We start from the raw sequence: 288,358 nt of genomic DNA, 5'->3' as shown, positions 1-288,358 counted from the left end.
AATAGTCTCAAAGTCTGCTTTGGAATACTTCTGATTTTTCTCAGAACAGGGCCCACGTATTTTCCGTGTTTCTAGGACCCAAGTTGAGCTCCATATACAGAGACAAACCAAGAATCTATCTACAAAGCAAGTGCTAAGTGCCAGTCTAGAGGGGTTCTCAGATATTGCTGGAAATGCAATAGAATGGGGAGAAATGTATTTTGCTGACTTCCACTTAGGAAGATCACTGCATTCTGAATTTTTTAAATTGATTAATTAATTAATTTTTATTTTTTTCAATTACAGTTGACATTCAATATTGTATTACTTTCAGGGGTATAGTGGTTTCTGTTAGAAGGGATTCTTTGGTGTGTCCTTGTGACAGGGTAGGTAGACAGATAGAAATAAGCAAGAGAAGGAGAGACTTGGCCCCATTAGAAAGCCCCTTGCTGCAGCTCCTACTTGGGCCAAGACCCCTGGCAGCTGCCCAGCAGGACTCCAGGCTCACACATATCTCTAAATCAAAGAGATATGTTGTTAGAAGTCAGAGAAGGGAGGGACCCATCCTGCTTGTGAGGACCAGCAATCCCTTACTAGTCCAACAGGATTCCAGGTTTACACATGCTCCTAAATCAAAGAAGTGCATTGTGGGATGCCAGAGAAAGGAAGAGTGGGCACCTCAGGGAGAGGCAGGAGAGATAAGGGGGTGGGGGGGCAGTTCTACCCACAGAAATAAAAGCCCTCATGGGACGTGAGGTGGGGCTGCTTCCCCCCTTGGGTCAGCCCGCTCCACCTCTCAGGAAGCACTCTCTTTTACTAATACATTTCTGGCTGTTTTCGTCTGAACAAAATTCTGTGTCTTGGCTGAATTCTTCTTCAAGAAGACAAAGAGCTGAGGTACAAGGTCATTTCCTGGTAACACTTAGGGTGGGAAGCTAGACCTCAATGAGTATGCTCAAGTGATAATAATAGATTACTAGCAAATTGCTTTCCAAGGAAGATGATGTGTTTTGGGGTTTTCGGTTTTTTTGTTACTTGTAGGGTTTTAATGTTCCCAATGGAAGATATAAGTTTGCCAAAGAGTGACAGAAAAGCAAAGAGAAAAACAGAAAAGGAGTTTGAGCTCTTCCATTAACAGTATTCATTTGAGCCTTCTGATATGAGACCCTCTGTCTGCTTTCTAAATAAATATTTAAAATATTTACACTATGCCTGTTAAAACAGGCAGCAAATTGTTAGTCACCTTGGGGCACTCACAGGTGCTGTATACACTCCAATGCTACGTGTTTCCCTTCTTGTTACAGGATATTTCTGTTAACAGCAAGTAGGAAAAGCCATTTTTTTCTCTACCCTCACATTAGAAAACTAGGGAATACATATTTCAGTTGAAGACTATCAATTTTGTCATCTCTTCCTGAAACTACTTCATGCCATAAACTGGGCTGTCTCAGCTGCCTCAACTTTCCTCATTCCTGTGCTTCCATTATTTTTAACATTTTAAAACTGCAGTTACTTTTGCACCAACCTAATAGTAGAGCCACCGTGAAGAGCGGCTGTCAAATATGCACACGTTCTCACATCTCACATTCTCAGTGCCTTTCCAAGATGCAGCAGAGTCCTGATGAGCTGAGCGTGTTAGGTCAGTTCTTTTCCTGTCGACACACTTGCAGCAAGCTGACCCAACCACAGCCCTATTTTCTCTGACATTAAAGATGTAAGTCCCTTTGATCATCCATTTTCTCAACCCACTACTGTCCTCACTGACCCACTTCCCAGATTTCAAAATATGCTTGCTGCGCAATACTTCTGTTCTTTGATTATTCATCCTCATTCGCCTCACTGATTCTTCTTGACGATGCCTGCCCTTAGGTGAAAACTGGCTCTTCCTTGAGGAAATTATCTTCCTTGCAGCTTTCATCAGTAGAAGGAAGACTGTCAGTTCCCAAACTCTATTTATATTTTTGTCTGTGATTTGGGGCCATGGCCCAAAGTTGTTTCCTGTCCCTGGTTATTCATTCTCCTTATTCTCCTTTCTTTGGTGGTAATAGAATGCCTGATTTTTAGCTGAGTCATAGTTATCTTGAGTAAGGATATTTCCCAGAATCCCCTACAACTGGCTGGCATGCAACTAAGTTCTGGTTAATGGGATAGCCGCATGAGTAGCATATATAGCTTCCTCAAATGTCTTTAAGGGAGGGAAACAAGCTCTTCTCATTTCTCCTTCCTATTAGCTGGAAGCTGGATGTGATGGTAGGACTGGAATAGCTGTGAATTGAAGAATGGGGGCCATAAATTAGTATATCAAACTGACACCTGTTGCCATGCACATAGCCTAGACAATAAGTCTTTATAGATCAATTGAAATATAAAATTATTTTTTATTTTAAAAATTATGTAATTTTTATTTTGAAGAAATATAGATCATCTAATTCAATTTTTATTCCATTCTAAAACAATTTCTGTAGCATCCTGACAGACATTTGTTAACCTTTCTTTAAAAACTGCTTAGCAAGGAACTACCATACAACATAATTCATTAATGTTTATTTTATTACATGGATATAGTTATTTCACTTCGGTTATGGCTCTTTGGAAGCACAGAGGTAAACATGTGAGATCAAAGCCCTATAAATTTTGAATCTCTTTTAATGTTAACACTTTCTTGTAACAACTTGCAATTTGGCTCCTCATAACTTCTCTCTTTTGGTTATTAGCTGAGTTTGGAGATGAAGAAAACCAGACTAGTAAAGAGAGCTTTTTTGGCAAATTGAAGAGCACATAGCCTCTCTAAAGGAGGTAATATTTACTGAGCTCCAACCAACTGTGTAATCCAGGAAATTGCTCTTTATCCTGTCCACAGGTTCATTTACCCTCAGTTGTAGAAATGGGTTTCAATTAAAGACAAAACAAATTCACACTAACAGGCCAACTACAACATACCTGCATGCTATCTCTGGCCTAAGGATCCCCAGAATGTGACTCCTGACATGGTTTAAGAATCATCCCTCCCCTCTGGACCTTTTTTGGATCAGCAGCTCAGTTATGCCTTACTGTTTAAAAACTGCTCAGAAACAAAGTTTTGAGAACAGGAAAGCCAAGAACTGGGGAGCACCCTCCCCTTAGGTGCATCTTGGTCTATGAGTTTCATGACACCATGGACAGAGACAGAAAATGGTATGTATGACATGGAAAATTTCATCACAACAGGGCCGGGCCTGATAGGAAAAGTGATTGACATCTCATATGCATGGTTTCCATCTTTGTATGGCTCTAATCCTAGATAAAGCTTTTTTAAAGGCAGATAATCAGAAGCAGCCTCAGTAGTGTGCAAGCATATGAGAGAGAACTCCCTTCTGGTTAGATCAGTAATTGAACCCTGTCTGTTTATTATCTTTCAGGCATCCCTATTGAAGGAGTCTCCCCCTTATCTGCAGTCTCACTTTACAGTGTTTCAGTTATCCACGGTCAACCAAGGTTGAAAAATGTAAAATTAAAATTCCAGAAGTAAACAATTTATAAATTGTAAATTGTGCGCCGTTCGGAGTAGAGTGATGAAATATCGTGCCATCCCGCTCTGCCCCACGGGGACATGAATCACCCCTTTGTCGAGCATCTCTGCGCTGTGTATACTACCGGCCTGTTAGTCACGCAGTAGCCGTCTGGGTAATCAGATCGTCTGTTACAGTACCACAGTGCTTATGTCAAGTAACCATTATTTTACTTAATAATGCCACATTCACATAACTTGATTACAGTATATTGCTATAATTGTTCTATTTTGTTATTCTTCTTCTTAATCTCTTACTGTGCCTAATTTATAAATGAACATTATCATAGGTATGTACGAATAGAAAAAATAGTGTATGTAGGGTTCATTACTATCGGCGGTTTCAGGCATCCCCTTGGGGTCTTGGAACATATGCCCGTGGATAAAAGGGCGGCTACTGTATTTCTGTTGTCTGCCTAGGTTTTTCTTGAGTCTATAAAGATATCTTGAGACTTTTTTTTGTTGCTAAAATTCAGTGATATATGATACTTCTCCTGCTTGCTTCATGTGTTTGGCTTCATTTAGAGAACACAATTTCCTGAAGTGCCCACAGCCTGGTATTCAATGCTTCACTCTAGAATTATGCTGTGAATCAACCTATCATCTCTTGTCAGTAGTTTCTGGAATCTTACCTTATTTTTTCTCATGTTAAAAGTTGGAATATTTCTTTATTCTGTATTTCAAAATTTGTCATATTTGTCACAATTCCTAAGTAATCACTAACAATTTGTTCCATGATTATATTTGTAGATTTTGTTTCCTGGTGTATAACGAGTCAGAACCCAGGATCTTGAAGTCATTTAAAACAGCTCAATGCTCTTGTATTATTTTGTTTGTTTTTTTTTTTGTTTCTTTGTTCATCACATATTTATTTAAGCCTGAAGTGTTTAGGTTCAGAGTTGGAAATGAAGTTATAACAACTAGATACAGATGTTGCTTTCTAAGACTTCAAGGAAGATTGGAGGTAAACAAGTGGGTGCAAATCATAATTGTTAAAGTAATTGAGCATTGCACATGTTACAGGACATGTGTAGTAGATGTTTGCCTCCTAGATGCTCATTTTTTCCTCACAGTGTTATGGGGATGATGTCATTGTACAGAAGTGGAAGCTGCTGAACAGAGAGCTCCAATGAATTATTTAAAAAATCTCACAACTCCTAAGTAGAAGTATCAGTATTTAAATCTAAAGTTCGTATTCATATCAGGTTATAACTATGGCCCATTATCCTAATTTGACTTGAAATTCTGCCCCTCATTAATGCAGTTGAGTGTGCCAGTTTGGGTTTTAATGTCATTCTTCTTAATAGAGGAACCAGAAATAAAATAAGGTTCAGAAGTAATGCTTATTTTCTATCACCCACAGACATATACTAATTCCATCATCAGTGGACATATGTGACTGTGCAATAGAAGCATTACATTGCATTCTCGCAGTACTCGGGAATGTTCTTGTCATCCTCCTCATTCCAGCTTTAAACCTATTTGTAAGTAACCTTTATATTATTGTTTGCCCTAAGACTCATCACAAGTGTCCTTTCTATACATTTCAACATCTCTGTTATGAACTTATGGGTTTCTTCCCCCTTTTTTGTGTCCCTTATTCCACTTACTCATATGTTCTTTACCTGCAATCATCAAAGACATCTGGTGAGCAGTGTTTTAAACAACATTATGGTAAGTGAAATAAACCAGACACAGGGGAAAAAAGAAAAAAAGAAACTACATGATCTCATTAACAGGTGGAATCTAAAAAAGGTAAATACATAGAGACACAGAATGCAATGGTGGTTACTAGGGTCGGGGCGATGGGGGAAATGGAGAGATGCTGTTCAAAGCGTGCAAAGTTCATGCAAGTTGAAAGTGTAGAGGCTAATGTACAGCATGATGACTATAGTTAATAATGCTGTGTTAAATACTGGGAATTTGCTAAGAGAGTATATTTCAAGTGCTTTCATCACTCACATAACATGTTAACTATGTGAGAAGATAATACGTCAATTAGCTAGGCTGTAGTAATCATTTCACTATATATATGTATATCAAATCATCATCTGCACACCTTAAATAGATATAATTTTTCTTAAAAAATAATTTAAAAAACAAATGCTTTCCCCTATGGTATATTCGTATTAGGATCATACACAGCCATAACATTTTCTCTTTAATTGAAATATATGGTGTCATGCGGGGTGTCAGGCGGGGTCTCATGAGGGGTCTCTGGTCCCGCTCCCCACACAAGAACGCAGGATATGGCTAGGCCAAAAGGAACACCCACGGAGCCATAGGTAGGGGAGTCATACCACTATGGTCTCACTGGAGCCTGGGTTCACATGACGTGCGACCTGCTGTCCACTTTGCTGCCAACCGACCGACTCTCTTCCACCCTCCTCCTCTCTCCTCCTCTCTCCTCCACTCTCCTCGACTTCCTTCCGTAGCCGCGGCAGTTATATTAGTGGCCAATGGCTCAATGGTTACAGCTGACGGCCAACCAGCCACAGCTGATGGCTATTTACTACCTGAGTCAGCACCTTTCTATGTGAGGCCGAGAGCCTGGAAACTGCTTTCTGGGGCTCTGTCCCCACACTCCACCCCTACAGGTTCTCGCCTCATAATCTACGCGACAAGCGTCTTCTGCAAGGGGCCCTGTGCCATATTAGCCTATTGACACCTACGGACGAAAAGAAACGGTAGTCTTAGGAACCAACAGTGGCAAATCCCTTCCATCTGGGAGGATACACGCTAGCTTTTTGTCCTGGGAAAGGAGGGTTGCTGCCACTGGCACCTTTCCCAGTTTGTGGTACCAAACCTTTATGGCAGTGCTTGGGGTCCCTTGCATAGTTTCAACATGTAACAGAACAGGGGACCCCATAATAGGCCATAGTGAGAGCACATAGTCTCCCCGCAAAATCATCCCGGTATCGGGACCTTCGTATACTACAGTCACTTGCGGTGGCCACTCAGCCACCACCCCTGGCGTCACTTGCAAATCATGAGTCAAACCGGCCCCCCATGGGGCTATCAGGCCCAACCATCGACAATGGGGGCTTTTGATCTGCCAGGGCCAAGTCCATTGCTGCCGTTCCCCTGGCTTTCAAGCATGTGGGGCTGGCAGCAAAATGTTTCCATTTCTGCCATAGTCTGGCTTTAACAGAGTCTCACTGGTGGTAACTTTTAACTGAATGGGAGCGGCTGTTCGATGTAGCAGAGCTTCTACTGGTGCGGGCCCTCCCTTCCGTGGTCTCTCATTCAGGACTCTCAGGACATCCCATAAACGCGAGGCCCAGTCACGCATCGTGGGAGGGTGTTTTGACACCCAGAGACCTTGCTTCAAAAGGCCAATATAGCATTCAATCATGCCAGCTGCTTGTGGGTTATACGGAGCATGAAACAACCATCGCACGTCCATCCTGGCAGCCCAGCGCTGCACTTCTTGCCCCGTAAAATGAGTACCCCTGTCACTTTCAATGACTTGGGGGGCGCCCATAGAGGGCGCACAGCTGTGTAAGAGCAACCATTGTATGCCGCTGATCCGCAGCTGGACACGGCCAAGCAAACATCAACCCCGTAGCAGTGTCCACTGCTGTAAACGCGTATATCACATTGCGGGCCTTAGGCAGGGGTCCAATGTAATCCACTTGCCAGCGAGTGAGGGGCACCCTCCCTTGCGTAATCTGCTGTGTCTCCCAGGGGAGCCTCCGCCTTTGGGGGTTGTCCTGGGCAAAGACGGCACAGTCATAACAGGCATCTGCTATCTCCTGCCATTTCAAAGGCAGACCCCAGCGTCTGCTCACCTGCCACATGGTTCGGCTTCCAGCGTGCTGCAATTTCCTATGCAGCCAATGGGCTACATCAGTGGCAGGAGCCCGTTCTAACCATCGGACCCGTGCTAGGGCATCTGCTTCATCATTACCTGGGGACACTAAGGGGGAGTGACCTGTGACATGCATTAGGGTCATCTCTTTTCTCTGCCCTAGGTCCCAAAGGTCCTGCCACATGGCTTGACCCCACAGTGGACGGTGTCCTACCAACCAGTTTTGGTGTTTCCACGTGGGGAGCCACAGCGTTAGGCCCCGGAACACCGCCCAGCTGTCAGTACAAATAACTAGGAGCCCGGGCTCGTGGCTGATTACCATCCATACAGCCCGTAGCTCAGCCCACTGGCTACTCTGGCCCACCCCAGTATCAAACCAAATGGTGTCTGTTTTGGGCTGCACACCAATAGCCGTGCAAAAGCTACAGCCCCTCGGCTAGAACCATCGGTAAACCAGGCATCCTCAGGTACTGGGGACTGTCCTTCTTTATAGGGCGAGGGCTCCAAGTCCTCCCCTCTAGGTAGAGCGCTTGGCTCAGCCTGGGGTACAAGCTCCACAGGCCCCAGGACCTGTTGTAGCTCTGTCCTCAAAGGGCTTGAACTAAGGGTGCTACGTTGCTCCAAGTAGGCACCCCACTTGGCGAGGGTGGTGGTCTGTGCCACCCCTGTTTTGGGTCCCTGGGTCCACGTACGGACCCACCCCTGGACGGGATAGGTTGTTCGAACCAACACCCGTGCTGTTCCTGTGATGGTTTCTGTGGCCACTAGGGCTGCGTACACAGCAGCCAGCTGTTTCTCTATTAGTGAGTAGCGGACCTCTGCTCCTTTCCATAATTGGGACCAAAATCCCACTGGCAACCGGAGACGCTCCTGCTGTTGCCAGAGGCCCCATCCGTACCCCTCTTGGGTTACGTGAACATCAAGTTCAAATGGGCGGCCGGGGTCCACTACTTGCAGAGCCTGTGCCTGCTGCACTGCCCGTTTTGTGGCAATGAAGGCTTGCTCTACAGCCTCTGTCCAATCCCATGAGGCCCCCTTTTTTATCATATTGTACAAGGGCCTTGCCATTTGTGCTAAATGGGGTACAAACGCCCACCAATATCCTAGCAGACCCAAATATGTCTGCAGTTGGGAGACCTTGGTCGGCCGGGGAAAGGCTTGTATCTTATCAATGATTGCCTCAGGTATAACCTTTGTCTTACCCGACCACACAACACCCAAAAACTTGACGGATAAGCCAGGGCCTTGGACTTTTTCCTCATTCACCGCCCAGCCGCGTGACTTCAGGTGGCAGAGAAGAGAGGGAGCTGCTTGCTCTAAATCAGAAAGAGAATCTGATGTTAACAGAATATCATCGACATAATGAAACAAGGCCACAGAGGATGGGCGATCCCACTGTGCCAAATCCTGGGCCACGAGCCCGTGGCAGATAGTGGGGCTGTGCAAGTATCCTTGCGGAAGGACTTGAAAAGTCCACTGCTGCCCATCCCAAGTAAAAGCAAACTGCTCTTGACACTCGGGTGCAATGTCAATGGAGAAAAAAGCATTGGTCAAGTCCACTACATAGTGATATGTCCCCAGGCGGACAGTCAGACGATCCATTAAATCAAGTATTGAAGGCACTGCAGCGTGCAAGGGTGGTGTCACCTTATTTAACTCCCTATAGTCCACAGTTATTCGCCAGGTCCCATCTGGCTTCTTGACAGGCCATACTGGGGAGTTAAAGGGACTGTGCGTTGGCCTCACAATATGTGCCTTCTCCAGTTCCAATATTGTACGACCAATCTCCTCCTGCCCTCCTGGAAGGCGGTACTGTCGCACTGTAACCACGCGCCGGGACTGTGGCAACACTTGAGGAGGGTGGTGAGCATGCCCGCGTGTCACCGCTTTCACCACCCGGATCCGGAGACGGAACTCTCCTACTGACGTCTGTAAGCTGAGGCCATGTAGCACGTCCACCCCTAGAATACATTCCGGAACGGGGGAGACATAAACCTTGTAGGTACGAGGGGGAAGCCTTCCTATACCCAGTGGTAAGGAAACAGCTTTCACAGTCACAGTCTTTCCCCCGTAGCCATCAATGCAGATTGCTGGTTCGGGGAACAGTTCTGGGTTCCCATAAACGAGACTGCAGTCTCTGCCAAGGTCAACTAGGGCCAAAACCCTCTGCACATTAGAAGGGGACCAATGTATGGACAGTTCCACGTGAGGCCTCCGGTCCCTGCTCGTCCCCTCTGACCGGGTACCTTGGCCCCACCTCTAATCAAGCTGAAAGGAGTTGTCCTCAAGCGGCTGCATGAAGTCCTGGAGGGACACGGGTCGCGCTTGCCCAGACGTCTCCTTTATGCTTCTCCAGAATTGTTGTTCCGGACGCAACTGTTTCCAAAGTTCCAGCAGGAGTGCATTGGGTTTTCCGTCTATTTTCTCCCGATCGACCCCTGCTGCCACAAGATCACGCCACATCTGTGCGCGTGTTACTCTCTGAGGTCCACGACCTCGCCCCTTTACCTTTAGTTTGGGCTTCCAGGTCTCAACTGTGCGAACCTCCTGTCTTAATTTCCTTCGCCTCCGGCTTTCAACATCCCCTAGGGTGGCCATGGCAGTTGTAACTTCATGGATCCGTCGCCCTACATAAGGTGTAAGAATAGCAACCAAGGATCCAAAAGCACTCGCAGGTGCAGTATCCAAAACCAGATCTCTCATGCTGGCTGTAAAAAGCTCGTCATCCGGCCCCTGCATGTTAAGGTTAAAAATAGCATGTCTCATACCCATTTCATGGATGATTTGCGTAAGTTTCGTATATGACTGCCATTGACTCACAGTGTCTGGCAGCTCGCCAGCCTGTCCCCATACTGTGCATACCGCAGCAGTGAGCCACTCCATTAGAGAGTGGTTGCCCTGGTCGTGGGCCAACCTATGGCAGTTCTGTAACCTTTGTCGCAGGGACGGATGCACTGTCACAAAGGCTAGCTTTTCCATCTCGCCCGGGGAGCAGAGAATGTTGTCTGCTCCCTCATCCCATAAACGTAATAGCCAAGCCGAGACTGGCTCTCCAGGGCGCTGTCGGTACCGCCTCCCCAGCTCCTGCAACTCAGTGGGAGTGTAAGGGGTGCAGGTTGTGAACTCAGTCACAGCTGGGTTGCCTGCAGCAACACCACCGGGGCCCAAAGGTTGCTCACGTTTTACTCTTTGCTTCAAGATTGGCCGGGCTTGGGGGTTGGGAGCTACATTGTCTCCACTGGCTTCCTCCGCCTCTGCCTCAGAGTCTCCACTGTGGGGCCTCCCTTCTAACAGGCGGACCCCAGCTTCCAGTGCTTCCAACCGGTACACCTGGTCCGGCACCTGGGCCATTTCATTAAGCGCATTTTCCGTATTGAGACTCAAGGCCGTGAGGAACATCCAGCCCACGCGGCCAGCTGTAGCATTTGCCTCCTCCGACAACTGCTCAGCCAGAGCCTTCAGGGCCCTCTCCACGCTGGCCGGAGAGCCGTCCATGTCCTCCCACCTCTCCTTGGGGGTCCAACTCCTGAGAACAGTGGCCACCGGACACCACACACTGTGTGGGGGCCACACGTCCTCCTGCCCAGAGTCAGACTCCATTCCTACCTGGTCGAAATCTTGCTCACCGTGACAGGTGTCTGAGTGGGTGGAGGCCTCCTTATAAGATGTCCACAACTATCGGATCCTAAGGCCGCAGCAGATCATCAAAATTAAGGCAACGCCTTCCATGGCCAAGAAGGTAGTGTGCCAGCTGGAGGCTTGAGTCTCCCAGGCGGACCGCGCCTCCCGTTCCCGGTGTCGCTCCTCACGGGCCTCCTGAAGCTGGGCTCTCACATGCACAAACCGCTCCACCGCCCTTCGGAGAGCTTTGGCTGGCACCGTATCCTGCTCGCTGTGCCATTTGTCATGCGGGGAGTCATGAGGGGCGGCCTGCGGGGTGTCAGGCGGGGTATCCTGCCGACTACGCCAAGTGTCATGCGGGGTGTCAGGCGGGGTCTCTGGTCCCACTCCCCACACAAGAACGCAGGATATGGCTAGGCCAAAAAGGAACACCCACGGAGCCATAGGTAGGGAAGTCATACCACTATGGTCTCACTGGAGGCTGGGTTTACACGACGTGCGACCTGCTGTCCGCTTTGCTGCCAACCGACCGACTCTCCTCCACTCTCCTCCTCTCTCCTTCAGTCTCCTTCAGTCTCCTCCTCTCTCCTCCTCGCTCCTCGACTTCCCTCCGTAGCCGCGGCAGTTATATCAGTGGCCAATGGCTCAATGGTTACAGCTGACGGCCAACCAGCCACAGCTGATGGCCATCTACTACCTGAGCCAGCACCTTTCCACGTGAGGCCGAGAGCCTGGAAACTGCTTTCTGGGGCTCTGTCCCTGCATATGGCTTTTGAATATATTTGATAATAGCAATAATACTTCCCATCCCCTAAACTTCCAGAAATCAATTTTTCTTGTCTTTTGTGCTAGCATACCAAAAAGTAAAGTGCATCCTTTTTTATAACCTTCAATTCAGGCTCCTCAAGTACAGTGGTGAAGGCTGTGCTCTGCACAAAAGTACCTTGCGAAGGTAACAAGAGTAGGGCTGAAATCGGCCTGAGTTTAGCTTTCTGAGTCGTGGGTTGGTGGCATGACGCTTCTACTTACCCACATCCCACCCTGCAAGACAGGATGTGCCGGCGACCTGCCTAGGCTTTGCTTCCTTGGATGTTATGACAAGGTATTTTTCTTCTAAGCTTCCTGCCACTTTCATTTCATCAATAAATTCTTTTTGGTAATAATTAAATCTAGAGCAGAAGCAATCTTTGTCCAGTCCATGGCCTCACTGGATCTGAAAATTCAGCAAGATAACTGCACCAATTGCTTTTCTTTGACAAGTATAAGATTTCTAGCTAAATCTAAAATAGGGGAAATTGCCCAACTGTTGGGAGGCATCTTCTAATAAAAAAAAAAAGCAATCTGTATTAGAAAACATATTTTATTTGCTCAGTCTGCTCAACGGTCAGTAACAGCCAAAAATATCCTTGATAAAATATTGTTCTTAATTTAGAGTCAGAAGACCAGTGTTCAAGTCTCCATATCAGTTTCCTCTTACTGGCACCTGCACCTTTTAGAAATAACTAGTCTTCTCTGTGTCTTTTTACCTTCTATGAAATAGGATCAAATGTAACAATATGAAAGAGGTATTTAAAAAATATTATAGAAATTAGTATAATAACAATAAAAACAGAATCTCTTGAATTTCCCACCATTTTTGGTATCCTCACCTAAATGAATAAATATCTACCAAGCCAAAATCAGATGGGCCATAGGTGGACATTTGTGTTTTTTGTTTGTTTGTTTGTTTGTTTGTTTTGGCTTTGTGTTAAAAACTAACTTTAATAAATGTTCTAGAACTTTATTATTTCATCAAAAATCAGCATCTAAATATGTTGGTGTGCACTGGTATATTATAATTTAGTATTACACAGTATTTTATTGATTGAAAGTTTACTTAAATGCTTTACTTGTATTATTAGAGTAATTGTCATGACAAATCTGTTCCCTTAGGACTCAATCATAGATAGGACTCTGTTGTTTCATAAAATTCTTTCAAATATTTATGTAAAAGAACACAACTTATAATCTTATATACTTTGGCATCAGAATAACCTATGTTTGATTATGGCCCTGAAAAATACCGGCTGTGTGAACTCAGGCAAGAAGTTATTTTAATTCTCAGAGGCTCAGTTAATTCACCTAAAAAATAGTGATAAAAATCTTTACTTGTTAATGGTGAAGAATAAATGAGATATTGTAAGATATTGTGCATAAAAAGTACATTACCCCTTTTTAATTGCTATCCTTATTCTTAAAAAAAAAGAAAGGAAGAAAGAAAGAAAGGAAAGAAGGAAGGAAGGAAGGAAGGAAGGAAGGAAGGAAGGAAGGAAGGAAGGAAGGAAGGAAAGAAAGAAAGAAAGAAAGAAAGAAAGAAAGAAAGAAAGAAAGAAAGAAAGAAAGAAAGAAAGAAAGAAAGAAAGAAAGAGCCACTGTATAACCTTTATAAAATTAGGGGTCCACCGAATGTTGTATAACAAGCTTGCACCAGTCCAGGGGTGCCATTTCCATAGCGTCTCATGTAAATGGTGCAAAGCCTTAGTTTTGAACTCAAGCACCTTCACCATGGTCTCCAGATTCCACTAATTCAACAAACATATATGTATATCCAGTGTTTACTAGGAGACTGGCACTGTACTAGATGACAGGAAAACAAAGACAAATAGGACACCATCCTTTTTCTAATAGAGCATAACATTTAATAAAAATTTCAGATAGAGAATCATGCTAGAGGAAAAAAAAAAAAGAAGCAGCAAGGCCCTTTGCATTCGTCTACTGCTCCTTAGTGCAATGTTAGGAAAAAGTGCCTTCTCTGTGTGGAGAAGTTAGAAAGACCTGTTCCTGGTCGGGTGGGAGGTGGGAAAGTGCAAGCTTCTTGCCTTCGCCCCATGACTTGGAGAGCTAAACCCAGGCTGATTTCAGCTCCCAATCATATTTCTTAACAAGGCACCTTTGTGCAAACTGTACTTGGAGAGCCTGAACTGAAGGTTATAAAAGAGGATGCACCTTACTTTTGGATATGCTATCACAGAAGATCTAGTGACACTACTTAGTGAAACCTCAAAAATTTTGCATTATTTGTATGAATCCAAGTTGCCATGTCTTGGCTCATTGTTGCATCCAATGACATTTGAATCTGGCATTTACAATAATTGAAAAGCAGTTTAATATTTTACTGTAGTGTTTAGATAAAATACCAAAAGAGATTGCATTCATACAATGGAACTTAATTTTTTTTCCCTTTAAGTCTTTCTCTTTCAATATCTCATACCCCTGGGTGGGGGTGGTGGTGGAAGAAATATGTCTCTTCCTGTTCCATTGGTTTAAGTCATCAGATTTTTATAGGAATTGGCTTTATTTACAGGTAAGATAAAGATGAGAAATGTTATAATACAGTGTGATATTTAAGGAAAAAAAATGTAATTTGCAGACATCACTGAAGTCCATAGAGAGTTGGTAAATTAAGCCAGCATATTTTTCTATCCAGTACTAGTAGCTAAATTTAGTAGTGTTGTATTACAAATTACTTGTCTCCCAAAAGAAGTCTTGTAAAATATACCATAAACTAAAGTTTAAATAAAACAAACTGCAGTACTTCCTTTTGACTCCTAACCCTAAAGGCTCATGAAAAACATACACACTTTGGGATAAGGAACAGATAATTAATGGTTGCCTATAATTCTGAAGCTGAGCATGTTCAATCTGGGTAATTACACCAACTCAGGCAGAAACACTATTATCAGCTGTTAAATGCTATTGCACCACCAGGCTTTTTACCTTTGTTTTTCCACTTGAGATGAGACATGACACCTTAATTGAATAGACCCTCAAGTTGATGACAAATTTTAAAATATACAAAAGTGCTTTCCCCCTACTGAGTACTCAAGAACAGCTCTAAAAGTAGCTCAGACCAATCTCACAAATCCACGGATAACAATGTATTTTACCCGATCATTCTCAAGTCTCTTCCGAGGTGTACTAAATACCTCTGTATTTGGAATTTCTATTTTAAGCTTTAAAAATATGCTTTTCAAAGCAATTTTTACTTCTTATATTCGCATTCTTTCACAGCTGTATTTCAGTGAGGCCAGCCTGAGAACAAGACTGAAAAACACATCCTCCTAGAATTCGTTAAGTATTTGAGGAGTTGTTTTGCCCAACACCCCAGTTTACAGGTGATGACAATGAAACTCATCGAATTTCATACTTCAAAAAAGTCATCAAGCTTGTTTGTGGCCTATAAAGAACTGGTACCTGATTCCCATCAAGTAGCGAGCTTTCAACTCTGAAATGCTCCCAGGAATTCTGGGATTCAGAGCTCAAACTGAAGTCAGCACTTGGACAAAAATTGAGACAGTGAACACTTTTGAAAAGTTTATGTCTGTTACTCCTAAGATCAATGTTGTTCAATAGTTGGGATAATCTAGTGGGGGGCAGGGAGGAAGAAGGAGGGAGGGAGGGAGAGAGAGAGAGAGAGAGAGAGAGAGAGAGAGAAGAAATTCAGTATCTTCCAAAACTCCTTTTTGACTAATAGGACTTACGTTATCCTTTGTATTTAACTGTCAATGTAGATAGAGAAGAGAAAGTACAAATTGCTCTTATAATTATTCTCTTCCCTTATTTAATATTTTTATAATCTTATCTTTTAAGAATTTTTGGTTGAAATTAGATCAGTTTTTTCTTCAATGTTCTTCATTCAAAAGATTTGGAAGCAATTGTTTAGATCAAGAATAGAATAAAAACATAATGTGTTTGTTTCATCCATCAAAGTTTATTCTAAAAAAAAATAAATGAAGGGACTAGGCTACGGAGGAAAGAGGAAGTTAAAAGATGAATTGCAGAACAATATAGGATATTCCAGATACAATACTGGTTTGGGGAAAATGTATTGGTTCAGATTTATACCCATTTAACTTACAGAGATGCTGAGGCATCTAATTGCAATGGCCTAATAGGGCAAGAAGAGACCTGGCCCCTAACTGCATACATTCTAATTAGTCACTTAGGTTGCGAAAGTTTCCCAAGGGACAGTTAAGCAAAAGAAGGATAAAGGGTCAAGAACCAGACCTTAGAAGATTCTCATGTTTAAAAATGAGATTGAAAAGCTGAGAAATCAGAAAAGAGTGATCAAAACAAGAAGCAAAGGAGTTGAAAGGGAAGATGAAAATCAGAAATTTAGTGTTCCAAAGTCAGTGCAGAAAAGCAGTGTTGGATGGAGAGGCTCCCCTTAAACAGGCCTGAAATACTGGTGATTATGGGTTGCCAGTTCACCCAGGGTGTCTGAGAGACAGCCCTCCACAATGCCTCTCCCCCACCTCCCTGTGAGACAAGATTATTGATCATTGTAACCTGCTGTCTGGTCTGAGCCCCACCTTCAAAGTCCTGGACTCTTTCATGGTTGAAATAAAGGATTACAAATATGTTCTTAAAAGTGGTTTGCCTGGAATGGCTGTAGACAGGATACATACTGAGCATTAAAATAATTGTAGAATACATAGCTATTTTATTTTTGATGCTTACTCCTCCTCTTGACTCATTATTTTCTTAATTGATATGTTAACTTTTCCAGTCTGATTTCTTCTTTCGTGGTCTACTGCTGTAGTGCTGTGAAGACTGTGTGCAGATTTTTATCCTAGATTTTTATAACTCAGGGGCAGTGTGGGCATCATTCCAGTTAGTTTCATTTCATGGGAAATAAGCAGCCTTGTGCTTTGCCAAAACACACTGTTAACTCGAACTCTCTTCAGAGACTGGCCTACTGTTTCTAGATTGACACTATGAGTTCACTGTCATTTCTCTTATTCTAAGGGCATATTTATACCGTATGAAGAACAGAGATGTTTAAGTGAAGAAAAACTGTATCAAGAACAGAGATGCTATAAAGGCTCAATCTCAGCATTACTATGAGTGTGGGACCTTATGATACAGCATCCTGGTGTGTTCCTGGGATCGTGATCTCACAGTCGCCGAAGAATGGGAACGCGGATCCAACAGCCAAGGTCTAAGCAGTACAGTCTTATTGTAAAGCACAAGAGAACAGCTCTCTGAAGAGAAGGGGGATCCGCAAGTGGAATGCCCCCTGAAAGTGGAATGCCCCCTGAGGTGGCCTACGCTGGGAACTATGAATGTCTCTGAGTCAGAGCTGATTGGTCTCCTGTATCTGGGCAGTTAACCTGGGCGGGCTCTGCAGTTTGGAAGTGTTTGTTACAAGCTGATTGGCCCTCTGCACCCAGGCTGATAATTCTAGCGGGCTCTGCAGTTTGAATTTGTTTGTTAGCTATGTATTTTAAAGTTATTTTCTTTGTCTTTGGTTATGGTCTCGGCCTTAATCCCCTCACCGTGGCCATGTCCCTGACTGCCTATGGTTTTTCTATCTCACTTAGATAAGCTACTTCACCTTTCAGGACCTCATTTTTCTTATATATAAAATAAGCACAGTAATGGGACTGTTTACATAGATTTCTGAAGACTAAAAGGGAAATACATGCAAACCCTTAGAACAGTATCTGAAAAGCAGTAAGCAGTCAATATATGTTAGCTACGTTATTATTGTTATTATTACTACTATTATTTCTTGGTTTGTACAAACTTTAGGCCTCTTCCCAAGGAATTCGCTGTGTTGTGTATAATTAATTTAATACAATTAAACTTAAATTATGTTCCTGAGAAATTTATGGACTTAAAGGACTTCAGTTTGATTCTAATTCTGCTGTTTGTTATCTGGGAAAGTTGTTCAAACTATCTGAACCTCATTTTCTTCTTTTGTAAAAGAGAGCAGGAAATGATTTCTGTCCCATGGAGTTACTGTGAAGATCAAACAAATAATAAGGATGAGGAATTATGTGAATTATAAAGTGATATAAGCAAGTATAAGCAAGTATATAAGCAAGATGCAATTTTTTTGCTTAACCCTTCATAGGACACTAAATCCAATGGAACCCTACCCCACAAAATTATTTCTTAAATATAATATAGAAGCAGGTTACATAACACCATTCATTTTCTCTTGTTTGCACGTATCTGACTTCTTTTCTTCTCTCTTCCTTTTCTTTCCCACTCTTCCCCATCCTTTCCTTTCCCTCCCCTTCTTCCTTCCCTCTTTCCTTCTACCAATTATTTTTTAATGCTACCATGTGTCAGGGACTGTACTATATGTTGCAAATAACAAAATAAACTTTCCCTCAAGTGGTTTCCTTGTCTATTATGGAAAACAAACACACAAAATAAATAAATTATATGCTATGATAAGTACAACAGTAACTATATGAATTAAATCAGGAGATTTAGTTATGCAATTGAATTGGAGCTTTGGGATTGTTCTTCATCTCTCTGTATTGTCTATTAACAAAATCTCTAAACACAGAAAATAAAAGTTGAGTCTTAAAAACAGAGTCACAAGTACTGTGGCAGAACATTTATCATAAATGCAGGGTGCACAAGAATTATTTGTGAACTAATTAATTTGCAAATACATAAATATACATTTTTAAATATTTAACCGAGAGATTTTTGAGTCTAAAAATAATTTTATAAAATGACTGAAATTCTCTGAAACCTCAAGTTGCTGTTCTATATACAATTATTATTATTATTATTATTATTATTATTATTATTATTGTAAGTATGACTGCTGTGGGCTGAAAATATTGTTAATACTTCCCCATCACCACCATCTGAATTCTTCTAGTTGGGTTCATAATCAAATCAACAGAGACAGATTAACAGGAGGAAAAAACAAAATTTTAATACATGAACACAATGATAGGGTAGGTAGACAGATAGAAATGAGCAAGAGAAGGAGAGACTTGGCCCCATTAGAAAGCCCCTTGCTGCAGCTCCTACTTGGGCCAAGACCCCTGGCAGCTGCCCAGCAGGACTCCAGGCTCACACATATCTCTAAATCAAAGAGATATGTTGTTAGAAGTCAGAGAAGGGAGGGACCCATCCTGCTTGTGAGGACCAGCAATCCCTTACTAGTCCAACAGGATTCCAGATTTACACATGCTCCTAAATCAAAGAAGTGCATTGTGGAATGCCAGAGAAGGGAAGACTGGGCACCTCAGGGAGAGGCAGGAGAGATAAGGGGGTGGGGGGGCAGTTCTACCCACAGAAATAAAAGCCCTCATGGGACGTGAGGTGGGGCTGCTTCCCCCCTTGGGTCAGCCCGCTCCACCTCTCAGGAAGTACTGTCTTTTACTAATACATTTCTGGCTGTTTTCGTCTGAACAAAATTCTGTGTCTTGGCTGAATTCTTCTTCTAGAAGACAAAGAGCTGAGGTACATGGTCATTTCCTGGTAATAATAGGAAATTCACACAAGCATGAAAATTCCAAAGACAGTGAGGCAACATTGGGTATACAGGGCACTTTTGGACAAAGGAGAAAGGGACTGAGGGGTATTCGATTTCAGAAGTGAGAATGGGCGATTTACATGTAGATGAGGAAGAGGAAACACGTGGCAGGAACTTTCTTGCTGGGAAACTTAGAAACTATGTGATACCTTAGGGATCTAGCCAGCAGGCCCCTGCCTGACACCCTCCTATTTACCACACTTAATTCAAATTAGGCTAAGGCAGCATTCTAAGGTTTCCTTTCTGAAGCAGGTTTCCGTCTGAATATCTTAGGCAGGAAAGCAGGGAAGGTCAAAGTTTCTTTCTGAATTTTATTTCTTAATAAACAGTTTAAAATCAATACCCCAAAAGGCAGCTTCAAGGTTGCAAAATTTGGGTTCCCTTCACTGTTGCAAACAATGAAAGACAGACAGTCTCTAAAACATGCAGATTATTGGAATCAATATCCATCTTCCAAATAACTTTATCACTGAATGCAACTTAACCCACGATAATGAAAAAACAAATCTGATTAATATTTGAAGTATTGTCTCTTAATGACATGTAACAACATTTTAAAATTCATGTCAGTGTGGAGAAATACTGAAGTAGAAGATGTAGTTTTATCCCTTTATAAACTTCAATCCAAGGGAAAGGAAACAAAAATGATATTCATATATTATTTTTACTGAGATACGCAGACACAAGAAAAGAATTGTCAGATCAATTGAGATCATTATAGTTGGGTGACTTAGTCTGAGGAGGACTGCAAAAAGAATTCCAGTCAGATCGCAATGAGCCTTTCATCTCTCCTTTTGCAGTTTATCCTCACAGTTATTATTTCTTCGGTTATTTGTGGTAATTGGGACATATCATAACCTTTCCCCCTTCTTAGCTGCGTCATCAGTGAACATCTCTCTGTGTGCCTGGTCTTTTCATCCACCCATCTGTCTAACTGCTCCATGGGCCTCCTGCAGGCTCTCATTCCAGTTGGCTCCTAACTCAGCTTTCTCCCACCCACCTCTTCCTTTTATGCTCCAATGCACAGTGAGCTCAAAATGGCATCACACTGATCTCCCTTTACTAGAAAGATCACAACACCATTGCTACAAAATACAGGAAGTTTCTAAGTTGACTCAGCTTCCTTGTCTTTCTGTCTGCTAGCTAAATGCCATTTTAAAAATAATTCAAATTGCTTTTTCAGGTTGCACCAAATCAAGTGACTTGAAAATTTGTGTTGATTTCTTCTCAGACTGAATGTTATATTATTATTTTAATTATATTCACACAAACTTAGTATCGATGAGGTTTGTTTAAAGCTTGTTTCATGTATAATCTCATGATAAATTTGCAAAATAAATATTACCATAAAGAGTGAAAACATCTGTAGCTAACAGGTAGTCAGAATTACACTTACAAACTTTAAAAGCATATCTTTTTCTATAAAAGTCCTTAATCCAACAAAATATTTATTAATGTATTAGTTATATCTGACGATATCTATAAAATTCTAGAGAGAGTAAGGAAAGTAATAACACAGAATTAGATAATGAAAAGTTACTCTAGCTATGGAGTTATGTTATATGTAATAATAGCTAACAGAATGGAGCCTGATGTGCCCTGCACTATTTTAAGTGCTTTATACATACCTATACTCTTAGGTTTGTACCATCATTATTCAAGTATTACAAGAGAAAACTGAGGCCACAGATTATAAGTAACATATAATTAACCTACCAGTATGAGGCCGACCAAGGGTTTGAGCTCAGGCAATCAAGTTTCCAGAGCCCACTCACTTAACCTACCTACTCAGTAATAATATTAAGCCTTCCGTTTACCTTAAATATATTTTACATAGAATCTAGTAGATGAGCTCAGCCAGAGGCAATCAATATATCTCATGTCTGAAATATATATTTTTATACTAATACAAACAGCAGACTAAAGTCCAACAGACTTGGCTGTTGATCTAGGATGACCGAACCTTTCTGAGGAGTCTTGGTAACCTCTTTGAACCTCTATTTTCTCAGGTGTATAATGAGGAAAATAATAGGCTTAGCTCACTGGGTTTGAAGGGAACCAAAGTTTTGCCACCCTGAAGCTGCCTTTTGGGATATTGATTTTAAGCTGTTTCTTAATAATTAAGACTCAGAAAGAACTTTTGATCCATCCCCCTTTTCTGCCCAAAAGAGTCAGAGAAATCTGCTTCAGAAAGTCAACCTTAGAATGCTGCCTTAGCCTAATTTGAATTAAGTGTGGTAAATAGGAGGGTGTCAGGCAGGGAACTGTCAGTAGACACCTCCTGTGTCCCGTAGTTCCTGAGTTTCCCAGCAAGAAAGTTCCTGCCATGTATGTTTCCTCTTCCTCAGCCACCTGTGAATCGCCCATTCTCACTTCTGAAATCCAATACCCCTCAGTCCCTTTCTCCTTTGTCCAAAAATGTCCTGTATACCCAGTGTTGCCTCACTGGCCTTTGGAATTTTCATGCTTATGTGAATTCCCCATATGCATGTATTAACATTTTTATTTTCTTCTGTTAATCTGTCTCTGTTGATTTGGTTATCGGCCCAGCTACAAGAATTTAGATGCTGGGAGGGAAAGTATTAAAAAAAATTTAAGCCCCCACAGGTTATTGTGCAGATTACATGAACTACTGACACAGTGGGCACACACAAATTGCCCAGTAAATAGTAAATAGCTGTTATTTTTAGTGTTGTTATCTCATGGTAAATGCATCCATTTTAAATGTCAGTCCTTTCAAATCATCTCTTCCTTTTTGAAATCCCAATGTCATGTAGCTGCTCGCAATGGAGATATCAAGATACGGAGTAGAAGAAGTCCATGGGCTTTCAAGAGCAGTCCTTCCTAAAAACATCTGTTTTTAAATTTGCAAATTTATAAGTGTTCCTAGAGGTTCCCAGCTTTTTAAACTGCCTTTGTCAAGAGTCATGTGTTTCCTGTGCCTTTACTCATACAACAATTTAATTACTTTTCTTTTCTTTTTATTTTTTAGCTGACACTTTTATCTTTCTTCACAGACACGTTTCTCAAAGGACAAAATATTTTTCTCAATGAGTGTTACTGTTACAAGATGAATAGAAAAAGCACAAAGTACATTGAAATGTAGATACTGGGGATGTGTTTCCTGACTTACATTTGTGCCGTAGCAAAACTATTATAGCATGACACTGACCTTTCAAATTAGTGGAAAACAGTAGAAGCTAAGAATATTTAATCTTCAAATGCCACAAGCCTAGAGAATTCACTATGAATTTAGTGCTATAAGAATACTGTGTAACCCTAGTATATGATTGTAATTTAACACTTCACAATTATTCAAGGCAAATCACATTCTATTTTCAAGTATAGACCATAAATCTGTTCTATTTCTAAAACTTTTTTCAGAGTGTTATGTACAGCAAAACTTGAAAGGCATTTTGCCAATATTTTCCCTTTCAAGTAAAAGAAAATCTGTCATTTTAGAGGAAATAAAATCCATATATATATATATATATATAAAATTAATTAATGTACAGCTTCGGAAAAAGTTATTTATGGCACAACTACCTGATGTCCAAGAAGCTATTTAAAAGTTTTTCTCTTAACAGGAAGTCATACTTTTCTAAGGATAAATAAGCACAATTCCCCCAAAATTTAAAGTTGGTTCAAAAGGGTCAGATGGGTTCTAATCTTGGAAAAATTACATTTTCTAGTTACAATGTAACAATTTTTTGTTTAATTTGTGAATAGAAATCCCTCAGCCCATCAATATCATTAGCCCATCAATAAGTGATTTTTAGTATATAACTTAAATGTCTAGTTTTCATTTATCACCTTAACCCCCTTATAAAAACTCCAAGCATCGTGCCACCTCAGTGATCTGTTTGGAAAGCTTAAGTTAAAAAAAGGAAAACTCCAGGTTTGCCTAGAATTCTCAAAATTGCCAGTATAAGCTTTCCTAAATAATCTGGTTATATGTTAGATCTTCATTTCTATTTTGCCTTAAAATAGAAATGACTGCTGTTTTACTCCTTCACTTGAAGACATGAAATGAATTGGAATATATATATATATATATATATATATATATATATATATATATATATATATGGATGAGAGCTATACTATATATATATATATATATATATATATATATATATACTATATATATATAGTATGAGAGCTTTAGATTAGGAAATGCAGTTTTATATTATTCCTCAAACTTGACTTATGTATTATATTATATAGTCTTAAAATGTATACTTTCATTTGTTTGATCCACCTATATTTTATATTATTTTTATGAATGTACCGCAAACAATGGTCTACAACACACTAATTATACTTTTTGCCATGCTTTCATCAGGAAAATAATTATTTTGTCCAGTGAACCAATGAGATTGTGTCTTTCAGCTGGGGACAAATAGAAAATTATTATCAGTATTGCACCAACGTTGTATTGAATAATTTGCCAAGCACTCTACTCTCTGTTTCCTTCCTTAGCTCCTGTTTAGTCCTCAGCCTCTTGAAATGCATCCACTTCTCTTTTCCACCCAAGCTGCTCTTACTATGGTCACCTGTGGTGTCCTATTTGCTTTCATCTTTCCTTATTTCCTGCAGGTAATTGCCATTACTGATTCTTTTTTCTGTTCTGAAACTCTTTTCCAATTTGGATTCTGTTAACCACAACCTCCTATGTTTTATCCTCCCCATCTTGTTGTTGCTTCCCAATTTGATCCATTGGATTGTCTTCCTCTGCAGTCCACTGAATGCTCATTTTACATAGAATTCCTCTTCAGCCCTATTTTTTTTGGGGGGTGAGGGGGGGACGGGGCTCAACTTTTTCACCTTAGGCAAGCTCACCTTTTTTCTAGGTTGTCAAAGACCACATACATTCCTATGACTCCCAGTTTTTATCTCTATCTTACATTACTATGTTTAACTGTAAATCTATATACTCAATTGTTAATTGGAATTCATTAACTGAAACATGCTTCAAATTCAACAAATGTGAAATAAACTTAGCATTGTCCTTCTGGAACCTGACATTCCTCCCTTACTCTCAGTCTCAGTTAATAACCCCACCCACTTGCTTAAATGAGAACCTGGGACTGATACTAGACTCATTCTCCCACACTTGCTTTCTTTAGACACTCACCGGGTCGTGTTGATCCTCCCCATACTTTCTTGCAGATAATTACTTTTGTCCGGGCCTCTGTCATCCTCTTTATTTAGAAACGTATCAGTAATTGTCTACACCATTGCAAAGCTTGTTGCTGGTCTTTCTCACTCTAGTCTTTCCTCCTTTCCATTCACTTCCTGTAAAGATCTTCTTCACCTGGTCCTCACTTCTGTTTACATAAACTCCTTCCTATTTCTCCTTTGAACTCTCAAAGTGTTAAATTTCATGTACCTTTCCAAAGGAGCCATGCTCTCTCACCCTCCTTTGTAATGGCACAAACCCTTTTTTCTACCTTCCTGTTCTATTTCCAGGGCCTCCTGTCTATCATCTAGCTAGCTAGCTCGTGAAATGGAGCCTCTTCACTTCTTTGTCACTGAAGTTGTTCTTACCTTAATCTATCTGTTGATCTATCAGTCTATCTAATATATATGTTTATTCTGTATTGCGTCTAAGTTTGTGTTGTAGATTCATTAGAATTTTATTTAATGAATGTTTATTTGGTGCCCACTGCGCGCCCAACACTGTGCTAGATATTGTTAATAGAAGTAAATGAATAAGTAGGAATCCTGACCTCAAAAGCTCAGTCTTGCAGGTAAATTTTAACTCATGCATTACTCGCCTCTTCTCTGAAGGTTTTTCTGACCTCCGCCTCCCCAACATGGCAGACTTAAACAACTGTCATCATGCTCTCAGTGTATCATGCATTCAGCATCTTTGTAAAAATTATATTATTCTACTATAAATGCGTAATATCTCTGCATTAGATTGTAGGTCATTTAGGTTCAGGGACTGTGTCCTTCATCTCTCCATTTCTGGTTTATAGGAGCAACTCAATAAGTAATTTTTCTTAATTCAACAATTAATGCCAAACTCTGGAAATGTCTACAGAACTTTCTGAGCTCTTTAAATTATATTGTATCGAGTTTAGTGTTTTATTACGTATACCTTTGTTTTTCCTATGAATTTTTTTAAAGGTCTTAATTTAAAATGTCCCTAAATACAACTAGAATTTATTTTCTTTGATATTTTTCAGTTATTTATTTATAGAAAATGAGCACTGTAGTACAGGAAATAAGAAGTAGAAAGCATGGGGATTGTTTTTAAGAAGAACATGTTCTAATAAGGTAAATAAGAAAGTTCTTCATATTTATATTATGGGCCCATTAAAATTTAATAATAACTTTTGAGGAGTTCCTACTATATGTCAGACACTGCTTGAAATTACAGATTTTTAAAGATTAATATGGGGTTTCCAAACTTAAGAACACTGTTTTATAAATACAAACCTAATACTGCATATATCCACAACGACAACAAAAAACGACATATTTATTAATCGTGCTTTGTGAACAATTCTATTGTAATACATTTATTTTAATTAAGGCCTTCTACCTAGGTCAAAAGTGTTAACATGACTTCCTGGTGTGAAATGTAAGACAGTGAACTACTAACCACTTGTCTTTACCCAAGTCCCATAATTAGAAGAGGACTTCTCACTTAACCTAATAATTAACTTTGATAATGAAAGTGTAAAAACCAATGCTGTGGACACTAATAATGACACTCTTTAGTTACATGTATAGTCAAAACAAAACAAAACAAAATTAAAACAAATCAATGGCTATAATTATAAAGGAATATATACATATTTATTTGTGCATGTTTATACTAAGTAAAATGGCAGAAGGCAGAGCAATAGCTGAGTACACAGGAAGATAACTGGAATAATTAGTGACAAGAGTTAAAGAATTCTAGACTGATGAGAAGTCAGCTAACTGGAATGATCAGAAAACATTAATTTAAAAAAGAGAAGAGTGTTTATCAAGTAGGAAAGCAATATATGCATTCCAAGATATGGAAACACAGCAATTAAAATTTTTATTGATTTTGGAGAAATAAATTCCATTGGTATATATTCTTGAGTCTTGCTATTATATGAGGTATGTAGCTATGAAAGAAACAGTTCTATTAAATATGTTGATGCTCATTTGCTTTAGGTTGGGAAACAAAGTAAAAGCCTTAAGTTAAGAGACAGTTTATGTTATAATATAGCACATATGGGTATCAGATGCATTGAAATTTTGTCCCAGAATACTTTATGTTCATAATTGTATATATAATCAGAAAAGTGCAAAGTGTGCCTTACAAAGTTTAATATCTATCATTGCAAAAATGGACACCCGTCCATGTAATGAATAATAGTGTGTGTATGTGTGTGTGATGAATAGAATGTGGAAGCTAAAGAAAAAAGTAAAAGGTTAATGTTTATAACATCACTATGATATTCTTGTACATTTGATGTTTCTTGAAAAACAATTTTTTAAGAGATGAAGTTTTGTTTAAATAGATGAAAATTCCTATTTAAAAATGAACTTAGATTAAGACCCACGTAGCTCATCTTATGAGGAAATATTACAAAAGCTAAACTCTCCACTTTTTATTTCTATATTAAAAATACAACATGAAGTATGGCGAGGGTTATGGCTTTGTTTCTACTGTTGTAAATCCAGTGTAATTTGGAGTATCTCTAGGTAAATGATGAAGTTAAAGTGATATTCAATATTTCCTGTGGATTCATGTTAATTTGTAGTTTTAATTTGTTACCATTCACAGTAGAACAATTTCCTCACCAGGTTTCCTCATTGAAAACAATCCTCAATTTGTCAGAGCTCCTACCACACAGTCTTTGGAAGTAGAGAGGCAGAATTGATTTTCAATAAAAGATGCAGATTACATCCTTGTATGATGTCTATTATCTCCAAAAATTCTTTAGCTTATGATAATATGGATTCTAATTACCTCATTATTCTTAGTTGCAATTATTTATCATGGAATACCTAGATATTTTTCAACTTTTTCAAGAGGAGAGAGTTCATCTGATATTTGTTTTTCTGACCTGAGCTTAGTTCTTCTGACTGTGTTAGATCACAAAATGGTGAACAAAACAGATATGAAAAATTACATAAAACATTTCAAAAAGATTGAGCCAAAGACATTGCCTTAGGATTCCCTTTCCTCACTCCTAGAATCTGTCCAAATGATTAAGAAAGAAGGAATGGGGGGAATATAATATCATTAGCAAAGAAATAGGGAATAGTTACTACTATTCCCTATTAAACTTGAAAACATTTTCCCCCAGATATTCATAACAAATTTAAAGATGACTTTGACAAGTGATATTCAACTTCTTTTTTGAAGATGTCAGTGCATTGTTGTGAGAAATAAGTGCAAAAAATTACACCAAATCTCAATAAATGCCCTAAGTAGGAGACCTCATATGAAAGATGAAAGTTTCTTTTTCCACTGCCGATCAATAGCAATCAATATCTGGTGGTAGGACTGGAAGAGAGAGGATCTGACCATGTCTCATTATTTCCTTGAAGTTATTATTTTTTGATCCACTGCCCTTGAGGAAAGCAGACAAATAAACAAATAAATAACAGTTTTTGCCAAACCATACCTTTGTATGGTTTGCTATACATCAATTTCCTTAAATTTATTGTTGGTCTTAAACGTAGAGACAAAAAGAAAAAGAGGGGCTCACTAAAACTCTTTTGGAGACTGTTGTAACAACCTGCATATTCCAATGAATAGTTTGAGGATGTAAACTCTGTATGTTGTAAAATGTATGTTCAGCAAGATATTATTTGGATATCAACAGTTATCAGTCTGTTGAGCCACATTTACTAAAATTGTTAATATTCTGACTCCATTCTTCAAGACGTGGTTTAGGTAAAAATTCCATATTTTGTCTACGGAAATTTTAGTAAATATGAAACTTTTTTTATGAAAGTTTATTGGGGTGACAATTATTAGTAAAGTTACATAGGTTTCAAGTGTACAATTCTGTAATACATCATCTATATATCATGTTGTGTGTTCACCACTAGACTCAGTTCTCCTTCTATCACCATATATTTGGTAAAAGGGATCAAATATATTGTGTATTTTTCTTGTGTAAATCTTGTGAAAGAAGATGGTTGACTGATACATGTATTATGTGCATGTTGGGTATAGTTTTTCAGGAAGGAGATAGTCCAAGATCCTACCAAATTAGTTGTGACTGAGGAAGAACGTAGAAGAGATGAAAACAATCAGTTTGAAGACTTTTAATTTATAACAGTTGACCAGTAACAGAAAGTGTGGAATCATCATCAGAAAGTTTCAGACTGCCAATATTGTATTCTATCATATCTATTGCCAAAATGGCAATGCAGGGGAACAATGTAAAGTTGGAATGTATTTTCCAATGGTCATGAAATCCTCCTTTATCCTCATTTAGGCTGAAGGGCTCCTGCTCTAACAGTTTCACCAAATAAAGAGAAAAGGCAAACAGAGACAAATTCCTCAACTCCCACAAGCACGAATGATGTCCTACAAATTCCTTAACTAATGTTATGAATAATATGAATCTATCATGCTAAAATTAGTAGTCCCCTCCCCCAAAGCATCATATTTAATGCTAAAGAAAAGAAAAACAAGCAAGCAAACAAACAAAAACATTGGACGTGACAGATTAAGTAGAACAAGATATGAACTATTTTTTCAATACTATAATTTAAAAATATTACAGAGCTATCCAATCACACAAGAAAACAAGATATAAGTTGAAAGAATATTAAATTATAATTACTTATATATGATATGATTACATTCGAAGAAAACCAAACTATTAGAATTAAGATGTGAGTGCAATAAATAAACTGATATAAAATAAATATACTAAAACCCGCCAACAAGTCCCTTGAAAGCTAATAATAATCAGTTTTAAAATACAATTAATAAAGATCTAATTCAAAACATATATACTTATCAAGAAATGTGCAACACATATGAAAAGAAAACTCTACTGAGGAATATAGGAAAAGGACAAGTAAATAGAAAAGAATTACATGGTTTGGAGTACTTATGAATTTTCTTCAAATTAAGCTGTGCGTTATATGCAATAGTAATTAAAGTTAGAAAGGTTTTTTATTTTAAAAATTTGTAAACTATATCTAGAAAAATAAGTGGATAAAAGTATTAAGTAAAATTCTTAAAAAGACATATAATGAAGGCACTAACCTTATCAAATATAAAAGTGTAATTTAAGCTATGTTGATTATAAATGTGGTGAGACTCCAAGAATAGACTAATCAATTAAATAGAGCAAAGTCTCCATAAATTGACAGCAGAATTAATATCTGACAAAAGTAGCTTGTTGAATCACTGAGCAAGATTTCAGTTATAAAAAAAAGTGAGAAGTAATTGGATATCTACTTTAGAACCAAAATAACATAACAAATAGAGCTGTAAGTCATGCCTCATGTCAACATGAATTCCAATTGTATTAAAGATATAAGTACAAGAAGAGATATTGATCAATATTTTAATAACTTTGGTCCTACAGAGCTCCCTAAGTATTCATCAGTGACAGACTAGATACAGTAATTATTGGTATATTTGATTAAGTAAAAATTAAAACACCATACATGACAAATACACTATGAAAAGTTAGAAAAACATTGCTGGAGATATATATTTGCAAAATATCTATACTAGTAATGTTCTTATTACAAACAACAGAAAATGGCTGATTAACATAAGTGGACAAGTAATTTGGGGAGTTTCTCATAGAACCAACAGCAAAGGTTGAGAAGGTTTGAATCAGAAGCAAAGCAGAATAGGTACAGCCAATGTCCTGTGCAAGAATAGCAACTTCTCATCAAGTGGTCATTATGAAGCTTCTAGAACTTTTACTCTACCACAGACACCTCAGATTATCACTAGCTAACAGACTCTCTGTCTCAACATCACTTCCCCTAGGTTCAACATCTCCAGCAAAGGCATCTGATTGGCCATCCTTAAATTATGTGACTCTAATTTACTTGCCAGAGAATGAAGAAAGAAAATGTAATTTCCTGTTTGGTTTCCAGAGTGGAAAACAGGGTGGAATTCTCTCAAATTAGAAAAGATTTGTTTGCAGGGCAACCCAATCATTTTCTACTAAAATGATAAATGCTGTATATTTAGATACTCCAACAGGGGAAAAAGAAATAAGCACATGACATGAAAATGCAACAGAGAAATACATATACAATGCCCAATGTCTAACTTCTCAGTAATCAAATAATACAAATTATTGAAAATTAAAATATGTTCTTGAAACCTATATAATTTTATTAACCAATGTCACCCCAATAAATTTAACAAAATTTAAAAAATAAAATAAAATATGCAAAAAGATTATCAGCCCAAATTATGAAAGTTTGGGAATGTCCAGTGCTGGTGAAGATGTGACATAACGGACACCTTGATAGGATGTTAATGGGAATATTGATGTCACTATCTATAGCACATTGTCAACCATATTTCTACCAGAATGTAAGCTCCATGAGGGCTGTGATTTTTTTCTGTTTTGCTTATTTCTATATTCACAAGGCCTACAATAGTGCTTGGCAATTGTAAGTTCTATAAATTAGTTTTATAAATGTTCAATAAATTAATATTAATATTTAACTGGTATGCAGTCTCTGCTATACAGTTGCACTCCTAAAATTTACCCTAAGTATGTAAACAAGTATGCAAATTTTTTTAAAAATGCAAGTATATACACTTCATTCTTTATAATAGTGAAGTACTAGGGACAAGGTCTAAATGTTCAACAAGCGGTTAATGGTTAAATATACTACGATCGTTACATACAATGGAATATTATATAGTTTAAAAATACAAATGTATTAACTTGACATACCATTCACAATCCATTACTGATGCAAGAGAGGCAGTTTGTAAAATGTTACCTCATTTGATCTGATTTTTATTTTTTTTTTCAAAAGGAAAGGACATCTCTGTAACTGCATACCTGCATGAACAAAAGCCTGCTAACTACACACCTCAAAATGGTAACAGTGGCTCATTTTTTATCCCTTTCCTTCTCCCCTTCTGAATAATTCATTCCAAAAGCCCTTAGTTGGAATCTTTACAAGGGGAAGGGAGCTGTAGTGGATATTGTCAGTTTCAGTTGTTGCAATACCTCCAACATCCCAATTTCCAAAAAATCAGTCTTGACTAGTTCTTCTTACTTTTCCAGTCTCAATCACCCAAGTTCCCTGATGTCCCAAATTCTTTGTGATGTACAATACAGTTGTTGTTTTACTTTTTACTGCCTGACAATTTTACCTCCCCCAGATATCCTCACTTCCTTCCTTCCTTATTAGCTTAATTTCCATGGTCAATTTTTAATCACTCCCTTGTATACACCTAAGCTTGTTCTGCTCCTCCTCTCTTGGAAACCATCCTCTTCTGGGGGGAGACTAGGAAGAAAAGCAAAGCAATAAGTAAATTATGCTATAGTAAGTAAATTTAACAGCTATGAAGAAAAATAAAGCATGGAAAAGGAACTACACTCTAATTTTCTATAGGCCTCTTATGGGCAGGTGATATTTTAGAAAAAGCCTGAAAAAATTCAGGGAGCAAGCTATACAAATATTTGGGTGAAGAACATTCCAGGTAGAAGAAATGGCAAGTGGAAATACTTGGAGGGGGGTTGTGCCTCGTGTGTGCAAGGGACATGAAGGGGAGTAGCTGTAGCAGAGTAATGGAGTGGGGAGTAGGCCATAGCTAAAGATGGCCTCAGAGGGGTCCAGGAGGCCAGATATGTGGGGCCTAAATTTACCACCTGGAATCCTAACCACTCTTCACATTTTGGCATGTTTTATTCTAGCTTTGTTTCTTTTGTAATTTTTTTTTTTACATAGTTGAAGTTATACCACTTAGCTTAACTTTTTGCATTAAGGTTTTTATAGTATTACTCCTTTAGAATCAACATTTTCCAACTCTATGACAACTCCCAATATCTTTTAAATGACTGCATAATGTATTATCAGATATACATATACAATGTCATTTACTACATACTCTTCAGAACATTCTGATCATTCACTTAGAAGACAGATAAGGAACCACAGCCTAATGATTCTGCAATGCAGAATCAACCTCTTTACTCCTGACTTTCCTGAGTCTGTGGAACAGTTCTTGCCTTTTTTCTATTACCCATGACTAAATCTCATCCGTTTTTTTTTTTTTTTAATCAAGCCTGGGCCAGAATCCATATCTTGATAAGGTTCCTATTTTCCTGTTTCCTTGGCCTGAAACTTCTGGAATTCTCAGCTAGGGGATCTTTAATAATAATAATAATAATAATAATAATAATAATAATAATAATAAAATAAATCACTCCACTTCTCCAGACTTATTTTTTATAGGTAAGATAAAGGAGTTATATATTAATACCCCACAAGTCTGTGATAAAAAGCACATCAGCACATAGTCCACTTTTAATTTTCCAATTACAGAAAATTAATATAAAACATTTGGAGTAGAACAGAAAAATACATGGTTTCCATTAACACGTTTGACACATAATTTACAAATAATTTAACTCACTTAAACAGTGGGAGACATGCCATTGCCACACTGAAGACCTTATTAGTTCATGTGACTCAAGAACCTTAGAAGAAATGCATGAAGTCCTTTGCCCACACAGCTTGTACATGGCTGCAAGGTCTCTGAATAGAGGGGAACACAGAAAAGGAAATAGGAATAGGGTTGATAGGAAGTACACTAAGTTTTATCTCCTCCTTAGATGGAGAATTCTAAAGATTACCCCTATTTCACCTGTGGGAAGTGGAGGGAGAGCAGGTAACTGGGATGATTCTGGATTAGCTAGGAAATTTCATGTCTGTAACACAAAGCTCTGTCAAGAACATCAAATACCAGTTTCTATCACAAAGACTGGTCTGGGCCAGTATTTCTTAAACACTGATTTATTGAATCAGGATTTAGTAACATGACGTGAATCTTCATCCCAAAAATGACCAACAGATCCGCATAATCAGATCAGCTTTCATTAACTACTAGCTGCATATTTGATATGATGCTGAAAAACTTCTAATTCCTAAGAATCTTAGTGCGTTAGTAAATTAACATAGTTTCTATTACTTGATTTTTAAATGGCCATGGATATTAATGCTCTTATGTGCCATTATTTAAATAGCATAACAGCTGAATTATCCCAAACTATCACCTGCCTCCTGCTCTCTTTATTGTTGTGGTTGTATATATGGTGTATGTGTGTGTGTTGCTTAAAAAGCACAATACTATGAGTGTAGTCTTTCTTCACTACAAATTTCTGTTCAGAAAATGAAATCTCAAGGAGAAAAAACACTTTCTTATTGAAACCCAGATAAATTACCATTTTGTCTTTCAAGCTCATGGAAGTTTCCTGCCTAAATCTTCCCCAACACATCCAGATTATGGCTTCCGGTGGAGCTGCCTAATCACACAGTGGGAAAGATGCATTAATGGAAGTCAGAAGTAGGGTATTGAATAGACTAATGGAAGCTTTTTAGAATTCCAAGTACTCTTTATATTAAAACCTTTGTCATAAAGGTGACAATATTAACAATAATAATCCTCTCTAACAAAAGACTAATATTAGGTCTGACTCAATAAGAGCCAGTGGTTCTATTCACCTCAATCCAAGGATGCCTTGATTTCCACTTCTAGTCCTGAGTACATATTGTTCAATTCAATAACATAAATTTTCACTGGTAAAACAGAACGTCAAAATGAATTCAGTAATTAGCTTCCCCATTAGGGGGTTCATTTAATTTCAAAGCTAATGCTATCCACATTTCCGCTTCTAATTAATCCAAATATAGAAATGCAATAGTAACCAGACAGTATGTTCTTTGAGCAGCTGAACCTATGACATTGGTATGGCGTCAGCAAACATTCATTAGAGACGTGATTACAGAACATAATTCCACATAAGTGGAACTTTTTCTCATCTTTTTTCTTGAATGTATTTGTTTTGCAATTTTAAAACATTTCAGAAATATGCAATTTCTCTCAGTCTAATTTCTTGAGAAAATGTTTAATCATTTGCAAACAAGATAAATGCTTTTATAAGATTTAGATTAGAGTATGGGTGGATATTATTTTGAGATCAAATCCCAGAAATCTAAAGCAGTTATGGAAAATTTCCCTAAGAAATATTAAACATAAGTATGTACCTATCTGGTGGGCTAGGGTAGCGGATTCCATTTCATTAGCAGGTTGGGTATATGTAAAATTATGTAATGTGATAATCATTCCTTTAGTTCTTTTGGAGTAGATGTGTGTGTGTGTGTGTGTGTGTGTGTGTGTGTGTGTGTGTGTGTGTTCTAAACTAATAGTCTAGTCAATAACTATGGAGCAGGAAAAGGAAAAAGGAAACACTGAAATTTGAAGCTATTTTTAACTATTCTGTAGTTTAAAAATATACACATGTAGATATATGTGTATGTCTATGTATTTCTATCAATGTACGTGTATAGATAGATAGATATACATAGTTAAATGGAATATGGTATTGACCTGCTTCCTTTCCAGCAGCTAGGATTATTTAAATATGGTTAACTCTGCGTAAGTCACATTTTCAAATTTTGCTGTCAGGGATTCCCTAGAGGAAAGGTAGAGGTAGAGATTTGTCATTGGGCAAATATATAAATATGCAATCATATGGCCATTATATATGTTCATACTTACGTAAGAAGCAGAATGAAATAAAGGCATAATTAATTTATTGATTGCTTGAAGGAGAGTCAAAGTCATTCGAATCATTTGGAGGTCAACCTGGAAGACATTATCTGGAAAAGATCTGATCAATTCCCAGAAACGATAGGCTTGAGACAACCCAAAGATTACTGTAAAAATTATATGATCAAAAGGAATCACAAACAGAGAAAGTGAAAAGAAGTAATCAGAAAGATCCAATGCCTCGTGCCATCAAAATGAGTACTGTTGAGCACAATGAAGTAAATTGATCCTCCCGGTGTGGTTGGAATTATGATTACAATATCTTTCTAAGAATGATTTTTAAATGGTTGCAATGAAGTTTTCAAGTAAGAATTATTCATTAACAGTTTTTAAAACCTTACATAATATTGGTCAAGCAGTAAGAATGTTTGACCTCTAAAACCAAACCAAAGACAGTCTGTTTTATAAGAACAGAGCACCACCTTGTGTTGGTAAGTTATTACACTTCCCTGGGACAGCTAAGGGAGGCCCTTGACGTTATATTAAATTAGAGCCTATCAGTAATGCTATGGAGTAAAATAGGCAAGCATAATAGCTCTTCAGTCCTTTTAAACTCTTAGCCTTATGTATTGGCTGTATTTATGATCTAAAAAATATAGAGAAAGAAAACAATATGAAGAGATGATTAATCAGACCAAACAAAAATATTTTTGTAACTTTTAATATAAATGCTTTTATATCATGAAAGAATTCTGTAAACTAAATCCACAGCTCTGAACCTAAGTTGATTTTGCATTTAACACACTATATTCATTGTTTTTAAAATATCAAATCTCAACAAAGCAATTTTGAGTTTGAAATAATTTAAAAATGCATTGTTTTCTGAGTGTTGAACAAATTAAGAATTATTTAGAAAAGATCAAATACCAACTATCTCTAAGTTGATAATAAATTCACCTTAAATATTTCTACTAAAACCATAAGGACATTAATGAAATAAGAAGGAACATTAGTCAAATGGCATTACAAACCTTCTCTACTTTCATAGAATCACTGCTCTAAGGATTTTTTTTTATATATATATAAGGTGGGAAATTTAAAGACCTACAACTGATGCAAATGTAATTTTGCTGGTACGTACTTCAACATTAAATTCTGTGGTCACCCCAACCTCAGTAGTCTTAGACCGCTTGGTTTTGTAAAATTAAAACTGTTTTTATTAAAGCAATTTTTGCTTATGTCTCTTCTCCTCCAGCATATCTTCAGTTCTTCGTCTGCATAACACGGTTTCAATTCCCTTTTTTTATATCCCCCAACTGTCTTGACAAGTGCTTGTCCTATAAAACTGTCTGCAGAGGTGTGGCAGGTGGCTGGGCCATGCCTCTGCCTGGGAGGCCCAGAGAAAGGGGCTTAAGCCAGTTTGTTCTAGGCAGAGCACAGGGAAGAATTCAAGCAGGAGCCAAAATGAAAGTAAAGCAAGGATGAGTTTATTCAAGCAAAGGAGAGGCAAGAAGCAGGCTACTCCAGAGACAGAACAGCGCCATTCCTGCAGGGGTTTGAGACTTTTAACTGGTGTCCCTTTAAGTACGGGCTGTACATTCAAATTTGTAGGAGGGATATTGAGGTTTTTATGGGAAATGGTGGAGATTTCTGGGAAAAGCACTGTCGACCATTTTGTGTCCCTTTAAAGTCATTTTGTTTCCAATGATGGTGGCGCACGGTGTCTCTTTTAGCATGTTAATCTATTATAAAGAGCACATAATGAGTTTCTTGGTCACTGTCAGGTGAAGTCTGTCACCTTGTTGGATTTAGCTGGTTTCAACCGGCTCACAAGCCACCAGCCCTCCATCCCCCCTTGGGGTCTGGTGATAAGTTTCAGTCTCCATTTCTTGTTCCACAGCCAGCACTGCCTTTCATCTACCTCAGTGGTAGGAGTGTTTTCTGCACTGTCCATTATGCAATGGTCAGGTCGGACAGTGCAGAAAACACAAACCACCTGTGGCTGTTGAGTAATTGAAATGTGGCTAGTGTGATTAAGAAACTAAATTTTAAATTACATTTAATTTTAATTAATGTAAACTTTAAATAGTCACATGTGGATAGTGCCTACTGTGTAGACATGGTGGTTCTACAAAAATGCCTTAACAACAACAAAACATCTGTTGAACACATAAAGGGAAAATTATTTGTACATGATGTGTTACATTATTTCTACTTTTTTTAGTGTAGGAAAAAATTAAAATTTTAAGCTTCACATTCTATGTCTTATCTTAGATAAAACTTGAGAACTTCATAACCCATCCATGTGAGAACTTTTTATAATCTATATTATTGAGATACTTTTGCTTCCTTCCTACACTCACCATCTGTCCTTCATTCTCATATAGTTTAAAAATAGTTGTTTTTAAATATTGGATGAATTCTGTAAAGCAATAAATTTAATTATTTCTTTCATTAAATAATATAGGAGAGAATTTACACATCTATGTAAGTAGATTTGGAATTTTTATGAATAGACTTGAAATTCAGCACAATCTTGTCCAAAGTAAAGTTACTGTAAAACCCTTTACTCAATTATTTCTCTCCCTCCATCCACACCAAGTACTTAGGATAATATAGTATCCTGAAAAGTTTTTTTCTGGATAGAATTCATGTACATACCTTCATATTTTTCATTTAACTTCCAATATTATTTACATTTATTCAACAAGTGTTTATTAAATCTATTATATGACAGGCATTCTGCCAGGTACACGGACAAATATAAAAAATAAACTCTAGTCATATCTTTTAGCTTTGCAATTTTAAGGCCATGAAGCAGTTAATTTTAATAATTAGTAATACATATTAAGCATTTAGTTTTTCCAATAGCCCTGTGACATTTTATTATTAACCTCATTTTGCAATGATAAAAATTAGTGTTGAGATATTGAGTAACTTCTTGAAAGTACTATAACTGGAACATGTAAAAGTCAGGATTTGAACTCCGGTCTTATTACTTGCGAGCCAGAAACTGCTAACAGCTTCACCATAGTCAATTTTCTATAAATAATTATTTGAAATAAAGCATTGTAAGTGCCTTAAGAGTTTGGCGAGAAATGTTATGAGTACTCGGATGAGGAAGTCACTAAACATAAGGCAATTCTTATGAATTCAAGTATATTGAGTATATACTTCTTTGATATACAGAGAAGTGGATATGAGCATTTCAGTAAGGTAGAATTTTGTCTCATAATTAGATAAACAATTATTTGTCAAGCAATATCTAATTTGAGCTAGACAGAAAACAGACCCCCTGATTCCATAGGACTAGTATTTGATGCTGTGCAGGAATGCCTGATCATGCCTTCTTAATTCATCTACAGGCTTCTTTGAATCACTATGTGAATAAAATATCCCTCAAATATCATCAGACAGTGTTGTGTTTAATCACTAAATATAAAACGAAAAATACATTTGGATTATTCCAGTAGAATGGAGGCAGGGAGCAGGTCATCTCACACAGATTTCATTTGGGAAGGTGGATGTATTTATATTTTAGTTAACATGAAACATGTATTCCTTACCATTTAGAAACTGAAAAGTTCTACATTTTTTTAAATGCAAATTTTATTTTTGTTTGATTTTTTTTCTAAAGGTGTAAATACAAAGCCTTGATATCTAATTTTTGAATTGTGATTGTAGAAATGATGACCAATCTTTGTAGGAAAGCCATATTGTTTTTAAGCAACTGTAATCCAAATACCTGTGGTTAAATATGAGAATTCAAGATTGGATTAGTATAGCTTCGTGTCATAATAGCTAATGTTTATGAAACTAATGTTTGTTGAACTTATTTCTTCAAATGCTTCTTCTATGAACACTTTCTTTCTTACTAAATGCCTGTGTATTAAATTTTAGGGAATATTAAAATTTCTACTAAGATATTCTATTTCATTGATATTATTTTGTTTTCTTATTTTTTTTTATGTTTTGTCATAGTTGGATTTCATTGCTATTAGCCAGTCATGCTTATGATAAAGCAGTTTTGTACTATATCCAAACATTAATTATAGGTTGGTGCAAAAGTAATTGCGGTTATTGTAATTATTTTTAACCTTTTAAACTTCAATTACTTTTGCACCAGGCTAATAGTTCTTCAGTTATTCCTTTCTGTTTATTTGCAATCATCTATGTGATTAATCAATTTGCAAATATATATTTCAGCACTTAAAGTGTGTCCAGCACTGCAGCAAGGAACACAAAAGAGGGAGGATACATGACTTACGAAGGTCTGACAATTAAGTTTGTGAACTTGTTACAGTGATGTTGCTAATCTTTTTGGCTATCAGAGGGATTATTCATTATGAATTTGTACCAACTGGACAAACAGTTAACCAAGTTTACTGTTATTATTTGGAAATGCTGAAAAGGCTGAGTGAAAAAGTTAAACGACCTGAACTTTTCACCAATAATTCATGGCTCTTGCATCATGACAACGCACCAGCTCACGTGGCACTGTCTGTGAGGGAGTTTTTAGCCAGTAAACAAATAACTATATTGGAACACCCTCCCTATTCACCTGATCTGGCCCCAATGACTTCTTTCTTTACCCAAAGATAAAAGAAATATTGAAAGGAAGACACTTTGATGACATTCAGGACATCAAGGGTAATATGACAGCAGTTTTGATGGCCATTCCAGAAAAAGAGTTCCAAAATTGCATTAAAGCATGGACCAGGCACTGGCTTCAGTGCATAGCTTCCCAAGGGGAGTACCTCGAAGGTGGCCGTAGTGATATTCAGCAGTGAGGTATGTAGCACTTTTTCTAGGATGAGTTCACAAACTCCATTTTCAGCCCTTGTATGTCCTCAAAGTTTGCAAGTTTGCTTGTTTGTCAGAATTAACAAATTATCATCATTATAATCAAACAAAAATAGCATTAAGTCAGTAAATGCCAGAGAAATTAAGAAAGAAGAAAGAACAGTGTAGGCTCACTGTTCCTACTTCACTGGGATATTATATTTTATATATTATATTATATTTTATAATATCCCAGTGAGGTAGGAATTATTTCACTGTTTATAGATGAGGAAAGTGAATATCAGGGAGGCTAAGTGGTTTTTGGAAATTTGACTCCAGAGCTTATGTTCTTTCTGCTGCATCACCACATCACCACATTCGGGAAAGCTGGAGGTGGTACACAAGCTGAGTTTCTAAAAATGTGTTGGGTTGAAATTAGCAGAGGTTGGGAATAAACATGGCAGATCAGAAGGCTTGCCTGATGAGCTAGAGGTATGTGTTGTATATTAAGATGAGTAGGACTTTGGGCCAGAAACAGAATGTCTGGGAAGCTATGCTCACTAAGGAGCTGCTTATTTGGGGGATAGATTTCTGAGTAGGATAATTGCATATTTAACTGACGTTTTAGGAAGATTTCTATAGTAGGTAAGGATGGGTGATAGTGGGGAAGAAATAGTTGCAATCAGAAGGGCCACTTTTCTGGAAGAGAGAAAAGATTACATTGAATACAGATTAGAAGAAGAAACCTGTTTCGATTCTTCTAAACTCTGAGCCTTGGAATGAGTGGTATATATTCATTGTCTGTGTTTATGCATCTCTTGTTTTCTTCTCAGCCAACTCAGTATGGCTCCTTAACTCTCATTTCCAATTAGATTGCTCAACTATGGAAGAATTTGCAAGGGACCACTTATTTACTTGTTTATTTTAGGTCTTCTCCACCAGAATATAAGTGCAACGAAGAGAAAAAGTTCATCATGTGTATCTCAGTATCTCTAGAACTTTGAATATTTCCTGGCACGTAGTAGATGATGCAGAAGTGTGCTTTTGAATGTTTACATTATTGGCTTCTATTTAAATCCTAACAATATTTTTCAGTCTTATTGTGTGGACATATTTGCATGGCAAGATTGGACATAGATATTATGCAATGCTGAGCAAAGGTGCTCAGTGGAGACTTGCATACAGGAATGTAACTAAGTTGAAAATGATGATGGCTTAAGTCCAATTACTCGGAAGCTGATTAGTTTGTGAATCGTCCACAGGCCCCCTGCCTTTCTTCTGTCTAACTGCTGCCAACTTTTGGCTAATTTTGTGCTCATTAGCACTTCCTCTAGAGCTTGGACAAGGCAAGGGTGTGACCTTTGAGTCTGTCCACTTTGCTGCTTATTAACAATTTGAGGAGGATTTGGTGAAATAGAGATTGGAACTATTGGCAAAGATGAATATTTTATATTATTATGTAAAGATTTTACTTATTCATGTTATTATTCCTCCTTTATATATGACCTATTTGAATATAATATAAATATGAATATAATATACATAACTTGCTCTCTGATCATGAACATTTGCTGACATGTCCATATGTGTGGATTATAATGGGAATAGTTCTTTGAATCCAAAGGTTAAATTCAACACAATTGTCATGCCAAAGGTATTCAGTGGCATAGTGTGTATCTTTTACATCTCTTAATGTTGAAGGAGTTAGACAACCTGTGTAACTCATACAAAATTTTTGTTTTAATTAAGGAGAGCCACATATTTTAAGAAAAGCCACATATCATATTTTAATGACTTCATTTGACCACAAACCCATATATAAGTAATGAAAACATCAGGTTCTATAATGTATTATAATGAATTGAAGAATAATGTGGAACTAGAAATATCAATAAAAAGCTTAGATATTATAAATTAGACATGAAGAATCAACATAAAAACAAATTGTAATTATAAACTCAAATTAATTAAGGTAAAATAGAGACATCAATGAAAGATAAAAATGTTAATGATGTAGATAATTTGCTGCAGGACTCGTGGGATTTAAGGTATACCTAATAGTTGCATTTTCTAAAGAAATGTAATAAAAATCTTCAACTATATAGACCTACCCAACTGTTTGTTGAAATCTCTTCCTCAGAGGTGAAAAAAACTATTCTGTAATTCTGGAGTTACCTGGAATTTGCTACATAAAAAAATTCCATTATTTTAATTAGCACAGTGTTTGTGTAATTAATAAAGAGTTCAAGGATTATACAGATACAGAGATCAAACTGGAATCTTTCCATTATATCTTTGGGAAAAACACAAAGAGGGTAAAAACATAGTCAATTATATTATTTACTGGTTTTGGAAAAATTGAACTCAAAATGGGTTTCGTTTCAAAATTGTGCTAGGTATTTGATAGGTATACAGCAAAATAACATAGATGAAAATATAGGGTATGGCTTAACTGAATGAAGAAAATTATAGAATATTTGTGAAGATATTTTATTGACTTTTCTGAACATCATTTGAGTTAGCTTTAATGGGCATCAGTAAGTACAATTATATCATTTATAAATGTAGTACTTATGGAGTATATTTCTCAGTATAACTCAAATATACTTGTCTCAAGTTATGCCGTATTTTACTCAATATGTTTTCAAGAATTATTAAGTGCAGTCAGTGAAGTTCTTATTAATCAGATTTCCAGTCTCTACAAAATTTACATAAAACAAGGTGAGATATAAATAAATATACAAATAAACAAATACGTTTAGTAATACCTAATTCCTAATTTTAGAAAATTCCTAATTTTAATTGCATCGATATTGCTGTATCAATTGCTGTATGTTTAGTAATACTTAATTCCTAAAATTAGCAAATTCCTAATTTTAATTGCATTGATATCGCTGTATACCTCCCAGGTGCTACCGAGTATTACCGAGTAGAACCTGCCAGAGAATCATGTACATATCAGTTACCAATTGATGCACATTAAAATTTTTTAAAATCTTCATTCACTTTTTTAATTGTTAAATTTTCATTCACAGATAATTGTAAATGGGACTGATAATCAAATGCTACCCACCAGTACTAGTTGTTTAGGGATGGCATCTGTTCTGAATGGTCCATGCCAAAACCCGACTAGCTATTAAATATTTTGAATACCATCCTAGTTGTAAATATAATTTTATTGGCTTTTGCACATCAAAACAAACATTTTGCCAGTTGATTACTAGCCTTAGAAAACAAACCATTTTGAAAGATTAATGACAATTTGTTCAGCTTACTTATAAAATAAACCACATTGTTTGTATTTTCTTAAAAGCTCACCTCATACATGCATTAGTGTCATAATAAGGAGTACTGTGATTCGCAGAGGCCACCAATGGACGCATGCCAAAGACATACAATTTTTTAATTATGCAAGACAAAGATACCTTTGCAGAGATTAGGTAGAGCAGGCGTGAACACAGCGTGCTCCCAGAAACAGAGGAACAGGAGCTCAGAGATCCCACAATGACAGTCGGCTCCTCAGAAAACCACCTGTGTGGGGTGAGGAAGCCATCGGATGCTGGGAGTTCTCCCTCTTTTGCTTTTTCCCAGACTTTCTATCCTCCTGAGTGAGAACTCCTCCCAACTGCACTCTGGCAATATGCCTGCCTGCCTGTCACCAGGCACAAGAACAGGACATCCTTAGCACATCTGTCACTCATTTCTACGCGTATGTCCGTGTGTGAAACCATGTCAGTTCTCCAGGAGCAGCCTCCGCTGGCCCAGGCTGCCAGCCTCCCCGACGAGTACAATAATTTTTACTAGTCAGCTTGGGTTGTTTATTTTGATGAGGGAAATCATGGAATAAGTAATTCACCTATTAATCAGTTATCCACTTTTCTCAGTTTGGGACAATTAGAAGCTACCAAGTTCTCCTTGGTTCCAAAGTGTGCACCGAAGTGAATGACAGCCATCTACTCTCTCTCTGCCTATGGTTCCTCTCTCTACCTACGCGTGTATTGACTTTCAAGGGTGTTCACGATAGGAGTACAAAGCTCTGACTTTCCTTCAAATAACTGCATAATAGTCCATAGTGTGAACATTCTGAAAGCTATTCAACCATTCTCCTGTGAGTGGACATAATGACTTTTGTTATAGCTATTTTCCAATATTGATGACAATCAAGCAAAACTGAAGTCAGCATCTGCTTCCACATATCCTTGTGCACTGGCATCACTTTTATTTCAATAACGTAGATTCCCACAGGTGAACCACTATGTCTTATTTCTATGTATAGTGAGGTTTTATGAATTCACACTCCTTCCAGTAATACTCACTCATACTGAATATCATAGTTCTTTCCCTGTTATTCACTCAAACGTTGAAAAGTAGTACTTTGTGTTGTTTACATCAGTGTTTTCCTAATTACTAGGGGGGTTGGCAATCTTATTTTATGTTTATTGCCCAAGTGCATTGCCTCTTCTGTGAATCCTTTCCGTATAAATTTGTAAGCACTTTTGTAACTTTATAGACACTAATTTTTGTCAGATGTGTTTCAGATAGTTTTTTTATGGTGTTGTGATATGCAGTTTATAAGTCTTATGTGGTCATATATATTTATCTTTCTTATTAATTTATTTTAAGTTTTTCTTTAAAATGAAAAAAATACTTCCTAATGTTTTTGTGACTTTTTATTTGAAGTTTAGAACTTTGTGTTATTAGGTTTGAAGTAAAAGTTTAACTTTTTCATTCTATATGGATAGACAATTTTAACAGTTCTAAAATAAAATGTGATCTGCGTTATTTACTGTTTTCCTAAATAGTCCTTTTTGTTTGGGAATTCTTTATTTGGTTTTAGTGGCTTATTTTGCTAATTAGGTGCTTATAATTATTATTTTATTGTAATAGCTTTATAGTATGTTTTGGGGTCTGGTGAAGTGCTTTTAACCCTTGCCCTCCCAGATTTTTCTCTTTCAAAGCTGTCTTTCATTTTTCTATATTTTTATTTTCCTATGTGAGTTTTTGTATAATGCTGTCAACTTCAATATAGTTTTATTTGGAATTGTAACATACTGTATATAAATAAACAAATAAATGAATATATCCTTTGAAAATATGTAAATAAAATCTCATTAGGAAACATGGTTACATTCTTTACTAAAATTTTACAGCTTTTTTTCTTAACAATACCCTCTTTTTTAAAAATTTGCTCTGAAGTTTTTGATATTTTTTTTGCTTGTATAAATAGGTTTTTCTTCCCATTTCTGAAGTTTGATGTTTACTTTTAAGTTGGAGGCACTTATCTCGTTACAATATCATTGTAGAATTATCAATATCTTGTATAAGAGTATATCATTTTCTTCTATCTTGGAAAGTATTGAGTGATTCAAACTTAAATCTAAGGAAAACTAAAGAAACACTATAGACCAGCTATACCTATAGCCTTGCCTAAAGAGTGGCACTCTTTATCCGGTGGAATGGCCTGTCAGCTAATTGCCAAGTGTTGACGATAATTCACAAAACATGTGGAAGAAAATAAGGAGCAATTCCTAGCCAATCAGTTGATTGGAATAAATCCTTGAAGCTAATGTGAAGATGAATGTCACCCTCAGAAAACTGTCATGAATTGAGTATACTGAGTAACCTTCCATAAAAATATTAGTTGATCAAAATAACTCAGATATCTATTTCAAATTTCCTATGTAAGAATTAATAGAAATTCAATTATCATTTCCTGTGCTTGTCCAAAGTGAAGTTTGATCAGGATATCAATTAGTAGAATCATATTAGATTTATTTCTTGAGTGATGAAATTCAAACTGGGGTAAGGCATTTTTAAATGCAAAGGCAACAGAATTCAATATTTTATATTCTTTAATTGAAGTGGACATTTACTGTAACTTAGATATAGGTATAGTGTACAGCAGTGGAATAACATATGTTATTAATATCATTCTCTCTCAAACTACAATGTTTTCTTTCCCAACTGTAAAAAGATTCAATGACATCAAATTTTAAAAATGTATTTAAAGGCTTAAATTGCTAGCTGTAGCTACATCAAAATATACATTTTTAACTTTATTATTTTGGGAATTTTTATTATGGAACCATTTATTTGACAAAATACAACATGAAACATAACAATCACTGAAACTTTTTGGCTCCTTTTATAAATAAATGGTCACAAAATGAATATCATCCATTTGAGACTTATCTATGAGTTAACCTAAAAATAAAGGCCTTTCAAAGTGAGAGGCAACAAGCATTTATTTGAGATCAAAAAGAAAAGCTATTTGGGAAGTACTGATTCAGGCAAAAACTGAAATAGTGTTCTGATTAGGAGACAGAGGCAGGAGAAAAGGAATTTATGAGAAAGGGAAGGGAAACAATTACATCAAAGAAAGAAGGCACTTCTATTGGTGCCGATAAGCTAAGATAGTGATGCTAATTCTAAACAATGTTTTTAATTTTCTGTCGCATAGTCAGCAGTCTCATTGTTCTAATATCTACTTTCCTGTTAGCCTTGTAAATAGTCTTTGGGGCACAATGTTGCTTTAGGTCCAGTCCAAAGGTTATTTTATCCTGTTTTAACCTTCCAAAGGTTTGAAGTATAAGACATGAAAAGTAGTTTCCCTGGGGTGGCAGTTCCAGCCTGTTTTTGAAGTGATTTAATTTCTATTATTTTTCACTGTTCTGTTAGATGCATGAATTCCAACCGTCATTATTGAACTTTGTTGCTCTTTCTCTCGAAGAGGTTTTACATAAATTAACAGTTTTCACTAGTTATGGCTGTCTATTAATCCCAAAGTTAGATTTCCAATCTTATCCCAGCAATTTTCAGTAACTTTTCTCAAGGATTTATAGTGTGTCTGTCCATGCCTCCATCAGCTGCCCTGTCTTGCTTCTCACTAGATTTAAAAAGTAGCACTACTTAGGTAAACTATAATTACAAACTTCCTGGTTTTACACTACGTGTCTAGGGAAATGCAATGCAAATTGAACTGTAAGCCAAACGTGGAAAACATTTTTACTACAGGCAGACATTGTACTATTAAAATATAATCCTCAAATTCTTTGGTACTCCCCCCACTGAGACGGGTCTATGTCCTGTCCTGTTGAAATCAGGCCCAGAGACTGCTTGGCAATGGAGCAACAGTGGAAGTCATGCTGGACCAGTTTCCAAGACCTGGCCTTAAGAAACTGATGCTTCTTCTCCTTTGTGTCTCCTCTGGCATTCACCTTTGGAGCCCTGAGGAACCAAGTAAGAAATCTGAGGCTGCCTGCTATAAAAAGTGATCAAAAAAGAAAGAAAGAAAAAGAAAAGAAGGAAGGAAGGGTGAGAAGAAGAGGGAGAGGGAGAGGGAGAGGGAGAGGGAGAGGGAGAGGGAGAGGGAGAGGGAGAGGGAGAGGGAGAGAGAGAGAGAGAGAGAGAGAGAGAGAGAGAGAGAAAGAGAGAAAGAGAGAAAGAGAGAAAGAAAGAAAGAGAGAAAGAGAGAAAGTGTTGATGTTCTGGCTGAGCCCAGCTGAGGTCCCTGCTGATAGCAAACATCAATGGTCAGACATGTGAGCAGAGGAGTGTTGGAAATGATCCCAGCTGAAGGTCCAGACGGAATGGAGCAGATCCTCAGCCATGATGTGCTCTTTCGAGATCCCTGACGCATACATTTAGTAAGTCTAATAAATGGTTGTTTTAAGAGTCTATGCTGTGGGGCAATCTGTTACACACAGGGATAGTAACTGGAACAGCAAGTGTGCCTAAAACACATCCTCCTAAGTGCCGACATTGCAGCACAGCAGTGACAGTTGTTAAGTTTCAGAGGAGACGTGATGCAGTTTGAAAATAACCTCAGACAATTTAGATATGTCCCTGGCCCAGAGGAGTATTTACGCCTATGCCCCAATGCTGCCAATTGATCTGTTAATAATACGGCTCTCCTTGTAAATCTATACGCTTAGCTTTTTGTGAAATCGGTGTGGATGTTGTTCTGCGAAGACTGCTTCCACCGCCTGATATTGGCCTGAGCTATTTTATAAGGGATAGCCCTTCAGGGCACTGATCCTTGGCCAGTGCATGAAACAGGCCCGCTTAGTAGAATTGGTTTGTAACCATGGTTCTCAGACACGTTTCAGGGAAGTTTTACCAGCTTCTCAGTATAGTCGATTGATAACAATAATATTGGTGGTTTACACCTAGTCTTTGGGGTGCTGACTCTGGGCTGTGCTGTTGGGCTGGTCAGATAACAATGATGGGCCTACCTGAACAGTGGAATGTAAGAAGACTTAACTGAGGCTCCATTCTGGGCTCCTGTTTCCAAAGTGGTCCGTGTTGGAGGTTTCTGATCCAAGAGAGAAAGTATATCTAAGACGGCCCTGCAGAGGGAGGACAACTGGAGCCCATGTGGGACCTCTCTGATCTATAAACATTTGATTGAGTCTTGTGAGTCTTTTTTTTTTAAGGAAAAGGCATTCTTTTTTTGTTTATTTTTTTAAGTTTCAGGTGTACAAAACAATGTAATAGTTATACATTTACACCCCTCACAAAGTGTTAACCCCCCCAATCTACTACCCCTCTTACATTGCATATATCTGCTACAATTCCATTGACTATATTTCCTATGCTGTACTCCACATCCTGTGACTATATATGTGTGTGTATGTAAATACATATATATGTATATATATACATATTTCTATTATATATATATTTCTATTATATTCTATAATATACATAGTATATTCTATAATATATATTTCTATAATATATATTTCTATTATATTATATATATATATATAAATACATATATATATATATATATATATTTATTTATAGTTGAAATTCTGTATTTTTCAATTTCAGCTTCAGGTATATAATGCAGTGGTCTGGTATCTACAGTCTATTAAGTGGTCTCCCTAATAAGCCCAGTGCCCATCTGGCACCCTACATAATCTTTACAACATTGTTGGTTATATTCCCCATACTGTATTTCATATCCCCATGGCTATATTGAGATTACTAGTTTGAACTTTCTAATCCCTTTACCTTCTCCCCCCTCCCCAACCCCTCCCATCTAGCAACCATCAGTTTGTTTTCCCCTATATCTCTCAGTCTATTTCCATTTCTGTGAGTCTTCTTAGTGTCTTCTGTAGTTTTCTTCAATATCTGTTGTCACTGTTAGTGTGGATGCCTTAAGAGTATTTTTGTGCTGCTTTGAGAATACCCTCACACATACATGGGCACATCATTAGTCTTTTTACTAGATAAGTTACTCTTTTTCTTATTCCATTCTATGGTGTCTTCTTTTGCTCCTTCCTATTCTTGAAATACGCTATGCTTTTGACTAGGACCAAAGGTTAAACAGGATGTTGCCAAGATAAAATATTGAAGTACATTAAAAAGATAAATTTGCATTTAATATACTGTTACCACTAGCCCACTGTAGGAAATGGATTTTCTAATGACAGGTCAAAGAACATATTTCTGGAGACTCAGAGAGATATACTGGTGTTCTGCCAATATTTCTTCACCACTAGGCAGTTCTGCAATGAAGTTCTCCATAGACAAAGTCTTCTTACTATGGTTATTAAAACAGTGCCCAAGTACTAAAATTTGTGAGGTTGTCCTCTAATATTTCACTTATACTCTCTCTGAGTACCATTCTTCATTATTTTCAACTTACAGGTAGTCATGTGACATATTTTCTTCAATGAAAGATCATCTTAAATGATGTGAGTAACTTCTGGATAGGGCATAATTTTCCTAGTTCCCTCTAACGGTAATGGGAGTACATGGCAAGATGGAATCTCCTTAGCCCTGAGTTCCTGAGTAACTATGGTGAGCAGTAGTCCCTAAAAGACTGTGCTGGACACGCAATATGAGCAAGAAATAAACTTTTGTATGTTAAGCCACTGACAGGAGTTTGTTATTGCAGCATAACCTAGTGTATTCTAGCTAATATAAGGCGTTCCTGTTATTAAAAAGGGACCACAGGCCCAACATGGAGTCACCTGTACTAAGCCCACACCACCAAACTGATACTTAATACCTAACCTGGTTATAGTTTCAACCTCTCTCTGAAGTGGAAACTTAAACCGGTCCATTTGGAATTCCCTGGTTAGTGCTAATGAGGTCGCCTGCCTAATAGACCCCTACCTTCCCCTAAAGGAAGGTGACCTTACTACAGACACGCTACTCTTTGCTAGTACTGTCCTTGTCCCACCAACTTCTACCTATAAAAGTCTTTCCTGGTGTATAGCTCTTCAGAGCTCCCTTCTATCTGCGAGGTGGGATACTGCCTGATTCACCAATCATTGAATAAAGCCAATAAGGTCTTTAAAATTTACTCAGGTGAACTTAGTTTTTCAACACTATTTCACATCTGTCTTCTGGCATACACTGAACTTCTGGGATATTCTGCCTTGTATAAATTCTAGAGGACATGATTTGTTGAATGATTCCTCCATAAAAACTCCTCTTCCCATTTTTTTTAACATTTTCTTTTTTATTCATGGATTTGGTACGACACCTTAGCAAATTAGGTTTCAACTGTTTTTGTTTGTTTGTTTTACTAAAGTTTATTGGGGTGACAATTGTTAGTAAAGTTATATAGGTTTCAAGTGTGCTATTCTATAACTCAATTGTTTTTTATTCTATGTTACTAGTAAGAATTCTTCCCTAAAAATTGTGTGTTGATGTATAAGGTTAAAATGGAACATATATTCCTCCAAGGAGCCATTTATCTCTTGCTTTTTCTGCAATGACGTTGTAACTATGCTTTCAATCAATGCCCTACTTCAGTGGTTACTGGTTACACCCATTTTTGCACGATTACAAGAGGAATACAAGCAACAATAATTTTGAAATTCATTACAATGCCAGGGTTTATATGCTCTCATTAAGCATTAATTGGTAGTTGATGGCTATTGCTATTTTTAACACCATTAGTTCATAGCAATATAATTAGTAACGCTAAGTACAGGAACCACATTAATAGCATTACTAATTGTAAATCTGGAGATAGAAACACAACATGACTGGTTAATTTCCAGGCAATATCTCATGATAATTAGCTGTAGGACATTTGTGCTGAACTAGAAAGGTAAATAATTTAAATTTTTCCTACATTTTTTGGCGGTTTGCAATACTAAAACCACCCTTTAATGTATGGCTCTCATTCCAGCTTCCAATGTTAACATTTTTTCCTTTCGAGTTCCTTGTTGGTGTATGCTGAATAATGATTCATTTGTCTTGCATAAGAAAAATGTATAGTCGTTTGTTGAACAAATGTTATTGTTCTGAAATATATTAAATGACTTAATAATTTAATATATTGTAATTGGTTTCCAATGTTTAGTGCAAAACCTCTTAATAGTTTTTTTTGATATGTCCCCTCTCTTTCCTCATTTCTCTAGCAACAAACTTGCCAAATTCATAAGTTAACTATTAAATTTCAAGACAGTAGAATTAAGGGGGAAATGTTCTCAAACTATAATAAGTAAATTAAAAAAAAACCTAGATATTATATATTTACATTCATGCTGTTTAACATGTACTAAGTCCCTCTGTAGTCACATTGTATGGAATTTAACAGTTCATAGTCCTTACAACACTGGAGGATTTATTATTTAGTTGTTCTTTTATGTGCTTGCTAAAGGGAAGAATGTAGAGAGATTCTCTATATTTTTCCTTTTCTTTTCAGAAGAATTTTAGTGGAATATGTGTGAGGAGATTGAGCACAATAAGACACTCTGCTCTAGTCAAAAATATTTGAGTCGTTATATAAGAAATCATAAAATAGACAATTTAATTTTGCATTAATCCTTCCAAATTATTTTTCAGTTGAACTAAGAAGCTCTTCAGAGCTAATATTGGCAATGTGCCATTTCAAGCATGTCTTTGTGTGTTCTTTTCGGCTTTTCCAAGAAGTAGATTACATTGAAAGCACAGGTTTTCCTCTCTTGACTTGGTTTTCCTTATTCTTTTCACATCTGAGAGTCACCATGTGTCTCTTGCTGCTTCATTGATAATGGGGGAAACAGCCAAAACGATGATTTCAGCATGTTGAAACTGTGAATGTCAGTAGATTCTGTGATTTATGATTGGATCAAACGGGTAAAAATGAATTGATTGCTTAGTGAATTAGTGTATAATGTTAATACAAATTCAAATGCTTTTTATACAATGAGACAAGAGAGCAAAGGAAAGACATGATTGGTGAAAACCCTTGAAGAGTTTATTTCCCATATTGGCATTTGAATATTTTGTGAGAGTAGTGGCTTTATTATTCTCTTTCTTGAGCTTTCAGCTCTTAACAAAGTGTGTGTTAACCTGTAAAAATGTGCAGTGCTATTATTTAGCAGTAATTAGTTAATGATAATGTCATTTCTTTTGGCAGGGAACACCTCAACTGATGAAACAATCTTCCACTAGCCTTGAAAATATGCATATATAAATAATAGAGAAAAAAGCACTGGGAAGTTACGTGATGATTCTTTATTTTCCATCACATTAGCACATTAAAGAAGTGGCATGACTAGGCTGCTACACTGTACTGTTGGTAATGTTGACTTTTATGGGCAATTTAATTTTAAGTCTACAATATATGATTTAACACAGTTCTGCTTTTCCAAAGATGGAGTATGAAGGTGATCCTTGTTCAATGAAACACTAAAGAAAATAAATTATTTCATTCTGGGTATGGTTAATATTAGTAGAAATAGTACTACTGGTTGCTATACTTTCACCAGGTTATCATTTTTAAAGTGAAAGATAATAATTAATTAGCTGCAGCCAATTATTATTGGAAAAGCTGTGTAGCTGAGTGGAAGAGGAGCCTTTCAACTTAATGATAAAATCATTAAGATGCTTTTCCCCCATCGCGAAAAAAATTAGAAGCCTGAAGTTTAAGACATTTATGACATTATCAAATTTATTTTACTTTTGCTTCTGCAATTTGGGAACTGAAAGAGAGTCACTTCCCCCTGCCTCACATATTTCAGGTGTCACCCAAGGCAGGTAACGGAACAGGTGATGGCTTATTGTGGAGACGGTGTGCTCCAAGTGCTGCAATTTTCATGCCATCTGCTCCAGAGCACATAAGCATCCAGAAAGCCTGAGCTCTGCAGGATAATATAGGGTCAGTCTGGAAAAAAAAAATTGAATACGTGTGAATCTGTTGTGGGAACAAGGCACATGTGCAATGAAGACAAGTTTTATGTGACCCGAGAAGGACTGGACCGTGAAATGATAGAATATTTAGCATTTTCACAGCCATGCCCTATCAGAAGCAGATGCATACGAGGGAGGCTGCAGCCTCAGAGTGAGATGCCCTGGCAAACACCGAGGAGACAGTATTTTATTGTTCCAGACCTTTATTTATCTACCAGCAGATGTCCCTGTAAGGCAATATTATCTTATAGCTAGAACAGATGATTATGAAAATCAGAAACTGAACCACTCATCATATTTTCAAAGATTAATGGGATTAAATCCACCCTGTACTCCAGAATGTTTCCAGAGATAGGTAAAATGCAGTGCAGTGCAAAAATAAATTCAGTTTACTTCTGAAAACCACATGGAACAAAATTCCTTTTTTTAAAAAAAAAAAAGTTCTAGGAGTCCCTGACCTTTATCAGCACTAAAACTGCTTCTAAAATAAAATTCTTAGTTGTGTCTGTGTTACCAGTTACATTTTAAGTACCCATTGAATGAGGAAAACACTCAAGGCCCAAAACTGCTCTGAATTCAGTAAAATGTTGAACTTGTGTTTATAACTGGATATAGTCTCTTCATACATTTGAAAAGTAACATAAAACATACTATTATATGTTTTCATGAGACGCATTACTCAGCTTGCAGATAATTTTAGATGCACATGTCGCTTTAAGGCGTCTGGCAATAACTCAGGCTGCCGGGAGGATTTTTAGCTATAAATTGTGAAGCAACAGTTTCTTCCATTCTACTTTTTCATTCTTTAGTGATATGCTCCTTCTTGGTAGATGGAAAACAGTGTAGAGAAATGCTGTTGTAAAGAAGTGAAACTAGCTTAAAAAGTGATTTCTTCATTGATAAAACAGGCTAAAAAAATCAATATCAACACCGATTAGCATTCTATTTTTAGAAGTAACGGGCCCATTTGTTTTTCTTCCCTAAGAGAGGCAGACACTATCAAGACCAAAGAACTGAACTAGATGTAATAAAAATTATGGATTTTGAAACTAAACAAACTCAAATTTCTATCTGGGCCACTGACTAGCTGTGTGAATCAGGGCCAGTTACCCAACATCCAGCTCATGCTTCTTCATTTAAGAATAACAGTAGAAATCTCATGGAATTAGTCCAAGGTCATTTATGAAACCGCTGGTATATTACAGGAATTCAATACACTCTGGTTCCCTTACTTCATATTCCTCAGCCAGTTCTTTCACACTTTTTGATCTCAGTGAATATTAATTCGCTTACTTTTCGGGAGGAGGTACAACTACTTCCTGTTGCGGGGAATTAGAGAACCGATGATGGCAATACCGTGTTTCCCCAAAAATAAGACCTAGCTGGACCATCAGCTCTAATGTGTCTTTTGGAACAAAAATTAATATAAGACCCGGTCTTATTTTAATATAATATAAGACCGGGTCTTATATAATATAATATAATATGATATAATACCAGCTAATATAATAATATGATACCGGGTATAATATAATATGATATAATATAATAAATACCCAGTCTTATATTAATTTTTGCTCCAAAAACCTCATTAGAGCTGATGATCCTGCTAGGTCTTATTTTTGGGGAAACACAGTAGAAGAGGCAGCATTGGTGTGGACTTAGGAAGATTTTTGTCATGCAAAAAGAGTTAAAGAAATTTTTCAAAAATTATTTTCAAATAGTACAGATATTTAGAGACTTAAAAGCAACAGTGAGAACAGGCAGCGATTCTTTTATTACTGAGCTCCTTGATCACATGAAATTCCTACACCCGTGGGCCGCTCTCTAGTGTTGTGTAGGGTAAGCATTGCAAGCCCTGACCACCTGATGCGTGCTCACCGACAGTCCATTCCTGTCAATGCAAGTAATGTAAAGCACTATCTTTATATAAAATGTAATAGGAAACCAACTTCACGTGTATTTTTAAAAGAAATTACAAGTCTGAAAATAAAAGTCCTCCTGGCATTCACTCGCTCTCTCTGCCATTACGGGCACTTTGGTGCAGACATTTTTAGACACGCACCTTGCTAGGTCACAGGAGAAGGACGGGAAGACTTTGGATGATCATTTTCACTAGAATATTAGGAAAGTGGAATCTTGTTTTTCAGTAAAGCTTAGAAATAAAATTTTCTCCTTGTAGAAGTTACTACAATATTTATAGTAGAGCTATTACTACAGATTTGCAAAAGTTTCTCCATGTGTGGAGGAACTTTCTAGGAAGATAAACATTTACAAATTTATGCTCCATAAACCACATATGTGTAAAATTACACAGACTCGAGAATGGTATCCACATATATATATTTACAGGCCACCACATTCACTTACATGTTAGGACATGTTTCTATATATGAGATAACATGGTAAGAAAAAAAAAGGGAGGAAAAAATACTGCATTAATTTCATGCCTCCTTTAAAACAGATTTCAGGCAGTTTACAAAATTACATACAACATACACAAAAATACAAAATATGCAACTGAAAAGATAATGGGAAAAGGGTGGAATAAATGAGATGAAGTCAGAAGTAAGTCAAATATAGAAAATGAATACCAGAAACTTTTGACACATTATTTTAATCAACTGCAATTTTTATCCTGGGCTTTCTGGTAGGCCATGAAAATATACATTCATTTCTCTGTTCTTTTACTCATTCAACAAATATGTGAGCATCTATTATGGGCCAGCACTATTCCAGGGACTGGTCATAGATCAATGAACAAACCAGAACTCTCTCCCATTCAATGAAAGGAGACAGACAATATACAAAATAAGTAAACTGTGAGTGGTATTCTAGATTTGGAAAATGCTACAAGGGAAAGTAAGGCCAGGAAGAAGAACTGGGGTTGTGCTCGGTGTGGGAGTCCTTGCAATGTAAAATGGGGTGGCCTCACTGAGAAAGAACTGTTGAGGAAAGGACCACAACGAGGTGAGGGTGTCAACCTGGCAGCTCTCTCAAGGAACATGAGTGCAGGCCGCAGAATCAGCTATTGGGGGTGTGCCTGGCACAGGTTTCCTGGTAGAAAAACAAGGAGGGATTTCTGAAGGTAAAAGAGGTGTGTATCAGTGGATACACTTCTCAGCAATGTCTTTTTTTTTTTTTTTTTACTGCAATCCTAAGTTACTTCGGTGTTGTTTTTAAGATGTTTCCATTCATTGTTCCTCATGGGTCTAAGCCGCTGAGTAAGGTCAGTTCTAGAATCTAACAGATGATGCTGTTTAGGAACAGTGATTTCTAACTGACTCTCTTAATCCAAGATATACTTAGCTCACCTGGAAAAGAAGTGTCTAACCTTGTTTCAGGGAAGCCATGCGCCGTGATTTGCATATGTGTGCAATTATGTGCATTTTTCTGAAGAGATGTTCCTAGTTTTCAACTGATTCTCAAAGGGCCCCCTGACTATAAAAGGATTAATAATCACGTCTAAACTGAAAGAACTATATATCCTTCAGGCAATCTCCTTTTCAATTGTCTTATTTATTTTGTTAATCACTATTGAATTCATTCAGTTGCAGTGGATCGCATGTTCCATTCTGCTGCCCAATAAGGATAGAGTCATGCTTTAATAATCACCCCAGAATGGGTCCAGGAGAGGTAGCTTAAGATAATAACAAGTGAAAATGAAAATGAGAGACATGAGAAAAAGACAAAATGTGAAGGTCCGTGTACTGGAGAGTGAGCATGGAGGAGGTTGCTGGGAGAAGCTAGGTATCTAGTGGCGGCTGGACTGGTAGGAGGTGTTGAGCCAAGAAAAGTGAGAACAATGGTGAATGGGAAACAGTGGTAGGTTGGTTAGAGTAAGAGTATGTGGGCAGCCAGGGGCTGCAGGATGCTTATAGGATATAAAATGATAAAGGCAATTTTGTCAAGAAGGTGGTCTCATTTGCATTTAATCTAGGCAGCTTACATGAACAGTTTTACAATAACAAATGACATCCTAATATTAGATATTTTTAGGAAACAGCTAACCAGATACCTACTTTAATTTCCAAATGCACAAAAAGACATAGTGCTAACGGCTTGGAAATTGATATTATCTTGTTATTAACAGAAATAGAAAGTAACACTGAAAATGAGAAATAAGATGATAAATGAGGAAAAGGGAGGAAGAAGCAACAATGGTTTGCAGAAAACAAAAAGTATGGTAAGAAAGAAACAAGAAAACATTTCTCAAAGTCTATGTCCTTGATATTTCCATCTGTATTTTACACCAGATATTTTAGAAATTAAACTGGTCTTTACAAGTCACTTATCATTAATAGCACAAAAGCAATGGATTATAACCTTTGAGTGATTTAGGTGATCGGAGAGAAATGAATTCCGATCAGCCAGTAGATTTTGGAACAACCTGCCGGGAAGGGTAGGCTAGTAAGTGCACCTGTCTCCTGGTAAGATGGCTGCGTAGAAACAGACAGAGCCCACCACTCCAGGACCACTGTTATATCCTTCTGCCTCTTCCTTGCCCTGGTCTCCTATCCTCACCAAGGCGAAGGGATGCAAAAGAATAAATCACCTTTGCAACCTCCTTCCACCCTGAGATATTAAGATAACTCACGTTCTTCCCATCCATTCTCAAAAGGCATAGATATTTAGTCAAGATTTTTTTTTTCAGGGACTCCTCTGCCTTTCAGACATTACCAAACATATAATCAAGGAATTCTTTAAAGCTTGAGCAGGCTCAGTTTTTAACACACACCCCTTCCATTTGAAATGCAGAATGGAAATACTAATGAGGATTCCCTTGTCTATCACTGTTCCCAAACTGAGAAATGCTAGATGGCAAATATTTTAGGATTAACTCTTCACACAGGCAATGAAAAGAACTAGACGTTCTATCCATAAGTGTAATCATTAATTACAGGCCCCAGATTTTCACAATGAAGGAAGAGTCATTATTTTTACAGTAAGGTGACGATTGCTGAGCCACGCCTCATTTGGAGGGTAGGTGGGAGAAGCCAAATCTGTTTTTTGAGAATTTTTCCTCTGACCTCCACTGCTACCCCCAACTGAAGCCTTGCCTCTAGGAGTGAATAGTTTTCTTGGAAGTATGATTGGAAAGCAGGAAAGGCAGCCTTGTGTCATGGAATGGGTCTCAGAAAGTCACAGATTTCCTGAGGTGGAAAGTTATTTTGCGGTTCCATGTCTAATGGCTTGTTTACCATGTCCACCTCCAGGCCTGCAGGAACCTCAAGTCTGTGTGTCCCAGCCAAAAGTGTTCATCGTCTCTGTTTCCTGTCATGTGACCCTTCTCCCAATTAAGATCAAAACCTCAATATATCTCTGGGTTTCTTTGCTTTTCCCTCATTTCCAGTCAGTAGGTTTCTTTCACTTCCACAGTCTTTTTTATACAAAAGCTTCACCAGTGTCTCTGCTTTTGTTCCAGTCCTCATCTCTCAGGCTTTGAGATTTGTAACTGATCGTTTACCAACAGTCTCTTCCTTTCTAGTGTATCTTACCGATTCAGTTTTCTAGAAGTAATGTTTTGATCAGAAACCTTCACTGATACTCCTCTCTCCAGGAAGTAGAGCTTCATCCACTGCCCGCCTGCTGAACCCCCCATTCCTAAACACCCAGCCCTTGACTGGATTTAATGGTTCATTTCTATAGAACGAAGTATGGACATGGAAAAATAACTTTGTGGTAGTACAATCGGCAGACACTGCCTTAACCAAGTGATCAAGGTTAACATCACCAGGGACCCGTCACGTTGCTGTCATGTACCTCAGATATGATGTGATGAGAAGGGCACTTGATTTCCATGGGTGTTCTCCTCCAGAACCCATAATCCCACCCTGAACATGAGGAAGACCTCACAGAAGTCTGTATTGAGTACATTCTACAAAACATTTGACCAGCACTTGTCACAATTCTCAAAAGTCATAAAAAACAAAACAAGACAAAAATTGAGAAACTGCCATAGACCAGAGGAAACTAAGGAGACATGATAACTAAAAGCATTAGGGTATTGTGTATGGGATTCTAGAATTATTTTTTAAAGATATTAGTGACAATAAGTGATGAAATCTGAACAAAGTCTGGAGATTAGGTAATAGTAATTTACTAATATTAGTTTATTTGTTTTGACAAATGTACAATGGTTATTACATCAAATGTTAACATTAGTAGAAACAAGAAAGGGTATCTGGAAATTCTGCTATTTTTGCAACTTTTTGTAAATTCAAAGTTACTCCAAAATTTAAAAGTTTGTTAAAAAAACAAAAACAAACAAACAAAAACCTTCATTGGTTCTTGATTTCCCAGTACAGGTGTATATAAGAACAGCCATGAGGACTTTTGTCAAAATATAATTTTCAGGGCCATATCCTTGGAGTTACTGATTCTGCAAGTCTGGGTAGGGTTCAGGAGGCTGTATTTTTAAGAAGCTCTAGCATAGACTCTGATGTGCTGCAGGTTTGAGAATGATTAGCCTGCATACAATTCCTGAAACCTGTGGGCAACTCGAGCCTTTAAATGTTCACATTCTTCCCTCACACCTAGAAAATAATTTCATCTTTGCTCAGCTCACAGGACATTCGAGAAGTCTTGGATTTACTTCAGGTTGGCTGATTAGCTATCATTCATTCTTTTTTTTTTCTCTCTCTCTTTCCCTGGAAACACAAATTAAAATGTAAAGATCGCTGAGTAGTGTAGCACCAACCTATTCTGAACTTATCTCTTCCCTAGTGAGAATCTATAGCTAATGACAAATAGCCTAGGTTATATAGACCAATTCTTTGAAAACAAAGGTTTTATTACTTCCCAGTTTTATGGACTAATTGCTACAATAGAACTGATAAGTATTGTCCATCTGACTGGCTTTAATGAATAGATAGGAACCAGAGAGTAAGCTGCTTTTTAATTGATTTTAGGCAAATAGAGGTCCTTGTGATTTAGGACAATTAGTAATCCTTCTATAAGTTAAATTGTGCTCTAGTTTTTGTTTGTTTTTTGTTTTTTAATTAAAATAGCTAAAGCTCTCCACATATCTTTTTCAATTTAAACCACAGAATAACCTTGTGAAGTAAATATCATCAACTCCTTTTCACAGATGAGATCATTGAAGCATAGATAGTGTAAGAAATTTGCCAGCAGTCAGCCAGCTAGTAAATGGTGGGGCCAGGTTTACAACCTGGGACATCTGACACTCAGTACAACATGCTGCTGCCCTGTGGAAATGTGCCCGACAAAACCTTGAAGTTGTGAAATAGGATTTGTTAATTCAGCGGGGTCTAGAGTATAAACAATGCTCAAATGGTGACATGAACGTGCATGGACGCACACCATCTGCACAGTTAGCTTAGACGCATAATGTATTCTCCCATAGCTTATAACTTTTCATAGAGGACGGCCAACGTTGTGTGTGTGTATATGCACGTGTGTGTGATTTTTCTGTCAAGCCTCTCTAGCATGCTACATTTTGATTCTTACCTGGCTACTTTCCTGGATCTGAGAAATTCCCCAAGGACAGAAAAATCTGGTATTCAAAGCAGTATGCTTCGAACGTCAGGATCCGTGTGTGGTGGTAGGAGAGTAACACGAGAGAAAGGCAGAAACTTCCTTTTAAAGTATTAAGAAGGTTAGGTGGAAAATATCCTAGTCTGACATTAACTAATCCCAGATCTCTACAAAATGACTGAATATTTTTGCTTGTATTGTGTTTTTAGGAAATTTCACCACACAAATAAATGAAACAAGCCTGTGCTGTCATTCCTGAAAATCTCTAGTCTGTTACAATGAGGAGAGCACCTGTTAAAAATAGTGTGGATGATAAATCACAGAAGGTTGCATGGATCAAGGCAGCCTAAAGCTGATGAGTACAATTATGGGCTTGTCACCCAAGGGAAATATCTTGATCAAGGCTCTTCAGACCCAGTATAAACACGCAAGTTCTTACCCAAAGACTGCTGTACCTAATTTGGGAACTTAGCACATCCTATCTTAGGGGTATTGCATGCCTTCTGGCAGGGTCTTATCCAATATCCACAGTAATGAAACCTTGTTCTGATGAGATTTATTAATGGTGTGAGGATGGAACACCTCTATTGCCAATAGGCAGCAGACTCCATGCACTACAAGAGAAAAGAAACATAAACAAAAACCAAACGCGAGTCCTGTCCTCTCCTACTTCAATATATCATAGAATTTTGCATAAATGGATGTGTGGAAACTAGTTGCATCTCACTATTCAGAGAGATGCCCATACTTGCTTAGGTTTATTTTTTTAAATGTTTTAAATAGAATTTTTAAGGCAATATCATAATTCAAATAAATATGAACAAGTACTGGGGGTGACAAAGAAATGTATACAAGTGGACACTTTGTCAACGTTGCTCAAGCAGTAGTTCACCATAATCAGAAGTGTCTGGATGCTGGTGGTAACCATTCTGAGCACCTCTTGTAATTGCAGAAGTCAAACGTGACTTGTATTCATCTTTTGTTATTGATATATATTGAGTATTACAATTTTAATACAATTTTCCTTTCTTAAAAATGTGTATTCATTTTTTTTGGCACCCTCTCTATATTTAGGACCAAAATGTAAACAATGAAGCCATCATTGTTGAGTATTATTTTTAAAGTATGCATTCTTCATTGATAATTGATGTCAGTTATTAGCTATGATGTTATCATCATAAAAATATTTTCTTATTTTTCCAATATCAACAATTTGAGAAGAATCTCTCTGGGTGCTAAAGAATCCAAAGCTCCTAAATTGTAGTATTAATCACCTAATTTCATTTCAAGAACTATGTCAGTCCCCCTCGCTCCAAAATATACTCTGTATGTGACACTCTGCACTGTGTTTACTCCTGTTATGAAACCATGTGTCACCAACTGCTGCTCCCACATTTTTATCTTGCCATCATACATCACACTTGGCGCTGTTGACTAACACTTTACGTGCACATATCATAAAGTGCACGTAGTAGTAGTTGGTAAGTCCGTATGGGACAGGAGTTACTACACTTTTTTGCATTTTCATAGTTCTTATTCTATGTTACACTTAATTTATGTTTGATAAGTGGGAAAGTCTACAAGAAAATTGATGCCACTTGCGCTTTTGGGATAATATGGGATCCCAAATTACAAGATTCCAGAAAGAGATGTCAATGTGTTTATGAATTTAGTGTACAACAAGAGTTAAAATTTTAATATAGCAGGAGAGAAAGATTTATTTAATAAACAATGCCAACAACTTGCTATCCATCTAGAAAAAAGTAAAATTTGTTCCCTATTCATACTATTTTTTTCAATTTCAGATTAAATTAAAAATCTAAATGTAAAATATAACATCCCATGACAACATAGGAGCAGGGAAAACTTTTTAACCAAGGCAAAACACAGAAATTTTAAAAAGGAAGGATAGACTTATTTAACTAAATTAAATTTATAATTTCTGCCAGTCTCCTCAAAAATAGTTAATAGATAAATGATAGGATTTCATAAAATACAAAACAAACAAAAAATATCCTTATTGACCAAAGGGTTACTATCTAGAATATACAAACAGAAAACAAAAAACAAATAAAAAAAACCTTATAGAACAAGAAAATAAACAATTCTGTAGAAAATAAACAAAGACTTTGGTAGCCAAAAAACTTATGAAAAGTTATTAAAATACACCGGTAGCAATGAGAATTAAGGTAATTATGATATATCACTTTATTTCCATCAAACTGGCAAAATTTAAAAAGAACTATTACTGCCAGAATGCAGAGGAAAGGGTACTTTTATATATTGTAGCTGGTAATGTGAACAGTTACAGCTTTCTTGGAAAACAATCTGATAGTCCCCATTCAAATTAACAGTACACAAACTCTAACTTAAGAATTCAGTTCCTGGATCTTTTTCACAGAAATAAAAATACCAGCAAATAAAAATACCCATATATAGGTGTTGGTAAATACCTATATGAAATCAACAAAAATAATGAACCGGAGAGTATGTTAGTTGACTTGGCGGGGTTTTCCCTATGTATTGTTGAGTGAGAAAAGTAGAGTGGATAAAAGTAGGTGTGCTTTGATCCAATATTTGTAAAAGAGTATTTGTATGTCTTCCTATATTTGTAAGGTATTATATATAATGGTAGGTATGAATATCCATGTATGTATATATTTCATATAATTATATGAACATGGGCAAAATATAACAGGATATTTACTGGATTGTTAACATGGGACATTGTTCCCTGAAGAAAAGATGAGGAGAAAAAAGGTAGAGAGGAGTGTCAAAGGAAATCAAGCCTCAAAAAGACAACACATTTCCAGATGTTGAAGAGTGAACGTGGAAGTTTGCTGGTGAGGACAGGTTTCTGGTGGTGTCTGGATGGAAGATTCCATTTATATAATTATATAAAATTATATACACGTGCCCATTCACAGAATTTTTTTAAAGTGATGAAATACAGTGAATTTGGTCATTCTGTAAAATACATCAGCAGTGTCTTCTCTGAATCACAGTGGTTCCACTAACTGTTCATTACCAGGCTCGTTCATCCACCCATCTTCTGAATAAGAATAAAGGAAAGCTAAGGGTTCAGCCTAATCATTTTGATTTTTTATAAAAATGTGTAAAAAATGAGGCACCGTGAGCAGAAACTCCTGGAGACAGCGTAATACAAGGGAAATACATTAGACTTGAAGTCAGGTTCCCTGAGTCTCCAAATCCAGCCTAGTCATTAATTAGTTGTATGACCTTGGAAAAGTTGCTTCATATTCCTTGCTCTCAGTTTATTCAACTATAAAATGGGGATAAGGAACCTATGCGGGAGGTCTGTGCTAGAGTCTGAATTATATAATGTGTGTGAGTGTGCCTTGCAAATTGTTTGGCACATTGCGGGATTCAATAAGTTACACAAAAAATAAATCGGAATAAATGGGAGGCTTGGATAGACTGGGTGCTAGAAAAATCATGTAGTGTTGAATTTAATGGATATTTTTGATGTGGAAGCCGTTTGAAAAATGATTATGTGCAATTAGTCGCCTTTATTCCCTGTAACACCAACATGCAATAAATAATCTTGGAATTGTCTGCACGGGATTCAGGCTTGCACAGTGGGATTTCTCCTCACCCTGGCTGGCTTGCCCAGCCTGTTTTGAGTTGTTTTTATATATTGTACAGATGGATCATGCTTTCAGATACACCAAGTTGTCCTCTACAAAGGAAGAATTTATGAAGTCCTGTGGTTTTCATTTCATGGAAAGTGGATGCAATTTTTTTAGATCATTCAGCTAAGATTATAGGTGCTTTTCCCTAATAGAATTTTCTTAGGTATTGGCCTCATTTTTAAGAAAATAGGTTTACTTGTACACTAAATCCATCCAAACTGGAGGTCTGGCTAGGTAGGAGCCAGATAAATAAGACAGCACTGAATTTAGGAGATGTGTTTGATTGAGAAAGCTCTAGGGAACATGATTAGGCACAATTTATTTTTAAAAGAAAACTTTCACATTGAATTAAGCTGAGAACTATGAAAACTAACATTTCAGAAATTATGAAGTTCAACTTTTCTGAACGTTGGAATAAATTTACTGTAATCTTTATGTAGGTGGCTCACTTGATTGCAACATATTTAATAATTTGGCAATAATTCGTAATCCAGACATCCTTCTGATGTCCAGATTTCCCACTTATAAAATGAAATACATTTGTAAATCATTTAAAGGAATTTTAACAGTGATCCTCTGGAGACTTTTAAATTAGCATATTATAAACCAACGGTTAATCCAGTACCTTTCCTTATTCCACTGGCAACTATAGTTTTCCTCCCCTGTTAGAATTCCCCATATCAAAAAACTCCTTTTTCATATTTATCTAATAACATACTCTCTTTTAATAACCTTTAAGTATCTCCCATAGCGCATCATTTACTGAACCAAAGTATTTTATGATGCAAAATCGAAAACAAAGTCCTTCTATCCAAACTAGACCTAGCAATTCATGAAATTATTCTTTAGTCATTTTACTCTGGTCACTGTACTGTTTGTGGTAAAACTTTGGTGTGCTCTGAATGGCCCTTAATGGATAGAACATGCTGATTATCTCAGGTTGCTGCTTAGGTCAAGATCGTACTGCTTACTGTTGGAAAAAAAAAAGGCATATTGATTGCTGCACCATATGTGCTTGTTTTTGCACATCAAGCTCTTGAGAGCTGTTTTGGTTCTTCTAGGTTCTTCTTCTGGCTCTCAGGATTGCTTTTTAAAAATAGTTCTAAAATTCTGACGTTAAGAATAAGATTCATGGGATGTTATAACTATTTTTTCAGTTGTATAAGTTTTTAAATATGATTTTCAACTTACCAAATGAATGCTTCCTTATTGTGATTGGTGAAACAATATACAACACAGATGTGATAAAATGCCAATTATTACACGTTCTTTTCTCTCCCATTCTCAGAAGGTTATTAATTTTGCTTTTCTACTGGCTCTCACAAATGAATACAAGCACATAAGAAAGTGTAGTTTTGGTTGGTTGGTTATTTTATTAGAATAGTAGCATAAAATACACATTTCCTTTCAACTTGCTTTTGCTTTTGTTCATTTAAGACCTCGTGGATAACCCTATATATAAATAGATATTAATCTATTTTGTTTCTATTTTGATACACACATAAACAAAGTTGTACAGTAATGGGAATAAACAGTACAGCTATTTGATACTTTTTAGAATTACATTTTTTTTCTATTTGTGTTTAGATGTATGTCCCTTACCTTGGCGATTAACCTAGCACAACCTTCCTCCTCTCTTGATCTTTAAACACATCCCGCCTTTATTTTTGGTCCCCACCTTTAGGGAATGATGGGCTCACATAATATTTGGGCAGTTGTGAAAATTCCTCATCAGTTGTAAAAATGCTTCATTGTTTGAATTCCCAATTGCTAGTAAATGCCAGATAGTAATTAAATCACCCAAGAAATGGAAGCATCTCTCTCAGATTTTAATGTGAGTGGCCTGGTTATTCTTCAGATCCTGAAGGTACTTAATGAAAATCTCAACGGTCAAACCTGAGTGAACTATTAAGATAACGAGAAGATTTGACAGCTTGACTCCCCATATACTTCCCAAACTGCTTGATGTGGAGGCCATGGTCTATAAGTTTTGGCCCCGAGGAATGTCATGCTTGTGAATTATATGTAGGTTAAGCTTAGATCAGTGAAAGTGGAACCACTGGGAATACCAATCCTAGGAAAATGGTTCACCTCACAAAATGTTTATATTTTCTTTAAGTATTCTAAACATTTTTTGTTTCTCAAGTCTTGTCTCCCACCTTCACATACGTTAAATCTAAGCATCTGTCATTGCGATGATGCTGTGATGTACCACTCAGGTGCCCCATCAGAAAGAAGGATTTGTCACCTCTGCTGCTGAGAGTATACTGCCTGCAGTCAGCCCTCCTCAGGGGTTGTCTCAGCCAACAGAGCTACCTTACCCATGGTCATACCACATAGATTCAAAGGCCTGGCAGCCCTTTCACCCCGACTCAGGACAGTGCTGAAGTGGCATCTGTTATGCAGACTTTTGGTGGCTCAGCTGAAGATCCCACTGAGACTATCTTGCACCTCGAATTTTCCAGCTGCCCCATCCTTCTTACTCCCTGTCCTTCCACCTAAAAGCACTCATATATAAAGCTGAACTCTTCTTGTTCCCCAGATTGCCTACTCCTTTATATTACTTTTAAGAGAAACATCATTTATAGAAGCTTGAAATCTCTTAATCTAATCATCTTCAAGATTTTCCTTTCCTTCACACCTTATGTCTGTCAGTTAGGTTTTTCTCATTTGTTCCTTCACAAGGCTTCTCATAGTCATGCTTTCTCATTTTCCCCATCTCAGATTTTTAGTGCTACATTTCGATGATTATAATAACCAGCTTCCCTATCTCCAGCTCTGTCCTTGCCATCTATTTTACACTCCACAATCAAGTATTCTTCCTAAGCAGATTTCTAATCACATGATATAATGTAGTGAGCAAAGCCATCCGACTGGCCATTAATGCTATTCACCACCAGCATGCCCAGTTCTCCTGCCCCCTGCACCTGGTAAGAGTGCCCTTCCCTACTTTGGCGACATTAGACACGGCCACATGACTTGCTTAAGCTAGTGAAATGTGGGTAGAATCAATGTCACATCTAGGTGGAAGCCACAGAGCTTGTGTGTGTATGCATGGCTTTTTCCTGTCCCTATCCACGGGGGCGTTTTAGATGGGGGAGTCACTTTTGAGAGTTGAGACTACATCGTGGATGAGGACAACATGAGGAAAACCCTTCACCAAGTTAAAGTGAACAGGTAGCAGCAAACACAGATAAAGTTGTCTCTTTTGTTTCGAGCCACTAAGATTTCTGTTTTAAACCTCAGCTTCACTGGGTACATCCTGTATCATTCAGTTTCCTAAATGACAACCAGGATGAAATTAAATTTCTTGAGCCTTTCTTTCAAAGTCTATCTGGTCATAACTCAACTTTCTACGCCTGTCTCCCACTCTTTTCTTAGATAAACCCCCAGCTCTGGTTCCTATGATCTCCTTCTTTTTTCTCTCTACAAGTCATTCCAGAGTTCCTTTTGATCATTTTGTTGTACTGCTTGAAATTCTCAACTCATTTTTCTTTTCCATTTAAATTATTGCTGCCTTCAAGCCAACTTTAATTCTGCCTTCTCCATAACCTTTCTCTGACCACCCCAAAGTCATACGGCCTTTAGAACTCATGTGTTATAAAGTGAACTACCTATGTTACTGAACACCTGTCTCTAACTAGAGGATAGAACATCATGATTCTCCCTACCCCTTGCCCTCAAAAAGGAGTATCACTATATTCTGAAATATGGTTTCAGAATTATCAGAATCCTTGTATCACCATTTACTAGGAAATGATGTACACGTTCTTCTATCTCAAAGTATCTCACTACAGAGAGTAAATGTCCACCACATAAATGCATCGCATCCATAAGGTCAGCTAAATGATGTGTAATTGCTGTGAGATATGTGGTAAACTTTTAGTATTTACACAGAAAGCACATGTACTGTATATTTCATATTATTGTAGCTCTTCATTTTGAAGGCAAAGCATCTACATCTTTATTAATAATTTACTTTATGTAGAAAATTATGTTTTTTTAGAATAACAAATTTGTTTCTTACTTATCTTACATTTCCATTAAATGTTTTTTTCTAATCTTAGCCATCTAATAATTTAATATCCCATATGTGTAGGCAGTGATACTGATTTTTATTTCCTATGTGTAGGCAAAATCCTAGGTAAACTTACAGTATTTGAAGTTAAAATTTACATTTCAATCAACTTTAATTGAAACAGGGGGAGTGTCATGGATGTGTTGTACTGATGAAACACAATATTTGTAAAACTAATTTTTAAATCAGTATATAAGTAATGCCCTTATATATAAAATAGTTCCCTTTGAATTCTTTTAGGTTTCATGTGTGTGTATGGGTCTGTATATGTATATATATAGAGAGAGAGGGAAAAAGAGAGAGAGAGAGAGAGAGAGAGAGAGAGAGAGAGAGAGAGAGAGAAGAGAGAACAATGACTTCTGCTCCAAATATTTTCTTTGATTGATACACTTGGAATAGAAACTTATGGTCATTCATTTTAATCGAAAATAATGAATCTAGAGTTTTTATTCTCAGATATTGACACCATTTTGGTTTTAACTTTCTTTAAATTGTTAAAAGAGAGTTGTTTTAGACCATTTTAATATTCACTCAACAAATATTTATTGAGCACCAATTACGTGCCAGCCACTGTGCAAGTCACTAGGAATGTAATGATGAATAAAATACGGTCTTTGGCTTTAAACTACTCACAAGCTAATGAGATCGTTAGTGACTGTACAAATTGTACCCTTTGCTCCACTCATCATGTGATTTTAGGAGTACTTTCCAAGCTTAGAAAGTTTCCTGTAAACTGTCTATGAAGAAGCAGAAATCTACCTTTGCCCACTGTGGACAATTAGTGGCATCATACAAATAGTACAGAACTTAGAATAAAAAGACGGAAATTTGCATTCTGGCTTAGCTACTCTTGAACCTATCACCTTTTGCAAAGCAATTAAACTTTCTGAGTATTTTTCACTCCCATATCCCTGTGATATTTATCTCACAGTCCGTATAAAAAATTAGAAGTTGAGAGCTAGAAAAATAATACGTATGTATTATTTTAAAATTTCTGATAATATCCATGCTAAGTGGTTTCTTTCTCTCTTGAGTTCTGTGAGGGAATAATCACACTAGACCAATTTCACTGCTTAAATTTTGTAGCTGAAATTTATAACCTTTATCATCCTCATCATCATCCTAGTTACAATATTGACATGACTTCGATATGCCATGCAATGGGCTAGACCATATGTTTAGATCAGTGTTTCTCAACCTTAGCTGCACCTTAGAATCACATGAATAGCTTTAAAAACACCAAATGCCCAGGTTCTATTTCAGACCAATTATATCCGAATCTCTGGGGGAGGGACCCAGGCACCAGCACTTTCTAAAGCTCCCCAGGTGATTCCAATTAGGTTGAGAATAACTACTTTGATTAATTATCTCATTAAATCTTTATGAAAACCCCAAAAGTAGAGATGTTCATTTTCATCTTGTACAGAAGAAACCTAAGCTCAGCAAAATCAAGGACTTTATTCAATGTCACAGACCCAGTCAGTGACAGAATTTGGATTCAAACCCAGGTCTGTCTGGTTTCAGAGTCCGTGTTCTTTTTCTTAAGCTCTACTAATATCAACTCTCTTTTGTCTGAACTTCAAACGGAAGGTTAAAGATAAGATTTTGAGCTCAGCTTAGTTCTGCTTTTTTAGGAGTTCCCTTTCTTAATATGGTAGTTTTTCTGTAGGTGGGGATTAACAATTTAAATTAGTGGAGGTGTTAGGGAAGTTTAGGAATGAATTTCCCGCTAACAAAACAAGGATCCTCGTTATTTGAAACAACTTATGGGTATGATAATTCGATGCAGTATACAAAAATGGGGGCAGAGGTGAGAAGGGATGGGATACAAGTTTAGTAATTGCTTTTAGAAAGGAAGTAAAAATGCTGAGCTTTTAATTATCATTTTCCTGTAATATATATTTTTTTCATTTTTTTAATCTCCAAACTTTCTATGTTGTTTTGTGTTTGGTTGGACTTTCAGAAGTACAAACAGCATAAAGGAAAAAATTTAAAAATCCTATCTGTGAGTCAGATATTTTTTCTTGAGTTGTAGACTTTTAGTAGCTAGGGTTAACCCAGTCACATTTATTGGGCTGACTAATATATTTGGACATATTTCTGCCATATTATTTTGTGTTCTCTGATTATTGTCTCCTACCTTTGTTTCTTTTTTTTCCTTTCTTTTCCATCTTCTTTTAGATTTTTAAGGTTTAATTTCTTTCCATTGTTTTTCTTGTACAGTTTTGGAAATTGCACTAGGTAGTGTCCTTATTTGTAAAGAGCAGAAACAAACTCTAGCTGTTCTGAGTAGAAAAGGCATTGATGGAAAAAATATTGAGTAGCTACTAAAATTAGCTGACAAGATTGTGTACAGCAGGGTGAGTTGTTGAGATAGTTTGTCTGATTGGCTGCAAACATAAAGTGACTGACAACGGCCAAAATATATATTTTAATAAAACACATTATAATGAATTATCAAATGAATTAAAAGAGTTACCAGGTGTTCCCAATTATGACTGCCATTCCAGATTAATTAGTAATAGTGCCTCAATTTATTATATTTATTTTATAACATAAAAAATAATGAAAACTATTTAGGATGATTGTTACCTCACTTGAGGCAATAGGTTGGTGGTAAAGGGTACTTTCAAATTAGATGTAGATCATCTAAATCATAGATTTGTTTTGGCATGGTGGGTTTTCAGATGGTTGTTATGTTACTAAAAAATAAATAAATGAGTGAAAGAAAGAAAACAGGATACGCAGAGACCAATTATAAATAGACATGAATCAAGGGTCACGAGTAATCCAATTTTGCAGACTTGCAGCTTAAGAAAAAAACTAACAAGAAACTAGTATCTCAAAACTATACAAGGAACAGAGATTATGTATAATTTGTTAACTAATTCAGTTAAATTTACTTTCTTTTGACAATGACTAGGTAATTCAGATATTTTCAGAAAATCAGACCTCAACAATTCACACCATTGTACAAAGTCAACCTTGTCAGCTAATTTATCCTTTTTTTTTAATCAGAAAATATGCCTGTTGTAACTACATTTAAAAAACTAAGCACTGAGCTTCAATATTTGTGCCCCTATAGAATGTTCTAAAGGTGAGCACTCCCTGTGTCTTGACATGGCCATTGCCCCCCTCTGCCCGAGGCATCCCTGAGCTGCATGTAATTCCTGTGCTTTCCTGGCTAGATTTCACTCCAAAGTCTGTGACTGACACACTATGATCCCTCCGTCTACACTTGCCTGACTAAACCCTTTGTATCTTGTCATTTTCAACTTGGATGTCACCTGGGAAATTTTCTATGACCTCCCTAACACCCACCTCTGTCTGGGCTAAATTTATTTCTCAGTGCTCTAGTGTCTCTCTATATTGTAGAATCTAGAAGACTAACTGCTTGCAAAAATTTTTTCCCATTAGACTTTGAGCTCTCAAAGAGCAACAAACTATGCTTCATTCATTTTTGCATCTCTTTAATTTGACTCCATATTAGATTTCTGTTTTCTTCATTTATAAATGCATTCCTTTGTGTGCAACTTATGAGTCAAGTAGGAAAAAACACTTTGCTTCTTATACTTTTGCATGACTATATTTTAAAACTTTCAAAATGTTCAGTTACGTTTATTGGATGAATGGCAAGTGTTGTAAATCATTTATGTTTTAGCTGCTGACTGCCAAACCCACCTTAGAGATACACATGTGATAGCTCTGGCTACTATTTTATCTGACAGCAAAGCTGCCCATCTTCCTGGAAAGGAGCTCATTTTCCAATCAGACATAATGTACACTTAAGGAAGTGCTGTACTTGGAGGAAAACAATGCTTCCTGGAGTTTATGTCAACCCACTGACCATATGTAAATATTTACGTAGACACTTTCTGCCTCAGTTGTTAATGAATGGGCTTTTGCTTAATATTTCTGGAACTATGCTGTAGCATTGCTTCAAGATATTTGTTAGTAAAAAAACAAACAAACATCCTATTGATAATTTATCTTGTAATCAATCAGTTAAAAACATCTGAACTTCCAGAGAGAGCAGCTATACCATGAGGAACGACTGGTGTTGGGATTCATCTCTCTTCTACATATATTGGTGTAGAATATGACTGGTGGTAGTGTAAGAAACCTAACAAATCAAGAACACTCTTTAAAAAAAAAATCCTTGAGCCTATTTCCCCTATTCTCTCAAGACACACTTTATTCTCTCTTAATAAATATATCTTGGAGAGATAGTGTGGTTAGTGGAAAGGGAATAGGATTTAAATTGAGACTGTTTCAATTCTGGGTTCAGCCTCTCACTTGAGCAAGTGGTTAACTTTTTTCAGCCTCAGTTTTCCTACCTGTAAAATGAAAATAATGGTATGCTGATGATTATTGGAGGGCTAAAGAATAACACTCCTGATGAACTGGGTATAGAGTTCATGCTCAGCAATTAGTTACCATTATTATTAGATACAGTAGGAAGAGAAGACCAATTACGGAAATCTTTGTTTTTTTTTGTTTTTTTTTCCTTTCTGCATTGGGTGGGCTTTGGTTTTAGTGCTGCATGTACATCGTGGTAGACCATCACTCTCAAATACCCAAAACTAGACTTTGTGTGACATGAGTGCTTTCTCATTTCCTCTGAGTAACAGCTGGGGTTTATAACCTTTCTAATTGTAAGCAGTCTGCTCATTTTGTATAGAAGGTTACACAACCAGTAAAAAAAAAAAAAAAGAAAGAAAGAAAGAAAGAAAAGTGATTTGGGAGTAAAGACGTTCCTTAATACCTTGAATGTACATGTTGTTAAGTGAAAGAAAACCTGTTCATTTTATCTAGAATTGGGCCCATTACACACTGTACACAATAAACACTTCCAGATTTAATCTACCATTTTTGTACTTTCTTAGATGTACATCTTTATTTCTGAGGCTAATGGTGAAACTTTCGGTCTGTGTTCACTGTACATATGACAGAGGCGATGCTGGGAAACTGATTTGATGCTGGCATGTGCCTGCCCTGGCCCAGGACAGGATTTGTTTCTTTATACCGATCTGTAACTCTTTCCCCAAGGCCAGAATTTCCAACCAAGAATAATCCTTTAGGTTTTGTTTAGCTCCAACCTAATCACTACAAATTGGTAGGTGTTTTTGTCTTTAAAAACTTTCTTCCTGATTCTGAGTGAAGATTTAGTTAAGTGCCTGTTTAAGAATTGATGAGTAATTTAAAGGATTTAGGAGAACATTCTGTGCTATTATATGCAAATACATGCCATGCATGGCTCCCTGTGTCATTAACCTGGCAGTCATTTCATGCATGACTCCCCATCTTATTAAGCTAGCAGTATGGAATATTTGATTTACTAAACTTGTATGAACTACTTAGTGTGCTAATATAGGAATATAACTTTTAAATTTCTTTGGAATAACTATCTTCAAAACAGATTCTTGAAGACGATAACATTATTTTGACAGCTGTGCTCTGTTTCTAAAAGTCTATTTTAGGAAGCGTCTTATAACTGTTGGAACTGTACCTGTGTGATTTGAATGAACCATACAATAATTGAAAATGAAAACCATCATAGCAATAAGAGACCTTAGAATTCTGTAGCAAATGATTCGACAACACAGGTAAATAAATTTGACAGAAGCATTTGCTTCTACACAGGATGTTTCAGTGTGTAGTTGCCTGTAGCCTACCACTCACTAGGCTCTCAGTTACCATGATGCTGTAAAAACTGTTTTTACAGCCAAGACCCCCCTGGCTTTCCCGGTTTCTGTTGCCATAGCACCATTCATTGGCCATAGGATTTACAGGGGAAAAAAACGGCGGGGTGGGGGGTGGGAGGGGAGTTGCATATTTGTAAAGTTGGTGCAGTGCCAAATGTAGCAGGAATTATAAATGCAGGATGCTGGATTCTTCCTTTAGTGTCCATTTCAGCTGGCGCCTAATGTCACCCACATAATCACAAACCACTCTGTCATCATTCAGACCAGCTGCATGAAAAGAGACAAAGGGAAATTTAGCAGCAACGGAGGGAATGGTAATTTAAAAGGCTTTTAAATGATGTTTTCTATGTTCCTCAGTCAACAATATTTTAAAGCCTTTAATTTTTTTCCTTACAATAGGATTTCCTTGTTGTTTTTGGCTTGACTGATGACATATTAGCACAAGTTGGCCAAAAAAGTGTCAGAGACTAGAAAAGAGGTCAAATAGATGAATCCAAAACGGAGTAAAAAGGAAATATTTATAGTAATCTTCATTTCTGCTAGATCTTTTTGCATTTAAATTATACAGGTAAATTTGCCTTCACTCTTTGCCTAAGGTATAATTTTGAACCACAAATGTTTAATATTTATCCGATATGCCCTTCAATAAATATTTTCAGACTTGTGATGATATGTTCATCGTTTCTTCAGTCGTGACACGTATTTCAGAGTTCACAGGCAACAGGAAAAACATGTTCATGGGGAAAGAAAACCAAGTGAATAACCCAGGGAAGTTGGTGAACTGTGACATGTGTAGGGCTCATATGAGGCATGAATATGCTATTATGTCAAAGGGAACTGAGTAGGCCAGGAGCGGGGGAGGGGAGACAATGTTAGGGAGGGAATTTGTGTGTGTGAGAGAGAGAGACAGAGAGAGAGATAGAGAGAGAATATACAATGTGTTTGCTCCCAGCAATTCCAGGATTTTGGCAAGTACACTAGGATATACAAACGGATGAGTAGTCTCTTAAAACTGGAATAATTTATTGGTAGATGGTTGGAAAGAAATAAATCTACTCTGAGAGAACCATTAATGTTTGGCTGAGTCTTCCTGGTTGAAACATTCTTTTTTTTTATGAATTCTTCATCCCAAATCATAAAAAGTGCCTGCATATAATGATAGACAATTACATGAATGAAACAGAATAGAGATTCCAGACATCAACTCACTATTACCTGGGAAATTAGTAAACCACAAAGGTGGCACTATGAATCAGGGAGGGGCGGTGGGAGGGGTGAGCAGGGGTGCGGGGGTAGAGGCTAAGGAAAGACTGTCCAATGATTAGTTTGGGGACAATTTACCTATGTGGAAAAAAATTAAAAGAAGATTCATATGTCACATCAAAGGAAAAATCAGAATTTATTAAAGAGTGAAATTTAAATAAAAAGATCTAAAACCTTTAAGAAAAATATAGGAGACTATTTTATGAGTGTAAGGGAGGTAAGGGGTTTTTAAACAAGCTATGAAAGTACAAAATTTAGAGGAGAAATAACATAGTTTGATAAAAAAGCAACATAAACACAGTGAGAAGACAAATGATAGTCTAGGAGAAGACATTTTCACACGATTGTTGGGCAGAATAAATAAAATGCTCCTATAAATTAATAAAATACTTTTTTAAATAGACAAAAAATGGCTCAACAATATGAGCAGGTCACTCACAGAAGAAGAACGCTGAATGGCCAGCAAACATTAAAATGCTCAATCTCATTAGTAGGGACATGCAAAGGAAAACAAAAATGAGAAAACAGTTTATAAATATCAGATTGGCAAAAATTGTGAATCTAACAACGCCAGCCAAGTACGGTGTAGATTTGAGAACAATGCTGGTGGGAGTTCGAATTTGTACCAGGGCTCTGGAATGCACTTTGGCAAGAGCTGGTGAAATTTAGAATGTGCTCCTGTAGAACTGAGCAATTTTATACCTGGTGTACACATGTACACATAAAGCATTACAGCATTAATTCAACTGGAAACAAATATATCATGGCATATTAATATTATGGGATGTTATACACCTATGAAAATGAATTAAATAAATAAAAGTTTTAATAGATGAGAAAAAAAGTTGAGTGGGAAAAGTAAATTTTAGGATCAGACATAAATATGATACCACTTATGATCACATAAATATGCTATTATGTCAATATAAAATAAGCTACCTAATGATACAGGACTATATAGAAAAAACATTAAAATGTGGGTAGAAAGGAATATACCTGAATCTGATAAAATTTTGACATTCAACAACAAACAAATAAGGAAATACAGAGGACAGAAGACACTCTTACCATAAGAGTATAATCAGTGAAATTCAGACCATGGAAAACTCTACAGGCAACTAACTCAGTTTCTTAAACAAAAAAAAAAATTGTTAGACAAAATTATAAGCCAAAAGAAATGGAAAAAAAAAAAACACATACAAGGGAAAGTTGGAAAGAGACTTAAAAGTCCTATCCACCAACATCAATGTAAAGACCTCATTTAGATCCTGATTCAAATAAGCTATAAAGTTACATTTATGAGACAATTGGAAATGCAAATACTGCCTGCATATTTCATGTTATTTTTGGTATAATATTGGTATTGAAATCTACTTAGGACTATATAATATATAATTAAAGAAAACAGTAGAAAGGCAAGCAGGGCCATCTCAGTTCTTATTTTACTGCAATTTAAGAGTAGGAAACAATCAGCTCTGAATATGCACGTATCTCTACAGTAGTCAGAAAAGGCTCATTCATTCATTCATTCATTCATTTAACAAATATATAGAGGAGCTATCATATATCAGATGTGATACTCTTTTTACGTGTTGGAGATGTCAGTGACGAAAAACGAAGATATTCCTGCCATATTGGAATTTACACTCTATGAGAGAAACTAACAGACAATAAACAAATAAGCATGCAAATAAATGATATGCCATTGCTACTAAGTAGTAGATAGAAAAATAAAGCAGGCAAAGGGCCAACAAAGAGAAAGGTTATTATTGTTGTTGTTGTTGTTGTTTGTTTGTTTGTTTGTTTTAAGGAAGGTGCAGCTTACAGTGGCCCAGGCGGGGATCAAACTGGCAACCTTGGTGTTATTAGCACCACGTTCTAACCAACTGAGCTAATTGGCCACCTCAAGAGTTATTATTTTATATTGTGTCAGGGGAGGCCTCATTAATAAGATGCTATTTAAACAGAAAGATCTGAAGGAAGCACAAACATGCCAATACCTGAGGGTAGGAGTGGGGGCCTTCCAAGAAGAGGGGACAGTACGTGTGAATGACCTGAGGTGAGAGATTAGCTGGGGTAATTTGTAAAGAGTGAGGAGGTCACGTGCAGCTGGAGTGCAGCAAGTTATGTGGAGAAGAGTCAGAGATCTTGGGGAGACAGGTCACAGGGAGCCCTGCAGACCAAGAAAATCTTTGCATCTACTCTGACTGAGGTGGGGACCCAGGAGAGATTTTCGGCGGAGGTGTAAACACACACTTAAAAGTATAAGGATTACTCTTTTGCTATGTTGGGATTAGACCTTAAAGCAAGGGCAGAAGTGGGAAAATCAGTTACATCTGTCAATTACAATAATCTAGTTGCTTATTTTACTTCAGTACCGCAATCTTAATCAAACTTCTGATTTTCTCCCCAGATTTCCAACTCCTACAGTCTTACAATTTATTTTATTGGACCAAACCCCAAATCTCTTTTTTTTCACAGCCACATAAAATCCTTCAGATTTGGGGCTCTAGCTTTAAAAATGTATTCAAAATGCAACATGTACTTTTCTTATCATTGTAAATATACACAACATAATATTTGCCATTTTAACCATTTTCAAGTCCATTTTCTGTGGAATTAACTACATTCATATTGTCGTGAAATGATCACCATCATTCATCTCCAGAATGTTTCCATCCTCCTCCACAGAAACTTTGTACCCATGAAACACTAACTCCTCGTTCCCTCCCCTCCCTGATCCTTGGTACCCACTCTTCTACTTTCTGTCTCTATGAATTTGACTGCTCTAGGTACTTAATGTAAGTGGAATCAGGCCATAATTGTCCCTTGTGACTGGCTAATTTCACTTAGCCTAATGTCCTCCAGGTTCATCCAGGTCATAGCAAGTGTCAGAATTCCCTTCCTTTTTCAGACTGTGTGTAGATCCCACATTTTGTTTATCTATTTATCCATAAATGGACACTTGGTTTGCTGCACCAAAAGGCTATTGTGAATAATGTTGCTATGAACATGGGTGTACAAATATTTGAGTTCTGCTTTCAGTTCTTCTGGGAATATATCAAGAAACGGAATTGCTCAATCATATGGTAATTTTATATTTTAGTAATTCTATGTCATGAAAATGCAAAGGAGTAGGTGTTTAGAAGAGAACCGCAAGTGCGAAGACCCTGAATGTGTACCAGGGGGTCAGTGTGGCTGGAGACGAGTGGGTACCAGGGAGGCCTGGGGAAGGTTACAGCTAGCTGAGATGGGGAGCAGGACAGGAAGGCAAGAGCAAGGAGCTGACTAAGGACGTCCTGTATATTCTCCCAATGTATGCTATCACTGTATAACACATGTTACTGTATATTATCCTAATGAAAATGAGCCTGAGAAAAATTACGTCATTTGGATTTACACAGAAATATTATGGAGTAGAGGGAAAGGTTATTGGAGTCTTATCAGGATAGTGACTGAAACAGAAAAAGGAAATAAAGTCCACTCCAATTTTCCTCTCTCAGATCTCTGAGTCCCAAGTACAGGACTTTCTTTGAAGATCCTGAAGGGTCATGAGGCTTCCTGCTTTAGACAATCCCTCATTCCAAGCTATTCCCTTTTTCTTCATTTTTCCTGCTTGCTTCCCAAACCAAGTTGGGCATTGCCAATTATAGTAATATATGGTATGAGGCACCATTTTCCTTCTCAGTTGCATTCATCACAATTATAATTTATTATCTTTTTTTTTTCCCCTCTACTAGACGGTGAGATCTTTAGGGAGAGGGGCCAGGTAATTCTTGTCAGTCTTCAGTCTCCAAACTTATCACAAGCATGAAACACTAAAATAAATAAATAAACAAACAAACAAATAAATTAGAGTAAGATTTATTCTTTATGTTTCTGGATACTTGTACATATATAATTGTAGGTAAAGAAGGAAAGGGGATGATAGTTTCATTTGGGGTTCTAAGCAGTTATTAAAATTTTAAAAGGTTTTAAAACCCAAATGCTTTATACTGTGCTCATTTAGTATGTTGATGATAGTTCTAAGTGAAACCTCAGCAATCTTAGGTTGACTAATACGATAATGTGGATTATCTCATATTACTATAAAAAAATAAAAAGTCCCTATACAATGTCCCCATATTATAGTGTTTACAAATCCTGTGCAGGTAGAAAGCCTAGCAATTTAAAAGTGTGTGTTTCAAGGCAAACAAGATTAATGAATTGAAGTATTGCTTTATTTTTAAGATTCTAAAGTGTGAAAAAAATTATATTCTTGCAATTAGTAACATTATATAATTAATTTAGCTGCATTTTCTGTTTAATAAAGAGTAGTGTATTGCTAAATTATACTGCATCATATCTAAATTTTTTAAATCTCAGTATTGAAAATGTTAAAAAAAATTCTAATCACTTTTGTCAAAACATTCACCACATCTTTACTACTCCATATGCAAGAGCTAATTGGAAACAGTCATTAATCTAGCTCTTGACAACTATAATTTACACATAGAATGATTAGCATTTCTAAGTTTTATACATTCAAACCACAAAAACAACTCCTTTTCAGAGGTCACCGGAAGCAAATAAATTAGACCTAATATTTTGCTAAGTTAACCACTGTGCTGTCTATGTAACTTGTTTAAAATATTCACTCTGAAACTATATTATTAACATTTTGCTTATAATACAAACCAACTTATTTGGACTAATAGTATCAATATGACCCATCTTGGGGAGTTCTCTTATTTCTTTTAATTTTTTATTGTGTGACTCACTTTTTTATAAATTGATTATAAGATAATACTGACACTATTGTGAGAACTGAACTGGAGTTCATTGGTGAATCATAATTTAGATAATTATATTACTTCATTACTTATTTTATTCCTTCTTTCCCAGAAAGTGGTTTGAGGACACATAAAATCAAATACATTCTCATTAATAAAAGACATATTTAATATATTTAAACAGTGTTCAGTAGAGCAAAGCAATAGGATGACTAGAATACAAGAATATCCCCATTTTGTTCAGATGATGCATTCATGGAAGTGTTAGCAATTATTGATTAACTCTTTTAGGGGCCTTGTCGCGAAGTCCTTATGGAGATTATTTTCCACTAATATTGTGAAACCATAGCTTTATTCAAGGTGTACTGGCAGCAATGATATTTATGGTATTCTTCATAACATCAAAGAAATTCCACCAATCTCAGTTAAAATGCAAACTGAATCATTAAAAGTGTATATGATATAAATGTGTGTTTAAAAATAATAAACACATGGTAAATTAATGCTCATGCATATACCACCGAGTTGAAGCAAGAGTTGAAGCCTCCTAGGAGCCCTTTTTCGTCATGTTACCCTTCCTCCCACTTACATAGAACTAGTTGTAATTTTGGGTGAATCATTTGTTTGTTTGACTTAAAAATAGTGTAACCATATATATAAATGTATTCTAAATGCAGATATTGTTTAACTTTTCCTTTTTTGAACATTTATATTGGATCACACTGTATTTTTTTCTGTGACTTGCTTTGCTCACGCAATATTTCCTAATATATCTAGCTGTTGAATACTGTGTTCTGTTATAAATCCACTACCATTCATTTATCCACTCTAATTTATTTTATTTTATTTTTTTGCTATTATGAGCAGCATGGCTAAGAATATCTTCTATGTTCACATGCAATTTCTTTCAGATATACTTGAGAGTTTCGAGAGTTATAGATTACTGAGTTATAGGTTATGGAATTACTGAGTTGCAGATTTTGTGCCAGTTGAACTTTATTTACCAAGTGGTAAATAATTATTTTCTAAAGTTGCATCAGTTGCCATTTTCATCATTTACTCATTTCTGCAAATTCTTGCCAACATTTAGTATTATCACACTTTTACTTTTTTTAATCTCGTGAGTGTGAAATTGTTTTAATTTGCATTACCTTACAAATGAGGTTAAACATCTTTAATACATTTATTGACTCTGCTTTTTCTTCTCTAAATTTCCATTCCTGACTCAGTTAGACAGCCTCTAAGATGGCCTCTGGTGATCATTCCCTTGTGCAATCTCCTCCCCTTGAGTGACAACTAGACCTAGTGATTTGCTTGTAACAAATAGAAAGTGACAAAAATGATGGTACATTAATTCTGACATCAGGTCCCCAGGAGACTGTGGCTTCAGTTTTGCTCTCACTCTGAGCAAAGCCAGGGGCCCTGTTGCGAGCCTCCCCATGGAAAGGCCCACATGTCAGGGGGTTGAGGGAGGACCCTAGCCAACAGCTGTAAGGAATTGAGGCACTCGGTCCAACAGATTGCCAAAACGAGAATCCTACCAACAACCAAAAACCATATGAGCAAGCATGGAAATGGATCCTCCCCAGCAAAGACTTCAGATGAGACTACAGCACCCCCCTAACATTTTGGTTCCTGCTTTATGGGAGACTCTGGGTCAGGGGCACCCAGCTATGCTTCACCCAGATTTATGGCCACAGAAACTGAGGTAATAAATATTTGTTATTTTTATAGCTGCTCAGTTTTAGGGTAATATTGTTAGGTAGAAAATAGGTAACTAACACAATGACTTTTGAGACTGTTGTTTTCTTATAATTTCAAAGGAATTCTTTATACGTTCTGAATATAATTGTTGTGAGTTCTATGCATTGCATTTCCTCCAAAATTGTAGTTGTAACAGTCTTTTGGTTGTGTCTTTTGATAAGACTTCTATGAAAGTCTTTCTATTTTATATAATATACAGTATAGATTCCTTATATGTAATAATAATATATACATATATAATAGAATATGTACATTATATATGATATACATGTTATGTATGATATATAACATATTAGTTATATATTATATCAGATATAAATATATTATCTATAAAGATAATCCTTTTTATCTTTTGTACTTTTGAGATAAGAAATCCTTTTCTAATCTGAAGTCATGATGATACCTATTCTATAGTCTCCTTTTTAAAGCTTTACAATTTTTCCTTTAATATTTAACTTCTTTAATCCACTTGAAATTACTTTTCATGTATTATGTGAGGTAAGAGACATTTTAATTATTTTCCCATTTGGGAAATTGCTATCCCAGCACTGTTTGTTGAATTGGTCATTTTTCCCCACTAATCTGCAATTCCAGATCTATCCTTAGTTATACCTGCAGAGGCTTGTTTTGGGGTCCTCTATTCTGTTCCATTGCTTTATTTTCCTATTTCTGTGTCAACACCACAGAGTTTTAATAACTTTATAATGATTTTATAGTAAGTCTTGATATCTATTGGTCAACTCCCCCTTTCTAATTCTTCAGTATTTTAGCTCAACCATATTCTTTAATTAATTATATAAAATTTAAGAACAACTTGTGAGATTATATAAACAAAACACTTTTTGTGATTTTTACTGAAATTCCACTGTCTCCATAGATCAGTTTGGGAAGAATTTAAAATCTTTATGATATTAATCTTCCTATGCATGACTATAGTATATCTCTGCTTCTAATTTTTTTATTATGAGACACATTTTTGTATATCATGTATAATTATAAATTGTACTTTATAACTATTAACTACATGAAATATAACATCTACATAAGGTAGCATATATATATAATATTTAAAAGGGTATTCAAACATCAAAACAAGAAAGTCATAGTGCTTACATAAGTATACATGAATGTATTTATTAATGTGAAAATATGATTATATGATAAATTATGCCAAGTTATTAAATTATATATAATAATTTATGTATATTCAGCAACTCCTTAACTAAATCTAATAGTTTATCTGTAGAGTCTTAATTTTCTATGTAGTCAATCATTACAGCTTTGAATAATGACAGTTTTGTTTCTTTCTAATACTTGTAATATGATTTCCTTTATTGTTTTATTATACTTACACTAAGTGCGGTGATGAATAGAAATGGAGGCAACAGGCATCCCTGACTTGTTTCTGATATTAAAGAATGATTTTGTTTTAAATGTTTACCGCTAGTATGATGTTTGCTGTAGATTTTGTAGGTACTTTGTTGGATTAAGTTGATAGGTACTTTTATTTATAGTTTATTAAGAATTTTTATCATAAATGGTTGTTGAATTTTGTAAATTTTTTTTAAGGAAGGCGCAGCTCACAGTGGCCTATGCAGGGATTGAACCGGCAACCTTGGTATTATCAGCACCACGCTCTAACCAACTAAGCTAACTGGCCACTCCTGGTTCTTGAATTTTATCAATGCTTTTTAAAACTCTGTTGAGATAAGCATATACTTTTCCATCTTTAATCTATTATTCATTTGAATTAATAGCTTGTGGAATATATTAATTTAGTCTTACCTTTACCTGTCAAAATTCATTTCCATTGCCATGAACAAGAACCGTTTGATTTAAGGACAGGATATTAAGATATTAAGGACAGGAAACACCTAATACTCATCAATTTACGTAGAGAAATTAAATCTCTACAGAGTAATAAACCATCTATAGATAATTAAACAAGCACACACCGTCATGGAATCAGACAATACGTAGAGGTGTAGCTACTCAATGCCGAACATCCCATTGAAAGGCTACATAGTAGTCTCTTTTGTTTATCTTAGAAGTCATTCACAATTCTCTATGGCAGTCAGCATCCCCCCTTGTCATCAATAATTTGTCTTAAGATTATTATTATTCCCAAAAGCATTGTCCCTTTGGGCTTGTGGTGATTATTTACATAAATGCAGCAAGAATAGTAATTAACCATGTAGGCATCCTTGAGTGTTTTGCAAATGTAGGGGTGAGTGACTACTAAAGCCACATTATCAGCATCTGGAAGTTTTCATAAGACATCTCAGATCATACTTTCATACTTTTAAAAGCCTCTATGTTTTGCATCTCAAGGCTGTAAACCAACCTCTCCACCCCGCAAGAAAACACAAAAAACAACTCTCTCCACTAGATTTTATCTACAGTATCTAGAAATTTGGGGGTGATTTCTGTCTTATTGAGTTTCCTAAAATTTGCTAAGGCTCTTAGCTGGACATGAGCTGACCGTCTTTACTGCCTAGAAGACTGAGAACTCATTAGTCAGGTCCCTTGCCAGTATTCCTAGGAGGTCAGTGGATTGTTGTAACTGACTAAATGAGAATCTGTATCAAATATGCCACTGAAGGTGAGGTCTTGGCTGTATAATCAATTTGTTCAATTATAACCTAACAAAAAAGATTCTACCGAAACCTATGCAAATGACTCTATTGCCATAAAAAGGAAAGATAGTTTCTGAATTCTCGGATTGAAAGCAAAGCAGATATCATTTTAGTTTACAAAAGTAGTCCATTTAATTAAGTTAATGATAGTTTAAAGAGAAAGGATTTCTTCAGAAAGTCATAAAAAATAAATAACTAAAATAGCATTAACAATATTCTAAACAAATAACATTTTTCTAATCAGTTTAATGAGTGCTATTTGGAATTCTTGTCTGCTGGATTTGGGTCAGCAGTCTGACTTCATGAAGCTTTCTACCTCTGGACGAAAGAGCCCTGGAAATCCTGACTCAGTCTGAAAATTATCTAAACAATGTCAACTCAGGAGCTTGCACCCAAGAATCTATTCTTTCAAGTGTCAATTGTTTAGAGCATCTTATACAGTCCTTCCCACCAGGCTCTCAGACTGCTCATCCTGAAGACATAAACTCAGGTCTGTAATTTATAGCAGAACCTTCAGGCATTCATTGAAGAATATCAAAAGTTGTCTGTAGATGATAAACATTTAATGACAGTGGTTCATTTATAACAGCAACTAGTAATAGAATGGAGGAGGATAATATTCTCTAATTGGGTATAATAAATGTCTATTTCACAAAGACTTTTGATCAGTCTCTCTCTTGAGGGGAAAAACATAAGGTTTAGACAGAACGTTGAGAAAGCTCTTGGGCTTTCTTATAAAGCATGCAAAGTTAACCTAAGGAAGGCTGAATGTCTCTTCTGGTTTAACAACTCTTCCCATGTAGCACTTACATTGTGGATCTAATTAAGAAATATAGCCTAAATGTAGGTCTGATCTTGGGAAAGCAAGTGTAAGTTACCATAGGGCGTATGAGCATTTGATTAAGATAGGTAGAATTATGAGTGCCTGAAAAACACTTAGTTGTCTATTTAATCAAAGTGAGAATACAGCATCTAAAAATAAATATAGAAGGAGAAATACTATTGTAAGTAATCTTAGCTCTTTGTCCAAGAAGGAAACTGTTTCTTTCTTGTTAATAGACAAGGATGTGGTAATGATAATATAAAACACAGAAAATGCTTCTTGTAAGACACAGAATCTCTGCCCTCTATGTGGATTACATAGATGGGAAAAAATAACCTTTCATATTTTAGGAAAGGATTGTCAAACTTTTTCTATAAATGGCATGATAATAAATATTTTAGGGTTTGCAAGCCATACAGTCTCTGTTGCAACTACCTAACTCTGTTGTTATAGCATAAAAGCAGCCATAGACAATACATAGATGAATGGGTTTGGCTGGGTTCCAATAAAACTTTATTTACAAAAACAGGTGACTGGCCAGAAATGGTCCATGAGACGTCATTTACTGACCCTTGTTTTAGGTGAAGGCATTAATCAGAAAACCAACGAGGCAAGCTCATAAAAAAAAAAAAAAAGACTGTGCTTATAACACATTTCATAGGTTTTCCGACTAAGCTATCACAAATCAAGGCAAATTTATACTTCAAAGATATAAAGTGTCTCCAGCATATTAAAATAAGAAGCAAAAGTATATACAAATAAATTAGCTTTTGATTAATGTTTCAGTATTCCATCTCATTTAGAAGATATTTACATACCCAAGAATTACCTATTAATTTGCTCAATTTAACATTAATCTAAGGTTTTAAAGATTATATATAAATTGACACACTATAAATCACTATTGATATAAAAGTTCATTAGCATAACTTATATTTTTGCATAATTTTAATATTATGTAGGCATCTTGTCAGCCTATTTGATAGGTAAACCTATATGTATGAGTTTAGGATTTTCACATTAACATTGTCTATGTGATAAAAACTCAAGTAAAACAAAACATGTGCTTGTGTAATACTTAACAATGATAAATCAGGGAAAATACATTTTATTTTTAAATTAAACTTTCAAACTAGTCTCATTTTCCACAATGTTTCTGTGCTAGAAATTTCTGTAAGAAGGTTTTTTTTTAAGTCTAGCTCATTTAAAATATTAGCAGCTTAATTCTCTTGTTTTCTGAGAATTTTATAAGTACTCAATTTATAAAAGTGTTTATCTGTGTAAACCAATTCCAATAGAGTTATGTTAATTTAAGAGACAAGTGATATAATTCATTTAAAGCTTCCAGAAGTAGAAGAACAACATTGTGAAAGCATTGTTAAAAAGACATATAAACAAACAGACAAGTAGAAAGCATATATCATCAGTTGTACCACTTCAGCCACAGGTCAAAAGTAAACACAAATATAAAAACACACTGTCCCACACATCAAGAAGCTGTTCTTTCTAATGAGTACAGAATTTAAAAGTAAATTTAAATTCAAAATAGAAAATGAATCAACAACACTAATAAGCTAGATTTTTCTTTTCTCTCATCTAACAGAGAATAGATATCTTTCATCATTTGACACTAGTCGCCAAATGATTAGACGAGAGGTTGCCAAACCACAGTCTATGGAACAAATCAGCACACTGCCTATTTTTGAATGACTCACAAAAAATAGATTTTATATATTAAATGGTTGGATCAAAATAATAATACTATTTGGTGACACATGAATATTCTAAAAAATTAAAATTTTAGTATAAATTTTTATTGGACACAGTGATGCTTATTCATTTACATAATGCCTTTGGTTGTTTTTTACACTACAATATCAGAGTTGAATAATTGCATCAGAGACTACGTGACACTCAAAACCTAAAATACTTACATCTGGTCTTTTACAAAAGTAGGTTGTAGACCCTTGTACAAGACCATAAAATAAATTCCCAATGATTGCTACCACCAGTGGGGAATAATTTGTTGATTATGTGCAAATCAAAAACAAAATCAAAACAAATTCAAAACTCAGTTAACAGTTAAAACTTATGTTGCCATTTGGGATTCATCCTGAGAGTGAAGAAACATCTTCTATGCTCTAAGCAACTCATGAAGTTCTCCTCTTTGGTAGTAGTTTATCTGTCTCTGTTAGGTGAATCTATTGGGCATCTCTGTGGATGACATCCAAACTGTTAGAGGATAATTTTTAAAGAAATTGTTAAGGTATTTCAAAAAAATTTATTTAACTCAACCAGTACAGCATAAAAAACCAGTACTCTAAAGGATCATTTTACATTAATATTCCATAAGATTAACCTATAGCTATTTTTGTTTGCATGTGTGTGAAATCTTAATCACATTTAGATCTCAACGTTTTGTTGTTGTTGTTGTTCATAAAGAGTCAGAAGTTTTTCCTTGTTCTCTGAAACAATTCAAGATTAGTATTCATATTAATATTAACAGTATTAGTATTATCTATTCTCTGAAGGTTTTGTAGAAGTCCCCTGTGAAACCACCTTGGCCTGGTGCTTTTATATAAACAGTGCTTTAATAAATTTTCTGGTACTTCTATGAAAATTGGACTATTTAACCTTTCTATTTCAACTGTGTTCAACTTTGTTAAGTTGCATTTCATAGAAAATTATCCACTTCATTTTGAGTTTTAAATTTATTTGATCAAATTGTAGAAATTAGTCATACTCACACAAACACACATGTGTTTATATATATATATAAACATTATATATATACATATATATAAGTACTCATATACATATAAGTACTCATATACTCATATACATATATATGTAAGTATACTTTTTCTGTTTCAATGCTTATTTCACACTTGTTACTCCTTATTTTGTATATTTGTGCTTGTTCTCATCTTTTAAAAACCAGGTTAGCAAAAATGATTTGTTTATTTTGTTGGATATTTTCAAAAAACATTATTATTATTTTTACTATTTTTTTTAATTTTGTTAAATTTATTGAGGTGACATTGGTTAATAAAATTACATAGATTTCAGGTGTATAATTCTATAATATACATATATATATCATCTATATATCACATTACGTGTTCACCACCCAGAGTCAGTTCTCCTTCCATCACCATATATTTGATCCCCTTTATCCTCTTCTACCACCCCCTTAACCTCTGGTAACCACTAAACTATTGTCTGTGTCTATGAGTTTTTATTTTATTTTTAATTGAGATTTTTATTAAAATATAACTAATATACAACATTGCATTAGTTTCAGGTATACACAATAGGTATTCAACATTCATATACCTAAAGAAGTGATCACCATGATAAGTCTTGCAACCATCTGACACTGTGCCATGATATCACAATATTATTTCCTATATTCCCCATGCTGTACATTACATCCCCATGACTTAATTGTTTTATACCTGAAAATTTGGACCTCATATTCCCCTTCACCTTCTTCTCCCCTTTTTAAATTTTTCAATTACAGTTGACATTCAATATTATTTTATATTAATTTTATGGGTACGGCATTGTGGTTAGACATTTATATAATTTAAGAAGTGATTCCCTGACTAGTCTAGTACTCACCTGACTCTACACATAGTTATTACCATATTATTGAGTATATTCCCTATGCTTTACTTTACATCCCCATCACTATTTTGCAACTACTAATTTATACTTCTTAATGCCATCATCTTTTCACCTTGTCCCCAAAACCCCCTCCCATCTATCACCCTAATAAATCTAGTAGCTATCTGACACTATACATAATTATTACAAAATTATTGCCTATATGCCTTATGCTATACCTTATATCCCCATGACTACTTTGTAACAACCAATTTGTAATTCTTAATCCCTTTCCTTATTCCACCCACACCCAACCACCCTCCCATCTGGCAACCATCAAAATGTTCTCTGTATCGATGTGTTTTTTCTGTTTTGTTTGTATATTTTGTTCTTTAGATTCCACATATAAGTGAAATCACATTGCATGTGTTTTTCTCTGTCTGACATACCCCACTCAGCACAATTCCCTCCAGGTCCATCCATGTTGCCCCAGCTGGCAAGAACCCACTCCCTTCCCTGGCCAAGCAATATTCCATTGTATATGTGTACCACCTCCTCTTTATCCATTCATCCATTGACGGACGAATACTCTAATCAGTTGTCTACACATCTTGGCCATTGTAAACAATGCTGCAATGAACATATGGATGCACACATACCCTCAAAGTAGTGTTTTGGGTTTCTTTGGACAAATATCCTGCTGTGAGATTACTGGGTACTTCATTGTCTCTTGTTATAGTCTTTGTTTTAAAGTCTGTATTGACTCGTATAAGTATTGCTACTCAACTTTGTTTGTTTGTTTGTTTCCATTTTTATGAAATATATTTTTCCCGTCCCTTTACTTTCAATCTGTTTTTCCATCAGAAGTGAGTTTCTTTTTTTTTTTTTTTTAATGTCTTTCTTTTTGTTTTTTAATTGGGGAACACTGTGTTTCTCCAGCTTCAAGTCACTGTCCTTCAATCGAGTTGTGGAGGGTGCAGCTCAGCTCCAAGTCCAATTGTCCTTTTCAATCTTTAGTTGCAGGAGGTGCAGCCCACCATCCCATGTGGGAATTGAATTGGCAACCTTGTTGTTGAGAGCTCACACTCTAACCAGCTGAGCCATCCAGCCACCCAGAAGTGAGTTTCTTGTATGCAGCATATTTAAGGGTCTTATTTTCTTATCCATTCTGCCACCCTGTGTTTCAGAGCACTTAATCCATTTACATTGAAAGTAACTGTTGATAGATTGGTAGTTATTGCCATTTTATTATTTATATTTTTTCTCTCTCTTTTTTTTTTCATCTTAAAGAAGTCCCTCTAAGATTCCTTGTATGAATTCTGCTTTGGTGTTAATGAACTCCTTTAACTTTTTCTTGTCTGGGAAGCTGTTTATTTGTCCTTTGATTCTAAACGATAGCTTTGCCAGGTAGAGTAATCTTGGTTGTAGGTCCTTTCCTTTCATTACTTTGAATATTTCCTGCCAATCCATTCTGGCCTGCAAAGTTTCTCTTGAGAAATCAGCTGACAGACTTACTGGAGCTCCCTTGTAGGTAACTGCTTTTCTCTTGTTGCTTTTAAAATTCTTTCTCTGTCTTTAAGCTTTGGTATTTTAATTATGATGTGTCTTGGTGTGGGCCTCTTTTGGTTTATCTTGTTTGGGACTCTCTGAGCTTCCTGAGTTTGTATGTCTATTTCATTTGCCAGGTTAAGGAAGTTTTCCGTTATTATTTCTTCAAATAGATTTTCGATGCCTTGCTTTATCTCTTCTCCTTCTGTAATGCCTATAATACAAATGTTGGTATGCTTGAGTTGTCCCAGAGGCACCTTACACTCTCCTCATTTTTTGGATTCTTTTTTCTTTTTGCTGTTCTGTTTGGGTATTGTCTGTTACCTTATTTGTTATTTTATTTTTTTTATTTATTTATTTTTTTATTTTATTTTTTTTTGTTACCTTATTTTATAAATCACTGATTCTGTCCTATGCTTCATCTCATCTATTGTTGATTCCCTCTAATGTAGTCTTCATTTCAGTTATTGTAGTTTTTATTTCTGACTATTATTTTTTAATGTTTTCTATCTCCATTTTTATGTTTCTTATCTTTTTGTTGAAGTTCTCCCTGAGATCATTGAGTATCCTTATAACCAGTGTCTGGTAGATTGCTTGTCTCCAGTTTATTTTGTTCATTCTCTAGAGCTTTGTTCTGTTCTTTCATTTGGATCAGGTACTTTGCCTCCCCATTTGGGCTGCCTCACTGTTTGTTTTTATTTATTAGGTAGAGCTGCTGTATCTCCAGGTCTTAGTAGAGTTGCCTAATGTAGTTGGTGTGCTGTGGGCTTCAGTGGCACAGCCCTTTTTACATCTGAGCGAGTATTCCTTGTGTGTCCATTGTGTGAGTTGTGTGTGCCCTCTTATTGTAGTTGAAACTTGATTTCCATTTGCACATCAATAGGAGGGATTGATCCTCTGGCTAATTGGTTGTGAGGACTGGCTGTGACTACAGAGGAGGAGCTATTGTACAGGGGCTGACTCTACAAAGCAAGATTCATTTTGGCAGGGCTCTGGTGCCTGTCTAGGGTGCCTTTTGGGAGTATTGTTCCTGGAGGTGGCTAGGTGATGCTCCAGCTCCGTCCAAAGTTGGCTACTGGGTGTGTCAGCCCCAGGGCCTCCTGGGCAAGGCCCTATAACAAGCCAAATTCAGCTGCAGGCTGTGCCTTGCCCAGGGCCTCCTGGCATGAGCCAGAAAGCAATCTGTAGATGGCTGCCACCCATGTTGTACTTAAAAATGCCTCAAGAAGCAGAACTGCAAACAGAGGCCAGCTGTCACTAGTTGCCAGGCTTGGGGTTGCTTAGCCAAAGGTACAGGGCATGCTAAGGCCAGATGCTGCTTGTTTGGGTTTTGGGAATCTTTGAGAGATTTTAGGAAAGTTCAAAGCATAAGCCAAGGCATGTCATTTGTAAGGAAAAGCCACTGGAAGCAGCTTGGGTGGTCCCAAAAATTAGGTGGGGTGTAGTCTCAAGGAATCACTACGGAGGGGCAGACGAAAGGTGATGGCCAGTTTGATGGAGACTCAGATATAGTAGCCACTTTCATTTGCATGTAGGGAAGGGAAGGGCTCAACAAAGAAACAATGGCTTCCACAAGCTCCTCCATTTGGGAGAAAGCTGCCTCTCTAGCCCTTGCCCTAAAGTTGATAACTCAGTTCCTCCCCATATGTAGCAACTTTCGAGCTGCTGCCACAGACCTGGAGCTCAGAGTAAGTGAGTCCAGTCAGCTAGTAAGTCTGCGAGCGGGCCCTTTAAGAGTGATGCCTACAACTGCAGCTGCCCTAGTCTCACTCAGCCACAATCTCGACTGTTTTTCACACCCAGAATTTATGGGGACTTTTCTCTGGCACTGAAACACTGGGCTGGGGAACCCTGTGTTGGACAGGGACCCCTCATTGCTCTGGTGGGTAACTCCTCATTTGAGATATCCCTTCCGATTTTTAATGGTCACACGTGGGTGTGAATAATGTCTCCACCCCTCTTACCAGTCTTGAGGTGTCCTCTTCTGTGTGTACTTAGTTGTAGGGCTTCAGTTCAACTAGACTTCAGGCGATTCTCAATGATGGTTATTCTGTAGTTTAGTTGTAATTTTGATATGGTCATGAGCGGAGGTAAACACAGATGTTGTCCACCATGTTGACCACATCTGTCCCTGTATTTTTTTTTTTTATGGATTCCAGATTGTTACCAGACTGTGTACTCATTTTCCTTTTCTGCAACATTGAACCAGTCCAATCCAGAGCAAGCAGGACCCCACTGGGATGCTCTGGGATATGAGGGACAAATTGACATGCATTCAGTTACCCAGGACGGCCTCTATTTCTACTATTTTTCTGATTTGAACCTCATGAATTTCTGTTTTTGTCTATATGATTTTTCTTTCTGTGCTTTCTTTTGTGTAATTTTGTTCTTTTATCTGATATGAGTTTGAAAATATTGTATCATATTTATTGATACACTTAAGAAAGGTTGTGGATTTTCTAAAAACAACTACTTTTATTATATCATAAATTTTGATATGTCATTATAAGTATGTGCTAGAAATTCTGTGATTTCAGTTTTTGTTTTGTTTTGTTTTGTTTTGTTTTGTTTTGTTTTCACTTTTCATCCAAGAAAACTCACGGAGAGTGTTTTTGGTGGTTTTTTTTTTTTTTTTTTAATTCTAGGTTGAACAATATTTTTGGTTTCCGTTTTTGGATTTTGGTATTTTATTTTATTTTTTTTTTAATTTATATTTTATTGTCTTGTAGTCAGGGAATGCTATTTGTATTATTTATGTTTTATGCAGTCCTCAGAAATCATGGAACAGAGAATGCAAACCATGCCCATTATGCCATATCTGAATTCCTGATCTACAGAACCCATGAGCATAATAATATTGTTGTTTTATACCAATAAGTTTTGGAGTAGTTTGTTACTCTATAAAGATAACTGGGACATGGCAGAATGACAAGAAATTTTACTTTATGATTTTAAAGACTAGATAATGAAAAGAACTCATCATTGGATGTGACACTATAGGTCATAAAACCCAATCAGCCTTCTGATATTTATATGCCCTCTAAATAAAATTGCAAGTCATTATTATCCTGATCCTATTTAGACATATCCAGTAACTGTGAGTTTACTGATTATAACAGCTTTCATAGTCAGCCTAGAATTATTTTTTTTCTACTGGGTTTAGCTAGTAGGACATGATATAAAAGAAAAAAAAGTAGAGAGATTGAGAAATCCCTTATTGATGCAGACGAGGACAAGACCCAATTTTTCCAAAAGAAACAGTGTATGTAATTGTTTATCTGGTTCAATTTTTCTAATACTTAATTGAGACAGAGTAGGTGTAATAGCTTTTACAATTTCTACTTTTAGCTTCTATTCTCTAGGACAAAGAAAATATTAAATTGGTACTTTGTTTAGTGTTCAGTTTATCAGATATCTGTCAGCCAAACATGACTGGTCAGACGTGATTAATTTTCTTCATTGTAATAAATACATTTCTTTGACTGACAAAAGAAAATATTAGGACTTAGATGATTATTCTTTTGCCTTTAATAAGGTGCAAAAGTGATGTCTGCCTCTATTTTGTGTGCCCATTTATAGCTACTCACCTCAAAGTCCAGAATATGAAATCTGTGAGACATAACTGTGCCTCTCTGGAGTTTTCCATTTATTCAGTGTGTAGCTGTCTTTCTGTTTGTCATCTGACATCAGGATAAGAAACTGTTTTCAAATGTCCATCATGGAAAAATCTTAGTTGGTGTTCTGTTGTGGGCTGTTATAGCTCCCTATATCCTAAAAGCTTTGGACTCAGTCCCTGAATTCATTTGAGATCTTTGTCTCTACAGCATTTATAGCAAATATTAGGTTGCACCCCCAAAACCTTTCTGAACTTAAGACTTTTGGGATTAGTCTAAAAGTCTCCTGGCATTGACCCAAATATAATGATTAAATTAGATTTGATCTTATGGACAGAGTTAACTCATTGTTATGCCAGAATTCTTGATGGCATACTGGACCAGAGACTTCTATGGATCTGTTTCCCTTGAAGACTGAAAAAAAACTGAAATGACATCTTGGGTTTGGAAGCATTCAACTTATATCATCTGATGTTGAAAAAGAAATTTTAGAGAATATATATTTTAAAAATATAATGGTTAACACCATTATTATTTAACAATGTATTGGAAATTTTGCCAGCATAGAAGGGAAGCAGAAAAAAGGCTATAGTTGTTGGCAAGGTGAAAAATTTATTTACAAATCATATCTAGAAAATCCAAGATAAATTATTGAAAACTAAAATAAATGAGTTGAATTTTAAACTTTTATTTTTAAAACTTCAAAAAAATATGATACCCATAGCCAATAGGTAGATGCAGGTAAAACTTTTTCCATTTATAGCAATACTTTTGAAAATATTCAGCAATAGACCTTGGAATTACCTTGTTTGTGCAGAACCCATGTGACAACAACTACAATATTTTATTGAAAAAGAATTACTGGATGTTTTTAAATGATATGAGAAAACACGTATTACATACTGTTCATTATTTTCATTATGTCCATGCATAGGAATATGACAAATGGAAACATGTAAGAATTTAACATTGATTTTCTCTGAGTTTTAAAATTGTTGTTATTTTTCCCTCCAAGTTTCCTACATTTTCAAACATTTGTGTCATGAACACATATTTTATAATTTGAATAAAATTTGTAATCTTTTAAAAAGTAACCTCTTAAGTTTGATATATATATATATATATATATATATATATATATATATATTTAACAATTTGGAAAAATTTATTACTCTAAAAGTTAATAAAGTTGTGACCATCTTTTCAATAGTTTGAGTGATGATTCATAGACTGATAAGATTATTAAGAATTAGAAATGACTGTTCGTCTTACCCCAATACTGTATTATTTTGAAGCAAATTCCAGACATCCCATTATTTTAACCTCAACTATTTCAGGATATATTTCTAAAGTATAAAGAATTTCTTTTGAAACAAAAGCACAATATCATTATCATAGATGAAAATTTAATATAATTTCTTAATATCAAATATTCAGTCAGTACTAAAATTCAATAATTGTTTCATAATTTTTCTTACATTAGTTGAGTTACAATTCAAATAAGGTACATACATTTCAATATTTGATATATCTGTTTTAATCTATTGGCTTCTCAGTTAGTTTTTGGACTTGAATTTTATTGGGTGAACTGGGTCTTTTAACTTTTAGATTTTCTCATGATGTGGATTGATTGGGTTTTGCTCATTAAATCGTTGGGTGTCATTTAATATATTTCCTGTGTTTTCTATAAATTTCTAGTTCAATCTATAGGCTCACATTGTTTGTTTTTTTTCCCTTTATTTTTTGATTTTGATGATAATTTGTGATTATTTTAAAACATATTAAATGTTTTTCACACTCCCACCATTAAAAAGTAGGGTATACATGCTTTCTTCCTGAAATTCAGCTTACTCTAGTGATTTTTCTTACAGCCAATAGAATGCAGTGGAAATAATGCTGAGACTTTTGAAGTTAGGTCAGGAAAAATCATGCTGCTTCTGCTTGGCTTGCTTTGGATGCTCACTCTAAGGCACTCATTCCCTACCAGAGATGATCTAAGCCCCCTCCCACTTGGTAATGCCTAGAGATATTTTTGGCTGTCACAACTGAAGGGGTGGTACTATTGTCATCTAGTGGGTAGAAAATGGAGATGCTGCTAAGCATCCTACAATGTGTAGGACTGCCCCCTGCAATAAAGAGTCATCCAGCCCCAAATGTCAATGGTGCCAAGGTTGAAATACCCTGCTCTAAGGGAACCAAGCTGTCATGTAACAAGTCTGATTATTTTGAGACTACTACATTGGAGAATCCACTTGTTGATACTTCATTCAAGTCCCGTAATAGCTCTCAGTTGAGAGCCATAGGAGTGAACTATCTTGGATATTCAGTCCAGTTGAGTTTTCGGATTACTGTAGTTTCTGCAAACTTTTGCTTGCAACTTCATGAGAGATCCCAAGTGAGAAATGCTCAGCCAAGTCTTTCCTGAATCCCTGACTTACAAAGTTAAGAGTAAAATAAAAGATTAGTTTAATCCACTAGAGATTGGGGTAATCTATGGGGTAATATTAAACAGCAATAGTAACAGAAACTAATCATTGCTTAAATCCATCCATAGATTAGGAGTTACAAAATCTATATCAAGTAATTCTTTCTTTCTTCATTTATTAATTGGAATGTTTCTATAAAGAGAAATTTCCCCTTATCGACTATTTGATAACTGTAAAGTATAGTTTATATAAGAAAGTCAGTATGAATTCTTGACTATCCAACCTAATAAAACAGCAAATACATACATGCTACATACATACATACATACATATATACGTACATACATAAAATAAAAGAGGGGTGAAGTCTTAGGAGAAAATCTTGAAAGCAAAGAAAAGGGGTTGATAGATTATTTCAAAGGGGAATAGTTCGATTGATATCTGACTGCTCAGTGGTCACAGTAGGAGACAAATATTAATGGGTGGTGATTTCAATTTGCTGAAAGGAAATAACTACATACTAGAATTCTATACCCAGTAAAAATATTTTTCAAGAATAAATGTGAAATAATCATTTCAAATGAAGAATCACAATAAAAATTTTAAAGTGTTTATAGCAGCTATAAAGCTATGAGATAATTAAATTATTTTGGCTTACTTTGTAGTCAGATAAGGAGATAATTGTTCTCAGCTTCTCTGACATCCAGGTGGAACCAGGTGACTAACTTATGGCCAATAGGAAGAGGACACAAATTATATGCTCATCTAGGCCTCACTGTAAAATGTTTTGTGGGATCTTCCATATCCCCCCACCCGTTTCTCCTATGTGACTGAGAGTAAAGGACTAAATCCTTAGGCCTAAGTTTGACTTACTTAGAAAGTCCAACATCTAAGAAACTTTTCAGGACTTTGCCAAACTCAAATCAGCCTATAGCATGAATAAAAAGTACATTTTTAAGTGTTAACCCTTCTGAAATGTTGCAAATTGTTTGTTAAAGAAGTAAATATTAACTTCCCAGATTAATACAAGCATTGACCGCTGGTAAGAAGGCCACCATCAATGGCTGAAAAAAATGGAAATTCATTTTTGTTTGGTGACAAGCCATTTGGTAAACTGCTACCTGGAGTAACTTGAGAGGCAATGTTCGTATCTAATGAAAAAGCCACTCTTGGGAATATTATTAGGAAAAGAACAAAAACAAATTTTAGTGCGTAATGTTTGTTATTGGTTGCTTTGGTAAGGTATTATGAAAAAAAAAAAAAACTTGAGAAAGTATTGGCAGGTTTTGCTAGCATAAATAAGAAGTATCCTACAAAGTCCAGAATTCAGGATCAACAGAGTTAGTTAAAAAACGCTATTTCTAAATATCGACAATAAGAGTTGGGATTTTAAAAGGCCATGAGAAAAAAAAATCCGAATCAAACTTCTTAGTTTGATAAAGTAATCCAGGGCACAGACGAGTTTAAGATATGGTCTTTCCACCTTTATGTTCCAGATGGCCTTATTGTCACCATAAGTAAACTGAGAATGATTTTGGTGTTTACGAAACAAAACAAATCAGGGTCAAAACAACTTTGGGTGGTTACTGGGATATGAAACATACTGGGAGCAAACAGAACTAAGTTTCTGAACAAATTGTATTACTGTAGAAATCATGAGCCCAGACCCAAAGGCTTTTGACATTTTGAGATGCAAAATTACCTTTGTATCCTTGCATAAGTAGGAAATGACAGCTCCAAAGAGGACATATTTTCTAACACCTGTTTCAAATATTTCAGACAGGATAGCTGAAAAAATGATGAACCTTGCAGAGGGAACGGTAAGAGCCATAAAGGATGGTGGATAAGAGTTTCCCACACTGGGAACAGATTCTGGTTTAATGTAGAAATTCCCAACCCCAGAGTGGTGGACCTTCATAATTCCTGATACTGTAGGGTTCCTGCATTGCTATGGACAGCTGATTGGTGTTTCTTCCATTGTTTCATTTTCTAAATGAAAATTCCTTTTGCGACTATCCTGTTCTTGTTATACATAGAATATTGCATATATGGAAAGAGGGGTAGATAACTGTATTCTTTCAGGCCACAGATTCCAGGAAGAAGACTATTTACATCAAAGCCTGATAGAGAACACTGTGCATAACCCAGATCCCCAAAACTTCTGGATCAATGTCGACCTTGAGTGTGGCAACTGAGAGTGGCACTTTCTGTGCAGTTCTGACTTAGACATATTTCCTCATTTTGCAGATGAAGAACTGATTACATATGTACCCTTTGTTAGTTAAAAAATATATATTTCCACCACATATAATCACAGAGTATTGTTGTTGAACTGTAGATGAATAATAAAAAAATTTGAGGATAGATATGTTAATATAGTTTGATATTGATATATATTAAATTAGTTTAAAAAAATAACTTGTGAGAAGTTGAGTTTAATTACCAGTAAGAAAGTTGAAAATTTCTGTTTTCACTTTTCAGCCTTGTGTGCTACCACTAGACTATATTGTCAATGAGTCGTCAGAAGCAAATCAAAGTAGACTGCAGGTGTTGATAATGATCACTTATAAATTGTCACACTGTTCCAAAGATGCACTTTGTCACTTCTTCCAGATTTAGCTATTTTTATTTTAATTGGTACTTTTTGAGATTTGGGATCTAACCAGCTGGCATGGTCCAGCAGGTGAGGCAGTTGAAGTAGCACTTTTGTTGTGGTAAAAATGAAAGCAAATTGATGAACGTGTATCAAAGATACTTGAAATAGGCCTCTGCTTCTCTGTTGACACATACATTCCTAAGATAATAGCTGAGGGCATTGTCCTCTAAGAGGACTGTACTTTTACCATACAAAGAAATATTGAAAACAGCCACAAAATAGCCTTAGGAAAAAATTGAAATCCCTAATATAGCATAATACTTGTTAATTTTGATATTTTATCCATCATTAATGAAATTAACACTTTAGCAAATCAGTAAAACAATAATTGAGGCATAGACGACAACATAAAAATAATGTATTAATTTGCTGATCATTGAGGAAATTTGCACATTTACTTTGTATCTCCCCCCTACCTTCCCTTGCAAGTTCTTGGCACAGTCTACATACCTAAAATGAGTATGTTTTACATAAGAACTTGACACATGGATCTTGCAGATAATAGGTTTTCCATACATATTTATCGATGATGTAGAATCTTTAATTTATAAATAGCTAATTTGTCATATTTTGCATATTTCTAGTACACACACGTATGCTATATTCTATAATGCATTTTTAGGTAATTTTAGCAGTGAATTTCAAGAGTCCTGCTTCTCAGTTGTTTCATTTTTCTGTTGGGTGTACTCAAGTAGCTCTATTCCCTGATTTGTTCATTTAATGCAAAATTTTGACATGTTAGTACAGCTGAGTTTTTATGCCTTATTCCTTATTCAATTAGTATATCAAACACCTGATTTTTTTTAAACTAGCAATTTCCACAAATTACAAGGAGATATTCTTACTGGTCAAAAATAACTCCATACACTTTTTGTTTATTATTATTTAGAAATTGTGTTGTGAAATTATTCTTGTTAAGGCACTTTAGGAAGTGTTGCTATTAGGAAAAGAAGCTTGCATTCTTTCTGTTGACTGCCTGTTATGGACTAAATATCTTTGTCCCCTCAAAATTCATATGTTAAAATATAATCCCTGATGCAGAAAGTTCATATTCAACAATTTCATATGTTGAAAGTTGAACCTTTGAAAGATAATTAGGTCATGAAGGTGGATCCCTCACAAATGGGGGAGGGATGGTTAAAAAGAACCCAGAAAGCTCTCTAACCCTCTTTCTGCCATGTGAGGACACAATGAGAAGTTGGCAATTTTCAACTTGAAAGAGAGCTCTCATCAGAACTTGACCATGCTGGCACTATATTCTTGGATTTCAAGCCCCCAGAACTATGAGAAATACATTTCTGTTGTTTATAAGACACCCAGCCTGTGGTACTTTTTTATAGCAACCTGAGCTAAGACACTGCATTTTATTAGGTTATATAGTCAGGATTAGAGCTCAAATTCAAAGGAAGAAATTGCTATGTAGAATTTTTAGAAAAGCAAGCCAGGGTTGAATAAATGGATATTAGAATTTAAGATGGTGCAAAGGAAAATAATTAGAGAAATATGTGTAAACATGTGTGTGTCTATCTATCTATCTATCTGCTTGGATACACAAAGAGACATATAAGTCTCTCTCTCTTTCTCTCTCTCTCTCTCTCTCTCTCTCTCTATATATATATATATATATATATATACACACACACACATATATATATATATATACATATATATATGCAATTATATAATACTGAATATTCAATTCAATATATAATTCATGGCTGGAGATGCTTAGTGCAGCCATGAATTGTGTCTCCCAAAAAGATATGGGGAAGTCCTAACCCACAGTACTTGTGAATGTTACCTTATTTAGAAATAGGGTAATTTGCAGATGTAATCAAATGAGAATGAAGTCATTTGAGTGGGTCCATAACCCACTATGACTGATGTCCTTATAAAAGGAGAAGAGAAATACAGAGAAGACAACATACTTGTGACAATGGAGGCAGAGATTGAAATGCTATAGCTGCAAGCCAAAGAATGCCAGGGCTTGCTGGCAAACCACCAGAAACTAGGAGGGTGGACAATTCTTTATCCGTATGGAAAAAGTTAAATTAAGTATCTTAAAACTTTTTTTTTTATTTTTTTTTAAAGTTTTTATTGGGGAATATTGGGTAACAGTGTGTTTCTCCAGGGCCCATCAGCTCTAAGTCGTCCTTCAATCTAGTTGTGGAGGACGCAGCTCAGCTCCAAGTCCAGTCGTTGTTTTCAATCTTTAGTTGCAGGAGGGCACTGCCCCGCATCCCATGTGGGAATTGAACCGGGAACCTCGTTGTTGAGAGCTCGCGCTCTAACCAGCTGAGCCATCTGGTCGCCCCTCTTAAAACTTTTTAAGGAAAATATAGAATAATATTTTTATTACCTTCAGGGTTGATTAGCTCAAGACAAAAAACACAAATCATAAAAGAAAATTTTGGTATATTTACTACATTATAACTAAAACTTTTGCACAAAATGAAATTGTAAGCCAAGTAGAAAAACTAGTCACAGACTGAGAAAAGACAGTTGCAACGCATGAATGACAAACAGAAATACAACTTCCCAATGAAAATATGCAAAACATTTTAATAGGTAACTCACCAGAGAAAATATTTAAATGACCAATAAATGAATGAAAAGATATTCAACTTCACCAGTAATCAGGGAAATGCAAATTAAAATCTTAAGAGAATCTCACCAAAGAAAATATACAGATGACAAATAAGCATACGAAAGATACTCAACATCATGTGTCATCAGGAAAGTGTAAATTAAAAAAATGACATACAACTACACACCCATTAGAATGGCCAATACTCAGAATACTGACAACACCAAATTCTGGTGAGAATGTGGAGCAACAGGAACTCTCATTCATTGCTGGTGGGAATGCAAAGTGGTGCAGGCACTTTGGAGCACAGCTTGGCGGTCTCTTACAAAGCCAAACATACTCTTACCATATGATCCAGCCTTTGTGCACTGTGATATTTCCCCAAAAGAGTTCAAAATGTATGTCCACACAAAAACCCGAACATAGATGTTTATAACAGCTTTATTCATAATTGCAAAAACTTGGAAGCAATCTGTGATATTCTGATTTAGAATAAGAAACATATATTTGGTCTTCCTGGCATTCCTTCCCCATTCCTGGCACAGAACTTCTAAAACCTTTGTAAATTCCTAAGGGATAAGAACACTAGGAGAATTTTTTGTTCTAATGAGGTGACTCTGGGTGGTTTTCTGGATGACTTCTGGATGGGGACTGGTCACCAGAAAGACTAAGACACGGTTAGAAGCTTGGAATTTTCAGCTGTACCCCCCATTCTCCAGAGAGGTAAGAAGGCCTGGAAATGGAATTTATGGTTGATTCTGCCTATGGGAGGAAGCCTCCATTAAACGCCCCAAAGCATGGGGTTCAGAGAGCTACTAGGCGGGTGAACACATCCACATACCAAGACAGTGACTCTTTTGCTCAGGACCCTCCCAGACCTTGCCTTATGTATCTCTTCAGCAAGCTCTTCATCTGTATCCTTTAATATACCTGTAAATATAAGTATTTCCCTGAGTTTGTGAGCTATTCCAGCAAATAATCAAATCCAAGGAGGAGGAGGTCATGGGAACCCCTAAATGGTAGCCACGTTAGACAGAAGTTGTGGGTAACCTGGGGACGCAGTTCTTGTGATTCGCATCTGAAGGGTGGAGGTGAAGGGGTGTTCTGGGACTAAGCCACTAAGCTGTGGGGTCAGTTGCCATGTTTATGTAGATAGTGTCAGAATTGAGTTAAATTGCAGGTGTGAGAATTTAATTTTTGATTACACATATTTGGTAATCAAAAGTGTCGTAAGTGTTGTGAGTGTGGTGATAGTCTGAAAGTAAAGGAGAGGCACAGAGGAAGAAGACTGGAGTTTTTCTACACACATCCAAAACATCTTTTGGTAAGTAAATGTTTAAATAAAGTGTAGTACATCCAGACAATAGAATATCATACAGAACTAAAAAAAATAAATGAGCTAACAAGACATGAAAAGTCATGGAAGAACATTAAATGCATATTACTAAGTGAAAGAAGCCAATATAAAAAGGCTACATACTATGTGATTCCAAGTATATGACATTCTGAAAGCTATAGAGATAGTGAAAAGACCAGTGGTTGCCAGAGGTTGATATTGAGGGGGGAGGGATGGATAGGTGGAGCACAGAGGATTTTAAGGGCAGTGAAATCACTCACCATGATGATTGACACATGTCATCAAACATTGGTTCAAACCCATAGAATGCACTGAAACACCAAGAGTGAACCTTAATGTAAACTACAGAATTGGGTAATTATAATGTGTTAATGTACATTCATTGATTGTAACAAGTGTCCCACTCTGGTGAGGGATGTTGACAGTGGGGGAGGCTGTGCATGCGTGTGTATGCGGGGGAAGAGGGCATATAGGAAATCTCTGTGCCTTACCCTCCACTTGCTGTGAAACTAAAACTGCTCTAAAAAAGCAAAGTCTTAATTTAAAATAATAACCTGTATATATGGTTATACATATATAACTTTAAGGGAACTTTTTACATTTCTCACTGGCAAAAATGAAAAAAAAAAGTCTGACAGTAACAAGTGTTAGAGACAAAGACTCAGATAGTCCTAGTAGGATTGTTAAATAGTCCAAATCTTTTGATAAGCGGTTTGGTGATACATAGTAAAGTTGGTGTATCGAATGACACAGAAATTTCACTTCTGGATATACACCATGGAGAAGCTCTCGTATGAATTAATAAGGAGACATGTACAGGAATAATCATTGCAACGTAATTCATAATGGCAAAAAAACAGAAGTAAGCAAAATGTACATCAATTAGAAAATAAATAAATACCGTGCGTTCATCTAACAGAACAACGTATGGATTTTAAAATAAATAAGCAGTGTGTGTGTGTGTGTGTGTGTGTGTGTGCGCGCGCACGCGTGTCAACATAAATACGTTTGTTTTTTTTTAAATCAAGTTAAAAATGAATTTTAGAACATGAAGAATTATATACCAGTTATACAAATTTTACACTCCTTCAATGTGGTATGTAATAAAAACAAATAATGTATTGAAATTAAAAATAAACTATAGAGAACAAATACAAGATTTTTAAAAGTCACATTAATTCATCTTTACATAAACATGTTTTCATAAAATTCAAAATATATATGGGTTGGCCCTTTCAAGCTACCACTTATCAGCCAGGGAGACAAAAGATTATTAATTAAATGATAAATAAAATAATAACACAAATATAATGAAAGATGGAAACCTACACATAACTTAAGCTAATTCTCCCAAATTCTCTCTAACAAGTTTGTTAGAATTGTTTACAAGACACAGCATAGCACATTCTGTGTTTCTTTTTACTTCCTCTACCCATCTTACAGCAGAGAGGTTAATTAACGGTGAAATGACCAAAACTTAAGAGCCAGAGGGAATAAGAGAGACGGAAAACATCCCTAGATACTTTACAAACTAGATAATCAACTTTGAACTAATCAGAATTTGACTTTAATAAACACCAGTTCACATAGTAAAATTAAATCAAATACGGAAAACTGCTCTAGGGTTGTTCTTTTGTATCAATTTGGCCTCTTTGAGTGGCAGATATCCCCACCACTGTTGCTGCTGTTATTTGAATAACTTTCAGCTTTTCAATACAACAAATATATATTGAATCCATTTCTATAATTTTTTTTTATTTTATTTATTCTCTACAGTTTTAATTTGGGCTCTTGTTGTAGGATGCTATAACTATTGTTTGCCAAACCCTACAGGAGCTGTATGTGTGTTTGGCATCTTCTGTTTAGAATCCTAGCAGTCCATTCGTCACAAAAAAATAAGGCTTTCTCTCTTGAACTAAAAAACTGTGGCAAAATAAATTATGTCACCTCTTTTTTCTTTATTATCTTCTCCAATTATTTTGTTAAGAAACTTTGGAATGAACCATTTCAACCATTAAACAATATTTGAAGGTTTTCTATATAAAGTAATAAAGAATCCCGCTGAAAACAATTGCCTATTATTACTGCCAAACTTCAAAGCTGTCTTTCTGCATGCAATGTGCATTTTTCAGGAGATAATTAGTGTGTATTGAGGTGGTTTGGGGGCATTTACAGGGGAGCAGCTCACGTGTGCTTATAGATTTATGCCTGATAATTTCAGAGCACTTTACAGTTTTAAAAATGCTTTCACATGTATTATGTCATTGGAGTCATAAAATAATTCTGTAAGGTCACAAAGCAGTGTTTCGCATTTCACAGATGAGAAAATTGAGGTCTCAAAAGGCTATGTGATTTGACAAGATCATCTGGCTAGTAGGTGGCAGTGCCCATTCACATTTAGGTCTGATTCTAAGTGCAGGGCGCTTTCAGAGGCTTGGGTGCCCTGTTTTAATGTAGGAGGCCTACAGATACCTTGGCATTACATATCCATTTGAAAAAAATAAATGTAGTGATCTCACCACTACATTCAGGGAAGAAGAATTGAAGTATTGTCATACTCCAGAGGTCAAGAGGAAGTTAATGAGATAATGCATGTGGAAAGATCAAGAACCTAGTGGAAATACAATAAATACATGGCAGGGGAGCACATTTCATTGAGTTATCAGGTTAATGGGATCTTTCAAGCTAGTTCCGTCAGATTCATCCTGGCAGGGTTAGGCTTTTTCTGTATGTCCCCACTACCCCATAGAGCATCTAAGTCGCCACCTGCTGTCTGAAGGATTATACAAGGGTCCTAGGCTGCTGGGTGCATATTTGTGGATAATGGCGTGGGATGGGAGGGTAGTCCAGGGACCCGGATGGAGTCTCAAGGAACAGATAAGCATCCTGCCAGATTGGGTGACTGTCAGAAAATGGCTGACCTCTGGGTTCAGACTGCCCCAGCTTCAGCCTTTCCCTTAGATGGAGTGCTCTGGCACTTTCTTATTCCCACACTCTCTACATGGGCCCTAACTCTACTCTTCTCCTGACCATGGCATCTTTTGATCTAGTCTTTAGGAGTGAGGAAAATAAACTGTACAAAAAAACACCAATCTGCTTAGATACTGGGGCTGCTAATGAATTTTGAGCACAGTAACAACTATTACCATGTTTCCCTGAAAATAAGACCGAGGCGGACAATCAACTCTAATGCGTCTTTTGAAGCAAAAATTAATATAAGACCCGGTCTTATTTTACTATAATATAAGATCTGGTATAATATAATATAATATAATGTAATGTAATGTAATGTAATGTAATGTAATGTAATATAATATATACAATAAATATAATATAATGTAATATAATATAATATGTAATATAATACCAGGTCTTATATTAATTTTTGCTCCAAAAGACGCATTAGAGCTGATTGTTCTGCTAGGTCTTATTTTCAGCGAAACACAGTAACAGGTAACATTTAATGCTCACTTTGTGGCATGTACTAGTCTAACCAACTCATGCATATAATCTCATTTATTTAAGATCCTTATTTTTTAGATGAGGAAACTGAGGCACATAGAGGTTAAATAACTCTCCTGAAATTATTTGATTATCACCTTACAAAGCTGACGTTTGAATCAAAAAGTTGGGCTCCAGAATCTACACTTATAACCACTTGGTGATGCTCCTTTTGATAACATAGCTTAATATGAAATATGAAACCACGGTGAAGCCTTCAACTCCAGCTCTTATAGGCAGTAGTGGAAGGAAGTAAAAAGATGCTTAAGAAATGCTTTCAGGGTAAAAACGAAAGAATCTGTGAGTGCAAAATGGAAAAAAACACACCACTTAATATTTCAACATCATATCTTCCCACAAATGAATATCAACATTAACCATGATAGGCCACGCAGAGAGTGATCTCTCATGTTAGATGTAATGTCTCTAGTTTATCAAGCAGGTAAGTATACATTTTTTTAATATTATTATTTTTAAGAGACTTGTATTCAAACCATATGTGTGTGAATTTTTTTATTTTGCAGAATTTGAATAAGTTCTCAAATTCAATGTCAAAACCAACTGACCAGTTTTAGAAAAATAGTCATATCTTGATTTATCTAATTAAAATAATATATTAGCTCTTGTGAATGCTCAGATTCAAAATAGAGCTTTTTCCCCCTCTCTTTTATGTGATATCTCAACGGCCATGTAAGAATAGTAATTTTTATTTTTTGGAGGAAAAATATTCAATTAACTCTAGTTCATTCTGTTAAATATTTTCCTATTTTTCAAATGTTAACTTGCAATCATGTATGTAGCTGAGATGGTCTTTCTGAGCTAAATTTTGAATTCTCAGTTGAATTTTATATTATACTCATGTGATAGGCTATGAATTTGAAAGTATCCTAGAGATAGCACATAAATCAATTTGGTACTAGTCTATTGCTTTGGGGATAATTGCATTACTGTTTTGGTGTCAAGAGTTGTCCTGATGAACAACAGCCATCTTGTTAGTCATCTATGTATTTCAAGCATTAGTAAATGAATGACACAGTGTAGAGTGTCAATTAGAAATGGATGAATTGGTTGCATCAAATTAGTATTCCACTTTTACTACTCTGGCATATGAAATAGTATTTCATAATTCAGAGTCACTCTTCAGAACACTTCTCCTTGACACTTTCTCTAACCACTTTGTTCCTTTAAATGATGATCAAATATTGATTTTTCAAAGAGAAGACTATAACATGCTCCTTAAAGTCATTTTTATGTCTTATTTTCCTTTTCAAGACTTCCTCCTTCTTGATATTTTAGGATTTTTTCCCCCATGTTAAGTTTACTCATTCATCTTTAGACAAGGGATTCTCAGTAATTATACTTTAGACAGTGAGAGTAAACAAGTTTTCAGCACACCGCTGAATAAATGCAATTAGAAATTTTAAAGCAGTTGTCTTGAGCATGTGTGGCTATCTCTAACTACATAATTACTTTTTGTATTATTTCCTAATTATTCCATGCTTCTTTTTACTGATTTCTACCAAGGCATTCTATAGCTTACTAGATCATAACTTAGGTTTCAAAAACTTCCTGTGAATTTTGAATTAGTGTTCGAATATTATTTGTTTCTTCCAATTATTTTTTTTCTAATTCGAATTTTGAATTAGTGTTCGAATATTATTTTTTTCTTCCAATCTTATAATTATAGAACACAAAGGAAGCATCCAAGCTTTATGTCCTTATGAGTATAATGAGCCATATGTATCAGTCAAGGCTCTTAGTAGTTGCAAGCACCAGAATCCAATCTGGCAGGTTTAAACAGAAAAATAATTTATTGAAAGATATTCGATAGCTCAGAGAATCCTCAGAAGGGCTGGAGAGACAAGGACTCAACACTAATTTCCAGGAGCGATGCTCATAGCCGAGTTCCTAAGTGGCCTGATGAAGACGCCCCCACTGGCGCCACAGCCACCACAGAGAAGCAAAGAACAGAAATGTGGCTTTTCTGAATCTACTACTGTCACAACGTGGCTGTCACTTCTTTTTCAGGATGTCTACTTTGCTAGATACTTTTGTCCCTACTGTACCAACAAAATGGAAGCTCTGTGCAGTGCCTGGCCTTGTGCTGATTATTTCAAAAAAAGTCTGGTGTGGGTTTGTCTGATTGGTATGGCTGAGGCCACATGTCTGAGCAATAACTGTGAGTGGATTTGAGTTCTGCCATGTGTAATGGGGAGGAGACACTCAATGTGGTAATGCTCCCACCTACAGAAAGACTATTAAAAAATGATTGGCAGTCATGAAAATAATTAATTTACACCAAGAGATGCTGTAGAATAGAATCTGTAGTTATAACTATTAATTATTATCCTATTTAATCAAACTAAACATGTGATAATTATAAGTTATCCAATATATATTTGAAAGCAAGTTTTCCCTTCAGTATGCTCTCAATGGCCTGTAAATTATGTCTTGCTTAATAAAAGAAAATAATGCTCCTATTTTGGGTCGACTTCTATAGAGTAAAGAAATATACATGTTTGTCATAAAAGATAAATCCGACACTAACACTTTTTGATAATTTGAGTTTACTGGAAAAGCTGTATAGTCAGCTTTTGGACTAGAAATATCATGATGATATGATGAATTACTCCCAAGATGCTGATTAAACACAATAGTGATATAATATTAATACACATCTAAACTTTAGGCCATTTATTTCAACATACACTCCAAGTCCTTGGAGGCTTATTAATATTTAATGCCTTTTAAACTTAGTTCAACATTCACTTTGAGCTCACAATTCATAAAAAAAGTAGAAAAGTGATGAGATGAACTCTGATGTTTACATATTATTTTACAAACTAACATAAATGAGAACCAGTACTAAAGATTTCTGTGTATTAAATGACACAAATTCCCCTCCATTTTGGGAGAGTTATGTCCTATTGGGACGTTTAATGTACTGCATTTGACGCAGGACTGGAGGCAGTTCCATGAAAGAAACAATTGTGGCTAAAATCCCAAAGGATGGACTGATGCCTTAATGGGTCTTTTTCTATCTCTAATTGCAGTACTTCTGTGGGTGAAAAGAACAACACACAGAGTGATGAGAAGGAAAACTGGAAGTACTTATGTTCCTACAAACATCATTTAATAAATTATAAGAAGACTAAAAGGAAGCCTAGCGACTGAGAGGAGCAGTGTGGGCTTACTCCCCAGATATCTCTGAAAAGGTGGGAGAAGAGGAAGCTGAGTGTGGACTGTGGAGAAAATATTTACAAAACAAAGCCCACAGGCAATAATAGTTGAATATTTTATATTTTGACTTATTCAACTTTTATGAATTATTTTTTTTCTTCATTGAGTTTAATTAAGCTTTCCCCAGAGTCACAAGACTTGAAAACTTTGAAAAACTAAAGCTATTCTGTTTACCAGGCAGGTTTTCACAGCCCTCTTTTAACTGAAGAATGTGTTTTGTTAAAATCTTTTTCCAAGGTCTGCTGCTCAGCATTTTTAAGGTGTCTGCTGCACCATTAAAAAAGAAATCCTTAATAGTTTGGCAAAGACAGTCCCTTCTGGGCTAAAATGTTTCTCTAAAGTTTTCTGCACAATGCTGATATGTTTTATCCAATATGAATAGCATCTTCAATACCTATAATAATATTCTTGTAAACACTTTCCACTGCAAGGTAATTAAATGTATGTGCTCAGTATCAGAAATGTATTATGAAACTACAATTTTATATGTAAATTTGTATATTTATACAATCCAAATAGATATTCAAATAATTCATCTATTCTTTCCCTCATGTATTTATTCCAGTTATTGATTAATTCATCATCCATATATTCATTCATTCATTCAAATACAACCTGCCATGTGCCACTTATGCTAGGAGACACTAGAAAAAAATAGCAATAATAATAATAATAAAATAATAATAAAAAGAGAGAAAGAAAAAAGAAATTAAATGTTTTCTACATCTTTCTCCTTAAAGTGAACTCCTTCCTGCTCTTACATGACATAACAGAATGGCCTGTATGTACAGGAGACTGATTTATTCTTGGATCTAGATAGGATCTGGGAGAGACTGGGTGAAGTAGAAGGAAAGGACAGCACTTCTCAGCTCTTCCATTACCCCCAGAATCCAAATATCTAGGCCCAGAAATTCATTGACTGGATAAGTCTCCCTTGGCTACCATTGCAAAGTAATGTAGCTGCAGTGGGATATAGAAAGTAGGTAAAAAGAGAAACTTGCTATTTTTAAATAAAATAGGTCATATTTATAGCATTTTTATATAATACTATTCTACTTTATTTGGAACAAAATACATGGATCAAAAGGAGGTTATTAGAGGATCAGTAGTTATGGGTTTACTTTATTTTTTTGTTAAGAAACATGACTTCCATCAGGAACAATATCTTCCCAGTCACCTTGGTGCTGCCCAAAATTGTTTGTAAAAACGTAAGGTGATACCCACATTTATCTTAATGATATTGATGAATTTTATTATTAGTAACCAGGGAGATAAAAACTGGCTTATGAAAAATAAGTCATAGAGGGTTTGATATAAATAAGAGTGAGCTATGATGAGCAATCTGAACATGGTTCTGCCAGTTACCTGTACTTTGGATGTTTCTATATGCACCAAAACATCAAAGAATGAAAAATTCAGTTGATTTGCTATTTTGACTTTTGTAAACTGCATTGATGATTTTTTTTCACCTTTTATAACTTTTGTGAGAAACTAGAGACCTTTTTACATCCAGTCAAAACTGTTAAACACAGAGGAATAGAATTCAGTTTCCTGAGTAACTGCAATTGTCTATTGGATACTATCATTTACAGAAATATCTCCAATGTTCATTCATTCATTTATTTATTTGTTTGTTTGTTTATTTTGAATATTCACTCAACCAATTGTTACTGACAAAGAGCTCTACTGTGTTCCCCCCAAAATAAGACCTAATGAGAAAATAAGCCTTAGCACGAATTTTCAGGATTTTTCAGGATCCCCTGAACATAAGCCCTAATGTGCTTTTTGGAGCAAAAATTAATATAAGACCCAGTCTTATTTTCAGGGAAGCATGGTATGTAAGGTATTATGCCACCTACTAAGGGGACCACAGCAGTCACGAGGATGAAAGTGCTTAGCCTTGCCTTCACAATTATCCGTATTTTACTAAATAATTCTGGTTTGGTCTATTTGGTTATGTTGAGACACAGCCAAAAGTATATTTGTTTTTTGTGAAAGCTGGTGTTTTTTCCTGATGTAATGAGATAAAAATAGCAGACGTAGCACTGCAGGAGTAGGTGGTAAGTTTTGTCAGTTTAACAATCAACTATCTATCATATATGTGTGTATATATATATATATATATATAAAGTATACACAGACATATATATATATATGCACACATATACATATATATGTATATATACATATATATGTATATATAAAGAATTCAGTTTCCTATATATATGCGAATTCATATATATACATATATATTTATATATGTATATATATGAAACATTCATAAAATTTTTCATCACTATCTTTTTTTCCACCATGGCAGGAAATGTTAGGTGTTCGTAGCAAATAACTTATTTTATTCCCCTTTATTTGGGTGAAGTGTTTTCAGACAGATCCTTACCCTCCTTCCCCCTTCCATGAATGTCTTTTTAATAAAAAAGAAAAAAAGAAATGAACTGTTTAAAAGTAAACAAGTTAAACTCTGGACAAAGGTAGTTCCCTGGTAAAGGTGAGTTTTAACACACTGACAGTGTCATAAAAATTATCACAAGAAGTTAATCTCATGCACACAATCACACACACATATATCAGAAATACTTGTATGTGCAATATATGTGTGTGTGTGTGTGTGTGTGTGTGTGTGTGTGTGTATGCATCCCCTAATGTTCTCCTGACACTCCTAATATATCCAGTAATTTCCTCATTGGACTCTGAAAATAAAGTATATTATAAACCAAACAATATATTGACTTTTTTTTTTCCTTGTGAGACAGCCAGTTTCTCTCTATGGAAGCTGCTCTAAGGTCTTGTACAAAGCTCTGTTGAAAAATCGCGCTGGCTCGCCAAATATCTTAATGACTTTTCTCTCAGCAGTTGGTAATGGTGAAATGTTATTCTAGTAACCATAATGTGTCTCATAAAACAATTGCATACAATATGTACTGTACTTCTATTTTAGTGAGCTCTTCTGTCAGAATAGCAGTGCCAGTAACCATTTAACATTTCATAGCAAACTGCTTACCAGTCCTTCAAGTGTAATATTGCAGAAAGAGTGAAGAAATGCGTGATTAAGAATGTTCACTGAGAGTGGACCATTTAACGCAACCCGACGCTGCAAAATAAACCAGCCTTCACATATGTAGGTGCTCATCATATAAATGACAGTTCTATGTGGTCATTTAATTTTACGGTCTCAATTCTCGCATATATTGCTCACATAAATATAGTGTTCTCCTGCAGGGAGGTCTGCTGGGTATTATAAAATCAGTGAGACCTCAATGGGTTCAAATGGACATCTTTTATAATTATTGCTATAAAATTTCTTGACAATGCGTTTTGTTGTCCAATGGCTAAAGAAAACGATTTTCTAAAAGAACGAGTTTCAACAAAGACAGTAACAGAGCCTGGGAATTTGTTCCTGTATTCACCCATATTTAAATTACCTTAGTTACTCTCATTTTTGGAGGCATTCCTCCTCTTTGGAATAAGGTTTTACAATGTGGCTTCCAGTTAGAAGCGGGCCAGGTTTGAATTGTTTTCTGGTTTCGTGAGACAATATGGAATTTCTAGAGGGAAGGATTAATTATCTGCTAAGTGCAATTAAAATATATTTACAGGGAATTCTTTCATGTACTTGGCAAGATAAGGAAAGGGTAGAGAAAAGAATTCCATAAACTCAAGATTAGAAATAATTTGGAGAAAAGACACATCGGCTTCAAAACTATGGTTCCGACAATATTACATACTGACTGAAGGATTCGATTACTTTCTTTGACTTCTTCAGGGTCATATATTTGACACTACAAAAAAATGAATGTAGTAGATTTTCTCTACAACATATTGGGATTTTGTTTACCTCTTGGCTTTTGGATTTCCTCTAGGATAATAAGTTGTAATCTTTATTGTTGCCTTATGTGACTAAAGTTTAATGTCACACTGATTGGATTTCAGCATTTGTTTTCTATGACTGTCGTGCAAATACTATAGCCGATTTATTGCTTAAATGTCTGTTTGGAAAGGCAATGAAATGCTTTTTATTTATTGTGGAAAAGGAAATGAATGGTTTAATATGTTCTTAATGTTAAAATATTAATGAGTAGTCACCTTTGTTGAACTAATTTGAAGGAAAGAAAGTGAGCTATGAACCACGGTTTCACCCTTGTGGAGAAAGCACAAGTGTAAAGAGTAGCTCAGGTGAAGAAAGCATATCCTAAGGACATTCAAGTTCTGAGTTTATTGGTCACAGGTCAACTCTATGACCACCTGTAGGGGTCATTTTTCCTTTGCTTCTACTGCTTTTGGTACTGGGCTGGCAGCAGTACTAAGGTTGTGCTGGAGATCTCTCTCTCTCTCTCTCTCTCTTTCTCTCTCTCTCTCTCCCCTGCAGTTTGGGCATGGCTCTACCTCCACATACTGGGGTGCATATGTAACCTAAACTTAAGCAAACAAGGAATTAAATTCCTCTCATCACAGAAACTAGTGCAGGGAGAACACATGGCCTTGATCAGCTGTGGAAATCCAAGTGCAGTGGATTTCAAAACTTTTGTAGGAACCACTGGGGAAAAGAAAAAGATAAAAACAAGGAAGCCGACCATGGACCTTGGAGCTGTAAGGGTAGGGAGCTCTGTTGTATCCATCTTACCACCCAGTGGGACTGAGACTGAAGTTTTCACATGGACGAGAACAGCGGAAAACTAGAGACAATGAGAGACCAGATCTTGGATCACTGTTTGAACCCTTCAGATAAGCTTCACCAACATTAAACCTACCCCAGAAGGTTTTACTAAAGTAAGTTGAGTTTCCTGAAACTTACTATTGAGCGAGCCCTAACTAATCCACATGTTCCTTACCTTAATTTTCTTATGAAAGCATAACCTTCTTTTTGCCTAAGTTAGTTCAAGTTCAGTCTTTGTCACTTGTAACCAAAATAATACTAATGAACCATTCTTTCCTGGATGCAAATACTACTATTTTGATCTTCACTTTTGTTGTGTCTAAACAGTCAACTCATTTTTTCATTCAATTAATACAATTGCAACGAGAGAATTGATATTTATTAAGTCTTCTATGTGGTAGACATTTGGTGCATCAGTGAAAAGCACACAATCTCTGTCTTCTTAAGTTAGAAAGTCTAATGCTAGAGATCATTACTGAAGCAATTACAAGATAACATAAGAGGGAGAGTATAGGAAGTTTTTTAAAACACTTAAAAGGTGACCAAGCCCTCATGTGGGAGGTCCAAGAAGGTCTCCCAGATGATGGAGCATCAAAACTGAGACCTGACAGATAAGCACGATAAAACCAGAAAGGTCGAGGGCAAGAGGAGGAAGGGGGAGAGCTGGGAAGTCTAAATTCCAGAGAAAGCATGATCTCTCAAGGAACTGGGAAAACTTGTAAGATGGCTTGAACTTAGAGAAAGGAGCTCAGCAAGGGAGGTGGTTTAGGAAAGGAAAGAGGATTAAAGAGATATAGCTGTGGGATAAATTAGCCCACTAAGGGACTTGTAAACAAGGGGAATTTGAGCTTTATCTTAAAAACAGTGAAAAACCTTAAGATTTTAAGAAGGGGAATGGAATAATCGGAATTTGGTTTGTCCAAAACTAAATCTGGACTTAGATAAGGGGTCTTATCTAATGACTTATCATTCAAAGGGATATTTATACTAAAGGAGATAGACTATTGAAGAGAGGAATTCTTGCAATAGGAAGAATGCTCCAACCATGACATCTACGAATCTCTCAAAGGTCTGGCAAAAAAGAAAGGGCTTTTCTTCTCTAGGGAAGATAGAACAAGATGAAAATATCAGGTGATGGAAAGTAAGATGCATGAATGGACGTCACATAAGTGGATAGATAGTAGAGAAAGTTTTAACCTGAGTCCAGCCTATTCCTGGAAAGGGTAGTTAGAAGGGTTGTATGCTGGCATATGTTGAGTATGGGTCAAAATTCATGGAACTGGGGGAGGAAGTTTGGTCAAGTAAAATTAGCCGGCATTTTATCCAGATTGATCAGTGGGTATAAAAAATTCAGCTAACTCTTTGTAATGCAAAGAATGGGAATTTGAAGGATCTGTGTCTGTTTGAGTCATAGGTAAACAAATGTTATCTAGGTCATACAAGGAAGGGTGGTTCTTTGCAGTGAGCCATATCCAAGAGCACAAAAGGGTGGGGAATTTCTTAATCATTCTCCAGGATAGGGCTCAAGTGAAGTTTAACACGGTGAAGTTTAAAAGGATCACTTTATACCACGGAGAAGAACTTGAGGGTGCATGAAACCAAAAAGAAAAAGTATACAGTAACTTAAGTGCAATTGCCCTGGACCAGGATAGAAATACTAGGCACATAGAGAAGCAAATGGATTGCAAAGATATTCAAAATATAGAAAAAATAGGTCATAGTATTTTATTAGATCTTTTAACCTGATTTTTTTTCAGTCTGCAAGAAGTCCTCTGAATCACTCTTTTCTAAAGAGGTTTTCTTCTGTAGATTCAATTATTTCTATTTTCAGAAAATTTGTCCTATATGTTATCTTCAAATATTTTTTCTCTGTTTCATTTGCTCTTTTCTTCAATGCAGAAATTATGTATACACTGAATTTCCTTTGTCTGTCTTCCATAGTTATTTTCTCTCTAATACTTTTCAATTTGGTCCTAGTTCCTTTTATAAATCTTTCTTAGTTCCATTTCATGTTTGTGCTTCAGCATGTCCATTCCTTCCAGCGGAATGGCGGAAAGAAGGGAAGCGGAAGAAGGGGAAAAAACCCAAATGCTACAAGTACTGCAAGCCAGTTTTATCGTAGATACATAAGTCTCTAAAAAGAACTTCCTGTGTGTACGGCTTCCTCAAGAAACACATGAATGAAGGGTGATTAATAGTGAGTTTTCTGAGCAGACACTATCTAATAAAACCCAGTTCTCATCATTATTTTTGCAACATGCTGGTTTGTAGGTAACACAGAAAAGTGCTTTATGACAAATCTTAGAAACATATTATGTCAATAATATTGGAAACTAGGTCTTGTGTGATTAATTATAGAATTTGATATTCCTTCTGTATTTAAGAATAAAATTAATAAAAAATATTTTGTTTTCTTCTTTCTTTCAGGGAAACAAACCCTTTCTAGTACATATCCTTCACTTGATTTGTATCTGAGTTGATAGTCCTGTGCTTCTGCAAGATTGGCTTAGGTTGGCTTCCCCCAGAAACAGACCCTGAGATAAGGATTTGAGTGAAAGTAATTGGTTTGGCAAATGATCCAAGAAAATATTGGTAGGAGAGTAGGGAAATGAGTCGGTGAGGGGAAGAAAGCCCATAAAGGTGCATTAATGAGCAGATTGCTGCTGTTGTCAAGTAAAGTTTAGTCCTGATGGGAAGCTCTGAAGGCCTGTGTAATTCATCCCTGAGAGTTGTCCTACCAGAGGCACTGGAAGGCTGGACCCTTATCTTTCAACTCAACTCTCATCCATCATTGCTTGAATACTGTTCCTGGGGGCATTCATTCTCCAGGACTTTCAGCCTTCCCCGCGTTGTGACTGAGTATTGTCCTCGGCGCGGACGCAGGGCTTTGGGCTCTTGCATTAACAGGCTGGATGAGAATAATAAGTGGTGAGGGGCAATGGGCAGGACGTTACAGAGTTTGCTGTTGGCCACCCTTCTACCCATCAGATTTACTCATGATCCACTCTAATTTTAGTAGGTTTGGTCGCTAATTCTTTAGGATAATAGCTAGTTGTTGTTTCAAAAATAAAATATATTTAAAATTATTGGAAACAAAGACCAAAGTGGGGTTGTGGTATTGCTAGTGTTGGTGTCTAGGTCATAGTTGGTGACTATATTCATTGTCTCACTCCTCTATCACTCACCCAATCTTTGCTCCCCTTGCTCTCAGCAGCACATCTGCTCACCTGGGTAGTTTGCCTGGTGGATAAACCAGGCTTTCATCCCTTTGGGGTCTGCTGGTTACTTTCTCACATCAGGCTATAATTACTATAATTGTTGATTTAAAGTTAGCAATTGGCACCAAAAGAGTAAAAGCTACATTAGTAAATCCTCTAAGTTATAAACATGTACTTCTTTGCCCTTTTTATTTAGCACCAACATATTTCCTCATAATAATCAGGGTCAACTGCCCTCATACTACAATCATATAAATATATATGTATATAAGTATATATAGTACATAGTGCAATCATATATAAGCACATACACACACACACACACACACACACACACACACACACACGAGGTTTGAAATTAAGTTTGTGAACTTGCCACCGTGCGCTTACATCGGCAGCACTGGACCAACATGTCGGTAAGGTTTCACGACCTTGGTTTATCCGTGTCTCACAGCTGTGTTCATGTCAATGTGTGGAGGTGTCTCGCTGAGTGGCGTTCATTATTGTTGTTTTGGGTTTTGTGTGCTGTCATGAGAATGTCTGAGCTTGAGTTAGAACAACAAACAAACATTAAATTTCTTGTTAAACTTGGCAAGAGTGGAAGTGAAATCAGGGACATGTTAGTCCAAATTTATGGGACAATTGCATGAAAAAAAAACAGCAGTGCACAAATGGATTAAATGTTTTTCTGAGGGGAGAGAATGCATCACTGATGAAGAGAAGCCAGGGCAGCCAGTAATAACCAGAACTGATGAAAACATTGCAAAAATTCATTGATTGTACATCAAAATCATTGGCTGACTGTGAGAAGCATAGCAGATCAAGTAAACATCAATAGAGAAATAGTTAGGAAAATCTTAACTGAAAATCTTGGCATTAGAAAAGTGTGTGCAAAAACGGTCCTGAAGGAGATCACTTATGAACAAAAGCAAAAGAGAGTCGAAGTTTGCCAAGACCTTTTGGAGAGGCAAGGCAATGTTTTGAGCCATGTTATCACTGGTGATGAAACATTGGTGTAACAATACGACCCTGAAACAAGGCGTCAAAGTGCACAGTGGAAGTCAGCCAATTCTCCATGATCAAAAAAGTTCCATCAGTCCAAATCAAGAGTCAAAACAATGTTGCTAAACTTTTTTGATATCAGAGGGATTATTCATTATGAATTTGTACCAACTGGACAAACAGTTAACCGAGTTTACTATTTGGAAGTGCTGAAAAGTTTGCATGAAAAAGTTAGACGAAAACAACCTGAACTATTCGCCAACATGTCATGGTTCTTGCATCACCACAAATGCACCAACTCACATGGCACTGTCTGTGAGGAAGTTTTTAGTTAGTAAACAAATAACTGTATTGGAACACCCTTCCTATTCACCTAATCTGGTCCCCAATGACTCCTTTCTTTAACCTGAAGATAAAGGAAATATTGAAAGGAAGACACTTTAATGACATCCAGGACATCAAGGGTAATAAGATGACAGCTCTAATGGCCATTCCAGAAAAAGAGTTCCAAAATTGCTTTGAAGGGTGGACTAGGCGCTGGCGTCAGTGTACAGCTTCCTAAGGGGAAAAATCCGAAGGTGACCGTAGTGATAATCAGCAATAAGGGATGTGGCACTTTTTCTAGGAAGAGTTTGCAAAAGTAATTGTCAGAACATATAAGTATATATAATTCTTTCACAAACTCATGCTAGATAAAGTGACATATATATATATCAGCAACAGGAGCCCAAAATGACCAAATGGTATACATAGCTTTATATTTAGTGGAACCCTTACTGTATTACCTGGAATAGACATTTCTCCAAAGAGGACATACAGATGGCCAATAGACATATGAAAAGATGCTCCACATCACTAATCATCAGAAAAATGCAAATTAAAACCACAATGAGACATCACTTCACACTTGTCAGTATGTATATCATCAATGAATCAATAACCAACAACTGCTGTTGAGGATGTGGAGAAAAGGAAATCATTGTGTTATTAGTGGGATTTCAAACTGGTGCAGCCACTATGGAAAACAGTATGGAGTTTCCTCAAAAAATTAACAATAGAACTGTCATATAACCCAGCAATTCTGCTTCTGGGTATTCATCTGAAGAAATACAAAACACTAATTCAAAAATATATATACACCCCTATGCTCATTGCAGCACAATAGCCAAAATATGGAAGAAACCTAAGTGTCCATCAATAGTCAACTGGGTAAAGAAGAAGTGGTACATATATGCAGTGGAATATTTCTTGGCCATAAAAAAGAATGAAGTCTTACCATTTGCAACAACATGCATGGACTTAGAAGGTATTATGCTAAGTGAAATACGTCAGACAGAGAAAGACAAATACTATGATTACACTTATATGTGGAATCTAAAAAACAAAATAAATGAACAAACAAAACAGAAACAAATTGATAGATACAGAGAAAAAACTAATGGTCGCCAGATGGCAGAGAGTGTGGAGGATGAGTGAAGAAGGTGAAAGGGATTAAAAGGTACAAATTGCAAGTTATATAAATAGTTGTAGAATAGGGTAAAGGGATCAAATATATGGTGATGGAAGGAGAACTGACTCTGGGTGAACACACACTGTTATATAAGTGATGTATTACAGAATTGTACACTTGAAACCTGTGTGATTTTACTAACTGTTGTCACCCCAATAAATTTAATTAAAAAAAATAGTCATGGGGATGTAAAAAACAACGTAGGGAATACAGTTAATAATATTGTAATAACTGTGTATGAAAAGCTACGACAATTAAGTTTGCGAACATTCTACTGTGTAAGTGCGCAGTGGAAAGTTTACGAACTTAATCGTCTGACCTTCATAGGGTGTTAGATAGGTACTGGACTTACCAGGTGATCACTTCATAAGGTATATAAATGTCTAATAATTATACACATGAAAATAATATAATATTGTATGCCAACTATAATTGAAAAATTAATAAATAAATCCTGAGTCAAGAAAAAGTGCCTTCATATCAATGAACTCAAATAAGTCAAAAATCCAAAAGCCTTATAATTTTTCCTTTCTGGTAAAGAGTCCTCAATATATATTCCTAAATTTTTTCTTTTGATAATTTTCATTATAAATTCACCAATTCTTGCCACTCCTTCCGTGGGTGTTACTCTCATAGCAAGTAACGCACTTTGCCATGCAGGCCATGTTGTGAATTAATTTCATAAACTGTCACTCTTATTCTGAAAATGACCTTCGCAAAGACCCCGTGTTCCGAGCTTGAGAAACACATTGTTGCAGGGGTTGTGGGACAGCAAAATGCTCTCCATGGTTATACACAAACACCTATTATCTCTGTTCTCGGATCGCTGCCTCTGCCGGGATGCGCCCAGGAGACTTTCCTCCTTCCTACCCTCCTGACACTCTCCCTACCCTCCTCTGGCCCTACTTAAGGAAGCAGACCCAAGGCCCAAGTTTGCAAGCAGAATATTTAGGACTAAGTAGGGAGAGTGAGCAAGATTGGGTGGTCTGGCCGTCATCTCCAAGTGAATTAGGAGATTCAGCCCTCTCTTCTCCCACTAAGGGAGTCAGTCCTGTTGCGTGGCCCTGCAGTGATGCCCAGGTCTGGTTCCCCGTAAGTACTAGGGGAAGGGTGCACCGACAGAGCCCCTGCTGTCGTCCTTGTCTGGGCCGGAGAGGTATGTGCCTCTGTTTCACTGTGCGGGGGTCATTTTCACATGGTCTCTCTTGCAGAAGGTCAACTTTACACAATAAAATTATGTTTATTATATTATATATTAATAGAAACCATGCTTTATTATGAAATAAAATATATTTTTTATAATTTATGAACTTATGTTACTCATGTGTCACTATTATCCTATTACATAAATAAAAATATTTTAAAGGGAAACTTTATATTTTAGTACCTTTAATGATACATTTTTCCTGCTTTTGAAACAACAGGGTCCTCTGATCCCTGCAAATGAGAACTTTTTTGATAAAATTTAAAGAGCCAGAGAGGAGGTAGGTGAAAAAAAGGTAAAGAAGGGAGGGAAAAGGGGTGTGTGTGTGTGGGAGAGAGAGAGAGAGACAGAGAGACAGAGAGACCTCAACATTAATGCCTAACATAACAGTAAAAATACTCATCACATATGAAGATTTTTTTTGTGACATATGTGACACAAGTTAATTGCAATGTCAGTGTTAGTTATTGCTAATAACAGTGGTGGTCATTTTGTGGCCTTTGAGACTGATTCTGTTAAAAATTGAGTGCTCTGTATGTTTATTCATTTGTATTCGACTGAGGTTTATATTTGATGCCATACTTTTGACACTTATTAATTTTTTAACTTTCCAGAGGTTGGAGCTAAATATATTTGCCTTGGAAACAACTGCAACGAAGTGTTCATTAAGCATAGAAAATATGCATCATGTTCTGCATTATATTAAGGACTACCAGGAAAAGCTCTGTTTATGCCAGAATATAGTTAGAAGAAAAGTGAAAGTTACTTGCTTTGTCTTTTTTTTTGGGAGGGTACTGTTTTTTTTTTTTTAATGGAAACAAAGCAAGTGTAATCAATTATACTTGGACAGTTTGTAAAAGTTAATTCTTTCTGTTGGTATTAATAATAGGTGTCCCACAAGAGAAGGACTGCTAGTCAGAGATATAAAAAGTGGGGTGAACAAGCTGAGCTGAAGGAGGTATGCTGTGAGTTAGAGTGGATAAACGGGCAGTGTGGGCGTTAACTCCATAAGGATTCTTGAATGTGGGAGGAAAGGTAGTGGAGAGTAAAGCTGATCAACAGCTCTTTGAATGTCGTTAAGCTAGAAACTACTAATTCCAACTCTTTGGGGAAAAGGATAGAGTTCACTTTTTATCCTTGAGGTTCAAGATACATAAGCCTGAATTTATGAAGCAAAGTCTTTTTCTCTTTCTATGATTCTCTCTCTCTAAATTATTTTCATATTTTCTAGTAAATAGGGCTTTCCTGCTAACATGTCTCTTAGTCTTCAAGATATTTTATTTTTCTTGTTTCTTCTGCCCAACTGGCTTTGGTACATGTAGTGTTCTCATTTTCTTTTTTTTTTTCTTTTCTTTTTTTTTTTTTAACTCTACATATAGTGGAATTTGATGTTTTCACTACTGTTCCTTGATAACCTTTCCTCTACCATGGAGTCAAGTGATTGGAGGTCTGTGAGTTAAATAATAACAGACAGATTAACAAGAGGAAAAACAATTATTCATATGAATATGAGTGCACAAAAAGAGTATTTCCTGAATAACTAGAGATGGGGATTTATATTCTTAATGGGGAAAGGGAGCTGAGAGAGAAAGCTTCTACGGGAAGAACAAATGAGCTTAATGGGGGACAGACAAATGAGCTTTTAGGGAAACAAATGGAAGTTATGACAGTTTGTGGTAATGTTTGTTTATACGATTTCTCATTCCTGTACCAGTTGCCCCTCTCCTTCCTGGCTGTGAAACTGTACCAGAAAAGTGATTTATGGCAGTTGGCAGTATTACTCTCAAAGGGTGCTGCCTTAACTCAGTTAAGGAAGCTATAAAAAGGCTTATTTTTGCATCTATTGCATCTCAAATGTCTTCAATTTAAAATATTCCTCAGACCAACTCTGAGTGTCTGAGTGAATCCTCTTACTACTGAAGACGATAAATGAGTTTCAGGAGGAAGAAGATTGGAGTGATCCCTGACCAAGGATCGTGCTGACACGAGGAAACAACTATAAGGAGTCATTAGATGATGAAGGTAGCAGGTATGCCACCCCAGCATATGTCACTTTGGCATAAAAGGAACTCAGTTGTCATCAATCCCCTCCCTGGGATTTTCATCAACCAGGAATGATTGACTCTTATCACAGGAGAGGAGACTAGAAGTTCACACCATAACCAGACAAACTTTGTCACAACCTGTCATACCTCCCATCTATTAGTCTAACGGCACATCTGTCTTTCCTAAAAAAACATTTACTCTCTCCTAAGAGGCCTACACCCTCTTCTCCTTCCCCTACTAAGGTAGTATTTAAGTCTGAATTCTAAGCCACAGAGGGAGTTATTAATTTTTCCCTGGAAATCTCCCATGTATTCATAAAGTATACATGTTAATAAACTTCTGTGTGTTTTCCTCTTGTTAACCTCTCTTTTATTACAAGGGTCTCATATAAGAACACAAAAGAGTAGAGGAAAATTTATTTTCTTCCACCTACAATGTGCTTGGACCAGTAAAGAGAGAACTTAACTTGAATAGAGAAAAGTGTTTTAGAAAAACAGAACCAACTAATCAACCCAATGCACAAACAAACAAAGCAGGACTATCCTCTGATAAATTAGTTAAATGACAAGTGATTATGTATGGGACGATTTTAGGGGAAGGTGGTCTTATATTGTCTTTATTTGGGTCTTTCCTTCTGCTTCTACTTTACACATCCATGACAAAGCATTATCTAAATAAAACACATGAATCTGCCTTCATAAAAAAAAGAAAGAAAGAATTCAGACCTATTGGATAATTTGTCATTTTGTCTTTTATTATTCCAGTGTTAAAACATTGGCTTTTTTGTGGAGGTAAGTTATTGTATGGATAAATGCTACAAACCAGTTTTGTAGATAGTGATTTTCTCAATTGCTTCATGCTAATTTATGCAAGGTGAGGATTCAAGAACCTGAGCTGTACTGATTTTTATACATCTTGAGGGATGGTAACATTATGGGTTGAAATGCATTGCCCCCAAAAGATATATGGGAGTCATTACCTTTGGTACCTTTTTAATGTAACTTTATCTAGAAATAGAGTCTTTATACATGTAACTAAGTTAAAATGAGGTCATATTGGATTACAATGATCCCTAATCTAGGATGATTTGTTAGATAATCCCTAATCTAGTTGTTCTTATAAGAAGAGGAGATGAGACACAGGAGAGTTACGGCCATGGAGATGAAGGCAGAGATTGGAGTCATGCTATCACAGGCTAAGGAAAGTCTAGAGCTACCAGGAGCTGGAAGAGACAAAGAAGGACCTTCTTCTAGAGGCTTCAGAGGGAACACACCCTGACAAACATTGATTTCAGACTATAATAAGGCCTAAAATTAACATTAATTTCTTAATATTAAATATAGTATTGTGTTGTAAATACAGTTTTATGTGCTCAATCAGGATCCAAATAATACCCACACTTTGGTATTGGTTGATACGTTTCTCAAGATTCTTTTATTTTATAGCTCCACCTCCATCTCTAGCCTCCAGAACCATGAAAATAAATATGTGTTGTTTGAAGCCCCCCGAATTGTGATATTTGTCACGACAGCCCTAGGAAACTAATACAGGTGAGAAAACAGTTGTCTTTCTGGGATGGTAACTGCTTCACCTGGCTGAAGCCTCCTTACTTTCTGGAAGCTGAGTTTCTCAACTTCTCTTACCAAAACTGAGTTTCTCACACTTAATGTACTGTTGACCATTTTATAGACCTAGGTGAGACGCATTTTCATTTAGGTATGAGTCCCCATTGTTCTTCCTCAGCTGGTATAGAAAGTCAATTACACTTTGTGTTCTAAATATTTCACAATAGGATCTCTGAATAACACAGGAAAGAACTGAAGAGAAGTGGCACACAATTCAAATTCATTCAGTTCAACTCCACTTTAAACCTATCAATAAAACATTAAACACTCATTTGCTCTTTGGTTTTAGCAAAATAAGTATTGGAGATTACTAAGGTTAAGATAACAATGTTAGAGGGAAATGGGTTTTATTTTATTTTATTATTTTTTAATTTTTATTTTTCAATTACAGTTGACATTCAATATTATACTAATTTCAAGTCTACAGCATAGTGGTTTGATATTTATATAATCCTCCCAAACCGTCTAGTACCCACCTGGCACCATACATAGTTATTACAATATTATTGACTATATTCCCCATGCTGCACTTTACATCCCCATGACTATTTTGTAACTACACACTTGTGCTTCTTAATCCCTCCATCTTTTTCATCCAGCCCTCCAACTTCCCTCCCATCTGGCAACTATCAGTTTGTTCTCTGTATTTATCAGTTTGTTTCTGTTTTGTTTGTTCATTTTCCTTGTTTTTTAAATTCCATATATAAGTGAAATCATATATTTGTCTTTCTCTGTCTGACTTATTTTACTTAGCATAATATATTCTAGGTCCATCCATGTTGTCGCAAATGGTAGTTTTATGGCAAGAAATAGTCCATTGTATATATGTACCATCTCTTCTTCATCCAATTGTCTATTGATGAACATTTAAGTTGTTTCCATATCTTGGCTATTATAAATAGAGCTGCAATGAACATAGGGATACACATATCTTTTTGAATTAGTGTTTTGGACTTCTTCAGATAAATACCCAGAAGTGGAATTGCTGTGTCGTATGACAGCTCTATTGTTAACTTTTTGAGGAACCTCCATACTGTTTTCCATGGTGGCTGCACCAATTGGCAATCCCACCAATAGTGCACAAGGGTTCCCTTTCTCCACATCCTCACCAACAGTTGTTGTTTGTTGATTTATTGATGATGGCCATTCTGACAGGTGTAGGCTGATATCTCATTTTGGTTTTAATTTGCATTTTCTTGATGATTAGTGATGTTGAGCATCTTTTCATATGTTTATTGACCATCTGTATGTCCTTTTGGGAGAAAAGTCTATTCAGGTCTTCTGTCCATTTTTTAAATCAGATTGTTAATTTTTTTGGTGTTGAGTTGCACGAGTTCTTTATATATTTTGGATATTAACCCCTTACCAGATGTATCATAGGCAAATATCTTCCCCATTTAGTAGGTTGTCTTTGTGTTTGTTGATGGTTTCCTTCAGTGTGCAAAATCTTTTGGGTTTGTCTTTCCATTTCTTTGTGTCTTCTTCAATTTCTTTTAAAAATGCCTTATAGTTTTCAGTGTATAGGTCTGTTATATCCTTGGTTAAGTTTATTCCTAGGTATTTTATTCTTTTTGTTGCAATGTATCGGAAGAATCAACATAGAAAAAAAAGCCATATTACCCAAAACAATATATGGATTTAATGCAATACACATCAAAATCCCAATGGCATATTTTAAAGACATGGGACAAAAAAATCATCTGATTTGTATAGAACTACAAAAGACACCGAATAGCCAAAGCAATCCTAAGAAAAAAGAACGATGCTGGAGGTATCAAACTCCCTGTCTTCAGCTTGTACTACAGGGTAACAATAATCAAAACAGCATGGTATTGGCAGAAAAACAGACACACAGGTCAATGGAATAGAATTGAAAACCCAGAAATAAACCCACATATATATGGGCAGAAAATTTTTGACAAAGGAACCAAAGACATGCAATGGAGATAAGACAACCTCTTCAATAAATGGTGGTGGGAGAATTGGAAAACCACATGCAAAAGAATGAAACTAGACTACTATCTGTCACTGTGTACCAAAATTAACTCAAAATGGATCAAAGACCTAACATAAGACCTGAAACAATAAACTGCATAGAAAAAAAACATAGGTACTAAAACTTGGACCTTGGGTTCAGAGAGGATTTTACGAATTTGACCTCAAAGTCAAGGGAAATAAAAGTAAAATAAATGAATGGGACTATATCAAACTTTAAAGCCTCTGCACAGCAAAAGAAACCATCAACAAATTAAAGATGCAACCAATTGAAAGGGAGAAAATATTTGCAAACAATGCCTCTGATAAGGGACTAATATCCAAATTATATAAGGAACACATACAACTCAAAAACAAACAAACAAAAAAAACAATCCAATTAAAAAATGGGTGGAGGACCTGAATAGACATTTCTCCAAAGAGGACATACAGATGAACAATAGACATATGAAAAGATGCTCAACATCACTAATCATCAGAGAAATGCAAATATAAACCACAATGAGATATTACCTCACACCAGTTAGAATGGCTATCATCAACAAGACAAAGAGCAACAAGTGTTGGAGAGGCTGTGGAGAAAAAGGAACCCTCATACACTGTTGGTGGGAATGCAGATTGGTGCAGCCGCTATGGAAGGCAGTATGGAGGTTCCTCAAAAAATTAAGAATGTAATTACCATATGATCCAGCAATCCCTCTCCTGGGTATATAACCAAAAATATCTGTAAACATTTATCCATAATGATATATGTGCTCCAATGTTCATTGCAGCTTTATTTACAGTGGCCAAGACATGGAAACAACCAAAGTGTCCTTTGATAGATGATTGATTAAAGAAGATGTGGTATATATACACAATGGAATACTATTCGGCGGTAAGAAAAGATGAAATAGGACCATTTGTGACATCATGGATGGAACTTGAGATTATTATGCTAAGTGAAAAAAGTCAGACAGAAAAAGTAGAGAACCATATGATTTCACTGATATGTGGTATATAAAACTGAAAACAACAAAAGAACAAGACAAACAAATGAAGAAAGAGAAACTCATAGACACAGACAATAGTTTAGTGGTTACCAGAGGGGAAGGGGGAAAGGGGGTGGTAGATGAGGATAAAGGGGATCAAATATAAGGCGATGGAAAGAGAACTGACTCTGGGTGGTGAACACACAATGTGATATATAGATGATGTAATACAGAATTGTATACTTGAAACCTATGTAACTTTACTAACCATTATCACCCCATAAACTTGAATTGAAAAAAAATCTTTTTGGTTTCATGTAGTCCCTGTTGTTTATTTTTTCATTTCTTTGTGTTAAATTGGTTTTATTGTAAAACACTGTACAGTACCTAGTCCACAGTAGGTATTCAAGGATGAAAGGCTACCATGTTGTTAAAATAAAGGAATTTTTGAAGCAAAAAATGAGATAAAACTGAAGTTTTGGTTATTTGTCTATAAATACAATGTATATTCTAAAAGCATTCATTTTATCATATGTTTGAGAAGACAAGGCCTTTCTGTTTTTGTTTTTGATGAACACAGAATACAAATGTAAAATAGTGACTTTTAAAATAGAATCATTCCGCTGGAATAAGAAAGTTATTTTGGCATAGCCCAGACCCCTAATATTTTCATATTCCTATCTCATATTTAGCAAGAGGATAAAAGTGTGTTACAGGACAAAAATAATATTTTTAAATGATGAAAGAAAGTGTAGGAAACGTGTTAAATGACACCAAAGGGACAGAACCAGCAAAAATTTAGACTATGGGAAACTTTATAGAATAAATGACCCGGTTCCTTAAATAAATAAATTTCACACACACACACACACACACACACACACACACACACACACACACAGAAGAGAGAGATGGAGGTGGAGCTATAAATTAAAAGAATCTTGAGAAATATATCAACCAATACCAAAGCATGGATATTATTTGGATCCTGATTGAACATATAAATATGTATTTATGACACAGTAATATATTTAACATTAAGAAATTAATGTTAATTTTAGGCCTTATTATAGTATGGTAATTCTGCTTATTAAGAAACTTTTACCTTTTAAAAACATATGCTCGGCCGGCCCAGTGGCTCAGGTGGTTAGAGCGCCATGCTCTTAACTCCGAAGGCTGCTGGTTCGATTCCCACATGGGCCAGTGGGCTCTCAACTACAAGGTTGCCAGTTCAATTCCTCGAGTCCTGCAAGGGATGGTGGGCTCCGCCCCCTGCAACTTTTGAACACAGCACCTTGAGCTGAGCTGCCTCTCGGATGGCTCAGTTGGTTGGAGCGTGTCCTCTCAACCACAAGGTTGCCGGTTCGACTCCTGCAAGGGTTGGTGGGCTGCGGCCCCTGCAACTAGAAACAGCAACTGGACCTGGAGCTGAGCTGCGCCCTCCACAAGTAAGATTGAAAGGACAACAACTTGACTTGGAAAAAAAAAACTCCTGGAAGTACACACTGTTCCCCAATAAAGTCCTGTTCCCCTTCCCCAATAAAATCTTTAAATATATATATATATATATATATATATATATATATATATGCTAAAGTTATTATAGATGAAATTCTATGGTATCTCACATTTACTTCCAAATGCCAGTGCTGGCAGGGGAGAAATAGATTGCTATATAGATCAAAGAAACTGGTAATAAATCACCAATGGTTGAAACTAGGTTATGAGAATATGCTCATTTAACATTTTTTTCTATTTTTATATATATATATATATATTTATATATATATAAATATATATGTAAATATATATATTTTATATATATATTATATATATATTATATATATATTTATATATATATATTATATATATATTATATATATATTTATATATATATTATATATATATTATATATATATTTATATATATATTATATATATTTATATATATAAATAGAAAAAAATGTTATATATATATAAATATATATATATGTTTTAAATTTTCTATGATAAATGCTGAAAACATATTAATAAATGTATTCCTCGGCTTTGGAGGCTTTGGAATCTAGTTACAATGTGTGTGAATATACCGGGAGTACCAAAAAAATGTATTCACATGACTTGTATTCATCTTTGGTTATGGATATATTGAGTATTATAATTTTAATACAGTTTTTTTCTTTCTTAAAATGTGTATACATTTTTTGGCACCCTGTATATAAAATTAATCACAGAAATGAAAATCAACTATCAATTAAATAATGCAAAACTCTAAGTGTTACACAAATTTAAACTGTGATCACTGGTCAAGCTGGTTAGGAATAGAGAGTATTTCTAACTGGCATGAAGAAGAATGGATAAGATGAAAATAGACAAAGGGGAAAAGAAGAGGGAATCAATTGGCATCGCAAACTATACTCTAGAGTATACTCCCTGGTTAGGGAAAAATTCTGTGCTTACTTTTACTCTCACACTGACTACTTCTGACACCACATGTGTGGGTTTTTCTCATACCGGGTGTCCTACAATGCAGTTCAGTTCTGACAGTATCTACCTGGACTTCAGGTCTGGTTAAGGGCTCAGTCCTACAAGACTGCCCCATACAGAGGTTAATCTCAAATCTCAGGATGTCACTTATACTTCTGGCTATAAATTGGGCTTCCCCAATGCTCTCTTTGGGTTCAACAATTTGCTAGACTGGCTCACAGAGCTCAGGGAAACACGTTTAGCAGTTTATCATAAAGGATATATTAAAAGATATAGATAAACAACTACCGTGTTTCCCCGAAAATAAGACCTAACTAGAAAATAAGCCCTAGCATGATTTTTCAGGATGACATCCCCTGAAGATAAGCCCTAATGCGTCTTTTGGAGCAAAAATTAATATAAGACCCGGTCTTGTTTTGGGAAAACACAGTAGAGTAAGAGATGCATAGGATGTGGTCCAAAACTTCTGTCCTTGTGGAGTAGGAATATTCCACCCTCCAGGCACATGGATGTGTTCACCAACGCAGAAGCTCTTCAAACCTGTACATTAGGGGGTTTTGTGAAGGGTTTATCACACAGACATGATAGAAGGTTAGCGCGTTTTCGAGCCCCTCCCAACTTTCTGAAGGATAGAAGGTAGAGCTGAAAGTTCCGAGCTTCTAATCATAGTTTATTCTTTCTAGTGACCAGTCCCTATCCAGCACCCACCAAGGGCTGTCTCATTAGAACAAAAGACACTCCTATCACTCAGGAAATTAGAAGGGTTTTAGGAGCTCTGTATCAGGAACAGGGGTCAAAGACAAAATATTAGCTGAAACTGAATTTGGAGACCAATATATTAATATATATTTCTTACTATTTCACATCCTCCAATCTTATACCTCCCCCAAGCTAGTATTTAGTCATACAACCTTTATTCAATTGCTTAGGCCAAAACCTAGGGGACATGATTTTTTTTTTTTTAATAATAAATAAGCTTCACATTCAATCAGTCATTAAGTCCGTTTGACTCCACTTACAAAGTATGTCTGGCATCTGACAATTTATCATGATCTTATCCCTTAATCCCCTAGCCAAAGCCACCATCACCTCTTATCTGGGCTACTATAACAGTCTTCTAGAGGGTTTCCTTGTGTTGTTGTAGGGTTTTAACCGGGGAAGGATGTAATTGAATTTAAGCTTTTAACACGCTCACCATAGCTGTTATGTGGAGATTACACTGGAACAGCGGTGACGGGTGGATCAAGAGAAGACACGAGGATTTACCAGGACCCAAATCCTTCAGTGTTTTATAGTGGTTGAGGCTATATCCTTACCTATGTAAAAGAAAAATTGTACTGGACCAGTAAAACAGGCAAGGAAGATTTATCGAAGACTATTCCAATAAGGTAGAGAAACTGAACTCAATTCCATTCACACAAAAGGCAGGAGAGATTGAGGCACTGAGAAGACCTAGGAGACTGTACTAGAGGATATCGGGGGGAAATTGGCCTATATGATTAGGTAATCTGTGTTTGCTAATTGGCACTTAATGAAGTTAGACTCCAACCTCCCATGGAGACTGGAAGATAGAGTGTTGCTTTTCTTGATTACATTTCAAAGGGATGGCTCCCAGGTCCTTTCATAAGACTTTCCTGGGTTGTAGAAGGTTTATAACTTGAAGGGGCACAGAAAGATTTATAATGCAAGTTTTCTAAAGTACGTGCTCTAAGAAAAGGGAGGTCAAAGGCCTATACTCAGGAAGAAATCCACTTAAGAATTTAGTCAAGCTGAGCGGAACATTAAGACCATCTTGGCCATCTACTATTTATTACTAATATTATAACAGTAGTTGATTAGTTTCCATTCTCAAGATGACCAAATTTAGAAGATAGCTTTGCACAATGCCAGAAAGAAAACACTATATCGTTACTTCTACATTTAAAAAAATGCAGTCATTCTGGTTCTTTGGAAGGCGGGAATCTAGACCACAGTAATGTGAGTAATGATAGGAGATTTGCAGGGCATGGAATGTAGAGTGAGGTTAAGGGAACATTATTTGCCCAAATCTGTTCAGAGAATAGACTGAACAGATGTTCATAACAGAGCATAGATACTTGGGAGGTGATACACCCAACTGGAAATGAATTCTTTAAAGCCATTTAGAGTAGTATAACGAGGTGCGACAAACTGAAACTAGACATTAGGAAAGTATTTCTAAATGTAGGGTTGATTAAATTTTGGAATAATTTGCTGGGTAAAGGTCACTAAGCTCCCGTCACTACGAACATTCAAGAATAGATTAGATGAATACAGATTGCTATTTATGGCCACAGTGACAAGGTCAAACTCACTGTAATACACAGAAGCAAACTCTGTGACCCTGATGATGTTTTTCCTTCTCTGTGGTAACATTCACTTGATTTTACAAAACAACAAAAACAAAAGCACCATAATTTATAATATTAACTTAGATCAAGTATTCCCACAACAAAATTGCATCTCTTTATCCTGTTTTCCTTTAAGCTACCTTTAAGACGGTAGATGTTTGTATCAGTAAAGTGAGCAAAAATGGTGCCCATTTTACATTATAAGGAATTAATTTGCAGCCAATGTGCTTATATTAACGAATTGTTATTTGGTTAGAAAATAGCCTGACGGTAGTTTATCTCCTTAATGGCGCTATTTAATAACCCAGTTAAGCTGTTTTTGCTTAAATTTCATGCTAATTTCAGGCTATTTCTATTCTTTTAAGTATTAACAGTATTTTAAATTTAACAGTGTATCGATGTTTGCATTTAATTTTTATTTGATTTAGTTTATTTTATTCACAATGGCTTGAATGGCACTTGATAGTTTTGTGAATAATGCAAAGGGCATTGGATGGAATTCCTACACATGGGATTGATTTCCTATTTTAAATTAAGGCCCTCTTTACTAGGATGTACATTCTCTGTAGTAAATCTGAATTTCTCAGAGTACCATCTGTCTTGTCCAAGCAGGGAAGGTTCTATAGATAGGTGTCGTGCGGGGTGTCAGGCGGGGTCTCTGCTCCCGCTCCCCACATAAGAACGCAGGACATGGTGAGGCCAAAAAGGAACACCCACGGAGCCATAGGTAGGGGAGTCACACCACTATACTCTCGCTGGCCGCTGGGTTGGAGAAACAGGAAATAGGAGCCACACAATTCTCAACCCTCACTGCGCCGCTTGCAGACTCAGCCACCATCTCCTTGCTAGCCCCACTTTTCTGCTAGCATAGCCACGACAGTTATATTAGTGCCCAATGGCTCACTGGTTACAGCTGACGGCCAACTAGCCACAGCTGATGGCCATTTGATCACAGTTGACGGCCATTTACTACCTGAGCCAGCAGCTTTCTATGTGAGGCCGAGAGCCTGGAAACTGCTTTTTGGGACTCTGTCCCCACAATAGGATTTATTACAAATTTTTGCCAGGGACATTGGTTCATCTTGCTGTCCCATCTCCTCTAGCTCCTTACATTTAGCCAGTTAACCAATGTTAAAGAGCACTCTTGTGTGCCAGGAATGTTCTAGATGTCCCACCACATAGCAGTGAACTAGCACAACAATGGCCATGCCTTCACTGAACAGAATCCAAGTGGGATGCATGAACAATAAATAAATAATCAAAAAAATAAGCACGTAAAACAGTGTCAGGAATGGACAAGGATTGCTGAGAAAAAATGAGATGGTGGTGTTTTAGGGAGGCATGGAGACCTCTCGGAGGAGGGGGCATTTGAGTAGAAAGCTGCGTCTGTAAGGGAGTGACCTATGAGCACATCTCGGGGAAGAAGATCCTAGGCAGAGGGAATAGCAGGTGTAAGGATAGGACATTGGCTGGAACGTTAGAGGAATGCAAGTAGGTCCAGCATTGCTGTGTGACGAGGACAGAGGAGCCCACTGTTGGAGGTTGTGGTTCACTGGGTATGAATTAGGCCCCACCAATCCCGGACAATGGAAACAGTTTTCTTTGTGTGAAAATCTTGCTTTTTGCTTAATTCATTCCAGGGAACAATTCGAACTATTCTAATCTATGGTATTTAAATAAAAGTCCACTAGTATAATTCATTCCACAAATATTCCACAAATATGTGCAAGGACTGCTTATGATACAACAAGCATTGTTTGAGATGCTTGTATAAAGTTTCTCTCAAAACCAGAGAATTCCTTCTTTGTAGGCAAATTTAATTCTATGCAATACAAATAACTTTCAAAATAAATTTAATAAATATATAGATCTACCTTATGAGAAACTACACTATGGTTATTGTTTCTTTCTAATAGAATGCTACTTAATCTCAATTGCCATTTGAAAAAAGTACCCAGTATGTTTTGTTTTTCAGTGGCTTATAATTGCTTCAGACATTACTAGAATTTTCCTTTTATCCTTTTTTAAATAAATTCATCTCATCTGAATTAGTGCAATTCCTTCTGACTAACAATTCAGACATTTCAATTATAAGTCTTTAGTTAAAGCAGAATTATTACCTATTTTAAATGTTCATCTCCTATTGCTTCTCCAAATACTGGCTTTGAGATTTTTTCACTTAAGGAATTAATGTGCTTTTCTGTATTTAAATTGTATGAATTTTGTAGGATGTAAGTTCTGTCAGATTGAATAAATTTTCAATAGTATATAAAATTTTGAATTTTATATACGAAGGGTGCCAAAAAAATGTATACACATGACTTGTAGTCATCTTTTGTTATCGGTATATACTGAGTATTGCAATTTTAATAGTTTTCTCCTTTCTTAAATTGTGTATACATTTTTTTGGCACCCTCTGTATTAACATGAGTTTCCCTTCATCTCTGAAATTTTATGAAATTTGGATTATCCACGTGAACTATTTCAAACGTGACCTCTTGATCCCAGGACACTAGAGATGCTTTTGCTGAAAATCCTGGTTTATGAGATACCTTCAGCCATGCAGGTGCCATTAGGGTAATTACAGTTGGGAAGCAGTGATGTTATCTTTTTATCTCTGATTTGAATTTGATATAGAGGGTCATAATTCAAGAATGGGACGCTGATTTGTTAATTAGATCAAAATGGTACTTATTTTGTGCCTAGGTGGTGTGAATCAGCTACTTTGACATACAAAAGCAAAGAAATGGACATCCCTAAGTTACTTAAAGGAAAGACTCTTTAATATTTGCATTAAAATATCAGGTAACTGTGAAGTATCGTAATCCATTTGATACAAGTGGCTAATTGTTGAAACAGCAGATGATATATGTTCTTTGCCTATTTCTATATGATATCAAGATAGTCAATTCAGGAAATAAATTTCATCATATCAGTCGTTGAAGAGTATGTAGTAAAGAATTTAAACTAGCCCCAAAATGGTCTTGGTCTCTAAACCCTTGGAAAATCATGCCCCCCCAAAAGTGTCTTTGTTCGTTTGGGATCCTTTGGACAGCTAGCGAGTAACAACGTGATTTAGGTTGAGGGCTTTGCATCATTTAGTATCAGTTGACTTCTGGAGGGGCTAAGACTGAAATCAGCCACATGGGCAATAGGTTATGCCTATGTGATGGAGCCCTAGTAAAATGGGCACTGACACTTGCTTGAGTTTCCCCAGGTGGCTGTACTCCATGTGTATTTTCACACATGGATTTTGGGAAATCAATATTGTCTACGACTTCATAGGGAAAGGACAATAAAAACTCCATGTTGATACTTCCCCAGGTTGTGCTGTATGTATTTCTTCCCTTGCCTGATATAAATCTGTATCCTTTCTCTGTAATAAACCATAACGGTTGGCATCAGAAGTAAAGGCAGTCTTGTGTGGACTGTGTTTACTCTGACTTCACAGTTCTCTAACCTTCTCAGATAACAAGTATTGATCATCCATATATGGTAGCCATTAGTCACACATGATCACTGAGCTCTTGAAAGATAGATAGTCCCACAAAGAAGTGAACTTCAACTTGTATTTAATTTTAATCAAATTAAATTTAAAAACAATAACAGTGTAAATTTTTTTTATATTGATTGTAGGTTGAAATAATACTATTCTGCATATATTGGTTAAATAAAATATATTATTAAATTTAAGTTCATTTGTTTTTTTGTGGTAAGCTGACTAATGGCCTTCAAAGATATCCAGGTCTTAACCCCAGAGACCTGTACAGAAATGGACTTTACCAATGTGATTAATTTAAGAATCTTAAAATAGGGATATAATCTTGGATTATCCCAGTGGGCCTGATATAATTAAAAGAGTCCTTTATAAGAAAGCTTCAGGAGATCGCAGTGAATAGCAGGAAATATGACCACAGAAGCAAGAAGTTGGACTGATGTGAGGAAGGAACCATGAGCCCACAGGGGCCTCTTGTAGCTGAAAAGGCAAAGAAACAGATTCTCCCCTCAGAGCTTCCAGAAGGATCCAGCCCTGTCTACACCTTGATCTTAGTTAACCCTGTAATACTGTAGAGATTTGACCTCAAGAACTGTAAAATAATGAATTTCTGTTGTTTTAAGCCACAAAGTTTGTTCTAATTTATTACAGCAGCAATAGGAAACTAATACAACTTCTTACTTTAAAAAATTTTGTTACTATAAAATTTAAAATTACATCTATGGCTCACATTATATTTCTATTGGACACTTCAGGCTTGTGTATTTACTTTTATTATGTTCTAATATTTTTATTCTCAAAAGATTAATCAAATATTTCAGTCAAAACCTTTCACTTATTGTTTCCATAGGAAAGTTTTCTTAATAGGTTTTAATCAATTGGTGATCCCCAAATGCTCAGAATTTTTCTGTTGTGTTAGGGATAAAGAAGTATTGGACATACTCAAGTTCCTGATATGACGGAGGCAGCCGTGTAGGAGTTCATAAAAGACAAATACAGACAGTGCCAAAAAATATATATATACACATTTTAAGAAAGGAAAACAGTATTAAAATTGTAATACTCAATGTATACTGATAACAAAAGATGAATACAAGTCACGTTTGACTTCCGCAATTACAAGATGTGATCAACGTTGTTACCATCCAGACACTTCTGATTACGGCGAACTACTGCTAGAGCAATGCTGACCAAAATGTCCACTTGTATACATTTTTTTTTGGCACCTCTGGTATAGAAAGGCTGGTATAGTCATAGGAGGCTTCATGGAGGAATACGGACTTGAGATGAGACTTCAATGATGGGCAAATCTTCAATGGTGGGTCCCAATTTTGAAGAAGAACAGAGCATGGAGAATGAAGAGAACACTGACTAGAAATGTAAAGGAGACTGAAAATTAAAACACTGCAGTTAAAATTGCAAAATGTATTTAATTTCCTTGTTTACTAAACTGACCTAAAGTTACTATCAAACCTATACTCTTTTGGGTAGGAGGGCTGTGCAGGGACGGGGGCATATAAAGAAATACAAACCGCTTAAATATTTTCTGTATCCTATTGACATTTTAAGGCAAAAATTAGGGAGGAAAAAAAGGAAACTAATGAGGAAATTTTGACTACAGTGGAGGAAGTGTATAAGAAGTTGAAATAGAAAATAAATTTGAAGGAATAGATGCTTAGTAATGACAGAGAGTTCTGAAATCCAAGATCAACAGAGTAGCTTGATGAGATTGAAAATAGGGAGGTAGTAAAAGGTTTTGAGGAAGGCAATGATACAATAAAAAGGTGTTTGGAAGATTGTTATCAAAATATTTTGCATACCGATTAGTGCATACCATTTTGCATACCATAAAGTGCATAAACAATGAACGAGGACATGTTAGCTATATACTACGTGGGAATTAAGAGGGTCTGGCTGAGGAGAAAGGATAAGGGTGCTGGATAACCTAATCTAGAGAATGCCAAAACACTAATATTTTTCGAACCCTGAGATTCTGTGGTTTGTTTGTTTGTTTGTTTGTTTTAAGGAGAACTTTGTTGTAGCATTCTAAAAATTATTCAAATGATCCAGTCAGGTTCAGCTCTATTATGAATATTACAATTATTGCCATACTTTAAATAGTTCCACATATTTCTAGGTGTGGGAAATAGTATAGTATAAAGGGCACCAGGTATGAAATCAGCATAGTTTGAATTCAAGCTCTGCCACTTACGCACAAATTACATTACTTCTCTAAGCCTCAGCTTCCTTATCTAAAAAATGGGGTCATTAATCTTTCACAAAATGTTACCTTGAAGATTAAAGGAGAAATAATAAACTTAAATATTCAGCATAGCATAGTAAGTTTCAGGAAAATGTCATAATATTCTAGTGATTTTAATTCCATGAATCCAATTATACAGTCTCTGTAAAAATAGAAAGAAAGAGGATTTTTCCTGTTTTAAATTAGAGTAATCTCCACTATCCCAGGGGAGGCATAACTAAAATGCAAAGGGAATCAGAAGGAAATAATTCTTGGCCTTTGACTTTATAAGGATCTAAACCCTAGAGGTGTAAGAGCAGCACAATGCCTTTCCACTGATAATTTTGACTGCCAAATTTTTGTCTTACTTGCTGACTTTAGAACCCAATCCCTGTTTTAATGTAACTTCACTGTAAATGTGTTGCACAAGTTTAATGTAAAGTCTTTCGTAGAGTGCCCACTCCAGAAAAAAGGCTAAATCATCTTATAGTCAGTATCGATGAATATGCCTAAATTTGACAATCAGCACACGGTATTGTAACATCCCCTGATGTTGGTGATGAAGACGTGACCTCAGTTTCCGTTGCTGCAGCATCTAATTAGAGAGAAGCCATCTTGCAGATGAGCATGGTAATGTTTTCCTCTGTTCTGTGCTGACACATTTGCAGCAGCCTGCTAGTTCTTTTGTTACAAAGGCTGTGATCATTAGGTGACTGATTATATTGAATTGTACTGGGAAGATTTGTTTTTTCCCAAAGGTGAATAAATACCTCACATTTGCCAGCAATTCTTTATGATTTGGAATAAAATAGGCCTTGTCTGGGCAGATACACTGCAATATTATCTGATGTAGTCATTTTATGTCTCTTCATATTTTTATTGTGTTCTATACTCAGATAATATATGTATCTCTTGATTTGCTTTGTTAGAGACTGTAAATGAAACTTCCCAAAACCATCTTGAAAATCATGTAGTGAAACAAGAGTTGGAAACATTTTTTTCTCCTTATCATCATTGTTGCTTTCAGTTGAATAAATGTACATTTCTGCTGACTGCAAAAAAAGCCATTAAAAAGCTGTTCCCAGCTAAAAGGTTTCAACACATAGGGAATTATATCACTTGCTTTATTTTCCCCCCTTAGCAGAGACAGACGTGGTTATAATAGCCAAATCAAAGGACATTCGTCTGAATGATCTGTAATCAGCACCGCTGTTGTCCATGGAAGTTGTGAACAGTTTTATACCCTTACAACCTTGTATCTGGAAAATTGAGTGTGTTGCTCTCAATGTAAGCACAATTATTATAATGTTAATATTAAAAAATAATGAATATCATATGAATAAATCTGTCAACTGTGAATACAATAGGATGATGAAAAATGCAATATGAATAACAAATATCAAATACAAATAGAAGAGAAACAAACAAAAAATCATTAAGTTCCGTGGTGAATTGGAACAACCTATGATGGTAAAGGTGGAAGAATACTAGAAATAAGTCACATAACCACATGATTCTTTCCCTTTGAACTGCACACTTTCCTGATAGAAAAGTCAGGTTAATGTCTCTTTACCATCTCATTTATAACACATTTTTTGAATTCTGTTATTAAAATAATGAAAGAATTTTAGAAACCTGTGTATGTTCTTCTAATTGTGATGAATTTACTCAGCTTAAGAAAACATTTAACTTGGGTTGTCAGGCAACTGGTCTATTTTTACACTGTTCCAGACATTGCCCCAATGTAAATTATTCAGGCAGAACAATAATATTTGCATGGCACTTTAGAATCTACAAAATGTTTTCACTTGAATTCTTATTTTATCTTCACAATAATCTTGTGAGGTAATGGGTGAGGTGGTCAGAGTCCTTGCTTTCCAGGGTTCAGTATATAATTAATTTATCATCATATACTCTTTCTCTGCCAAGTTGTTTCCTTTGAGCCATTCTTTTTTGTAACAGATAAAGACTTCCCTGGAAATGAACATTCATCCTATTGGGACAGTTTCCCCCTTAGGTTAGTTCTCAGTGTGCAGTAGCATTGATATATACATTTCTCTTAAAATACAATATAAGAAATAAAACCTGTAAGCGAGGTCTCCTGGAAGAGTTGAATAGCACAAGAAGAAATAGCCTAATTGTGTGGACTTGGCAAGAAGTAGGATAAGTTTCTATGCAAGGAAATTTCTAAGTTAACACCTAGTAGTTAGTTCTCAGATATTATGGTTCCATTGAATTTAGGAATGGTAAGGGGAGAAGAACACAATATCTTCACTCTTTTACAAAAAGTGTTTATTCTATTATTTAAAAGTGTTTTTAAAATTAAAGTGAATTTTACAGTAAGAAAATCAGCAGTAGTTTAGAGTTAGAGCTATATTGCTCTTGCTCATGCCTTTTTTTTTCCATGAAGTAGAATGCTGACCCCTCTAAGAAAATAAAATTGGAAGAATATTTAACTGACTGGGTTGCATAAAGATTAATGTGGCTGGAAATGAATGGTTTGAAATTGAGTTTGGTTTAGGTAAGCAAAATTGTTTATCTTAAATCTCAGGAGTCAGCAAAATTTGGTTTTCTTTACCTCCAACTCCATGTGGAATCAGGAAATGTAGAAATATAATCACAAACATACATGTATTTAAATTAATTACAAAATGGAGGCAATGTTTTCTGAATGTTAAAAGTGGGAATTAAAAGTTTCAGCCTCTTCTACTTTTATTCAAAACTGCTTCCATAGCATTATGGAGGTAAAAAAAAGAAGTGATTCAGGAAAAACAGTTTACAAGTAATCACATTTATCAAAATGCAAGTAGTATAGTTTTTCCTATTATAAAAATAATGTATTATTTTGTGAATATTTCAAGGAATATTAAATAAGTATAAAGAAGGTAAGTATATAGCAGTATGACAAGGAAAGTAAATCACGAATAATTCCACAACATAGGAATAACTTCTGGTAACATTTTATTAAAATTCTTCCAAAGTTTCTATGACTTCTACGTTTTGCGATTGTCTTGTTAAATTACAGGCTTTAGTATTCACAATGCAGTGCAGGGCAATAAGAAAGAGAAACTAAAGGAGCAGAAGGGAGGCCAGAAGTAGCAGCATTTAAAGCCAAGAAAAGTTTTGTGCTATAAATCAAGTAAGAGTTTAAAAGCAGTTGAAGGTATGGTACCATCTGCTCTTATTCCAGATGTACCCAAGTAAGAAACAGAAAGCTTTATCATGTGAATATAAAGTGTCTGAGTGCATGTAAAGCTTAAGTCAAAGAAATGCACAGAATCTCACAACATTTTAAAGAGATATGTAAGGGGGACATAGTATTCTATTACTGAGTATTTTTAAATTTACAAACTACAGGCCTAGTAAATTTTGACCTAATTTTACTTCCCAACAAAATGCCTAAGTTAGACTTTATCAATTTATGTAGGTGAAAGCACATCTCACGTTTAAATAGATGGTTTTATTCTCCGCTATTTCGTTTCTGTATGGTAGTCATCTAGTTCTTTGTTATGTGTATGGGGTTCTACCCTGTTCTGAGTTTCAGGACTGGCATTGTCTCATTTGCCAATCCTGAATCCCCAAAGTGCCCCCAAGAGGAATCGGCTCACGCAATTAGAGTTCCAGTTGCCTTCACCCACTCCTCCTTCAGTCATATTAGCAAGTGAACTAACTCTTCCCACTGAAGAGGGTACATGAATTATGTGAGTTGAAAAAGTTGATTAGCTCTCTCCTTCAACTTCTACAAATTGAAGGATTTTGTGTATACTGAAATAGAATAATAACACACTGTGGTCACATAGCTTTTCCCATCTTTGATATCACAACTGGACAGATCACGAACTGATATAGAGTAGGAAATGTGATCAAAAAATACGGTGAATGTTTCAATTAAAAAAAATTATCATAGTAAAAGACACATTGCTATTAATCCCCTCAAAATACTCCCCCTCGCTTTGAACACACTTATCCCATCGTTCTTGCCACTTTCTGAAGCGGTTCTGGAGGTCCTCTTTCGTGAGTGTCTTTAGTTGTACTGTTCTGGATGCCTCGATGTTCTGAATCCATTCAAAATGTTTTCCTTTCATGGTCATTTTGACTTTGGAGAAGAGCCAGAAGTCTCATGGTGCCAGATCCGGTGAATAAGTTGGATAAGGACACACTGTAATGTTCTTATTTGACAGAAATTGCCATGCCAGAAGCGATGTGTGACACAGCGTTGGCATGATGGAGGATAAAGTACAGGCACTCATGAAAGAGGACTTCCAGAACTGCTTCAGAAAGTGGCAAGAACAATGGGATAAGTGTGTTTAAAGTGAGGGGGAGTATTTTGAGGAGGATTAATGGCAATAGGTCTGTTTTTCTGGGATACATTTTTTTTTTAATTTAAACATTCACTATATTTTTCGATCATACCAGTATGAGGTCAAATATTGATCCTTCAGGATTACAGATTACAACAAAGGATGGAAGGACTACCACAAAAGAAAGAGCCTCAGGGAACAGTAGGATGTGGTGGCTAGTTTTATAATCAGAGGCAATTTATAATGTAGGAAGTCACAGAACTCTATCAGTCAATGGTCAGCGCCTGCCATAAAGCCTTTTGGACTTGGCTTATAACCCGGAATTGTGAAAGGAGATACCCTGAATTATTCACTAGCAATCCCCTGATTCAAATATGTAGCAAAATTAATAAATTATAAATTCAAATAGTACTAATAAAAGGAAAAATCACCATTCTACTATCAGGAAGGTATCTCTTTTGCCTTTGACACTTTTTAAAACTGCTGTTTACTGATATATCTGAAAGAAGGGTGGACGAATTGTAGGCATCTCCCAATCTTAAATTCTGCAGATTACAATTTATTTGATCTCTTTTAAACATTGAAAATACTGTTAGCCCTATTTGTGAAAGATGACTTACTCACAAAACATTTCTGCTCTAAATAAATGTTTCCCCTCCTCCTTTCTGAAATTAATCCTTCCCTTGCTCCTTTATCCCAATACTACCTACACCTTTAAAGGCTTTGTTTGATTAATTATGCTTTTTCTTTTGTGTCTTTAACATTTTCCTCTTCACATTTTCCACTTACTCTACCTATAAACACGTCAGGTTTCCCTTTTCCTAACAAACTTTTCTCTGTGTATTTTCTCCACCACATTACAGGATAGAACGCCTGACAGTCCTTGCTTGCTCTTTCTTATTGCTGATGGATTCCTTCTGGCAGTAACACCTGGCACTGTACTGGACTCGCTCCTCTGAAGGTCACTGATACCCATTAAACCCCAGGTCCACGTCCATGATTGGTCCTCACCTTCCATGAACTGTTTGTGGCATTTAAACTTCTTCATCAAACACTGCTTCTATTCTCCCTTGGCTTTCATGGTGCCATACTTCTGAGTTCTTTTCCTGCCTCTTTGGTGGGTCCTCTTTTTCTTTACTGACTCCTCTGCCAATGCAGCACTTGCAAAGCTGTAAGAAATTACTACCTTAACTCTCTTTTATCTACTTGCTCTCTTCTATCTCTGGGAGATTGGTCAAAGAAGTTTCATCTTCAGTTTTATGCAGATGATTCTCAAATCATATTTTTAGTTCCATTCTGAACTACACGCGCGCACACACACACACACACACACACACACACACACACTCTTCCGTTTCTGGCAACACATCAAACATTATTTTTCCAGCTCAACAGACCAGATCACTCTTTTTCTAGGTTTCTAACCCATTTGTGTTCCCTGGTTCAGTGCCTCATTGCCCCCAACCTTATCTAAATATTTTGTCAATCACCTGATCAGTCTTTAGGCTACTTTTTAGACCTTCCCCAATCCAAGCTAAATACTACCAGCAGGTCAAGATCTCTTAAATGAGTGACTGGGATCACTTCATTTTTACCTACCCCAAATTTTCAACTGTCCTCCACTACTCATTGAGTTGTTTAAAATTCTCTCATTTCATTGTCCAACATCCCATACAATTTATTCACGAAACTCCTATGACAAATATCACTTTCTACCGTCAGTTATAACTATTTATGTCTGTCTCTTATTTTTCCTACTAGAATGGAAGTTTCTTAAGAACAAGGATTGTGATTTTTAAGCTTGTTGATCCCTGGTTGTACCTAGCATTATGCCTTATACAAAACAGACATTTAGTAAATTGAAGATATGGATGAAGAATATCTTCATCCTTATGCATTTAGAGTATGGAAAATTGACCATAAGCATGAATTTTCAAAAACATTGTTATTAAATATCTTAATAAAATTTTGACAAATGGAAAGCAAATGTATTTTTTGATCTAGCTCATTGCACTCATTCTATACCTGATCCCTGTAAAGAAATTCAACCTTTTTAAAAAATTTGTTGAGATAACAATTGTTGATAACATTATGTAAGCTTCAGGCATACAATTCTATAACACATCATCTGTATATTCCATTGTGCACTCACCACCCAAAGTCTAGTCTTCTACTGTCACCATATATTTGACCTCCTTTACCCTCTTCATCTCCCCTGATGTCCCTTCTTCTCAAGTAACCACCATGCTGTTGTCTGTGTCTAGGAGTTTGTTTATTTTTTCATTTATTCCTTTTTGTTTTATATGCCATATGAGTGAAACCATATGATTTATGACATTTTTTATGACATCTAATTTATTAATATTTCACTTAGCATGATATTCTCAAGATCCATCCATGTTGTTGCAAATACTTTTTTAATAATAAAAAAGCAAAATAAAAGGTTATACTTTTAATATTTTCAAATTAGAAAAATTAAAAATAGGTAATCCCAGACATTGGTGAGGATTCCCAAATATGATCAGTTTATTTCACTGTTGATGGAACAATGTTTTGGTGTAAATTTATTATACAAATTATAGCAATGCCTTTTAAAAGCCTTAAAAAGAAACAAATTCTGTTTGACCAGAAAGTACACATCTATGAATGTACTGAATGGTAAAAAAAAATGAGATTGTGCTTCAGCATTTAGCTTTCAAGATGTTTATTATAGCAATGCCAGTAATATAAACTTGGAAAGAAAAAATGAGAGGCATAAGGATTGAAAGGAAAGAGATAAAACTGTCATTATTTGCTGGTAATATACTCAGCTATGTAGATCACCCAAGAGATCAACAGGGAAGCTATTAGTTTTAATGAGAAAATTGACCAAGCTTGTTGAATACAAGATCAGCTAAAAAAAATCAATAGCCTTCTTCTATTGCAATAATAATAACTAGCTAGAAAATATAGTAGACAATGACATGTTATTTATAATAGCAAAGTAACTTACAATAAAATGATGAGTCAAATTTTTGTAGAAGAATGATTTGAAGAAATGTAAATATATATGACTCACCCTCAGATAATAAAACATATAACAATTATAATATAGACAATATTGGACAGAACAGATTAAAAAAAAAAACAGAATCGAGGATTCAAAACTACACCTGTATATATGGGAATTTATGTGTAAAGGTGTCAACACAAATCAATGTGGAAAGAATAAATTATTTAGAAGTTATTGGAAAAATTGGTGTACTGTGTGGGAGAGAAAGTTTGAATCCTTTTCTTACATCTTTTATGAAGGTGTCCTCCATATGAATAAAAGACATAATGTGACAGAAGAAAATTATAAAATCAATAGCAGAAAATGTAGGAGAATACCCTAGCAATCTTAAAGTGAAGAAGGACTTTTTTAGAGATGATTGCAAAAGTACAAATCATAAAGAGAGAAAAAAAAAAGTTGATTTAACTATATCAGATTAGAGATCTCTGTTCAATGAAAGAAACCTTAAAAAAAGTTAACAGATGGTTGTAGATAAGGAAAAGGCATGAGTAATGTTTAAGAACAAGAGACAATTACATAAAATATACAAAGGATAGTCTGCAAATCAAAAAGACAGTAAACTTAGTCCAAAAATGGGCAAAGCATGGGAATTAGGCAATTCACAAAATGGGGAAACTAAATGATAACAAGAAAATGAATAGATGTTTCAATTCACCCGTAATCAAAACATACACATTACAATAATGGTGGTATACCACTTTGGACATATCACATTGTAAAACTTAAAAAATTGAATAACATTAAGGATTATTAAATATTTTGTGAAATAGGGACCTTTCTACACCATTGGCTCAGCTGTTCTTGAGTGCAGTCTCGTTAGATTTAGTCCTATTGCAACAACCTGTAATCTACAATCCTATTCATGGGTATATACTGAACCAGCATAAGGACTAGGGGGCCAAAGGAATGCTGTATGGTGAGGAGGAATGCCAGATAAGCTGACCACAAAAATGCCACCATCCCATCTCTCTACACAAAAGTGCAGAAGTAGCTGATTATTATCTCCCTTCTAACCATTTACTTCCTTACAGATGTTGAAACCATTGTTCCCCACACACAGCTGATCAAGGTTTGACCACTATAGTCCTTCCTGGGGTGGTGATATTGAGCAATCCGCCATCTTGTCCCCAGAGCATAGGCGTGAACATAGTTATCAGGTAATGTAGCCAATAAAGGAAGCCCACCTTTTCTAAAAAAAGGTGGGCCCCCTACCTGTTGGACATTCGTACCATATTTCCCCGAAAATAAGACCTAGCCCAACAATCAGCTTTAATGCGTCTTTTGGAGCAAAAATTAATATAAGACCCAGTCTTATTTTACTATAATATAAGAGCAGATATAATATAATGTAATGTAATATAATACAATACAATACAATACAATACAATACAATACAATACAATATAATATAATATAATATAATATAATACAATACCGAGTCTTATATTAATTTTTGCTCCAAAAGATGCATTAGAGCAGATTGTCCGGTTAGGTTTTATTTTAGGGGAAACACAGTATATCTTCTCTGGAAAAATGTCTATTTTTTGGCTCTATTTTTTCACAAGTCCATTTAACTCCCCCCACTTACAACTGTGAGGCAAAATCTGACCCGAGTCTCCAAAAGTGGGGCTACCACATATGTCAGCATGAAAGGAATAGTCAGGGGTGTGGAAATTCAGGCACACCTTGTGACATCATTCCAAGTGATGAGGTTTCCCCCGGGGAAGGGTGGGGTCAGAGGCCCACCTTGTTTGCTCTGCTGTTGATATATTATTCCCATTTACACAGTTTTACTCTGTAGAAATAAGAAAAAAAAAGCTAAAATTTAAGACATCAAGTATGGAGCCATTTTTTACTCCACACTTTTCACTTTAAAGATAAACTTGTCTCTTAAAGAATCATCCTCACACATAATCACATGTAAGCTAATTCTACTTTGTCAATATTTTCATTGTCTGACACGCTGATAAACTTTCACACAGTTTTTCAAATGGTGCTATTTTGTGGTCTTTAAAGTATCAGGTTTAAAATATTCTCCAGCAGGTAATTTTTTTTTTAATTGCAATATTGAAAAGGATTCCATAGGACTCCTATATATAGTTCTTATATTATTTAATTTAATAGGACAAATATATGCACCTCATTTTCTTATCTTTAAGATGCCACTTTTCAAAGAAATTATGTGAGAATACAAAGTTTAAAGGCATGAGCTGATGCTGTGATTGGGAATTCTAGACCCTATTTCTGGCCCTTGTTTGAACAAATTGCAGCAGGAATACAATTTTTTTAACAAGAAAATTATTTTGGTACAACTTTTTCCCTCTGCATTCTGCCCTTTGTTAGTTAATAGGCTATTAATGTTAACGGACACCGCACTCGGTGAGTGGGGAGTCACAAGAAAGAAAGTCTCATTGCCCACCCAGAAAGGGCAATGGTCATGGCTTAAATGCTGCCTGAGACAAAGAACCCCTCTTCTGTCTGCACAGGATGAACTATTTTAGTCTGGGTCCATGAGGACACAGCGACTCCTTTTAAAGGGAGATGTTTTTCCTTCTATGCTTCTTTCCTTTATGTGCCATCACCCCAAACTACTACCCCCACCCACATACATTTCCTTTCCTATTTAACTAACTCTGCTTCCGGAAGGGATGGACGAAAAAAAGATGGAGGTTTGAAGAAGATGAAGGAACACATGAGAAAGTGTACAAAGCTGTACGCTAATTTTTATTTCCCTAAATCAGTATTTGACTACAAATATTAACTTAATGTTATATATATAGATATAGATGATATTGTTTTCATTCTTTAATACCACTAGGACCTCAATCATTGACTCTACTACTGTTTCACTTATCCCTTTATCAACTCTGGATTCTATGGTTTACCATTAGAAACATTTCTTTGAATGGAATCCCTGTTAGTTTCTTCACAAACAGTATCTACCCAGCAAATCTTGTTAAATCCAATTCTTAAACTGATTACTGCTTCTGTGTACGTATGAGGTCTGACAATTAAGTTCGCGGATTTACCACTGTGCGCTTATATTGGCAGCACTGTACAAACAGCTCAGTAAGGTTTCATGACCTTTGTGTATCAGTGTCTCACAGCTGTGTTCGTGTCGACGTGTGGCGATATCTTGCTGAGTGGCGTTCATTATTGTTGTTGCATGTTTTTGTGTGCCGTCGTGAGAACATCTGAGCTTGCATTAGAGCAATGAACAAACATTAAATTTCTTGTTAAGCTTGGCAAGATTGTAAGTGAAATCAGGAACATGGTAATCCAAATTTATGGGGATATTGCCCTGAAGAAAATGGCAGTGTGCAAATGGATTAAAAGTTTTTCTGAGGGGAGAGAATGCGCCACTGATGAAGAGAGGTCAGGGCAGCCAGTAACGAGTACAACTGATGAAAACATTGCAAAAATTTGTGGAACTGTGTGTTCAAAATCATCGGCTGACTTTGAGAAGCATAGCAGACCAAATAAACATTGATACAGAAACAGTTAGGAGAATCTTAACTGAAAATCTTGGCATGAGAAAGGTGTGTGCAAAAATGGTCCCGAAGTACCTCACCGATGAACAAAGGCAATGGAGAGGCAGTTTGCCAAGACCTTTTGGAGAGGCAAGATGATGTTTTGGGTCATGTTATCACTGGTGATGAACTATGGGTGTACCAACACAACACTGAAACAAAGCGTCAAAGTGCATAATGGAAGTCAGCCAATTCTCCACAACCACAAAATTTCCATCAGTCCAAGTCAAGAGTCAAAATGATGTTGCTAACTTTTTCTGATACCAGAGGGATTATTCATTATGAATTTGTACCAACTGGACAGTTAACCAAGTTTACTATTTGGAAGTCCTGAAAAGGTTCAGTGAAAATGTTAGATGAAAATGACCTGAACTTTTCACCAACAATTCATGGCTCTTGCATCACAACAATTCACCAGCTCACACGGTACTGTCTGTGAGGGAGTTTTTAGCCAGTAAACTAATAACTATATTATAAAACCCTCCCTACTCACCTGATCTGGCCCCCAATGACTTCTTTCTTTACCCAAAGATAAAAGAAATATTGAAAGGAAGACATTTTAGTGACATTCAGGACATCAAGGGTAATACGACGACAGCTCTGATGGCCATTCCAGAAAGAGTTCCAAAATTGCTTTGAAGGGTGGACCAGGTGCTGGCATTGGTGCAGAGCTTCCCAAGGGAAGTACTTCAAAAGTGACCATAGTGATATTCAGCAATGAAGTATGTAGCACTCTTTCTAGGTTGAGTTTGCAAACTTAATTGTCAGAACTCATAGCTGAGTGTTGCTAGAGAAATACACATACAGGGACCATCTTACATTAAATTCTTGACCTCTAACTTCAAGTGGGCCCTTAGTGTTTGCTGCCTGATAAATAAACGTATTAGGCATTTACTTAGACATCTCTTTTTCCATTGTCCCTTAGAAAACAATTTCTTACCTTTCCTTTCTCTTCAGAACTTCCACACCTTCTACTTCTCTACAATACGAGACCATGACTTATTTCTTATTCCACTGAGAAAACAGAAGCAACCAGGAAAACCTTCTACTTGTTGCCATCATTTTGTTTACTAAGTGTCCAGCATCTATACTTATTAATTCTACCTTCTCTTTTATTATACGTATCGACTACTAGCCCTCTTATCGAAAGCCAATTCCACTGTGCTTCCCTCTTACTTACTTAAAGACTTCTTCTCTCCTGCATTGTTTCTTCTCTCCTAAGTCATTGATTCCCCTCTCACTACAGGATAATTCCCATCAGTTTGTAAGCATGTGGCAGTGTCTCCCATTGAACTCACATCTCTTTCCTACCATTATCCCATTTCTCTCCCCTCCTCCCTTTATTAAAAACCTTCTTGAGAAGATTACTTAAATTCTATGTCCTATACCTTCTATTCACATTAGAAGTCATTTTATTGTGAAATACAACATACATGTAAAACACTGCAGAAAATATAATGTAGATGAAAAATGTATATGGACAGTTATAAGAGGACCACTCCTATAATCATCATCTAAGATAAGAAATAGAACATTGTCAACATCCCAGGAATTCCATGTATCTTTTCTTGGTCACATTCTTTTTCCTCCTCCCAAGAGAGAACCATTATTTTGACTTTTATGGCAATCATTTTCTTGTTTTTATTTATGGCTTGACTGCCAATGTAGGTGTCATGCAGGGTGTCATGCGGGGTCTCTTCTGGGGTCTCCAGTCCCGCTCCATGCATAAGAACGCAGGATATGGCGAGGCCAAAAAGGAACACCCACGGAGCCATAGGTAGGGGAGTCATACCACTATAGTCTCGCTGGCGGCTGGGTTGGAGACACAGGAAGCAGAAGCCACACTATCCACAACCTGCCATCCACCCTTGCTCTCTGCCAACCAACCTCACTTGCTAACTGCAATCCGCTCTTGCTAGCTCAGCCACCATCTTCTTGCTGGCCCCCATTTTCTGCTAGTGTAGCCACCGCAGTTACATTAGTGGCCAATGGCTCACTGGTTACAGCTGACGGCCAACTAGCCACAGCTGATGGCCATCCAATCACAGTTGATGGCCATTTACTACCTGAGCCAGCACCTTTCCACATGAGGCCGAAAGCCTGGAAACTGCACTCCTGGCTCTGTCCCCACAGTAGGCATTCATAAATAGTATTTTGTTCTGCTTAGTTTTGAACACTTAATACATGAAATCAAATGATAGATGCTCTTAGGTCCTATTTTTTGTTCAATATTATATTTAGAGATCCACCTATGTTCTTGTTTTACCTCTAGTTTGTTCATTTGTATTCCTGTGTGTATGACTATACCCCAATTTATTCATTTTGCAATTCATGCTTTTATTATTTGTTTTTCCCTTTATGACACTGTATCCATCTGGCTTTTGTTTTCATTATGGCCCCAAACTGCTCCATTCAAGGTTTCAGGTTGCCAAAGCTAATGTTCAATCTCTGTCTTCATTATATTGGATATTATTGGCTTCACTTGACATAATTTATCAACTCCCTTTTTGGACAATATCCTCTCTTGGCTCCTGGTGTATCGCTCTATCAATTTTTCTTCTGCCCTTGGCGCTGCTCTTTATCAGTGCCCTTTGCTGGTTCCTTCTTAAATCTCTAAGTCTTGGACTGCCCCAGGAGTCAATTCTTGGACATTTTTTCCCCTCCTATTTACACTCATGCTTAAGCAATGTCATGCTTAATATATATATATATATATATATATATATATATATATTATATATAATATATATAACATATATATATTATATATATATAATATATATATAAAGTCTATGGCTTTATATATATAATGTGTATATATATGTTATATATATATATACATTATGTGTATATATATATAACATATATATGTGTGTGTGTGTGTGTGTGTATATATATATATATATATATATATATATATATATATATATAATCTCTCCCAAATATATTTCTCAGGCCTGAGTCTCTCACCTGAATATCTGACTCGCCTATGACTCCACTATAGAAAATACCTAAAATTAAACTCTGTTCTCACCCTCCTACCCCATCCTGCTCCACTGCCGTATTTTCCCAACTCAGAAAATAGTAACTAAATTCTTTTGAATGCTCAGACAATAACTATGGGGTCATCCTTGACTTTTATCTTTCTCTTACTCATGTTAAAGTATAATTTTCCAAAGTAAAAAACACAGCTCTAATGTAACTATAAAATGAATATATGTCAAAGACATATTGATGAGGGAACCAGTAAGATGTATTTATAAATACACTAAATAAGAAATGTTAGGAAAAGATTGCTGGGTTAGATACAAAACTCATTAATACGTCACAGAGCAGCATACTATAACTTTTGGGGTTACCTTTCCTAGTAGGAAAAGGTTATTTGCACCTCTACTGAACGTCAGTCTACAAATTAACATGTAAGTTCACTGAGCCCGGGGGGACAAAGGCCCCCCCAAAAAATTGAAAGCATATATAATCTACTTTTTGCCTTATTTCTAAGTTTTGCATAATTTTTCTTAACTCATAAAATACAATCCGTTAATAAATCCTGTTGGCTCTAACATAAAAATATTTTCAGGACTCAAATACTCCTTATCACTTTCTTAGCTACTAACATGATCCAAGTCATCTTCATCTTTTGCCTGGATTTTTGCAGTGGCTCCCTAACTGGTCTCTCTGCTTTTGCTTGTCCTTCCACCGTTTTTTCCCCCATGCCCAAGGCAGAGTGATCAAAGAAATCCAATGATTTTCCATCTCACTCAGAATAAAATTGAATGTCTTTACCTTGGTCTGCAAGACATGATGCTCTTTTTTCTCACTAACTCCCTGGTCTTAGCTTTAACAGCTTGTTTGAAGTACTCTGCTGGTTCCTCAACTGAATGAGAAGTCTGCATTAATTTGCCCACCATAATTATTTTTGCATTTTTCAGAAACTTCTTAAATATCATAACTGTTCATGAGTCTCCACCATTACTTATTTAAACAAGCCCCATGAATTATAGATCTTTTGTAACCTAATGATTTGAACTGTATAGAATTTCTGTGCGCCCATATATTTATATATCTCATTAATTAGTTACAAAGAGCAAAAAAAATTGATAATGTTAAGTCAAATTGTCTGTAAGTGACTTAAGGAATATGGTAATGATCTTGCTCCAAATGAATAATTATAAAGCAGGTGCACTTGAAATACGATCATTTAACTGACAGCAAACAGCTACTACTCTGGCTTTAATAACCAAGATGGTAGTGATATTAGAGAAGTCAGTTAAGCTCATTGTTCAAACCATCCATTTAATACACAAAACAACTTCAGCTGGGATCTCCCTGTAGACCCATGGCCCTGTTTATTTAAATAGCAGTTAATTTAAACACACGCACAAAAAGTTAAACTCTATTATTTCTAACATATCTTTTTTAATAAACTGTGTTCTCCTGTAATAAAACCCTGGCTGAAAGAAACACTTACATATATTTATATAGGTGTTGTCTTTTGCTGCTGAAATTTATCCTTCATATTTACAGTATCATTAGTGGTTAAAGGCACAGAGAATGTGGGAGAACGGAAGTACAAGTTTCTGTCCAAGTTCCTATGAGATGGCTGCCTCCATGTCCCCCAGGTTCCAAAAGGAAAAGAAATGGACATAGACAACAATATAGTGGTTACCAGAGGGTAAGGGGGGAGAGGGATTGTAGATGAGGGTAAAGGGGATCAAATATATGGTGATGGAAGGAGAAGTGACTCTAGGTGGTGAACACAGTGCAAAATACAGATGATGTATTATAGAATTGTACACTTGAAACCTATATAGTTTTATTAACCAATGTCACCCCAATAAATGTAATGAAAAAAGAAAAAAGAAGAAGCTAGTGGATATAAGCAAAGTTGAGAAAATTTTGATTTACTGTGTTTAGGACCCTTAGTTGAAATAACGTGACTCACACTTCTACAAACAAACTAAATCTAGAAGCAATGGTTACCAACATAAATAGAGGGGAAAAAATTGATGTTGGTTTCTAGCTCATTTCATTTGAACTTCAGACTTTCTCTACTCAGCAGGACCCTGCTACAAGTGAGAGGAATCAAACTCCAACTAGCTTGAGCATGAAAGAGAACTTACTGATTCAAGTATTTGAGAAGTCCAGGGTCACATCTGATTTCAGCCATGGCTAGACCATGGGCTCAACAGGTTCCTTGTCACTTGCTTTTCTTCCTGACAGGCTCTCTCATAAATGGAGCAAGATAGTCAAAGTGCATCCCACCCATCATCCCAAAGACCAACATCAAGCCAGCTTGACAACCTCAGCTGAGAAATGGCTTCTTCCCTGTTTGATTTGGCAAAGAATTCCTGGTGGAGAATCTGATTGGCCTAAATTGGGTCATGTGCCTGTCTCTATGCAAGAGTGTAGGAAAATTGGACAATCCCTTTTGAACCTCAAAATATAGTCAGAACCCACATGCAAACAGGGTTGTTTTTTTTAACCAGAATAAATAGAAAAGGGCACTGGGTTCCTCATAACAGATTCCTTTGCAGGTCCCTGTAGACTGTCCAACACGTGTGCATCCCCCAACATTTTTTCTTACAATATACACTTTAAAAAGCATAATATGTAGTAACTACCATATAAATTCTCAAATATACACATTCCTTATCTGGTGTTCAAAGTCTGCATCTAATTCCAAGTTGGGATTTCTCTAGTTTATCTGCATCTGTCCTCTGGTCAGGACATGGCTCCTTTTGGCATGGTCAACCATGGCTAATTATCCAAACTCCATTTTAGAGTCTATTACTTGCAGCACAACATTCACGACAGCGGGTTTCCTAACTGTCTTTGTTCTCAGGGAAGGTCATCAGAGCTCTCTCTCTTTGAGAGACTCTCCTCATATTTGAAAATGGAGTTGAGGATTAAATGAGATTATGCACATGAGGAACTATCACTGTATTCAGCATATAGATTCTCAATAAATGATGGCTTTTTATATTGCAACTCTTACTATTACTTAATCACCATCATCATTTTCTGATAGCTTCTGGTAGATAAATCTTAGATCATGTGATCACCTGTCATGCAGGGTGTCAGGCGGGGTCTCTGGTCCCACTCCCCACATAAGAATGCAGGACATGGTGAGGCCAAAAAGGAACACCCACGGAGCCATAGGTAGGGGAGTCACACCACTATACTCTCACTGGCGAATGGGTTGGAGACACAAGAACCAGGAGCAACACAATTCTCAACCCTCACTGTGCCGCTTGCAGACTCAGCCACCATCTTCTTGCTAGCTGCCCCTTTTTTTTGCTAGCGTAGCCACAGCAGTTATATTAGTGGCCAATTGCTCACTGGTTACAGCTGACGGCCAACTAGCCACAGCTGATGGCCATTTGATCACAGTCGACGGCCATTTACTACCTGAGCCAGCACCTTTCTATGTGAGGCCGAGAGCCTGGAAACTGCTTTTTGGGGCTCTGTCCCCACATCACCCTTGTGGTAGGAGGGAAGGGAGATGGAGTCACACCCCTTCCCTCTCAATCAAATCTAGAAAATGGTTTACCTCAGGCTCAATGGGCTCTATTTCCAGAAGAAGAAATAATGAATGTTAAGTAAGGACAACATATATTGACTACAGTTCCTTTATCAACTACCTGGCCCACTCCTTGAAAATGTTTCTATTTTATATATTCATTCACATAATTTTATATTTCAAAAAATTTAATAATTTGTTTATATTACACATATTTTTTTTGGCTAAAGACCCTTGTGCAAATTTGTAAAAGTTTACTGATGTTAAAGTTTGAAACTCTGGATTACTGACCTCTGTTGGGTTATTTTAAGACATGATTAAGGATATTAATGATATTCATAATACTATAAAATTATTAGATTCAGAGACTTGGTAGGATTAAAGTGTGTGTCTCCAAGTTTGCAAGCTTCAGCTAAATTATACAGTCATGTGCCACTTAATGAAGGGGATACATTCCAAGAAATGCATCGTTAGGTGATTTTGTATTGTACAAACGTCATAGATTGCACTTACACTAACCTAAATGGTGTAGCTCACTAAACACCTACTGGCATCATCACGAACACGTGAGTAATGCGTCACACTACAACATTATGACAGGTATGATGTCACTAGGAAATGGGAATTTTTCAGCTCCCTTGTATTCTATGGGGTCACCATTGCATGCAGTCTAATGTTGACCAAAATGTCATTATGAGGCACATGACTGTATATCAAATGATTGTTATGTAAAAGTTGCTTTAGAAGTCATTTTCAGAGAGGCATTGGTTTAACTTACTTAAAATGCAATACTATTTTTTACAAGTAAAATGAGTGTAGGTAATATGATCTATACATATATTCTACTGTTTCCAGTATTTTAAGAGTTACTTAAACTGTGATACTACAAGGAAGACGGAGGGGGAAAAAACAACAGTATTGTGTGAAGATATCTACTCTAAGCATAATAAAACAGGTGTACCTTAATAGGTCTACCAGGAATGTTTTAGCTGTTAGCATCTTTTAAGTGCTTCTGCTGAGAAACCATGTTTTCATAACAAGGTTGGTGAGTATTAAACCTGTGATAGTTCTTTCTGGGATTACTATAATTTACAAAAACAATAAAAACCTGCTAAAAACATTTATGTATTTTTAAATGTTGTAATGTAGGGATCCCACTGATATTTGTGGTGAAGGATTTGCCCAAGGCAACATAACCCTGCTTGTACATTGCCAGGACTGCAATCTGTTTTATGACAAAATAGATTCATTTATCTCCAAATAAATAAATTACTTTTGTGAACATTTAGAAACATTTGCATAATTAGGCTGTAAGATCTTAGCAGCCTTTTTCATAATAATTAAACTAATCTAATCTTGGACAGGGTAAACAGACTTACTAGGATGAGAGCAGCCTTCAGGCAAGAAACTTACCGCATTCTGCAGAAACTGTAAGGCTGATGATGTTTGTTAATTATGCAGAGCTTTTACTCCCCAGTAATAGCAGCGTTTGTATTGCCTGAAGCTTAGATAGCTACTCCCAGGCACATAAAATTAGACTCTGCTTTTTTGACATTCTCTTAAAAAACAAAACAAAAAAAAACAAAGAAGATACTTCAAAATGATTATATGCTTTCAACAAGGAGGGCATTAGCTTTCCGCTGATGGATCCTAGATCTGCATACAATTGGCCCATTCCTCAGTCATGTGATCTTGATTATCTTTAGATCTGGAGCCTTTTAGACTATACACAGATACACAGAGCTGAGGCTTAATAAAAGAGCGGCAAAATGAATGACTACGTTTCAGTTCTCAGAACTTCCTGGAACCCCAAATTTGGAGAAAAAAAAAAAAGGCACTTTAGTAAATGACCATTTTAGAGAAGTCTCATTTTACTTATAATCAACAAAAAGGGGTATTTAAAAAATAAATCAAGTGAAAATGAATGTTTGAAAAAAATTCAGTTCCTTTTCTAAACAGTCTATTGGACAGTTTGGCTAATGTAGTGATTTTAATGATGACTTAGCTGGAGGGAACCACTGTCTGTCTTTCTGGTTATAACTAGTACATTTGCCTTAAAAACACAAAGCTTAAAAATGATCTGTCAAACAGAAAAATAAATTTCACCAAATTAATTGATAAAACTTTTATATAATACTTAACATATCTCCCAGCGCAAAAGAAAACGACTCGTGTACAGGTTTTTCAAAAGAAATCTAGTAATTGATGTTTTCAAAACCAAGTCCAAGAACCTTAGTGAATTAAGAATTTATAAGTGGAATAAATATTCATTGGGGCCACAGGTGACATGGTAATATTTAATGCATTTGTTCATATGAAATGTTAAATAAAAATGGTTGTAATAATACTCGTCATCAGAAAAATGCCAGTATTATCTGTCCTTTTAATGTTATCGCTTATTTCTATCTGTAATTTATTCATTTATGCACAATATATTTTATTTGCACTTGTATTTAAATGGGCTTCTAGGATGATTATTGAAATGTTCAAACCTCACAGTGCATTTAATTAAGACATCACAAGTTGCTATCTCCATGGGAAGAGATTTGTGATGTCATAAGCATGAGGCAGAAACTAGAAATAAAAGATGAAAAAAAGAAATGTCATGCAAATTCTAATGTTTGGGGTGGAGAGTGGGAAAGATAAGGCAAGAGAAAGCAATTCATCAGTCTTTCTCAAAGAAACTTTCCTTTAATGATAGTGGAAACAATGGTTTCTGTTCAGTCTTTTGTAGTTACATTTTTGAGAAGTTGGAAGTTCATTAAATATTCATTAAAAATTTTGGATTATACTCACAATATTTAGCCATGAAACATCATTTTAATTAAAATATTCTTTTATTATGTTTAAACTTTAAAAAAATCTGTCATATATTTCAAGAAGTTTATATTTTCCCCTTGCCACTTTTAGAATTTCCCTTTTGCTACTTTTAAAAATCACAGGCATAACAGAGTATATGACTCTATTCTTTGTTTCTTTTAATTAAATTAGTATTAGATAAAATTAAGATTAAAATTGCAACTAATCTTGTTCTAATACTTTTATTAGAATTAAAATACTTTTATTGCAATTCTGTCTAGAATTGCAATTTTTGTTGTATCTTTAAAAACACTAATTTTATACTTTGTTTTAACAGGAGTAGCAGATGCTTTCCATTTTTTAAAAAATATTATATTTTTCCAGAAGTTAAGATAACCAAGGCATAGAGAAATTGGTTTGCCTGCCTTTGTTACAGAGGAGAACTGGGAATGGGACCCTGACTTACTTAATTCCAAAGCCTGGGTTCCCTGATTTACTATCCTTCTTATTGATGGGGACCTTAGTCATGTTCTTCTGAATTATTTTACGACCTAGTAGTTGGTTAAAATAATAGATATCTCCAAAGTTTTATCAATCTTATAGTTCTACTAGTAAAAGTGTTTTGCCCAGTGATAACATCCCTAACATGTGTATGTATATTTATTTTTAAATTAGGTGCATGTACTACTATTAGTAACTATGATTGATAATACGTAGTTAATTTTAAGAAATTGAATTTTAAGAATTCTTTGAACAAAAGGAGACAGAATGAATAAATAACCCTTTTGCTCTCACTTTCTCCATGCCCCAATTAGGTACTTATATATACGGGCTACTGAGCACTGGGGAGACAATTCTCCCTGGGTCTCCCATGACTTGCACGTTGTATGAGCAGAGGAACTGCCTGTCTTTTCAAGGATACTTTTATAGTGAATCACCTTGGAAGACAGAGGTAGTGCTTCTGGAGTAGAAGGCAAGTTTGTTGATGCCCAGGAAAAGAAAGATACTGTCTACTTCCAGGTCAAAGTTCAAGCAGTTTTGGTTATTGTCTGTTATAAAAGATTGGGGGTTCTTCAGCTGTGATACAAACCTATTGAGTATGCAACCCCTCCCTGGACTGCTCAGAATTGCCCCAGTGGGTCTTGGGGAGCAAGGGGGATCTGATGCAAACATGACTCTGTATCTTAAATAATAAAGTCCTTTTTCTCTGAGCCAGGAGTCTCACGTCTACTGCTAGTATCTAACGAACTTTGGTAGGGCAACTTCTTAGGTTGCAAGTAGGACAAAAATCTCACTCTTTGCTGTTTCTGACATTGACCCAAGAACCAATGAGCTTTGCATTGCTGATTAATTGAGCTTGAAGACTGACAGTTACAAGTTCACAGCAAATAACTAAACTTTGAAGTCCCAATGTCTATACAAAATCCTTATAAATAACACCAAAAGGCCATTAAATAAACATAAAAAATAACCTGATGGCATATGAGACACAATACAAGTGCAAATCTGAAACTGAGTCCTTATTTGAAAGGTGGGTCTGTATTTATTCATTTATTTATTTATTTATTTATTTATTTATTTATTTACAGAAATTTTTATTCTAATGTGTCCTGAAATATGGGTTTTCTTTTAAATCAAATATCTTGAAGTAAATCAGCCTTCAATTTCGTCATAAAAGCTGTTAAATTTCAGCAAATTTAAAAGTAAAGTTCTGAGTGACTTAACTTTATCATAAGAAAAAAAAAATCACTTTTCACAAATGCTATTAAACATAGGCTCACACTCTCATTCCAGCTAGGACTTATTAGCCAGTATGTGATGGTATGTATACTTTTAAGGATTTAGCAATCTAGCTTGGTTTACTGAATTATAGTTTGATTTACTTTATTTTATAGTTTATTATTTTGCCCCCTCTTCTTTGTGTCTTTCCCTCACTGACTGATTCAATTGCTCTGCTTTCCCAAGACTACATGCACACCTAGTTAATCTAGTTAATCAGCAGAATACTGACTTGCAAAAACCTGAGGCAGCGCTCAGCCATCCGGACACCGGCAACCAGGCCATGATTCTGGACTGCGATTTTCTGTCAGATGACATACAAATAGTCCATAATGCCAGGATTTGAGATAACCAACGCAGAACAAACTGGACCCCAGGAGATGTTCTCCCAGATGAGTCACATGACCAACTCCCCCTTTCCTTTGTTCTGCTTCTTGTGTACCTATAACACCTTCTGACTGTTCTAGGAATGAGAAGGTGGACTTTGGACAGGAGTTGCCATCCTCGGAATGCCAGCGTTCTAAGTAATCCTGTTTTTCTTTCCAGCAACGTTGGCTCTCAATTATTGGTGTATGAGTGGCAGGCAGTGGACTTTAACCTAGCAACAGTACTACAGTATATATATGATTATCAGAAATAAAATTCTAACAAAAAAGGGGATTATAATTTTTATACAGCAAAAATATAAGGGTTATGATATTTTGTCTTTATAATACCATAATTTGCTAATTTGCAATGTAATATATACATTTGGGCAAAATTTATTTTTATGAATAATTAAAGTTAATATATATTTCACATTGTCTCTTATATAATTTAGAAGTTTGGGGCAAATTTCTTACTTGTTCTGATTAAATCACCATTGTATACCTGGTAAAATGGCTGGTAAAGGCTTTTAGTACGTCTGCCATTTTCTATTTACCTATGCCTGCATTATTAGTATTATTGTTGATCTTTTTAATTCAATGTCCACCATCTGTGGGTATGTGTAGTCAAAATTAGCTCTTACAACTCTTAAATCCACGTACTCAGGGAAAACACCCTGCAGAATGGCGCAGTATGCTAAACGCACACAAAGGAGAAAGCCTGTTGCTCTGGGGGTCCTGTTTGCCTCCCACTCATTTATCACATTATGTAAAGGACAAGTGCCCATCTGACATAGAAACTGACAGTGTCAGGGCCAATCCAAATATTAAAAAACAATAAGGTTTAAGTTTTTTTTCTTTTCTTAAAGATGAATAATAAAAGAAGATCTCAAATGACTTCCTACGACCCAAAGTATTATCTTTTATTCACTTTGGTTCTGCACCTTATTTGGAAACCACTAAAATGTAAGTGTGCCAGTCATCAGTTTACTTATACTTAGATTCATTCCCTGCCCCTTCTTTCTTTTCTTTACCATGCTGAAATACATTTGCAAGGCTCCTTAGTCCTTCTGAGACTCCAAGACTTACAAGATAGTCTTGTCCATGGGAAGATTAAAAGAGTCAAGAGATCCCCACCTTTACATACCCCGATGTTCTTCCTTTAGTGTCTCTGCCAAGGCTAAGTTCTTTCTTTGCCATTAAATCCTGTTTTTACCTTCCTAGTTCTACCTCTTGGCAGAGAGTCTCTCCTACTTCCAGCCCTGCAATCATCCATTAGTCAGCGTCTGCATTCTGATAATGCCATTTCTTCAAAGCCATTGCCCTCCAGCACTAGAGGCTGTAGTGACTTTTGCTGTTGCTAATCTCTGGGTGCTTTTCAGCCCGTGTTAACAATGCTCCACATTAAAGTGCTTCTTTATAAAATTTAGAGTGGTTTCTGTTTTTCTGACTGATTCTGGAGTGACAGAACAAGGTTTATTAATTAAAGGTTACAGCACATCTAGCATGCCTGTTTATCTAACATGGTAAGTTCATGAAAACCAGCTGAGTTGAAGATGAAAAGGTTTAAGGATGTTGAAAGGATCATATAAAACAAATTGGTCACCACTTAGATGACCAAATTTGCTTCTATGCAGGAAGGCTTATCCATTAAGACATGATCTCACTCTGACACCAAGCCAAGAAGGGCTTCTGAAATTTCTCCATTATCAAACCATAGTTCCCTAAGATTGAGTGATGCCAAGATTTCACTTCTATTCCCCTAACCTAAGAAGTCTTAAACTGAGTGAAATACCAAGAGACTGGCCACTTCTGGAACAACATAAGCCACTAGTATTTTTGTGCAAAACACACTGACCATCTCATTTATCTGAATTAAAGAAAGCAAACCAGGAGTGAGGAAAACAAAATAATTGAGAAACAAGTCACCATGATACTGAACGAAAAATGAAGGGCATATTTATGGATAAATCATATAGCTGTGTCTTATTGTTTTAAAGGTAGTGCTGAGCATATTATCTGAGGCTCCCACAGATGTCTCTTTAAATGCAAAAAAAACAAAAAACAACAAAAAAACCCTATCTCAGTCAGATAACCACTGGACATGATAGATGTCATAAACATATCTCTGCTATTGATTCACCTCTGTGTAATTTCTTCCTAGGCACTTGGTCAGGGCAATATCGTACTGTCTATGGCTGTACGATAAATGTCCCTATGATTGTCATTAGAATCAGCATCAGGTAATGGCCTATCGAATGCATGAGGGACAACTTTGCTCTGACATCACGGTAATGCTCTTCAGTATACTCACCCTGACATTTTATTTGGGGTCTTCTATGTGCAAGGCAGTGTCCTGTGTGCTGGAAATAGGACTGCTATAACAGATGTGTTCTATTTCGTTCTCTTAAAAGGAATTTACCAGTGTAAATTACCTTATAGTTTGTCTTGATTTTGGATGAGTACCACCTCCGAAAAATGCCAATATTTTCACTGTTTCAAAGGTACATCACTGTATCTTGTAGCAATCTGACAAAGCACTATGGCTTTATGTACATTTCAATATTGATTTTGATTCTAGAGTCTTTTTAGAGAGACTGGAGATATTTTCAAATTACCCCTAGCTTTTACCAATATAAAAATGTTCCAAAAGAAACATTATTTTACTCCGATGCTTATTTTCTTAGAGAATATCCTAGCAAATTGGCAGTCTGGCCCAATGCTCTCTATTCCTTCTATAAAACATATTAACCAATGACTCCATTTCAATAGGTTATTTTAAGATGCACCTACATTTCTGCCCCTTTTCAGTGTCTGAGCCATATATGTTAGTTTCCAAGCCTGTATATGTTTGTTGTGCTTGAATAATAATTACAAATATTATAATTACAAATATTATATTACCAATAGTATAATTACAAAAATAATTAAACATTATATAAATTTGAAAAAAATATATATCAAAACAGTTGCTGTTTCTGTAAAACACAATTAGAATGCTCTGGAAAGACTTCATAAACATGAATTGCTAAAGATTTTACTTTGGAATAAGATATATTGAAGGCAAGAATATTTTGTTGAGGGGAGGGAATGGGGATTACAAAAAATTCTTACTTTAAAAGTGTTTCAAAGTTTTTAAAGAAAACATTATTCTGATCGCCAAATTTATACACTGAGGAAATACCTTGGTTCTAAATCAAGAGGTCAGTGATTAGAGGTTATCTGTAACTTTTTAGAATACAATAATATTAGTGCTGCAAAAACACACTTATCTAAGAAATTGTTTATATAAAATTCAAGTGTAATTTCATCTGTTCCAACATCTGCCACCGCCCTTCATGGATTCAGCAAATGAACTTTCTTTAAAGTATTGGTTTTTGCAAGGTTTCTACATACCAGTTCATTTAAAAGAAATGAAATCTTTGGAAAACAAGTCCATGGATACAGAATACTAATCAAAATGCACATGTTGGCACTTTTCCTATGATCACCCAAGGGAAGATATGTCTGCCACTCCACAGCAAGCATAAAATTTCATCCTGACTTTCAGGCAAAACACCAATGTAATTGACATGTACTACTAATCAGATGAGTATAACACATGATAATATCTTTTCCTCTGTGACTAAGAGTGATATGCTTCAGCAGTTATCGCAGCACGCATGAGGCTACCACCCTCTTTCTATGCACATAGGTGTTCATGTAACACATTCTGAAAACCAGCACGAAGCACTCATCCATATGTGGTTAAATAATTGAAGCAATTGCCATGTGAGTTTGCTGGCCACCACATCTGTACATTTCTCCAGGCTGCACTCAGTACCAGATGTTCCACCAGATGATGGTTTATGACACCACAAGGTATTTCTGATAATCCCAGTGGGGATGCAGACCCCGTGCTAACTTCATCCTGCAGCTGTAAGAACCAAGAAGAGACAGCATGGTGACCGAAAAGACGCTCACCTGAAGAGCTCCATGCATTCTTGCCACATTGATAGAGACTTAGGAATAAGAAATAAGTGCACCTTCCACCATGACCATAGAAATTGCGAGACATAATACAAGTCTCTAATATCATACCATTCTGAAAATTCTTTATAATTGAACTGCCCATTATCTTAGCCATTGATGAATATCCTAAAACTTTTGCTTAAACGTATTGTTTATTTTACTTAGGTGCTTTTAATTTTATAATGAATATTTGATTTACTGCAGAGGATCACTGTACTTTTCACGCAGAATACACTTCCATAATTTTATTAAATTCTTATGTCTATATTTTTTAAAGTAAATGTGTGCTACCTAGAGATACCATTCCAAGTAACTTCTTTTTGTAAAATAGTTTCTACTAATCATTCATTTTATAAATATTTATTGAGTAGTTCCATGCATCAGACACTGTTCTAGACCTTGAGGATATAACAATAAATAAAAAAGATAAAAATCTCTGTCCTCATACAGTTAAAATTGTAGCAAGGAAGATTATATTCTTCTGATAGAGCTTATATTCTATTGAGGAAACACATTTTAATGATCTATTATAAAATTAACACGTATGTGTTATAGAAGAGTACTGAAAAAGTGAGATTTGACGGCAGAGGGTGACAAGGGGTCCGCCCTGCCCAGGAGGATGACCTGGCTCTTCAAGGCAATGGCTTCAGAAGCCGGCATGAGATTGGCAGCCGTGTTTCTGGCCTGTTGGGTGACTGGCAGTGCTGATGGAAAGGCACAGCTACCATCATCGTGGAGACAGCCTCTGCTCTGGTACTTCTTTAAGGAGTTGATCTCTTCTAGAGGGGCCAGTGGCGTCGCTGGAGGCCAGACACACATGTGGGCCGTGGTAACTCAAGGATGAGCAGCCCCAGCCTGGGGTGAGTGACATGCCCCTGACAACCTCTTCAGTCTATAGCTAGAGCCAGGGACGCCCTCTCCTTAGAGCTCAAGTGACATTGATTAAACTGACTTAAATATTGAGTAGACATCCCAGTTCTCTCCTTGTCCAACTCCAGTCAGTTTCCTGGCTCCATTTCCCCCATGCCCACGATGAACTTTGCGCTCAAATCCCAGAATCGGGAAGCCTCTGGATGGCCAGATGCCTTAAGCTTTGCCCGGCTTTCAGTAAGTATCCAGGGACCCCAGGAATGGCTAGAGGGCAGTAGTGAGCTGGGCTTGAAATTCCTCAATGTCTGCAATGCAAGCCGTGTCCCAGGCTAGCTTGTTGGCAGTTAGATTTCAGTGATGAATCCTAGCAGGCCCTGCAGTGGTTCTCTTGAACATAAGCCATGAGACTGTTTGAATGCTCCTCTAGGTTATTGAACTATAGGATTTGACTAATTGAAAGAAGCCCATGGCTGGGAAGTGGCCAGAGCTGGGAAGTCTTCTTAAATAGGCGTTTCAAAGGGTGCTCGGTAGAGAATGGGTTAATGACTGGTGAAATGAGTCCAGTGGTTTTAGGGTTAAGCTGGAGAAGAGTCTCAACAGCTCAACCCCAACTACATCATGCAGAGCATGCAAAGGACCCCATTCCTAAGCTGTGGATGATTCCCAGGTCCTTCAAATTCTATGGTCCTCACTCTTAAGGGCAAGTCATGAGGAACAGATGACTTCCTAAACCCTTTACTCCTTTGGATTCCCCCTTTTCTGAAGCATTATCCCATTTATTTTTTACCTTGTTACTGCAAAGATGTGGCATAAAGAAGGGGATTCAAAAGATTGGGGGCTGCTTCCACCTGTGACAGAGGCTGAAGCCATGGGCTGTCCAAAGCCCGGGACCAACAGGTGGAGCAACTGTGTATCAGCCATCTGTGAAGCAGAGTGCAAGCTGGGGAGACAGGGGGCCTGCTCTGGGCTTGCATCTTATGGATGCAGACAATCTAAAGCTCAGTCAACAGTTACATGACCAAGGTCATGGTAGGACTCCCCTGGGTTAGCAAGGAGTTGCTCTTCCCTCTTCCTCGGTCTCCTCCATTAGACAGGAAAGTGCTAATGCTTTCTGGAACTCTAGTTTTACACTAGTGAAAAAATAAAAGGATCTTCATATTTATGGAGAAATAACAATATTATAGAATCTAGGGTTTTGGGAAATGTTCCCTAATCTTACTACCTAGAAGTAAATCTTAATATTTTGACATCCTTCCTCACTTTCTTCTCTGTGTATTTTTCATTGTTTAAACATTAATAAATACACAATTCCATAGTCTGCTTTTTCACATAAGTATTTCCCCATGTTACTAAAAGCATTCCATATTCAACATTGTAATTATTGTGTTATAGTCTATGTATTAAGATTTACTTACTAATTCACCCATTGTTGGAAATTTAAGTTGTTTCCAATTTTTTTCTACTCGGAATGATATTGCAATGAACATTCTTATATTTCAGATATGTCCAAGATATCTTGAATATATCAACGGAAGTGAATTAATATATGAAAGTTTCCCAATAGCATGTGATAATTTCTTTTTCAAAGAACTCTTTCAAACTCTACACATTATTATCATAACATAACTATGCCAGGTATTAAAATAAAGAAGCATCTTATTTCAGCATACGTTTATTTGGTTGCTAGTGAGGGTAAACTCTGAGGATTTCATTAGAAATTTGTACTTCCTATTTTGTTAATTACACTTTCTACTAAAGCTAGTAAGAGGATGGACTCTGAGACAAAACTGCTTGGATTTGCATCTTGGTTCTTCTACTTACGACCTGCATAGCCTCAGTCTCATCTTCAAAATGGGGATAATAATAATAAAACAACTGCTACTTTGTAGAACTGTTGTGAGTATTAAATGGGTTAACATCTACAAAGTGCTTAGAACAATCTGAGACACAGAGTCAGTTTGTTTGTTTCTTTTTTTTGGTGATTATTATTGTTACAGTGCTATTGTTTTTCTCTTTAATCATTTCATCCTTTAAATTTTTCCTCAGTTAATTTATTTATTTGCCTCATATCTCTCTTTCTGCTACTGGAAATAAAACTCCCTTTGTGATCTTAATCATATCATGATTTTAATCAATGCCTAAAAACACTTGCCTTTTCAATCTAAGACTCCGGTTCAGTTCTCTCCCTTGAGCTCAAGATTCATTTCTCTCTCCTCATTACGTCCCCAGTGAGGATCCCACAGGCACATTTGGCCACCATAGCCCAAAATTAATTCATCTCCCACGTAAGTCTGGCTCGTCTTCCTATGTTCGCTTCTGTTGGTGACTGTTATGCAGGGTGTCATGTGGGGTTTCTGGCTCTGCTCCCCACATAAGAACGCAGGACATGGTGAGGCCAAAAAGGAACACCCACGGAGCCATATATAGGAGAGTCACACCACTATATTCTCACTGGCGGCTTGTTGGAGACACAGGAAGCAGGAGCCACACTATCCACAACCTGCCGTCCACTTCTCTCTGCCAACCAACCTCACTTACTAGCTGCAATCCACTCTTGCTAGCTCAGCCACCATCTTCTTGCTAGCCCCCTTTGCTGCTAGCGTAGCCACAGCAGTTATATTAGTGGCCAATGGCTCACTGGTTACAGCTGACGGCCAACTAGCCACAGCTGATGGCCATCCAATCGCAGTTGATGGCCGTTTACTACCTGAGCCAGCACCTTTCCACGTGAGGCCGAGAGCATGGAAACTGCACTCCTGGCTCTGTCCCCACACTCCACCCCTACAGGTTTCGCCCCAGTCTATGTGACAAGCATCTTCCACCAGGGGTCCTATGTGAGGAGCCTAGAGATGAACGCAATATCCTGGACACAGCCAGGGTTTCTCAGGGCTCCTTTCTCAGTCCTTCTGGGTACAACCAGACTTCCTGGGCTTCTGAGGGTACCACCAGTCTCCCAAGGCACAACCAGGGCTCTCAGGGCACTGCCACTCTCTCTGGGCCTCTCAGGGTACCGTGCTGGAACAACAGTGGCTCACAGTCAATGTGCTTACATATTCTCGATAGTGGCCGGTCAAGACACAAAAGCAAACATCCGCCGGTTCCACTATGTGGTGGTATATGTTCCCAAGCAAACAGTCAAGCGGTCCATCAAATCAGGGATGGAATTCCCCACAGTCCACAGTTATTCGCCAGGGCTGCGCGTTGACCCCACAACGTGTGCCCTCTCCACAGGGCGAGGACTCCAAGTCCTCCACAACCTGGGGTTGAGGGCCTCAACAAGCACTTCCCAGCCCACAGGGCCGCAACGACCTTCGCTTTCTCCAGCCAATGCTGGTCAGAGAACCATCCACGTCTTCCCACCCCTCCACAGGGGTCCAGCTCTCTGGCAGCTGCTCCTCCTGGTCTTTCCCGAGACTGAGTGTTCCTATGCACAAACTGCTCCACTGCCCTTCGGAGAGCTTTGGCCGGCACTGTACCCTGCTCGTTGCCCCATGTGTCACGCAGGGTGTCAGGCGGGGTCTCTGGTTCCTCTCCCCACATAAGAACGCAGGACATGTTGAGGCCAAAAAGGAACACCCACGGAGCCATAGATAGGGGAGTCATACCACTATATTGTCGCTGGCAGCTGGGTAGGTGACACAGGAAGCAGTAGCCACACTATCCACAACGTGCCATACTCTTCTCTCTGCCTGCCAACCAACCTCACGGGCTAACTGCAATCTGCTCTTGCTAGCTCAGCCACCATCTTCTTGCTAGCCCCCATTTTCTGCTAGTGTAGCCACCGCAGTTACATTAGTGGCCAGTGGCTCACTGGTTACAGCTGACGGCCAACTAGCCACAACTGATGGCCATCCAATCACAGTTGATGGCCATTTACTACCTGAGCCAGCACCTTTCTATGTGAGGCTGAGAGCCTGGAAACTGCACTCTTGGCTCTGTCCCCACCATGACCTCACCATCTATAGGGCACAGGCAGGAGGAGTCTGGTGAAGCGGATCAGAATATGCTACTCTGTAATATGCCACATTGACATAAGAATTATTTTGAACTGAAAACAATTGAGAAATAGCAGACATAGGAAGTTTTCTCTGCCCTCCTCCTTTCAGCCTAGAAGCAGGGCATGAACTTCCTTTTGTAAAGTAAATTCCCATATGTAAAGTAAATTTCCATTTGTAAAGATTCCCCCACCCCCACCCCCACCAGTCTCTCATAACAGGAAGAGGAGAATGAGTTTTAATTATGGACTCTTAATCCTTGGAGTCAATTCATATCACCTGAGAAAGGTGAGTTTTTATGGTTAACATTACTAAACAACCTTGTCTATCATACATTTCCTAGTGACCTTCTCATAATTTACCCCCCTAGAAATCCAACCCCCTCTATCCTCTGTAATCACTTCACAATTTATAGCCCTTTGTTAAAATGATGTATAAGCCAGTGGGTCTAATATTTTCTGTGGAACTCCTGTACACATACAATTAAAAATAAAATTTGTATATCTTTTCTCCCATTGACTTGTATTTTGTAAATTTAATTTGCAGCCTCAGAGACAGAATTTAAGAGATTAGAGGAAATGTTTTACTTCCCCTACACTGGGAAGAATCTTGAATTTCTCTCCCCATTTTCCCCAACCAATGGATTACTAACTTCTTAATTGAATATGTTTCTTTTTCTGCCCCATTCTCTAGATTCCTACCAGCATGGTTTCGTCTATACTCCCTACTCTTCTGTAATCCTGGACATTGTTCCCATTGCCTAAATGAGTCCTAAGCTCAGTTTTTTTAACCAGGTGTACAAACCACATAACTCTGTCCCTGCTAGTATTTTCTTTTCTAGTCTTGTAAGAGACTGTTCGCATGTGAACTGCTATCTTTAGGTCAGGGTTAACAGCCCCTAGCCTGAAACAACATAATTATAAAATTCCAGGATGTGGGCAGTTGCAGCATGGAGACTAGAAGTTCTGTAGCTTATCTTATACTCCTGGTCTCCTTGTCCTGTAGTAAATCTTATACTCTGAAGCTATGCAAGTCCTGTAGCTTATCTTATACTCCTGGTCTCCTTGTCCTGTAGTAAATCTTATACTCTTTGAAGCTATGTAAGTCCTGTAAGTTTATCTAGTACTCTCAGAAGCTATGGAAAGCCTTGAAAATGCTATATAACCCCTTGGCTTTAAGTGTTTGGGGTCCTTGTTAAAACCCGCTGCATTGGGCAGAACTCGGACCCCAGCTGGCTGGAAATAAACCTCGCTGTGTGACTTGCATTATTGTGCGGGTTCTCTGTCTGTCTGAGGGGGACAATTCCGGACCTTAACAGTCTCATCTACAGCTTCTTACTTCCTTGAATTTGCTCTCCATTAATTCCAAATTATTTTTACTTCACCAGTGAACAGCTCCTGTTCTTCCCTCAGTTTGATGTGTCTTTATTCAGTCCCACCCCTACCTTCCTTGCCTGTTTAACCCTTAATCATCTTTTAAGACATAGCTATGATGTTGTCTCCTCTAAGAGACCGCCCCTTAATCCCTAAATTGTGTCAATGACTTTTTCTTTGGCTTTTATCATAAACTGTGCACATCCCCGTCAGGGACCCACTCCACTGGATTATATTTCTCTGTTTATGTGCCAGCGTTTTATAAAAGATTGTGAGCTCCTCAAATTTAAGGACTGTGTCAGGTTCCTCTTTTTATCCTCAGTACCTACCACAGTGTCTGTTTGATAGTGGTTTTCAGACACATTTGTTAAGTTGAAAAATGAAGTCAATCATATAAAGAAGGCTTTAAATATAAAAGAGACTGGGATCAGGTTTGTACTCATAGGATGTCATAATTGGGAGATGCATGAGCATCCAGAAACTGGTCCTCATGTTTGTGATACCAAAACGTTGATAGGTGAATGTAACAGATACTATTGATTGTCTTTTCAGCATCAAGTTTACCTTTCTTCCCTCCCTAATCAGGGTTCCATTCCTCATCTCTACATCCCAATGCCTGGTACTCCCAGATACATGGGTGGTCATAGCTATATTAATCCATCTCTTTTGCCACTGATTGATTCAGGAATGTTCAAAAGGCTCATTTGGGACCATTGAGATTGGAGAAGAGAGATTTTCTGCATTATTCAGGGTGGTTTCAAGAGCTCTCTCTCTCCCTCTGCATGCTGTCATGGGTGGATGCAAGGCTGTTCTTTTTGTTATAGCCATCTTATCCTGTTATGTTGGCCTAGGGATAAAGTTAATACACAGAGGAAAGATTAACATTGACAATCCTGAAGAAACGGAATTGAAATTGCATCCGACCTTTGTACTTCCAGATATACAATTACATGCCTTATTCTTTAAACCAATTACAGATAGTTTTTTATATTTGTAGTTGAAAACGTCACAATTACATGCATTAAGTAAGCATGAAATCACCAGGGGAGAAGACTCATCCACACCCTTGGTGGTAGAGGTCCTTGAAAAAGGGAGGGGTCCCAGCCTCACACCAGGATCCTCCGCCTAGGGGTCCTATGCCAGGAAGAGGAGTTCCCACAATATTTGGCAATGAAAATCAGTTTGCCCATCTGGGTGAGAAGGAAAGCAGCTAGAAACCCAGACTCCCTCTGAAAAGGCCTCCACACAGACTCACTTGTTTGCAAACACTCATCTGGTCTCCAGTGGAGGGGCGGCAACTTGAGAGGCACCAGAGACATACAGGGAAAGAAAAAGAAATACAAGGCATTCAAATGGTAAACATTTATGTGCCTAACATCGGAGCACCAAAATATATAGAGCAAATATTGACAGACATAAAGGCAGAGATCAACAGTAACACAATCATAATAAGAGACTTTAATACTCACTGACACCAACGGACAGATCTTCCAGACAGAAATTCAACACGGAAACAGTGGCCTTAAATGACACAGTAGGCCAGATGGATTTAATTGATATTTTTGGAGCATTTCACCCCATAACAGCAGAATATACATTGTTTTCAAGTGCACATGGACCAATTTCCAAGATACACCACATGTTAAACCATAAAACAAGTCTCAATAAATTTAAGAAGATTGAAATCATATCAAGTCATACCACGATAGTATGAAACTAGAAATCAATTACAAGAAAAAAACTGAAAAACACACAAACACATGGAGACTAAATAACATGCTGCTAAATAATGAATGGGTCAAAAATGAGATCAAGGAAGAAATCGAAAGATACCTTGAGACAAATGAAAATGAAAATATAATGACCCCAAATCAATGGGACACAGTCAAAGCAGTGCTAAGAGGGAAAATAACAGCAATGCAGGCCTTTTTAAAGGCTGAATCAAGAGGAAACAGAAAATCTCAACAGACTGATTACTACCAACAAAATTGAATCAGTAATTAACAAGCTCCCAACAAACAAAAGTCCTGGACCAGACGGTTTCACAGGTGAATTTTACCAAACATTCAAAAAAAGAACACCTATTCTTCTCAAGCTATTACAAAAATTCCAAGAGGATGGAAGGCTCCCAAGCTCATTTTACGAGGGCACCATTACCCTGATCCCACAATCAGACAAAGACATTACAAATAAAGAAAACTATAGGTCAATATCCCTAATAAACATAGATGCAAAAATCCTCAACAAAATATTAGCAAACCAAAATCAGCAATACATTAAAAAGATCATACACCACAATTAGTGGGATTCATTGCTGGTATGCAATATTGGTTCAATATCTGCAAATCAATTAATGAGATACAGCACATAAATAAAATGAAAAATAAAAATCATACGGTCATATCAATAGATACAGAGAAAACATTTGACAAAGTTCAACGTCCATTTGTGACATAAACTATCAGAAAAGTGGGAATAGAGAGAACATATATCAACATAATAAAGGCCATATCATATATGACAAACCCACAGCTAATATCATACTAAAAGGGGAAAAGCTAGAAGCACTCTCAAGATCAGGAACAAGACAAGAATGCCACTTTCACCACTTTTATTCAACACAGTTCTGGAAGTTGTAGCCTCAGCAAACAGACAATAAAAAGAAATAAAAGGCATCCAAATGGTAAAGGAAGAAGTAAAATTGTCATTATTTGCTGATGACATGATACTGAGAACAACAGAGATTCCATGAAAAAACTATTAGAACTGATAAACGAATTTAGTAAAGTAGCAGGATACAAAATTAATATTCAGAAATGAGTTGCATTTTTATACACCAATAATGAAATGTCAGAAAAAGAAATTAAGAAAACAATCCCATTTACAATTGTACCAAAAAATGTATAAATAAAATACTTAGAAATAAATTTAACCAAGGAAGTAATAGACCTGTACTCTGAAAATTATGCAACATTGAAGAGAGACATTAAAGAAGATACAAATATATGGAAACATATACCATGTTCATGGATAGGAAGAATTAATATAGCTAAAATGTCCATAGTACCCAAAGCAATCTATAGGGTCAATGCAATCCCTATCAAATTACCAATGGCATTTTTCACAGAACTAAAACAAACAGTCCTAAAATTTATATGGAACCATAAAAGACCTTGAATAGCCACAGCAATTCTGAAAAAGAAGAACAAAGCTGGAGGTATCATGCTACCTGAAATCAAATTATACTACAAGGCCATAGTAATTAAAACAACATGGTATTGGCATAAAAACAGACACAAATCAAAGGAAGAAAATGGAGAGCCCAGAAGTAAATCCATGCCTATATGGTCATTTAATCTATGACTAAGGAAGCAAAAATTTATATGGGGGTAAAGACAGTCTATTCAATGAATGGTGCTGGGAAAACTGGACAGATACATGCAATCAAAATGAAACTGGACCACCTTTTTATACCATATATAAGAATAAACTCAAAATGGATTAAAGGTTTAAATGTAAGACCTGAAAACACAAAACTCCTAGAAAGTACAGAAAGTTAACTCTCAGACATTACCTTTAGTAATATTTTTACTGATATATATCCTAGGGCAAGAGAAACAAAATGAAAAATAAACAAATGGGACTACATCAAACTGAAAACTTTTTTCACAGCAAAGGAAACCATCAACAAAACAAAAAGACATCCTACTGAATGGGAGAAGATATTTGCCAATGATACATCTGATAAGAGGTTAATATCTAAAAATTATTTTAAAAATCATACAACGGAACACCAAAAAAGCAAAACAATCTAATTAAAAAATGGGCAGAGGACCTGAATAGACATTCATCCCAAGAGGACATATAGATGGCCAATAGGCATATAAGAAGATGTTCAATGTCAATAATCATCAAAGAAATGCAAATTAAAACCACATTGAGATACCACCTCACTCCTGTCAGAATGTCTATTATCAATAAATCAACAGACAGTAGATGTTTGTGAAGATGTGGAAAAAAGGGGAACCCTTGTGCACTGTTGGTGGGATTGCAAATTGGTGCAGTGACCATGGAAAACAGTATGGAGTTTCCTCAAAAAATTAAAATAGAACTATCTTATGACCCAGCAATTCCACTCCTGTGTATTTATCCAAAGTAATCCAAAACACTAATTCAAAAAAATGTGCACACCTATGTTTATTGCAGTGCTATTCACAATAACCAAGATATGGAAAGAACTGAAATGTCCATCAATAAAGAATTGGATAAAGAAATTGTGGTACAATGAAGTATTACTCTGCTATAAAAAAAGAATGAACTCTTATAATTTGCAACAACATGGATGGACCTAGAGGATATTATGCTCAGTGAAATAAGTCAGACTGAGAAAGACAAATACCATATGATCTCACTTATATGTGGAATCTAAAGAACTGAATAAATGAACAAACTAATCGGAAATAGATTCAAAGATATAGAGAACAGACTAATGGTTGCTAGATGGGATGGGGTTGGGGAACGGGTGAGCAGGTGAAGGGAATAGAAAGTACAAATTTGTAGTCACTAAATAGCCATGGGGATGTGAAATACAATATAAGAAATACAGTCAGTTTTTAATGTTGTAAAAACTATGTAGGATGTCAGATGAATACTAGACTTATCAGGGGGATAACTTGTTAAATTATATAAACGCCTAATCATTGTGCTGTACACCTAAAACAACCCTGTTTCCCCGAAAATAAGACCTAGCTGGATAATCAGCTCTAATGTGTCTTTTGGAGCAAAAATTAATATAAGACTCGGTATTATATTATATTATATTATATTATATTATAAAGATCAGGTCTTATAGTAAAATAAGACGCATTAGAGCTGATTGTCCAGCTAGGTCTTATTTTTGGGGAAACACAGTAATATAAAATAATATTGCATGTCAACTATAATAAAAACTATATAGATAGATAGATAGATAGATAGATAGATAGATAGATAGATAGATAGTCATTTGATGTAAAGTACAGCACAGGGAATACAGTCAGTGTTATTGTAATAGCCATGTACAGTGTCAGATGAGTAGTGAAGTGTGTGTCTAATCATGTTTTTCTGTACACCTGAAACTATTAATAAAAAAAGAGGGGAAAAAAGATAGGAGCAGAGACTCTAGTGATAATCAAAGAGGTTTTTTCCCAGAACCTGGAATAGGCAAAAAAATGTGTCTTCCCCCGAGCATCCAGAGGAAGTACAGCCCTTACGACATCTTGCTTTTGAAGTTCTGGCCTCCAGAACTGTGAGAGGATAAGTCTGAGTTTTTTTACACCATGAAGTTTGTGACAGTCTGTTACACTAGTCACAGGAAACTAGTCCACTTGCCTTGTCAGCTAATATTACAAGTGGAATGAATTTACCTGTGTCACTTGATCAGAGACCTCTCACCTGGGAAGACACCGATGATAAAGTTTAATATATAAGTTAGACACAGTAACAGAGTAACAACAATAATTAATAATCAAATAGAACAATTATAAAAATACACTGTAATAAAAGTTATGTGAATGTGGTCTCGCTCTCAAAATATCTTATACTGTACATACAGCAAAGATAAGCTGGACAAAGGGATAGTTCATGCCCAGGGTGAGACAGAGTGAGACTGCATATGATTTCATTATGCTACTCAGGATGCTGTGCAATTTAAAACTTATGAGTTGTTTATTTCTGGAATTTTCCTTTTAATATTTTTGGACAACAGTTGCCCAAGGGTAACTAAAACCATGGAAAGCAAAACTGCAGGCGGGGGAGACTACAGCCATGTGCCATGTAACGATGTTCCAGTAAATGACAAACTGTACACAATGGTGGGCCCATAGGGTATATGGAAGCTGAAAAATTCCTATCACCTAGTGACGTCATATCAGTTGTAATGTTGTAAGGTATCGCATTGCTCATGTGTTGGTGGTGATGTTGGTGTGAACAAATCTACTGTGCTTCCAGTCGTACAAAAGTATAGCACATACACTTATGTAGAGTACATAGTACTTGACAATGATAATAAACAACTATGTTACTTGGTTTATGCATTTGCTATACTTTACTTATACTATAACTTACTATTTTAGAGTATACTTTTTCTACTTATAAAAAAAGGTGTGATGTAAAACAGCATGTCGTGTTATGCCAGCACCAGCTTCATATAACTCGTGTTTACCGAGTGTCTTGATTGCATCATTTTCTCTTGTGTTTGATTTAATCTCATATCGTTTTGTTCCTCGTGGCCCCGAAGCATCCAAAATCCTCTGCTAATCTTGCCAGTAAGACGCCACTGACCTAGAGACAAAATTAAGAGTGATTAGGGACGATGGAGATGGAAAATCAATGATGGTTATTGCTTTCCAGTCAGACCTGTCCCATTCCACCACAACTATAATGTTGAAGAACAGGAACAAAGTGATGTTAAAGAACTTGCTTCACTGAAGGCAATGAGACTAACAAAAATTCAAGGAGGTCTGCCTATATCAGACATAGAGAAAGTTCTAATGACTTACATTGAAAACTAGACACAGAATCATATCCCTCTCAGCACCATAGTAATCACAGCCAAAACAAAAATTAATTTGTGATGTTGAAAGAAAAGGCTAAACATGAGTACAATGTCAAGTTTACTGCTGGCTTTGGCTGGCTTAAACAATTCAAGAATTGTTATTGTATAATGTGAAAGTGAATGGTGAGTCTGGGAGTGCTGCTGAGGAATTTTTGGAAACTCTAGATAAGCTTATTGTGAAGGAAAATTACTTGCCAGAACAAATTTTCACTATGGTTAAAAACTCCCTGTTCTGGAAACAGAGGCCTGCAAGCATTTTTATCCATAAGCAGGCCAAGTCGTTGACAGGTTTCAAGGCTTTTTAGGACAGGAAAGCAGTCTTGCTTGGGGGCAATGATGCAGACTACTACAAATTGAAACTCTTTGTGGTCTGGCACAGTGAGAACCCGGGGACTTCAAATATATGAATAAGCATTCACTGCATGTGCTGAAGGAGGAACAGGAAGCCATGGGTACCCCAGCTCTTCCTCTAAGCTGCCTTCCTGAGTTGGTATGCCGGTGAAATGGGACATACTGTTTAGAGTACAACGTACCTTTCAACATTTTGCTTATTGCTGGTAATGCTCCCGGACATCCTCTTTTTATTGGTGATCTTCATCCTTATATAGTAGTGGTGTGTCTCCTTCCAAACCCCACCTCTGATTCAACTAATGGATCAAGGAGCTAGAACAGCTTTTAAGGCCTACTACCTGACGAGGACCTTGCCCAGGTTATGGCTCCAACTGGAGAAGACACTGATGCAGTTCTGGAAAGATTAGCACATTTATGGTGGCATCAAGAACCCTGCTTAAGCTTGGGACAATGTCACCAAGGAGTGTATAAATGGAATCTGAAGGAAGACAGTTAAGAGTTTCATCCATGATTTTACAGGATTTGCCAAGGATGAAGAGGTTGCAAAAATCAACGGCTGTAGTTGAGATGGCAAACAACCTGAACCTGGGTGTGGATGGGGCGGCAAGGAGGAGCTCCTAGAGGGGGTTCCTGGAAACTGACTAATGAGGAATTGGTGGAACTGGAATAGGAATGAATAGCTGACGAAGAGGCAAGAGAAAGGAAACTGCAGGAGAAGAAAAAGAAGAACCTCCAAGAAAATTCACAGTGAAGGGTTTAGTAGAAAATTTTATAGACCTCAATAAGCTCCTTAAAAAGTCTGAAGATATGGACCCCAACACCAAAAGATTTTAATTATTGGAGAGGAATAATGGCACATTATTTGCTTATAAGCAAATCTGTGATGGAAAAAAAGAAACAAAGTAAGCAAACCACCATGGACATGTTTCTGAAAAGAGTGACACCTCCTCAAGAAGAGCCTCAGGCAGGTCCTACACGAGGTATTACAGAAGAAGGCATCATGATTGTAGGAGGTGAGAGCTCCATGCACGTCACTGGCCCTGAAGACCTTCCAGTGGGACAAGATGTGGAGGTGGGAGACAGTGATATTAATGATCCTGACCCTGTGCCTAGGCTAGTGTGTGTGTGTGTGTGTGTGTGTGTGTGTGTGTCTTAGTTTCTAACAAAAAAAGTTTAAAAAGTAACAAAATAATAATAATTTAATTTAAAAATAGGAGAAAAGCCTATAGAATAAAAATAAAAAGAAAGAAAATAGTCTCGTACAATGTGTTTGTGTTCAAAGATGAGTTGTATAAAAGACTCGAAAAGTTAAGAAAAATTAAAGGTTATAAAGTAAAACAGTCATAGTAAACTAAGGTGAATTTATTGTTGAAGAAAGAAAAGTATTTTTTTTAATTTAATATAGCCCAGTGGGCAGTGGTTATGAAGTCTGCGGTCGTGTACAGTACGTCCCAGGCCTTCACAACCACTCCGCACTCACTCACGGACTCACCCAGAGAAACTTCCGGTCCTGCAGGCTCCACCCATGGTAAGGGCCCTATACAAGGGCACCATTTTCATCCTGTATTTTTATACCTTTTATACTGTATTTTTACTGTGTGTTTTCTATGTTTAGATACACAGATATTTGTTATTATGTTACAGTTGCCTACAGAGTTCAGTACAGCACCGTGTTGTACAGGTTGATGGCCTGGGAGCAACAGGCTGCACCATCCAGCCCGGGTGAGTAGTGGGCTACGTTATCCGGGTTTGTGTCTCTGCGCCGCGATGTTTGCAGAATGGCAAATGTTGCCTAATGACACGTTTCTCAGAACAGATCCCTGCCTCTAAGCAATGCACGGCTGTACTGTTGTTTTTGCTGTAATAGCCAAGTACCCTACTACTAAGTTGTTAGAACAATAAAACGATTTCTCATGTTATTGAGGGTTGGCTGGGCATTTCTTGGGGTCTGGGCAGGCTCCATTGGAACAGGATGATCCAGGGCCTCAACCAGGATGGCTAGGATGCTGGGACTTTTCTCACCACAGCGTCTTTCATCCTCCAGTAGGCCTGCCTGGGCACATTCACATGGTGGCAGAAGGCTTCCTAGCGGCAAAAATGGGTAGTCCCCAAAAAGCAAATGCTATTCACGTGTCTCTTAATACTCCATTGACCAAAGCAAGTTACAAAGCCAAGCTCAGATGATACAAGAGGTAGAAAAAAAAAAGACTCTGCCTCCTTATAGGAGAAGCTACCCAATCACATCGCAAAGGGCATACATAAAAGAAGAGGAGGAATTGTGGTCATTTTTTTTTTCTTTTTTTAAATAATCTGCCACGAAAGCCAGTGCAAAAAGAAAGCTGATGGATATGAACTAACTCACCAATTTCAGGCACGACTAGCACAAAATCGTGAATATATATATATATATATATATATATATATATATATATATACACACACACACACACACACACACCAGGGGTGCCAAAAAAATGTATACAAGTGGACACTTTAGTCAACATTTCTCAAGTAGTAATTTGCTGTAATCAGAAGTGCCTGGACACTGATGGTAACCATTTTGAGCATTTGTAATTGCAGAAGTCAAACATGACTTGTATTTATCTTTATTGGTATATATTGGTATATATTTGAGTATTACAATTTTAAAACAGGTTTTTCCCTTTCTTAAAATGTGTATACATTTTTAGGCATTCTCTGCATATATATGTAATATATATACATATGTTCTTTACTTATATGAAATATAAATTTCATGTGATTATATCAAAATGTATAAGTCATTATCAGTAGTGCATTCAGAGAAAGACTGCGCATGAGTCCTCTTATTCATATAAATGTACACAGCTAATTCTAATGTTAATAGGACCCTTGTGTGTTCGTCCAAGAGCAGAATTTGGCCCACTGTGTATGCCACTCACTGCCTTTGTTTACATTATAAATTACCAATTTTATTATGTCTACTTCCATACCATTTCCATTACAGTCTATTGTTTTAACATATGTTAAAATTGACTTAGCAATTAAAACTACAACATTATTCATGCAACCTAAAGTGTTTGACCTCAATCTTTAGAAGCCGGGGGATTTGTAATTGACTAAATTTCTATCTATGTGTGTATGGACTCCTTTAATTGTACATGATATTTTTTTGGTGTTGATGTGGTCAGAAATTCATTTCTCATGAAGGGAACTAAGTTATATTTGGGACATCATTTGATTTCTTGTTTAAATGATCAGATTTGAAGATGTTTGCCCAATAAGGTCCCTGTACTTCATTTAAATTCAATTTTCTTAATTTGTTATTAATTTGTTAATGCATTTTCTTAATTTGTTATTTTATATAACTATTTATAATTTCTACCACATATTCATCAAAAAGGAATGTGTTCTTCATCACCCTCAAGTTAGTTCATGCCAAAAAAATGTATACACATTTTAAGAAAGGAAAAAGATGTTAAAATTATAATACTCGATATATACTGATAACAAAAGATGAATACAACTTATGTGTATACATTTTTTTGGCACCCCCTCACCTTCCATCCCCCGATATATTGGAAGCTCTTATGAGGCAAAGACCATACTTTTTATGTCATTGAATTTCTTTTAGTGTCAGTCAATCTAGTAAGTGCCTAGAACAGTGCCTGGTACTATGACTTCTTTAGGGCTACCATAATAAAGCATCAGAAACTGGGTGGCTTAAAACAATAGAAATGTATTGCTTTATTTTTCTGGAGGTGAGAAGTCCAAAGCCAAGGTGTTGGCAGGACCCAGCTCACTCTGAGACCTATTGGAGAATCCCTGCTCGCCTTTTCATTGCTTCTAGTGGTTTGCCAGCAGTCTTTGGTGTTCTTTGGTTTGCAGCTGCATCATTCCAATCTCTGCCTTCATCGTCATATGATGTTCTCTCCCTGTGTGGTTTTTTTTTTTTTTTTTTGTCTTTCCAAGGACACCAGTCATATTGTACACCAGTATGATTTTTTAATTGATTCTGTCTGAAATGGTCTCATTTCCAAACAAGGTCACATTCTGAGGTACTGGGGGTTAGGACTTCAACATATCTTTTTGGAGGGCACACAGTTCAACCCATAACTGTAGGTAAATAACAAATATTTGTGGAATAATAAACAAACATGGAATTTTGCTAGATAGTGTTCTTCATGCATTTCTACCGTGTTTTCCCGAAAGTTAGACCGAGTCTTATATTAATTTTTGCTCCAAAAGACACATTAGGACTTATGTTCAGGGGATGGTGTCATCCTGAAAAATCATGCTAGGGCTTATTTTCCAGTTAGGTCTTATTTTTGGGGAAACAAGGTACTAAGTCTACAAAAGAAGTATTGGCCCAGGAAGATGAGTGAGAAAAGAACATTATTATAAAAATAAAATGATTTATGAGGTTCAACTCATTAAAAAAGTCTATAGGAAAATGTGCAACCTCAGTAGCAAAAAAAAATCTGTGAATTAATAGCAGTATCGTAGGGGTCAGAAATTGTACTCCATAGCACGGAGGATAAGAAAGAGCTCATTCCTCCATTTCCTTTGCCATTTCGGTTTCACTTCTTAGGGAAGTTTATGATCTCTCCTCACGGATCATATGCTCTACTATCATGGTTCATCAATCACTGTGTTCTTTTCTTTGACTAAAATCTTGCTACAATTGTGATTTTACCTTTTTTTGTGTGACTATCAATTATTGCTTTCACCAGTGGATCTTAAGGTCCAAGACCATTGTTTCTATTTTTATTTCATTTCATAGCTGCAGCATTTAGCATAGCATGTGACAGTAGGCGCTCAATAATTATTTGTTGATTAATTGACTGACTAAATGAATAAAGGAATTGTAGAGATAGGCTAACATTTTACCTTTTCAATCGTGTAGAAAATATTTGTTATTGTATTTGTTACAAATTGTTACATACTTACATATATGTTATTATAGTATAAATATATAAATTATATTTTAAAACTACTTATTTAATATTGTTAAATAAAACATAAGTAATGTTTATGTACTTAGATGGACTATTTTCAAGCAGTTTACTAGCACTCAGTTACATACAAACATTTAGTATGCTAATTACAATTAGTAATTATGTATTCATTGTATGAACTCTTTCTCTTGGAAGGACTGTAAGTAATCCCAATTTAAGTTACTAGATGCACTTGAATAGTATAATGCTAAATTTTGTATGCATATTTTATGTAAGTTTTAGATTTATGTTGGCTTGTCTGTTCCACATTCAGTCTAATTTAATGTTGCCTGTATATCCTGAAATTAAAATAGGATGTATTTTATACACACACACACACACACACACACACACACACTGGGGTGAGAGTGACACTAATTACTCCTATTCAGTTCCAAGTGAATCATATTCTCTTTAGGATTTATGGAATCATCTTCCTAATCCATGCTGTTAAAAATGAATTAACTTGCTCTGATATTTTAGAGAATGTCTAATTATTTAATTATCTCTGTTATGTGAATAAAGCTATGGTGAATTCCCTTCCTAGCGTCATCATATTCTTCCTTAGGGATAAGCCTCATTTGAATGTGCAGCAAGTACACACACACACACACACACACACACACACACATCATAGTGATATGATGTTACAAAGCAATTTTAATTAAAATTATTGAGACTATGTGGTTGTATTTTAAAATCATCTTCCTCTAAGAATAATTTAAAATGGTGATGTGTGTGCTCCAGTGGGAGACCCAGCAAACGTTAGCTTTTAGTCACTTTCCTGAGACCATGCAAGAGTTCATCTCCAGTTCCTGGTTGGGCTCTTTTAGGAATAGAAATACTACGCTCTTGGCTTGACATCACTGCTGTTTTCAAGTGTTACCATGGTGATCACCTATGCAGCACCACTAACCCTTCTCACAACAACTCACTTTGAGATTCAAGTTTCATGTTTTCATGATTATGGGAGGGTAATTATTTCATTACTCAAGGGAAGAAGATTTAGGAGGTAAATAGCTCTTCATTAAATCTTAAATGATTCTAGTCTTTTTAGGCCATAGAAATGCCAAATATTAAAGTGATGAAATTCAAAAGAGTAAAACATGGCTGGGAATTTAAAAAATTCAATCTCTGTGTAGTATAACCATAAATATTTTTTCTCTAGTGAAAACATCTTGCATAAAGTACAAGTATATTCTGTCAATAATTCATGATTTAAAATAATTCCCATGTAAAATAAATGTATAGAAATGTGTGTGTGTGTATACTTGACTAGAAATGCCTATATAAAAAAGAGCAACTGACCTGGCATGGGAGGAGGTATTATCATAGTTTATAAGGCATATTTTTTTCTATGCATCTAAATAAGATTTTTATTGTAAAAAAAGATTGCCATTGTACAGATGATTCTTTTGTAAAGAATCATTGTTTCTTTAATATACCATTGATGTTTGTAGATTATGCAGTTAAAAATAAATATTAATGTGCAATATTTCAAAGTATACTTGATTTTATGAAATGTCATGGGATAGTTTAAAATTAAAGATATTTAGAGAGTATTTAAATATAAAATTAGCTGTTTGTGCCATGCTGCCCAACTACAGCACAAGAGGGTACCTTGATGCAGTTTAAGTGTCCAAATCACAACTTTCCTGGAAAGGAACTGGAAATGCTATAAAAGTTTTAGGCCAAAAATACTTGGCTGATTTATATTGTACGTTACTTAGGTTATGTCTACTACAAGACAAACATTTTTAACCACACAGTGTTCTTTTTAAAGATTTTTTTACTTTTTCCTGTTCCCTTTTTTCTGGGTTGTCTCTGACAAAAAGTCCATTAAAGATTTTAAAAGAGAATTGAAGATACATGGAAGACTAACTCTTATATATGACAGAAGCTGTGCAGTTCAGTTTTAGTAATTTAATGTTGACATCTCTGAGATCCTGTCTTCGTCTGATGTACAGACTTAAAGATGACAAGGAGGAATCCAATCACGATCATTTTCCCAGAGGAAAGACAATCAGTTTTAAGTCCATTTTCCCTTTTCTTGGTCTTCAATATTTCCCACTGCTGTATAATTTGCCTGTAGTGGTGACAGGTTTTTTTTTTTTTTTCCCCTCAGTTTAGTGGAAGGAAAATTAGCCAGACTTGATTGTTGGAAGGCTCACTGATTGAGTAATTAATTAATTAAAAATTATTCATTCATAAACCTCTGGAGAGGTGAAATGGAGGAGGCTAGGAGGTTCAGAATGGCTACAGTCTTCAGTGCCTCTTTGCTTATTATTGATTTATAATGCATTAAAAATCACTCAAGGTATTCTAGCTTGCACACCTCTCAAAAATCAAAGAGTGGAAGGTGGACAAGCACAAATAATAACTGTCCACTACCAACAAAATCAGGTAAGTCATAGAAACACTAAATGGATTTTAGGGTTTTAAAAGCTAGGTCCTATGTCTTAATACAAAGAGAGTTCTCCCAAAGTTTGCAGGACTCCAAGGGGGATCATAGTCAAGCGTAAAAGAGGCAACAGCTTAAATGGAACATGTCCTTATGAACTGACTGTTCTGATGTTCCTCATACCTTGTTGCCACCTGGAATTTTTCATGGCCTGCAGTCTTCTCACCGAACCTATCTCTATGTCACTCACTGAAGTCTCTTTCCCCGCACTCCAGCTCCCCCAATTCCAGGGTCGTATTGAGGGGACAGTTAAAATTCTAATCAGTTTTTTAAGCAAAGTAATTTAGATATCTTCGATCCAAGGGCTGCAAGTTTATGTTACAAGATATGATCAAAGAATATAGTGAATGCTGCTGCCAAGTGCCAGCCGATGGAAAGGCAGGGATCTTTAACAGGGAAAGAGGAGTGTCAAACCTTAGTAACAGTAAGTGACAAGTTTCAACTTGTTCAGTGCAGCCAGTTGGGTATGAGCCACAGTTGACAGAAGGTGCGCTTTAAAGTGTGCAGTAAATAATTCTCCTTCATGACAACGCTCTGTGTCACACAAGGCTTCTGGTATACAGCAATTTCCGTCAAATAAAAACATCATCCACCTAATTCACTGTATCTGGCACCATGCGACTTCGGCTCTTCTCAAAGTCAAAATGACTATGAAAGGTAAACGTTTTGAATCAATTCAGGACATCGAGGCAGCTACTACAGCAACTAAAGACACACACGAAAGAGGACTTCTAGAACTGCTTCAGAAAGCGGCAAGAATGATGGGAAGAGTGTGTTTGAAGCGAGAGGGAGTATTTTGAAGGGGATTAATGACAATGTATCTTTTACTGAAATAATTTTTTTTTATTTAAACATTCAACGTATTTGTTGATCACATCTCGTATGTCTGTGTGAGAGATATTGGGGGTGGGGACTTGCCTTTCATAACAAAAAGGCCCATGAAGTTGTTTACTTTCAAATAAAATCTGTTTTCCTTCAAAAAATATGAAAATCCAGTTGGCACTCAATATTATATTAGTTTCAGGTGTACAACATAGTGATTCAACATTTATATATTAATACTTTACAATGTGATCATCAGGATATGTCTAGTAATCATCTGTCACTATGCAAAGTTATTTAAAAGAAATTTCCTTTACTTTATTGGTGCAACCAGGCCAATCTCCAGCCAGCTTTTTAAATAATGTGGTTTTTCTCAACTCTAAATTCACTATCAATAAATTTTTGTTAAAAATATTTGTTGCTAGTATAGCAAATCATCACAATGTACACATTAAATATCTAACAGTTTGGTCAATTATTCCTCAATAAAGCTGAAAAAATTCTGGTTGCATTTATCTGGATTGCAACAGACCTTTCTTTGAAGGCACATGCACAGCGTTGTGAGTGTTAGAAATATAAATGGATTAGAGGGTCGTGAGTAAATACGCCAAGAAAACACCAGTCTTAGAGCTTCTTTCTTCAAGTTCTTTTCAAGGTATATCAGCAGGGTAAGCTAATTTGTGCTACAATGTTAAATTACTTCAGTGGCTTAACATGGCAAAATTTATTTCTCACTAGGGCAAAGCCCTCTGTGAGTCTAGGGGGCACTTTGGGACAACTATCCTCGATGTGGTACCTCAGTGGACTTGTGGCTCTCCCAGGAGTGCCATGGCATGGGAGAGAGAGAGTGCAAAGCTGGGCAGGCGCTTTTCACTGGCTCAGCCTGAAAATCCATGTGTCACTTCCGCTCACATGTTGTATGGAACCGTTATCCTCAGGTCCCATCCAACAGCCATAGGCTGGGGTTGAGGAAGGACATAGAATGGATATTGGTAAGTCCTAGCTGAACATATGGAAAAAGGCAGGAGAATATCTAAGGAAGTGGAGAAATCCTAAGCCACAGAAAGGTACTTCTTTATTCTCATCAGCTACCATTGGAAGTTTTACTATGATATGATTCTGTAGGATACAGCCTGTAATGAAATGAAAGGAAGCTTCTTGAGAAAGAAAAACAGCCAGTGCACACTTGGTGTTCCATACCTTGAATAGGAAAGGGAAGAGGGACCCTTCCATGGTCATAGTTTGAAAGAAACCAGAATTTCACACTTGGAAATTAAAGAAAAAAATCTACCAAATAATACAGTGCCTACCAAATAAAGTACTGTGAGAGCAGCAACAGCAATATTCATTTAGTTAGTGTGGATTAATGGCTACTATCACATCTCCTGAGCAGGATTTACTAAAATAACCTCTTAGTTTCATTTTGTGCTAACAACTCTACCAACTACCCTAATTAATCGCCAAAAAAACTGTTAATAACTATGTCATCATACAGCATCATGTAAATGAGCTTTAAAAAGTAAAATCTGAAGAGCAATCTTGCCATTCATTTATCTGAACTAATTATAATGTAGGAATAATTCTCACAGCAGGTGAAAACTGAGAAAAAGCATGCTTTTGCAGGAAAGCAAAACATTTTAGAACTGACATTAAAATTTTGGAAGAAACAAAGGGCTTCCTTTTTTGAAAGGCAGAGTGTTTTAAATTTGTTCTTTTTGTTACAATCACATTTTTAATGAAGTATTTGTAAAAAAAAAAATCAAAAGGGTATGGAAGATTGTGCAAAGTTGTTTTTTTTGTCTTTTTTTTAACAGTGATGAAATGTATCAGATTCTCATTTTATTTTCATGAAGGAATTATTTCCAGATTCAACAAGGCAGAGAAGGTGTTGCACTTGAGAATCAATGGACATTCATAAATTGGTTGTTTTTAGTGCCACTATAATTTACAGCTATAAAATGTAGAATATACTATTTCTTAAGAAGGAGATTCACATCCTGTTCATATTTTTTAGCTTTGTGAGTTTGAGTTTGCTACTTTTTACCTCATGGAGTCACAGGATGTAAAATTAGTGTCATGACAAGCTATTTTCATATGTAATGGGCTTATCTCCATTGTTTGCATAGGGTATTTATTGTAGTTATTATTTTTTATTTTCTGTGGAATATTTTCTTGTTTTCACCATTGCAACATTGGTTATTCCCATTTTCTAGAGTTTTATTATCTTTGCTTTTGAGAGAAAATCCTGTATTTATAAACTGATTTGTCCTATTATGTTAAAAAGTGTTCAAGAAGACTCCAAAGGGGGAATATATTTGGAAACTTTGAAGAATAGTCTAAGAATGAACCTTAGAACTCTTTCTAGAAGCAGGTGGTAGTTTTAAATTATGTGTCTAGTTAAATCAATGTTTTTAAAATTTAATTTACCATGGGTGAAAAAAGTTGCACAGTCAACATAGATGGAAGAAAAGCTATATATTCTGATAATTTAGTTATCTATGGGAGTATATATAAAAGAAACTCATTGAAGTTATCTAGAAAAGGAAGAATTTCACGTACTTCACTTATGTTGCCCATTCTGACCTGAGGTAGACACGGAAGTAGAAGAGCATGAAGTTTCCTAAGTCACAGAAAGTCATTTCTTTTTTTTTTAAATAAAATATCAATGGAGGTTTTACTATGATATGCTTTGGTAGGATTTTGACTTCATTTTGATTTCAAGAAATGACAAATTTGGAGGATGGTATAGGCTTGCTAATAACCTCATGTGTCCATAAAGTGTTAATATCTTTTGTTAAGAAAATTATCTAAAACTTTTAAATAAAGCAGAGGAAGACTGAATGACTTTAATGTCATTGTTTATCAGACTCACCAGAGAATTATTTAATTTTACAGGAGAATGAACCTATATTGACTTAACTATTTACTACTTAATCTTTTTTTGTTTTTGTTGTTGTTGTTTTTACTATTTTACATTTACACATTAATGTGTGTTGTTTCTGGCTGGTAGAAGAGATGATGCCAAATGTTATAGTTTTATTTCTCTATAGGACATTAAGCATTAAGACATGTATCTATTAGCAAATCTGTTTCAACATTCTTTGACTGACTGATCATTGTTAAAATTATTCTGACACTTGTTAAAAAACAGTAAGGAAGAAAGAAAAAAACAGCAAGGAAGATTGTGTTCAAGAGACTACTGACACTGGGGTTTTGCAACAAGTGAGAGTGGGATTGGACTCAACTCTGAATACAAGAAAAGTGGGAATTTATAGCTAAGGAGCAGGGTGGAGGAGTCAGTAGATGGAAAATTACTACAAGGAAATACCAAGGCTGAGAGGATTCTTGCTAAACTGACCTAACAGGATTCTTACTGAAGGCAGGAAGGGGGATCATGTGTCACATGGAGGTTGTGAAAGATAAGGAATTTGATCAGATATCCAGGGTGATTAGATATTGGAGATACTAGTTCTTTCTAAGCTGACTTTGTGATATTCTTGCTACCCTTAGGTGATGCAGGCTGAAGAAGAATGGACACCAAAGCTCAAGGTCAAGGCCTAGAGGGCTTAAAGGACCCTGACTAGAATTGGACGAAAAGAGAGACTTTGCCATTATATAAGTCTGTTTCTCAAAACCTCCTTTGAAACGGGCTTTCCACCTTATATACTGGTTCCTTCACTAATTAAATAATAAAAATCTTTGATATGCATTATTTTATATTGCTATCAGAGTCATGGTTTAAACTTTTAAAATATGTATATATTTTAATTCCACAACGATAAACTCATTCTTATGTGAAGATTTTTGAAATACAACTTCCAGAGCTGGGGAGGAGCTAATGTCCCTCCATAGCAGGCTGTTACAACTCTATTCTATTAGTCAGTTTTGTTTTTTTAACTGAGTAGAGCACTTTTGTACTCATATAGTAAGAATATCAATACCTTCAATTAGGCAGTAACATATCGAAAAAGTTTCCCTTAAGAACATTTCCACATTTTAATAGTTTAGGATATGAGGGTTATCACAAAAGAGCTAAGTAAAACCATTTTATGTTCTCTGCAAATGTAAGATATGGCATGATACACAACGGATCAATTATTGCTTAGGTTGAATTGTATACTTTTATTATTATTATTATTGGGGAATATTGGGGAACAGTGTGTTTCTCCAGAGCTTATCAGCTCCAAGTCAAGTCGTTGTCCTTCAATCCAGTTGTGGAGGGCACAGCTCAGCTCCAAGTTCAGTCACTGTTTTCAAACTTAGTTGCAGGGGGTGCAGCCCACCATCCCATGTGGGAATTGAACCAGCAACCTTGTTTTTGAGAACTCGCACTCTAACCAACTGAGCCATCCAGCCACCCGAGTGGTATACGTTTAAAATAGCATTTTAATAAGTAGAACTTATTAAAGTGTACACATAATAAAGTTTCTATGCTTAGAGTTTGCATTGCCAGTAAACATAATTTTGGAAAATGAGTTAGTAATAAAGATGAGCTAGTAATGAGAAGACCAAACATTACTTTATTATTCCAGTGCTTTATATTTTAATCCTTCTTTTTCTTTCTTTCACATATTAGTCTGAGTTCAAACAAGAAAGAAAGTGTGTAGTTTTAGGAGAACTACTTATAAGGGATTGCTTATAAAGAATGATATAAGGAAACCACAAATGATAGTGAAGCCTATAACAGTGGGTGTCTGTTACCCAGTGAGAGGGCACCCGATAGGTGCTGTGACCTTGGGCTGAGTGAGTTGACCTTGCAGGGAAGGAACTGTGGGAATGAATATCGTGACTTTATTCTCCTCCTTTCTTGATCTCCTATAGGTGATCCCAATTGTCTAAATTCAACCAGAAACCAGAAGATAAAGTTGCACATCAATGCATTTCATATTGGTCATCTTCCTGGGGGGGACAGAGTAGGGTGGAGGTAGGTAGAAAATCGACCTACAAGAGAATGTGGGAGATGTCCTGCACACCTGGTAAATATACGACAGGGATGCTAGTTGGTAGAATAGAGGATAGGAGACACCAAGATCGCGAATCTTTTCTAGCTGGGATCAGAGGTTTGTGTAATCCACAGTTTCAGGCCAAGGGAACATTTAGTATAGAATGAGAGCATTGCTGGTCCAGTTAGGGAATCAGAACTGGAGGGTATAGTCAGTAAAGCTGGGGAGATACAGATAGGTTCCTGAACACAGGTGGATGAACTGCATTAACATTTTGGAAACAACAAACATGGTGGCAGTGGAACAGTCCCTTTAACTTGTTTAATTTTATATGTCTTCTTGTATAAAATTAGAGAGTTGTGTGGGGACAGAGCCAGGAGTGCAGTTTCCAGGCTCTTGGCCTCACTTGGAAAGGTGCTCACTTGGTTAGTAAAGTGGCCATCAGCTGTGATTGGATGGCCATCAGCTGTGGCTCATTGGCCATCAGCTGTAACCAGTGAGCCATTGACCACTAATATAACTGCTGTGGCTATGCTAGCAGAAAATGGGGGCTAGCAAGAAGATGGTGGCTGAGTTAGCAAGTGCGGATTGCAGTTAGCAAGTGAGGTTGGTTGGTAGGAAGAAGTGGATGGCAGGTTGCAGATAGTGTGGCTCCTGCTTCCTGTGTCTCCAACCCAGCGGCCAGAGAAACTATAGTGGTATGACTCCCCTACCTATGGCTCCGTGGGTGTTCCTTTTTGGCCTCACCATATCCTGCATTCTTATGTGGGGAGCGGGACCAGAGACCCCACATGCCACCCTGCATAACAGTTGTCAGGGAATGCATGGTTTATCCTCAAATCATTTTAAGTGGGAAAATAAAAACAGGAACCAACTTTTTCATTAGTTTTTATATTGCCTTACTTCTAAGTACTGTTTTTCAGAAGAGCAGCTAAAACAGCATCTTTTGTGTCTGTATGTTATTATTTATCAGTGAATTCTCCCTGAAGGAGGCAATCCACACCAGATTGTTGGGGTCACTTTAATCAGAATTGTAATGGTTTACCCTATGAAGTTGATATTTACTCTATCTATAATGAGGAAGCAAGAAGTGATAAAATGGTCAGCTGTAAGAATTAAACATTTATATCCAAAAGGAGGAGAAATTTTTATTCCTCTAGAGTATAAAGGAAAAAGGAAGTTAGTGTTTCCATTACAAAAGAAGCAACTCAAGGATAAGTAATTTGAACGTGTACTAATTGACCCAAGAAGAGAATGACAGGATTGGTATTTAACCTAAGTCTGTGTGCATTTCTAGCCGTGGAGCCTGGAAGGCTCTCTCTGAATTTCATTGTGGAGACTGCTGTCTAAAGCTTGATTGTCGCTGTCAAGTGTGTGCTTGGCTAGCTCTCCAGCTCGCATGTTTCTGCTGATTACTGCAGCTTGAAATGGTCCTGAAAGAGAATGAGGGCTCTTGATTAATCCCCATGCTCAGTATCAACATATTATTGATTCATTATCAGTACATCGTGTTTCATTTCCTGGCAACTGGGATGGGTTGAAGGCACCCACTTCTTCAAAACATGCAACCCAGTAAACAACCAAGTTTGGTAACTAATGTTCTTTTTATGGGTAAAGTCCTTCCACTGCATAAAACACTGGAAATGTTCCTTTTCTCTAGAGAAGAACTGTAATGCTCAACAGCTCCAGTTTAACAACAATGAAGTAATCTGGCTTATCTCATTATTTATGTGTTTAGTTATAAAAACAGTAGGTAAGTAAGTACTTTAAAGTGCATTCTATATTAAGCACTTTACTATATAGCTTTTATTTATACTATTCTTAAATATTTAGCTTTAAAGAGACCTGTAAACATTGATTTATTCATTTATCATTCATTTATTAATTGAGCAGTCCATTATTGAGACCTACTATATTCTATACTAGGCACCAGGAATACAAAGCTGAATAAGTCATAGTTTAGATTCAGAGTTCACAAACAGCAGAAGAGATAGGCATATAAGAAGTATGTATGCTAAGTAATAGAAATATATGCAAGGTAAATGAAGGGATACTTAATTCTTATGGTGGGATTTCAGAGAAAGTCATAAGAATGCCAGGGTTTGGGAACTGAGTAGGGGTTTGTCATGCGGGGCGGCCTGCGGGGTCTCTGCTCCTGCTCCCCATAACACAGGACATGGTGATCCCAAAAAGGAACACCCACGGAGCCATAGGTAGGGGAGTCATACCACTATAGTCTGGCAGCTGGGTTGGAGACACAGGAAGCAGGAGCCACACTGTCTGCAACCTGCTGTCCACTTCTCTGCAATCTGCAACCAGCACTCCGCTGTGCTAACTGCAATCCGTGCTTGCCAGCTCAGCCACCATCTTCTTGCTAGCCCCCATTTTCTGCTAGCGTAGCCACGTCAGTTATATTCGTGGCCAATGGCTCACTGGTTACAGCTGACGGCCAACTAGCCACAGCTGATGGCCGTCCAATCACAGTTGATGGCCATTTACTACCTGAGCCGGCACCTTTCCACGTGAGGACGAGAGCTTGGAAACTGCACTCCTGGCTCTCTCCCCACACTCCACCCCTACAGGGTCTTGCATCACAATCTACGCGACAAGCATCTTCCGCGAGGGTCCCTGTGCGAGGAGCCTGGAGGTGGATGCAGTATCCTGGACAGAGCCAGGGCCTTCAGGGCACTGCCACTCTCTCTGGGCTCAGCCAGACTTCCTGGGCTCAGCCAGGGCTCTCAGGGCACTGCCACTCTCTCTGGGCCTCTCAGGGTACTGTGCTGGAACAACAGCGGCTCACAGTCAAGGTGCTCACATATTCTCGATGGCGGCCGGTCAGGACACAAAAGCAAACATCCACCAGTTCCACTACATGGTGGTATGTTCCCAAACAGTCAAGTGGCCAATTAAATTAGGGATGGAAGGCAATTCCCCATAGTCCATAGTCATTTGCCAGGGATGTCCTGGGGGTGAAGGATGACCTTGACCTCCCTCAGCTCCCACGGAGGACTCAGCAAGCGTTTCCTCCTGGGACTACAAGTCCTGCATCCGGGCTGCCTCAGCAAGCACTTCCCAGCCCACGGGGCCGCAACGACCTTCGCTTTCTCCGGCCTCTGCTGGTTGGGGAACCGTCCACGTCTTCCCACCCCTCCACGGGGTTCTAGCTCTCCAGCAGCTGCTCTTCCTGGTCTTCCTGTGACGGAGTGTTGATACACACAAACTGTTCCACCGCCCTTCAGAGAGTTTTGGCCGACACCGTACCCTGCTCGCTGCGCCATGTGTCGTGCGGGGCGGCCTGCGGGGTCTCTGCTCCTGCTCCCCACATAAGAACGCAGGATATAGTGAGGCCAAAAAGAAACACCCATGGAGCCATAGGTAGGGGAGCCATACCACTATAATCTTGCTGGCAGCTGGGTTGGAGACACAGGAAGCAGGAGCCACAATATCCGCAACCGGCCGTCCACTTCTCTGCAATCTGAACCTGCACTCCGCTGTGCTAACTGCAATCCGCTTTTGCTAGCTCAGCCACCATCTTCTTGCTGGTCCCCATCTTCTACTAGCGTAGCCACAGCAGTTATATTAGTGTCCAATGGCTCACTGGTTACAGCTGACGGCCAACTAGCCACAGCTGATGGCCATCCAATCACAGTTGATGGCCATTTACTACCTGAGCCAGCACCTTTCCACGTGAGGCTGAGAGCCTGGAAACTGCACTCCTGGCTCTGTCCCCACAGGGTTCCACAGGAAGAAGAGGGTAAGAAGGGAATTTGGGGCAAAGGAAGTAATTTGTGAAAGGAAACTGCAAATTTCCTGTAGGGTACTGTAAGTAGCTGAGTGTTTCTGAAGTGTCCATTTCAAAAGGGAAGTGATGAGATAGAAAGTAGTAGCCTTTCTACTAGGCTAGAAAGGTAGGAAAGGAACAGATTTTGGGGAGTCTGTCTTCTTACAAGGCAAGCTGGACTTGAATTTAGCAGGCAACCGGGTTCTGAAGAGTGGAATCAGATCTGCATGCTCAAACATTACCCTGATACAGTTGAGTTTTATATAATTGGAGTTAAGGATCCTTATTACAGCCTGTCTATTAAAACAGGACAGTTGAAGAAATGCCTTGGAAGAGCAATGGGGATGAAGACAGAGAACTCAGCATATATCTGAGAGATATAACTGGAGAGACTTAATTCAAATTGGATGTTGGGAATAAAGGAGTTGTTGAGGATGACTCCGGGGATTCTGTCTTACACCTGTTCCCTACCAGCTGAGGTAGGAAAAAGCAATAGAGAAATACAGTTGCGGTGGTAGAAAGCAGGGGGAGAGGTGGTGTGGTGGAGTGATAGTTGTTGGAAGCATTCACCTTGCTGACTTCAAGGGAGGGGTGTCTAGTAGGCAATTAGATCTTTAAATCTGACACTCATGCACAGGAATTCAGCCAGGTAATGGAAATGCCCAAACCACAGGCAGAATTGCTAATAGTACATATTACTGTAGGGTATAGTAGTGAGGGCTCTGTCTCAACGACAAAACCGAAAATAGTTTAGGCAAAAACATAAGATAATCCTTTGGATTTCCACAGCTTAGCTATGTCCTCGGGAGTTGCTTCTTTTTATTAAGTTGTATTTCTCACCTCTTCATTAAAAAAAATAAGACTGCAAATATCTAATAACTAAAAATGAGACTTGCTAATGTGCTTACTAGTTCCTACTTTTTTAACTTTTTATTTTGAAAAAATTTAGGCTTTCATAGAAGTTGCAAAAATAGTACAGAGAATGTTTGTGCATCTTTCATTGGGTTTCTTCCAATGATATTATCTTAGATAATAGTAATAGAACTATCAAAATAAGAAAATTGATATCATTAAAACATTATTACCAAACTATAGACTTTAAAATTTCATCAATTTTTACATGCACTTATCGCTTTATTGCTTTGATGTGTATAGTCCTAGGAAATTTTAACACATGTATGGATTCATGTAACTACCACCACAGTCAGGATACAGGATAGTTTCATTACCCACAGACTCTGTCTTATCAATTGAGAGTCACTCCTCCTCCACTGCATCCACTAGCAAAGTGATCTTTACTGTATGTCTATAGTTTTATCTTTTTGAGAATGTCACAGAAATGCAATTATAGAGTAGGGAACCTTCTGAGGACTTTCTTCACTCAGCCTAATGCCTTCGAGAGTCATCCAAAATGTTATGGGTGTCAGTAGCAAACCCTTTTTAATTAAAAGTTAAACCCACTTCCAAAACCTGTCTCTGGCCTATAATTTCTTAGAGGTTTTGGTCACTCTATTTAGCCATAACTAATAAATGGTAATGGTTTACTTATCTAAGTTTGAAACATGACCGTAACATATTCACACGCAAAGAACCATGGGGTTCACCCCACGGAGATGGCCTCAATTGTACTAGCTAAATGCTTCCCCTGGAATCACACGGAAGCCAAAATAGGGAATGGGTGGAGCCAATTCTCAGATACCTCTGAGGTGGTGACAGCTCAGAATCTTAGTTTGCCATGGCTACATGAGGCAAGGGGAACATCTTGGCTAGAGCTAACCAAATAATGAGATCTGACTTACAGAGCCTGACAAGAAAGTGTGTACACGTGACAGGGCTTCTCTCCATGCGGACTGAGATTGGAGCTTCTGTGGTACCTCTGCAGATCCTGGTCTTCACTGAGAAACTGGCAAGAGCCTATGAATAGCACCTGTACTTGACCTGCAGCAGAAAATTTCCTTTGCAAGTATAAATAAACACTTGATCTCGCAACTGTGCAGCAAATGCTTCAGCAACTACTAGAAGTGCTGGGCAAGGTTTCTGACTGCCAAGTCATGTGGCTCTGGCTCGCAGACTCCATGTAGGAGAGAGAGGACTCCGTTTCTGTTTGCATGGTTGCCAACAAGGGTGAATGACAGGCTGCCTGCACTCCCAGTTTTGCTACATTTTAAAACTCTTAAAGCTAGAATTTGAATGCTTCTTCTTTGGATTAGTCATCCAAAATATGGTATTGATCTAGTTCTGCACAAAATGATCAAAATCTTGGTGAACAGGTAGAAGTTTACAAAGTATGCCAACCTGTTGGTGAAGAACATTAGAAATAAATGAGTGGAGGTGAGGCTATATAGGAACTGTGATTACTCCTCTTTTCTCATTTGGCTCTCAAGGGCTGGACTCCACAAGTGAAGGATGGCATTAAGACTAGAAGAACTGCCTGGTGGGGATGCCAAACATCTATGACCTTATAAGCTGAGGGGTGAAGGCTACAACCCACATTTGCACATCAATAGCCTCAAGGGATAAAAAACCTCCTCCAAAATTTGCATGGTTAGCTGTTCACTGGGGGATACAAAGCAATTATTACTACTTACCACCACTGTATACCTACTGTCAGCAAAATGCCAAGGCCATAGTAGAGCTCAATAAACATGCACTAAATAACAGGAAGGCTTCTTGATTTCTTATGTCAGGGTCAGGTGGCCCTGTAGACATGTGTCTCAGCTTCAGAGCAGTGATTACATCCAACTGCAATGGCCTCTTTGCACTTGCTATTTTACTAGACTGAAAGTAACTTGAAGGCAAGGACTGTGTTGTATTCATTAATATATTCGCATGGCAACCACAGTGACTGGGACATGACAGGTCATCCGTTAATATGGTTGAATTGATTAATGCATAGATGAAAAGCGCATGATCTATCCACTGAGTCCCTCTCTTCAGATTGTTCCTTGCATGTGACACTCTTTAAAATAAAAATAACTCATTTATTTAATACATTTACTTGTGAATGTACACTTAGTTTTATTCCTCCAGTTCTACTATTGATAGACTTTGTGATCCTTGTCAAGTGATTAATGCCTCCTAGCCTCAGTTTTCCTCATTTTGATGGGTTAACAATTTTTGCTCTGCCATAGAAATTTTGGGAGAGAAAAAATTAGATAATGAAATTGAAAAGAACATTTTTTTTTTGAGTTGTGTATGAGGACTTTATTTATATTTCATTTCAAGTAACTCATTTGTACTTTATTTTCCTGCTATTGATGCAATTGATGGTCGGTTAGTATACAATATATTATTTTCAACCATTTCCTACAGCCATACATACATTATCTCACATTTCTAATTAGATCATACTTGGCTCATAAATGGAGGATCATAAATCAATCTTCAAAGCCATTGAGATTCTCAAACAATTATTCAAAGTTCTTGACTTCATCTGATATATCAGGTCTTATAAGAATAGGTAAACTGTTTAATTTAGGAGGGAGGTGGTGGCGTTTTCAGAGAACATATCTGTAGGCTTGCAGAAGACCTCCCACTTTCAGAATTTGTACTCCTTCCACATATTTGACACAAATAAGAATTTTGAAATAAAAATGTGTTAATATTTAGTGGAAAATTAACATCCACCAAATATAACAAAGTTGCAAAAGAATTACAGAGGTAGTGGTTTATAAAGATGAGAACATTTGTTCTTGAGCATTTGCTAAACATTTAACCATCTGTAGTGACTGAAAATAGCCAGAGACAAAACATCACCACTCAGAAAAACTAAAATATTGAGGTCCAATATAGGACCATTCACACGCTGTTCAGAGAAGTGAGATATCAGTGCTATTAGAATTCATCAGAGAAAGTTTATTTCCAGAATTTCTGCAATATGGTAACATACTTTCACATGAAGAAAATTATTTAGAAGGACAAACTAAGGAAAGCAGTTGGGGATCAGTTTGACTGTGAACCCAAGACTCTAGACTCCGTGCCAGGTACAGTGTAAAGTCCCAGAAGGTATTAGGCTGTGGAGGGAATGACGAAAACAGGATTTTACGGAGATCATCTGGCAGTAAAGTTTTCAGTTGATGCAAGCTGGAGCCAGTGGTTCTGTCACGAGTGATCTATCCACACCACTGGTATGAGACCAAGATCAGATCTTGATCTAGATTGATAGCAGTCAAAAGTAGAGATAAATATATACTGTATAAGGAAGTATATGTTGCTAATTCTGAGAGTCTAATGGAATGCTTTGAATTTGTGCAAAATTGGGTTATATACTTTCTTATTTATGATGCTTCAAAGTGTGTTGGAAGCTATTTTGTAAAAGTGTGTATGTGTATGTGCTTCTACCAAGAATGAATTTGAGATTTTATTTGTATTCTCATGGATTCTTCCAGTCCTTAAATGACTCCTTACTTACATCAGTGTCTCAAGTGTGTGTGCAGAAATCATTTGACGCTATTTGAGGCTGTGCAGGTGCTGCCTGTGAACAAATTGAGTTCACCCTTCAGGTTCAGACACTGACTTGTGCTTAAGCCTAGCCATCAACAGTGAGGGAACACATCACTTACTCAATTTGAGCACCTATTTCAAAATGAACTGTATAGAAGTAATGCCACATTTTTATAAGACTGTTAAAAACCCTTATCAGTAGATGCAGATCACACTTCGGTAAAACCACACTTATTTGACAGTACCTCATAATAAAGGAAGAATTGAGAAATGGTGATAGAAAGGAGAGACTATTGCTTTTGCTCATGATGTTATTACAAATTCAAACATACGAGATGTGATCAAAAGATATGATGAATGTTTAAATAAAAAAATTACTACAATAAAAGACACATTGCTATTAATTCCCATCAAAATACTCCCCATCACTTGGAACACACTTTACCCTTGTTCTCACTTTCTGAGCAGATCTGGAAGTCCTCTTTCATGAGTGTCTTTATTTCATCCTCCATCATGACAGTGCTCCGTGTCACACATCGCTTCCGGTATGGCAATTTCTGTCAATAAAAACATTACAGTGTGTCCTCATCCACCTTATTCACTGGATCTGGCACCATGCGACTTCTGGTTCTTCCCCAAAGTCAAAATGACCATGAAAGGTAAACATTTTGAATCGACTCAGAACACTGAAGCAGCCAATGACAATGCAACTAAAGACACTCAGGACAGAGGACTTCCAGAGCTGCTTCAGAAAGTGGCAACAATGATGGGATAAGTGTGTTCAAAGCAAGGGGGAGTATTTGACAATGTGAGGGGGATTAATGGCAATGTGGCTTTTACCATATGTGGGGACAGAGCCAGGAGTGCAGTTTCCAGGCTCTCGGCCTCACGTGGAAAGGTGCTGGCTCAGGCAGTAAATGGCCATCAACTGTGATCGGATGGCCATCAGCTGTGGCTAGTTGGCCGTCAGCTGTAACCAGTGAGCCATTGGCCACTAATATAACCACTGTGGCTATGCTAGCTGCTAATGGGGGCTAGCAAGAAGATGGTGGCTGAGCTGGCAAGAGCGGATTGCAGTTAGCACGGAGGAGTGCGGGTTGTAGATTTCAGAGAAGTGGACAGCAGGTTGCAGACAGTGTGGCTCCTGCTTCCTGTGTCTCCAACCCAGCCGCCAGCAAGACTATAATGGTATGACTCTCCTACCTATGGCTCCGTGGGTGTTCCTTTTTGGCCTCACCATATCCTGTGTTCTTATGTGGGGAGTGGGAGCTGAGACCCTGCATGCCATCCTGCATGACACTGAATAATTTTTTTTTAATTTAAACATTCACTGTATTCTGTGATTACACCTTGTATATAAGAATCCATGTTGAGAATCTTATTCCTAATAGAGCAAATACTATTTAGCTGCCTGTAGTATCATATACGTACTACCAGTGAGCATAAACGCATTTGTTTAGGGAGGTAATAGTTTGCTTGTAATGACCACTATGGCACGCGCATATCTCTCTTGTCCTTGGATGTCCAGACCACAACTGCATTCAAAATAAAAATAACATGGCCACTCAGGATTACAAAAGAACTTTTTTTTTTTCTGATGGTTTTAACATAGGAAAAAAAAGCAGTAGAAATTATTTTAAAATTTGTCTCATGGATATTGAGTTAGTTTCTAATGGTATCAATGACAGAAATAAATAGACCAGTGATACTGGGAAAAAGTGTATGGGTATTTCAATAGGTAGCAAAGATACAAGAAATTTTAGTTAAAGGCAAGTTATTGAAACCAGAGGTTCTGAAGTGTGAGAAATTACAAGACAATGAAAGCTCACCTTACCTGTTGATGAGGTCTATATTACACAGGCTAATATATGGAATTAGACAACGTAGGGTGCCCAGCTTGTCCCAGCTTGCCGGACTTACTGTGACACTAGGGACCCCACATCCTGGGAAGACCTTCATTTCTTAGTAATGAATTCTACAATGACACAAGCATGAGTCTGTGTCCTCCTCCACTTCTCCTTCCTCCATTTTCCCCCTTGTGGAATTCACCTGCCTATAGGACCATCATGATAATCACTGATATCTCTGATTTAAAATGGCTGTTGATGGCTGAAAGCCTTCCAAGTCACAGAAACAAGAGGCAATTTTTGTACATAACCTTTCACATACATAGCATTTCTCAAGTTTCGTGGGCCTCAAGTTGATAGAAAAATTCCTTAACACTACTCTCAACCTTTAAACTAAAAAACACATCCAGTTGTGTTTAAGCTGATACTTAACAGCAAGCAGATTGTATTAGAAGCTCTGAGAGGTAAGGTAAGGAGAGAACATTCATTTGCCTAAAATTTATTTTAAATAATGATAGCAACTTGGTTATAAAATTTCATGTTTGAAAATCTATGTTGTTGGAAACATCTTCAGATGTGCCAGAAGCACTAAAATAGATACAATCTGGTACCCTGTCAGGAACGCAAACAAACAAACAGGAAAGCAAACAAACACAAAAAAAACTGCTGGGTCAGGAGTACAGCTGTTCGTTGAGTGCATTAAGTTTTTTTTTTTTTTCAGTCTTTCCCATAAGCCAATATGCTTTTATGCATTGATTTATATTTTAATAATGACAGACTCCACCGGCATGAACATTTTAGTTGCTCAGAAATTAGATAAAAATCACAATTTAGACTTAGGATAAACGGTGGAGGGCATTAGCATTTTGCAGCATTAATTAGCTTCCTTGCCCTCGTTTGTTTCTGATCACATGAAGGATGCTTAACGTAGCTTCAAACAGGGCTATGAGTATCCTTCGATTGTACGAGATGACATTGATGTTTCTGACACATGCAGATTCAATAGCTTTGCCTTGGTTTTAAAGTATGGTTTTAAAAACAGTGGTTAATTTTAGATCACAAGGGTAAGCAATGAACAAAGGAAGCTATTGGATATAAACTATAACACCTAAAGGACTCCTGTTGAAAGAATGCCCAAGCTTTGAAAACACTCCTAGAGAATGTACAGTTACGCAAGCTTTCTCCCTGTTCGGGGCTCCAGTTCCTTCCCTTGCATTTCAGCATCTTGCATCTTCATTACGATTCAAGGTTGCCGGAAGAAACTGACACCTTCAGCAGACAGGCATTTCATTTTTAAATAATTGTTTGTATTGTTTTCCAGAGCACACAGCTTCAATCTTACTCAACCAGCTCCTCCTCCCTGGCCTCATCCCTAGCCCTGTAGCTACTGCTCTATTCTGCTCAACCTGTGCATTTTCTCCACCAACGTCTCCTGACACACTACGTTTCTCACTTTCCCTTTCCACATGGCTGCTTGGTTTGCAGAAGACACCTTCTCGCAGATGTGTTCCCTCCCCTGACAAACAATTACTCCTGTTCCCCCCAGCGGGAGGCCATTAGGACATCATCACGGGTTCTGCTAAGTCATCTCACAATCACAGTTTTGTGCAATCACCTCTCCTCTGAGACTCTCTAGGCATATGCCATGCAGGGAAACTAGCAGTCACAAGCAGCAGCAGCTCCAGGCATCTTATTTGTTATTTTGGTCCAGAAGTGTAACAGATAATGGCTAATACGCTAATGTCTGAGTGTCTCATTGGATGCTTTGACTGGTATCATTTGCAGCAAACTTGTGAAAGACTGAATGGGTTATTGTATGTTGGTTGAGAGGAAAAAAAGCATTTTCACATTTCCATAGCAATTACGCACAATGGTTTAGAAGAGACACGACAACAGTGATTTTACAAAGTTATTCTATTTGTGCAGATTTCACTGCTCTAAGCTTTGAAAGAGTACATTGCCAGATATTAGTTATTTTCATGGAAAATGGTTAACCAGTTATGTTAATTTTTATTTGAATCTCGCTGACCCAGCTTATGTGAATACACACTGTAAAAACCTGTCTAATATAGTATTCCTTTTAAATCATTAAAATACACTGAATGCAACTGAACACTTGTGTTTTTTTTTTTTTTTTTTTAGGCTTCTCTGACAGCTCTACCTATTAAATCCTTTTGTTTTAATAGGTAAGCATCTCACAGGGATTTCAATAAGTCAAAGCTCAATATTTAATACATTATGAAATAAGTGGATTTTGGCATGATGCCACATTAACACTCAGATTGTTTTTTATTGATTCTTGGGTCTAGTTTACTGCTGCACTGGGGTGCAATGTGTCTTTGTGCAAAATCAAACAATGTGCTAACAAGCTAAGACTGCTACGCAGGCCCAGAAGGCGAATGAGGAACGGGACGCCATTCTCCCCGTCAGAAATCTCAACAGTTCATTTGTTTTTGTCACTGGTTAGCACAAGTTCCTTAACCCCACATTCTCAACGCTCCAAAATAAAATGTCTTCAATTTAGGTTCATTGAAGTGAAATCCAGTCAATATTAGTGTGAACATCTGAATGACAGGATCTTTGGAAGAAAGAGTTTTATTTTTGTCCAGCACACACATGTAATTGAACTAAGCAGTGAACACCGTCCCCGTCTGGCACAACATAGACACTCAATAAATACTTGTTTAATTGAACTGAATTGAATACAAGAGTTGTATAGAAGCCCTGCTTTAATGAGCAGGTGAAAATTGTTTGTAATTGGAAAAACAAAGTTTCAGCCACAATGATCCAAGACTCTTCTTAAATTTTAACTAGCTCCTTGCATTTAGCAAAGTGTTCCCAAAGTACTTGAATTGAGTGTGTTCCCTTAAATAGCCAGAGAAACATTCCTGTTCAACGTGGCTTGAGTTGTTCATTTGCTCAGTTACACGAGTCTTCCTGGCCTCACTTTTTCCCTTCTCTTGAGAGGAAAAAAGAAAAACTGTAGACCTAGTTTACCTCTCTCCCTGGATTTTCACAAATTCTAAATTAGGCTAAGAAAATTGGGGCTATTTATTCTCTGTTTTGTTCCCTTCCTTTGTTACCTCTACTCAAAAGATTTATAAAAATAAAGAAAAACAGAGTTACAATTGAATTGACCAAATGGTATCAGTGACATAAAAATGCAGGAGATCCAGTCCTGTCTTGGTGCATTTCATTTCAACTGTCAAATACATCCAGCTTCTAAATCCAGTGTCTTTGAAAGACAGAGCGAGAGAGAGAAAGAGAGAGAGAGAGAGAGGAGAATGAGAATGCACACTGTTTTGTTCATGTACCTAGAGAGAATAGACTCTGAAAACTCACTTTATTACATGAGTATGACCTGTTTGACCTGTTCCTTATGTCTCAAATAATTCATTGTAAATTATTCAATTCAATAAATTTTTTTGAAGTCCTACTATCTCAGGACATTCTATTAGCTGCAACAGATGGATACAAAATGGAGGACGGTAGGGTATGTGCCTTTATGAGGCCTCAAAATAAAGAAAGAGGTGAGATGATTATAGCACACAAATAACTACATAAAATAAAACATTCTGCAAATTACTGTACAGGAATTAAAAGTTAGATGGACCTAAGTTTGATCCTAGTATGAACTCAGTCTGACCCTAATCATGCCACTTAATTCATTAGACCCCAATATTCATATCTGAAGATATTAGTAATACCATTAGTAATACTTTCTCCCTGAAAGTTTAAAGTACATGGTATAGTTTTCTGAAACATAGTTAAAGCTAAAAAAAAAAAAAAAAAAAAAAAAGAAAAAAAAGGATTTATTAAATGGTCTGAATTAAGGGGTTTTCCAGAAAGACAGTAAATGAGATGGGCCTTGAACTATGACAGAATGCCAGCACACTTACCTAGCTGATGTGGGTAAAGGACATTTGTGCAGGTAACAAAAGTAACGTGCAGAGCTGTCATCATTAACCCCTAGCAGATTGTTGACATGAACCACCCACCTGGGTGGTACATTGAGAGCAAAGGGAAGACTGTTTTGGTAGAGAGAACCAAGAGAAAGTTAAGTCAAGTCAGAACTCCCTACTGAAAATTTGCACTATACAACTCAAAGGGACAGTTTATTCTCCATCTGAGTAACACATTAGTGGGCCATAGAGATTCACATCGGAGGAAGTGGGACAGAGTATGGGTTGGGAAGTATAAAGAAGAGACAATAGGATGTTGGAAGTGCTGAATCAGAGAAGGATAGAGGAAATCAAAAAGTCTCAGACTCGGGGAATGCGGAGCTGAGAGGAACAAGGTGTGTGTGGGAGGTGGGGGGCAACACACTTCTTATTCTTCCTGGACTTGGCCTTGGTCAGCAGTACTTGAATTCGAGGTGCTACAGCTAAAGGAAAGGAAAATTAGTCATCTCTGTAGCAGCTGCCTAGAATTGTGTTTGAACCCAGATTTAAAATCTCCCTCCACTATGAAGCTTTGATTTAGAGGAAGTACATTAGAGCCTGCAGTTTAGAAGCACACTGTATTCTACCCAGTTTGGAAGCACAGTATATTCTACACAGGTGGTGTAAGGCCAACGATAAAGAAAATAGAAAATATGATTAAAAACTCACAGGAAAAGCAAATACTTAGGTTTGGGAGATAAGTCTAAAAAGACATACAGAGGAAATAATGCTCAGAACGTTGAATGTTAGGCGGAGAAGATATGTTTAATTCAAAGTAAAAGGGAAGCTCTCGGATATTATTGAGGGGCATAGGGAAATAATCAGAGTCCTGCTTTTTAGAAATGGACCAGAAGGAAGAGAGTAAATAAAAGATTAGTGGTGGAGAAATCAGTTAGAAGGCTATTAAAAGTGAAGTCCTGAAGTAGTTCAGTGATGAAAAGACAGATACATGGACATAGAACAAACAGGAGTTTATAACTGGTTAGAGGGATGGGGAAGGGACAAGTCATGTGGTAAGTGACTATAGCAGTTATAAGCAGGCTTTGAAGTCACTTATTGCCTTATGAACTTGAAAAGTCATATAATTTTTCTGTGCCTCATTTATGCTCCTCTGTAAAATTGGTGTTAATATTATCTATCCAGTAGGATGGTTGAAGGGATTGAATGGGCAAATGCATGTAAAATGCTTTGAAAAGTACCTGATGTACAGTGAGTACCATATAGTAAGAGATATTTTGGGACTCTAGGCTTCTCTCTTGAGAAATTGGTGGATGTGGTGGTGACATAAACTGAGAAAAGGAATATGGGAAAAGGGCATATCTGGGGGGAGAGGAGAGGATGAGTCAGAAATCAAAGTTGTTCAGATTCCATCCTTAGTCATGCCAGGTGTTGTGCAGGTAATCCTGTCACTTATCCAAGCTGTGAGGAAAAGCTGATCACCAAATAGAATAAAATGGAATCATCCTAGGGTATGATGGTAGGATTAGACTGTGAACGTGGAAGGATCACTTCACTTCCAGAAAGAATACAGCTCTAGAGAGATGTTTTAAGGCCAGGAACCAGGAAGTTGAAGGCATTACTTTGAGTGATTTTAATAATGAGAGAAGTTTAGTTCTTTTAGAAACACGAAGGATCTGAGGCAGTGGCTAGCAACCTAAAGAGGGCAAGACATCGGAAATAATAGCTATAGGAATTGAAATGGTCACCTAGTGATAAACAAAAGAAATGCAAAGTCACCAGCCTGTGGAATCTTTTCGCAAAAATGTCTTTTCAGACTTCATTTTCCACATGGATAATAAATTCTAATATTCAGATATTTTATGTCAACCATGAAACCCGAAGCTTTTCCCAGATAAATGCTAGCAATGCCACTTAGCTGAGTATTGAAAATAATTTGGGGATTGTTGAAAGGTATGTGACGTAACAGTGTGGGAGCTAAAAGGTGTGCGTGTGTGTGTGTGTTGTGTTGGAGGTAGTAGTGTGATCTTATACAGTAACACTATTCTCAGAGTTTAATTAACTGAGTTATTTTGAGTTTCACTAGGTAATGTCTAGAAATTTCTTAAATAAATTATCAAATAATTTATAAATTAATTGACTTTTACAAATTATAAATTAATTAATTGACTTTTACAATAATCTATTGACTACTTCGAGGAATCTAGTGTCACAGATTTTTATCCTCTTGAACTATCTTTTCCTTATAATATAGGAAATAGAACAGGGAAGAGTGAGACATCTGGCTTTCCCTCAAGGCCCAAAAAGGAAATGTGGGATCAATTCCATGTCATGGGGGTTATTAGCACGTGGAATAACTGTTTGGATTTTAGTCTGATTCATATTCTAGGATGGCTTTCAGTATCCTGCAGAGTCAACACTGTTCATTTTGAGGTGTTTTCCATCTACTTTATACCCACAGTTGCTCAGCAACTGGTGGGTTTGTTTAGTTCAATATGAGCAGTCTTAAGGCAAAGAGGAAACACACAGGCACCAGACTATTTTCTTCAATTTCAGCCAATTTTGGTGGTATCGGAGCAGTCCTGGACTTATGACTGGCACTTTGCCTAGCAACATGCCAGATCTACTGGGTCCCCTGGTGGATTTTGAATGGTTCATTTTAGGGAGTTGATATTGTCCTATGGGAAGGTGGAGTGCCGGTTGATTTTTAAAATACTCTTCTTCAGCTTTCTGTGGCATCTCCAATATATCCATCATATGGAAGGGGAAAGCAAGGTTTATTAGAAGTAACTTAGACTCATTGAAATCCTGTAATATAATCCTTCTATTTAATCATACGACCTGGATACTATCGGTTAGGTGTATTGCTCAGCGGAGTAACACTGACCATCTGGAATAGTAACAGTAATCATTTATTGAGTACTACCTGTGTGCCTGAGTATCTTCTAACCCTCACACTAATCCTTCATGTTAGACATAATGATTCCCATTTTACAGTTGAGAAAACTGGGTCTCTAAGAGATAATTCCCAGTAATCATACATCTAATAAGTGGCCAATTTAACATTTAAATTCATTTTCTCTCATTTTAATACATTAGTTTGCCTGTCAATAGGAAAAATGGGGAAAAAAATTATGCTGCTCCAGGTTTTAATGCTGGAGCCAATTTATACTTTATGGAAGATTGTTTCTTCCTTTTCATTATGCTTGGTGAGTGTAAGACCTCTGGTGGGGAACCTAAAAGTTTTGGAGATAGGAAATAGGAACATCAACATACACAAAAGCTTAACCTTAAGTAGATTTCTTTTTGACCATATCATTGGGATGTTCTTCAGAAATTAGAAGCACAAGAAATTTAGATTAAAAGACACTATTCTAGTTTTAGCCTAAGGTAAAATATTTTTACACTAGATTCTATCTACCCAACTGCCTTTACTTAAATCCAGGAGTCATGCTTTCTGCTGTTACTGAACTCATCATCCTGCCTAACAAGTGTCGTGCAGGGGACCCTGCTTGCTGCACCATTTGTCGTGCGGGGCGGCCTGCGGGGTCTCTGGTCCCGCTCCCCACATAAGAACGCAGGACATGGTGAGGTCAAAAAGGAACACCCACGAAGCCATAGGTAGGGGAGTCACACCACTATACCCTCGCTGGTGGCTGTGTTGGAGAAACAGGAAGCAGGAGCCACACAATTCTCAACCCTCACTGCGCCGCTTGCAGGCTCAGCCACCATCTCCTTGCTAGCCCCCATTTGCTGCTAGCGTAACCACAGCAGTTATATTAGTGCCCAGTGGCTCACTGGTTACAGCTGATGGCCATTTGATCACAGTCGATGGCCATTTACTACCTGAGCCAGCACCTGTCTATGTGAGGTCGAGAGCCTGGAAACTGCTTTTTGGGGCTCTGTCCCCACACTCCACCCCTACAGGGTCTCGCCTCACAATCTACACGACAAGCGTCTTCCGCGAGGGGCCCTGTGCGAGGAGCCTGGAGGTGAAGGTTATTTGCTGGACACAGCCAAGCTCTCTGGTCACAGCCAGGGTTTCTCAGGGCACCACCAGTACTTCTGGGCACAGCCAGACTTCCTGGACTCAGCCAGGGCTCTCAGGGCACTGCCACTCTCTCTGGGCACAGCCAGACTTCCTGGACACAGCCAGGGCCTCTCAGGGCATTGCCACTCTCCCCAGGCCTCTCAGGGTACCGTGCTGGAACAACAGCGGCTCACAGTCAAGGTGCTCACATATTCTCAATGGTGGCCGGTCAAGACACAAAAGCAAACATCCGCCAGTTCCACTACATGGTGGTATGTTCCCAAACAGTCAAGTGGTCCATTAAATTAGGGATGGAAGACAATTCCCCATAGTCCATAGTCATTCGCCAGGGCTGTGCTGGGGGTGAAGGATGACCTTGACCTCACCCTCAGCTCCCACGGAGGACTCAGCAAGCCATTCCTCCTGGGACTACAAGTCCTGCATCCGGGCTGCCTCAGCAAGCACTTCCCAGCTCACAGGTGTGCAAGGACCTTCGCTTTCTCCGGCCTCTGCTGGTTGGGGAACCGTCCACGTCTTCCCACCCCTGCACAGGGGTCCAGTTCTCAGGCAGCTGCTCCTCCTGGTCTTCCTGCAACTGAGTGCCCATATGCACAAACTGCTCCACCGCCCTTCGGAAAGTTTCAGCCAACACCGTACCCTGCTCGCTGCGCCATTTGTCATGCGGGGTCTGCGGGGTATCCTGCCGACTACTCCAAGTGTCATGCAGGAGACTCTGCTCGCTGCGCCATGTTTCGTGTAGGGCGGCCTGCAGGGTCTCATCCCGCTCCCCACATAAGAACGCAGGACATGGTGAGGCCAAAAAGGAACACCCACGGAGCCATAGGTAGGGGAGTCACACCACTATACTCTCACTGGCGGCTGGGTTGGAGACACAGGAAACAGGAGCCACACAATTCCCAACCCTCACTGTGCTGCTTGCAGGCTCAGCCACTATCCTCTTGCTAGCCCCCATTTTCTGCTAGCCTAGCCACGGTAGTTATATTAGTGCCCAATGGCTCACTGGTTACAGCTGACGGCCAACTAGCCACAGCTGATGGCCATTTGATCACAGTCGATGGCCATTTACTACCTGAGCCAGCACTTTTCTATGTGAGGCCGAGAGCCTGGAAACTGCTTTTGGGGCTCTGTCCCCACAACAAGAAGGGTTTTTTGGTAAATTTTAAGAATATCTGATTCCCTAACTCCAGTTCTTCCAATATTTACACTTGCAGGCTACTTACTAGAGACTTACACCTGCCCCATCTGTGGGATCAATCTAATTCTTTGTCAGATGGAATCTGCATGATTTAGGTGAATAATTTGATGCTTTCATAGCCATTCATACCTTTTGCTCTGGCTTTCCAGGTATGACCATGTACTTAGTTCTAGGAATCAGACTGTTGCCTTGTTGCTTTTGTACATATCCCTTTCTCATTGCTGACCTAGATATCACTGCCTTGTTCATCTTGTTTCTCCCTGACCGGGTCTTCAGATACCTGTAGCAGACCTTTGCAATGCTCAGGCCTCCTAGACATCCTGCCTAGACCTCCATAAATATCCTACACACACTTACCCCTGATTACAAACCCCATCTAAACACCTACTGTTGGCTCTGAGAGCACATCCTACTCTGGTGAATTTTTCTTCATCTCTGATTCTTGATCTATGATAAATCACCTGACCTGAGTTTTAATTTTGACATAATTTCTAACTGAAAGAAAACCTCTCATTTTAGAGGTTTGTTCATATGAGGACAGAGCCAGGAGTGCAGTTTCCAGGCTCTCAGCCTCACGTGGAAAGGTGCTCACGCCGGTAGTAAATGTCCATCAACTGTGATTGGATGGCCATCAGCTGTGGCTAGTTGGCCATCAGCTGTAACCAGTGAGCCATTGGCCATAATATAACTGCCGTGGCTAGGCTAGCAGCAAATGGGGGCTAGCAAGAAGATGGTGGCTGGCAAGGATGGAGCGTGGGTTACAGAGAAGTGGACAGCAGGTTGTGGATTGTGTGGCTCCTGCTTCCTGTGTCTCCAACCCAGCTGCCAGTAAGACTATAGTGGTGTGACTCCCCTATCTTTGGCTCCGTGGGTGTTCCTTTATTTCCTCACCATATCCTGCATTCTCATGTGGGGAGCAGGATCTGAGACCCACATGACACCCTGCATGACAGTTCATTAAGGCATTGAATTATGTTTTTCTTTGGAAAAGTTGAAGGCAGCTAACTGCCTTTCTATTCTCAATAGCCAAGTGGTAGAAAAGGATATGGCTACTCTTCCCCCACTTCTTGAAGAGAGGAGAGTAAGAAAGAGGCAGTCATGACTATTTCCGATTTCTCATGCATGAATATACACAATGAATACAGTCAGCATAAGAGTCTCCTTTAACAGGCTCTTAGATGACCTCTGGATGCTTGTCATAGGTGAGCCCAATGAGAAAATTACAATTATGCAAACTGCAACAGAAGGGAAGCCCTCAATAATCAATCCAAAAATCCATGAAGAAGCCCTTAAACAACCAAACAACCAGTATTTCTTGACCATTTTAAACAATACAGTTAAAATGCATTGAGCAGTTAAACAATACACTACAATGTTGGGGGGTATACAGATCTGTTCTTCATTATCAAGATATTCACCAACTCAAAGACCTGGTAGTTCGTGGGATACACATGACATTCTATCTTTTAGTGCCATGTCAGAAGGCAGAATGAGGAGAATAGCAAGGAATTATTCCTTTCTGAAGACAGGCCATTGAGGAAAGAGTCCCCTTAATTGCCACACCTGGACTTTATGGCTGACATCTAGTGGTCACTCTAGGAATTGCAGCACAGGATACGAGACAATGCTTGACCGTTGGTTAAAGGACACTCAAGATTTGAGGTAGTTAAGTGAAAATACATTTCCACTGGCTTCCTCTCTCACAATCCTGAATGTACCATATATATTCTTCATTACAACACATTTTCTAAATATGATTCTAAATAATCATTTAATTTTAGAGCTAGAAGTCCTCTCACACGACTTTCATTTAATTATAGTTTAATCACTGTATGAGGATAAAGAGAAAAGCAAAACTTTAAAATTTCTGACTTTAAAGAATGTTTCATGTAAAACCAACCCATTGAAAAGATGAATCCCTACCGGTTTACTTTGACTATTGTTTATTACTTTTACTTCTTGACAAAAAATGGATACTCATTTACTAACTTAGCTCCTAAGGGGGTGTATTTAACTGTAAACCAGTGAAAATAATTGTCACGTAACTCAGAATCTTTCTTTGAGTATAGAGGGATTTACATCATGTAAATAATTTTGTACAGGGCGTGAAATATAATAGGTAGTCAAGTGATATTTGTTATCATTATTTTTTATTTTAGGTTTCATGATAATAACTATTATATAGATTTTAATCCGTGCACATTAGCAACCTTATTACTTATGAGAAATATTCTTTCACCCAAATATTAAGGTCTACCTATTTAATAAATTCAAATGTTATATGTGATATTCAATGACCACAGGGATTTGAATCTAGTCCAGCCCTCGCATTTACATATAAGGAAACATTACTTGAGACGTTATGCAGCTTTGCAAGGTTATACAAATAGTTAGGGATGAGAGTAGAATCCGGGTTTTCCCATGCATCTCAATGCATGTAACAGCACCACAAGTGGCTCATGTACATCTTCAAACTGATGGTAACACATGCATTTTCTATCATCTACTGAAATATGAGATACATAGCTGTAGTTTTGTACTATACAGGTGTAATGAAGAAGTTAGATACATTTTCACATTTTGAAAAAAATATTAATAATGTTGACATTAATACAATTTTGACATTAATACAAGGAAATTTTTAGTCATTGTCGGAAAATTAGCGATACAGATAGACAAAACGGTAAAAAAGCCACCATAACTCCATTGCTCATAGATCCCTATAAACATACATGTTCATTATGTTCATTTTTGTTCATTTTTACTGTTCTAAAACAGTTGCACATATGTTTCAATTAAAAGGTAAGTTTAAACTGTACACACTGTTTTGTAATTTGGGGTGTTTATTTAGGTTATGAACACATTTCCACATTGATATTTATCTATGGAATCATTTGTATTGATTGCATTATATCTATTAGATGCTTCTACCAGAGTTAGTTTAATTAATTCCTCTTTGAGGTCAAATTGATGATCAACACAGAAAATTAGGCTGTTCGTTAATAGCAGGGAGGAAAGGAGAGTGACAGAAAAAATTGGTAGTGCTGTTGAAAGCCCTTTCCTCCCTCATTCTTTAGACTTAGGTCTTTATGTGCCATATAATGACAGGTAATGGAAGGAAGGCATACCTAGATGAGTACGTGATGATTTGGGTTCTGCTGGGAGAGAAGGGAGCGTGTTCACTTGAGGGAATATCAAGTAATAAACTTGGAAACGTGGTTCTACAAGTTGTGGAAAATGGAGCGCGTTTCAGAGTGCGAAGATCTGAGGGTAAACTACCAAAGAGAGAGTAAGCCTTCCTTTCCTCCCTGCCCACTCCCCCCCGAGTTTGGTCGTGGCTCTAAGTTTATATGTGCATCTATAAATTTAATAGTGGATTATAAATGTGCACATTTTAAATATGGATGCATATCTTTTTACATAACTGTTTTCTGAGAACCCAGCAGAGGGCTGAGCAGCATAGCACGTATTCACAGGTGCGGTGGGGATGGGCAGTGCTAACTGAACATGACCTAGGACAGTGACGAGCGGGGATCTCATGACAGAAAAGTCCACATAAAGTTGGAACTTTAATAATAAATGATCCACCCAATTTCCATATTGGGAGAAAAGAACAAAGCATAATGTAAAATTATATGTGAATATGGCAAGGGTCAGGGAAGAATCACACCCCTTCCTGTCTTTCTCTGACCTAATTTTTTTCATTTCCATCCATCACACCTTCACAGTTGAGCAAAAGCTGTCTGTCTGTATGAAGGGATCTGGAAGTTTCCCAGGTCGTGCTATTGCTTCCTTTCTTGCATGCTCTTCTATAGCTCTGTGTGACCCTTTGGAATCCAATATCAAAAATATATATTGTGTATATTTTCCTTATAAAATGTGTTTTTATCACTCAATGGTGCACTCCTGACTTTCTCTGCAATACTAATAGCAAATTATTGAGGACACTAGTAACGCTCCTTGGATCCTGCTGGGTGTACCCACAGGCGCTGTCTTTGATCCACGTATCTGTCTTACGTGCAGCCTGTCACTGTGCAAGAGAACAGGGTAGGCCAAGTGCTAAAGGCCCTGCGTGGGGACTGACACATCGCACATGTCCTGCCAAGCACTCCGGCCTTGCGGAATTAGAGCATGCGTGGACTGTCAGGTATGAACCTAGCATACTGACAGGTGGAAAGCACTGGAGAAAAATTGGCAGTTCATGTCTTCCAGGAGGCAAGAGCAGTAAATAGCTTATTCTCCCCCTTTGGAGGGGCGTTTCCGATTTCTAAAAGACAAAGGTGGGAATAGTAATAGTCACAAATAGAAAACAATAGTTTCCCCATCCCTAAGAATAAAATTTGATGGCCATTTCATAGAAAAATATAATAAAATAACAGGTAAGGATTAGCTATACTGGCTAATAAAGAGTGTTTACTTTAAAAAACAAACAAACAAACAAAAAACCTCTCTTGTCCTCCATTGTTTCCTATATCAGATAGAAAAAGGCCGACAGCTCTGCTAGTGTAGCATTATTGAAATAGCATTCACACTACATTCCAGTAGACGGTTCACACACTTTAATTCCTGTTAAAAACCTTAATTAAATTGCATGATTTATTAGCTTGTGTTAGATGTTGAGAAAAGCAGTCTGGAAAACCTATACATCCTGTTTAAGACTGAGCCAGCTGTCTCAGAGGAAAGACTTTTGGTCTTGTGTAAATTTTGCAAACTACTGAATTGCTAACAGGCTCTTTGTTGGGTGTTCTTATACTCTTAATAGACTCCACATCATTAAAAAAAAAAAGAAAGAAAGAAAAGCACTGTACTAAAGGAAGAAAAGGCAGTGTGTATTTTGTTAAACAAATCATCATAGTCAATAGATATTTTTCTTTGATGTCTAACCGATTCTGCTACATTTCTATAACTATTAGCCTATAAAGGTATTTTGTAACATAGTCCACCTCTAATTCCACTTTCTCTGAAGCCAACTGTCAACTATATTTATCCCCAGGCTTTCAAACCTTCTACAAACGCACATCCTTTTGTGATTGCTTTAAGAGCACAACCTTAATTCAGGCTTTCTATACTCCTTCTGGTTTATGGTGATGTTAAATTCGAGCAAATTCACTCATTGAAATCAATCTGGGGGTGATACCCACTGGCCTATAATTTAAGATTATTTAACTGTTCACTGGCAAACGATTAGATAGCATAATCATTTACTGAACCTCAATCTGTGGTTTTTGACACTCTTTTACGTACTATGTGGTGGATTAGACTAGAGAAAGGAGAGAAAAATATCAACCAGCACCAGACACCTGAGCCATTCTGCAATTCTAAATTAAAATGCCCTTGGAAAGATTGAGAGAAGACTGACTAACAGAATTGTCTAAGATGTTTCATATGTGTGTATAGACACACACAGATGTGTGTGCGTGCACACCCCCGACACAAACACACACACACACACACACACACACACACACACACACACTCATACACACATACACTTCTTGCAATGAACTCATCAGGGAGCTCCTCCTTCATTTAGGCCAAAGCTTGCAAAAAAGTCAGTTGCTTTTTCTTTTTCCTGACACTATTACATCAAAACAGTATCCAGGCATTAGACAGTATTTATTAGCTTGTAAGGCCAGAGATAATGATCCCATTCAATCAGAGCACATGAATAATTCAAGAGTCCCAACTTCACATAATGTCTGGCTCCACTTTTAAAACCAGTAAAAGAACCGTTTGTATCATTTATTTATTTTTGGTGACAATGTGTAAAAGACAAAAGAGGTTTTAGTGTGTGTGTGTGTGTGTGTGTGTGTGTGTGTGTGTGTGTGTGTGTGTGTTTCCAGCAAAGAGAGCCTCTTGGGTCTTTCATTTCAAACTGATCAAAGGTAGTGCCCCCCCCCCAAAAAAAATGTATACGTATGTAGATATGCAAAAGCATGATACTACAATGGAGATATACAATTGTGTCTCTGGGTTATTTCAATATAAATTTGTTGAAGCCGTTTTAATCACTGTGAATGGTTTAATATTTTACACACTACTGCTAGGAAACAATTATGATTTCAGGGGTCATTTCTGCAATATGCAATCCGAAAGTACATTTGAAAGAGGATAGAGTATTTTAAGCACTAAAGAGTAGCTGAAATAATTTAATCTTAAACGCTGTGTCTCGTTTTCCAACATTAACAATGAAGGTCGATGGGAAAAGGCACCATTTTCCCTCTAAATCATCTCTGACCTATAGGACTTTTTACAATGAAGGATATGTTCAATATTTACACTGCCCAATATGGCAACCATTAGCCACATGAGGCTACTGAGTACTTGCAATGTGGTGAGTGCAACCAACGAACTGAATTTTAAATCTTATTTACTTTTAATTAATTTAACTATACATAGGCACATGTGGCTAGTGGCTCCCTGTTGGACATTACAGCCCTGAGGTCCTCAAGAAGAATGGCCAGTGAATTATAAATAACAACAGGTATACGCTTATTATTAAGGTATTTTCATCTTTTTTTTTAAATTTAAACTTCTTTTGCGTTCTAAATTTGTTTATATTGAAATCCTCACTTTCTTACTACAGATTATCTAGATATTTGTGATTAATCTATTAAGTACTTTCTTTTGCAAATTTATTTGGCAAAATTGGAGTGAAATAGTGTTCCCATTGCTGCTTTTGGTAAGATGTATTATAATGATGTATGATACAATCATTAGAATGAATCAAGAGGAAGCAATATACCAATTATGTGAGCAGAAGCTGTTATTTGTATCTCAATGGCTCAACAATAAGCACAAATGTATTATTAATTTAAAAGACTTTGAGTAGAAACTTTATTTGGGATATAGTCCCTAAAAAAAAAAAATCTGGTCTTTAATCAGCTAATTAGCTTTTGAAAAAATATAAAATGACTATAGGAATTTTAGAAGTGATGATTGACACTCTTACTTATTGGACGCTTGGAGTAGGGTTTTGCTCACTCTCATGCAGAATATTCTGAAGAAGAAGAGAAATCAGTAAAGTAAAAATGAAAGGATAGGAGTCAAGAAGATGGATCAATATGCCGCTCAGGTTTATTTGAAGTTTATAAATCACTACTATATGCATTGTTTCAATCAGCTGTCCACAGAAGGAAGGTCATTATAAAATCCCAAGATACAGATGCATTTGTTAACTTCCAGAAACAGTCCAAGCGCATGCTTGTGCATTCACATTAGCCATTAATTAAGGGCCACTTGGGGGGACTTTATGCTCTTAAACTGGATTAGTGAGAGTGATCAAAGGACCAATTGAGTTTTGTAAATTGAGTTTTACAAGATAGGGAGTGGACTTTGAAAAGGATGTCCTAAATCAGACATCATTGATTTCTTCATCACGGCCTTAAAATGAAAGCTGTCGTTAAAAGGGTTTGAGAAGAAACATCAAGTGAATTGAATGTTGGCACTGTCGCCATAGGAGCTGAAATGTGATGTGTTATACCAACAACTAGCATCGAAATTCCAGAAGCAAAACCAAGTGGCACTTCATCATTAGAAATTAGGTTTGAGACAAAAGGTTCCTTTCCCAATCATAGTGGCTGGTTTACGAAGAATTCCATTACTATTCTCCAGAGACATTAATAAATATTTTTATAAACCTACATTAGTGGATTTCTGAGTTGGATAATTTGAGGATCGTTAGACACAAGCATAATGTTTATGTATACTGTCTACTATTGTTGTTTTGTTAAAAAGTGTCATTTTTTGAGTTTGAATTTCAATTTGAGGTTCAATACCTTATTTCTCTTCCTCACAAAACCTTGTAGGGTACATGTTCTTATTTTGAAAATGATTGAAAAAGATTTCAAAGAGATTAGTAAATATCTTTATGGTCTCATGGACAGCAGGTAATAAAAGAGAATAGTTCATCAATTTCTTTATGGTTATATGGGCAGCAGGTGCTAGAACTAAAAGTGAATTCAGAATTATCCAGATCCAAAGCCCTTTGTGTTGTGTATATACTGTACACAACATTTAAGTCTGTTTACAAAAGCATATTCATTTACAAAAATGAAAGTATGTGATCTGGGTCACCTGTTCGGGGAGAAATTTTGTCTAGGGTTAGGCTTTTTTCTGTCTTAGCTATGGAATTGGGCTATTGATCGTTACTCCTCATTTCCAGGAAGCACAGAGTTCTCCAAAGATTAGGCCCAAAGCAAGTCATATTTTTGTCAACATCTGTCTTCTGGCCATTCTGTGGTGTGCATTTTCTGATTCAAAACCAATGGTTCTGATATAGCTCGGAGGTCCCTTGGAGAATTGGATGCATGTTGACTGTTTTTTTGTTTTGTTTTGTTTTGTTTTTCAGAAAAACAATATATATGTATGACTTTACAGGGTGAAGGACCACCTGAAGTGCAGATTTGTCTAAAGTATGACTTTCAGTTTTCTACCAAGTAAGATAATATTATGAGTTTCTCATAGGAACAAAGGATAGTCAGTGTATTACCTTCCTAGAATTTTCATAACAAATTGTTGGGGGCTTGAAATGACAGAAATTTATTCTTGCGTCGTTTGGGAGGCCAGAAGTCTGAAATCAAAGTACCACCAGGTTTGGGAAACAATCCTTCCTAGCCTCTTCCAGCTCCTGGTGGCTGCAGGTGCTTCTTGGGGCTGCATCACGCCCATCTTTACCTCCATCTTCACATAGCTGGTTCCTCTATGTGACTGTCTTCTCTTCTGTCTTTTATAAAGACACTTGCTATTGCACTTATGGCCCATTGGTACTCCAGCATGATCTCAACTCAAAATCCTTCACTTAAGTACATTTGCAGAGACCTTTTTTCCAAATAAAATCACATTCACAGTTTCCAGGGGTTAAGATGTGGACATATTTTGGGGAGACCACCATTTAACTACAGGCCTTCTTTTATTATTATTTTTTAAAATCTCATTGCCCCACATAATTGGTCCAGAAAAGGCTTCAAAATACTACTACTTAGAATGTAGTTCACTCAAAACAATCGCTGGAAACCAAAAACAGAAAGGCAAACCAGAGACCGTAGCAGGAGGCAGTATGTGTAGTGGTTAAAGGTTCACACACAAACATCACACTCACTGCCCTGGTTACAACCTCACTCACATGCTCTGTCACTGAGGATGAGCTGTGAAACTCTGCAGCCTTCATTGTTGTCATCTGTGTAACAAGATGAGTGTCTTTCTGACGGGGTTCTTGTAACAATTAAATGTAAAAACCTATGTCAAGAATTTAGCATAGTGCCTGGTATGGGGTAAACACGATGTACCCTGTCCATCAGCATACACGCCCCTGAAGCATCCCTTGATGTTGCTTAGGCATAGTTATCTCTCTGTCTATCTATCTGTCTACCAACCTATGCATCCATCCGTCTGTCATTTATTTATTCATCTTATTTGTTTTACTAAAAGTGATTATAAATAAGAATGAATCAGACTCCCAGAAATATGGAGGCTTTCTTTCTGAGAAGTCATCTTCACGGGCAATAACAAGTATAATGATCATTCTTTTTATCTATAGAAACTCTAAAATATCCATTCATCCATTCACCATTTATTGAGCACTATTATATCAGGGCTTGTGATAGAAACCAGAGACCAAATGATGATGTGGACAATTTCAGCTGTCAAAAAATTCACATTCTATTCAGGGTGACAAGTTATACAATAATTGTAATTGAGCATAATTGGTGTTTTGAAGATCAGGAAACCATGGGAAGCAAAGGGAATGCAGGGAGTGTACAATTAGAAGGGCAGGGGGGGAGGTGGGTCAAAAGTCTTTTTCCCAAAAGACAGTATATTATCGTGAGAAGAGCACAGGTCCAAAAGTCATGGAGAAGTTAGAGGAATGAATCCTGTCTTTGTCACTAATAAGCTATTTCTTAGACTCTCAGTATCCTCATATGTAAAATGAGGCTAATATCTATACTATTGCATTATTTAGGAATTAATTATACAATGCACTTAGAACAATACCTGGCACCTAGCAAAGGGTATATAAATATTACCCATTTAGTTGTTTTTGCTGTTATAAACACTATTAATCAATTTCCTGGTGCATAGAAGTTTAAAAAGGCATGTTACCTTTTTCCCCTTGGATGGCAATTTCCATTTCAGAATCTCTCATCAAGGAAGTCATTTGTACCTGTACCACCCCTCCTTGCCCCATTTTCTATACTTTATGATAATAGCACATACGTGTCCAAATAATATGTTTCTTTTTCCTCTCCACAACACTGTAATCTTCTTGAAAACTGGAAAAATATTTTATTCATATATGTTCCACTAGCATATACATAATAAAATGTCTGGCAGTTAGTCAGTGAATGTTTCTTAAAGTGTTAAGATTTCAGGTACATACTTTCTTGAGCCCCAACTCTCCCAACCAAAAAAAAAAAAAAAAATTGGCTAGGCTATGAAGCTGTATGAACACCATCCAATAGAAATTCCATTTAGATAACATTAGGTCAGAAGTTTAGGACGAGGTCCGTTTAGTGTAATTATGTTAGTTTTCTACTGTTATGTAACAAATTACCACAAACGCAGTGATTTAAAAGAACATATATTTGTTACATCCCACAGTTAGGGTATGGCTAAGCTGGGTTCTCTTCTTCAGGGTTCTACGAGGTTGATCTGCAGTCTCATCAGAACAACTGGGAAAGGATTTACTTCCAAGCTCCTTCAGGTTGTTGGCAGAATTCACTTTCTTGCAGCTTTTGGATTCATGGCAGCTTGTTTCTTCAAAGCCAGCAAGGAAGATGACATCTCTAGAACAACTTTGTTAGCAAGGTGGTGTCTTCTATAAAGTAAGGTAATCACAGGAGTAATATCCCATGACCTTTCCCATATAATATAATAACATAATAATGGGAGTGACATCCAATCACCTCCACATTCTATTGGTTTGAAGCAAGTCCTGCCCACACACAACAGGAGGAGATTGTACAAAGGGTAAACACCAGGAAGTAGGGCTCACTGGGGCTCCCTTAAAATCTGCCTTTCACTGTAACGTTCAGGGTGCCCAAGCGTTCCGGACTTCAGACTTGCAACAAAACATTCTTAATCTTTTATTCATTGGTTTTTATTGAAGACTCAGGATTAGATAATAATCGTATCTAACAATGCTACATACATTAAGAAGAAAAAAAATAGAATGTGTAAAAGAATTCATTAAAATCTCTCCTGATACAATTCTCTGTAATAAAAATCATGTAATTCTGAGGTATGTTACTCTGTGAACTTTGAAGTATCTATTAGTTGATATGGTGTGGTAGAGCCATCATTAGGAAGATAATTCATCACACTAGAAGAGTTGTACTGTGCATTATAAATTACTATAATAATACACTGCACCTGGTAGTTATTAATTTTAGTCCTGTCTGAGTTATCATAATATGAAACCATTTTGTATTTGAAGAGAGACAAATAGAAGTTCATTTTCTTGGTGTTCTGAGATACGGTGAACACAAGATGCTCAAGAATAATAATTAGAAGTTGAGTTACTGTATTTTCTGGATCCGAGTCTGTTATTACATGGATATGGTAGTTAAATTTCTTAACTTAGTTATTTTTAAAAATAGTCTATGTTTTCCATTATGAAGGCGGTTGGGAAGCTAACCTGCCTAGGATATCACATTGCCGGGATTATTCCGCCAGTCGGGCTGCCCCAGTAAAGAGACTCGTTCTTCATCACTGCCCCCTGCAGGCCTCATTTAAACCTTCACATTAATGTAAGACCCTCTTCCCAACCTGAGGAGGACTTTGTCAGTAGTCGTGTTTTCCTCATGGAATCTCTGAATCAGGACTCAATTCAATGACTTCAGGAGTCAGGGAGATGGGTTACGGAGTGAAGAACTTGTGATGTCAAGTAATACTGTTAAGCAAAGGCTACAGCCCCACAGACAAATATTAACCATGCCCAGTGAATTGTTTTGACTAAAGAACAAGACTCTAATGATGTCCAACAAACCATGAAAAGGGAAACACCTATGACTTCTGTAGCTTAATTATCCATGAAGAGATTAATTTTGACAAACCTTGGAGTTCAAATATTTTCTTACATATTTTATATTTTGTTAATAAAATATTACTATGTGCTAAGTCCATCAATTCTGCATTCAATGATCATTTCCCAATTCATATTTAAAAATGCACGATGTTACTTTTTATATGAGAACTTACAAAATGATGCCAGGAGCTAATTAGTAGTCCCATCCTGGCAATCTGGGCCTTTTGGATAAGAAAGCTTTAAATGGAATGGCTTTTGGAAGCTGTTCATGTTATAGTGACCATATGAAGTGGTGAGAACATTCTGTGGCATCCTCCACTCTTCATTCATTCATTCATGAGTACCTACTGTACACATAGCACTGTTGTAGACGTGAGGTAAAACAATGTATAAGATAAAGTTCCTGTCTTCATCAAGCTTATTAGTAAAATGGGGAGTGATAGGTAGACAAAAACCAAATAGATATGTAACGTAATATTGAGTAATGAGGGGTGCTATGTTAAAAAAAATTAAGGTGTCTCAGTTACAGCTGCTATAACAAACTACCATTGACTAGGTGGCTTATAAATGGAAATTTATTTATCACAGTTTTGGAGGCTGGAAGTCCAAGGTTAGGGGGCCAGCATGATCCAGTTCTGGTGAAGGCCTCTTCCGGGTTACAGACTGCTGACTTCTCCTTGTGGCTTCATATGGAGGAAAGAGAGCAAAGTAGCTCTCCTGCCTCTTCTTCTCCATCCATGAGAGCTCCAGCCTCATGACCCAGTCACCTTCCAAAGGCCCCACTTCCAAGAACCATCACATTGAGGATTCAATTTGTTAAAGTAATTAAACGAGGCAGCCCTCAGATAGAGGTGGCTGTAATGTCTTGGTAGCCTATGTAAGGAAACGAAAACCTAAGCCAGAGTCAATGAGCTCAAATCAGAGAAAATAAAACTTAAGAACAACAATCACAAACAGCCAATTCGGTTTTCCCAGATAAAGCAACTGCTTAAGTCATAGCCAATCAAATAATTCCCTTGCTTCGATTCTGCGTCTTCTGTATACAAAACACCTCTCATTCAGTTCCTGTGGGTGAGCCACTCCTAACCACTTTTGGTTTGGAACTGCCTGATTCTAACTGAGGTATGCTCAAATAAAGTTTTGAAAATTTTAATGTGCCTCAGTTATTTTCTAACAGATTTCAACATATGAATTTTTAGAGGACACATAACATAAAAATATGAGGGTAAGAGGATAATCATGAAATAAGTTTGGAATTATGACAGTGCTTCTCAACTGGAGGCAATTTGGTCCCCCAGGTGACATTTAGCAATTTCTGTAGACATTTTTGGTTGTCACAACTGGGGAGGTATTCCTGATACCCAGTAGGTTGAGTTCAAGTATGCTGCCAAATATCTTACAATGCACAGGCAGCCCTGCCCTCCCAAAAAGGAATTATTTGGCACAAACTGTGCAAAAGTTAAGAAACTCTAATTTAGAGGCAGAGTGAAAGGACAATTGGTCAGTGCCCCAGAAATGTGAGGGAAGGGGACATTCAAACAGCATGGAGAAGAGCATGCAGGCAGAGAGAAAAGCAAGAGCAAAGACTCCCAGCTGAGTGTAACGGGTATGATGGATGAAAGGGTTCTCTTTTCAAGAGATATTAAATGATATCTTGCAGGTCTTTCCTAACACTTACAAGGCTAAAGGCAAGGAAGCAAGTGAAATTTACTACCGTACGTTATAGTAATTAAAAAGCATAAATTAAGCTAACAAAGTGTTAAATAAAATATGTTTTGTTCCCGTACCTTAAACTTCATAATGACAAAATTTGAAATGTATTTATGAAGCTGTGGTTTTCATAGCACTGATATTTAGCAAAATACAGACAACTGAATTCCATTATACACATATTAGAGTGGTTTGTTGATGGGTCTATGGTGTTCAGATGAGTAATAAAACGGAGATGTAAGTGATTGACAAATTGTTATGTATTTTTAAATCAGTTTTTTTTTTTACTTTTGGTTCAACAAAATCATTGATCATGTTCTTATAATAAATATTTTTACATAATTTGCATTCTATGGACATAGTTGTCCAATTACACAATCTTTCTTGAATGTGGATTTTATGTGGCCTTCAGTATGGATAAAGTTTATTCTACCGAGGAGATAAAAACTGTAATGGTTAATAAAATTATTAAAGCCTACTTTAGATTTGAAAATAAATCATGAATTTTACATGACAAATTCAAAATTGTAATGGGGGTTCATATAAATTATCATTGTCACAGAAATATTTCAAAAGAGTTTCACTTAACTATATGACATTATCCTTTATATCATGATTTTAAACATTTCTTAAAGCAGCATCTAGAGCCATACAGTATTTCTTAAATTTTTCTACTTGCAGATCTTTTATTGTTGCATACAATAAAAAAATAGCAGTATGTTCCTCCGTTGGATTTTAGCCTAGAGGGACCCATCTCAGACTTCTAACCCACGTAACTATAAAAGAATATTTGTATTGCTTTAAGCCACTAATTGTGTATGTATGATACATCTGGCATTTATTGTATATTAAACATGTAAATTACATATAAATACACAAGTTGCATCAGCAGTCACTTACAAGATGATATATGAGGACGTGGCTATTGGAAGGGTAGCTGGGTGGTTTGAGGCCATCATATACCTCTCATCAATTTTCTAGCCTTCTATGAGTGGCACACCTTAGGCAATTTTTGCCTAAAAATAAGGATCTAAATCTATGTAATTTTTGAGTCCATTTATATGACACTTTTTAGAAAAGCAATGTTACTAGCATCAGGTTCCCTTGCTGTTTTATTTGTGTATTTGTTTTTCCAGAACACATATTGATACCACACAAACCATAATCTGGGAAAAGCTGGTTTCATGTCTCTCTTTACTGCTTCTAGTCATGGCAGTAGGACTGAGGGTTTTGTATGTAGCTGCATTTATCTCTCTGGCTGCACTCCAAAATGAAACATAAACTATGTCTGCGTAATAATTTCCTTTGTTCCTTTCCACTGGCCTATATCATTGATAATGTTCTGTCGTCAGAGTCACAAATGACAGAATGATAACATCATGCCAATTTTTAGGCATTTATACACTAACTTTCTTTTAAAGATTTGTCACAGTTGGGCACACAAATACAGAGTGGATTCCCACATGCAAAACGAATAGAAGCAATTTCTTGGTAATGCAGAGCTTCTAAACAGAAAAGGGGAAAATTTAGATTTGGATAATTGAGCTCATCTTTCTCAATGAAATTTGCCTCAATACCCTTGTCTTCCTCTCTACCTGCCTAACATCTGCTTTCTTCTTTTCTTAGACTTTCTTTCTTGACGCCCAAGATCAAATTAGCTCTCTCCACTGTGCTCCCTAATACACTCCAAGTTCCTAATCACAACACTTTCTCCAAGTCTAATGTGATTTTGTCTTTATTTTTATGTGTGTTTCCTACTGGACTGTAAAATCTCTATGGACAGAGATTATTTATCTGGTTCACTGTTTTATTGCTGGTGCTTAGCATGATATCTGGTACATAGCACGTGCTCAATAAATATTTGTTAAATTAATGTGTTCTCTCCCCTTTACTTTGCATATATGCATATAGTATATATATATATATATATATATATATATATATACACACACACACACACACACAAAGAGGATACAGACCAAGAATTAACACTTATAAGGACATAATGTCTCATTATAATTCTGGTGTTGATCATTGATAGCATTGAAGAACACAATGTAATAATCTTCTGCTGTCTTTACTATATACATTGGCTGGGCATCCTGAATATTAGATTGGCTGAACATATCAAGAGTCAGTTTTCCTGGAATGAGTATTGAATAATGTCGGCTAAATTAGATTTCCGCTCTACACGTTTGTTGTGGAAGTATCCATTTTATCTTCATTTTCTTCTTTCTTTTCTTTCTTTCTTTCTTTCTTTCTTTCTTTCTTTCTTTCTTTCTTTCTTTCTTTCTTTCTTTCTTTCTTTCTTTCTTTTTTTCTTTCTTTTTTCTTTCTTTCTTTCTTTCTTTCTTTCTTCTTCTTTTTTTTCTTCTTCTTTTTTTGAGTTCTTATTTAAGAAATAATTTTGACTGTCAAACAGTTACATTCTGAGTAGTGCTGTTGACTTTGACTTCTGTGTGGTTGATGCTCTTATTATTAATTTTAAATAGACATGCTAGGAAACTACTGTTATGAAATACAATTGTAATTTTTTCCATTTTATTTTTTTTTAGAGTCAAAAATGGTGTAGCCTACAATGGAAATAATGGAAAAGACTTGATTAGTCAGGGTTCTCCAGAGAAACAGAACCAATAGCATGGATGGATAATTGATAGATGATAGATATGAGAGAGAGAGAGAGAGAGAGAGAGAGAGAGAGAGAGAGAGAGAGAGAGAGAGAGATTAAGGAATTGGTTCTTGGAATTGTGAAGACAGCAAGTCCATGATCTGCAGTGTAGCCCAGCAGGATGGAAACCAGAAAAGCGTTGCTGCTGCAGGTCAGATCTAAAGGCTGTCTGTTGGCAGAACTACCTCTTTCTTGAGGAAGGCCAGTCTTTTTCTATTTAGACCTTCAACTTATGCTGAGGCCCACTCCTATTTGGAGAGTAATCTGCTTTATTCAAAATCCACTGATTTAGATGGCTTTAGAAAGTATAAAAAAATACTTTCACAAAAACATTTAGAATAATATTTGAACAAATATCTACATACTGTGGCTTAGCTAAGCTGATACATAAAAGTAACCATCACAGTCCATAATGTATATATATCTATTTTCTTTCTTTATACCTAACAGACATAAATAGTTTAGAAGGGAAAAGCTGTTATGCCAGTCTTGGTTGGGATCTCTTCCACCAGAACAAGGAGTATTTAGGAATCGATAGTACATAAGATTAATAGTTTTTGCCATTTAATTTAGAATAGGCTATAGGCATCCATTTAAGTTGTTCTAAAACAGTGTGCATCAGTTTCCTCATTATCAAAATAACGATAAAGTCACACAGATGTGGTAAGTCAAATACACATAGAAGAATATAATCATTCATATTGCTTAGTTACTTCTACGATAAATGCAGAGAATCTGATACTGAATATTGGAAATGCAGCCCCAGTGGCTAGAAGCTGGCTCTAAATTTAAAGTATATGATCTGATTGGGTTCTAAATTTGACAAAATGATTGTTCCTTGTTCCCAATCAATGAAGTAGACTAGAAGAATCATAAACTACATACACGCTACATTTTCTTTTACATTCATATGTATACCAATGCTTTTTATCCATGTTTGAATTCTTCCACAAAGCACAACCAAGAATGCCTGTAAAAATATTTGTCTATATGGGAAAGAAAAGTCCCATGTTTTGGCCATGTGGAAAGACAGGTGGCCATCTGGAAGATGTCTACTTCTGTGTGTCGCAGATGAAAATGGCCTTACCTAACAATAAACAAAGTGCCCAATGAACTTGTCAAGGGGCTTGCCATAAGGTAGACCAGGTGCTCACAATACCACACAAGAAAGGTACTATGCAGTGGGATCTATACTTTCCTTGATGTATGCAAGCTCCATTATAGATAATGGCAATTGCACGTGTATTTTCAGAATGCACTATGCTGTGTGAACTGCAAAGGAAAAGAAAACACAGGCATGCGATTTAAAAAGAAGAAAAGAAAAGCAAGACAAAAAAGAAGCCCAAAACAGTTCACTTCTGTACTCCCATGGTGATAATAAAAACTGTAGATGCTGGAAATAAAAGCATTCACTTTTAAAAGAAACTAAATGTGGTTACATGCCTTCCCATCTATGTGTAATCTCAGATTCAAGAGTATATTTGGCAACTGGTACTTTAGCTATTCAGTTGCTTCCCTAAAACAGTAGGTATATTGCATGGGGGTGTAAACTTTATTTTTCTCTTTTTAGTTGTTTATTTTCAATGATTTAAAAATATTATAATTATAAATTCTGGAATTAATGTAACTGTATAAATATAACATGTTTTTTTTTCCTATGTAGAGACCAGAAAATATAGGCTATGGTAAGCATTTATGTATCAAAATATCCTTTAAATAAAAACAGTAGTCATAGATAGCATCAGAGTATATTCAAGACTACAGTTTTAGACAATAGTTGATAAGAACATAAATTAATTCCTACTAAAACAAGCAACATAAAAAACTCAAGTAAGGGGGTGCTTCTTTGATATACATAAAATCTTGGGAATGTGTAAATATTTTGAATTCTTGCCACATAGCTAGCATGGATCAAACTGTTGCAAAGAAATCCTGGCAAAACAATAAAACCAAACAAAATAAAAACCCAGAAAATATTACTGAGTTCCATAAACGGCGATAAATAAACTGCAAATAGAAATTGCTTTATTTCCATGTCAATTAATTTTGGCAAACTGCATGGTAATATAATGTCTTTTATATGGTGCTGAAAGAACACTTTTCAGTGTGTCATGAATAGACCCATTACTGATTAACATTTGCTTCATGGCAGTTAATAATCATAATAACATAGATATGGTTCCTGCAATATAATTTAATCAACTGCCATAAGAATTTTCTACTTTTTTCTTTTTTAACTGACCAACATCCAATTATCCCTGTATGTGGTTTCTGTGTACAAAGTGAAGATAGTTTTCCTTTCACATTACCACCATGACCCCTGGGGCTATAAGAACTATTAACATCACAACCATAGCTTAGATTTGCCTGAGCAATTAATAATTCTGGAACTTATGTAGTCTTCCTGGATGGCTTTCCAACATTTTAATAACAAAGTTGATAAAGAAAGCTATGATGATGGAGTTTATAAAGAATCTACTCTGTGCTCTAAATAAATCACTGTTTCTTCTCACAGTAATCCTGCTATGCACTCCCAGCAAAATGTCTATTACAGATGAGGAAACTGGGCCCAGTAAAGCTAACTAATGTTTCCAAGACTGCACAGTGAGAAAATGTCTAAATGATTAAGCCAAGTGTCTATGACCCTATAGTTTAGATTTTTCTCCATTTACCATGCTATCTTTATGCTAAATGCTTGTCTTATAATCAAGAATGAAGTGACTTTATATTACAGTGGCTCAAAAAAAAATTAATATGCCACAACAAATATATTTTTTATGTAAAAAGAAACAAATAATATTTCTTATATATTGTGACATAACTTCTTAATTTTAATATTGTCCAAATAAATTAAAACCACTCTTATAAATCACATCATCACTTAGTTATATTTTTAAATAAAATGTAATGATCAAAAATTTTACTGCAGATGAAAACTTCTTTAAAATGCACTTGACACCAAATATAGATGTGTTGTGCATATATGTTGATATAGAATGCTTCACTGTATTTCAAATTCTGGGATTGGAGGATAGTTATTAAATCAGGACATAAAAAAGCATCAAAGTACCGGGTTATTTTGCTCATCTCAGCCATTGTCTAAGTCCATCACCAGAAATAACAATATGCCAATATTGTCAAGGTTCTGGGACATCTATTTTCTGCACATTTTAGAGTTCTTTACAAGTGCATAAATACTAATAATTGTTGCTAGTAGAATGGATGGTAGGTGCTTAAATTCTTTTTTTCACAACATTTTTGAAATAGAAAAGAAAACTTCCTTCTGTTGGACACAAATTGAGTTTCCAGATGTCCAGGGTCAAAGGTTGGAAATAAAAGTATCAAGTTTTGGCCTGCTCTAACCAGACAGCATGCCGAAATGTCTAAGAGCTTTCCCAGAGGGTGTCCTTTTGTAGTTTTACTTTTTCTCTTGCCTGTCTTAGGGAAAGATACATATACACTCAGCCGAATTATGCCATTCTAATTCTACTTTGTAAGTGGTCTAGATCTCTTTTATTTATTCTTCAGTAATTGACTGCATTACAAAGCCTTAAAACGCTTGTTACAAGTGCATAAATTTGGAAAGTTGCTATTTCTCTTCTTCCTGAATTTGAGGTGCCATGTTCTACTTGGTAACATCTGATATTGTTTGATAACTAACTCTTTATATGAGACGAGAGAGAGGGTGAATTAATATAAGGGAAAGACATCATGAACTTGATTTTTGCTCCACTGAATTGTTGACCTTTAGCAATTATTAATACTTCAAATATATGTATGTGTATATATGTATATATATGTATGTATATATATATATGTATATATTTATTTATTTATTTATTTATTTATTTATTTATTTGCTGGCCATATTCATTCACAAACATTGTGATGACTGAAATTTTACCAGAAAACATATTGAAAGGATTCCTTCCAAAGACTTAATTAAGATGACAACTGGAAATATATATTATTGAAAACAAACCTCGGGCAACATCCATGACTTTTGTTCTTCTTAATTCTTCATGAAATGTACTAGTTTATGATGTTTCAGTTAGTAACAACAAATATATAATGAGCACGTATTAGAGAGGTGCCTAGCACACACCAGGAACAAAAAAAATTGGTCCTTCCCTTCGATTAAGTGAATTACTGTATTGCTCTTTTTTTCCCTACAACTTATTTTAGTGCACCGAGCCTTTTATATGGATTCTAAAACTATAGGACATCTCATGAAACAGTCTAAAGCTGTGTGTCTAACCAGTGCCTCTAAGCCCCGTGGTGAGGAAGCTAGAGAGAACGGAGTGAGAAAAGCAAAAAGTTAGGAGGGTAATAAAACAGAAGTACTAGAATTAATCCATGATCTGTTATCAATATGGGAGACCATAACATAAGAAACATTCTGTTACAACAGTAGGAACAGCCAGAGCACTTGGGTTCCATTCTCAAAACCTCAGGCCTTTCATTCCAACTTATACTAATATGTGCATATTCGAAACGAGAGTTTCCTGTATGTTTCCTTTTTAATGACCATCACTGAGTCATTGGACAGACTTCTTACAAGATATGCTCATATCTTTCTAAATATATAGTTAACCAAAGACGACGGTTCTTTGGTCTCTTAAGAGTTCGTTGGACCCATTAAGTGTTGTATCTGAGAAAAATAAAATTGTTAATTGCATTGCTCAGAAAGTATGTGAATAAATAATAAAATATGCTAATATTTTACTAATAATTATTAAGGTCTATATATGACCTTAATGTAGGGCTCAATTTTTTTAAAATGTTTGAACCTGAGCTTAGTTGCTTTGGGCAAAACATATCAAATCAACTAAATAAAAAACAACATACTGGTTGTAAAATCATTACACTTTAGGTACTATTGAATGCAGAGATTAACAGAGCAGTTATAGGAGTCAGATTACATGGTCTTCAAATCTTGACTGTTCCAACTAAACAAGTAAATTTACTTGTTTATGTTACTGTTTCCTTATCTGTAAATACCTCATAGGTTTATTGTGATGAATAAAAGAGGTGGCATATAGAGAGCACTTAGAGCAGGGCTTAACACCTGGCTACTATTAGGAGTTAGAATATAAATTCCATGGGGTCAGGGGATTTTTTTGTTTTATTTGTTCACTGATGTATTCCAAACACTTAGGAGAGTGGCTACATATAACAACCTCAAAAATATTTTGGAGTAAATAAATGAATCTCCCACTTTAAAGAATATTTTTGGTGTTAATCAGTTACACTTTTACGGTAAACTATGATCATGAATTTACATTCATAAATAACATCAGTAGAGGCAGAAGAAATCAGATCTTTTTCAAATGCACAAAAATATACAGAGAAAACAGGAATTAAATTCACTTATTAACAAGTATTCATAGATTCTAGTTTTAAGAATCTAAGTTTAGTATATTTCCAAGAGACACACCTCAGAGTAAATAATCACATAGAATAATAGAAAAAACATATTTGAAGAACATTTGGTCCTATTCAAAATGTCCATGGAAATATTTTGTCCACATAGTTAATCTAAATCCAGTCCTGCTGCAGGATTTGAACCCTGACCCACCAACCTAATCCACTGTACCATTACCAGCTAGGTTACTGGAACAAAAAGGGCTACTATTGGCAATAGAGCCACAACAGAGTTATTGGACCAATAAAAGATGATAGTATTTTTTTGTGTGTTAATCTGTAAACCAAAAGTAGAAATAAGTGTTATGGGTTATTTGAACCCAGGGATGTCTTCTAAGCATGGATATTTAAGACAGGACCAAATTTCATGGACCTTTTGGTGTGGACCAAATGTCTCCAGGGATGTTTTGGACAGGAGGATGTGTTTGTTAATCAACATAATAATAATAATAATAATAATAATAATAATAATAATAAGAAGAAGAAGAAGAAGAAGAAGAAGAAGAAGAAGAAGAAATAAAATACCAGAGTATATTAATAACCATCAAATAATTGAATTAGTGTCATAATCAATGTTTTACAGAAATGTTTTACAAGACTTTTAGGAAAAAGATAATCTCTCCCCCCAAAAAATTCTTTCTAATAGAAAGTAAAATGAAGGTGAACAAAATACAAGATCATTTGTTCAATGCTCTAAAGATATATATTTTTTCTTTTTCTTTCTGATGTTCAGTGCTTCAAAGCTTTAGGGAAAAAAATGGGACCCAGAAATATGCTAATAAAGTTACTCCCCACATCCACTATGAATTTTTTAAATAAGCCACCAACACAAACTGTGCCATACGGTCCAGATCTAAGAACCTGATCTTTCAATTTCTCAGCCTCCTTTTTTCAGAATGGAGATAATTGCCGTTTTACACAGGATGGATTTTCTTGAAAAAGGAAGGTGTCTGGCTCTGTAAAATTAGAGATCTGATACCCAAGGTCATTTCTCTGCCATTAGTTCCTAATCTGAATCTTACACTTCCGCCTCCTACTTGATAGAGAAAATGGGTACCACCAGGATTAATTCTCTGTGATCTCCCACCCTTCAAGTTCCAGGCTGATCCATGCCCGGGTCCACTGCATTACAATGTCCATTATATTTTCTCAACACCTTTAATCTCTCTTCTGAGACTTTTCCTCACTCTCCATGATAGATTAAAAATAAAGCTAACAAAAATTACCTGTGTTAATTTTCTATTGCTTTATAACAAATTACCATAAACTCAGTTGCTTAAAATAAACACAAATTCATTATCTTACAGTTGGTGTAGGTCGGGTGTCTTTTACCTCCTGGTGGGTTCTCTGCTCAGGGTCTCACATGACTGAAATCAGGTGATTGGTCAGAACTGCTCTCTCATCTGAGACTCAGGATTCTCTTCTGAGCTTATTCAGCCTCCTGACAACACTTATTAACAGTCCTTGAGGTTGTAAAATTCGGGTGCCAGTTTTCTTGCTGGCGGGCTGATGCTTAGGGGCTGTTCCTAGAGGCTGCCTCCAGTTCTCTGCTATTGACCCCGACCCCCATTTCCACCCCAATTGGCAGTTCACAAAATGGGTATTTGCTTTCTTCCAGGCCATTTGGAGCACACCTCTCTGACATCCTCTTCTGGGGTTAGCAGCTGAAGAAACTTTGCTTTCAAAAGATTTACCTGATTAGGTCAGACTCACCCAGTATAATCTCCCTTCTGCCATGTAAAATACCGTGATCATGAGAGTGGATTGGATCGACAAGTTATTTTCATTTATAAATGGGAGGGGATTATACAAGGGTGAGACTCATCAGGAGACACCTTAGAATTCTGCCTTCCACTACACCCAAAACAAAATGAAACAGAACAAAAAAGGATTGCTTTCTACCGCCCTTTCTTCGTTTTCTTTCTTATTAAACGTGAGCTAATACTTACATTTATTGCTTTCTCTACTGTCTCAACTCTCATTCCAAAATAGACTTTCCAAAAATAGTTTTTAAAAAAGCTATTCTAAGTCCATTCTCTTATTTCCCACTAGCCACCTCCATTCAGAATGTCTTCAAAAACATCATGTCCTAGTATGAACTTATCTCTTTCCTCCCTTCCATTTCCCATATTTTCCTAATGTAATTAATAACCCAGTCAAAGACCTTTTCTTCCAAAACAGAATCCTGAAATCTTACTTGACTCTACCCTCTTATTTCCCACATGTAGGTAGTCATTGGGTCCTGCCAGTCTTACTTGGAAGTATTGAATCTGGTCTCTTCCCTAGCAGTCCAGCCCTTATTTTAGTTCAGTTCGTCTTTCGCATGTGGGCAGCCTACTCTGCTTATCACATCAGCAGTCACTTCTGTCCACCCTCTAAACTGCTGTTTCTCACTGTCTCCCTAAGATGCAAATGTCCAGGAATGGTTTGAGGCCCCTTTTTAAAATTCAAAATCTTCAATAACTAACACTATCACTTGTATGATTGTGGGGACAGAGCCAGGAGTGTAGTTTCCAGGCTCTCAGCCTCACGTGGAAAGGTGCTCACTTGGGTAGTAAATGGCCATCAACTGTGATTGGATGGTCATCAGCTGTGGCTCATTGGCTGTCAGCTGTAACCAGTGAGCCATTGGCCAATAATATAACTGCCATGGCTACGCTAGCAGCAAATGGGGCCTAGCAAGAAGATGGTGGCTGGCAAGCGCGTAGTGTGGCAAGTGTGGATTGCGGATCGTGTGTCTCCAACCCAGCCGCCAACGAGACTATAGTGGTATGACTCCTCTACCTATGGCTCCATAGGAGTTCCTTTTTGGCCTAGCCACATCCTGCGTTCTTATGTGGGAAGTGGGAGCTGAGACCCCGCAGGCCACCCCGCACGACAATAATTGATAAAGGACGTGAAGTCATAATACCTCATTCCTTGATACCTCATTGGATCCATCTTTAAAATCACACCACTGTAACTCCTTCCGATCTTTTGATCTGCTTGTTTATACAATTCCTCTCTTTCAAAATATCAACAAGGATAGATTAATTAGATTAGACACACTTATTATCACAATTTCTTAATCCAATTCAACTCCCAATTTACCTCCTCACCCAAATATGTAATTTGAGAAAAAAAGATTGATTTTAATTACTTTTTGGTATCTCAGTTAAATCTTTACCATGGTAAGATTCGGCCCTGGATGTTTTTCAAAACATGTATCCACCCACCCCTAAGCCATATTTTGTTTCAAAAGTTCCTTTTACATCATCTTGTCTAATTTAGCTGTGCTGCTTCTTCACTGCTGCTCTGTGGCCATCCTCCCCCAACCCAATTCCTCTCCTTGATCTTGTAGCAATCATTATCATCTTGCTCCACATAATTAGATTTTTCTGTGAGAGGCAATGATTAATCCTCAGGGAACCAAGTATCTTCCTAAAGGTACGACTGAGGCTCACTCGGGTAAATTTCCTGGAACAAGAAAAAGACATTAAAGTCTATCATATATGTCGGATCTCAGTCTCAATAGGTATCTCCCAAACTCTAACTCTGTTTTTCAAGACTTAACCCTCATTAACTTTGAGACATATGGAAATGGACATTTGTATTTTCAAATCATATAATGGTTAGAGTTTGGGAATTTTAAAGTTATTAAAAAGTTAACCTAATCTTGTTTGTGTACAGCTATAGCACTCTTTTAGGCATGTCATTTGCACGGTATAAATATTTTTTAGATAAAAATCTCAGGTGTAACAAAGTACCAAACTTTGCTAGATTATGTTTTGAAAGCCCTCAGCCCACCAGCAGGCTTAAAATGGGTTTGTATTTCATATCTTTGTTTTCAAAGTCCTGCCGTGACTTTACAAATATTTTTCTGGTAATTTAGATATCATTGAGCTGGAGACTCCATAGTGAAAACCTTTAATGATTTTGAAGAAAAATAATAGTTTGGTACACTAGAAAAGCCCTTTTCTTTTGTTTTCCCTGCATAGTAAATCAAAAATTAACTTTAGTCATTGGCTAAAATAGAAGTTTGTATGTTTGCTTCTGGAATAAAACTGCAAAATGATCTGAAGTAATTTAAAAATGTTTGATGTTTCAAAGTTTCTAACATGACTCAATTTGATCCTCAAAGAAATAGTGATTTATTCAATATAATAGGTTGTGTGGTTTTGAACAATGGCTCAGAGGACCTTTGCCAATCCATGCTTTCCCTTAATCATGGAGGGCCTTAATCTCATTTGAGATCTTGAAAACTTTTTTCCCCCTTTTTGTAGACTTTAGTCATTTCAGATTTAATATTGTATTTCTTAAAAGGTTACTAAATGATTTTCTGAAAAATGGTCAATATATAGGCACTGATACATGATACGTAAAAGAATTGTCTATTGAAGTAGAGAAAATAGCCATAGTTTAACTGAAAATTGGAACTAGTTTGAAAGAAATATTTGAAACAATTTTCTAAATGGAAAGTATAACAGGAAAGAAAAAATAATCTGTGAGAACATAATTTTTCAAATGTTACAAAAATATTTTATTATATGTTGTATTGTGACTTAAATCAATTTCTTAGATTATTAGATTTAAATGATGATAATTTTCACCTAAAGCATCATTAAAATCATTTGCTAAGTGTTTTTTTATGCAAGGCACTTACTGAAACAATGCAAAGTTAGTTAAAATGATAATCTCTGAACAATTAGAAATAATGATTCATCAAAAATTTCCCAGGCTGATATCACTAAAATGTATTGAACACATACTATGTGGCAAGCACAGTTGTCTTTAAATATTTATAACTACATCTAGATAGATAGATAGATAGATAGATAGATAGATAGATAGATAGATAGATGATATCATTTTCAGAGGAGAAAAATTACGGATAGAGGGGAGTGCCTTGTCCAAATCTATTGTTTAAAGTCATGTAATTAATAAATGAAACAGTCAGGATTGGAATTCAATGTCTGTGATCTTAATCATTATGGTATACAGCCTTCAAAGAATCAAGTCCATTTGACTGAATACTGTTGATATTTTTAAGTATTAGCTTCAAAGAGTTCACCCAGTATTGGTATATATGGAAAAATAGACAGAAACTGGCAGCAGAAATCTTAAAAGAAGAAGGAATAACTACAAAGAGTGATAGAAAAATGTAGTGAGTGTTTAAATTTAAAAAAAGCATATATTACAGTAAAAAACACTGCCATTAATCCCTCTTAAAATACTCACCCTCGCTTTGAACACACTTCTCCCATCGTTTTTGCCACTTTCTGAAGCAGTTCTGGAAGTCCTCTTTTGTGAGTGTCTTTAGTTGCACTGTTATGGTTATCTTGATGGCCAGAATCATTTTGACTTTGGGGAAGAGCCGGAAGTCATGGTGCCAGATCTGGTGAATAAGGTGGATGAGAACACACCATAATGTTTTTATTTGACAGAAATTACTGTACCAGAAGCGATGTGTGACATGAAGCATTGTCATGATGGAGGACGATTTACAGCACACTTTAAAACACACCTTCTCTCAACCGTAGCTCACACCCGACTGACTTCACCAAACAAGTTGAAACTTGTCACACACTGTTACGAAGGTTCGGTGCACCGTTCCCTATATTGAAGATCCCTGCCGTTTCGCTGCATGGCACTTGGCAGCAGAATTCACTGTATTTTGTGACCAAACAGAAAGGCGCCAGGTCGCACATCACTTCTGGTATGGCATTTTCCGTCAAATAAAAAAACATTACGGTGTGTTTTTTTCTACCCTACTCACCAGATCTGGCACCATGCAACTTCTGTCTCTTCCCCAAAGTCAAAATGACCATGAAAGGTGAACATTGTAAATCTATTCAGAACATCAAGGCAACCACAATAGTGCAACTAAAAACATTCATGAAAGAGGACTTCCAGAACTGCTTCAGAAAGTGGCAAGAACAATGAGATAAGTGTATTCAAAGTGAGGGAGAATATTTTGAGGGGGATTAATGACAATGTGTCTTTTACTGTAATAATTTTTTTTTTTTTAATTTAAGCATTCACCGTATTTTTTGATCGTGCCTCGCATATGCTTTTTACTTCTTAAGGATACATGAGAGTCTGAAAAAGCAATTTAGTATTTTAGAACCCAAAACTTCTAATAAATGTATTTATTTTAATTTGACAGTGATATTTTCCTACCTATTTTAAATATATTCTTTGCATTTAATTCATACCAAATTTACTGTATAAATTTCCTCTAACTGATCTTTCTAAAATGAACCATTAATTACTTAATTCCTTTAAGAACAATTTTTAAAATTTATGTTAGTTTTTCTATTCTGTGAACAATAATAATATCAAAGTCTTGCAAAACCTTAATGGGATAAAAATAAAATTGAGCTGATAGTCAGAAAAAGCGCTTTTTAAATCTGTCACTATCACGCAAAGAAGATCAGAAAGCAATTTTCCCAGAACAAAAATTGCCCTCTTTCCTATAGCATGACTCAGACTCTGAACTATAAATTGAGACAGCAAGAGAGGATGAGAGAGATGGTAGTAACTGACAATATTGCTGGCTATGAATACTGAACTAAACTAATAACCATTGACTCGCAGCTTATAGGGTTTTAAAATTCTTTTAAAAAGACTTCCACAGGTTTTAGTCAAATTCATTCCTCATTTTGCCACAAGCCACAAAGTATTTCTGTGCATTTGTATATAAATATATGTGCAATCATTTGTTTTATGGCTATAGTATACCTATGTTTAGTTTTCGTTGACCACAAATCACCTTTGGAGGTAGGAGGAAGAGAAACAAGTAAGCATAGGTAGATAGATGATAGATAGATAGATAGATAGATAGATAGATAGATAGATAGATAGATAATTTTGGGACACCAAAATCATTCTCCTTGGCTGGTAACAGATTATGCAGAGATATTTTATTGGTTCTCTCAGTGATTAAATTACCTACTTAATTTCTCTCCTAAATGTCATTTACCCAAATCCTGTATATTTTTCTAGGACAGAAAAATTAGATTTATCAAGCATATTTTTATATATTCCTAAATAAATAATTCAAAAACATAACAAAACAGCTTAAATATTTGTACTCATATTATGATAATTCTGGGATATTTCTACAAGATGGATCTCCAAATATAAACTAGGTCTAAAGAGCAATTAGTGTTTTTTTAACATATATAATAATAAAATCAACTGCCCTAGTAATAGGAGCAGGGAGAATATGCATAATTACAACAAAAATGTCTCAGAAAACCTCAGATTTCTAATCTTTTCACTAACTCACTTTGTGAAATTTGTACTAGTGATGAATTGATTGTTGTGTCATTTCTGCTTTCTTTTTTCACTAAGAAATATTAACAGGCAATGAAATGTCCAATTTTTTTTTTGTATATGTGTTTGTCATGAGGCCTTCTCCTTATTATTTATATCTCTGCACATTATTCCACAAATTCTAGAATGACTTGATTTTTGCCAAATGATGCGGGACCGAAATAAATCCCAAATTTAACCAGTTCTAAATACAGCTGAAATGGCCTTCACTATTTATTCTTCCCTTTCCTGAAACTTCCCTAGCCCCCGTCCCCAACAAAATAACAATAACAACTCTCTTGCGATTTTTTTCCCTTAAATTTAAAGCAAGTGATTTCAAAATGGTCTTTAAAATTAATGTTACTGGTATGACCTTTTATTCTAGAGTAACTTTATTTATGTCTGCAAATTTAACCGAGGACGCCTACACTAGTGAGCCATTGACTGCAAAACTCCGTTTTCACCAGATGGGGATGTTGCATCGGGAAAGAGCACTCCTGTAAAGCAAAAAAAGGATTTTCCTACAGCTAGGGAAGTACAGAGAACAAAACCATCTGTTTTCAAGATTTGGACACGAAATTAGAGGCTCTTAAAAATATTTTGAAAATATTTCATTGTGGTGCTCGTGTAGATGATTTACATCAGTTAGATATTTGCAAGTTGCACTTGATTTATTGTTTTTTATTTGTATCTTGCGAGCAAAAATGATTTTGTTATCAGCTGCCTTTCCCCATCCAGGTAAAGAATTTCTGAACGTCTACATAAATGGTATTTTGAAGAGGAGGGTAAGATGCGGAGGATTTTTTTTCTTTTTAAGTCTCTTGCGATGGAACTGTAGGTCAGTTCTACTTCACGATTTCAGTTTGTTTTATTTCCATTTTATATTTCCTTATTTGTAGAGAGGATGCTGTGTTCTTAAGATCTCCACATGGATAGCTATTCATTAATATAATTAGTAACTATTGACACGTTTTTGGTTATATTACATTTTGACTACTATTCTTTTATCACATTTTTAAAGAAAACTAAGTGTGGCTGACAAAATAAGTTTTATTCATTTGATCATCAACATTTCAAATATGTATTGATTAAATTGTATAACATGCCTCATTGTGTGTGTGTCTGAGGTGAACTGTGAATATTTAGGGCTATAGAAAAGCAAATTTTCAAGAGACTTCAGTTTGAGGAATTCTTTCAGGTCATTAGCTTAAAAATACCAATGAATTCTGAGAATACTGATATACACATAAACAGGCAACTTTTCACCTAATTTTCTCCCTATTTTGTTTCAAGTGAGAAAAAAATATTGTAAGATACAAAGCTTACTCAGAAATTATTTATTAGGCATAAATGAGCTTTAAATATATGTTTATCATTCTGTATTGCAAATAAGAGAACTAAACAAATTCTTCAAATCTGAGTATAATGCCTTACTTCACTTCCAGGTCACTTTGTCATATCTCTACAAATACCATAAGTGGATCTGGGAAATAAAAATAATGACAATAAGATAATAATAAGAAGGTGGAGGAGGAGGTAGAGAAGAAGAAATGTATCCTACAAATTTATAAGTATGATGAACCCTCCAAGAACACCTCCCAAATACTACATAGGGCAGTTACTTCTAGGAATTTCAAAGGAGCTGCTCTACCAGCTTCCACCAACCTGTCCACCATGGTTAGCACACATTTTCCATCCTGGTATTTTCTCCTCTTATGGCTCTCACTTAACCAATTCTATGGCCTGAAAAACTGTCATGAACTCTTCATCATGAAACCAGAAATGAATGATCACCCAGAGGAAAATATGTTTTGTTTGGTTTCAACCTGATTTAAATGACTAAATTAAATATTATTTGGCAAATAAAATATTGGGAAATTTCACATTAAAAGGTAATGTATTTTCAGCACAATGAGTCGAGGGGAGCAGGAACACGGATGGCGTAAGGGTTTAATGAGATCACTGTTAACAACAACAGTAGCTAGCAGTCATTGTTTACTGTGTGTCCAGCACTGAGCACACATGAAGTCAAGTCTTAAAGTCTTGGCACAGTGCCTGACACATAATAAGCATTGAACAAATATTAGCCATTATTATCATTGCTAATTTTTCCAGGTTTATTGTTATCCCCACTTCTCAGATGAGAAACTTGAATCTCAGAGCAAGTAGCTAGCTCAATAAATACTAGCACTTTTTACTTAATAATGGCTAACCTTTCTAACTACCTCACTAAGTAGGTATTATTACCATTTTTTGTGAATGAAAACTCTGGTTCAATAAAGGTAGCTTGAGTGAATGACTGGCTCCAGAGTTCTAGTTGGCCCACCCTATCCCACCTCTGTTCTGTGTGCAGTCACTTCACCTGTGCTCTTTTATCCGTAAGTTATAGAAAAGCTCCTATAGAGGAGTGGTAAGGTGTATGTATGTTTTGGGGTGGGAGGCTAGTAGGGAAGGATTGGAGGAAAATTTGCTGTTGACACTCGTAGCAGCCAATTGACACACTTTTTCTTGTGCCAGCTACTGTGCTAAGCACTTCACATAAATTACCAATCTAATTTTTAGAATAACCCTATTAAGTCCATATCGTTATTGTCTCCAGCTATGGAAAGATATTGGCTCTTCTATGACTTAAGTCATTAGGTGACACAAGTCAGCGACAGAGTCGGACTGGAAGCAAGCAGCATGCGTCCATTCTGTTATTCAGCGTTTATTGAGTACCTCATTGGTGGAAATTCCTCAATTTTAGAATTTGAAGGGGTTATAAAAATAGTTCATAATTGGGGTGGCCAGATGTCTCATTTGGTTAGAGTGTGAGCTCTTAACAACAAGGTTTCCAGTTCAATACCCGCATTGGATGGTGGGCTGCACCCCCTGCAACTGAAGATTGAAAACGGCAACTGGACTTGGAGCTGAGCTGTGCCCTCCACAACTAGATTGAAGGACAACGACTTGGAGATGACGGGCCCTAGGGAAACGCACTGTTTCCCAATATTCTCCAATAAAAAATTAAAAAAAAAAAGTTTATAATTTAGAGTGGTTGGAACTCCTGCAATATCTGTTCTGATTTCGTTTTAAAAAATGGGTTAAATGAATTACATGAATCATCTTGGGACAATTAACCTGGCAGAAGGTGGAACACTGAATTGGAGTAAAGAGAGACTGGTGGGAAGGTCGGTAGGATGCTCCTGCAAAGGTTCAGGCATATGCTGATGAGGATCTCGCTAAGGATTTTATTTTCTAATCCAGGTGAAAAAGTTTAAGCTGGTTAGAATTTCAGTGTCAGTAATCGTTAAGGCGTTTTAAGTATATTTTATCCCACTGAGAATGTGCCATATTTCATATCTCAACTGTTTTTCAATCAATCGCACTGTTGTGATATCGTAAACATAAAACAATCTGAAAAAAAGTGATACATTGTGTTAAATTTGATTCATGGAATCTGATGCTTTCTCAAAAAATGCCTATGTCCTTTCATGTCTCTCCTTTGCTCAAAGTTGAAAATGATGAGGTATAATGACCACAGAAATAATGACTAGAACAGTTTGTTCTAGCATGAAAACTAAAGCAGAGACTCAAATCAGAGTCTTGTCATGACGAGGTGAGGAAATCAGGTTATGTCCAGCCTCAGATGCATGTGTATTTGCACACAGAGATGGTACATTCTTTGGCCACTCCTCAGGGAATGAGTTAGTGATGAACGCTCATTTAACTGTAGCAAGTCAGCCAGCTCTTTCTTGGGCAGCAAATAAACCCAGAAAGTTCTGCTAGGTCACAGCTATTTAACAATTTTAGAAAGGCCTTTGATATTTATATTTCACGTATAAAATACTAGCTTTATATAAATCTCTGATACCTAATGTTTGGGGATGCACATCCTAATTTTGAATGAAAAAAATATGAACCAGCTAGAGAAATATTATGATGTATAAATTAAGAGTAAAATATACTAATACAACATTAACTCTGTTCCCTATTTTTATTTTTGTCATCATTATGTAACATGTTAGAATATTAATAACAAACATATGTGAACATAAATTATTTATGCCATTGCTATGACTAGAAGGCTGGTTGATATTTAAATAAAGAAAAAATAATCAACAAATAAAGTAACCTGTTTTCTGTTTACACAGATATTATAAAACTGAGTTGCTCATGAATTAAGAGATTTGCAATTAATTACAGCCACTATTAACTGGAGTTGATTAAAGTCATCACATTCTCCCAAAGAATGACTTTCTACAAGCATATTTAAACATAAGATATTTTGCATTTTATATCAGGAATCTGAAATCTAAAAATTAAAGTGTACCGATGTCTTAATAAATATATAAATACATATATGCCATTTCTCTTAAGCTAAAACATTTTTACCCTAACCATTTACATATGTGATAAACATTATTTTCACTATCTTATGGGTGTCATTTTTATTATTGCTATTGATCTTTAATTGATTTGTAGCCAAAATGCAGCCATGATAGCTATGGTGTGAAAGTGTGGAGTTACTTCTAAGAGATTAAAGGGAGGTCGACTATTCAGGTGGACTTTAGAAGACGTGAACTAGAGGATTAATAAACACTTTGCAGGAAGGTCAAGGAAAGGGACATGGACTTAGCGACCATGTTTTGGGGGAGATGTTTCTCATGGATGCAATGGTGAGCCCATGTTGACTAACAACAGAGTTAAGTTGTTGATGGAAGGGATTGGGAGGTCATGTAACATGATCTACTTCAAAAGCTGAACGGGAGAGTTACTTAAAGGAAAGTTATGATCCAGTGAAATCTGGAATGGAGAGGGGAAACCGGAGGAAATCTCTTAAAATATTGTTTCTGAGTTCCAACTTGCCGTAGTTTTGTCCTTACAGCCTCTAACGTACATTTGCATACTGTTTAAGAGTAATACAGCTATGAAAAAGATGTTATGTGTTGCCAGCAGACAGAGCAGGAGAACTAATAGCACGGGGTTCACATGGTGGAAGGTCAGAGTGCTTCCCTGGGAGTCAGGATTGGGCCCCAGCCTGGGTCTGTGACTATGTAGCTGCATGATGCAACACAGGTCACTTAACCCTCTGGGATTCGGTGTCTAACTTTGTTAAACGAACATGGTGCACGAAAATATTTCTAAGAGAAGATGATATTCCACGTTATGGACTTGACCAAGTCTGGGATTTAGAGGAACTTTTTAGAAACTAAGTCAGAGAGCATACTTTCGTTTTTCTCAACTAGAGTGAGAATTATCTCCACCCTCATCCTGCTGAGAACAGCTCTGGGTGCCAGCTGAAGTGGCATGTGAACTATGAGGCATTCGGACTTGGACTTTTTCAGGGGTGTTATCAGTTAGCACCCATGACACTCATCTTAGCAACAAGCACTGAGCTTTAATTTGCTGCAGCAAGTCATCCAGGGACGTTTTTTTCCTGTATGCAGAATTTATCATTAATAATAGAGCTATATTAGCAAATGTGTTTTAAAGGACATGAACTTGGCAGAAAGTACTGTTTGGGGCACACTGTAATTCCGAAAGAGGTGAAGGGTTAAGGTGTAGTCTTTTTTTCCTTTTTGTTTTTTTTTTGCCAAATGAAATGTAATTATAAATATATAAACATAAATATCTGAGTGAATGAGCAAATAGTGAGAGCTACAAAAGATGCTACTGCACTTTTTAATGAAGAAAAAAGATCACAAATCATATATACATTATATATAAAATCATATATATAATGTATATATATATAATATATATATATGCGTGGGTGATGAGTTTGCTGTGTGAGCTACATTGAAGTGGTATTAATGCAGAAAAATGCAGTGGGTATCAGGATTGAGGTAATCATTGGTCTGATTATGGATATTTAAAATAATGAGTGATCATAGAAAGGCTGGGTCAACTCAAGGGAAGATAGTAAATGATGCTCTTTGAATCAATAATGCTGTATATTTTGCAGTCGAAGAACCACATCCCTCACCCACAATTTGATTTTCCCTCAGAGTAAATCTAATCAAGACCAAGCCATTGCATTATACTAATTAGTCACAACATGATTACTGCTTATGTGTTCTGTAGCTCATACACCTTATTTATTTATGGATATTGCAATGTAGTCTTTCATGACTCTCTTTGGCTTTTGGGAATGTCAGCTAACAGTGAGTTGATTTGATAAACAGCAGGAAATGCAAGAGACTGTTACGACATGGTTCATGACATACAGCTTAGAGTGGTGTTTCTCAAAGTATGCCAGCCGCATCAGCATCACCCGGGCACTTGTTAGAAATACAAGAAATTCTTAGGCTCTCCCCAGACCTACTGAATTAGAAATACTGGGGGTAGGGACCAGCAGTTCATGTATCTGTATTTTAACAAGTTCTCTATGTGAATCTGATGTGTGCTCCAGTTTGAGAACCATAGCTCTGTGGGTCTCCAGTTTTGGTATTCATAAAAATCATCTGAAGAGCTTATTTAAAATGCATAAAGCAACATAATCCCAATCAAGATCACAACAGTATTTTCTTTGTAAGTTGATCAATTGACTAAATTTATGTGGAAATTCAGAGGGCCACCAACAGCGATGGCAAACTTGACTAAAACCACAAATGAAGCTGGTTGTCTTGCGCTACAAGAAACAAACACTTAATTAAAGCTATAGAAATTAAGCCAGTTTGGTGGGGCACGGACAAATAGGACAGAAGAGAGAATCCAGAAATGGGCATACACTATGTGCTCATCTAATTTATGATAAAATTGATACAAATACAGGAGCAAAATAAATTGGGCTGGGTGTGGGGACAGTCAGGAGTGCAGTTTCCAGGCTCTTGGCCTCACGTGGAAAGGTGCTCACTTGGGTAGTAAATGGCCATCAACTGTGATTGGATGGCCATCAGCTGTAACCAGTGAGCCATTGGGCACTAATATAACTGCTGTGGCTACACTAGCAGCAAATGGGGGCTAGCAAGAAGATGGGGGCTGAGCTAGCAAGAGCGGATTGCAGCTAGCAAGTGGGGTTGGTTGGCAGAGAGAAGTGGACGGCAGGTTATGGATAGTGTGGCTCCTGCTTCCTGTGTCTCCGACCCAGCCGCCAGTGAGAACGTAGTGACTCCCCTGTCTATGGCTCCGTGGGTGTTCCTATTTGGCCTCACCATGTCCTGCATTCTCATGTGGGGAGTGGGAGCTGAGACCCCTGCATGCCACCCCGCATGGCACTGGGTTAATTGGATGTACATGTGGGGAAAAAGTGAATTGTAACTCTTACCTCATTCTAGGCACAAAAGTCAGTTTCAGATGGATTATAAATATAAACATAAAAGATGAAACAATAAACTTTAAGATGAAAATAGGAAAATATTTCATGAATTTAATGTAGGCACAGCTCTCTTAAATAAAGAATGCTGTCTAAGGGAAAAACTTGACGTTAAAATTAAGAACTTCTTTTATCAAGACACCAAGAGAATGAAAAGGCAAGCTTACATGGTGGTAGAAGAGATTCATAATACATATAGCTGAGCAAAGACTTGTATCCAGAAAGTTTAAGAACTCTTGCCACACAAGGGAACAAGACAAGCAAATAAAGAAACACAAACTCATAGACACAGACAACAGTTTAGTGGTTACCAGAGGGAAAAAGGGGAGGAGGGATGGTAGAAGAGGGTAAAGGAGGTCAAATATATGGTGATGGAAGGAGAAGTGACTCTGGGTGGTGAGCACACGATGTGGTATGTAGACGATGTATTATTAGAATTGTGCACCTGAAACCCGTGTAGTTTTGTTCACCGTTGCCAACCCACTCAATTTGAATTAAAAACGAAAACAGAACTCTTGCCTCATTGTCAAATTGATATGCAAAAAAATAGACAACTTTTAACAAATGGGAAAGAAACTTTTACAAACACTTCACAAAAGATCATGTTCAATTGTGTAATAAATATTTGAAAGAAAAGGTACTTAACTTTCTTGGACATTAGTGAAATGCAAATAAGACCATAATGTGATGCCACTATACACTCACATCTGAATATGATCAAAATAAAAAGACAGAAAGTACCAAGTGTTGACTTAGGATGTGGAACAACCAAAACTCTTTTAAAATGCTGTCAGTTCTACTCCTAGACGTATATCCAATAGAAATGGAAACTCTTGGTCACCAGATGTATTCCAGAATTGCCATAACAGCAGTATTTGTAATACCACCAAAGGAGAAACGACCCATCAGTAATATAATGGATAAACACATTTTGGTATATTCATTCACCAGAATACTATATTACAATAAGAAATTAAAAAAACAAACTACATTTACACACAACACATAGATGAATTTCACAAACATTATGTCAAATTAAAAAAAAAAAAAAAGCGCACAGTGCATGTGATTCCATGCCTAAAATTTCAACCCCACGAAAACTAATCTATGGGAATCAGAGTTCGGGGTGGGGGATAGTGAGAGGGCACAGAAGGATGTCTTTGAGGGAAGATATTAATGTTCTTTTTTGACCTGAGTACTACTTACCTGAGTATATTCAACTCGTAAATTTTAATCAGCGGCATAGTATTGACAAGTAAACTTTTCTGTTTGTAGGTAATACTTCAAAAAAAAAAAAGTTTCCTAAAATAAATCACAGAGCATAGTGAAAGCTGCATTTTAAAAACTCCAGCCAGGGAGGGGTATGGGGAGAGGTGGAGCTAGGTTACAGAAGCCATGGGGGAGAGAGGTTAGGAGACTATTGCTTTAGGTGAGGACAGATACAATAGTAGTTTGGGCTAAGGTAGAAGTGGGGGAGAGAGAGAAAGCAGATGACATTAAAGGTAAAATATGAAGTAGATCTGGCAAATCCTCGTGATGGTATGAAAGGTGAAGAGAGCAAAATACAGGTAGTTGTGCCGATTACCTTATAAGAAACTCTTGTTATAGAGGCGGATGCACCTCTATAACACCTCTATAGAGGTGGAAGCAGTCAGAATAAGAAAAGTCCTAAAGCTGTTTGGGAGAGAATGGGGAGGTGCTGCGTAGCAGGCAGAACTTGAGTGGAGACGGGTAAGCAGACTTTTCAGATGAAGTATTTGCCGTGCCGATTGTCCCCTCCTTTTTAGTTGACTTTCTTCACTGACTACTTCCGGTCTAACACATTCTCCAGATTTTCCTCTTACCCCTCCTGGATTTGTCTTTCTCATTCTTAGGTGCTGGTTCCTCCTCTGAAATGCCCCGGTCTCTGTGCTAAGTCCGTTTTTCTTCTCTATTTATGTGATCAGTCAGGCTCAGGTCATGACCTTAAACATTACCTTTACCGGAAATCTCTCCTACAGACTCATACACGCAATTGGTTACTTGACATGCCCACTTGCATTATTCAAACATATCTCTGTCTGCAATTCCTCATAACAGAAATTGAACTAATTATTCTATCTCCAAATCTAATCCCTTTCTAGAGTTCCCTCCTTATGAATGGCCCCACCAAAAGTGCAGAAATAGGGACGTTACCCTTGACCCCTCCCCTCCCCCTTTCCTATCCACACTTTCCAGCAATGAATCTCTCCAACTTTATACCTGAAATGTCTCTCAAATCTTCACAGTCGTCTCCATCACATCACTGACCCCACCCGAGTCCCAGCTACCATCATCTCTACCTCGACCATGCAGTGGTCTTCTCCCTACTTTCCTCTCTGACACACTTGCTCCTTCCCCTCTCTCACTTTACTCTTCAAGCAAAAATGATCTATTCAATCTACAAGTCTGATTCTATCAGATGCTTAAATTTCTTCAAAGGTTTTTGATTGATTTTAGGATTTAGACCAAAGGCCTTAACAGGGTCTGCGTCATCTGGCTCTTCCCTACCTAGCCTACTCCTTGTCCATAAGTGCCACTCATCTTGTCCTTCTGTCACATGCTTTCTGCACTTGCTGCACCTGGCACATGCCCCTGATGCACCCATCCAACCTCCAGTTCTCTTGGTCAATGGCTACTCACCGTTAGCTCTCAGCCCAACTTTCAGTTCCTCAGGGAGGCATACAGGACTCTTCCAAAATGCCAGGGCCTTTTCCGTACATTTGCATTAAAGCCCTCAGCACCGTTTAATGTATATTTTTCTGCTTAGTTAGTTAATGCCTGTGTCTCTCCCTAGATTGTAATCTCTATGAAGACAGGGAGTGTCTGAGCAAGTGCATAGAACAGAGCCAAGAACATTTTATGCTCAATAAATATTTTATGCGTGAAAGAACCATTTGGGGAAAGCAGACTTCATAACGAATGTCTCAAGAAGCAAAAGAATGTCATTAGCTCACTGTGCCCCAGGGATGTCAGGCAAAATAAGGCGAAAAAGCAACCTAATGAAGGGAATGCAACGTTAAATTGACCTCTTACAGCTTTACCTAGATTGGCTTTGACACACAGTTTACTGTTAATCCTTTGGATTATGCCATCAAAAAGGTCTTCAGCTGAGTTCTGGAAATTAGATACCAAATCATTGGCTCAGAATAGTTTGGCCTCAATTTAAACAACTGTTAAATCATTGCTTATCATCATTCTTCACCCTTTAGAGCATCGTCTGACATGTAACAACTACATGAACAAAGATTTCAGGCTCATAAGTTTGGGAATAAGGGACCTAAAGAAGCTGATTCTGAGACTGTTTCACACTTATGGAACACTTGTTTGCAGAAAGCTGAGTGTTGATAGCAGCTTAGTAGATCAGGTAGCTACACAAGAACCCAGCACAGGCGGTATGTATTAAGATCTGTTTTAGGGGTGCTGAGAGGTTGTTGTTTTTTTTCTTTTTTGAAATGTGAGATCTGAAATAATTTGGTTTCTCGCCTCTTGCCACTGTTCTCACTCCACACTTGCCATTTTACATACGATTATTGAGTTGACCCAAAAAGCTTTCGGGTTGGGAGGTGCAAGGTCAGTGTCCCTGCCACCTCCCAATGTCTGTCTGTACCTACCTCAGACATGTCTTTGTACTGTCCCTGCTGGACACTGCACCTTTCCATAATTATAAATGTCTGTTTTCAGTCACTTCAAAGGTTTCCCAGCACTGGGAGTCCTCCTTCAAAGCCTCTGCATTGCTGAGGAACTTCTGTCATTGACAGGAGGTCCTGCTTTGAAGTTTTTCATGCCATTTATTGATTTTCCCCCTTTAAAGATGTTCAGATTAGGAAATGCTTCACCCCCTTTGAAAATGTGCATATTTTCATGATGTTGAAGGGTTAATCCTTTGAAGATATTTGCATTTTATAGCAATGTCCTTGTATGAAGAAATTTTACATCAGTTATGCCACACGCTTTATGGCACTTTCCTTTTTTTTCTGCTGGATCCTTCAAGATCAAGATCCCTCCGATTTAGTGTGTTATTGTTGGTCTTTAGATTATGTTTTTGTTCCTTTATTTTATGCAATGCCAAAGGAACTCCATAAACGTGCTAAAATGAAAGAGCTTGTAAAATTTGGAAATGACCTTTATTCCAATTGTTTAAAGATTTCTACTTAAAGTTGGGGTGCTTTTAATATTTGGGAGTGTTTACCAAGTTCCTTGATCTCATGTCTGCAGTGTCCCAGTATACATAACCACCAACAAAGATTAGCTTTGAAAATTAGCTCTGTCTTAGTTATAAAAATGCATATTTCATATATATTTTCTTTTCTGTGTATGTGCTCAAGCTTCAATTTCCTAATCTCTTAAAGAAGAGAATAGGGACGCCATGAGGATTAAAGTTAAAATTTGCACTTTAGGACACCACGCCTTGCCAACGGCAATGAAATGGTCAATTCCAATTAACACATTACTGGATAACAGCCTATATAAGGTTTTAGAGGTGAGCTTCAGGACTATCCCTGCTGATCAGAAATACACTGCCCTTCCTTCTAATTAAATGTTTTCAGCAATTCTGTCACTTGGCATTTCTGTCATTTATCTTAAGACTTTGATTACTGTTACAAAAAACTACTATTGGGAGAGATAATATTTTACGTCTTTAGTGTATATTAAGATGCTAAAAGGCATGTTGTGGTGATGCAAAGGATGAGAAAAGAAGGAAATTATGCTGAAGAGGAGAAAGGAGATGGGAAAACTGAGGCATGATGGGGTAAAGGAGGACTCCAAATGTTAACTTTTACAAAATTCTTTGAGAGATTAAAAGTAAACTTAGCATGCGAACAACACACACGCAACACTCATAAACCAAATTTACAAATAAATATAATATGTAGTGGTATAATATACTAAATTACAGGTGCTAAATCTAGAATGCCACACACAAAAGGAAAGTAAATATATTAATAACTGGGATGAGTTTTGATACCTAGTAGGTTTGTAATATCATATAAAATGTAGTCCAGTTTTTAAACAGGAATTACATATGACCTTTATGTGCATAGTAGAAATAAAGTAGCACTATTTAATGTCTGTGTTCAGTATAATATGATTCTAAACATAATGCCAGGTAAACATTTTGATTTTCCTGGACCTCAGTGATTAACTTTGATTTCTCTAGAACTCTAAATGTATTACTTCATTCAGCAATTTAATCATTCATTTACTTAACATTTATACAGTGTCAAGGAAGTACAAAGGGCCAATAAACATGAAAAGATACTCAGCTTTACTATTCATGAGGACAGTAAATGTGAGAACGAGGTACGTATTTTATTCATTTGGTGCTCAACAATATGGAGTGTTGTTAGGTGCGGGGGGGAAATTGGTATTCTTATATGTTGCTTGGTGGAGGTATAATTCAATATAGATTTTGAGGGTAATTAGGAAATATCTATGAAAATGTGAATATGTATATCCTTTAACCCAGAAACTTTTTATTCAGCTCTATTATGGAGAGACATTACGGTAACAGAAAAATAAGAAATAAAAAAAGAGGAGAAGGAAGAGTGAAGAAAGGAAAAAGAAAAGCATTATCTAAATATCTAAATATTTATCAATAGGAGAGCATTTAAATGAACTATAAATAACCCGTTGCATACAATACTCCCTAGCAGTTGAGCAAAAATGCATAAGCTGCATCTGTATGCCCTGACATGAAAAGATTTTTGAACTATGTGGAAAAAGAAAAAAACAAGTTGAAAAACGGTAAGTACTGAGTGATATCAATCATATAAAATACACAAGCTATATATTTTATATAAATTCTGTATGTGTGCAAAAACTGATACCAATGTTTCCTGCGGCCCTACGGCTGCCTTTATGGTATTAATCAAAGTGAGCTCTTTATTGATTACATACTACACAGAGAACATATTCATATTTTCTTTGCGTAATTAAAAGTAAATAAGTAAAATCAAGTAAGTTTGCATTTTATAGATCATTCTCTAAACAAATTAATACGCTAGATTCTATACCAAATATACATTGAACTTCCCTGTTAGTCATTAAAGGTCCACTTAATTTTGTGCAAGTCCTCTACTAGTCAAAGAACCTAATGTGCTACTTGTTACTAATTTCTTGGGAGCACAAAAGGAACATACCTTTATGCTTCTGGATAGGGTATATCCAAATTATCCAAATTACTGATCCAGAGATACCCTGGCCACCAGGATCTGCCTTAGAATACAGAATCAGTGGGAACAGCCAAGGAATGTGTATGACAAGCAAAGTCCCATATGTGTCTTTGTACCCACCGAATCACCCAACAACTCCCTTAACTCCACAATTGCCTACAAGTCCACTGGTGCCAGGGCACTAAAGGACAAAGAAGTCTTGTAAGATGGGCTACTTGAGCACATCTTTGTAAATTATCTTCCAAACTCTTCCCCATTTCCTCAAAAGGAAATTTTGGAGAACAGAACAATATATGTTCTGAATTGTATGTGTAACATCAAAATGTTCAGATTTCAAAGAAATTTCATGTCAGAGCCCCCGTCCCCGTTTTTCTCAATCTTTCTTATAAGAAAAAGATTTTTTTCCTTCTTTTAAAAGAAACTCAAACCTTATACTTTCAGTTTCACTACAAAATCAGAACCCTGAAGTTCAAGTTGATTTTGAACATAGAACAATGCATTCCAATATATTGATTCTCTTCTGGAGTCTTGAAACTGTAAAGAAAAAATATATCCCTTGTTAATGAAAGAATAGACTAGCTGTTACAACATACTTGGCTTTAACATTTATTGCATAATATGTATGTGTGTTTTGTTTGTTTTTTTTCATTAAGGTATAGTTTCTTTCAAAATTGCTCAATTTTTGACCTCTGTAGGACTTTCTTTTAAATTTAAATTTACTTCTATCACCTGAGTCCTGGCCTGTACTGTTAACCTATCTCGCTGATGTCTAGACCTTTTATTTTGAAGATTTAATGTAATTTTCATCTGGCCTGTCCTAGATTGTGTCTTTTTGGACAATTTCACCTTACTGTTTTCTCATTGGTGAATATTGCAAAGGAAGATTCTCAATAGCAGTTTCTTTTTCCAAGTCATGGACGTACACTATTTTTCAGTGAATACATAGTGGAGTGTATTATCCTTTCTGTTCAATCTTCCATTGCTTCATAGAATTATTTGATTCAAAGAAAAAAACATTAAGATATTCTGAGGGAAAACTGAGATTGTTCATGGATATCTATCTTCAATTATGAGCATAAAAGCAACACAAGTGAATTGAATTTTCCAGAATAAAATGCCCCATTAATATTTAGAGGAAAATAATTGAAGACGTGGTAGAACATGTGCCTATAGATTTTTATCCACTACGTACTTTCTAACATATCTAAGATTTTAATTTCTATAAAAACTGCACACAAGTGAGTTTTGCTTTCTCTCCTAAAACTGATTATCCACACAGGTGAATCTCATGTGGTCTGTGTTCACCTTAGCTTCACAATAGTCACAGTCATGTGGGGAGCACACTGGGTAGCCTCACACCTGCAGCACAATGAAATAAGCACCGATCACCGGAGCATCAGTGACGCAGGCAGCCTCCCTGGATTTGGGACGAGTGAGCACAAAGGAATGGTTTGAGTAAATTTTCTAGAGGAGGTAATATGTGAAATGGAAAGAAGAAAGGGGATTCCAAATGAAAGTAATGACCATATAACAATGCTAAGACCTGAGACCGAATGGCATTGCCGAAGAATCTCAAGGATGAATGAATGATTCAAAAGTCTCAAGGAAGTGTGGGGCTAGGGGTAGACACTAAGACATAGGCCACATGCCAAGGCATGGTGGATGGGAGAATGCTTGGTGGCCCTATTGAGGAGACTGGGCTGGACACAGTGGAGACGTGTTCAGTGATTCTCATCACAAGTGAGATTTAGTCAGATATGTAGTTTAGAAAAAACATCTTATCATCCAGGACAAATCAATTCTTTCAGTTGCCTGGAGAAAATTAGATGGAGTCCTGCTTTACTTCACATGTTCCATCGCACCTCAATTCCAGTCCAGTAAATCTTATTGTCCTTAATCTTATGTCCAGCATCTGAGCAGTTCTTACTATATGCACCACTTCCACATTGGTCAAAATTGCCATGATTCCACCTAAGGATTACTACAATTACTCTCCTTGCTCTGTCCTCGTCTAGTCTGCAGGAGCCAGCATGATGCTTTTAAGACCAGTCAGACCATTGTATCACTCTGTTAAAAACCTTCCCAAAACTCCGTTTATCATGGAATATAAGTCAAAATCCTTACAATGGCCTGCAAAAGACCTACACTGTTCTTCTCACTACCTCTCTGACTCAGTGTTCTGGTTTGTCTCCCACAGTCACCTTCATGCTGCTCTGGCCACACTGGCCTCCTTGGCTCACAGTCCTTGCACGGTCATTGCTCCTTTCCTGGAGGTTCATTTCCAGATCTGCACTTGACTCTTATCTTCACTGTATTTAAAGTTTACTCAGACATTACTGTCTTGGTAGAAACACTTCTTACTACCTTATTTAAAAATGCAAGTTAAAGTTTAAAGTTTAGAAAGTCAGGTAAAGGACTTCTGATTTCAACTCCCACATGCCAGAGTTTGGAAGTCATCCCTCCCATATTTACAATAAGAAAAAGCTGAACAAATTAACTTCTGATAGAAATTTGAACCTATGAGAGAACGGAGGCTGCGGGGCAAACCATTACTTTACATTTTGGAGAGAAATTCATCCCGAGAGACACAGCTGAGGTCTGCTTACCTGAAGCAAAAGATGCAGGAGCCACAAACCGTTCATGATACTGCAGTTTTGCCAAACTGCTACAGGCTGAGTAGGAACTAGCATGTGGATGAGAAACTCCTGACCGGCACAGTCTTAGAGGAACCCCTATAATTTCTTGGTCTTTATCTCTAGGAAATTGTAAGCATCTGAAAATCATCCCCTTGTGGCTTTGGCAGGATGCTAGCAAGTGTAATCCTTGTGCAATGTGCCCAGAGCTTTCTCCCTGCCAACGGCCTCCTTTCCAAGAACAAAGACTTTCTCAGAGCCCTATTCCAGTTTAGGGAAGGACAGTCCTTCAACTCTTTCCCCTCTTAGCTTTTCTATCTACCTAAGGGAAGAAAAAAAACATGAAAAAGTTGGGTTAGGTCCTCAAGAAAATAGAATGGCAACTCTGCAGCCATGGAAAGAAGTAGGGCGCAGAATGACAAAAACGCTATACCATGGGAGAAACACTTGTAATGATTCCAGCCCAAAACACAGGTCCTCTAAGAGACTGAGACTTAATCAGAAGAGTATAAAACTTTCTCTCCTCACCTCTCACATTGTACCATCATATCAGCAGGGCTCCAGTATAAAAACAATGGATCACAGTTGAAAGAGCTATAGGACATACTCTCTCACTTAGGCAGGCTCAAAGGAGGGCAGAGATAAACAACTAGGTAAGAAGAGGAATTTAAAGTCTCTATAGCAAATATGAAACTAGATCGGGAGAGATTTGAAAAAATAAAAATTAAATTAAAAAACGAATGAACACCCCACTTGCACAAAAGTAATTGAAACAATGTTTATAGACTGTTAACACTTCCTCATTCCTCACACACTCTCCAGCCACCACTAATCTTGTTATTCCCCATCCGTACTCTTTTGCCTACTCCTTTCTTACTACATCACCATGTCTTGCAATACCTAGCCATCACGCTAAGTCCTTTCTCAGTAAATTGGATCCTATAATCTATAAACTCTCAGCCCTTGATTTAAATGCAAATCGCATGTGTCATTTCCTGTTCTAAATGGATTTTGCATCTATCTCTGCTAAACTGGAAGCTGCCCAAAGGCAGAAAAATTTGTTATTTTATTATTTTATCCTCTATTGTAATTCAATAGACTACATATTGCTCAAAAAAGGTCTCTAATATATTTTTGTTCATTTGAATTGAATTAATGCTTACTTTAGGAAAAAAAGGTATTGAATTTAGTTTAAATAGTTCCCTAATGACAAAGGCATAGACTACACCAAATCTTCTCGTTCTAATATTCACACTGATTACTTTATTTGGGTGCATAGTATCATTCATTATATAATTAATACAGTCAGGTATGCGGGAATGCGTTGTATCTTGTTGGCTTCTTATAGTTTTGTATTAATTTCCTACTGTTTTTGCAACAAATTACCACCAAATTTGTGGTTTCCTCACCAATCAATACAAATTTATTACCATGTACTTCTGTAAATCAGAAGCCAAATCCGTTTCACTGAGCTAAAATCCAAGGTATTGGCTAAGGCTGCATTTTTTCTGGAGACTCTATGGGATTATCAGTCTTGCCATTCCCAGCTTCTGGAGGTTGCTCATAGTCCTTGGATCCTTGTCCCAAATGTGTCACCTTTCCTACCTCTGCTTCCATCATTGCATGGCCTGGTCTCTGGCTTTGATTGACCTTCCCGACTCACTCTTAGAAGGACGCTTGTGACTACATTGCGCACCACTCAGGTATTCCAGGATAATCTCCACATTTGACGACTCTTAAATAAATCACATCTGCAAAATTCCTTTTTCCATATAAGTAACACATTCATAGGTTCCAGGATTAGGATGTGGGCATTGGGAGGAGGAGGAGTGCATTATCCTACCTGCCACAGTCTCCAAGTGTATTTTGTGGTTGTTAGTTTGTGGCGGTTTTTCCCCACCAAGAATTATACATAAAAATCATGAAATCATCCATTTACTGAAACCAGTACCACCAAGTAAGGATAATACCAACTTTATCAATGAAATAAAGTGAGTCAAAGCAACATTAATTTCGTATAACATAGATTACAAAAATGGAAGTGAAAACTATTTAAGTGATATGTGAAATTTAAGCACTCTTGTTTCCTAAGATTACCCAAAAAAGGGTACATGGTGTTTATTTTCCCCCACATACGTTTTAAGTACCTATTTATCTTTTCTCTGCCTCTTATTGTTTCATAATTTTAGATGGGATTGTCCATCTTCTGCAAAGACTGAGATGTAAGAAGTCTAATGCTGTTAGAATGGAAAGAGAATAAGGGTTACAATCTTCTTTCTATGACCTTTTGTAATTTATAAGTCCAAATGGACTGAACAACACTGAATAATTAATTCATGCTGTGTTTAAACCCCTATGCATGCATGTTTTACACCCTAATTATTACGAATTCCATCCTCGTGCAAATCTTTGATTCCCCAACCTAAATCAGGTTAATACAGACTCACATGCTCTAATTATGGTGATATCTTTCTCTTAACCTTGGCAGAAGCAGCATTATACTAGGTCAAAAAGTATCTTTGAGTTTCATTGAGAAATTAACCCATAAGGGAATTGTGCTCATGGCTGTAATGTTAATTAGTTTCACCATGAACATATTTTGCGGCTTATTTAACATTCAGATGCTCTCTGCATTTGAATAAAAAATATAGGCCCTAATATGCTAAAACCAGTCAAATGAGATTTTTATTTAATGATTTTTTTCCTTGTGAATCAAGTAATCAGCACATTGTACATTTTGACTAATTAAGAAAAATTAACTGTCACCACACTCTAGTGAATCATGCTGGTGGTGTTTCCCCAGTTATAAAGGTAGAGAAACTAAGGAATAACAATAGTTTTTTCACTAGATAGTGAAAAAAGGAGGAGGAGAGACAACAAGCTCCTAGAAAGGAAATCGAAATAACTAACCCTTGAAAATTTTCTGTCTAAAATCCCTGGACTGAAATGAAAAGGAAAAGGCAAATGGTTTGAATTAAGACAAACTAAAGCAAATAATTTTGTAAATATATGAGGTCTGACAATTAAGTTTGTGAACTCATCCTAGAAAAAGTGCTACATACCTCATTGCTGAATATCACTATGGTCACCTTCGACGTACTCCCCTTGAGAAGCTATGCACTGATGCCAGCGCCTAGTCCAGCCTTCAAAGCAATTATGCAACTCTTTTTCTGGAATGGCCATCAGAGCTGTCATCGTATTACCCTTGATGTCCTGAATGTCATCAAAATGTCTCCCTTTCAATATTTCCTTTATCTTCGGGTAAAGAAATAAGTCACTGGGGGCCAGATCAGGGGAGTAGGGAGGGTGTTCCAATACAGTGATTTGTTTACTGGCTAAAAACTCCCTCACAGACAGTGCTGTGTGAGCTGGTGCATTGTCGTGATGCAAGAGCCATGAATTGTTGGCAAAAATTTCAGGTTGTCTAACTTTTTCATGCAGCCTTTTTAGGACTTCCAACTATAATAGTAAACTTGGTTAACTGTTTGTCCAGTTGGTACATATTCATAATAGATAATCCTTCTGATATCAAGAAAGGTTAGCAACATTGTTGCAACAAGTTAGCAAACTTAATTATCAGACCTTCATACATTCTGTATATATCGCACATTAATGTATAAATATAATTATCACACAGAACATGATCGGAGTGTCCTCTAGAAAAGTTAAGTGTTGTGGATCTGATCACTGCACCCAATAGTTCTAATCCCACAATAGAGAAAATTTAAAATGGCTTATTCTCCACATGCTGGGAATTATGTGTATATGCTCCCTTCCATCTTAACAGAAATGTAACTTTAAAGTAAATTTTCAGAATGAAGAAAATGGCTTTGAGAGCAAGTATCAAAACCTTCACTGAATGTTTTAAAACTCTTTTTAGAGCTTTTGTACAAACTATACATAATTTACAAGAAAATCTTGAAAGTATGGAGCAATTTCTATTCTTGAATATAGTACACAAAAGTAAGATTTGAATAAGAAATATACAACTGACCTTCTAGAAAGGTCTCATGAAATTTGAGCATAAGGAATCAACACATTATATATTTTGACTGATTAAGAAAAAAAAAAAACTGTCACCACAACAAAGTGAATCGTGCTGATGGCATTTCTCCAGTTATAAATGTAGAGAAACTGGGGAATAACAATAATTGTTTTCACAAACACTCTTCTTCCATTCTCTTTTGTTTTACTCTGTTTATATTACTCCCTAAAAAGGAAACACTTATGAAATTATTAATTTTCAATACACTTAGGCAATTAGTTTTAAATTATACTGTCACTAGCTCTGGATGTGGGATAAAATCACTTCATTTTATTTTACTTTTAAAATTTATTTTATTTATTTATTTAGATGTAATGTATATAACATTGTATTAATTTTAGGAGTTCAACATAATAATTTTATATATGTATATATTGCAAGATGTTCTAAATTAACATTTTGGATAAAGTATTGGACTAGGATTTTGTTTCTGTAGTGCTACTGACTCAAAGGTTTTGAGTAAAATGTGTCAATTTTTGAAAATGCTTTTAATTTTTTTTAAAAAGCATTTCTTGAGTACCTAATGTGTGGACAATTAAGTTCATGAACTTTCCACCTTGTATTACATGGTGGAAAGTTCGCGAACCTAATTGTCTGAACTTTTCATAGATACTATTTACAATTTCTAGATTATAGAGGATGATGTGTTGAATGCCTATGTGGACATAGGAGTTGGTTCTGTGTTATTATTTATTTTAAGTGTATTCCTATACACAAGATTGTTGAGTCAAAGCAAATTCATAATATATGTTCTGATACACATCGACACACTGCCTCCCAGAGAGATTTAACATCCTCATCAGGAGAGTATAAGAACGCCTATTCCTCTCCCTAAGTATTAAGATACATTTTATTCTTTGCCTATAAGAAAATAAAGTGGCATTTCAATGTTGTTTTTATTTTCATGTATTTAGTTGTAAGTTTGAAGACCTTTTCATATGCTTTTACTTGCATTTCTGATATAAATTGTTTATATTTAAACCTCGACCATTTTTCTATTGCTATGAACTTCTGCCTGTATTATTTAAAGATAATGTTTCCGTTTTCCTGTTTGTCAACTGCATTTAAATATTAAATCTTTCTGATTTGTTTTTGTTCAGATGTTTTGAATTTTATGTGGTCAAACTTAACAGTTCTTTATATTTTTATGATTTGGAAGACATGATTAGAAATAGAATTTACAACCCAAGGGTATAAAAATAGTCAATCATGCTTTTTTCCCCCTTCTATTTATCCTATTATCTCTCTTACTAATAAGATTTGATACAATCAGGATATATTTTGGTGAAAGAAGTGAGTAAAGCTTTTTCTTTGTTCTCTTTCAAATGATAATACTTGTACATTACTCCAATAACATAAGTATTCCAGATTTTCTCCATTGACTTTATCACCTTTATCATATCCAAAATCCCAATATAAACCTTTGGTCTATTTATTACCTCCCTATTTTGTCCATTGATTTGTCTGTTTCCTCTAAAATGCTGTTTAAATAAATATAAATTTTTTTGTCCTCTTGTTTAGTTGCCTCTTATTAGTAGCATTTCTAGAGTAATATTCAATAACATTGGTAATAGTGTGTTCTTTTGTCTAGTTCCTCAAAGGATTATTATGCCTCTAATGGTTAACCATTAATAGTCATCTGACATTAGAATAGAAATTTACATGTACATACATAAACAAAAATATTTATAAATTTTCTAATACTTTTCTATAAGATTTTTGAACTAAAAATAATGTTTTGAAATGTTACTTCAGCATCTATCAAAGTAATCATAATTTTCTCTTTTGCTTTATTAATACCCTGAATTATATGGACACATTTTCTTCATAATACTTGACATGAACTGTATATATTTTTCATTTATGCTTATATTTGACTACTAAATTCTATTTTTCAAGATTTATTATTTTGCATCAATATTCAGAAATAATAATGGTTTTTCCTTCTCTCTGTATGTGTTATCTAAATGTCATTCAGAGTTATTCTGGATTCTTAAAAATAATTTCAAAGTGTTATAACCTCCTTGGGTTATAATTGAATCAATTTAAATAATACAAATGTATTTTTCTTAATGATGTGAAAAAAATTTGTGACATTTGATGGATTTGATTCTTTTTGGAGGATATACAATGATAGCCTTTGCTATAATTCTTTAGTTCTTCTTTGATTATTGATTTGTTTAAGATTTTATATTTTCTGGATTTAATTTTACATGAAGAAAAATTTCTAAATTTTAAAATTCATTTAATCCAGGTTTCAGATACATTTAGTTTATAAATATTCCCAAATTATACTTTTTTCCTACTCTTTGGAAATCTTTACATATATTATTTTATTTATTTTATTTTAATTCAATTTTTTTCAATTACATTGACATACAATATTAGTTTCACGTGTACAACACAGTGATTAGACATTTATATAACTTACAAAGTGATCCCCCCAATAAATCCAGTACCCATTTGACACCATACATAGTTATTATAATACTACTGACTATATTCCCCATGCTGTACTCTATATCCCCAGGACTATTTTGTAACTATTAATTGTATCTCTTAATCCCCTCCTCCCCTTCATCTATCCTCTTCACCACCTCCCCCCGCTTCCCAATCTGGTAACCATCAAAATGCAATCTGTGCCTATGAGCTTGTTTCTGTTTGGTTTGTTCATTTATCTTGTTCTCTAGATTCCACATATAAGTGAAATCACATGACATTTATCTTCCTCTGTCTGACTTTTTCCACTCAGCACAATACCTTCTAGGTCCATCCATGTTGTTGCAGATGGCAAAATTTTATTTTTGTTTTTATGGCTAATTAACATTCTATCATATATCTTTATGGCCTTCTCTTTATCCATTCATTCTTTGATGGACATCAGGCTGCCTCCACATCTTGGCCATTGTAGACAATGCTGCAATGAACATATGGATGCACATGTTCCTTTGAAGTACCATTTTGGGTTTCTTCGGATTAATACCAGGAAGTGGGTTTAGTGGGTCCTTCTTTGTCCCTTGTTATAGGCTTTGTTTTAAAGTCTATTTTGTCTGGTATAAGTATTGCTATGTCAGCTTTTTGTTTGTTTGTTTGTTTGTTTGTTTCCATTTTCATAAAATATGTTTCAGTCTATGGGTGTCTTTCAATCTGAATTGAGTCTCTTGTAGGCAGCACATGTAAGGGTTTTGTTTTCTTTTAACCCATTTAACCCATTAACATTGAAAGTAATTGTTGATAAATATGTAGTTATTGCCATTTTATTATTCATATATTTGATTTTTTTTTTCATCTTGAAAAAGTCCCTCTAACATTCCTTGTAATAGTGATTTGGTGTGATGTGATGAACTCCTTTACCTTTTTCTTGTCTGGGAAGCTCTTTATCTGTCCTTAGATTCTAAATAATAGTTTTGCTGGGTAAAGGAATCTTGGTTGTAGATCCTTGCTTTCATTATGTTGAATATTTCATGCCGAATATTTCATGCCACTCCCTTCTTGCCTGCACAGTTTCTGTTGAGAAATCACCTGAGAGTCTTATGGGAACTCCCTTGTAGGTAAATAACAGCTTTTTTCTTGCTGCTTTTAAGATTCTTTGTCTCTAACCCCTCACATTTTAATTATGATGTGATGTGGTGTGGGTCTCTTTGTGTTCCTCTTCTTTGGGACTCTCTGCACTTCCTGGGCTTGTATGTCTACTTTCTTCATCAGGTTAGGAAAGTTTTGTCATTATTTCTTCAAATAGGTTTCCAATTCCTTGCTCTCTTTTCTCTTTCTAGTACACCTGTGATGTGAATGTTGGTATACTTGATGTCCCAGAGGCCCCTTAAACTATCCTAATTTTTATGGATTCTTTTTTCTTTTTGCTATTCTGATTGGTTGTTTTCTGCTATCTTATATTCTAAATTGCTGATTTGATCCTCCGTTTTATCTAATCTTCTGTCAATTTCCTCTACTGTATTCATCATTTCAGTTATTGTATTCTTTATTTCTGACTGATTCTTTTTTATGTTTTCTATCTCCATTTTCATGTTTCCTATTTCTTTGTTGAAGTTCTCCCTGAGATCATTGAACATTCTTGTAACCAGTGCTTTGAACAGTTTATTTGGTAGAGTACTTGTCCTCATTTTGCTTGGTTCTTTTTCTGGAGTTTTGTTCTATTCTTTCATTTGGGACATGTTTGTCTCCTTATTTTGGTTGCCTCCCAGTGTTTCTTTCTATGTATTAGGTAGAGCTGCTACGTCTTCCAGTCTTAGTATAATGACCTTATGTAGTAGGTATGCTGTGGGGCCCAGTGGTACAGTCTCCCTGGTCACCTGAGGTGGGTGCTACAAGTGTGTCTTTTGTGTGAGCTCTGTGTGCCCTCCTGTTGTAGTTGAGCCTTGGTTGCTATTTGTCAGTGAGAGGGATTGGCTTTCAGGCTCACTGGTTGTGAGGACTGGCCATGACTGCAGTGGAGGAGCTGTTGTGCAGGGGCTGACCATATGGAGCAGGTTCTGCCTCAGCAGGACTCTGGTGCCTGCCCAGTCTGCCCTTTGTGGAGATGGTTGGGTGGTGCTCTGTTGTGGTCTGAAGTAGCCACTGGGTGTGTTCATTCTGGGGCCTCTTGTGGGGGAGGGGGCTCTGTTGCAGGCCAAGGTCAGCCACAGCCTGTGCCCTGCCTGAGGCCACTTGGTATGAGCTACAAAGTGATCTGCAGATGGTTGCCACAGTGCTGAACTTGGAGGTGCCTGGGAGAGGCTAAGCTGCTAATCAAGGCTTGCTGCCAGACTTGGGGCTGCTTATTAAGAAGCATGAGGCATCCTAAGGCCAGATGTTGTTTGTTAGGGGCTTGCAAATTTTTGAGAGATTTTTCAGAAAGTCTACAGGATGAGCCAAGACAGGCTGTTTGTATAAAATAGCCACCAGAAGTGGCATGGATGGGAGAGGGCCTCAGGGAATCAACGGGGCAGGTTGAATGGTGTTAGTCAGGTAAGTGGATACTTAGATATGGTAACTGCCCACCTCTGCAAGCTGAGTTGGGGGAAGGGCTCAACAAAGGGACAAAATGGCACCTGCCTAGACAGAGCTGCTCCTCCAGCCCTTGTTCTGAAGCCAGACAGTTCAGTTCTTCTCCGTATGTCTCTGGTGCCTTTCCAGCTGCTGCCCTAGTGCTGGAGTCCAGAGCAAGTGATTCCCTCAGAGAATAAGTCTGTGTGTGGGCCTTTTAAAAGGAACTCCTGTGATGGCAGCCACCCTCAGTCTTCATCACCCACAGTCTCCACTGGTTTTCACAGTCAGAAGTCATGAGGACTTCTCTTCCCAATATTAGAACCAACGGTGGAGTTTGGCATGGGGCTGGGATTCCTCACTCCTCCATAGCCAAGATACCCCTCCCAATTTTTAATGGTCACACACGTGTGTGGGACTAGCCTGTTCCAAGTCTCTGGCCTGCCTAACAGTCTCGACGTGGCTTCTTCTGTATGTCCTTAGTTGTAGGACTTCTGTTCAGCTAGACTTCAAGAGATTCTCAATGATGGTTGTTTTGTAGCTTAGTTGTAATTTTGATGTGTTTGTGAAAGGAGGTGAGTATAGAGTTACCTACTCCATCATCTTGACTGGAAATTCCCAAATTATACTTTAATGAGTTTTAGTATCTAGGGTTATACACAATTCATTTTCTGTGTTTTTAGTTTAGGTTAGTTTTTTTCTAAGTTTTAATATTTTGTTCTGTTTCTGTGTTTTCTAATTGTTTTTCCTATTTTTGCCTTCATCATATATATAATATATATATATATATATATTATATATATATATATATATATATATATATATATATATATATATATACTTCCTATTTAATCTTCACAATATTCTATGAAGTAAATATTATATATATTTTTTACTCTGCTTTAAAGATAGAGAAACTGAGGCATAGAGACATTTAGGAAAATTTCATGCACTTTCATTAAAGGACATAGTCAGGATCCAAACCCATACCCTTTGTAGATGAGGGCCAACTTATTAACCATTGCATTATATTGCCTCTCCTACTTCATTAGCAAAGTAACTACTTGCCCAATCCATTGAAGTAGATATTTGAAATCTTTAAATGCAAATCATCATATCTTTCTCTGTCTGACATTTCACTTAGCTTAATACCCTCTAGGTCCATCCATGATTTCACAAATGGGAAGGCTTCATTTTTTTTTCTTTTTTTTATGACTGAGTAATATCTCATCATATATATATCTAGTACCCACCAGGCACCACACCTAGTTATTGCAATATTATTGACTATATCCCCTATGCTGTACATTACATTCCGTGAATATTTTGTAACTGCCAATTTGTACTTCTTAATACCTTCACCTTTTTCATCCAGCCTCTAATCCCTCTCCCATCTGTCAACCATTAGTTTGCTCTCTGTATCTGAATCTGTTTCTATTTTGCTTGTTCATTTATTTTGTTCTTTAGATTCCACATATAAGTAAAATCATTTCGTGTCAGGGGGATAATTTAGTAAATTATATATATGTTGAACCACTATGCTGTATACCTGAAACTAATATTGAAGCTCAACTCTAGTTGATAAATAAAAATAAATGAACAGACTGATACAAAGTAGCAAAACAAAGAAAATCATCATATATTTTCATTAAAGAGGAGCTGGGTCTGCTTTTAAAAAGTCAATTCTACTATTTGAAACCATACCCACATAGGTTTATTCAGGGGAAAAGAATGTCATATGGGTTCAGACATTAGGTAAAAATGTCATTCATGATAATCTTATTTGTTAGAGAATTTTAAGTATAAAGTGAACATGTTCAAGGGGAAATAAATTATTTTACTTTTTAAAACACTAAGAAGAACTGTCCAGTGTCAATGGTTGAATACTTGAACTATTTTTTTCATGTACCACGGACATGATAGCTAATCTTATAAATAAGAAAACATTAATAGTCACTTGCTCATGTTTATAGATAGGAAGTGTGAGGTAAAGTTGCCTCTCTTCAAACTAAGATGTTTTAAAAAGCCAGAGACAATATCACATCCAATTATGCCAGATGCTCCCTGTATTAGCACTTTTTCATGAAAACTCTTGAGTCATGTTTAGTTTCCTATAGCTTCCATTAATCAGTTCACTGGGGATGATAAATCATACTGCTGATTCCTCCAATACTCTGTTAAAGTTTTTTGTCATTTAAGGCCTAGATGTTTCTTCCTGTTATTTTCCTCCTACCTGTGAATTTTTTTTATTATCCTGAATTTACCCATCAATAATATAATATGCCATCATGTGTAAAGCAGAAAAGCAAATAGTAACATACTTGACAACTCTGGTGTCCTCTTCCCTTGTTGGCTATTCTGCTTTTTCATTGACTGTTGAAAATAAAGTGTGCTTGCTGGCCACACTGACCAACTATACTTTTGAAGATTATATGTTAGTATTCTAAAAACTGTATTTAATTCCTTTCAGAGGGCACCCAATATCAAATAAAACCTCAATGAATGATATGAACTAATAACTAAAGATAAAAATACCACAAAATTTCAACTAACTTGTTCTAAAATATTTTCATAGAATCGTTTGGTCAATTTTCAGTTTTAGCTGAAGTTTGGAAAGATTTAAAGTGATTGTTTTCAAAGCTAAATTAGTTAATGGTTTTAAAACAGATAATAATGAGAACATGATGCACTTAGAAAGAAGATACTCTTTAAAGTTTTTATGTGATTCTAATAAGCCAATGATTTCAAAATATATAGGAAATTATAGCAATAGAAATAGTTGATTAGTGGAAAACAACCAAATATGCTGTAATATAGCACTCTTTGCTAAAAACAAAGAGAAAAATGAAAATTTAAGTTAATTATTTTTTTCTTTCCTTTGTAGAAGGAATCATTATTTGGCAACTAACTTTCAAAATGTATTGTTGGAGATAAAAGGGTGATTAAACATGGACTCTGCCCTCAAGACCCTTTCCATCTAATGCTTAAGTTTGTCAAGAGGTGAAATACAAATACCTCAGTAATAAATTTTTTTAGGAAATTAAGTTTAAAAATCATGTTAATGATAATTTATAGAAACAGGAAACACAAATAGAGAGCAAATGGGATTAATTAGCTAGTTACAGCAAAACATGGAAAAGAGAAAAACAATATTATACAGCTCATCCATAACCAGTATCACTCCTATACATTTCAATTCTCTTAAGTTATTTTCTGGGTATTCTTTATATGGATTCTTAGTTATTCTTTTTTCTCTCCAATGATTTATATCTGTATGCTTACCAGTTAACTATTTGATCAAGATTTCATGACCATAGTACAAAACTTCTGTTGCAATAAACATTACAAAACCACAGCTATAAGATCTCTTCATTATGATAGAGGTTAAATTATTTTAAACTACTGTCAGGTGCTTCTTAAATCTAGTATCATATTCATCTATGACTAATATTTCCAAAACTCAGCTCTCTCAGTATGGGGTTATTTTGATATAGCAGAGAAAAAGAAAGGACAATCTTATCTTTCACGTATATTAGGAGTACTGGTAGTAAAACACTGTCTGAAAAATGGTTAAGTAGCATTCTCACGGGTCTATGATTGCTTGTCAGTATTTATCACACATATTAAAGTGAATGTCATTAAACCAAATAGCTTTTGTAGTTAAAAACCAGCAAATGCAAAATGATTCTGTCAATCTTGCTGTTGGTTCACACCTAACTAACTATAAGTTGCATATTTTGAAATCCGTAGACTGTCTACATCTGCCATTCAGTGCTGAGATTAAATATCCAAATAAACAAAAATGAGCTGATCAACTTTCATCCTCTTTTATTTTTCCAAACTTGAATTTCCCATCACTGAGCCCATATCACAAGTATAGCACTGAAAGTAATAATAGAGAGAAATCAATTAAATTACTGCATTTTTATCACAAGATTTTTTTCTGACATTAAGAACTAAAATAATGTGGATTGAGCAGTTTGTAATTGATAGCCGGGCTGTGAAATTGCAATGCAGTCTTGATAATTATCCTCATTATTTTTTTAATATATATCGAGATAAATATAGCATTTCTTTTCACTTTTAATGGCATGAAGTATAATAAGAAGACAAGACGAGGCATGTTTGTTTTATAGCGCTGTGGTGATGATAAAGGAAAGGTATAATGTTAATGATGCACAAACAGCAATGCTGTAGTCGACACTGATTACATAATCATTCTATACAAACTGTATACACACAGTTAAAATAAAGCAAGATTCATTTTATTCCCAGAGCTGTAACTGCTGACAACAGCTATCATTAAGAACAAAAACATAATGTAATAAGGGGTGGACATGCTTCTTGTCTCAATGACTTGCTTCTTGTCTCAACTATACCAATTGTCAAATAGCGTTTCAGACAAATGCAAAATGTAATTAATTTATTATTGTTAGAATATAGACTTAGCGATTATGGAGCCATTGGAGTCCATCTTAATCCACCTCCTTAATGAATTAGCTTCATTAGATTTGCAATTCCCCCAAGATGATTTAAGTTAAATTTAACATATGGTATGCATTGCTTCTTCCTATTAATGACAATTACATTTTCAGGATGAAGTTCTTACTGCCCTTTCTTTCTCTGAAAGATTAAACATTGACAATTTGGAGACAAAATTACTAAGACCACGTATACTTCTGTCTGAAATCTTAACCCAGCTTCTGCCTGAATTTTATTGACCTGCTTTTTACTTCAGTGCAACTTGTGGGAGCTTAAAATCCCCACCGAATGGTGTGAGTTGTACTATTTCTTTTGAGTTTGAATCAGACTTAGTGACTCAGAGGCTGATTGGGTTGGATACAAATGCTGGGTCACTTCCCAATGATAAGATAGAGTTTTACGTCCATATCACAGGTTTTCTGGCCACCACTCAGTTGGAAAAAGGTCAAAGTTCAAGGAAGCGTTTTGTACTCTTTCTCTGGCAGAAGGTTTTGACCACTGTGGCAGAGAAAAACAGGTGTCAAACTGCCTCCTCATCTGCTTTGTATGTGCTCATTTGGGAACAAAGACTCTTTTCTGTCTAACTGTGCTTAATCATTACAAGGTAAAGAGGCCCCTGTATGAAGCCAGAGGAATAGATAACTTCAGAGAATAACAGCAGAGTTTTCTTCTGAGAAAGCAGTGAGCTACTCTCTGAGAAAACAGCTCAAATGTGGAGGGCTAGAGTCAATGGAGAGCCACTAGGGTCACTTCTCTGGTCAGGGTTTCTGCCACTGTGGGTCCACCATTGGCCCAGGAGAGCCACAAGCTATCAGTCACACGGGTGAGAAATTCAGTGTGGGAGGGGAGGTTCTGTGCCTTCTGGTGGGACTTTTTCAAGGCACAGTCAGTAGAATGCATCAGAGAATAGAGTACCATGCCATGTACTTGGAACAGGGACTGGAACCAAACGAAAACCACAGGAGATAAATAGTTGGCAGTACCGCAACTTTGTCAAATCCAGAGCAAGAACCGCAGGTGTGAAGGCTCCCTGCATCCACCAGCTGAGTTTCCTCCTCCGTTCAATTGCAGATCACTGACCTGGGAAAGACACTCAAGTTTCCCACCCCTGGCAGTTAAGATAGGAGACATGTCTAACAACATTTATTTTTTCATTGAAGAGTGACAACGGGAATCCATTCAAATGGGGTTTTGTTAAGTATCAAGCATAGACACAATGTTCTTTGTTCAAATATAAACAAAAACAGACATATGCAAAGAAATGATTATGTAACATAAAATTAAAATAGCCTGCCACTTAAGAAGCCAAAAGGGAATATTTATTAAGAAAATATTATAGGAAACGAAGTAGTTTTAGAAAGGTATGCTGCTTTCTTAATCAAAATATGCCTTTGTGAAGATAAAAGAAATAAAAGGATATTTAAATATAGCCAATTGATAGGAAAAGCCTTGCTGAGGTACAGAAAGAATGAAAAGTGACTAATACTGTATTATCACAATGTGAGATCTGTAGTCAAAGCAGGCAAAAAGTAGGACCGATACTTCAGGAAACTAAATCCTGATGAGGATGGTAAATTTAAGAGCTTTTCCAGAACACAAAGGAAGGACAAAAGACAAAAACGATGACAGGAAACAATGGTTTAGAATAGAATTTGGACATCCAAGAGAGAGATCATTGGCATTCCTAATGAATGAGTCTGAACAAATATAACAGAAACAAAAATTAAATTCCAAATTAAAGAAACCTTTCATGAGATTAAAACAAATGAACAAATAACTAACCATGGATGTGCAGATTACCAGACTTACTGAGTACCAGGTAAAATTGATGAAAGGAGCCTAGAAATGCATTGAGCCTTGGCGAATAAGACCATCAGACTAAAGGAGATCTCTTAGAGAGACTGGAAAGTGAAAAGGTAAGATCCAAAGACAGACATTGGAGTGCTCCAAATCTTAGAGTGAGAATCAGAGAAGTAAATAAAGATAACTGATAAGGAACAGTTGGTTAAGTAGGAAGAAACGCAAGACTTTATTGGAACAAATGGGAACAGAGGGGATGTTTCAAGGAGGGAGTGATAGACTATGCCAAAGGCTGCTAAAAATATTTTTTAAAAAATCAATGTAATAGAAAAGGCTTCATTGGGTATGATAACATAATAATAATGATAGCACAAATGTGTAGAATGATTTCCATGATTCAAGTGCAATTCCAATGCTTTTACATATATGAATTCCATTAAAACCCACAGCAAGCTGAGGAGTCACATATCCTCTTATTATTTCTATTTTAAAGATCAAAAACTAAGGCAAAGAGAAGTTAAATAGCTTATTCAAGGAGGCACAGCTAGTTAGCAGTAGGGCTAGGACTCAAACCCAGTTTGGCTCCAGAGTTTATGTTCTTAATTTCTTATTATGGACATATCTGGTGGTCTTTTAAAGCTTAGTTAAATGCTTAGTAAAAATCCTCAATCATCTACACTAAAATGTGAATAATCATTATTTGGAATTGTTCAATTATAAGTGTTTCTTGTTCATGTATGCTTACTTGAATTCTTTATTTTTGTGTGATACTTATATAATTATTCCATTTTTAAAGAAAGCCTTCTAATTAATTTTAGGAAGAGAATTGGACATGATAAAGGTAGCACACATGTATTAGCTATCTACTATTACATAACAAATTATCTCTAAACTTAGAGGCTTCAAAACAAATATCTCACTGTTTCTCTAGGTTAGGATATCTTGAGCAGTTTATATGGGTGGTTCTGGTTCAGAGTTTCTCAAGAAGTTGCAGTCAAGATGTCAGTCAGCTTGAGTTGCAGTCATCCAATGGCCTGACTGGCGCCATGATATCCATTTCCAAGATGGCTCACTCACATGGCTATTGGCAGGAGGCCTCAGTTCCTCACCACATGCACTACTCCAGAGGGCTGCTTGAGCATCCTCTCGACATGACAGCTGACTTCTTCTAAAGCAAGTGATCCAAGAATTAGAGCAAGAAGGAAATTGCAATGCCTTTATAACCCAGTGTCAGAAGTTACATATGGTTACTTCACCTATATTTTATTCATCAGAAGAGAGTAACCAAGTCTAGCCAACTGGGAAATTAGGCACCACCTTTAAAAGGGAGGAGTGACAATTAATTTACAGACATTTTAAAGCCACCACGATACTTAAAGAAAAACAAGAACAAAATGAGGTGAAGGTGGAACATAAGGCAGTGAAGGCAAAGAAGGAAGGAAGGAAGGAGAAGAAAATCCAGAGGACCTGTGATTTATCTGTTTAGAATTTGAGACTACTACATTTCATTCATTCAACACTATATTTTTATCAATTCAAATCTTAAAGGAAATTCATTGCTAGAAGTGCATGTGTGTTTTAATCATTTTTATTACTAACACTTTAAGTGACTCAACTTTAGTAGAACACTTAAAGTGGCTACTTTAGATCAACATTTTATTCCTATGAAAAGTCTTTCATGTATGTTACTGGTTAACACCGAGGAGATGTGAGTATAATCACATTTCATTTAATGCTAAATACCTATGGCTACTGGGTACCCCTTTCCACTTCCATAAACCTTAATTTTCTTTTTTTGCATGCCATTGGACTAAATAGATTTTGAGTTTCTGTTTAATTCTGAGAGTTCTGATTCTAAGGTAAATTTCAAACCAGATTAAGCCAGATTAGCCAGATTTTAGTAATGAAAATAACTTTAGCATTACTCTGATGCAAGTGAAAATGACATTTTATGTCAACTAGAAAAGCAAGTAAAATCTTAAGAATTTTACTGTGAACTATGATGCCTTAATGATTTGATCATGATATATGACCCTATGTACAGTATTCAAACCCCAAATGGAGTCAATAGAAGACAATGCTGTCCCAATAAAACACAATTTTATTTGCTGGTAATCCAGCAAATGCTTTCATGGACCTACAATAAAAGCTTTTACAACAAAGCCACGTATTCTGCCAAAGTTCTGGATAATTATAACATTTTATTCTAAATTAGTGGTTTGATTGAGTCTTCATTTTGAAACATTTTACTTTACCCTATATTTTTTATTGTTATAATTAACATAACTTGATTGACTTGATTAATTTGATTTACCACTGGCTTACTTGATAGATACAAATGCTTCCACTATTTCAATGTGTTGGTGACAATCATAAACTCTTAAGATATCAGGTTCTGTCACTTCATATTATTTTGCTGTCTTGCAAGAATGGCCTCTTCCCCTTTTCCTCTGACACTGTGTTGCAAGAGGTCATTTTGATGCGTTTCATTTCTGAACAAAAACTCTAAGATTCGTTTTGAGAATTTTGAATTTCTATTTTTGTTCTCCACACAAGTGACATCAAGCATTTTTCCATGTATTCTGTCATATCTTATGTAGAAAGAAGAAAGAAGGGAGGAGACAGAGAGACAGAGAGAGAGAGAGAGAGAGAGAGAAAGAGAGAGAGAGAGAGAGAGAGAGAGAGAGAGAGAGAGAGAGAGAGAGAGAGACATGTTTTCCCTTGAGCACTGTCATTCTGAATTGCAATTGTGCCAATTTATTAACACAGTCAGCAACAGGCTTCTTAATTAAGATACCAGTATTGTCACTAATAATCTTCACTGTTCACTTCAAATTAAGCATCTCTCTCTGTCTTTCTCCACAACGTTTAAATTTTCTTTAGTGAGGCATTGCAGCCACAGTGCTTATATGAGCTTAAAAATCCAAGGGCTCACCAAAAAGGCTTCCAGTTTGCAGTTTTATGCTACAGAAGAAACTATTAGCATCAATTTATAGAAAATGTCAGTTCTTAAAGTGACTTCTTTTTTCTGCAGTTATAATGTTTCAATTAAGTATAAACCAATATTCCTGACATTTGTCGTCCTTTTTCTTTCCCTAATGCTTGTTTGGAGTGACACTTTGTTTTGCTTTGTCTCATTTTCTTGTTTATAGTAGAATCAAACTCCCCACCCTCTCCTTATACTAACTCTCTAATTCATGGCAGGTTGAAGTTGCTGTGGGTTGTAACTTGAAAGCGTTAACCTCATTTTGTTCCTGGCCCTTGTCTCCTCATGCCTGGCCTGTTACAGGCCATCTCTCCAACCTCTTCCCCAGCGAGACCATTGGAAGACAGAGAGTGAGAAAGAAATCTGAAGTCTGTTGATTAAATGATAAACCAAGGTTCTGTCACTCTGTCTCTGACAATTACTTTATGCAATCCAATTTATGCGTATTTTTATCACTGGTCTCTAACTCTGACTACTCCAAATCTCGTGCTAGAAATTCAGTACAAGATACAAAATATGTGTCTTTTCATATTAACCCCAGCTGGGCTCTTTCTATGCCAGATCTTACCTAACTACAGTTTTATCCTTACTTAGACCATGACTCTAGACTCAGTATCTTATTGGTTTTTCTTTATGTTTTTAGCTATTAACTTTGAGTAAAGACAGACCACATGATTCTGAGAAGATCATTATTGTAGCCTCATTAACAAGTGGAGTATTTCAAGCAGGTTGTAGTATGAGATTCTTTATGGGCAAGAGAGATATAATTTCTGAGCCGAGGATCTGGAGAAGCTGAAAATCTGAGATATCGATCCTTGGAGCATGAAAAAGGACAGAACACTGTTAGAACCAACAGGCCACCCAGAACATATCTGGTTTTGCAGAGCCTCAACACTGATGTTACTGTCAAAAGAGGACATAGAGATTATGTAAAAAGCCTTTCTTCAATGTTTTTGGTTTCCCTGAAGGTCTCAGGAGACTTGGAGATAAAAAAGGAAGCCCATTTTTAAATGGAAGACGCAAACGCTCGCTGTTGATTATTAGCCACCAGTGTGAATGATAGATAATATATTTATTCTGCTTTTCACTGTGTCTTGTAAAACGATTCAACTTTGTTTCTGAATTTATAATTGCCTGAGTGTTAATGGTATTGCCCATGAAGGGTTATGCTACTGCCCAAGCTACAAAGCTGGTTAAAGATTGGGCCCAAATTAAGAAGAGGCCCTACCAGTAGCGATGTGATACGTGGAGCCTTTCAGTTGTGATCACAAAATATGGTGAATGCTGCTGCTGAGTGCCAGAAAAACAGGGATCTTCAATACAGGAAATGGTGCATCGAACCTTAGTAACAGTGTGTGACAAGTTTCAACTTGTTCAGTGCAGTCAGTCGGGTGTGAGCTACGGTTAAGAGAAGGTGTGTTTTAAAGTGTGCTGTACATCATTCTCCATCATGACAAAGCCTCTTGTCACACATCTCTTCTGGTGCAGCAATTTCTGTCAAATAAAAACATTACGGTGTGTCCTCACCCACCTTATTCACTGGACGTGGCACTGTGTGACTTCTGCCTCTTCCCCAAAGTCAAAATGATTCAGGACATCGAGGCAGCCACAACAGCACAACTAAAGACACTCATGAAAGAGGACTTCCAGAACTGCTTCTGAAAGTGGCAAGAACGATGGGATAAGTGTGTTGAAAGCCAGGGGGAGTATTTTGAGGGGGACTAATGACAATGTGTCTTTTACTGTAATAATTTTTAAAAATTTAAACATTCACCATATTGTTTGATATATATACACATATGTACGTATATATGTATATTTGTGTGTATATATATATATATATCTTATATATATATATATATCTTCACCTTAACATCTACCCTGTACCTCCTCTAATAAACCTTCTAATGGGCTTCATATTATCAACTCCAATAGTTCCTTTTATCTTTCTTGAATTCTGAAGAATATTCAACACAGTTGATACTGTTCCCCTTCTCCGGGTTTTGGAACACTAACTTAAGACATTACTACAGCAGTTTTCTCTGTCTATAATGACTTACCCAGGTCTTCTCATCCTTGGCTCTGTCTTGTCATTCAAATATCAGCTTGAATGTCAGTTATCTGAGGTCTTTCCTAATCACTCATTCCACACAATAATCAATCATCATATTTTAACACTTATCATCATCCAATAATTTTCTTGTTTACTCAGTTTTTAGCTTATTATCTTTCTTCCTTCATCAAAATATAAGATTCATGAAATCAAGAAAATCACCTTTCTTATTCAATACTATTGTCAAATCCCAGAATAACGCCTGGCATAGACTGAGTGCTCAATAAATATTAGTTGAATTAGTGAATGGATGAAAGTCAAGATTCTTGCACCCAGGAAAGCCAAAACTAAGTGAATAGAAATGTTAACTTTTGTATGGATATGTCATACACTAAACTTACGCTTTTTTTAAATGTGCAACTGTGAAAATCTACCATCACCAGATAATAAAAATAATTGTGCCCAAATATTTACAGTTAGAGTTAAAAAATAGTGGATAAGAATTTCTTTCTCTTGGAGAGTGAAGCAATGTGGTCCTTTTTCTAAAGGCTAACTTCCAAAGTCATCATTGTGTCTAAGATACATAAAATCTTTAAATACATTTAAATCTATATTAGTTTCCTTTTATTGTTGCAACACATTATTACAACCTTAATAGCTTAAAATAACCTAAATTATTTTATAGTTCTGGTGGTGAGAAGTCCAAAATGGGTCTCACTGAGCTCAAATCAAGGGGTTGGCAAGGCTGTGTTCTTTCCTGGAGGCTCAAGGGGAGAATTTCATCCTTGCTCTTCCCAGTTTCTAGAGACCACCTATATTCCTTAGCTCATAGCCTTTTTTCCTCTATCTTAAAAGCCAGTAACATTGGGCCAAGTCCTTTTCACAGTTACATCTCACTGGTTCTCTCTCTTCTGCCTGCCTTATTCCACTTACAAAGACCCTTGTAATGACATTGGGCCTTTTTTCAAGGTCAGCTGATTATAGCAACCTTAATTCTATTTGCAACATTAATTCTCCTTTGCTGTGTGACCTAACATACTTACAGGTTCTGGGAGTTAGGACATGGACATCTTGGGAAGGATATCATTCTGCCTATATTTCATCTTCTCACCTTAAAAATTAATGTCCATCCCACATGCAAGATACATTCATCCACAAAAGTCTCAATTCATTACAGCATCAGTTAAAGTCCAAACATCTCGTCTAAATTTCATCAACTCAAAAGCCCCAGATCTCATCATGTAAATGATCTAAATTAGGTGTGATGAGGCTCTGGGTATGATCCACTTGAGAAAGAGTTCCTCTCCGTCTGTGAACCTGTGAAACTCAGGAAACACATTATGTGCTTTGAAAATACAATAACACGACAGGCATAGGACACCAATTACAGACATTCTTGATAAAAGGGGAGAAAATGTTAGGAGAAAGGGAGTCATTAGTTCCAAACAATTTCAAAATTCATCAGGTCTAACTTCATTTATATTACATAAAAGCATTTATTGTTATATATCTTATTATGTTATATAATGTGTGATCTATGTGTGCCTGTTATATATATATATATCATATATATATATATCACATATAAATATATAAATATATATATATCTCGTGTTTCCCCAAAAATAAGACCTAGCCAGACAATCAACTCTAATGCATCTTTTGGAGGAAAAATTAATAAAGACTCAGTCTTATTTTACCATAATATAAGACTGGGTCTATAATATAATATAATATAACAATATAATATAATACCAGGTCTTATATTAATTTTTGCTCCAAAAGACACATTAGAGCTGATTGTCAGGCTAGGTCTTATTTTCAGGGAAACACAGTATGTGTGTATGTGTGTGTATATATATATATATATATATATATACATACATATATATATATATCTATATAGATATATATATATGTATATATTGAACTTGAAGCAATACTGAAACAAACTTAATTGCTGAATCCCCACCATCTTCCAAGTTAACTTGACAGGTATATTTTAACTGGTTTTCACAAATCTTTTAGACACTAAGTTTCCATTTGTCAGATAGTTGGTTTGGGTTTAACTGTAGTTCATGGGACCAATCTGACATCGGCTTTCTTTACTGATATCTGACTAAGTATTCTCAAAATGGATACCTTTAATATCATCATGAAAACTTATTTAATTTTTGGTCTTTTGTCAATATGTCAAAGTAGTGTTTTTCTTACACAGAACGCCTATTGAATAGTCGAAGATATTAAATTGAGCTGCTAAATTCATGTATTTTATATAAGTTACACAATCTTAATTTGGTACTTGTAAATAGTGCTAGGTAGGCCTTCTACCTATAATACTTTAAGAATGAAGGCAGAAGATAGATATAAAAATAACAATTTACAGTTAATTTACCATGTACAATTGCTGTAAAAAATTATACAGATTTTTTTGCTAAAATATTCAATTGTAAACTTCTTGTTAATACATGTTTCTATTGCTCTTGTATAGAATCCATTGCTAAAATAAAAATTAAAAACTTTAATATATATGTATGTGTGTGTATATATACACACACACACACACACACACACATATAAACAGAAAAAATATATAAGTATTCCATGCTTTATTAATAGTTTTATTTTCAAGATCTATTTAAAAGTCAGTCACTTGGAAAACAAAGTGTATTTTCCCATAGACCCATATGTTTAGCAGAGTGGTTGGGTTTGCTGCTTATTTTAAAAACTCAATTTCATTTATAATACAGCTGCATGAAAAGTACTGAGTCTCAATTCTAAATACTGACTGAGTGGAACACATTGTGTAGAAGAAATAATATGATGATATTAATGATTATTTAAAATAATAAATTATTATTACAACTATTATTCTAGTTAATTGTCATTTTATATTGCCTGTGAATTTTACAGGCACACCAAATTAAGACATATTTTCACTGGAAACTTCTGACTCCCCTTTCCGAATACTTCCACCACCTTATTGTTTACCTCTCAAGACCTTGGGTACCTAGTGCTGTTTTCCTAATTTGTCTGCCTCGAGGGTTTTACCAGCATGTTGAAATAAACTCATATGGCAGACCTCAGCAGGGGAGGTAGTGGTATAGTGGTGAGAAGAGACCAAATCTATTGATTTTTTTGCCTTTATAGTTCTGTTTTTGGTAGCATACTTAGAAAGTCATCCTCAGTCCAAGTTTATATGTCTTGATATATATTTGTCATAGTACTTCTTTGAGCCCATTTTTAACTTTGTATTTTTAATTCATCAGGAATTAATTTTATTATATACTGTAATAAGCTACATAAATAACATTTACTAAAATTTCACTTACTTTTCTATCTGACCTATTTCCTTTACCATGTACTTAATACATGTCCTCAGGTATGTTTCTGAATTTTGTATCTTGCTACGTTGATATGTAGCAATATGTCAGTGTCATATTGCTTTAATTATTGTATCTTTAGAATGTAAGTTAGTATTGTATACAGCCAGGCTCTCTCATTCTCCTTCCAATAATGTTTTTGCAATTCTCATATTTTGCTGCTATTGTGCTGCAAATAAACTTAAGAACCAATTTGCAAAATTCTGAAGGAAAGTCCCTTTGGTATATTGAATAACTTATACAAATTTATAGATTGACTCTGGGAAAGTGCATCTCTTTATGTTTATAAATCCTTTAATCCAGGAATATAATAGGACACTATATATTTCAGCCTTCATTTACTATCTTTTAATTTTCTAATTCTAGATTATTAATGCAGTTAACTTTTCTTCTCTCTGTATATCATATATTTTTCATTGTTATTTTGAATAAGATTTTTTTTTCTTTCTGACAGGTTCAAAATCTCAATTGTTATTGAGCTGTTAATTCTTGACTAGATTTGTTACTATATCTTTTACTTATTATATTATTGCTCATATTATTTCAGTTGATCCAAGTGATTATCTTGGACTTTCCAAGCACAGACATATGATCTATAACTAGTGTTATTTTTGTCTTTTCCTTTGTAATAATTATACCCATAATGTGGTTATCTTTTATAGCAATTAAGTAAAATATTTGTAACTATTGAATAATAGAAGTGACTCCAGAATTTCACAATTTAAAACTTATGTTGTCTGTTGTTTTAAGATAGTCTTTATCATGTGAAATAAATGTTTTTTGATTTCCGGTTTTTGAATAATTTTGAAAAGAAATGAAAATTACACTCTATCATCTTCATCTACAAAGACTTGCTGTTTTTCTCCTTCAGATTAAATGTCCCTAAATTCTTGGACGAAAACCTCCTTGGTTATGTTATACATATAATATACTACTCAATTTGATTTGCTAATGGTGTATAGAAGTGTTTTGTAACCTCACACATAATTGTGATTGATTTATGTTCTTTGTGTGATACCCTGTTTGGTTTTTGGCGAGAGGAGTTTGAAAGTACACTGGATGTTTCAGGAAGATTTCCATCTTTCCTATGATCTGGAACAATTTAAATAGCATAATAAATTATCAGAATGTTAAGGTTTTATAAAACTCTACCCAATAATATGTACGTGCTCCCTGATCATAAGGTGTTTAAATCTAATTAACATTCAATTTATGTCTAGAAGCATAATGCTATTTTAAAAACTTGTAAAATATTTCCAAGATAACTAAGAGTATAATTTTAAGAACTGCACATCGAAAGCCAGAACACCTAAGCTCTTGTACAAGTACTGCCACTATTCATGAGATTTTGGCCAAGTCGCTTAGCTGCTCTGGACTGGAATATTTTACTTGGAAAGTAAAGTAGAAATGAATGACATCTAAAGATATTTTTTGTTATGTGAATTTCCAAAATATTTGATTTTTCAGTGTCTGAACTGCATGTCCACTTCAAATTTTACAAAACTGTGGTGTGAAGGCTTGAAAAAATATTCTAGGTTATTAAGGAAAGAATGCATAGTGGCATAAGACACATGTGGTGTGCTGGATAGTACCAAAATTTCTCTTGGTACAGATGGTCAAATGAAAATTTGCGGTATTCACTGAGAACATAAATGTGCCCTTAGGTCTACCCTGCAAAAAGAAACCCGGAACAGTTTTGTGCCCCTCCAGCTGACCTTTCTTAATCCAGCACTTATTTTGCTCTTTTATGGTTGAATCTTAATTCACCATAGTTGATGGTGAAATAAGAAAAGATGTTTTATAAGCCTCATTTTATTCTTATACATTTATAACAGTATCTACAGAATGTGAGCTCTTAATTCACATTTTATCCATCACTTATTTTATCTCCACAGATGTATGCGCAATTGTTCTTTTAGGACTCTGTTCAGCCCACAGATGTCTCTGCAGCTGCTCTCTATTCCAAAGGGGATTATTTTTTTCCCTTAGAAGCAGTCATGTAAGGTTTTTTGTTGTTTTGTTTGTGTTTGTTTTATTTTTATTTAAAGCATTGCAAAGGTTTTTCCCTCCATTGGGGGAGGGTGGAGAATTATCTTATCTGAAAGATGGGCTTGAGTATTTCATCAAGAAAGATCTGAAAATAAAGCACTCTCTGTATTTCTGTTCATTCTTTGAATCCTGTTAAATGTTTTGCATACTGGAGGTGCAAGAACTATAATCACCCAAGAGTTGAATGTCTGGCCTCCTCTTTCTATGAGTGACTTGATGTTGAGACAAGGTAAAAACTGTCACAATTTATTCAGGGCAGAAAGAAAAAAAAAATCAATCAAATAAATGCCTAGTTTAGGCAAAATTGCCAATTTGAGAACAGCTTGAGACTTAGGGGGTGCGAATGATTCAAAGTGCTGCCTATATTATCTGCATCCACTAGACTGACGAACTTTCTTTGTGTAGTAGAGATGACCACATAATTCCACAGAGTGAAACTGAGGTTATGGCAATTATGTTGTTGTCCGTATTAGTCTAGAAACCTCTAACTAATTATATTTGTAAAAGGAAAAACTTTCCTTCAAGCATTATCCATATATTTAGCATCACTGAATATTTAAATTATAAGTGGGCTTACAGAGAACTAAGGTCATTTTTCCCATTTTATAGATTACACACTGACAACCAAGACCGTAACATGACTTACGGAAAACCCCAGAGCCTGCCTGATGCTCTAGAAGAACTAGATGTCCAGTATCCTGATAATAGATCACCAGTACCACATTTATTGTCACTGCTTGGCCGAAGGTCATCAGAGGTCAAAATTGCTAATGATCTCTGATGTTAAATCCTTAAAAGAGTAAGGCCTTATTGTTACCCTCTTTATTTTTTTGGTGTGTATATGTGTTTGTTTTTGTTTCTGTTTTGAGGAGAGATGGTCCAAGCACTTGAGTAGAACTGGTGCTAATACAATGAAATACTTTACTTCTTTATGGGAACTGATGTAATAGTGAAGGGCTTCATAATTCAAAATCATAGATAAAAGGTGTTTACAAAATCTAAACAAACACTTAGAAAGCAGTATTTTTTCAAGTGGGCATTTTTTAATATTATGCTTATCTGTGGGGATAGAAGTAGTAAAACTCAAGCCATGCAAATTCCAGTTCCACAGAAAAGAGCTTCTGCCTCAATGCCAAAAGGTGGTTTTTATATCTTATGGCAAGAGACACTATTAGACTATTGAGATTAACATAGAGATATACTTTTATTATTATGAATAATAAATAATAGATACATATATCTATAAATGCAGAAATTCTCAGTTTTGACTATTCTGGTGTTGTCAATTATGCATCTATACTGCTGAGAGTTCATATGACTTATCAATAGTTCACTCAAAAACTATGAGTATTATAATATTCAAACCACAAATTTGTTGCTAGACTTGGGTCTTGTGCAATACAATTTAAAAGAGTCAATAATTTAAATATTATATGTAATCTCATCACATATTGAAAAAGGTGTTTCTGTTGCTTCTGTTTCTTGTTTGTTTCTTGTTGTTAACACACTCATTCCATTTGGCTGAGTTTCCTCATCCTAAATGACTTTGTTATAAAGATCTGTGTATTTTGATTAACAATTTTGTATAGTTCATTTTAAGATCTAGAGTTCCACAGATGTGACTATATAATCTTATAAAATGATTTTTCCTTTGAATGATATATATTGTGCTGAGAAAAATGAACCAATGTAATGTTTACATACTCCTAATTAGATATCAGAATTATATGGTATCCTTCACCAGGTAGCATGAAATGAATTTTGAGAGCTATTAGTAGGCAAGCTCTTTCACCAAGATTATTATTAAAGCAGTTTTGTTATGAAGCATTTGTGTAACATACCATACGCTGAAAACTATTTGTTGATTTAAAGTATAAGGGTTGAGTTTTCAAAGAGGAGACCTTTGTGTACATAAAGTTACACATGCAATTGCATTTTCCCCACAATTACCTAGTCATGCTACAGACTGTCAACCACAGAACTCATTTGCCTCTTTTTTCAAAGATTTGCTTTCCTTGCAAAGATTTAGTTTAGTGACATATTTTTCTTCCTTCTTGTTCGACAAACAAAGAAATTTGCAACTGCATTTCCTTGCATCACATTTTATAAATGCTGGACCTACAACGATCCTCCTTTTCACTTTGCTCCTGAGAAGGGTCTCCATTTCCATCAAATATTCTTCTCTTTAATTGAACAATCAACTTTATAAAATGTTTTGAGACATGACTTAGAATAACACATTATCAACTTCATACACATTAGGTATATTATATTTATAACATTATATATATAACATATAATTTATATATAAAAAAAGTTGTAGTAGCAATCACAAGTTTTATCCAATACTACCTTCTCAGATGAAAAGATGAAGAAAGTGAGATATTGTATGTGCTGATTCTGTGAAGATATGAAGTAATTTTATGAATTAAGATAGTATGTTGTTCTGGTATTATTTGCTATAGGTTCAGTAGAAGTTGCAGATATTTGAGCATTTCCATGTCATTCTTTTTTTTATTTTTATTTTAAAGACAAACACCTCTTCTACCACCACCACCAACAAAAATGTGTGACTTAGATACCAGGTCCTTTTAATGAAGCTTTTGAGTCTTACAAAATATGACTAATCTGATTAGTGATTCAGCCTCCTTTTATGCCTACATTATGTAACACAAAGAGCCCCCCTACAGGTTAAAGTTTAAACGTGGATTACTAGATAAAGCTAGTCCTGACGAGGTTTCTATGGTGCCAGGAAAAATTGGATTTGCTTTTCACCTCGTCTCAGGCTCTGTCATCCTGGTTTTTGCCCTGTTCCCTTGTTCACAGCAAGGATATTAATTTTGTAGTAAAATCTTTAAGCAATTATGCAGATAGCTCTGGAAAAGCAACATACACACACAATAAGAGAAGCTTAACTGAAAAATAGACCCCAGATATTCATTAAAAACAGATGGCTACATTGCCAGCAGCATAACTTTGGATGTTTGGGCTAAGCTGGTATTAATCTGCCACAACATGAAGAGAAGATGAAACTGCTGGTGTACAAGCTATGTATGGCTTCTGCGTTTTGCTTACAAAGGAATACAATGATGATTTACGGCTGCCTTTTTGATAAAGTTCCAAAAAGATGTCCTTGCTCAAAAGTGAAGCCACATTTTAATAGTCCTGGCTGTCACTGAACGTTGATGTTCATTTACAAGACGCTACGAAAATATGAAGAACCATATTATTAAACAAATTTTAGTTTTCTAAAATTGCTTTGGAAGTAGATGAAAGGATTCCATTTAAAATTTGATATTAAATAATTTTGTTTTAAAATACTTTGCAGATGACATATCTTCTAATTAGTAGCATTTCAAAATCAATGTAAAACACAATTTTACATTTATATCATCAAGTAGCTAAAGTTCTTGCTATTTGAGTTATTTGTTAAATAGAAACTGGGAAATTTTTAATCTAAACAATATCAGGTCTAGTGAGGAAAAAGTTTGGCCAAGACTTCCACGTATAAGCAGGGATGATAAAAGGGAACTCTATGCAACTGAGGCAAATGCAATAATGATAAGTTTATAAAGTATATATTTACTCATTGAGATAATTATCAAAACAAAGTTACTGAAGAACGTCATACCTAAAACTGTATATATGTATATGTTTTTACATATATATGTAAAAATTGGTGGAAGAGTTATAATGAATTTCAATCAACTTTTGTTTTGTAGCATAAATTCAACTAACTAGAGAAACACTTTCAGGTCAGAACTGATGTTATTGGACTGGGTGGTACTCAGCTGTGCCACCATGGAGACACCCATATCAATTGTTGGGTCTGAGGACTAGTTTATACATCTTGACATTTTTCTACTGCTCCATCTATATAGGAAGACTGAACTGGGAATGAGTGTTTGAAGATGGTCCTTGTTACAACAAAACAGTTTGTTTTTTTCCCCCATTGGGTATTAGCCATTTTTTTCTTATATAAAAAATAATGCATATTTATCATAAACAAAATTTAAATAGATACGTTAAAGAGAAGAAAGTTCAGATCATCCTTAATCCTATTACTCAGAGATGAGCCGCACTACTATTACCATCTGTATTTCTTACTGTGTATTTTGAAACCTCCTTTTATTTTGCCCACAATGTATGTAATGCCTATCAATTGTATATAATCTAATATTTTACAACTTAATTGTACTGAATCCATAGTATTTTATTGTGTGAGTAATCCAAAATTCATTTTGCCATCTCTCTATTGATAATAGTTTAAACTTTTTCGTTATGAAAAAAGAAATCTCAAAGTTCATTTATTTAGCTAAAATTTGTATAAAATGTATTACCAATGATTAACCTTCTGGCATTGCTCTTTTTCATGCCAGAGAAAGTGGATAAAAACTTTCTTGGGCAAAAGTATATTCATGGAAAGAAGCAAATCGAACGGGTCCTTCTGATTAATTCAATTAAAAAAAAATGCGTTTACAGTCTAGACAACATATCTTGTTGCTAATGGAAACAATCACATTGCATTAATAATACAAAACTACCTTTGCAGTCTGACCTTAATTTCCATCATTCCTGCCCAACTTCCCGTCATGCTCTGTGTTTCAGCCATGCAGATCACTGCCGTTCCTCCCGCACACCCTCTGTTCTGAAACACCGGCGGACCTTCCAAGATGTGGTTGTCGCTGATAATCACAGAACTGCACTCGAGTCGCTCATACAGTCATTTGCTGCTCCTATATACAGTGCGGCGTGCTGATCTCTCTGAGGCTCTTTTCATTGAAAAGATTTTTTTTCCATATGTCTGTCTTTCTCAATAGATGGTGAGTAACTTTAGGGCAGGGCTTATATCTTATTCATTTTTGTATTTTCAATGCTTGTGAAGTGTCTGATTTCAAGCAGGAATTCTGGAAATGTTCACTAAAATAAATAATGACTTGAGGACATCTTGACAAGAAGACAAGTAACAACACAAAACAGGGGCCTGGCACCTTTCAGTAACTCCTGCTCAGGGCTGCCCAGGGCTGGGACAACTCCTGTGGCATCAAGGTCATTTTAAGGGATGAGATGACAGAATGGGCACACAGCTTTGACTGTTTTAGTCCTGCCTTTCTCCACTGTGAGCAAAACAAACCTCTGTCTGGACTCACCCCAAAATTAAACTGCATTGGGCCCAACTCTGTGGGGGATGAGGGAGCGGGGTAGATTATGAAGCAACGGAAAGTAGAGGCAGAGTAGTGACTGCATTGAGTTAGAATTCGCTGTGTTGCTGCGCTCTCCTTCGCCTAACTGCACTCTTCTTTGAGCAAGGGGGAGACGGAATGGCACAATCATCATGACCTTAAGACAAATCCCAGATGCAGGAGAATCTAATTCACGTCTTCACGCTCACTTGTAACTATTTAATGTATAGTGCGTGTGAAACACCATGTTAGCTACTTATTATATTCACGGCTATGATCAATGATTCTGCAAACCTCTTTGCTCAACCTGTACTGCCAGGCCATTCTCAAGAGAGACCTAGGAAGTCAGAGCCAGGAATTTGCCTCACCCCAAAAGAGAACTGAAACAGTCCAATGAAACAGGATTCTTTAAAAAGAAAGGAGCTTCTCATCATTGGGGAGAGCCAGAAAACAACCCACTGGGGTAGGGAATGATACAGAGAGCTGTCTCCTTATTGTGAAGCTGCACTACACAATTTCCAAACTCATTCTAAATCTAGAGACTATGAACCCATATAAATCTTTACTTGTGCACAAAAAGCCTCACCTAAAATAATAATCACATTTATGAATACTTTTCATGTTTTATGGTTTTTCTTTCCAAATGAGAAATTAGCCAGACCCCATTTGTCTAGATTAAATTTGGGACACAGATTTCTATATCTAGGTCTAGATATAAGCTTGAAGAGCCAAACTCTTAATTGGATATTGAAGCTTTTTCTTAAGTCCTTTTCTCATATCAAGATTATTTTTCTGTGTTGGTATCTCTCATGACAAGTGAGATTAAATAGTCAAGCAATAAGATTCAACTGGCATGAGTATCAAAAAACGATGACTGTGGTTTGAAAATAATATTTAAAAAATCTTATTTCAGCGATACCAAATGTTTTTTTGAGGTTAACATCTTGTGACAGGAAATGAAAGGAACATTAAAAAAATATGCAGCTAGCCATCACATGAAAATTTAGTATATTTTCCTAAGAGGAAATTTCCTTATGCAGACACTTATTTTAAACTTCTTGGTAAATAAAAAAATGTTATATAAAGTTAAATAAAAATACCTATAAATAAGGCATAGCAAACAATGGTTGAAACACTAATTAATTGAAATTGTTTTTATTATCTGCTTGTGGGTGTTTTTAAGTTATGAGAATTCAAGTTTGAATATGACAAAAATGTCTACATAAATAAGTAATGAGCTATTTAACACATGTTGTAGTACGGGCCAGATAATTTGCTTTCATGATCAGGGATTTGTGCAAATAAGAGGCCACAATTTCAAGTGGAAAGCAAGGAAATAAATCTATTCCATCCAAGGCCACTAGAAACACTCCAAATTCCACTCAACTACACCAGACATACCCGTGAAACTCATTCCCACATTCTGACAAAACAGCCCAAAGTACATTTTGTACTGACTGTAGTAAGAGGTTCAGATTTATGGTAGTAAGAGGCTCAGAGATTTGTACCTTCATATTATTCCTTTATTTATGTAGCCAGTTGGCTTGCTAATTAATTAATAAATTAGTTAAACACACCTTGTCACAAATGAAATTTAATGATGCTTGTATGAAGAAATAACTGAAACTTGAAAATAGTTCGTCACAGCCTGTTTTAAAAAATGGGGATAAATAATATTATCAAA

Source organism: Rhinolophus ferrumequinum, chromosome 2 (genome assembly GCF_004115265.2).
Source record: "Rhinolophus ferrumequinum isolate MPI-CBG mRhiFer1 chromosome 2, mRhiFer1_v1.p, whole genome shotgun sequence".
In the NCBI taxonomy this organism is placed as follows: domain Eukaryota; kingdom Metazoa; phylum Chordata; class Mammalia; order Chiroptera; family Rhinolophidae; genus Rhinolophus; species Rhinolophus ferrumequinum.
This window is presented reverse-complemented; position numbering follows the sequence as displayed.